Source organism: Chanodichthys erythropterus, chromosome 18, assembly GCF_024489055.1.
Source record: "Chanodichthys erythropterus isolate Z2021 chromosome 18, ASM2448905v1, whole genome shotgun sequence".
In the NCBI taxonomy this organism is placed as follows: Eukaryota; Metazoa; Chordata; class Actinopteri; order Cypriniformes; family Xenocyprididae; genus Chanodichthys; species Chanodichthys erythropterus.
Window position 1 is genome coordinate 7,065,582 of NC_090238.1, and position 243,793 is coordinate 7,309,374.

A 243,793-nucleotide genomic window follows, 5' to 3' on the forward strand; every position below is an offset into this window, starting at 1 on the left:
CGGAGGTTCTGGGTGATCTCCCGCAGGCGGTCGTAGACACCATCACTTCCGCTAGAGCTCCTTCACGAGGAGCCTCTATGCGTTGAAGTCGAACCTATTCGTTGAATGGTGCTCCTCTCGCAAGACGGTCAGATCTGTGCTTTCCTTCCTGCAAGAGGGCTTGGAGCGAAGGCTGTCTCCCTCCACCCTCAAGGTGTATGTTGCCGCTTCGCTGCACATCTCCATGCAGTTGATGGCAAGCCCTGGGGAAACACGGTCTGACCATCAGGTTCCTGAGGGGGGCGAGGGGACTGATTCCTCCTTGCCCACCCTCCTTACCCTCTAGGGATCTCACCTTAGTTCTTAGCTAACTTCGGCGTCATCCCTTGAGCCTTTGCAATTAATCGAGTTAAAAGTACTGTCTCTTAGACCGTCCTCCTGGTTGTATTGGCCTCATGTTAAGAGGGTAGGGGACCTGCACGCATTTTCGGTCGACGAATCGTGCCTGGAATTTGGGCCTGGGGATTCTCACGTCTTCCTGAGACCCCGGCCTGGATATGTGCCCAAGGTTCCTACCACTCCCTTCAGAGATCAGGTAGTGAACCTGCAAGCGCTGCCTTCGGAGGAGGCAGACCCAGCCCTAGCTTCGCTCTTTCCAGTTCACGCCCTGCGTGTTTACGTGGATAGAACTTGAAGCTTAGGACCTCAGATCAGCTCTTTGTCTGTTACGGAGACCAGCAGAAGGGAAAGGCTGTCTCCAAGCAGAGGATGGCCCACTGGTTAGTGGATGCCATCGCCCTGGCTTATGTTCCCAGGGCGTGCCTTGCCCGTTCGGGTTGAGAGCCCACTCCACCTGAGTGGCCTCTTCCTGGGCGCTGGCTCATGGCGCCTCGCTGACAGATTGTAGAGCTGTGGGCTGGGCGACACCCAACACGTTTGCTAGGGTTTTTAGCTTACGTGTAAGCTGGTTCTTCCCGTGTACTCGCTTCCACCAGCCGGTAGACGCGTTGAACCTGTGCTCGTGTCGGCTTGCAATGCCACTCCCGCCCCCTGGGCAGGATATGTGCATCTGTTGACTCCAGTCGTGTTCCCCGTTCGGTGAACCCTGTCGAGTTCCTCCACCTCCACCTTCGGCTCGGGCATTGCGGAGTGTCTGATGCCAGACCAACATCCATCTTCGATGTTGTCTGTTGGTTGGGTTCCATATGTTGCAATCCCTCTACGTGAGTGATTCCATATGTGTATTGTCCACGGTTACTCCCTACGGTGAGCCCGTGTCTTTCCCTTAGCAGAGCTTCTGCTTTCTCCTGTCAGATGAGTCTCCCCCTACTCAGGTGGAGCCATCCCAGGGACTCATATGCGTTCTGCCCTGCGGGCCAGTCCATATGTTTTCCATGTAAATTCCTTCCCCTCTGGGTAGGTAGTGGTTCCGCAGCGTTCCTTACGGGTTCGCTTCCCCAGTGTAGTCTAGTTTACTTAGTGGGTATATCGGAACAGCAGTAGACTTCCCGGCGTAAGCTCGCCCCTTCTCCGTCCCCTTGGTGCGACGGGCGGCTAGAGCCTGCGCTGGGCACTGGAAGGGGTTTCGTAACTGTGGCGTTTTAGTTGGGATCCCAATTCATCGGTCACTACTGACGTACGTCGAACGTGACCGACTGAAAGGGAACGTCTCGGTTACGCATGTAACCCTCGTTCCCTGAAGGAGGGAACGGAGACGTACGTCCCGTCGCCACAGTTTCTGTACCCTCGCTGCAGTGCGGACACCGGTTGTCTCCTCAGCGAAAAACAGAGTGCGATTGCATCTGCCCCCCTTTTTATATCCACCTGTTAGGGGAGGTGCGCATTATGCAAATATCGCACGCCAATTCCATTGGCTTGTTTTAGTTCTCTCGAAGCTGATAGGGGCTCTCTAGCGATATCCCAATTCGTCGGTCACTACTGACGTACGTCTCCGTTCCCTCCTTCAGGGAACGAGGGTTACATACGTAACCGAGACGTTTGGTTTCTCACACAAACCGATCGTTTCGTGTCTTAGGACATCAGTGTGTCGTCACGAGCCGCAAGGTTTAATTTGGATTTGTCTATGCCAGTTTTTTTGACTCTTATTGATAAAGTTCCCATTGACTCGCATTATTTCACTGACAGACGGCAACGGTTCCAGTTAAAAATCATCATTTGTGTTCTACTGAAGAAACAAAGTCACCTACATCTTGGATGCACTGGGGGTAAGCAGATAAACATCAGATTTTCACTTCTGGGTGCACTATCCCTTTAAATACATTTAATATCAAAAAATATTTTTTGTACTTCAGTACAAAAAAAATATCAAATACTTTAAAACTTTTACTCAAGTAACATTTTAAACAGTGACTTTAACTTCTACCAAAGTCATTTTCTGGTAAGATATTTATACTTTTACTCAAGTGTGGTTTTGAGTACTTCATACACCACTGCTCTCTGAGATATTTTAATACATATCCTGACGCATCCAAGCTTTATAACGGCAGTGAACGGGACCCATGAGTATGAGCTGCTGAAAGTGCCTCCATCCACATCCATCCATCCATCCATCATAAACGTACTCCACACGGCTCCGCGGGATTGATAAAGGCCTTCTGAAGTGAAGAGATGTGTTTGTGTAAAAAAAAAATCCATATTTAACAATTTATGAAGTAAAAATAAAATGTTAAAATTTTAATGTTTTGGTTCAACATACTTACCTCTTGATCAAAAATTACCTTAAACTTACACCAGAAAAGTTTTATTTAGTTTATGCTAGTGTCTTGCAAAGCTGGTCAAGTATTTCTAACTTTTTATCCCTAAGCAAAGAACGAAAAGGAACTTCACAGTGAGTATATCAGGCCTTTACTTAACCCGCTTAGTGAAGTGACTTTTAACTTAAAGTAACGTATGTGTAAAATGTAACGCATATGAAATGCGTTCTGTCTTGAATTTGATTTGAATGTAACACACAGAGACGTACATTTGAACAGAGCAGTGTGTGGAAGCCTGAGCTACCCATAATGCTCTGCTTATGGCCGTCTTTGGAATCGGAGAGCATCACATGCTGCATTCAGACACACGTGCCCACTGCTCCCATATCAGAAACTCCCTATCTGAGTTATTCAGGGCAGCTGTGCCAAGAATAGTCCTGCACTGTTTATGAACATCACAGCCCCTTTAACTCACTCGGCAGGGGGAAAATTCAGAGTTAGCAGCAGAATGTTCCTCATGTATGTGAAATTCCCTTTTCGCTCTGTTTTGCATATTTCATCATGGTTTCCACATGCAACTGTGTCTCTGTTTTCGCAGGTGTCCGGATGGTGTTTTCGCTGGTGTCTGGTCTGAGCGGGTAAAGCCTGCCGCTGGGAGGTAAAGTGGGAAGGACCTTTGGGGTTCCAGAGCCAATCTTCCATTACATGTAGTATGACAGAATGAGGGGGTCTGCGAGGGGATTTCGTCCTGCTTCCTATTTGTGCACTACATGTGATATAACACGATTAGAAGCAATGACGTTATTAGACTTACGGAAAAGTCATTCTGGTTTGTTACCAAATCATATAATGTTTCATAACGGGATGCATTATGCATTATTTTCAAATGAATAGTTCAGCTCTAAATGAAAAATAGTTTTTTAGTTACTAACTCTCAATATTTCTTTAATTTTTACATTTTGTTTTAAAAGTACAAAGCTGTTCTACAACTGAAATGAAACATAATTCAAATAATAATAATACAAAAATTCTAAAGTCAACACAAAATTAAAATGTGAATGTTCCTGTATGGTGCATGTTTTTAAAAAATGTTTCCTTTCAAAATCTTTTCACAGAATGCAATAACTTATCTGCATAAAAGTCAGTGTTTTGACCAAAGAAAAAAAGAAAATGAGTTTTATTTTTCTTAGCCCACTGGCAGATATTATTCAGTTAATATTTCATAAAATATGTAACTATCATATGTAATTTTGCTTCTCATGTAAATGTATCTTGATTTGAGAATGATATTTTCCTGAAAAACAAGACAAAAATACTTACTGATTGATACAAAAAAAAATACTATATGACAAGTACTGTATGACTGACAACACAAATCCCTCTTTTTAAACTAGTTCCTTCCAAACTTTTACATAAATATCCTATGCCTCACTCAGAAATATGCAGGTTACTAAATTGATATGGGTTGTGACTAGCTTTTTGTTGATTTCAGTTATAAGATGCACAGAAGCTGTGGCTCTGGATCTATAAGCTGTTGATTTAATGTCACGGCCGTTTGGACAAGTTGACCTTCTACAAATAACAGGATGGCAGACGATGCACTGAATTATGACCATTTCCATTAAACCAAGGCCGCTGCCGTCTGTGACCTGAATAAAGACGATCACTAAAATGCAGGAGCGCCTAAACACAAATGCATCTTTTTTTTTTTAAATTGCTTTGTTACAAGGCCAGCATCACTATTATACAACATGACTAAAGGTGCACTGGGGTAAAAGGCATGTTTGACTTTATTCTCTTTTAAACCACTAGATGACACAAAAATTCAGCACAGCACTTTTCTTAACAACCGTATTTGATGATGCACATGGAAATCTGGCTGATACTTGACGTGATCGTGGACAACAATGCAAAGTTGATTCTGCGTTAATTTGATCTATTTAAAATGGTCCTTGATTATTATTTCACTTTTTTAACTTTAGTTAGTGTGTAATGTTGCTGTTTCAGCGTAAACAACATCTGCAAATTTACGAGGCTCAAAGTTCAATGCAAAGGGAGATAGCTCCTTACAGAAATTGCTTTTTATAGACTACAACAAATGGCTGGTAGGGACTACAATGAGCTTCTTCCTTTATAAACCAAAAATAGTATAAACTTTGCTAAAGTGATTGTTTTAAACAAGTATTTATATCAATACTTTGTGTCTTTTAACTAAAGAACTTGACAACTAAAATATCTTAATTTGTGTTCCGAATATTAACGAAAGTCTTACGGGTGTGGAACGGTACGAGGGTAAGTAATAAATGACAGAATTTTCATTTTTAGGTGAACTAACCCTTTAACATATTTGATACATCAGGATTTTATGGCTCATATAGTATGATATTGAAAAATATAGACCTCATGCTTGAGGAGGAAAAGACACCTCAGATTTATTCAGGCGTGTCTCATATGCAATTTAATGCAGTTGCTAAAATTGATATGACCAAAAAGAAAAATGAAATTCTGATAGGCTGTAATGTAAATCAGTGAAATCTTTATAACAGCATAGCAGAGTACTTACATCAATGCATATAAATATCAGTTTTCATATATCTCCCAATAATATGTCTTATTTAGATGATATTTAAATGCTTAGTTTCATGATCAAAGCTTTATATGATGAACAAATAAACGTTCCTCAAAAGCCTGATAGAACATATTTGATACTTACATTTTGTGATTGGATAAATGTTTGGATAATCAAGTTGCTTCAGTCCAATAAGTGTTCATCTTATAAAAGTTAGTCTTACTTTATGAAAATCAGTACAGATTTCACAACAAAAAGACACATGTCTCATGACCTGAAGGTGGATGTCTTAACAATGATACTAAAACTTGCAACAAACACCATCTTCAGAAAATGTATAAATCTGGTTTAATATTCCTACTTTAAGTTGTGCAAATAAATCCACAATAATATTCACCAACATAGTACAGCCTTGTGCACACACTGAGTACTGAGCAGTATGGCGCGCTGCAGGTGTGATATTCTAAGCTAATGTCCTTGCTTTCTTATGTCTGCGTTCATCTTCCGTCTCAGATTCCCTCCGGCTTTCCCTCCCTTCCTCTGTGCTGGGATTGTGGTGCTCCGGAGTGAGCAGAAATCTATTTCTGTCCCTGTGTATATTCCTCTCCGGCTGCTGCCATTGCCAGCAGCGTGTTGTCACGGTAATGGACATCAGCCCTCAGCCAATCAACACACACGTGTTTATGCCAAGAAACATGATCATTTTCCAGTTACTTCCCACTGCTCTTGGGAGTAAGAGTATTGTAGCAGTGCCTAACAGAGAGAGGTCAGTGTAAAACAGAACTCTTGGCAGTCACACACTGAGGATGGGAACCTGACCTGGTGGAAATGAATGGGTTTGATTCATGAGAAGATCTGGCCAGGTGAGAGAGTTAGCATGGAAATTGAACTAAGATATGATCTGGACATGATAAGGTGAAGGTTTTTTATCCTGGCACATGTATTGGACTTTTGGTTGCTGTTGATGCTCTGGAGACCCAGATGTTGTGTTTATGTTTATTAATAGTTTTTTAGTAATTCATGTGTAAAACAACTGTGGCATAATATTGGTCATCCGAGATGGTATTGGTCAACAGAGCTTGCATGGGCATGTTTGGACATGCATTCATTCTATCTAGACATGTTATAATGGTTTTGATCATCATGATGTAGTCATATGTTTCTAGTCTTTCTTGCTCACTTGAATGGAAGCCTATTCATTGTTGGGTTTGACTGAGAAATAGCACTTAGCATGTGTTGCCATGGTGATTAGAGAACACTGTTCTTCAGAATAACATTGAGAATCTCAAGGCATTTATTTCAAATCTAAAGCTTGTGACCTTCTCTAGTCTAAGAAATACTGAGAAGTTGCACTGTGAGGACTCAAACCTCTAAAACGAACCAAAAAGCAAAAACAAAAACACCCTTACAAAATCATTACAATTGTGTATATGAGTTGTTAAACTTTAAGTTATTTTTAGTTTAGTCATTAATTTGATTTCTCCATTCTATACTGGTTTATTTTTTTTAGGAGATTTGAGAGCTTCAGTCTGTAACAAAGCTATTTGGTAACACTGGATTTCTTGGAGATTATATATATATATATATATATTAGCCTGAATTAACAAACTAATATCTTAGTTATTGTTCATTTAATCATTTATCATTTACAAAAATTTAAATCAAAAGCTCTACATGAACTAACAATGAACACTTGTATTTTGATTAACTGACACTAATAAAGATATAATAAATACTGAAACAAAATGCTCATTGTTTGCATTAAAGGATTAGTTGACCCAAATATTAATTAATTACTCACCCTCTTGTCATTACAAACCCGTTCATCTTCTGAACACAAATGAAGATCTTTTAAATTAAATCTGAGAGCTTTCTGTTCCTCCATTGACAGTCTACGCATCTACCAATTTCAAGCCCCAGAAAGCTAGCAAAGACATCGTTAAAATAATCCATGTGACTCCAGTGGTTTAGCCTCAGTTGAAGTGACATGAGTGCTTTGTTTGCACAAAAACATATTAATCTCCAATGCGTGTTCATGTAACAACGTCTGCTTTCACATCAATACAACATGCATCGTAGTTCTCTCTGGAATGCACGTTGGAGATTAATATTTTGTAAATAAAGTTGTAAATTATGTTTTTCGTTTGTTTTTTGCACAAAAGCATCACTTCATAAAATTGAGGTTAAACTACTGGAGTATGTGGATTATTAGGGCCTGAGAACCAATGGTGTGAGGAACCTATTAGAATTTTGAGGGCCTAAACATGCTCGAAAACTCATGAAACTTTGCACACCCGTCAGAATTGGTGAAAATTTACATCCGATATGGGTTTCTGAATTAGGTGTGGTAAAATGGCTCAATAGCGCCACCTACAAAATTTCAATCAAGCGCCCTTCGTGCTACGTTTCACGTACAGTTATGAAATTAAGTAGACACATGTAACAGCCCAATACCTACAAAAAAGCCTCTGGTGCAAAATCTGAAAACCCAATAGGAAGTGAGATATTTTGAATTTTCTTTGCAAAATTTTTTTGCCATTTCCAGACATTTTACTTTAACTAATTCCTCCTAGAGCTTTAATCAGATCAACATCATATTTGGTCAGTCTAATCTAAAGGCCTTTGTTACATTAAATTGCGAAGATCTAGAGTTTTCACTGAAGGGCGTGTCCGTGGCGGCCTGCCAAAGTTTGATGTTTCGCCATTAAACAGGAAGTTGTTGTAACTCGGGCATACAATGTCTGATCTGCCCCAAACTTCACGTGTTTTATTACAGTCCCGACCTAAAGAGATATCTACATGGCATAATTCAGTTAGTCATAGCGCCACCTGCTGGCAACAGGAAATGGCATGCTTTACACTGTAATTCACTCCCAGAAACACATTTCAATATGACACAAAGTGCCAAACATGCTAGAAACACATTAAATGAAAAAGAGCTGTGTGAATATTCTTCTAAATTTTGATAAACTGTTGTGTTCCATTGAAAATGTAACAGCGTACAGTTTTGGAACAAACTGGAAATGAATAAGGATAACATTTTCATACACTTCCTTTAAAGATCTATTTCTAGAGTACCGCAATGTACTGTTACTGGATTAAAGCCATTGAAAAATGTGCTTAATATCAAACCAAGATAATTTTTTAGGTTACCTGGTGAAAGATGTATGCAATTTTACAGATTCTCATCTGTGTGCTGTAAGGGGGTTTAGTGAGCATGTGATGTCACAGGTGCAGGAGGGTTACTTGAGGATGCCTGTTGGCCTATTGAATACCCACTTATGTGAGACAAAGAACGTGCAGCAGAAATAGTCGTTTAGTTGCCATGGGAACATTCCTCATTTCTGCACAACACATGCGTGGTGAGTGACATTTACAGTATAATTTCCAGATCAAGGCCATTTGCATATGGCACACTTTTAGTGCAATTATCAAACCTTTGTGAGGCTGATAGGAATCTGCACATGCTTGATGAAAATGATGATTAATCAGTTAACGACAGGGTATTAGGGGCCAGATTTACTAAACGGGGCAAATTAGCATGAGAGCGCAATCCCATAAAAGCTCCGATGGGAGTGGAAAATTCTCTGTATGATCTACTGATGACACGCAAATTAAAGAACACAGACGCAGCCAGATCATTTCCAGAATGACCAACGTAATCTACCAAGAGCATCGCAAATTAGCGTCTGGGTTAAGACATGCCTTTTTGGGGCATTAAATAATGGAAGAAATACCAAAGAATTGACTAGCGCAAACCTTAGTAAATCATCTTGTGTGATAAATTTTGCGTCTGAAAGGGAAACTCCTATGCATATGGAATAAGGTCAGCTGCAAAAATAACCGTGTCCACGCTTTTTCAGTGCTACTTTCCCTCTGTGTGTCTTTAGTAAATCCTGACAGTCGTTTTTTAATGGCAAAAGAGGGTTTGCGCTGGCGCAAGGTGTTAGTAAATCTGGCCCCAGATCTTTAAATATGTAAACATGGCATGCAGAACAAGAAATTTTAATAAATGCACATTTATGTTTCTGCCAGAAAGCATTGTAAAGCGCATGTTATTTATATATGTGTTTATGTACGCTACTGTTCAAAAGATTTTTTTTCTTTCAAGAAATAAAAACTTTACTTTCACTAATAAGTCTAGACTCATCATCCTGAAAAATTGCATCACAGTTTCCACAAAATATTGGTGTAGCACAACTGGTTTTAAGATTGATAATAATAAATGTTTCTTGAGCAGCGAATCAGCATTTTAGATTTTTGAAGGAATTTTTGAAGGAATTTTTTGAAGTAATGATGCTGAAAATTCAGTTTTGATCACAGGAATAAATGACATTTTAAAATATGTTGAAAAAAAACAGAAAAATGTAATAATATTATTTTACGAGAGAGAGAGAGAGAGAGAGAGAGAGAGAGAGAGAGAGGGAGGGGCACTGCAGCTTTCTGTACTCTACATTAAGTATACTGTGGAACGGCCCTGAAATGGCTGATCCTCCACAAGCATTGAAGGTCAAGTCTCTCGTCTCTCTATAAATATGATGGTCTGTCCCAGCGGGTCCTCCTGCTCGGCTTTTCCACTGTCTAAGGCACATGAGTCTGCTGACCAGCGGAAATCTGCACATTTGCGTGTGATTTGATAGTGTGCAAACGTTCCTCCTCCAATGGCTGGCCGTGTCACAGTGATGAATTACTGCATTCTGTGAAAATAAATAAACCGTTCTTCAGGACTGCTTCTGTACTAATCATGCTTCACACAAACTGGACGTACACACAGTTTCCTGACTCAGCAAAAAAAGCATTATTCAAGAATAGAATGGTAGTTGCCCATGCAAAACTTGTTGCACCATTGCTTGGGTGTTGCTATGCTGTTTCTAAAGTGCACTGAGTGAGTTTTTAGCATGCTGTTATGTTGTTGCCAAAGTATATTGTGGGTAGTTGCTTGCTTGCCCAAATCTGGTACTTTGGCTCGGTTCCCTTCTTCAATGCAAGTCTATGAGGTTTATTTGCCCTTTTTTGTTTTGTTTTTTGTCCACAGATGACAATACACTGCAAAATATTATTGTCTTTGTCAGTATTTTGCCTTGTTTTCCAGTAAAAATATATAAACATTAATCAAGATACTTAAGATGCAAAATGAATTGAGATATTAAGGTAACTATGTGATTATAAAGATAACACTTTACAATAGGGTCTCATTTGTTAACATTAGTTAATGTGTTATTAACTAACATTAACTAATATTAAACTAACATGAGCTAAAAATGTATTAGTAAATGTTGTAATTAATTTAACGATGTTATGGTTAGGACCTAAATGATGTAGATATATTGTTCATTGTTAGTTCATGTTAACTAATATAATATGAAACCTTAATGCAAAGTGTTACCGATATTAAGTTATGTTTTCTGAAACATATAAAATATAGTGAGTTTAAGTTTAAAACAAGAAAAAATATCTGCCAGTGCAGTCAAAAAAATCTTTAAAGACCTCCTTTGGTGAAAATCAAGCATTAAATGTTTATATGTCTATGAGGTGTTTTTAATATGCTTTAAGACAGACAGTGTGCAAATTCATATGTCACCATTGCTGAATATTTTCTTCTTAAAACTGCAGTGAACCAAATGCAGCCTCAAAAATGTGAAATCGCTGTTGTTTCTGACGTCACAAACTACCTTGTAACCAATTACGTCAACGTGTGATTGTCAATGAGTGGATCTCTGAACTGGTGTAAGCGAGTGGAGGCGGGGCTAATTTGCATATGCATAGAACCGTGTATACGAAATGAGGCAAGGGTTTAGAGTAACATCCAAGGTAGGCATGAAGAAATATTTTTTTCAAGGAAAAAGTGTTTAAATATGTCATTTTGGTGATCAAAGATGAGTTCTAAGGGATAAAATTATTGACTACAGGGGACTTTAAAAACTTAATTCAATGGGAAAAGAAGTTTATTTTTCTGATATTTTTTCTTGTTTTAAGCTTAATTTTGATACATTTTTACATATCTTGTCATTTTGCTTCATTTGACTCAAGAATGTTCAGATATTTTTCTGAAAACAAGAAAAATGGGGCCATCTACACGACTCCGTTTTAAATGAAAAAGTGCATTTTGGCTGTTCATTTACTCATCAACAGCGTTTTGGGGGCCTGAAAATGCAAACTTTTGAAAACGTTTTCAAACTGCAAGTTTTTTAAAATTATGCCGTTATCATCTCCATGTAAAATACAAAAAAAAAAAAAAAAATTATAAAAATGGTGATGTCATGCGTATACAAATTATGGGTTCAGTCTATAGGCACATAGTGTTTCTTTACAAAGTGACATCGCCAACTACTGGCCTGGCAGCAGAATACAATGCTTTTAGTCGTTTTCTCGGATCCGCGTGAGTGGGCATTGTTTGTTGTCTGTACACGAAAAACGTGAAGGAAAATCATTTCTGTTTTTAGTACATTGTTGTTGTTTAAACGTACCCTAAGTAACAAAATCATATTTTTCAGTATACGTCATTTATCAAGACTCAAGATTTGAGAAATCATTCATGTCCTGAAAACACGTAGTGAAAAAAAATTTGCAATACTTAGGGTTTGATCAAATCACTAGCTCTGAGTATAAGGAATAGTAATAGTGGCACTTGCTTTTGTAATACTGGAGAGCTATAATGTTACTTAATAGACTATGTATCAGTACTGTATCATGTTATCCTGACCCCCTCCTCTCTTCTAATGCAACACCCAGTTGTCTTCCCCCGCTGTAACTTAAGATGATGGTCAGGGCAGGTCAAGTATTTTTAGCTGTGTAAATTGTATTGTGTTAAAAGGTCAAGGTTACATGCCAATTGAGATGTAGTGAGGATTTACTACCCTGAACAAGGGCTTACTTTCAGTTTCTTGTTTACTTAAAATGTCATATAAAAACTATCCACGTTTGTTTCCATGACAATCTCTTTTGTAAGTCACTTTGGATAAAAGCATCTGCTAAATGCATGTAAATTATGTTCTCATTTGGATATGACTAGATCTTGAAAAGGGGCTTAAAAAGAAATTCATGATGTCATGATAACTGAGAGGAATTCATGATGTCAGCATAAAGGAATGTTTCAGAGCCGGAGCAAATTAGAGTGTAACAGTTGGGTTCCGAAAGTAAAATTCCTTTTCATTTTCTCCATAAGGGTATTCATTTTTAAAGTCCCCCTGTAGTCAATAATTTTATCCCTTAAAACTCATCTTTAATCACCAAAATTACATATTTAAATGTTTCTTTCTGGTGAAAAAAAATTGATTCATGCCTTAAAATAGCTTGAATTCACCCTTGCTTCATTTAGTATATGCGGATCTATGAATATGCTAATGAGCCCCGCCTCCACTCACTCATTTGCAAATTTGCAGGGGGACTTTAAAGACAGAACTGTTGATTGATGGTATATGCTTGTGTTGAAGCAATCAGTCCACATTATTTTATCTATTTTATTATTTTATCTCTATCTATCTATCTATCTATCTATCTATCTATCTATCTATCTATCTATCTATCTATCTATCTATCTATCTATCTATCTATCTATCTATCTATCTATCTATCTATCTATCTATCTATCTATCTATCTATCTATCTATCTATCAAGATATACATATATCAATAATAAACCTAAAATACACTGTTTAAATCAATCATTTTATATTTCTCCATCGTTTTCAAATCTTTAAATACTTTTTAACAATCCCTATAGGAAAAATTAATGGAAAATACTTCCAGAACCAAGGCCGCTGAAAATGTGGATGGCCACTCTATTACATTTTGATGAAAGATTATGAATGCAGATCATCAATAAATAATGTAAAGTAAAACCACAAGCATGTTTAATAAAACAGCAAATGCCAGTTATGATTTTGTTTTGACAGTGCTGCTGGTAATGTATCACACACATGGCTAATGATAATTGGCTTTGCAACTATCAGGACTTTCAGTTCCAGTTGTACATAGCCTAATGCTGTGTTGTATATTGTATTGTTGTATTAGCATACTATATGCTTAGAATAGTGTATTAGCATACTACTTTTGGCTATACTGTATTGCAGAAATAGAAAGAGTATGCAATTCTGTCCACAGCTTGAATCTATTATTTCAGTGCAGTTTAGGTTGTGTTTTATTCTATGCTAAACCTTTCTGCTTTCAGTCCCTTTTCACAAGCAGTAAGACAGCAGCATGGCCATTCACTTCTCCTTTGTGCTGATGCAAAAGTGGCCTCAAATGTGGGCCGTTGCATAACCCTTCACAGGGTCCCTTTTCTATTTTTGTTCCTGGATACGCGTCTCAGTGAGGTATTTTCTGTGGCGACTCGCTTACATCTGTAGGTCTTCTAATGTACTCTCATTGAGCAAGACATGGATGACTGTTAAGACTTAATCCTGGCACATTTGTCTTTTTTTAAGGTGATGTACAGCAATACGGGAAACAGGAATTATGAGAACATCTGCATTTGACTGGAGACATTGGACAAGGCTGAATTTGGACACCAGGTTTGTAGGTTGATGGCAATCAGTGTGTTGTACGTCTTACTGGGACTCAAAAGCAGGTGACTCGTCAAAGTCGGTCCTTGACTGCTCTGCTTTTTTGAGCTCTTCTATGTGCCTGCTATATTTTCAAGATGCAACACAGCTGTATTTCATGAGATGCCAGGCATTCCGGTAGGTAGTGATGCCATGGGGGGCAGATATGACGTAATGGCATTCTCTGGAGTCTGGTTATATTTTCCCGCCTCTGGCTTTGATATATGTTCTTCTGGTTGTTGTTGTAGTGTGGATGCATTAATGCAGATGCATGTGTGATCATCTAAAGGATGATCGAAGGTCAAACTTGGATACTTCTATAATGTTCACGATTACAGATGAGTTTCGATGTTGTTCTTAAATGATGAATTCACATCGTGTTACTTTGACAGATGTAATGTGATTATTGCCTCATGTCTGAATACTGAATTCTGTGGCACCACTGACACTTGTCAGCCCAGTTTTTAAAGGTGCATTTAGCCTCTGACAGGTTTATCCACCATACTCCTCCTTCAATGTGTTGAGGACAATGCAGGATTGAGATTGACCTTGAAAAAAGCACATTTGATTGCTGTTTTGTCATTCCTATATCAACTCTATTCTCCAGACAGACAGCCTGTTTAGATACTAACTTGACCCGTGGGAAACATTTGACTTCATTGTAGACCGTCAAGGTTCGGTTTTAGCTTTTATAGCCTGGCAGAGCTTGATATTTCTTCTCTGATGGCTTTAGAGTTTGAATGTCCTAATTAAGAGGTTTGAACCAGATAACCTTATGTAACCTCATTATACACACTCTGATGTATGCAGATAGTAGTTATGTTTGCATGTCTTCTCAAACTGTGTAGACAGAGAGGTGGTATAAGTGGCAATATTATTGTTTTATGTTCTGTTCATATTGTGGCACTAACTGTTGACTTATTTGAGCAGAAAAAATTTAACTTTAATGTAATGGAATTTGGTCAGGCATTTGTCTTGTGTTGCATAGCATATGTAGATACATACACTCTAAAAATGCTGGGTTAAAAACAACCCAAGTTGGGTTGAAAATGGACAAACCCAGCGATTGGGTTGTTTTAACCCAGCGGTTGAGTTAAATGTTTGCCCAACGTGCTGGGTAGTTTTATTTAACTCAACTGTTGTATAAAAATTACAGTATTACTTACTTAAAATGAACCCAAAATATGCTGGAAATTAACATTTATTAATATGTTTAATAAATGAGCATTTATTAATAAGATAATGAATAATAAACAATAAACATTTAATAATTGCTTATTAATAAATGTACACCTTTTGATTATTATTGTTGCCTCTAGTAATTATGTGTCTGATTTTTAATTTCTCACCTATTTTGGATTCATTTTAAGCCAGCCATATAGTCATTTTTAATCAGTAGTTGGGTTAAATAAAACTACCCAGCAGGTTGGGCAAACATTTAACCCAACCACTGGGTTAAAACAACCCATTTGTCCATTTTCAACCCAACTTGGGTTGTTTTTAACCAAACATTTTTTAGAGTGTAGTAGAGTTCATTCACTAGCCTTTACACTCTCTTTACATTCTACAGGCTAATTGACATGTTGTATATATGTTTGGTTGATGAGATACAGAGTCATTAAACCAGCCCGTAACCACTGTATACTGTAAATTGAGGTAGACACATTCTGCGTAACTTTCTTTTACATTTGTTCCCCTGAATCTTGAGTATTTTGATACATTTTTTTTTTCTGACCCAGTAGATTCAGGAGAACTTTGCATTGTTTTGGCCCCTGATGTTTTTTTGTTTCAGCATTTTGTAACAAAGTGTGAATGGTGCTTTATTGTACATCTTTCTTGGGGCCATTTTAATGTTTTTGAAAGAAGTCTCTCACCAAGGATGCCTTTATTTGATCAAAATACTGTAAAAACAAAATTATTGTTAAACAATTGAGTGTATATATATATATAATTCCTGTGATGGCAAAGCTGAAAATATATATATATATATATATATATATATATATATATATATATATATATATATATATATATATATATATATATATATATATATATTCCTGTGATGGCAAAGCTGAATTTTCAGCATCAATACTCCAGTCTTCAGTGTTACATGATCCTTCATAAATCAGTCTAATATGCTGATTTGCTGCTCAAGAAATATTTGTTATTATTATCTCCTTGATTTTGTTTTCAGGATTTTTAAATAGAAAGTTAAAAAACAGCATTTATTTGAAATAGAAAATAGAACTCTTTTGTAACATTGTAAATGTCTTTACTGTGAAGGGTCAATTTAATGAATTCTTGCTGAATAAAATTATTAATTTCTTTCAAAAACATTTAATGACATTTACTGAAACTTTTTAACGATAATATATATTATTCAGTTATTGAAATTCATTCATACTTCAGGATTAGCCTCTTGGTTGATTTTTTTTATTTTTCTCTGAGTAGCAACAACAACAACATTCCAAATAGAGATTACAGTGCAGAATGACTGATGGTGTTACACAGATTAATTGTATTGTCTTTCCTCCCTTATTATGCTTGCACAGCCATGTACTTGTTGTACTTGTAGTTTTGGTTAATTCTCTAATGGAGGAATTCCTGACCTTACAGTTTGAGACGACCTTCACATCAATCAGAAAGACAGAGATGGTGCTGGCACACTGCCTTCAGAAACACTCTACTCAGGGCATGGTAAGTTTATGGGCCATTTTAACTTGAAGATGGCTTTTGTACTTGTTTCATGAATAAGTGTTTTAACATTTCATTACACTCAAGTTATACTTCACTGTACACTAACTGAAACATTTTGAATTTGTTTGCTGAAAACATGTTTTTTCCTTTTTGCAGACAATTTGGATGTGGTGCCCAGGACTATATGTACATAGAGATGGAGACCATTTTTAAACAACTTGACTGAACCATACTCTTGAACATATGGAAAGGATTATTTCATCATTTTTGAAAATGATGCTGTTGGACTGACTGTTATACAATCATAGGGAACTGTTTAAAGCACGTGAAGGATTAAACTTCCAAGTTAAGAGAGAAACTTTAATCGAAACAAGACAATGATCGTTGTCACAAAACCAAGGGAAATGTAGCAACTGTAGTTAGCAAATCCTTATTATGGAGGCTGCTAAAACCTCAGGTGAAGCGGAATGTTCCGAACAGATTATCAGTTTCAAAGATGATGAAAAACACTTGCCATCTGAGATGACCCAAAGAGGCCAATCCTCTGGCTCAGAGGACAAAATAAGACTTGTGGAGCAACCCCAGACCCCAGCTGTAAGTCCATCTCCTAGTATGGAGTCACAGGTCCTTGCTTCAGGAAATATTCTTACCTCAAAATCTCGAGAACAGTGTCACATCCAGCTCAGGAGGAAGAACGTTCCTCTACCAAACAAACGATATCTTCAGTCGGAATATGAGCTGCTGTCAGAGGGCCTTCACAAAAAGGAGCAGAAGTCTATTAAGACTGGGAAGTATGTATGCCAGTATTGTGGGAGAGCTTGTGCCAAACCCAGCGTACTAAAGAAGCACATCCGTTCTCATACTGGCGAACGACCATATCCGTGTATTCCTTGCGGTTTCTCATTTAAAACTAAGAGCAACCTGTACAAACACAGAAAATCTCACACCCATGCAGTGAAAGCAGGATTGGTTTCATTTTCAGAACAAGACAGCAAGAATATGGATGAGGAGTTGACTGTGGCAGAGGGTGAGATGCGTTTTGATGCTGAGCAGAGCAGTGACACAGATGAAGAAGTTGTGGAGGACTTGTCCTTGGATACAACAAGCCATATCAAAGACACAGAGGGTTTCGTGCAAAAAAAAGGAGGGAAACTTGCAAAAAAGGAAGCAATGTGCTCTGCTCAGACTTTAGTCAAAAAGGAAACAGGATCATCAGGAAAAGTATCTTTATGGCAGTTCAGGGAAATGACGGCACCTGCGGCTATTGCTCAGGTGGAGCAAATGGTTGAATTCTCCTCCATCAAGCAAAGACTGGCACTTCGGCTTTCGGAGAAGAAAAGTCAAGACTCTGATCAGTCTCTTTCCCTGCCCAGTTCATACAGTAAAGGCAGCACTGATTCAGGATACTTCTCACGCTCTGAGAGTGCCGAGCAACAGTTCAGCCAGTCGAGTGCAAGTGCCAAATCGTATCAAGAAATTATGTTTGGGAAATGTTATAAACCAACGACCAGGCCAAAGCAATCAATCACTGTACAAACGTGCATGACAGACATAAATGAAGCCACATCTAGCTTCATGATTACATTGAACAAAGGCATGATGCCTGGTGACACAGCCTCCTCCATTCATAGAGGCAAAAAAGACCTAGTTCGATCAATAAAAATTGATTCAGAGTCCTTCCAAGAGGAAGATTACCAAGAATGTCAAAACCCTAGCTCTGACTTTCTGGAAACGGCATCAGAGAGTAGTATATTCTTGCGCAGTAATTCTCTTCCAACCTCAACCAATTCGAATCTAAATTCACCAGAAGGGCTAAGAAGCAGTAATTCATTTGATGAGAGAATGACAGGTGCTGATGTCACATACCGGGGTGCAATGGGTATGAGGAGACTCATGCGGCAAGCCGCGTTTGAGCACTCCGCTAACGAAGGACATGCAGAATCAGACTGCTATGCTCATCTGGCTTGTAGCTTAAAATCTGACCTGAAAATTCACAGCATAGATGATTCCAAAATGGGTGCAGAAAACTGTCAAGAAACTGATCTATGCTCCATTTCTCCAAGCTATTTATCTGAAAATTCTACAAGGAAACGAAGAAAAAACAAAAATTTCATGGAGGAAGAAGACTTTCATATCCAAGTCAAGCCTTCTGGACACTCAGAGGAACCTGAAATAAAGCAAACTACTTTAGACACTGCCTATTCTGAGACTGAGAGAAGGGCTGGCAGCAATGTTATCTCTGTCATTCAGCACACAAATTCATTAAACAGGCTAAACTCTTCAGAAAAGCAGAGTGATGTTAGATCATATCCCTTAGAAAAAACTTACAAATTCATGGAAAAGGAGCATAGCATGGAGGGACACAGGACAGAAGGAGTAGACTGGCAATGGGGAGTTGCCAGCAGTTTTCTGCACCAGAAACTTCATATGCCACCATCTCAGCCTAGTATCCAAGTTCCAGAGATAAGAGTAACTGTGGAGCCTGACAGACCGGAAAAGGTTCCGGATGTAGGGGTCAAGCAGAAGGAAAAACACACTGAAGAGTTCCAGTGGCCACAGAGGAGTGAAACTCTGTCACAGTTTCCAATGGAGAAACTACCACCCAAAAAGAAACGCTTGAGATTAGCAGAGATGGAATGTTCTTCTGGAGAATCTAGTTTTGAATCTGCTTGCACAAGTCTGTCCAGAAGCCCGAGTCAAGATAGCAATTTGTCTCACAGCTCAAGTTTTTCCCAGTCCCTCGACAGAGAGGAGACCCTTAACCTTGTGTCCCATTCCAACCTTGATGAGTTTAATAAGCCTTTGGAGTTCTTATCTGTGCCAGGAAGTTCACAGAGTCATCACAGAGAGATGAGACGTTCTGCTTCAGAGCAGGCACCCTATAAATTACCCTCGGAGGTTCCAGAATTTCGAAGCAAGTCTTTTGATTATGGCAGTCTTTCTCCTTCATTGACATCTAGGCAGGAGGAAGTTAAAGAGCGTAGAAGGGCCTTTTTGGTTAGGCAGGCATCATTAAGTGGTGAACCCGAGACTCAAGGTGGCACAGTGTCAGATGAAATGAGCAAGAGAACAAACTCACCAAGCAAATCATTTACACCTGAGGGATCTATTGAGAAAATGACATACTCTTTGATTTCTGGTAGTCCTTTTCCACAACACAAACAGTATAGCCCAGTGCAATCTCAATATGTTAAACCAAATGTTTGCAATGTTCATGACATGGATAGTGTAATGCTTCTAATTAAGAAAGAACCTGAAGAATCCAATGCATCTGAATCTTATATTAATTTAAGAAAACCCCAGGAAGATTGTTCCCAGAGTTTAGGCAATGTTTTGTCAACGATAGCAGTGCTTTCACAAGCTCAGCAAGCATTAGCCAGTCAAAGCACATCCAGCTTGTTAGTTCCTGTCAGAATTCAGATGCAAGTACCATCTTATGGAAACATAACGTACACTAGCATATCTCATATTCTAGATTCTCAAACAAACAATCCTATATCATGCATAGAACACAAAACATCCTCCTGTCAAAGTCTTGCCATTGTCATGACACAAAATAATGTAGGTTGTGAACTGTCTTCAGTATCAGGGCACCCTAGGCGACTACTGCGCAGCCCACAGGCATCACCAGCAAAGCTTAATACAGGCATACCTCTATCATTAACCTCCAAAACCATCTCAACTACAGAGGCCCCCAGTGGTGGAGCAAACAAGCGCATGCTCTCACCTGCAAGTAGCATCGAACTCTTCACTGAAGCAAAACAGCAAAAGCGAGTCAAAGATGAGAACATTTATGGCCAGATTGTTGAAGAGCTTAGTGCTGTTGAGTTAGGAAATCTTGAAGGTGAAAAAGAAAGTCACAAGAAAGGTTTCCAATCAGAAAGCACCCCAGAGCCATGTGAGCCCACGGAGGTGGTAGATATGGATGATGCCAGCCAAGACATTTACAGTAATCCAAAGTTACAGTCTTCTGCCAGAATTCCTCAAGATGCTGCTATGATGGAGTTTAAACCAACATCTGAACACATGGTAGCTAGTTATCGTTCTGGTTCTGGTATAGGTGCAATGCCCTCTGCAATCACTGGTGCTTTACTGTTCTCCAAGTTTCCAGGTCTTCACACTACTACATGTGTGAGCTGGTGCTATCTCAACTCCACTAAGCCAAATAGCACCCAAACAGTTGCTCATTTCTCGGAGTATGCTTCATGGTTTGTGAGATGCCATAACCCTAACCCACCCCACCTTAGCACTGGGATGGTTCTTGCTCTTCTCCGATCCAAACAGGGGAGGCAGAATGCTATTTATTCAATCGCTACCATGCATCAGCCTGGAGTACTTGTGACCTCCACCCCCTGGAGACCGAAGCAAGAACAAGTATGTTACCTGTTGTTGGTCTTATGATTTGCAATTTGCTGTTATGCTATATTTACCTTTATGATGATACCATAGTTATTTAGCCATCTGTTACAAAGAGTGTTGTGGTATTGCAGGTAACTCCAGACTACAGAGAGGAAGATACAAAACAGGAAGTGAGGATAAGAGACATAAGCCAGAGGTGCAAATCTTTACGAGAGGACGTTGCATCTACCATACGGCAAGCAGAACCAGTTCGTGTGAAGATTTTTGAAGGAGGGTATGGATATGTACTTTGATAATGCTAATGTTGATATGTGACTGTAGAAATGCCCCCTAATGAAAGTGTTCTTTTTTTTCTTTTTTTGTTGTTCATCAGGTACAAGTCTAATGAGGAATATGTGTATGTGAGGGGCCGTGGTCGGGGAAAGTATATATGTGAAGAGTGTGGCATTCGTTGTAAGAAGCCAAGCATGCTCAAGAAACACATACGAACGCACACGGATGTGCGACCCTACATGTGCAAGTGCTGCAACTTTGCTTTTAAAACTAAAGGTTGGTTTTACCATGATCACATTTAAGCATAACTGCAAAATGATATAGGGATAGAAAGTAACCCCTGTCTTTTTTTTAGGGAATCTCACCAAGCATATGAAGTCAAAAGCTCACATGAAAAAATGCCTTGAACTTGGAGTTTCACCCACAGCCATGGACAATACAGAGGATGCTGGTAGGAACTTTACATCTTCTGCAACGCTGGCAGTAGTATCGCTAAGTAGCAGAGCTTTTAGTTTAACTACATTTGTTAGAAGCAAAGTGTTAGCATTGCTATAAATGTGAAAAATCTTTGTAGGAAATCATTTTATTGATTAAGTAGTTGATTCTCTTTGACAATACTATAGCTTTACTGTAGAAAACTCCTTTTTTCATGCAGTTGTAAAAGATAGCTCTCAGTCTAGCTTAGTTAATTTTTCTGTAGAATAGTTGCTAGCCTACAGTAGCAAATCTTATAGCAAATAATTAATTCTAACATGACATCCAAACTAGTTATGAACACCCCTAAATATCAGAAAAATGTGCTAATTTCCATTTTCTGATCTTGCTGCTTGTGTAGATGACACCCAGAAGTCCTCTGGCATCATGCCATTGGAAACAACCATTAAACATCAGTTCTCAGATGTGGAAGACTCTGATGGGGTCGATGATGATGAACCAGACGATGATGAAGATGATGAATGTGATGGTGATTCTACACCAAAAACGCTGTCCAGAAGCACAAGTCCTCAGTCCTATGCAGTCAACAAACCATGTCTGTCTGCCTGTCTCCCTAAACACTTTTACCCAAACCGCAATCTACCGAAGGAACAGCTTGAAATTTCCTCTCAGAGTCTTGAGGATGACCTGACCTTTGAGCAGTCAAGCAGCTCCTTTGAGTCTTGTCCACCTCAGCTGCTGTCGCCTTGTTGGGATTCACCTCGCCAGCGGTACATATCCCCAAGAGGAAATCTCTCGCCACATCGTCACCCGTTGTCATGCCGTGAATTGTCTCCTTTAAGAGCCATTTCTCCAAGGAGAGATCTGAGCATAAGAGGGGATTTTTCACCCGTCCGGCAGCTGTCACCTGTAAGACCTACAGGTTCAGACCCATCGGGGCAGCGAGCACAGTCTCCGCTGGGTCGACAAAAAGGGGTGCTCAGGGCCGTGTCTCCACGGAGGGGGTCTTATCAGCACAGGACCCTCATGGATCTGGGAAGGAGTGTGAGATTTCAAGCTTCTCCCCTTAGACCAATCATCGGAGTTCACTCAGACACGGGAATGGTATGCTTTTACATTCACATTTATGCGTTTGGCAGAAAGTCACTTGCACTTGTGATCCAAAGTCACTTGCATTGCATTCAAAGTACAAATTTTTAACATTTATTGCTTTCCCTGGGTATTGAACTCATGATCTTGGCATTGCTAATGCCATGCTCTACTGATTGAATGATTGCATTTCATGCATTTTGGAGACAAATATATACCTCATAATTTGTAATCCTTTAACTGTTATGTAATTATATTTATTAGCTCGAAAGGGGAAATATTAATAATTAGTCATAACTCGTTATGATTAATTATAAATATTTGAAACAGTTAATCAAATGAACTTAAAGGGATAGTTCACCCAAAAATGAAAATTTGATGTTTATCTGCTTACCCCCAGTGCATCCAGGATGTAGGTGACATTTTTTCTTCAGTCGATCACAAATGATGATTTTTAACTGCAACCGCTGCCCTCTGTCATTCAAATAATTGCAGTAGATGCGAACTTCATCTATAAGAGTGAATAAACCTTGCTTAGACAAATCCAAATGAAACCCTGCGGCTCGTGACGACACATTAATGTCCTAAGACACGAAACGATCGGTTTGTTTGAGAAGCCGAATAGTATTTATATAATTTTTACCTCTAATACACCACTATGTCCAACTTCGTTCAGCTTCCGGTGAGTGAGGTCAGATCGTGCTCTGACAACGGAAGTGATGTCTCGCGCTCATTGAAGTATATGGGCGAGACATCACTTCCGTCATCACAACACGTTTTTTGACCTCACTAACAGGAAGCTGAACGAAGTTGGACATAGTGGTGTATTAGAGGTAAAAAATGATATAAATACTTTTCGGTTTCTCTCACAAACCGATCGTTTCGTGTCTTAGGACATTAATGTGTCGTCACGAGCCGCAGGGTTTCATTTGGATTTGTCTAAGCAAGGTTTATGCACTCTTATAGATGAAGTTCCCATCTACTGCAATTATTTGAATGACAGAGGGCAGCGGTTGCAGTTAAAAATCATCATTTGTGATCGACTGAAGAAAAAATGTCACCTACATCTTGGATGCACTGGGGGTAAGCAGATAAACATCAAATTTTCATTTTTGGGTGAACTATCCCTTTAACATAGCTGAATTAATATTACAATCAATTAATCTATTCGGCCAGCGAACACTCAGTATTGATCGTCTATCAACTCTTATAGAAAGGATATTTTCCATGGCCACAGAAAAACTTTCTTAGCATGTAGCTGTGATCGAATCGTTATCAGGAACATTGGTTTTATAAGCAAACTCGAAGAACTCGAAGAACTAACTAAGATCCGCTCAGAGCTATTTAACTTCTCCAGACAGTCGACACCTTCAAATCTTGGCTTGACCAATAAGAAAGGTGCAGTTCTCTGGCGGGGGATTTCCTTTGTTTGAAAGTGAATTAACTTGCATGGGGGAGATCACTTGAAAGTTTGTGTCCATTTATACTCTGATAAATATAACAAACATGCAATGCATTCTATGGTATGGTGATGTCCACCAAATTGAGAGTCATTAAACAAGGAGTAATTTGATATTAAACATCACCTAGCTAAAATACATTATCTCATAGTTCCAACTTTCAGGCATGCATAACACTATACAACATAAGAAATAACAATATACAAACAGCAATAATACACAAGATGTACTGGGCAAATGCATGTTCCTTCATTTAGACGAGGTTGGCAATGAATTAATGGCAAAGAATCCAGTTTTATAGACAATGTATGATTTTAGTGGCCTGTCTCCTAAGTGTCTTTGAAATGTGTGTAAAGAGCAAATGGTGCAGATGGGGTGATAGCGCTCAGTGGGGGAGCCAGACCTTACGGGGCCTGCATGGGTGATTGCCTTTTACAATTGTGTTTAATCGCTCCAGACGCTACAGTTATTCTACAGTTCCCTTTCGATACTTCACTCGTACTGCGTATGGGGAAAGGTCTCCCTTTTTCCCCGCTGCTGAAGCCTTTTTCAATAACGCAGTGTAACTGCACCGTCATTGGTTCACTCATAGACAAGTTGTTGAACCAATGGCGGCGCGGCATAGCTGCGCGGCCTATGGCGACAAAGCGCGCGAATATTCCCGCCGAAATGGGCGGGGTATAGGGCTATATAAGCAGGCGTTTCGCCATAGGATTTCAGTGTTTTCTCCTTCAGCGACGACATCTACTTCTCTTCGCTGATCTCCGCCTGAAGCCGAAGAAGCTCGCCGCCTTCTGCTCTCGCCGCCGTCTGAAGAGGCTCCCGCAGCGGACTCGCCTGGACTCGCCGGTGGAAGAAAGCGCCGGCGCCCTCGCGGACTGCAGCTTCTAGCGCCGTCGCCGAGCCGCCGCCTCCCGCTTCCCGCTTCCGGCCGCTTCCTGTGCGTCCCCTGCCGCCATCCGGCGCGCCGCCTGAGAGCTTCATCCGCGGCTTAAACGCCGCTCTAAAAGAGCGATTTCCAGCGGTTTTCACCGCTTTAAGAGCTTCCGCGGCCCTCGCCGCTCTAAAAGAGCCACCCAATTGCCGTTTTCACGGCAGCGGCGTCTCACGATGCCCCGCCACTCATGTGGTACTTGCAGGGCCCCCTGCACGACGACGATGGACACAGCGAGTGTGTCGCTTGCCTGGGCAAGCCCCACGCAGACGGCGCGCTCGCTGGAGACTCATGCCCGCACTGCGAGTGCATGAGTCTCGCTTCCCTGCGCTCGCGGGTCGCCTTCTTCACTGAGGGCGATCTCGCCGCTCGCGCCCTCCCGTCTCCTTCCTCCCGCGGTCCGGCGAGGAAAAGACAGCGGGGTAGAGCGACTCAGCGCCAGGAGTTGAGCGAGCTCACGCCGGCCCAGCCCCCGCGTGCCTCGCCTCTCCTCTCCTCCCAGGGAACTCTCTCCAGTTCTGTTCTCTCGCCCTGAGCAGCGTCCCTCCGCAGAAGCGAGTGACCTCGTCTCATTCGGGGGAACAGACGACGAACAAGACGACTCCATGTCTCTTGCGGCTTCCGAAGCGGAAGGATGGGCTGGCGAGCCGGAAGACCCCGCTCCACCGCCTCCCTTGGAACCCATCGAGCATGGCCAGGGCATGGATGCCGAGCTCTTCCGCATCCTGTCTAGAGCCGTTGAAGAGCTGGACCTCGAGTGGGCCCCTCCAGAGGAGCCGTCTCGCAGCCGCCTGGACGAATGGTTTCTGCCAGGCCGCCGCCAAGCACCTCGCCAGCGTTCAGCGCCCTTCTTTCCTGAGGTCCACGAAGAGCTGACGAAGTCGTGGCGCGCTCCTTACTCTGCTCCGCCTCCACACTACGCACCGCTCCGCCCTCACCGCCGTCGACGGCGCCGAGGAGAAGGGATACGAGCGCTTGCCACCCCTAGATGAAGCGGTGGCTGCTCACCTCTGTCCTCCCGCGGCTGTGGGTTGGAAGACGAAGAGGGCCCTTCCTTCCAAGCCCTGTCGGACCACCTCTACTCTGGCTGGACGGGCTTACACCTCGGCGGGCCAAGCTGCCTCTGCGCTCCACACCATGGCCATATTTCAAGCATTCCAGGCCAAACTCCTCCGCTCTCTGGATGAGTCTGGAATCGACGCGCCAGCCTTCAAAGATCTCCGCAGCGCCACGGATCTTGCCCTGCGAGCTACGAAGGCTACGGCCCAGGCCATCGGTCGTTCCATGGCCAGCCTGGTCGTGTTGGAGCGCCACCTGTGGCTCAACCTAACGGAGATCAAAGACCTAGACAAGACGGCCTTCTTAGACGCCCCGGTCTCGCCTTCTGGTCTCTTCGGGCCTGCAGTGGATGGCTTCACTGAGCGCTTTACTGCCGCGCAGAAATCGTCTCAGGCTATGAGGCATTTCTTGCCCTAAGCGCTCCAGCTCCGCTTCTGCGTCTAGCCGCCCCAGGACTGCGCCGGCTCAGCAGAACAAACCAGCCCCACCTGCAACACAGGCAGCGCCGCCCCAGGAGCATCGCCAGCGCTCGCGCCCTGCGAAGCGCCCTCCCTTCCCGAGGCGCCAGGGACCCCGGCCCAGGATTGTGCTGGACCCGGTGCCTCCGAAGTCGTCCTGATTCGTCGGACAGGAAGAGGATGGGGGACCGTCCCGTTACGACCGGACCACCCCAAAAGCTCCCACGGGTAATTTCCCCTCCGCCTCGTTTATTTCCGGGCGTGGGAAACATACTCCAAGTGACAGCTGGGCCCACACCTGTTGCGCCCACTCCAAACGCCGTTTTCACGGCGGACAAATTTTTACCTCATCACAAAAAGAGCAAATTTCCTCTTCCACCCCTCGCGGTGTACGACCCTCTCAACGGCGGTCTGTCACCCAACATTATTCAACCCCTAGCCACTCGGGCCGAGGCCGGGCAGGCCATCCCCGATGTGTCAGAATGGGTCATGGGGATCGTAAACCAGGGCTACTCGCTCCAGTTTGCACGACGGCCCCCCCGCTTCGCCGGGGTGCTTCAAACATCGGTCAATCCGGACGACGCTCATGTCCTCCGGGCCGAAGTCATGTCGTTGCTGGAAAAAGGAGCTGTGGAAATGGTTCCTCCGTCAGAGAGCGAGACAGGCTTTTACAGCCGCTACTTTCTGGTCCCCAAAAAGGATGGCGGTCTCAGACCCATCCTAGACCTCAGGCTTTTGAATCACTCCCTCATGAGACGGAAGTTCAAAATGCTGACGCTGAAGCAGATCCTCGCGCACATTTGCCCCGAGGACTGGTTCTGCTCGCTGGACCTGAAGGATGCGTATTTTCACATCCAGATAGCCCCCCGTCACAGACGATTCTTGAGATTCGCATACGAAGGGGTGGCATACCAATATACGGTCCTGCCCTTCGGGCTGTCTCTGGCTCCCCGCACTTTCACCAAGTGCATGGACGCGGCGCTTTCCCCTCTGAGACAGATGGGAATCCGGGTTCTGAATTACCTCGACGACTGGCTCATCTTAGCCCGTTCGCGGGAGACGAGCTGGAACGCCACAGATCCGTGCTCCTCAGCCATCTACAATGCCTGGGTCTCAGGGTCAACTTAGCCAAGAGCTCGCTATGCCCCACTCAACGAATTTCGTTTCTGGGAGCAGTTTTCGACTCGGTCCGTATGACGGCAGTAGTCTCGCCAGAGCGCGCCCTGGCAATTCAGCAGCTCACGGCATCTGTCACGAACAAAGCCTATCTCCCTCTGAAGTTTTTCCAGAGGCTGCTAGGGCTGATGGCTTCCGCCTCCCCGGTGCTGCAGCTAGGCCTTCTTCGGATGCGGCCTCTTCAGTACTGGTTGAAGTTCCGGGTTCCTCCAGCGCATGGCGGCACGGCCGCCTATGTCTCAAGGTCAATCGGGCCTGTCTTCTAGCCCTGAAACCTTGGATGGATCCAGTATGGTTCCAACGCGGAGTCCCCTTACAGGCGGTCTCACGGAGGACGGTGCTCTCAACAGACGCCTCCAACTTGGGCTGGGGCGCTGTGTGCGAGGGCAGACCGGCCTTCGGCTCGTGGAGCCACGAGGAAAGCCATCTACACATCAACTGTCTAGAGATGCTAGCAGTGATGAAAGCCCTTCAGTTCTTTCAGGCTTACTTGACGGGACGTCATGTTCTAGTTCGGTCAGACAGTATGACGGTGGTGTCATACCTGAACCACCAAGGCGGTCTTTCGTCCAGCCGCTTATGCGCTCTGGCGAAACGACTGCTGGAATGGGCTCTTCCGAGGCTTCAGTCGCTCAGAGCGACTCATGTTCCTGGCAGGAACAATCTGGGTGCGGACATGTTGTCACGGAGCAACATCCCCCTCCGACGAGTGGATGCTCCACCCCCAAGTGGTCCTCACGATCTGGGAGTTCTTCGGGAAGGCAGAGGTAGACCTCTTCGCCTCAGAAGACAACTCTCATTGCCCAACATTTTTCTCGAAGGAAGTAGATGCTCTGGCCCACACATGGCCCAGCACGCTCCTTTATGCTTTCCCTCCGATCGCACTGATCCCCCAGGTCATCAGGCGTATCAGAGAAGACCAGCACAGAGTCCTTCTGGTGGCCCCGCTCTGGAGGAACCAGGTTTGGTCCTCAGAGCTATTCAGGCTCTCTCTAAGAGCCCCGTGGCCGATTCCCCTGAGACGGGACCTCCTCTCTCAGGCAAACAGAACAATCTGGCACCCACAGCCGCAGCTCTGGGCTCTGCACCTCTGGTCCCTCGATGGGAGCCGACTAGCCTCCCCGAGGACGTCCTAAATACCATTTCTCAGGCTAGAGCCCCATCTACGAGGCGCCTCTACGACCAGAAGTGGTCAGTCTTTGTTGATTGGTGTTCAACACGCAACATAGACCCTGTGGAGAGTGACGTATCTTCCATACTGTCTTTCCTCCAAGAACGCTTGGAAATGGGGCGCTCCCCTTCCACGCTTAAGGTTTACGTAGCAGCCATTGCAGCGTTCCACGCTCCTATTGCTGGCCAATCGGTGGGACGAAACGGGCTGCGTGATCCGTTTTGAGAGGTGCTAGGCGTTTGAATCCTCCTCGCCCTCTCACTATTCCCTCCTGGGACCTCTCGTTGGTCCTCAGGGCCTTGAAAGGAGCCCCATTTGAACCAATGGGTTCAGCCGACCTCAGGCCCCTAACACTAAAAACCGCTCTGCTACTAGCACTAGCATCGGTAAAGCGTGTTGGCGATTTGCAGGCCCTCTCTGTGAACCCTGCATGCCTCGAATTCGGGCCTGGTGACTCTAAGGTCGTTCTGAAACCTAGGCATGGCTACGTCCCTAAAGTGCTCTCAACTCCGTTTAGAGCTCAGGTCATCTCGCTCTCTGCTCTTCCTCCCTCGGCGGACGAACCAGAGCTGCAGCTACTCTGCCCAGTCAGGGCATTGAGGACCTACATAGACCGATCACAGTCTTTCAGACTGTCGGATCAGCTCTTTGTTTGTTTTGGCGGCCGCACCAAAGGGTCTCCGGTCTCGAAACAACGCATTTCCCGTTGGATAGTGGATGCTATTAACCTGTGCTACTCCTCACTGGGCACTAATTGCCCCATAGGAGTCAGGGCCCACTCCACTAGAGGAATGGCTTCCTCGTGGGCTTGGTCCAACGGAGTTTCCATCCAAGACATCTGTGAGGCGGCCGGCTGGTCTTCGCCGTCCACCTTTGTCAGGTTCTATCACCTCGATGTCCCGACCTTACAAGCTCGGGTCCTGTCGGTGTGATTAGCGGCTTCCAACAGGTCCCGCTTCACGCCACCATAGGAAGTATCTTCCTTCAGTGTAACCATGGGTTCGGTTAGGCTTTGCCTCCGCTTGTCCTTTTTGCCCCCCTCTGGGTGGCCAAATGCAAGCTATATCGTTCCCAGCCGTGGCACGGCGTGGTTGAATTCGTTCCCCATACGCAGTACGAGTGAAGTATCGAAAGGGAACGTGCTCGGTTACTAACGTAACCTCGGTTCCCTGAGATACGGAACGAGTACTGCGTCACTTGCCGTGCCACGAGGCTGCGGCTCAGGGTCGTCGCTTCAGTCGATTGACACTGAAATCCTATGGCGAAACGCCTGCTTATATAGCCCTATACCCCGCCCATTTCGGCGGGAATATTCGCGCGCTTTGTCGCCATAGGCCGCGCAGCTATGCCGCGCCGCCATTGGTTCAACAACTTGTCTATGAGTGAACCAATGACGGTGCAGTTACACTGCGTTATTGAAAAAGGCTTCAGCAGCGGGGAAAAAGGGAGACCTTTCCCCATACGCAGTACTCGTTCCGTATCTCAGGGAACCGAGGTTACGTTAGTAACCGAGTACGATATTCTATCAGAAATATTAGTGAGGTCTAAAACCATAGAGTCTGTTTTTGTAAAAACAAAAGCATTTGTGCATATGTCTACAGTCACCTTTCACCTTAAATTCTGTCATTGTTTACTGACCCTCACGTACTTAGTAATTCTTATGCTGTTATGTTTTTCTCTGAAACATATATGGGAAACCAATAACTTTTTTAGTCCTTTTGACAGCCATTGTTACTATTAACTTTTTCAAAAATTAAAGCTTCACGAAGATTTTACAAAATAATGCTAGAATTTTTGGGTGCAAAAGTGCAGTGCAACTAAATGACATAACAGTATGAAATATTTTAAAACAAAAATTCACACCAAAACTACACAAAGTCTGATGCCTGTTTTTAGTTCTCTGAAAACAGCTTGCATACCTAAATGAACAATATTCTTTTTTTCCAGGATCAAGGGGATACTCCTCAGAATCTGTATGTTCCTGTTGGCCTATGCAGCAGTAAGAATCTGTCCACAAACCTGCAGCCAGACATATTCAGCCATTTGCCTTTGCACTCTCAAGGACAGGTGCCAACACCTGTTCCGATGATCCCTATTGGGGGGTTAAGAATGCCCTCCACGTCGATATCTGGTGCTGCTGGGGAGAGAAATTCACTCCCATCAATTCCACAGGGGAATATATTAGAAACGGCTAACTCTGGCCGGACCTCAGCCCCTGTCCTAGATCCTGGAGTAGCCTACAGTGGAGAAATAGCAACCACTTCCACTGGCCTTCAAAGCAAAGATGATAAAAAGGAGGAGAGCGTCTACATCTGTGCAAAAGCTATTGCGTCTCTCAGAATCACATCTGAAGATGCCGCCGATAAACCACCTAAAAGCTGACTTTGCAAGCATTGTATAATCGCATTCAAAAGTAAAACGAAATCCAAGCTCAGACCAGAAACATACTTTATGCAAGTATTCAGTGAATGGTTGTGTTGGACATACTTTATGTGCGTTCTTGTGTTGCACTGGCGGTAACAAACTTCTATACTCAAGAGGGCGATAGAGTTACCTTTAAGTGTCTGTGCCATTAAACTGGATGTGTTATTATTCAGGTAGCTGCTGTAAACAAGCCAAGTTTAACAAATTTTAACTAACTTGCTCAGTAAAATTCTCAGTAGTTGACCTGAAAGAGAACAATGACCCAGAGCACCCCCTTGCAGCATTATAAATTGTGACACATTTCGGAAGGTAAATATGCACAAAATCAAACTTGCTTAGAGTGTGTTTTTGGCCTTATGTCTGACCAAGATTCTTTGGAGTTTTGGTAACGTAGGCAGAAACAAATAATACGTAGAATATGCAGAACATGTCGCATTTTTTTGTTCATTTCAATGCACATGCCATATTCTCTATACCTGCCATACCACTTTTAACTATGTGTATAAGCTTCGTATTTACAACAATACGTGCAAAAATATTAGATCAATATTTAAATTGCAGATATGCGTTTCACAGGACAATTCGAACAATTCCTACAGGAAGTGCATCAAGTCCCAAGTATAATACAAAGCACTGATCGCAATTCTTACTGACATCATCTTCATTGACTTCTGCTTGTGCCTTTTAAGAAGATGTTTGCATATCCCTCAAAGAGAGAAAGTCATTCGATGTACCCTGTTTATGCACTTAACAATAGCGGTGGTCATTAAGGTTAACTAATATGAGGTATTGTGGTTGCTTTTTGAGATTGCACTTATTACGTACGTTAAAGTTTGCATATTGCATTAAGCTGTGCTATGACATTGCCTTGTATGCTGTTGTATATTTTTGCTGGCACCTTTATAACTTTACTGCATTATGTGTGTTCAACATTATGAACCTAAAAGTGTTGATTATAAATTCTTTAAACAGCCCTTTTGTTTAAACCTTCTCCACCGTATAGTATTTTTCTAAATGTATCATACCTCGTTTCCTTTTAACTTTAGATTTTTCTGCACTTAAGCAAAGAAATGTCATTACAAGGCATTTTTAATATAGACCTGCATATGACATCATATTATATAAAAAGTGGTAAGTATTGTGCATTAAGATGACTATTTGAAGCACTTTCTAGCGAGCTGATAGACTGAATGCCGTGTCACAATATTGGAGCTCTTTTGAATCATTTTAGATGATTTGTTTTTTCATTGAATTAATCATATGACACAACATTCCAGTCACTGTTAAGTCAATTATATGTTCACATCCATGCACACATACTTGCATGTTCATACACACACATACATATTTACACAAACACACACACACACACACACACACAGACATAATCACTATCATGTACTGTAATTACTTTTGAAGAGTGTCTTGTGTAGAAGTAAACAAAAATGAAATGGTATATTCGAAGGGATAGTTGCTTTTTCAGGGTTTTCTTGTCATCAGATAAAGGGGGTTTTGTCTGGTGAACTTGTCTGACTGTTTGAATGTATGAATTTTTAGCCTAAGTCATTTTAAATGTCTTTAAAGAAGTGCTATCTCATATTAAACATATTGCTATCATATGAAGTAGAAGTCAGTTTATGGTATTTATATTAATAGTTTGAGTATTTAAAAATGCTGAGATGGTAAAGTTAAACTGAGTTTATACTGAAGGAATTTTCATGTCATGTTTACAGTATTACATATTAAAGATTTTGAGGTATCTAGTTTGAATTTATGGCATTTTAGAAGTTACAACTGTTATTTATCTTACGGACTGGTACGTGGTCATCGTTTATAGAAGTTCATGAATATTTCTTTTGTTTTGCCCATAAAGGCAGCTGATTTCTTCTTATTTAATTGTTTGTTTTTGTTTTACTCTGATTACAAGATGTCCTTAAAAAAAAAAAAAAAAAAAAAAAAAAAAAAACCTGAAATTAAAGTTCTATCATAAAAACTTGTTGACAATGTTCTTACCTCAAAATGCAATATTCATATTAATTATAATAAACAAATCAGATGAATAAGGAAATGTAATTTCATTTAATTTTTTTAAAATTCAGTTTCAGATTAATTTTGTGCTTCTTTACCATATACAGTACTTTAGCACACCACCACATGCTTCTTTTTGCATTATTTTGTTTGGTAACACTTTAAAATAAGGTCTCATTTGTTAATGTATTCACTAACATGAACTAACAACGAGCAGTACATTTGATACAGTATTATACATCTTTGTGCTAAACTAATGTTAACAAATACAACTTTTGATTTGAATAATACAGTATATTAAATGTTGAAATTATAAATAACTAAGATTAATAAATGCTGTAAAAGTACTGTTAATTCTTAGCTTGTTAACTAATTAAACTTTATTGTAAAGCGTTACCATTTTTTTCATTACAAATTATATAATAATTTCAGTGAAAGTTTACTTTTATTTTCTAATGAATTTAAGACTCCATAATATGTGGTCATGAGAGGTTAATGAAATTTAATGTTTGCAATGAAACATACAGCTACAATAATACATAATACAATAAAGTTAAATGAAAAGAGCGTTAAAAAACAACAGTCAGCATAAGCACTGATTATGTTAGAAAATCATAAGAATAGTAAAATGAGTCGATTATTATAGTGCAAAATATTTACAAACACTTATTTCTGCATCTCACAGTGTTTTATTCACAGTGAGGTAGAGAATAATGTAAACACCTGGATGGATGCCATGCAATCATATTTGATTAAATGAAAATTATCTTTTACATTTGCATTCTTTTGTCTGTTATTCTCAAGTTTACGATTGTGATTGATTTGTTAAATAGCCCAGCCTTCTGCAGAGGATTTCAAAAATCTCAGCCATACACAGAATCAAGGTGATAATGGTGAAAATGTACATTGCGCTGAGGAAGATGGTCTTTTCAAAGTGCTCTGGTACCATACACTTGGTGAAGTTAAATGTCTTCTCCAGTGAACTGGCATCACAGAAGTACAGCGGATGAACCAGGAATCCAAAGAGGCGACTCTGGAGCCAGAATGCTGCCATCTCCAGGACAATTCGTAACAGTACAGAAATGATGTAGAACACTGTGTACGTTGGTTTTTCTAGAATATCCTCTTGATTTATGTTTTTATAGGCGGCATACAGATGAAATACAGCCCCTGGAACAAGAACCGTCACTAGCTGCAGGGCCCAAAACACCTGCAAAAAAAAAAGAAAAAAAAAGAAGCAAATCTTAACTGGTGATGCATAGATTGGGCTAGTTGTTACATTTTTTCCAAAAAAAAAAAAAAAATTCAGGGTTATTTTTGTAAGCTTAGTTTCTTGACTAAAAAGAATAAATAAATTTGCACTGACATATTGTATCTTAAAATATGTCAGTGCCATTGTTTTGTCTCAAGATGCACAACAGTAATGTTTTAATTATTATTTTTTTTTTTTTCTAAGGCACATTTATAAAAGCTACTTAAATGTCCTAATTGAACTAATCTGGACATATCAAACTGATCTTCTCCTCTTTTTAAAATAGCCAATAACGTTTTGTTTACAACCCAAATTCCAGAAATGTTGGGACATTTGTTAAAATTTGAATAAAATAAAAACTAAAAGACTTTTAAATCACACGAGCCAATATTTTATTCACAATAGAACATAGATAACATAACAAATGTTTAAACAGAGAGATTTTACACTTTTATCCACTAAATGAGCTCATTTCAAATTTGATGCCTGCTACAAGTCTCAAAAAAGTTGGCATCGGGCAACAAATAGCTGAAAAAGCAAGAAATTTTGAAAAGATTCAGCTGGAAGAACATCTAGCAACTAAGTTAATTGATATCAGGTCTATAACATGATTAGCTATAAAAGGAATGTCTTAGAGCGGCAGAGTCTCTCAGAAGTAAAGATGGGCAGAGCTGTGAAAGAGAGCGTAAAAAGATTGTGGAATACTTTAAAAACAATGTTCCTCAACATTAAATTGCAAAGGCTTTGCAAATCTACAGTGCATAACATCAAAAGATTCAGAGAAACTGAAGAAATCTCTGTGCGTAAGGAACAAAGCCAAATGGATGCCCGTGGTCTTCGGGCCCACAGATGACACTGTCACGGTGCTCTGAGACTTGAAAGTAAGATTCAATTGCAGCTTTTATTTAGGGATAACTAAAGTGAAGTGAAGTGACTTGTGGCCAAGTATGGTGACCCATACTCAGAATTTGTGCTCTGCATTTAACCCATCCAAGTGCACACACACACACCGTGAACACACCCGGAGCAGTGGGCAGCCATTGCTGCGGTGCCCGGGGAGCAGTTGGGGGTACGGTGCCTTGCTCAAGGGTCTCACCTCAGTCGTGGTATTGAGGGTGGAGAGAGCACTGGATATTCACTCCCCTCACCGACAATCCCTGCCGGACCTGAGACTTGAACCCATGACCTTTGGGTTACAAGCCCGACTTTCTATCCATTAGGCCACGACTGCCCAGACTTAAGAGTAGTACAATGCCAGGCAAAGGGTCAAAATCCATGAAAAACAGTCAACAAGAAACAAGAAAACAAACCAGAGAAAGTGCTCAGACGTGCAGGTAACATTCGAAGCTTCAAACGTCATCAATCACGTGGTATTGTCATTTCGATACAAGCATCGGTACAGTGTGTGATACAATAGTGCTTTGAAAACTGCGTTGGAGCATTGGAGCCCCGATATCAACCGTCCCATCACTATTTATACCCGCTTATAGTGATCTTCATCGAGGTCTTGTATTACATTATATTCTTGTATCGAAATGACAATACCACGTGATTGATGACGTGATTGATACGCAGTATCGGAAAATCGGGACAGGTGGTTTGAAAAAATTGCCGCTTCAGCTGATACATAAAAGGAAAATGCATTTAATCATGTTTTATTGCTGGGGTCTCAGAGACTCAGAACAGAATATTAGGGTTAAACATCTCATCCAAAATTATCAACTATGATCACATTGTATATTTTATATTATTGATCAATATGTGAATCCGTTGAATAGGCTACACAACTCCTGGTTGTGGTCTCATGGTCACAAATTAATTTACATGAGATTAGTTTAGATCAGATAGAACAATATTAATCCAAGACAAAAGGATTTTACGGATTACTGATTTCCAAAGCTTTGTCTGGTCACGTGTTTTTCAAACTGTAGATCTGCTCCCTGATTTGTTAGATATGGTGGAGAAAACAAGTCTGACTACCAGATGTCGCTAATGTGCACAGTGTTAAAAGCTTCGAGTAATGAACCTTTTTTCAATTTAATGCAAGCCGCAAACGCTTCAGAAAGTTTCAGTTTACCATCACTAGGTATAAATAGACAGACACTAATAACAAGAGAGATAACAGCTGTGTGCAGTGAACAATGATGACTGGAACAAAGGATTATGGGAAATGGAGTCCGTGATGTGAAACAATAGTCCGAGGTGGGGTGCCCTCTAGTGGCTAATCAGGGCACTCCAGCAGGTGATCATGACATTACCCCCCCTTTAAGGAGCAGATTCCAGATGCTCCACAAGGGCCAAAACAAAACAAAAAATTCAGGAGGGAAATGGAACAGAGGAGGATCGGGGGAGGGATGGTGGGCTAGGTCCGTGGAGGGGCAGGGGAACCAGGGACGAAGGCTTTACAGGTGGCCAGTGCGGGGCAGGCTGCCACCACAGCAGCGCAAACTGGCTTGAAGGGCCCCACGGCAAAACAGATGACCACCACAGCAGTGCAGACAGGCTTGAAGATCCCCATGGTGGAGCAGATGACTACCACAGCAGTGCAGACAGGCTTGAAGATCCCCATGGTGGAGCAGATGACTACCACAGCCATGCAGATGCGCTTGAAGATCCCCACGGTGGAGCAGATGACTGCCGCAGTCATGCAGATGGTCTTGTAGACCTCCACAGTGGAGCAGACGACCACCACTGCAGTGTAGACATGGTTGAAGACCCCCAAGGTGGAGCAGATGACAACCACAGTCGTGCAGATGGTCTTGTAGACCTCCACGGTGGAGCAGACGACCACCACTGCAGTGTAGACATGCTTGAAGACCCCCACGGCAGAGCAGATGACCACCACTGCCATGCAGACGGAACTGAAGACCCTCATGGTGAATCAGGTGGATCTAGAGGCCAACACAGCTGACTAGGCAAAACTGAAACATAAGGCACAGAGAAGTTAGGGGTGGCCACTAGGGCCATAACAGAACAGGCAGGAACGCCCTTCAAGGCATTGCCCAGTGTGACCTCCAGTGACATGGTCGAATTGAGGCAGGCAAACAGTTCAGGAACAACCTCTACGGTTGTGTCGAGGCAGACAGGAAACTCAGGGACCACCCTCATGGTCATATCAGGGCTGACCGGGGACTCGGGGACGACCTCTGTAGTTGTCTTAGGGCAGACAGAAAACTCAGGGTCGACCTCCTTGTTCGTAACAGGGCAGATAGGGAACTCAGGAACAATCTCTGTGGTCATATCAGGGCAGACAAGGAACTCAGGGATGATCTCCTTGGTCATATCAAGGCAGACAGGGAACTCAGGGATGATCTCCTTGGTCATATCAAGGCAGACAGGGAACTCAGGGCGACCTCCTTGGTCGTATCAAGACAAACAAGGAACTTGGGGACTAAAACAGGCTCTGAAACGGCCTCATGGGCTGAAGGCTCAGGCGTGGCAACCATCTTGGCTGAAGGCTCAGGCATGGCAGCCATCTCAACTGAGGGCTCAGGCCTGGCAACCATCTCACCTGAGGGCTCAGGCATGGCAGCCATCTTGGCTGAGGGCTCAGGCGTGGCAGGCATCTTGGCTGAGGGCTCTGGACAGACTCACTGACTGGAGAGGGCTCTGAAGCAGACTCACGGGTTGGAGCAGGCTCTGGAGCGGACTCACAGGCTGGAGCGGACTCATTGGTTAGAGTTGGACTGGTTTTTGTCACCGTGCTCTGAGACTTGAAAGTAAGATCCAATTCCAGCTTTTATTTAGGGATAACTAAAGAGTAGTACAATGCCAGGCAAAGGGTCAAACTCCATGAAAAACAGTCCACAAGAAATAAGAAAACAAACCAGAGAAATTGCTCAGACGTGTGCAATGAACAATGATGATTGGAACAAAGGATTATGGGAGACGGAGTCCAAAACGTGAAACAATAGTCTGAGGTGGGGTGCCCTTTAGTGACTAACTAATAGTCCAGCAGGTGATCATGACAGGCACTGCATCACTCATCGGCATGATTATGTCAGTGACATTACTAAATGGGTCCAGAAATACTTCCAAAAACCACTGTCGGTAAACACAATCCGCCATGCCATCTGCTGATGCCAACTAAAGCTCTATCATGCAAAAAGGAAGCCATATGTGAACATGGTCCAGAAGAGCCGTTGTGTCCTTTGGGCCAAGGCTCATTTAAAATTGACTTTTTTTTCAAAGTGGAAAAGTGTTCTATGGTCAGACGAGTCCAAATTTGACATTCTTATTGGAAATCATGGACGTCGAGTCCTCCGGACTAAAGAGGAGGGAGACCTTCCAGCGTGTTATCAGCGTTCAGTTCAAAAGCCAGCATCTCTGATGGTATGGGGGTGCATAAGTGCATACATGGGCAGCTTGCATGTTTTGGAAGGCACTATGAATGCTGAAAGGTGTATATAAAGGTTTTAGAGCAACATATGCTCCCCTCCAGATGATTTCTATTTCAGGGAAGGCCTTGTGTATTTCAGCAGGATAATGCAAAACCACATACTACAGCTATTACAACAGCATGGCTGCATCGTAGAAGAGTCCGGGTGCTGAACTGGCCTGCTTGCATTCCAGATCTTTCAACTATAGAGAACAATTCATCAAACATGACCACAAACTCTTCAGCAGCTGGAAACCTATATCAGGCAAGAATTGGACCAAATTCCAATACCCAAACTCCAGAAACTCATAACCTTGATGCCGAAACGTCTTCACACTGTTTTGAAAAGATGAGGAGGTGCTACACCATGGTAAACATGCCCCCGTCTCAACTATTTTGAGACCTGTATGAGGCATCAAATTTGAAATGAGCTCGTTTTGTGCATAACATTTCTCAGTTTAAACATTTGTTATGTTATATATGTTCTATTGTGAATAAAATATTGGCTCGTGTTTTGAAAGTCTTTTAGTTTTCATTTTATTAAAATTAAAAAAAAAAGTCTCAGCATTTCCGGAATTCCGGTTGTATATCACAGCTCAGCCAGAGCCGTTGTGCTTGGTAAAACCTCAGTTTCCTTCTAATCTCTAACTGTTTCTCCTCCTAATCTCCTCCATATCACTTTAAAATATAGCATTCTGTGCAGAATTCAAATGTGTGTGATACGTTTTGTGGTCTGCGGCGACTTGCAGATATGATCCGCTCTGTGCTATCGTGTCTCTGGACTGGGGCAGACTGTATGTGCACTGCGGTTTGTGTGACATTAATGTGAAAACAGACTTCATTCGCCTCAATGGAAAGCATATTTCCACTGTCTTAATCATTCCCTATCCCCTATATAGTGCACTATGTGCCATTCACCATGTAGAATATAGTAAATGTGCGAACAAGTGACCAATTTCAGCAGCAGCTTCAGCATCTATTTATAATGTTGGGGGCGGGATGCTTTAGATTCTAGAGAACATTGATTGGACAGAAGATCAGATAAGAAGCTGTCTGCGGTGATGTTATGAAAATCTGTGATCCATTTTTGTGGAGGTGAGAGACTGTAAGATTTGAATGCTTTTATCTCCTAAATGCGAATTTTGTCATTGTTTTGGAACACACCAGCTTATTCATAACTTTAAGGCTAACATATTCATATCCATATTCAAAAGCTAAAAAAAACTTTTTGATTTCATGGGTACTTAAAGCAGCACAACTGATTTCAACATGAATTCTGTTACAGGAAAGCTGAAATGAAGCCATGTGCAGTTTATTTAAATCCAAAAAAATATGAACAAATTAAGCATCAGCGTTAGTTCAGGCAGGCCTCGTTAGTCAAGCTCCGCTATCAGCTGATTCTCAAATTCCAGCCCCACCCATATCAGCTGATCCAATTTCTATGGACTCCATTGGCAACTCTAAAATAAGGCGCATTACTTAAACGCAGCTTCCGTCTCTCTGCCTGCTTGGCTGCTTCCACCGCACGCTGCTTGCAACCCACCTCCTCCCCAGCTCCTCCTTAAATTTGTGTATAACTTAATCAGTGTCATTCTGTTGTCACTGATGCATGCTCTATTCTCAATAGGGGGATTTTCTGCTGCTCTCCCAGTTAAAAAATGGGAGGTTGTCCCCAGAAGCTGCTGCTGTTCCCGATCTTGGCTTTCATGGAGGTCATGAAAGGACAGGGAATTAAGAACAGAGCCATACCGCCACATTGTAACTTTAGCAAATATGCCAATAAAAAATTGACTAAATTTTGTCTCTTGTAATTTTTTACTTAAGTGGTCCTGACTGAAATACAAGATAAACAGAGACTTGACTTGACCATGAAACAAACTGATTTAACAGCAATACACAATGGCTAATTACTAAACAAGGAACACATGTGAACAATCAAACAATGAGAAACAGGACACATGACCAGAAAAAACAATTAGAAGATGACACATAAACATGGGAAACACATGAGGGCAAGGGAAACAGGAGCCAAACTACAAAATAAAAGACATGAAACATGAACATTAAACATAAAACCCAAAACCAAATGTGACAAATTCTCCTTTGCCATCACAGAAACCATTAAAGGGTTAGTTCACCCGAAGAAATAAAATTCTGTCATTAATTGCTCACCCTCATGTCATTCCAAACCCGTAAGACTTTTGTTCATCTTCTGAACACAAATAAAGATCTTTTTAATGAAATCTGAGAGCTTTCTGTGCCTCCATCAATAGTCTACGCAACTACCACTTTCAAGCCCCAGAAAGGTAGTAAAGACATCATTTAGACTCTAGTGGTTTAACCTCAATTTTATGAAGCGACACAAGTGTTTTATGTGCACACAAACAATAAATTACCACTTTATTTAGAAATTATTAATCTCCAACATGTGTTCACGCAACAGCATCTGCTCTCGCATCAACATGCAACAAAGCACTCACGTTGCTTCATAAAATTGAGGTTAAACCACTGTAGTCACATGGATTACTTTTATGATGTATTTATGCCACAATCCCGTTTGTTTGGACTCTTTGTGTTTCTTCATCGGATATATTTGAAAACGTTTTCGTCTAAAAACGCTCCGCGTCCACACTATCATTTTCAAACGTTTTCCAAAAGTTGCTCATCCACACTGAAACGTATGAAAATGCTTACAGCCCCCTACTGCGCATGAGTAAAGCTTCGACCTGCGTCATTCCCGCTAGGCGTTTATTTACTTTCCGGCTCTTTAAAACTTTGAGGCAATGTCGAGGAAAGGCACTGAGTTTTTTTAATGGACCGACAGTGAGGTGGAGTTGTTGCTGCGAGTAACACAGGAGTATAAAGTGGCCAAAGCAAGCGAGAATAGACTGGGAGACGTGTCTTGGCTGAATTGGTCATATGACTGCATCACATGACTAAAAATGTGTCATCGTATTCAAAAGCCTCCGTTTTCACAGTCCACACTACGACGCGAAGACGGCATTTTCAAATGTATCCACTTTATTCAAATTTATTTTCAAATTTAAACAATTTGGAGAGCGTTTTCCAAAAGCTATGTTTTGGTTGACTTAAAACGCCGTCTCAGTGTGGACGGAAGGCCAAAACGGAGAGAAAAATATACGTTTTCAAAGGAAAACATGGACATGGCCTTAGTAATTTGTTGTCAATCGACACCAATTATGTTCAGCTGTGCATCATCAATATTATCACTTGTATATTCAGTTCTGTTTCAGTCTAGCTGTAGGTGTCATCAGTGTTATGTTGTGTTGCTTCGTTCTCTTGGATTTACCTGTGGATACTATTAAATACTATTTGAACCATTCATATTCATCTTCGTGCCTTCATATGCAGCTCACCTGTGATAATTTACCTTTCTGGGGGTTGAAAGTGGTAGTTGTGTAGGCTGTAAGTGGAGGGAAAGAAAGCCCTCAGATTTCATTAAAAAGTTCTTCATTTGTGTTCTGAAGATGAACTATTTGGGTGAACTAACCATTTAATTATTCCAGACTTTTGACTGGAAGTGTATAAAAATAAGTAAATAATATGCCCCAAATAGAACAAACATAATAAGAAATAAAAATGGATAAGGTAACATACGAATACTTTTGACTCAGAATTGTAGTTTTTGAGATACAGCTGGTGTAAATCTTACACTCCATTAAAACTTTCCATCTTCAGATTTTCATTTAGCAGATGCTTTTATACAAAAAAAAAAAAAAAAAAGCTGTTTGTCAAAGAGACAACAATATTCATAACATACAATGCCCGGTTTTATTAAGAAGCAAGCAAGAGGAGAAATGCAGTGTAAGTGCATTTACAAATACATTTATGCATTCAGCATGTGCTTTTATCCAAAGCAGATATTTTTTACCTGGGGTGTTACAGGTCTGAACTGATTGTAACAGAAGAGGTTGATCTCCCTTCTGTCGGGGTCACAGCTAAAGTGAAGGGCCTCATTCCCATAAACCGCAAATCCCAGAACACCCAGGAAGAACATGCGCACAGAGCCAAAAAACAGGGTGTGAAATTGGCCAATCACAGTTGGAGGCCGGAGCTATATATATATAAAAAAAAAAAAACAGTGTTGTGAATTACAAGACAAAGTAACTCTGAAAATAAAGATCTATGTACACCAAAATACGTACAATAATATAATTTAATGATGACAACTGAGACAAATAAACAGCTGAAATCAAATTTGTTCTCAAAATTATCACTAGTTTGAACTAGTTTAAAATATAATATAATCAATGCAGAGAACTGAACATGATTTCTTCATTTTGCAAAAAAATAATAAAACATCTGTCTTACTTACGCATCCCTCATAGAAGTTCTTGATGTAGTTTAAGGACATGATAATGTCTTTTTTCTTTAAGTTCAAATAGTCTGTAATGCTTTGCCCTCATTTCAGACCTGTTACCTTCTGCTGAGCTCCAGCTCAAACACTGCTGTTCCTGTTGACCTGTGCAGCTCCCATCAATGCATATTTCCCTTTCATCTGCTCTACCTTCATCGATTTACCCATGAGGTACAAAAAGACAACAAAAAGGCAAAAACAAAAGGACTGGACATGTGCTCCTCACATAATCCCCATTCAACTACGTCAGCAGAAAAAACAGGCCTTTTGAGGCATAATGGGGGAACAGCTGACAAAAACACAATGAGTGTAAGACATAAAGTAAATTAAAGAAATGACGACATGGCAATAAAACAAATGCAACAGCTGATGTTCTCAAAAATGTGTCACTTATGTCTTTTTGGAAGTTGCATGCAAATGCAGATCTATTTACAGTCATCTTTGCATTGGAATCACTGTCAACAAAATAAACAAACCAAAAAATAAACATAAATTGAATTTGATTATATTTTGTATAAGCTTACCAGCCCAAGTGGAGAGTTTGTCCTCCTCATTTAAACAGGCATAAAGCAAGACTCATGGGAAATAATTCTCTTGAGTGCCTATCCCAGCGCTGTCACAAATCAAAGTTCATCAAGTCACTAATAAAAAGAATGTCAAAACCAGCTGTCAACATTTACCCATGTGGCTTTCATGGGCGATCTGTGCAATCCCATCCCCAAAACATGGCGCTCTGAGAGCTGGGCTCTGCCTTTAGACCCTTTTCACACTGAGATGAATGGAGGCTTGGGCAGAATATCTGTGCTGCTCAGAGCATTGCTTTCTAGTGCTGCAGTAGTTTTTAAAGGTGGTTTTTGAGTTATATATGTTAACCATGCATGCACACTTTCCAAATAATTTTTGGAAAATGCATAACATACATTTTTTTCAACATTTAGATTTAGAAAACATTTTTAAACATTTTTTTTTACATTGTCACATTATTTTCTTCATAATTAAGCACATTACTAGCATTACAACTTTTTTTTTACATTTAAATGTAGGTGTACCACAAAAACAATCATGAAAGAAATAAAAATTGTTGTGTGTGTGTGTGCGTGCGTGACAAAAAAAAAAAAAAAAAAAAAAAATGGAGAGAAAATATGATTGTCATAAAACTAATATCACAATGAAAAACAAAACAAACAAACAAAAAAACTGCTTTTTTCAGTAGTGAAATATGACCTGGACATGTTTTTGATATTTCATGAGATCAACAATTTCATATGACTGAAGTTCCCCTATTAACCCATTTGTGCCCAAATTTTTCTGAATGGTTTCATGCATATAGTCCTGTTAATAGTGTCCTATGTGAACATGTTCTGCATTTATTTTTCCCAGGTTTTTGTTTTTTTTTTCTTAAAAAACGTGTTTGAATGTGCGGCAACTATAGTTGACGGTGGGCAAATATGTTGTATGCACCCCTCAATGTAAAATTTTAATAGGAGGATAACATTTATGCATCTAACTCAAAATAACTGCTTTCAACAGATCAACAGATCAATCAAAGTCGTTGAAACATTCAATGTGAACTCAAAAAAGCTATAATTTCTTGAATACGAAAACACATCAAACAACAAATCCATTAGTCTTAAAGTGGTGGAACATAGTGCCGAACAAAGTCCAGCCATTAAGTTGCTCTAACAGAGCATTGTGAATCAAAAAAGTTAAATTCAAATCATTAATTTGAAAAAAATACATCTATATGTGACCCTGGACCACAAAGCCAGTCAGAAGTCGCACAGGTATATTGGTAGCAATAGCCAACAATACATTGTATGGGTCAAAATTATTGTTTTTTTTTTTTTTCCTTTTATGGCAAAAATCATTAGGATATAAAGTAAAGATCATGTTCTGTGAAGATATTTTGTAAATTTTCTACTGTAAATATATAAAAAAATATTTTTGTGAATGGATATACATTGCTAAGGACGTCATTTGGACAACTTTAAGGCAATTATCTCAATATTTCAATTTTTTTGCACCTTCAGATTACAGATTTTCAAATAGTTGAGTCTCGGCCAAATGTCCTATCCTAACAAACCATACATCAATGGAAAGCTTATATATATTCACCTTTCAGATGATGTATAAATCTTGACAATCTTGAAAATTGACCCTTATGAATGGTTTTGTAGTCCAGGGTCACATATAACAAACAAACAAAAAATAAATTAATTAAAAAATTAATTAATTAACAAATAACAATATATAATATATAACAATATAAAATATTATGAAAGCAAAAAGCACTAAACAAGACCAATAACCTTGATTTATTAACCCATTAAACACAAGCTAAGCTTATTTGGTACCTTTCATTTACTGTGTAATATAGCTGTTTGTGAATGTAAAGTTTCAGAGATCAAAGTGCATGATAAATAAAGTTGTCTCTGAAAAGAAAGAATCAATTCTAAACTCCAATTCCAGTCTCACTTCCTGTTACAAACCTATGTAACAATATAACAAATTTGCATAGTGCCAGCCTATTGTCTTCAATGGCACTTACAAACAACGCCTTGACCCACCTTTTAACACTATAGTTGTAGCTGAGGCTGGAATAGTTTGGTTCATGTTGTCGACGTCACTTCGGATGACAGACGAATTGGGATCTTGCTAGAGAGGCCAATCTACTTCAAGTGTAACTAAAATGAGCCAGTGCATATTGGCATGCGATAATTGTATCAGCTGCGCCGTTCCGAAGCGCAGGTATTTAATGAGCAGCAGGTGCTTTGCATACTTCAGCTTTTCGCTTCGGACCTGAACGTTTGCTTCGTCCTGAATGCAGACTCTACAAGAGTGTTTCCTAATCAAACTGATTTTCAGAATCCTTTTTCATCTTTAGTGTTGGCGACATCGCACAGCAGCATGGTTGAGCCTCTCATCTTTTGTTGTTTGTTTTCTGCCTAGAGCAAGTACAACAGAAGCTGTTCTCACAGCTGGTGAACGATGCGCTGTATTAGAGCGCTAAAAAAGCTGTTCTCACAGCTGGTAAGAGAGGCACCTTCAAAGAGAGAGTGAGAGAACACTGCATGATTGCACTTTTTCACTGTCAGTGTTGCAGCGGCTGTCTCCCTGCGTGCTTCAGCACTAAGAAAGAGAGCAAGTTCTCTAAAAGTGCAACTTGATCCTTTTCTTTTTGTTTCCGCTGCTGGCCTCACAGCCGGTGGTACCTACATTGTCAAAAAAAAAGAGCAGTTTCCTTCCTCTCTGGGTCCCAAGAGGGCACAGAGAGCAGTGGATGGTGCAGAACCGGAAGGCAGGGTTTTGCAGCCCATACTTCATTGTACCCAAGGAAGGCGGTGGGTTACGACCAATCTTGGACCTGTGAGTTTTGAACCGAGCCTTACACATGCTAACATTCAAAATATTGATGCAGAAACACATTTTCGAATGCATCCGTCCCAGAGTTGGTTTGCAGCGATCTACCTGAAGGATGCGTACTTTCATGTCTCGATTCTCCCTTGAGACAGGCTGTTCCTGTGCTTTGCGTTCGAGGGTTGTGCATATCAGTACAAAGTCCCTGTGTCTTCAGAAAAAAGTCATAGAAGGCGGCCATTGTTCCCATGAGAGAATGTGGTGTTCGCATCCTCAACTATCTCTACAACTGGCTCATACTAGCACAGTCCTGAGATCAGTTATGCGAACACAGGGACCTGGTGTTCAGTCACCTCAGCCAGTTGGGTCTTCAGGTCAACTGGTAAAAGTGCAAACTCTTGCCAGAACAGAGGATCTCTTTTCTCGGTATGGAGATGGATTCAGTCGATTGGACAGCACACCTCACAGAGGAATGTGCCTGGTCAAGCTGAACTGCTTGAACATGTTCAAAGGCAGAACAGCGCTCCCACTGAAGTTATTTCAGAGGCTTCTGGGGCATATGGCAGCCGCAGTGGCAGTGACACTGCTCGGTTTGCTCCATATGAGAATGCTTCAGCAATGAATGGGCGTGGCAATGAGGCACTCACCAGGTGGAAATCACACCGGCCTGTCGCCAAACCTTCAGCCCGTGTTTGGACCCTTAATTTCTCCGGGCCGCAGTGCCCCTAGAACAAGTGTCTAGGCATGCTGTGGTATTCATGGATGCCTCTGCCACTGGCTGGGGTGCCATGTACAATGGGCAAGCAGCCTCAGGGGTTTGGACGGGACCCCATCTGCATTGGCACATCAATTGCCTTGAGTTGCTGGCAATACATATTGCACTGAGCAACCTAAAAAAACGCCTACATGGCAAAGACGTGCTGGTTAGAATAGACAACACTGCAGCTGTTGCGTACATCAACCATCAAAGTGGTCTATGTTCCCGTCGCCCGCCAACTAATCCTCTGGAGTCTGAGGCTGCTTCGAGCCATTCACATCCGTGGCTGACGAGCTATCAAGACCTGCACTCCTAGGAGAAAGGAGACTCCATCCCCAGGTGGTCCGGCTGGTTTGGAGTCGCTTCAGAGCTGCACAAGTAGACCCTGACTGGAGGGACACTCAGCATGGATGCACTGGCACACAGCTGTCCCCGGGGCCTACGCAAATATGCGTTTCCCCCAGTGAGCCTTCTTGCACAGACACTGTGCAAGGCCAGGGAGGACGAAGAGGAGGTCTTGCTAGTTGCGCCCTACTGGCCCAACTGCACCTGGTCCCCAGAACTTATGCTCCTCACGACAGCCCCTCCTTGGCCAATTCCTCTGAGAAAGGATCTACTTTCTCAGAGATCGAGTGGTGTTCTTCTTGCCAAAAAGACCCCCGAAAATGTTCGATCAGTGTTGTGCTTTCTTTTCCAGTGTTGTGTGAGTCCTCCAATCACCCCCGGAAGACAGACGTGGCAGATGGTCTGGTCCTGAGTGGATCCCATGTGTGTATTTTCCACGGTAAGCTCCTGAATGGAAGCTATATGTCTTTCCCTTGGTGGAGTCTGCTCTGCCATCTCTGCCATGTGTTGCCTCCTCCCAAACTAGGTGAGAAACACTCAGACACTTAGTCCATATGTGTATACTCCACCAGAACTCCTGTGGAGGATGTGGCTTCCTCAGCATTCCTTTTCCTATGGAAAGGGTTTGCTTTCCCAGTGTTATGCAAGTTCACTGAGTGGGCAGTGTTCATCTCTCTGTGTAAGCCCTGTCCCATCTTCGAGAGGGTTTAGCAGGCTTACGCAGGTCACTGAAAGGTGGCAGCACCTGTGGTGCTTTGGTAGGGATCCCAATTCGTCGGTCATCCGATGTGACATTGAGCGTGACTGGCTGAAAGGTAATGTCTCAGAAAGGTATGTAACCCTTGTTCCCTGAAGGAGGAAACGGAGACTTCACGTCCCGTCGCCACAGCTGGTGTACCACTTCGGTTCGGCTCCTCAGCGAAAACCTGAAGTATGCGATGCACCTTCTGCTCATTAAATACCCACGCTGCGGGACGGCACAGTTGATTCAATTATCACATGCCAATGTGCATTGCCTCATTTTAGTTACACTCAAAATAGATTGGCCTCTCTAGCGAGATCCCAATTCTTTGGTTATCCGACGTGATGCCATTCCCTCCTTCTGGTAACAAGGGTTACATATGTAACTGAGATGCATTCAGTGCTGAAAATCCACTTTGCATCCACTTAAAAAGGATGAGGACACATACTGGAATTGATACGGAAACAAACAATGCCATTGTTACTGTATCACTAAAGGCCTCGATAGTTCAAGCAAAATCGAAGAACGAACTGATGTGATGTAATTTTGAACAAAATCAGGCCAAAATGAACTTCGTTTGAAGTTTGTTTTGGGAGTTCGAAACAGCTTGCCAAACTAACTTTCTGGAAAAGTTTGCTTCGGCTGGCAAACACCTTTGTACGACCATTGGTCCATGCCGATTACGTAATAGGTAGGTGTGCACTGAGGCTCTGCCTTCTTTCACGTGGAAATCTTTTCCACTTCATTTCTCTTGTTCAGTCCGTGAAGGTCAGACGTCCACGAGTGAAAACATGAACATACTGGATAGCTGCTTTATAGTAGAAAATTAAGTTGTGATTCTGATGAAACAAGACACTGACACTGTTTTTCATGTTTAATACGGTAAAGCTGCTTGATTTTAAAGCAATATATTGTCTTGTTTTGTAAAGTTTTTGATCTTGGATGCATGTAAAATTATTTTAGAAGAAACAAAACAAAATTAGGAACCATTAAAATAGCATAACAGGGGCATGATATGGAAGCAATACCACAAATAAAACCATGCTGATTTTTTAAAAAATATTATTGTGTTTTTCCCCCAAATCTGAGTCGAGATTTTTCTTTGCATAACAATAATGAAAAATAGTGTGAAAATATGCTTAACTGTCATTAATTTCACAATAAAAAAAGAACAGAACAGTCAAAAAATAGGCTTCTTGGGGGGATTGAAATATCACCTGGACATGTTTTTGAGATTTCATGAGATTCACAGTTTTACATTATAATATCATTTTTAAATTTAAATCAGCATAAATCATATTTGCATAAAAGGCACTACCACAAATGAAAATATTATCATGTTTTTTTTTTCCCCACATCCAAGTCATTTTTTTTTTGCAGTACAATAATAAAAAATGGTAACCTCACAATGCAAAAAGCAATAACAAAAGCAGTCATATAGGCCTAAAATAGACCCGGACTTTTTGACATTTCCTGAGATTCACAGTTTCAAATGATAATATACTAAAATTGTAAAAAGCTATGATTGTTTTGAAACAAATCTGGCTTCGTCCTGCATGTTTACAGATTTCACAACAATCAAACAGTGTTAGACAAAAGTCACACAGATATTCTTTACCTATACTATAGATGAACGTGATATGAGTTTGACATACATTGTACAACATGATTTGAATCTCAGCATGGGCTTGCACAGAATTCAGCACAGCTCAATGTGTTGTGTGTTTGAGCACGATCCCTCCTGATTATTTTGAGGTCTGTCTGCCTCACGCAGCTGCTGCGTTCGTCCTGACAGCAACTCGGCTCAGCTCTGCTCCACTCACTCCCTCACTGCTCCTGCTGGTAAGTGTTTCCTCACGTCTCCTCCTGAACTTTACCTAATGTCTCATGCACTGTCACTGTCATAGTTTTTAATGTGAATTGGTTTGACTGGATGTTTGATTGCCATACTGTTAAAGAAAATATATTTCAACGTGTTCAGCATGAAAAGCATGTTTTAGTGTAACAGAACATGGTTTTAGGCTGAATTTCTGAGCTAAGGTCTTGTGTGTGTCGAATCTTTGAAAATATCAGTGCAAGAGGAATGGAAAATACATTGCAATGCATGAAGGTTCAGTGTAGGTCAACTGGGATGCAAAAAACAAAAACAAACAAACAAAAAAAACAGTGGAATATAAAATTGATTATTTTAAATATATGTTTTTTTTATTCAATGTGCAATGAAATTTTACAACATATAATTTGACAATTCATGAACATTGACATGCTGGAGAATAAGCAGACAAGTTGACCATATTAAGGGTCTCTTGAAATAGACTTCAGGCCATGAACAGGTGCCATGTGCTTGTGAAATCAGGGGGAGTTATCAGCCGGGACAGAGCGGCTAAATTTAACCAGATGAACAGGGGAAACAGACAGTCACTCTGTAGCTCAGGGGGTAAACAACTCCAAACAAATCTTTAGAATAAGTAAGAATTAAATCAATTCAAAGCAATTCCCCTCATGAGCTCTAATGTGTCCACTTTTATGTGATTCTTTAAGAATCACATAAAATTATATATATATATATATATATATATATATATATATATATATATATATATATATATATATATATATAAAATGATCTATCTCTCTCTATATATATATATATTTATTAAGGCTTTAGTTTTAAAGTTTAAAGTGTTTAGTTTTAAATAGTTTATGAATAGTGATACATTCAGGGAAATTCAACCTTAAAATTCAACCTAAAAACTACTCTAAGTACTATTTATTTTATGAATCAAAATAGACATTTTTACCCCAAAAAGTATTAAAAAGTTCAATTTCTATAATTAATTTAAAAATATATTTCTTTGTATTTATTAATCAAAGTAGACTAACTTATGTGTTTTTCTTCAAAAACGTAAAAATCTTTACCATCCCATTAAACAATATCAGTAACACTTTACAGTAAGGTATCATTTGTTAACATTAGTTAACTAACATGAACTAACAATGAGCAATATATTCTTTTTACAGCATTTATCCACCTTTGTTAATGTTAGTTCACAGTACATTAATTAACATATACAACTTAAAAATGTATTAGTAAATGAGATTAACATTAGATAAGTTGCTGTAATATATAATAATAACTCTAATCATAGTAATAAATGCTGTAGACGTGTTGGTCGTTGTAAGTTCATGTTAACATAATATCAAAACTTGTGATACAACATAAGATGAAACATAGTTTGAAGAACTTTCATTTTGCATTATTTAGTACTTGTTATACTGTTAATAACATTTGATCTGAAGCAAAACCTTGTAAAATGGCTCCACTGTTCAATCTAGAAGCGACAAATTCATCCCATCTTTCACTGACTCTGCCTATCTCAATAGCAGAATATAATCAGGATGGAGAGCTGTTCCCAACCTACAAATGAAGACACCAAGGCTGATGTGACCCATGACCTCACTGAGGATCTGGGTCAGCAGCTGGAGGACATTATCAACACCTACCAGGTGAACGAACAGCCAGGTGAGCCTGAGGATGTTGAGGAAGAAGCTGTTCCAGGCAAAGCTAAAGAGCATAAAATGGAGAAGAAGATGCTTAAAGGCCTTGGTGAGTCACATGCAAGATATTTAACACTATTTGAATCAATGGCAATGTGATTAGTGATAAATTGAAACAAGTATTTCCTCTTTTTGCTTATTTTTTCCCCACTTCGCTCAATCAAACTGTGTGAATTGTAAATTGTGTCAATAATCACAGGGAAGGAAGCCATGCTGCTCATGCAGAGCCTAAATAAACTGGGAACGCCTGAGCAGAAACTAGAAGCTCTCATCAAAAAACATGCAGAACTGGTGAGTACAATCATCAGCAATGTTCTGCATTTGAAACATAAAAACAAAACAAAACAAAACAAAAAAACAATCAAAACCCTGTACTCTCAATGTTGTATGCTGGAGTGCTGCTTAACTATAGGGTAGAGTAAAAATCCACATATGCATTTGGAAAAATCAGCCCCTCTTTTAGTTCATTTTTGTGCCTTTGTGAAACCATTTTGAGAATATTAAATGGTTAGTTCACCCAAAAATGAAAATTCTGTCATTAATTACTCACCCTCATGTTGTTCCACAGCCGTAAGACCTTTGTTCATCTTTGGAACACAAATTAAGATATTTTTCATAAAAACCCATTGCCAGCAAGACACTTTCAATGTCCAGAAAGCTACTAAAGACGTATTTAAAACAGTTGACTACAGTGGTTCAACCTTAATGTTATGAAGTGACGAGAATACTTTTTGTGCAAAAAAAAAAAAGAAGAAAAAAAAAAAGACTTTATTTAACAATATCTAATGGTGGGTGATTTCAAAATACTGCTTCATGAAGCTTCGAAGCTTATGAATCTTTTGTTTTGAATCAGTGGTTCGGAGCGCATATCAAACTGCCACTGTAGTCACATACACTGTTTTAAATATGTCTTTATAGCTTTCTGGGCATTGAAAGTGTTAATTGTCTTGCTGTCAATGCAGGCCTCACTGAGCCATTGGATTTTATGAAAAATATCTTAATTTGTGTTCAAAAAGGTCTTACAGCTGTGGAACAACATGAGGGTAAGTAATTAATGACAGAATTTTTGGGTGAACTATCCCTTTAAGAAACAAACAGAATTTACATCCTTGTATAAAATATCAATCGTTTATTTCAATAATATTATTTAGTTTTATTTAGGGTCTTTTATTGTACATTTCCAATATTTCATCTTGAATGAATGAATGAATGAATGAAAGAATTTTCTATTTTTTTCAGCTTGTTATATTTTTCTATATGCAGTTTTTATATTTCTGTAAACAAAAGAGATCATAACCTCATTATGTGTGCAAATACCCTGCAGCTGGAGGAGCATCGCTCGGACCAGAAACAGCTGAAGGTCCTGCAGAAGAAACTTCTTCAGGTCCTAAAGGAGAAAGATCAGCTTCAGAGTGAACACAGCCGAGCTGTTCTGGCCCGCAGTAAACTAGAAGGCCTGTGCAGGGAGCTGCAAAGACACAATAAGACGTTAAAGGTGCCAATATCATCTCAGCTCATGGATATGATTGTGTGAAAATGTCTTACTATAAACACCCATATCTACTAATGAGCACAAATCAAAACCTGCTCATCAATAATAAAAAGACAAAAGGTTTAACATCAAGAGCTATCAATGAAAATATAAGCATTTATAATATTGTCTGTTAATATTTGTTAATTTACCTGGGCTAACATGAACTAACAATGAACATTTCTATTAAATATCTAGTTCAGTCATGAAACTCTAGAGCAGTGTTTCCCAAACTTTTTTTCTGGGGACCCACATTTTAAATTCGATAAATTCTTGTGACCCAATAAACATTAGGCCCATATAGTTCATATATCACAAAGAGAATTTATGCATTAGCAAAATATGTATGACCATTTTTAAGGTCAGTTAAGCTTCCACTTAACTATTTAAAAGAGATACAGATATTTGACAAAGCACAATTATTTTTTATTTACCTGTTGTTGAAAAAAAGTAAAATGCAGAGGTGAAATGAGAAAGGAAGAGTTGATAGGGCATCTCATTGTTTTCATATTCTCATTATTACAGTGTCAAGCTGGCCTCCCTCTGGGACGGTATTTTGGCTGTTGGCAGTGTTAGCCTGGTCTTTAGCTGTTTTTTTCTTCTTAATTAGCTAAGCATCCATTTTTATGTCTGGTTGCCGAGTGCAGAGCGCAGCTAAAGAACAATAAATAAATAAATAAATAAATAAACGGAAGAAAACGATGATCTCCCTCGTGCGGTTAATTCTTGAACTACACATATAGCGGGCGAGAGCCGTGAGGGAACGGCGCGAGTGTTAATGAGCTTCACCTGGGAGGCGCACCGGCCTTGAGTCCCTCACGGAGGAGCTCCGGGAGCATAAAAGGAGGAGCGACTACAGTGAAGGATGAGAGAGGGCCAGGCCTGGACTTAACGTTATGTTTTATTATGTTTGTGTGGCCGGCAGACGTCCGCGAGGGTCTGCCGGCATTACTTTCGTTTTGTTCTTTGTTTATTTTGGTATTAAAGTTATGTTGAACGTTCGCCGGTTCCCGCCTCCTTCTTCCCGTATCTACGAACTGTGTTACAAGCACACTGAAAAATAGTGCTCGACTTGGCGACCCATACAAAATCTCCCGCGACCCACTTGTGGGTCGGGACCCCGCCTTTGGGAATGACTGCTCTAGAGGGTGCAGGCTGTGCAATCTGCAAGCAATCACCAGTGTTGGGGAAAGTTACTTTTAAAAGTAATGCATTACAGTATTACTCCATAAAAAACTAAACTAATGGTGTTACTTTTTATGGAAAGTAATATGTTAAATTACTTTTGCATTACTTTTTCTCATCTGGGCTAGGCTGTTTGTTTGTCTTTATGAAAAAAAGTTCTATTTTTGGTAAATGTTAAGGCCCTTTCAATCCAAAAGTGAAATGAATAAGCCTCAGGCTGAAGGAAATGCAAATTCATGCCTGTACAGTAGAGAGAGCAGTTCAAACAAGAATAGAATACCCATCATGTTTACACAGGACAGGAGAGGTGTCAGTCAATAAATGGGAAATGTCTTTGGCTGATCCTGCAGCCAATGAGATTGCTTGCTCAACATTTAAATAGTCTGGTTCATTGTTTGTTGTAAGCTATTGTTCTTCTGAAACCCTCTACCTTCCCCAGCTCCACCTGCCATGATCTGCTGCGGGATTTATGTATGTCTAATTATGCAGTAGCATATCTTACATAGAACGAGCAAGAGGGAGATTTGAAGAAAGACTGTAGAAAAAGAGATGTCTGAGAGACATTCCAAAAGAGAAAAGCTCATAAGAATATCACTGGAAAATGAAGGGTTATAATCAGGAAAGAGCTTTAGGACCCGCTTTAATATTAGAAAAGCTTTCCAGTGCTGGAGAGAGCTAAGCGGGAAGGCCTGAAAACAGAAGCAGAGGATGCTTTGTTTGCACTCCATACGTGAGTAACACTGAGTGTCGTTGAATGTCTGGAGCTGCTTTGCTATTGGTGACTAACAACAAACTCTTGTTTGGGCCAGAGCACCGATGGTGTGAGGACCCTATTGTAATTGCTCAGTCCATTCTTCTTCATCTCCGAAATGAATTGCATTTCTGAGGGCCTAAACATGTTCGAAAGCTCATTAAACTTTGCACACGCATCAGAAGTGGTGAAAATTTACACCTGATATGGGTTTCAGAATTAGGTGTGGCAAAATGGCTCGATAGCGCCACCTACAAAATTTCAATTAAGCTCCCTTCACGCTACGTTTCACATACAGGTATGAAATTCGGCAGACACATTTAACAGCCCAACAGTCCCTGGGTGCAAAATCTGAAAACCCAACAGGAAGTGAGATATTCTGAGTTGTCTCTGCAAAATTTTTGCAGTTTTTGCCATTTCCAGACGTTGTACTTTAACTAACTCCTCCTAGAGCTTTAATCAGATCAACATCATATTTGGTCAGTCTAATCTAAAGGCCTTTGTGACATTAAATTCCAAAGATCTTTACTTTTCACTTAAGGGCTTGTCTGTGACAAAGTTTGATGTTTCGCCATGAAACAGGAAGTTGTTGTAACTTTTGCATACAGTGTCTGAACTGCCCCAAACTTCACATGTGTGATAAGAGTCCTGACCTAAAGACATCTCTATGCCAATATTCAGTTAGTCATAGCGCCACCTGCTGACAACAGGAAATGGCATGGTTTACACAATAATTCACTCCCAGAAACACATTTAAATATGCCATGAAGTACCAGACATACTAGAAACATGTTAAATCATGCAACACTTGGCTAAGTGCTAATGTATGCGATTTACGCCGCGAAACAGGAAGTTGTTGTAACTCAGGCATACAATGTTCGATCTGCTCCACACTTCATGTTTGATAATAGTCCTGGCCTGAAGACATCTACTTGGCAATATTCAGTAATAGTCAAAGCACCACCTGCTGGCAGCAACTGTGGTGCATCAAAATGACTTTGCCATATTTCTCCTCTAGTTATCTGCTTAAATGAATATCGCCCACTGTTCAGTTTTCCTAAGGCCACCGGGTGGCAGTAAGCCCGGGTGCAAGGGCCCTTTCATCACTGCTTGCATTCATTTTGTTGTTCATTCATAATCTTCGCTTTATTTTTCGTGAAGCATTATTTTGTTGCACTTCTGTTAAGATAAATAGACATCCATACTAGCATTGCGTGTGTTATGGATACCAGCTAGTGAGAGTTGTGCAGGGTGATGCAGGAGAGCGGCTGATGGCTGCTAGAGAATGTGGTGTTGTTTATCGTTTAGCATCCTTGTTAGTTCACTTTCCTCACAATGCCAGCTATCGTGGTTCGAGACCGATTTGGAGCAGGGCGGTTAGGATTGGAGGGTCAATTTGGAGCTGGAGCAATGAAGAGAGGGGTGTGTTTGTTTTAGTTGATTTCAAATATCAACAATGTTCAGCAACTACTTTGAGAAATAACTTACTGCACCTTTAACATTGCCATATTCAATATGCTAAAACTATTCCAAGAGTTGTCATGATTGAACTAATGTTAACAAAGATTATTTGCTAATAGCAAATTTATTGCTGCTCATTGTTAATGTTAGTTAACTAACATTAAATAATGGGACCTAACTAATGGGGAAGTTATATTTAAAGTTATATTTCTTAGATTTTAAACATTCTTTACAATAAACAATGTTTTAGTGTTAATAAACACTGAAAAGGCAAACTATACAAAATCCCAGTAAAAGGGTTTATATTTCAAGATCGCCCCCTACTGACAGACATAACAAAACCTAAGATAACTAATGTCATTAGCGTATAACAGATTTTTTTACTAGAGCTATAAGTTGACACAACTCATATCTACTTCTGTCTTATGACGTATTTGGTGCAGGAAGAAACTCTACAGAGGTGTCGTGAAGATGATCTCAAGAGGAAGGAAATCACTACACATTTCCAGAGCACACTGACGGACATCCAGGCCCAGATCGAGGAACACAGCAGTCGCAACAACAAACTGTGCCAGGAGAACAGTGACCTGGCTGAGAAACTCAAGGACCTCATATCAAAATATGACCAGCGAGAGGCGGTATGGAAAAACATCACTTTGGTTTGAGCTGAGATCCTATCATTTCAATCAGTGTTATTTTGCTTTCATTGAGATACTGTTATAGTTATAATTAAGGATAATTGGGATAATTTTTCATTTTACTTTTGTTCTGTTTTTGTCATTTAAAAAAAATGGTTAAAAAGTTTTTAATTTATTTAAATTTTAGTTTTATTTATTTTTGTACATCAAGTTAAACAGCAGATTTTCATGACATCACTGCAGACTTCAGCTTCTCATCAAATCTTCTGTCCAATCAAATGCTCTCTAGAATCTGAAGTCCCGCCCCCTCATACACTATAAACAGATGCTGAAGCTGCAGCCGGTCATTTGGTCACACGTTTATTAGTTTCTATATGGTGAATGGCATATAGTGCACTATACAGAGGATAGGGAATGATTCAGACAGTCTAAATATGCTTTCCATTGATGCAAATGAAGTCCGTTTTTTGCGTTAGTGTCACGGGAACCACCGCAGCGTGAGCAACAATCTGCTCCGGTCCATAGACGATAGACATATCCCGCCCTGCCTACCTGTTTTGTTGGAAATTACGTCAACACAGTGAATAAAGCTGTGCGTTCCAAGGCACTTCAGTGGGCTTTTAAAATAAGTTTAATTAGATTTAATTTCAATTTATGTTTATTTTATTTCAAGTAATTGAAACTTGAATGAAATGAACAGGTTTTAGTTAACTATAATAACCCTGATTTGAATAAAGTGTTTCAAACCTAGTCCTTAAAGGGATAGTTCACCCAAAAATGAAAATTTGATGTTTATCTGCTTACCCCCAGTGCATCCAAGATGTAGGTGACTTTGTTTCTTCAGTCGAACGCAAATTATGATTTTTAACTGCAACCGCTGCCGTCTGTCATACAAATAATAGCAGTGATTGGGAACTTCAACTATAACAGTAAATAAAACTTGCTTAGACAAATCCAAATTAAACCCTGCGGCTCGTGACGACACATTAATGTCTTAAGACACAAAACGATCGGTTTGTGCAAGAAACCGAACATTATTTATATAATTTTTACCTCTAATACACCACTATGTCCAACTTCGTTCAGCTTCCTGTTAGTGAGGTCAAAAAATGCGTTGTGATGACGGAAGTGATGTCTCGCCCATATACTTTAATGTATTAGAGGTAAAAAAAATACTGTTCGGTTTCTCACACAAACCGATCGTTTCGTGTCTTAGGACATCAATGTGTCGTCACGAGCCGCAGGGTTTCATTTGGATTTGTCTATGGAAGTTTTTTCGACTCTTATTGTTCAAGTTCCCAATCACTGCTATTATTTGACTGACAGACGGCAGCGGTTGCAGTTAAAAATCATAATTTGCGTTCGACTGAAGAAAAAAAGTCCTCTACATCTTGGATGCCCTGGGGGTAAGCAGATAAACGTCAAATTTTCATTTTTGGGTGAACTATCCCTTTAAGTAGAATGTGCATAGAAGTATATAAGAATTGAAGAATAATTGAATAATCATGTTTTTGGCCTTAATGCAGAATCTTGAAAAAGTATTCAAGCACAGAGACCTGCAGCAGAAATTACTGGAGACAAAACTTAAACAGGCCAACATGATGCTCAAAGATGCTGAGGAGAAACACAAGCTGGAGAAGGAGCATGTGAGTAAAATATCTAAAGAAAAAATGCATTGCATAAATGATCTTGCATTTATTACTCTAATTTATCTTGCTAGCCCAGAGAAATATAAACCATGAGTTTTCACCATTGTGCTTTTAAGCAATGCACTTAACTCCTGAACTTTTTTTTTTCTTTTTTTCTGGGACTATTCAATTACTTCCGATCTATCTGTATTCTCCAGTTACTGAAGCAGGCTGCAGAGGCCAAAATACAGGTTAAACTTCTGAAAGGACAAGAGATTGACATGAAGGCCCAGGTAAATTTACATAAAATATTACACATCTTTAGTTTTTTTTTTTTTTTCTCTAATCATATTTGTTCACAAAATAACACTTTTTTTCTGTTAGCTTGCTGTATATTCTGAGAAGTTTGATGAATTCCAAGGAACAGTATCTAAGAGCAATGGTGTATATGCCAGCTTCAAACAGGACATGGATAAGGTGTGTATCGCTGACACATTTCTAGTCACTTTATAGTGGTTAAGTCATTGAGTAATGTACTGTACCACTGTGTTGGTATAAGAAGAACATTGTTTGACCCCATGTTCTGTATTTGTAAAAACAATAATATTGTAGAAATATCACAATTGACTGTTAATCAATAATCAAATGATGAATATATAATCAAAACCCAATATACAGATATTATTGAAGCTTGCACTTTTCAGAAATGTGGTTAAGTCCAAAATGGCTAACTTTTCAAATATGTTGTCTGGTAAAATACAGTCATTTCACATAAAATGCATCAATGTTAAATATGTTTTTGAGCTATTAAAAGGGGCTTGGGGTCTCTCAGTTTAAGCCAGGGTATTGTTAACTAAAACTATTAAAAACTTTTTTGTTAATTGAAATAAATCTAAAAAATTAAATGAAAAACTTATATTAGAAATGTTGCATTCGCACAGATACACATTTAAGTTGAAGCAATAAAATCTAAAATGGAACTAAAACTAGCACCTTAAATAAAAATAAACAGCAATATAGTAATAGTAAAGTAATATACAGTATATTAAATAGTAATAATTAAAAAACAATAAAATGACAAATGCACATAACAAAATTACTAAAAACTTAAAATAAATTTAAAATGAAAACTGAACATAAAAATCAGACAACCAATCAGATTTGAGGGAAAAGTATAACGTTTTTTGGTGCTTCTACATCAGTGTTATTCACCTATCATTTCCCTCTGATTTTAAAGCGGGGGGGGGGGTATCACATACAGTTTCCGCCAATCTCATGTTAATCTTGAATAAATATGCAGTACAAAGGGAACAAAAGCGTTCGTGTTGTTTACATTATATGCACTTACGCGCCGATTGCCAACAAAACATAGACATCTGATGCAGCTTTGCTCACCACCCGCGATCTGCAAATCGAACCGGGACTTGTTTACAAAGTATTCATCACAGAAATCCCGGGAACAAACAAACATACGTGCACTACTCCATTGCTGCCTCGGAAAAAAAACTTCATCCTCTGTTCCCTTAACGCTGGGTTCTTTGGGAAGCTGAAAAAGGTAATCTTTCCCTCACAACCAAAAACACACTCCTTCAGTTACAGGAGCTGCATCTCATTTCAGAGGCTGAATCCTCCGGAGGTCGCATTTGAAGGCTGTATACGTCTGCAAGGATGTCATATTTAAGAAGAGTAACCATAATAAAATTGACTGATATTCATTGTGGGGTGTAAAATACTGTAATTTCTTTCTTACATTGCAATGTAATGGTTATTTTTCTTAAATGATGATGTATGCAGCCTTCAAATGGTGCAGCCCCTGAATTGGGACACAGCCGTTGTTGGAAAATCTCTCAGCTTCCGTATCCCGAACGAAACGCGTTGATGGGCGTTCTCTTGCTCTGGGTGATATGTGTGCACGCTTAACAAGGAATTCCGCTCTCTTTTGACGTCATACAGGCCATACTTGAAAAATACTCTCAGAAACCTGTCCCGAAACGGGAAGTAGTCATTTGACACAGAAATACTCCATCATACGTCCAACACGTGTTTTGAAACTTTGTCCATGTTTAGCATGAGAATCCAACTCTTCAACAGTGTAAATAAGTCAGAATGCATGAAACAGCATTACACCCCCCTTTAAGGATAACTCATGGGTAGGGTTACTGTAGGTTTGTTGTTCCAGGATCAACAAAATATGTTGATATGGCAAAAGCAGCTTGCTGTCTGTCTTATGTAGGCCTACATGGTAAGATGTTGATTTATTTTACAGATGGCAAAGAAGATGAAAAAGTTGGAGAAGGAAGCAATGGGCTGGAAATCACGTTTTGATGGCTGCAATAAAGCTCTTCTTGATATGGTTGCAGATGTAAGTTACTCAGTTCATACAGAACAGCAACATTGTAGAATGCAGCAAACCATATCTGTACAGTTAATGTTTGCAACTAAACAAGTAGCTGTAATATGAGATTCAAGAGAATGAATCTCGACACAGTGTTTAAGTAATGCTGAACTTTATAGTAGATGTGGAGTAATATGATCAAGATTTTCTCATGCAGAAAGCACTGAAGGAGAAAGAGTTCGAACTCTTCACCTTGAAGACCAAGAAACTGGAGAATCTCTGTAGAGCGCTTCAAGACGAGAGGAAAACACTGTTTCAGAAGCTCCATGGGTCCCAACAGGCCGGAGCCGACGATGCAGCGGCTGCTGCGTCTGTCACTACCGAGAAAGATACAGAAGCAACAGAGGAAGTTGCAGTAACTAAAGAGGAAGTGGCAGTCTCAACAGAAGTGGTCAGCCAAGATCTAGACACTCCTATTGATCCAATCTGTGAGTCTCCCGCAGATGCGACACCGCTGACCAAAGAGCTTGTCAACCTGAAGGCTGAGAAAGCTCGGCTACAGGAGCTCGCGGCAGCGTTCACCATTTGCCGCCACATGTCGCCAGAGCCTTGTGAAGACTTGAATAGCTGTGCTGAGAGTGCAGACGCCACTCACTGTGAGGAACAGGTCGAGGAGGAGCTCAACTTCACAGAGGAGATGCAACCCCTCACAGACACACTGTCTGAAGAACATCAAGAGCTCAGAGACAAAGACATGCAGTCGGTTGATTAGACAGACTAATCTGAATGTCAATTTGCCACACATTTACAAATAAAGTTTATACTACATCTTAATGCATCATGCTTGTGAGTCAATGTTTGAACTATTACATCATACTTGCATGTAGTATTATGTATTTCAAGACATTATAAGAGACTTGATGTTAGACAAACAACCCAGAACTTGTGAAATGGTGATAAACAGTGCATACATTTGGAGAAACTGCTGCAACATTTTGGAGAGTACAGATACAGAGAGGATAATCACATTTTCCTATACTAAATCATTATTGGCTCTTTATTATCTCTCTCACTCTCGGCTTGTTCCCTTTTTTATCAGGTGTCACCACAGTTGAATAATCCACACAGCAGATTTGGCATGTTTTACGTTGACGTATGCCCTTCTTGCTGCAACCACTCACTTCAGACACTTTTGACATATATTTAATTATTGAAAATAAAACCTACTACCTTGTGCATTTCCATATAATTTTATTCATATTTTTTGTGAGACTGTCCTTCAAGTTTAAAATGTAGCAGATGAGAACCCTGCGGATAAACACTGGTGAGTAAAATTAGAAACGCATGTGAAATACAGATTATGTTACAAAGTTCAAAGTTCATATTTGGGCCAAAGTAAACTGACCTTATCAATAATATCAAAATAATTGATCATTGACAGGGATGTTTTGTTTTTTAATAAAAATCTGAAAAGTGCTATACTCAGCATGTTTTAGAGTGTGGATGACTTTTTAGAGTGTGGATGACTTACATTCAGAAAATACCTAAAATTGACAACAAAATGACAAACATTCTATAGATGAATTTATCTTTGTTCACTGTTTTCGTGTCTAAAGAAAGATGAACTTTGTGAGAATCATGTCAGGATTTGATTTTACAGCAGTTATGCAAAGAATTCAGGCTATTCAGTGTAATTATTGTGGGTGTTGTTCTTTATTGTGAAACTGCAAACAAGTACTTTGTTTAACTTGATTTACAAAATTCCTGAGTTGAGTCATTTGATGCCACGTGGCAGAGCATAAATTGTGTATGGATAAGCATATTGAACCATGTAAGATCTACCTTTTTGGGTATACGGTATATTGAATCGTTATAGCTTTAAATAGTGGACATGGTGTATAGGTTTCCTTAGATTAGATGCTGTTTGAATATTATAATAAACCAGAAAATAATTAACAGATCCAAGAAATACTTTATTCTAATGTTAGGCTACATGTGCACTTGTCACTTTATAATTTCACACTCAATGAGTTTTGTTAAAAAACCTAATAATTAACCAAAAAATAATATGCCTTTAATCAACCAAACAGTTTGTTTTTTCAAAGAAAGGAAACTTTTTTTATTGTTTAAAAGTGGTAAATTTGGTCTAAAAAGTGGTCACGGTATTACGAAGCCCCAAATGGGACATGGTGGTAAAATAAATATGAGTGAAAGAAAAATATATGAGCTGGAGGAAAAATTATTTGTCAGTGCTTTTGCGTACTCTTGCAAATATTTTGTGTTCCTGAGAAATTTTGCTTTCACTCGCAAAAACTTTTGCGTTCTGCCGAGAAACTGTGCGCTTGCAAAGAGCTCAAAAGGTTTCGCGAGTAAACGCAAAGTTTCTCAGGGGAAAGCAAAGATTTTGCGAGCGATCAAAAAGTTTCTTGGGGGAACGCAAAACACTTGAGAGTGAACGCAAAAGCATTGACAAATAATTTTTCCTGCCATCTCTTTTTTCACCACCATGTCTCTTTTTAGGGGGCTCCGCACTAATTCAAAATAGTCTTAATAGTTTATATGTGTAATTTTTTAGAGCGCAATCTTGGGACATGTGGTCTTCACCTCAACAGACGGTGGAATAGAATTGGGATAGAAATCATGTTCATAGATGTGATTATTAATGTTACTGTAGTATGAAGCAGAGCAGGGCCGAGTGTTGTGGGAGCTGAACGAGGCCGCTGGAGCAATTGCGCAACACACGCCTCACGAGCAGCAGAACTTTTATTCGGTTGTTAAGTCTGATGTCACGCGTCACTTCCAGGTCCAAACGCTCTATCTCATACCACAAGAAAAACAACAAACGGTGCTAATGTACACACACAGTGTGGTGTAATACTACAAAAACATTATAATTGTAACCTTTATCTCCATACCAAAATTCCAGATGGCCAGACAGTGATTCATCTTTTATAAATCGTTAAAATATTAATGTCTGTGACACTGTGAGCACAGACACTGTTGTGTAGACTGCAAGTATTTAAAATGTTTAACTTTTTAAAATGTTTGATGTTTAATATGAATAAATAGTGCTCATAAACGGCCGTCGATGGCATTTGCAAGTGAAACGAGTTGAAGCTTGGACCCAGAAACGGCGTCACAATTTAACAAGCGGATTATTATGACACAGCCGCCAGCGCCGCTTCCGCTTTTCCGGTCATGAGATAATATCAAGTGTGTTGAAAATGATGTTATAACGTTACTCTGTGCATTCGCTCGGCAGCTGCTGTGAGACACTTTTTGTTACACAGTGCAGTAAGATAGATCGATTTTAGAATATCATATTAAATATTGGATGTCTTGTGTTGATGAATGGCATGGAATTAATTTTAAAACGTATGGTATGATGGAGAAAATTATGTATTACTGTTACTAAAAACAAAGCTGCATCTGATTACGCTATATTAGCTATTTGACAAAATAGTGTTTTTCTCCGAGACATGGTGAAGCATGGTAAATCGAAAAAAAGACTAACTTGTTGAGCTATAACAATTCTTTTTCGGTCTATAAATATATCAAAACAGATGTTCCCTTGTATTAGCCTAACCCTTAAATGCATACATCGGGTCTTTAGTGACTCTGTACGTCATTCACTACCCTCTTCCTCGTTCATTTTTTAAAGTTAGACATCAACCTTCTTGGTAATCCTCAATAAATTCATTATAAAGAATAGCTACAAGAAAAAAATCATAAAATTATAAAAGAATGCCGATTTTTGTATTATTTTTTTGTAAAAATTGTCGCAAACGAGGTGTGTATGAATGTAACCTACGTATATTTTTTTTTCTGCACAATAATGGAATCTTAGATGACGGATTAAGTGCAATTCACCTTTATTCCACAAGGTGGCAATGTCTGATACACAATGCTGAAGTGACAACTCATTCAGACAAAAAACCGAAATAATATAATATATATATATATATATATATATATATATATATATATATATATATATATATATATATATATATAATAAGAAGAAGAAAAACATGAAATGGCTCAGCGATTTACTGCAGAGCAAGTAGCTATACACGCATCAAATATAACTGTAACTGTTACTGGATGGATCTGGTGAAGCTGTTAGCGATCGAAATATTGATTTTGAAGATTATATAGTTTTGAGAATACGTTCGCGAATGGGCTCATATTCGTGACTTCAAACATAAAACTATTATTTGCTGAATTTACTGGGAAATGAGCTCTGACGAGGACAGTGATGATGGCATAAAACATCTGCTCAAACAGAGCCCTTTCAAGCTCCAAAAGGTAACAAAATATGATTTATTTTATTCTTTTTTAATTGTTACTCTAATATCAGAGGAGTTTTACAATATCGCAACAGGTAGAGATCCTTCCGTGTTAGATATAGATCCGGGTCGATAAAGACCAGAATATGTAAGAATGATTGGCAAAACAGTCATGCATTTAAGGGTTAAAACGTGTAATATATTAAACCGTCTTTGGTGTTCCGTTTCTACAAAATAAAACCAGAAACCGAAGGTAACACGGGTATGATGCAATTGACAGGCGACTCCTCACACGTCCCGGAGCCTGGGTTAAAGCGGAACTCAGTAAGATTTGCGAAGCTCCCCCTACAGGTTCCTTCAGTGAATCACACTGTCGTAAATACTCCAAGCGCAGCTCTACAATGACTACAACGCTCACCAGCGCAGTAGTTTTATACAGTACAAGAAATCTCGATGGAGGTGGGTAATTTTCTAAATTGTGTTATATAGTCATAATATATAAATTGCTTTTGAATAACCGTAAAGCATTTTCTCACCTTCGCGTGAACGTGAACATGAGGCGAGATTGTTTCGGGTCGGCTCAGCTCAACTTGCAAGTGCTGTTTTTTGGCATAGACGTGCCAGAGGGGGTTAGTGCATGCCTCAAACACACCACAACAAGTCAATTAACCATCGTAAGGACTTAGAAAACTATTTATGAAGGTAAAAAAAGTTACTTAGTTCTGCTTTAAAATTGCAATTTTCTCACGATTTACAAATAGTTGGAAACATTTGGGATATTGTACTCAAGTGAACAAAATATATAACAATGGCCTAGTGGTTTTTGGATATTTTACTAAAAATAGTAGCTACATATTGCACCTTTAAGTCTTTTGCGATACAGAATTCATATGCGTCAAGGCAAGCTATGGTTGCAGACATGCCAGCCAATCCGATGATAGTAAACTCACACGCGCAAAGTGACTGACAGGCAGCGAGCGTTCTTCTGATTGGTTAAAAAAACGCGGGCCGCTGCTGTAACTTGTATGAGACAGCTGATTTCTCGTGACACGATATCTGTCATGAAAAGGCACATTTGATTCATAGCGTTAATTATATCGCTTATCGCTCATCTTTCTTTAACAGTTTCTGACTGTTTTTTTCCTCACATGACGTGAAGGTACTTTGATCAGGTTCTTTCATAACTCCACCTTCGCAGCACTAAAGCTCATGCGTGACTCACTCTGTAGTATCTGCGGTAAACCACACCAAACGTCCAAACTTTAAGTGTCAACAACAGCCTGCATGATAAAGTAAGGATTAGAAAGAGACCTTTTCCACCCTTGTAAACATGTCTAATTTTGATGAACTTCTGCAACATGCTGGTGATTTCGGGTTGTATCAGAAGAGAATCTCTCTTTTAGGTTCTTTGCCTATTTTGCCGCTCGCATTTGTGCTAATAGGAGTTGTATTCTTAGGATATACGCCAGATCACTGGTGTAAAAGTTCGGGTCTCCAGGATGAATGTGGTTTCTCTGAAGAGCAGGTGCGGGATCTAACAATTCCTCGCACTGGCCCACGCAGTGCCTTTAGTAAATGTGTAAAGTTTGACGCGCGTTGGAACGAGAGCGCGCTCACCTGTAATGTCTCCGTCGACCGGTTCATTTTTACCAACAGCACTAATCTTTCCTCCTGTAATGATGGTTGGACCTTTTATGAGAACCGGACCACCATTGTAACAGAGGTAAGAATAAATATTGTGCCGGCTCTGCTTCAGAATTGACTCAAAACTGAAGTGAAAATAACAAATCATTAACATGCATCTGCTTGCTTTGGATTTGCATGTTTTAAAATGTAACTGATCAATGTTTAAACTTGAACACAGCTCCTTAGTAACATTTCTAAATATAGATGGATGTCTTTAGATATGTGCAGTGGTGGCATGTATATACTTGCATGTGCGTTTACAATTGGTTTTGCAGAAAGAGCATTCTTTATGGTACATTTACCCTAATCTGAATGTTGTCCTCATGTATCCTAGTTTTCATTGGTTTGTGAAGATTCCTGGCTTGCAGATCTGAATCAGGCAACCTTAGCTGGAGGGTTCTTTATAGGTGCCCTCGTGACTGGATACCTAGCTGACAGGTTTGATCAAATGCTTGTTAAATATTTCAACAAGCCTCAAAAATTGCATTATCTTTAATGGCATCGATGCATGTCAGATTTGAGGTAAAGGTGTTTAAATATTTGTTTACAGGTTTGGAAGAAAATCATGTTTTATTGCATCTATATTTGGCCTTGGAGTCTCTGGAATATGTATTATTTTTTCACCTTATTACCCTCTGCTCCTCTTCTTCCGATTTTTGCAAGGTTTTTTCGCCAAAGGAGCATGGACTGCCACATATGTTTTAAGTGAGTACTTTTTATGTGCCTATTGAAAACATAAATTAACATCAGATGAGATCTCTAAACCAAGAGTTAAATAAAAACAATTTGGTCATTTAAAAAGATAGTTGAAGAGCAATCACTTTTCTTAAATGACATTGTACTTTGTGTGTAACTTCACTGATATGTTTATTAAAGGCAGTTTTGAAGTTTAGCAGACATCATGCACTCAAGCTTTAATACTGCAGACTTGTTATCTTGATATATTTTCCTTTTTGAAAACAGTTATCGAATTTTTTGGATCAAACAACAGGAAATTTGTCTCCGTTATGTCCCGTACTCTGTACTCATTGGGTTTGGTGCTTCTTCCTGCTCTTGCGTATTACATTCCTTCATGGAAAAACCTACAGCTGGCCATGACCCTACCAACATTCATCTTTCTGGTCTATCACTGGTATTTGCTTGCAATGGAATGATAACATATTTATGAATGATTCTTAATCACATTTGAAATGAGGGTTCTCTTTATTAATTCTACAAGTTATTGGTATTCCATCATATATCATTTACTGAATTTGGCAAACATTGATGTTGTCACAGGGTTATTCCAGAGTCTCCCAGATGGTTACTGTCACAAAGGAAGACAAAAGAAGCTGTAAATATTATTGAAAGCATTGCCAAGTGCAATAAAAGATCCCTTCCTGAAGACTTCCAAGAGGTAATTTGAAAGACTATTTATCACCCTCATAGTTCTAGTACAGTATATCCAAAGTTTATGCAAAAAATGTGCAATTGATGTTCAATTATGTATTTTATCCTTCTCACGCTGTCATAGGAAAATGCATGCAAAATGTAATTTTAAATTAGTTAAATTAGTAGTATTTGTTTTTTATCAAAATTCATCAACACCAAAATCTGATACTAAACAAACCTTAAAACCTAATTATGACACATGCAATCTGCTTTCACCATTTAATAGGAAATCATTCCAACATGACTCTAGAATTGAATATTGCATTATGTTCTGGTATAGAACAAGTCAGAGTCTCTATAGTCACCATCTTTATTACATTACCTAGAATTTCCCTTTTGCTTTTTGTTTGATTTCACATCAGAGATTAGTGCTCGTTGTGTCTGAGTAATATGTCTCAAATAAGTAATTCTACACCATGCTGCTATGTATTAAACAAGAACTATTTTGTATTCATTTGATTAGATGGATCTTCTGATAGAAAAACAAGAAGAAATCATGCACCCTTCATTTAAAGATTTATTTAAGACTCCTAAAATGAGGAAGCACACCCTCATCTTGATATACGCATGGTGAGCTGTGTCCTTGAATACACATTTTTATGCTATTGTTTAACAATGTCAAATTATTTAAACCAGCAAAACATTTCTGTATTAGAACAAGTGCACTATATACTGTAGTGTGATGTTTACAGATTTTGTTGCATCCTCTTCCTAAAGGTTTACTGGTGCAGTGGTGTTCCAGGGTTTAGTGTTACGTTTAGGAATCACAGGGGATAATGTTTTCCTGGATTTTCTCATCTCAGCTCTGGTGGAGCTTCCAACTGGAATTATATTTTATTTCTTAGTTGACCGAATTGGCAGACGTCCCCTCATGGCTACAGTCAATTTTATTGGAGGTGCTGCTTGTTTGGCTGTACCATTTATTTCACCAAGTAAGCTACACCACCAGAAACGCTTTGGCAGATTATTTTATTGTGTTATTTCAAAACATGACTCTTAAGTCTGGTGTTCACAGTGTACAATATTCTATTTTTCAAGATATTTCCTGGCTCAAAAGAACCATTGCAATTATAGGAAGACTGGCTGTTGCCATTGGGAATGAGACTGTGAATTTTGCCAACACAGAAATGTATCCAACACCGCTCAGGTTTGGATTATTTATCAGTCGTTATTAGTCAGTGAAAGCAGTAAGTGTTTTAATGCTGTTGTTAATGGTTAATTAAAGACAAATATTTGTGTTTTGGAATATTGTCTCATGACTATCATTGGTTGGCATACTGCTATTTTACAAATTTCTCAAAATCCTTTAACAGAGACCAAATTTTTAAACAACTTCCCCTAGTTGATCTTTCTAGCTGCATGCACTAAATTTTGCAGTGTCAATCAGTTGCTTTATCTTATATACTGTAAGTGACCACAGGTTTTTCAATTAAATATCCCCCAAAACCCATTGACCCTATCAATACCAGAGCAATCACTCAGAACAGCTATAGCAATAGCATACTGTAACGTGGTCAGTAGATACGGGAAGAAGGAGGTGGGAACCGGCGAACATTCAACAAAACTTTAATTCAAAATAAACAAAGAACAAAACGAAAGTAATGCCGGCAGACCCTCGCGGACGTCTGCCGGCCACACAAACATAATAAACCATAAAATAAAGTCCAGGCCTTTATTTTAAGAAAAAGAAAAAGAAAGAAAGAAAAAAAAAAATTCTTGGTCCGGTTCCCCGACACACTGCCGCTTGGTCCTCAGCCTGCCGAGAGGCTCTTCTTCGCGGTGCCATGCGGTGGCACTGGACGCTCGGTGGACGGCCCGATCCTCGACCGCCTCCTGGCGGCCGGCGATGTCTCCTCCGACTGAGGGCAGCCGGCAGCGAGTCCCCCGTTCCCTGCTCCTCCCCTTTATGGCGGACGGCAGCAGGCTCCGGCCCACGGCGAACGGCGGCGACTCCTCCGCTCCCTCTTGGACGGCATCCACCCCACCTCGTCCCAGGGGCACGGCCTCGAGCTCTCCGTCCCACCTTTCTCTAGGCTCCAGTACCACCGCTTCGGGCAGCCTCTCGCGGTCTTCACTTCCGCGCTGCCCGAACTCCGCAGCACCGCGATCCCCCTCAGCAGCGAGGGCTCTCCGACAGCATGTCCCTCCTTCCTCCCGGGTTTCGGCACCAATGTAACGTGGTCAGTAGATACGGGAAGAAGGAGGCGGGAACCAGCGAACATTCAACAAAACTTTAATTCAAAATAAACAAAGAACAAAACGAAAGTAATGCCGGCAGACCCTCGCGGACGTCTGCCGGCCACACAAACATAATAAACCATAAAATAAAGTCCAGGCCTGGTCCTCTCTCGTCCTCCACGGTAGTCGCTCCTCCTTTTATGCTCCCGGAGCTCCTCCGTGAGGGACTCAAGACCGGTGCGCCTCCCAGGTGAAGCTCATTAACACTCGCGCCACCGGCCTCGCGCCATTCCCTCACGGCTCTCGCCCGCCCTGGTCGCCACACATACCAATCACACACAGGACATTAGCAACCACATAGAAATTCATAAATGATATCAAATGTAATGCTTATATAACCTTCAAACTTTAAATCACTCTTCAAAATGCCGGAGTATGCAAACTACATGAGTATTATACACTATCAAATTGTCTGAAACTTTCAGTTGAAGCTTTAAAATCCAGAGTTTTTTGGGTTGAATTTTCCTTTTCTAGATTGAGTATTTGTTTAAATACACATTCAATATGTTCTCTGTTTTGTTAGTAATTTACATATTTTTGTTACCTATTTTACAGAAACTTGGGTGTATCTGTGTGCTCTTCAGCTAGTGACATTGGGGCAGTTGTTGCTCCATTTATTCTGTACAGATTAGCTAGTATTTGGCAAGAACTTCCCCTGTTTGTCTACGGTAAGAAGACTTTCAATTGCATAAATGAAAATGCAAGTAATTCCCTTGTTTATTATCAGCTATCACATTTTTCTCCATCACCACACAGGGGCCATGTCTGTTCTGTACAGTGGACTAGTGATGCTTTTACCAGAAATGAAAGGTGTAGATCTCCCAGAAACTGTGGATGATGTGGAAAATATGAGTAGGTAAGTCAAGTTTTCTGTTTTCAGTTCACTTATAATAGGCCAGTTATTAGTTTATCCTGTTAATAATGTCATATTTTCTTTATCAGGCGCAAACAAAAGGAAAAAGATGGTGGTCAGTTTCCTGAAATAAGCATTGTTCCGATGAAAGCTATTGAGAGAACACCCCAGAAGTGATTTCAATCACAAAAAGATCTGTGTGTAATAACATGTTTAACACTGTAATATTACCATAATGTTATATATGCAATATGCATACAAGAGAAATTCTGGGTCATATGAAGTCCCCCTGTAGTCAATAATTTTATCCCTTTATAATAATTTTATCCCACTTTAATCACCAAAATTACACATTTAAAAGTTTTTTTTTCCTGTAAAAAAAAGTCTTCATGCCTTAAAATAGCTTGAATGTAACTCTACGCCTTGTCTCATTTAGTATACATAGTTCAATGAATATGCAAATTAGATCCGTCTCCACTTGCTCAACGCAGCACAATGGCATCACTCTTTACAACATCAGACACATAACAGTAATTAATAGGATTAGCCTTTTGCTTGACTATGCTAAAAATGTGTTGTTAATGTTACCGCCATGTCAGTCAGACAGCTGCCTTCTTACAATCAGTATCCTCACAAACACTTTGAACAGTGGAGAAAGGCATATAGTTCATAATAACTAGCAACTAGTTTGCTGTTAATGATATGCTAAAACCTGCTGGCTCGTTGACGTGATTGGTTACAATGTAGATTGTGACGTCACAGACACCAGTGATTTCAAACCGCGTGATTCAAACTGTGTCTTTTTTTTCATTGCAGTTTTAAGGAGAAAATACTCAGCAATGGTATTGACATGGCTTGCCTTAAAGCTTATTAACACCACATAGACATATAAACAACATTAAAAACTTGATTTTCACAACAAAGGGTCTTTAAGCTGTTTTATATTCATGCTCAATTCACATCCAGTCATCCATGAAATTCGCTTTTAATGAAGAGATGCTTTCAGAGACTGTAAGTTTTAAGACAATAGTTTGTTAATTAACAAGAGATGGCAAATTCTCTTGCATCATGTTATACATTAGTCTGAACAAAATGTAAATACAATGCATTAATCTTTGGGGCATGTTCAGCAACACCCAATCTAGTCATTCTAGTTCTGCAGTGCTATACAGATTTTGTAATTAGTTTTTCAATGAATTTCAGTTTATTAAGTGTATTGGCCAAAAAAAAAAAAAAAAAGAGTTAGTTTTCAATCTATTAGGCACTAAAAATAGAGCAGTTTCTTCTCTAAATTAAGCTTGAATGGCCCTCTCTGTTTTGTACATCAGTGTTACTGTAGCTCTATACATTAGGGCATCATGGGAAATGGGGTTAGCCTTTCAACCACAGTGTGTTAATAGGACAAACAAACCTGAACAATCAACCATCAGTCTGAGTGTTAAACAAGTTGGGGAAAAAAATCAGTGCCAGGCATTTGACGTGAAAATAGTGCGAAGGTTAGTAAAAAAATATAAACTGTTAAAAAAATCATTACTTCACAACAATCTAAGCTTGTCAAGCTATGAAGCAAAAGCGAAGAAATGCTCTTGATTAAGGTCATGGCGCTAAGACTTCAGGAGAACATTCAACAGTGGAATTCAAAACGACTCAGCCTGTTTGAGATCACTGAACCTGATGAGGTGAACACTTTTTAAAGATTGCACTTCCTCAAATAAGTTTTGTATTGTTACAACTGCTATTATACTTTCAAACTGTTCTGAGTGGAAACATTGTACGAGCCCAGTTGAAATAATAAAGGATTTAGCTGCTGAACTGATGTTGTACTGTATTCCTTTCTTAATTTGTCCTTATTAACTTCATAACACCTTCACAACACCATAAGAGCTAGAACAGATTAATAAACAATATTGGAATTTTTAATTCACATTCATATAAATGAAAACAATTGACTATATAGCAACAAATTACAAAATTAATGCTAACGTTTATCATAACATAAAATTACTCATCAAGCAAATACATATCATAAAGACAACATGCGCTTTATATGTGTGTGTGTACAGGTGCTGTTGCCTGGAAAATCCAGCCTCACCGCTGTACCAGCGGATGAGTCTGGTCGCCATTGAATCAATTAAATTTTTAGGGTGGAGCAAATCCGAGCAAACAGGAATCGGAGTAAACCAATCAGAGAAGGGCGAATATGACGTTAGCAAAGCGACAAGAGAGTCAACAGCGAAAAGCAAATAATGTGTTTTTGGTCATTTAAAACTGAATTCACGGCTGAATAGAACAAACTCTCGGGTCTCACGTGCGTAATCTTTGGTGATATTGAAGGGACTTTCGCCGCACTAGAGTGACGCTGTTTGTGTCACTGAAATAAACAAATCTGATTACATGGTACGGTTTGGAGTTGACTCAAGGTGCGATGGAGGGCGGACTAACCAGACTGATATATCTTGTAGAAGATATATCAGCGCGGACCATTTCGGCGGGTGACATCGGAGTGCCGTAGGCCTAAGGGTGTGTTTGTAGAGCATACGACTCCTTGTGCTTTTGGATCGTTCTCGCGGAGCTTTGATGTCATGCGCCGATCACTCTGCGGGAAGCCGATGCATCTCGAACAAGCTTGGTGTGTTTGTGTTTGGTGCTGCAGCGCTAGCTTTGCTGTGAAATATGAGAAGTATACAGTGACGTATGACCTGGCTCTGTGCTGGCTCTCTAGCCTGTGGAAAGGCAAACCAGTTCATAGAAGGCTCATCAGTTGAACCAACTCAGAACTGGCACTAGCACTTTAATTTTGATGATTATAACTGACAACTAAGGAAATTCAGTATCTCAGAAATCTTGGCCAACTGAAAAGTATGAGCATGTACAGTACTCAATACTTAGTTGGGGTTCCTTTTGCCTGAATTACTGCAGCAATGCGACGTGGCATGGAGTCGATCAGTCTGTGGCACTGCTCAGGTGTTATGAGAGTGGCCTTCAGTTCTTCTGCATTGTTGGGTCTGGCATATTGTATCTTCCTCTTCACAATACCCCATAGATTTTCTATGGCATTAAGGTCAGGCGAGTTTGCTGGCCAAATAAGAACAGGGATACCATGGTCCTTAAACCAGGTACTGGTCGCTTTGGCACTGTGTGCAGGTGCCAAGTCCTGTTGGAAAATGAAATCTGCATCTCCATAAAGTTGGTCAGCAGCAGGAAGCTTGAAGTGCTCTAAAACTTCCTGATATACAGCTGCATTGACCTTGGACCTCAGAAAACACAGTGGACCAACACCAGCAGATGACATGGCACCCCAAACCATCACTGAATGTGGAAACATTACACTGGACCTCTTCCTCCAGAATCTGGGACCCTGAAATGCAAAGTTTTTATCAGAGAACATAACTTTGGACCACTTAGCAGCAGTCCAGTCCCTTCCCTTCGCCTCTCTATTAATGTGCTTGGGACTTAATTTTCCATAGGGACCCCAAGTGTCAGTATTTTGACATCACGTTGAAGTGACTGACAGATAGGGAACGTCTCAGTTAATATTGTAACCACCGTTCCCTGATGGAGGGAACCAGACATGGTTTCCCTCCTGCCACAATGTTGAACTGAAATGGCCAGGACATACTTGGCTCCTCAGCACAATCCTGAAGGAGTGGTTGGGTGCTCCCTTTTTATACCCATTTGTCCAGGGGAGTGGCACATGCAGATTCCAGTTCCAGATGCCAGTTCTCATTGGCCTTTTCTGAAGTGTTAGAGGTGTTTGGTGCTCCCAAGTGTGCCAATAGTGTTAGCATTTCAACACCATATCTCATTCCCTTCATCAGGGAATGGAGGTTATCAGTGTATTGATGTGCATGTAAACATGCTCATTGTCACATAACATCACATTTACCTCAGAGAAGCCATTCATTGTCCAAAAACGTGTTAGTAAGCTAGAAAAAAAAAAGTGCACTATTTTGCATATTCATTGTATTTTTACTTTAGCCTGTTCAATATTGTATGTTCGTGTAAATGTTTTTTTTTTTTTTTTTTTTTTTTTTTTTTAAAGCCACCATTTAAATGTTTATTGTAACACACTTCAGTTCGTAGTTGGGGAAGGAAGAGGACAGGGTCGGCGAACAACTGCTGACTTGAGACTTTATCAATTCTCAAAGGCTTCAACAGAAAGACTGTGCAGCGCACAACAACAAAAATAAACAATCCACAAAGGGATTCACTCCAGGTTCGGTATGCACCATCCACAAAGTCTTCTCTCCAAGTTTGGCATAAACAATCCGCAAGGGCTTCACTCCAGAACCTCGACACGACTCAGTCAGCAGTTCCCCTCTCTCTCACACACTCCTGCTTCTCACGGCGTTTTATCCTGTCTCCGCGCCAATCACTGGAATGAGAAACAGGTGTTAGTGATTTGTATTCAACCCACTCACTTACCAAGCGTCTCCCGCTATTCTCTCCGGTTGCAGACCTCGCTGAACCACGCCCCCCTCGCCACATACCCCCACCACCCGACTCAGGCCGGGGAGCCGACCGGCCTGCAGCCCCACCCATTTCTGGAGAGGAAATCAGCCACAGCCATCCGAACACCCGACTTGTGGACCACCTTGAACTTAAAAGGCTGTAAAGCCAGATACCAACGAGTGATCCGCGCGCTGGTATCCTTCATGCGGTGGAGCCACTGCAGGAATCAATGGCCCGCCACATAGAGCAGCCTTTACCTGGGTGAAGGCCTGCTGGCACGGCTCCGTCCACTGGACCGTATCTGGAGCATCCTTTTTAGTTAGATCAGTTAACGAGCTGGTGAGGGCCGAATAATTAGGTACAAACCTTCTATAATATCCCGCCAGCCCGAGGAACTGTCTAACCTCCTTTTTGGTCTTGGGCCGCGGACAGGTCGCACCTGCCCATGCCCCAAGTGGAAGCCCAGATACCTTACTTCCACGCGCCCAATTGCACACTTCTTCGGGTTGGCCGTGAGCCCAGCCCCTCTCAGCGATCTCAGGACGGCTCTCACATGCTGCATATGCCGCTGCCAATCATTACTATAGATAATAATATCATCCAGATATGCAGCCGCATATGCAGCATGGGGCCGGAGAATTTTATCTATGAGTCGCTGAAAGGTGGCCGGTGCCCCGAACGGAAGCGTAACAAATTGGTGTAATCCGAACGGCGTCGTGAAAGCTGTATTTTCTTTGGATAAAGGCGACAAGGGGATCTGCCAGTACCCTTTCGTTAAGTCCAGTGTCGAATAAAATCGAGCCGCACCTAGCTGGTCAAGCAATTCGTCCACCCGCGGCATTGGATACGCATTGAATTTTGACACTGCATTCACCCTGCGATAGTCCACGCAGAAACGAACCGAGCCGTCAGTCTTGGGAACCTAAACTTTCGGGCTCGCCCAGTTACTGCTGGACTCTTCTTTTACTCCCATTTTCAGCATTGTCTCTAATTTGTCCTGAACTACCTTTTTTTTGTGTTCAGGTAACCTATATGGCCGGCTGCGAATAACCACGCCTGGCTCCGTCTTGACATGGTGCTGAATGAGGTTGGTACGTCCCGGCAGGGGAGAGAACACGTCTGCAAATTCTGTTTGCAATTTGGATAAATCAGTGAGCTGGGAGGGCGAGAGGTGATCTCCCCCAGGGATCAGAGCGAGAGATTGAGTTTTTATATTCGCCTCTGGCCCCAGATCATCCTCCCCACTTATCACCGTCGCCAGCATCACTGATTCTGCCTCATTCCATTTTTTCAGGAGGTTGAGGTGATAGATTTGACGTGCCCCCCTCCTGTCGGACCGTACCACCTCATAATCGAGCTCGCCCACTTGCTGTGTGACCTCAAAGGGTCCTTGCCACTATGCAAGTAATTTCGAACTGGAAGTAGGGAGCAATACAAGCAGATTAGACCGTCTGTTATACAGCTGGCTCTGTCTGTGCTGGGCCTGTAACAAATTCTCCATTGATAGCCGCCCCAAAGTGTGGAGTTTTGATCTCAAGTCCAGCACATACTGAATTTCATTTTTGGCCTGAGATGGTCCGTCCTCCCAAGTTTCCCTGAGGACATCCAGCACCCCACGGGGCTGGCGCCCAAAGAGAAGCTCGAAGGGGGAAAACCCCGTGGAGGCTTGCGGGACCTCTCGCACTGCGAATAACAGAGGTTCTAACCACTTATCCCAATTTTTGGCATCCTCTTGAACGAACTTACGAATCATGGATTTAAGCGTGCGATTAAAACGTTTGACCAGCCCGTCCGTTTGTGGGTGAAAGACGCTGGTACGAACCGATTTAATGCCCAATAATTTGTACAGTTCGCGTAACGTGCGTGACATAAACAGCGTGCCTTTATCAGTGAGGATTTCCTTTGGAATCCCCACCCGGGAGATTAAGCGAAACAGTGCATCCGCAACACTCTTAGCAGAAATTTTGCGGAGAGCCACTGCTTCAGGATATCGCGTTGCGTAATCAACAATGACTAATGCAAAGCGATGTCCCCTTGCTGATCGTTCTAATGGCCCGATGAGGTCCATACCAATTCTCTCGAAGGGGACCTGCATTAATGGAAGCAGGCGCAATGGCGCTTTTGGGGTGGCCAGTGGGTTCACCAACTGGCATTCACGACAAGACGCGCACCACATGCGTACATTCTCGTGAATGCCCGGCCAGAAAAACCGGGTCATGAGATGATTTAGTGTCACTGCCTGTCCCAAATGCCCGCCATCGGATTAGAATGAGCCGCGTGGAAAAGCATTTCCCTGCGGCTCTTTGGCACTAACAACTGGGTTGTATCTTCTTTTGTCTGAGTGTCTTGGGTCACTCGATACAACCTATCTTTTATAATCGCAAAATATGGGTAAACAAGCGGACGTCCAGGCTGGAGAGGTTGACCATCAATTACACAGACCTTATCAAATGCATGTTTTAACGTCTCATCGCGAGACTGCTCCAGGGGAAAATCATCGCGTTCCGGAAGAATTAGTCTTCCGGCTTCACTCAGATCCCCTGCAGCAGAATTCTCCGGTCTCTGATCAGTCTCTCCCACCTGCACTCGCGCTTGCTTACCCCGCGTTCTTTTCCCCTAAGAGGCATCCGAGCATAAACATCCCAATAATTGCTTGAACGCAGGCCAATCCATTCCCAAAATTATCGGATGCCGGAGGTGCGGGTTAACTGCCACCTCAACACTATGCTTTTGTCCCCTAAATTTATTTATGACTGACATTATAGGATATCTCACCACATCCAATGCCCCAGATGAAATCAGGCTTTGATGGACAGAGGTTTGGTTGCAGCCCGAGTCCACCAAAGCCTGATAGGTACACCCCTTGATACTCACAGGTATTGGTACCCGCCAGCCTGACCAGAGGCGGCCTGTGGATCGTCGGGGACCCGGATCACTGTCCCGACCTCCATAACCGGACACTTATCCACAAAGTGATCCGGATCCCCGCACCGCCAACAGGCCGGCCCAGACCTGCCCGCCGCTCCAGTGGCAGAGAGTGGGTTGAATGGATGGCGCGGAGAAAGGGGAGAAGCAGGAGTGGGGTCCGTCCCGGAGTCCCGCCCCCCTGGGTCCATAGGAAGGTGCCTGTCCCGTTCCGCCCCGCCCTCGGTGGTGGCACTGGACCCACTCGGCAGTTTTCTTTGGGAGCCGAGTGATGAACTGCTCCAGCACCATGCGATCGATGACCAGGTCCACGTCGCTTCCCTCAGCCAGCAACCATTTGCGGCACGAGTCCCGGAGCTGCTGGGCCATCATGAAGGGCCGGCCGGACTCACCCAGGTCGAGGGAGCGGAAGCGCTGTCAATGCTGCTCTGGGGTCCGACCAACCCGCTGGACGATGGCCCGCCGTAGGTCATCATAGACCAGGAGGTTCTGGACTGGGAGCTGCTGTGCCGCCACCTGTGCTTCTCCTGAGAGGAGCGGGACCAGCCTCATAGACCACTGGTCCCGCGGCCATTTACACGCCTCAGCGGATCTCTCAAAGAGCTCGAGGAAAACTTCTGGATCGTCCAGTGGGCCCATCTTATTAAAGGGCAGGTGGACAGGCACAGCGGGCTGCTCGGTGGGCTCTCGGGGAACCTCCCGGTCAATCCAGCTCCGGAACGCTTCGCGGTCCTCCTGCTGGGTCTGAAGGATGGCTTGAAAGCACTGCTCCTGGTCACTTCGTAGCTCCAGCAGGGCCTGTTGTTGTTCGCGGTGCAGGACCACGAGGGACGCGATGATCTCCGCAAATGGGGTGGAGGACGATGTTTGCATGGCGACGTGCTCCCGTCTTCCTTCCCAGGTTTCGGCACCAGTGTAACACAGTTCAGTTCGTAGTTGGGGAAGGAAGAGGACAGGGTCGGCGAACAACTGCTGACTGAGACTTTATTAATTCTCAAAGGCTTCAACAGAAAGACAGTGCAGCGCACAACAACAAAAATAAACAATCCACAAAGGGCTTCACTCCAGGTTCGGTATGCACCATCCACAAGGGCTTCTCTCCAAGTTTGGCATAAACAATCCGCAAGTCAGCAGTTCCCCTCTCTCTCACACACTCCTGCTTCTCACGGCGTTTTATCCTGTCTCCGCGCCAATCACTGGAATGAGAAACAGGTGTTCGTGATTTGTATTCAACCCACTCACTTACCAAGCGTCTCCCACTATTCTCTCCGGTTGCAGACCTCGCTGAACCACGCCCCCCTCGCCACATTTATATTTAAAAAAAACGTTGGTGTAGTATTACAGGAGATTTCCCACATTTCCCTTTAACATTTTACACAGGTTTCCAATCTCTTCTGATTATGTTGTTTCCTCACATGACGTGGAGGACCTTTGATCAGATACTTAAGGTTTCATAACTCCACCCTGGCAGCCCTTTAAAAGCTCATGCATGACTTACTCTGAAGCATCTGCAGTAAACCACACCAAACATCCAAACTTAAGTGTCAGCAACAGCCTTCATATGATAAAATAAGGACTGAAAAGAAACTGCTTCCACCAACCCTTGTAAAGATGTCTAGTTTTGATGAACTTCTGCAACATGCTGGTGATTTTGGGTTGTATCAGAAGAGAATCTCTCTTTTAGGTTCTTTGCCTATTTTGCTGATCGCATTTGTGCTAATAGGAGTTGTATTCTTAGGATATACACCAGATCACTGGTGTAAATGTGCGGGTCTCCAGGAGAAATGTGGTTTCTCTGAAGAGCAGGTGCGGGATCTAATGGTTCCTCGCGCTGGACCATGCGATGCCTTTAGTAAATGTGTAAAGTTTGATGCGCTTTGGAATGGGAGCACACTCACCTGTAATGTCTCCACCGACCAGTCCATGTTTATTAACAGCACTCATCTATCCTCCTGTAATGAAGGATGGACCTTTAATGAGAACCGGTCTACCATTGTAACAGAGGTGAGAATAACTATTGTGCCAGCTCTGCTTCAGAATTGACTCAAAACAGAAGTGAAAATAACAAATCATTAACATGTATCTGCTTGCTTTGGGTTTGCATGCTTAAAATTGTAACTCATCATTGTTTAAATTTGAACACAGCTCCTTAGTAAAGTGTCTAATACATGTTCTTTAGATATGTGTAGATCTTGAAACACTTTTTTAGTTAGTTTTGCAATCAGATCATTGTTTATTTTACATTTACCTTAATCTGAATGTTGTCCTCATGTATCCTAGTTTTCATTGGTTTGTGAAGACTCCTGGCTTGCAGATCTGAATCAGGTATCCTTAGCTGGAGGGTTCTTTATAAGTGCCCTCGTGACTGGATACCTAGCTGACAGGTTTGATCAAACGCTTTAGGACCATCGTTCATGTATCAGCCTGTTTTATTGTGGTATATTCAGAGTGCCTCAAACAAATCAAATTGGGTTTACTATTATTTTTACAGGTTTGGTAGAAAATCATGCTTTATTGCATCTATATTTGGCCTTGCAGTCTCTGGAATATGTATTATTTTTTCTCCTTATTACCCCCTGCTCCTGTTCTTCCGATTTTTGCAAGGTTTTTTTGCTAAAGGAGTACGGATTGCCACATATGTGTTAAGTGAGTACATAAAATGCTTTTTTATGTGCCTGTGGACATCCTACAGTTACTGTAGCTGTTATTTGTTAAGTACATGAACTAAAATTAGATCAGAGCTCTAAATCAGTAGGTAAATTAAACAACTTGGTAATTTAAAAAATATATTTGAAAATGATCACTTGCATGTAACTTCACCGATATGTTTATTAAAGGCAGTTTTGAGATTCTAGTAGAAATCTTGCACTAGGAGCTTTAAGACTGCATACTTATTTTATTGATATATTTTCCTTTTTTAAAACAGTTATTGAATTCTTTGGATCAAACAACAGGAAATTTGTCTCTGTTATATCCCGTACTCTGTACTCGTTGGGTTTGGTGCTCCTTCCTGTTCTTGCGTATTACATTCCTTCATGGAAAAACCTACAGCTGGCCATGACTCTGCCAACATTAATCTTTCTGGTCTACCACTGGTAATTGCTTGCAATGGAATGATAACATATTTATGAATTATTCTTAATCACATTTGAAATGAGGGTCCTCTTTGGTCATTCTACATAAGTTATTGGTATCACTATTCAATCATGTATCATTTACTGGATATGGCAAACATTAATGTTGTCACAGGGTTATTCCAGAGTCTCCCAGATGGTTACTGTCACAAAGGAAGACAAAAGAAGCTATAAATATTGTTGAGAGCATTGCCAAATGCAATAAAAGATCCCTTCCCAAAGACTTTCAAGAGGTATTTTGACACTTACTATCACACTCATTGTCCTAGTACAGTATATCCAATGTTTTTGTTCTGCCTTTTATGATGACTGGGGGGGGGGGGGGGGGTTAAATCAAAATTTATAGAAAGGTAAAGGTTTTCTTCACCACAAGTACAACAAAATCTGTACAAACATGCACCCAAGAAAATCATTATCAGAGTCTCTTCAGTCATCATCTCTATTAGATGATGCTCTATTTGTTTTAGTTCACATCAGGGATCAGTGCTTGTTGTGCATAAGTACAGTGTGTCTCAAATAAGTAATCATCTACACCATGAGTCCCCAGTACTCTGGAAAATTCTGCTGTTATGTAATAAACAAGAACTATTTTGTATTAACTTTTTAGATGGATCTTCTGATAGAAAAACAAGAGGAAATTAAACACCATTCTTATAAAGATTTATTTAGGACTCCTAAAATGAGGAAGCACACCCTCATCTTGATATATGCATGGTGAGCTTTCTTTATGTGTCCAAAAACATTTTTATGCAGGTATTTATCAATAACAAAGTATTACAATCAGCAAACCATTCCTGTATTAGACCAAATGCACTATGTGACGTTTACATTTTTTGTTGCATCCTCTTTCTAAAGGTTTACTGGTGCAGTGGTGTTCCAGGGTTTGGTGTTACGTTTAGGAATCACAGGGGATAACATTTTCCTGGATTTTCTCATCTCAGCTCTGGTGGAGCTTCCAACTGGAATTATATTTTATTTCTTAGTTGACCGAATTGGCAGACGTCCCCTCATGGCTACAGTCAATTTTATTGGAGGTGCCGCTTGTTTGGCAGTACCATTTATTTCACCGAGTAAGCTACACCATCAGAAATGCTTTGGCAGGTTTTTTTTTTTTTCTCAAAAATGACACTTAATTCTGATAATCACAGTGTTCATCATTCTGTTTTTCAAGATATTTCCTGGCTGAAAAGAACCATTGCAATAGTAGGAAGACTGGCTATTGCCATTGGGAATGAGACTGTGAATTTTGCCAACACAGAAATGTATCCAACACCGCTCAGGTTTGGATTATTTTTCAGTCTTTATCAATCAAGGAATATAAAACAGAAAGTGTATTAATTCTATTGTTAATGGTTAAAGCCAATTATTTGTATTTTGAAATTTTGTCTCAAGATCATCATTGGTTGGCATGCTGCTATTTTACAAACTTGTTTTTTTTTTTTTTTTTTTTTAAAAATCCTTTTACAGAGACCAACTTTTCCTAGTTGATCTTGCTATCTGCATACACTTAATGTGGCAATGTCCATCTGTCAGGTCTGAATGACAGAGCGGACCCAAAAGTTGAATGAATAGTAATAGATTTTATTAACAGTACAGCAGACAGGACACAAGTAGGTAGCTGAGGCATAAAAACATTTCAAGAGCAGTGAAGGGCACAAGTGGCAGGCAAGCTGAGATGCCTGCTGGAACCAGCCCAGGGTGACAACAGACTGGAGAACAGGAGAAGCAGTGGCAGCACCAGGCAGAAGGTTATGGTGAAGATCAGACAAGGGCACGATGAATCAGAGATCTGGTGCTTTAAGCTCACAGGTGCTGAACTGGTCAGTTTGCCAGGCAAAGGGAACCAGTGGGCAGAGAAGTCTCAGGTAGCAGGGCAGGACAGAGCTCACAACACGACAGGACTGATCCAGAGGAGACTCAAACAAGATCACAGAAATGGGGAGAGAAATCATGAAAAAGAACAAAAGCAAAATATTGAAGAACCAATAAAAATCAATGACTAGAGTAACATAAAACAAAAGATAACAATAAAAAGATAAAAATAATTAACAAGGCTGCTAGAGAAGCAAATCTTTGATAATGATTCACTGGAAACTGTAGCAAAGGTCTAAAGGCTGGCCCGCAATAAAAGAGTGCGTTTACATCCACGTTCTTAAGCCGTTTATGCTTAAGCCGACAATGAACGTGGTAACCTGTTTTCTTTTATTGGAGTAAGTTCATAAACGACTTGAGCATAAACTGGTCAGAATAGGTAGTTTTTTGCCTCTTACTCTGATTTTGCGTGGCATGTAAACACATTAACCTGCTTTCCGTCAGCTTATTGAAGTGCGCATGTGTGATACGTGACAGACACGCATCCTTAGTGCAGATATAAACTCATCCAGACAGAGCGAGCATTTTGCAGGAAAGGAAGGAGGAAATATATCACAAACACAGACTCTTTCAAGGCCCAGAAAATTTTAAAAATGTGTTCTCATCTCTCGTACAGCAGAAGTAGAAGTGGTACAGTCAGCACACTGGCAAAACCTGATATTGCTGAGCAACATATTTGTTGATCCTGGAACAAGATTCAAATCAACCAATCAGATTTCAGGGACAAGTTTACAGATTATGTCAAGTTTAGGCTTAAAATCATGAACTGGTGCTTCTATATCAGTGTTATTCATCTATCATTTCCCTCTGATTTTCGGGATAACTTTTGGGTAGGGTTAGGTTTAGGGGTAGGAATAGGGTTAAGATCAAATTTTCAGACTAGAATGTTGTTCTGACAGGTTGCAAGCTTTATTTAACAATACAACTGACATATTTTTTGATGTCACTACAGGGAAATGACCTGATTTATTAATAAATTATGATTATATGATTTATTAATAAAGTCATGTAAGTCTGACAACGTGGTTTACTTGTTTTGTCAATTTACTGGTTTGGATGTAAACGGGAAAACAGGTTATTTCAATAAGCTGATATTTGTGAGTTATCAGCTTACTGGTGTGCATGCAAAGATGCTCTTATCAGATTTGCAAAATGAAAGAGACCACAAACATCATTGGCTATCATTTCATTCCACACGATAATCTACAGAGTTCCCGTGTTTGTCCTCGAGGTTCCCCCCACACAACAGGATTTCTGATCATAAATAATCAACATGTTGGATAAGTACAGTTTGAGATTGGTGCAGCCCCGACGTTCTTCCAAGCAGATTCAATCACTCTTAACGCACCTCACACCACAGGAAAATCTGATAGGATAATTTGTAGATCCATCAAGATAATCAGGACTTTACATAGGATTGTCGGAGGGGAAAATTGGGCCCAAAATTAGCCTTAATGTAGCAAAATAAAATAAACTTGATGTAGCAGATGGAATATTCAGTCAATTAACTCGTTCATCCAGCAAAATGTCAGTATTAATTGTCTATCAACTGTCAGAAAGGTTATTTTTGTGGCCACAGAAAAATAACTCTTCTTACTGGGTACACTACAGAGCTCTAGCTGTGATCACATCGTTAAAGAGACTGTTTTGCACGTAGTGACCACAGAATCAACACTCACGTGAATGTGCACAAAAGTTTTATTTACCTAAATCACGAACACATAACTAGTCTAAACAAATCCATACACGCAAATCACACGTACATGGAAAATGTAAAGTTTTTGAAGCTATGGAAGTGTAAGAGTCAGTTGACCATCTGAAACCATCGGCACCTTGGTAAAAAAGGGGTTATACAAGCTTTTACTAAACTTCTGTGTAGTTAGTTAAATGAATGATATACTTGCCGAAGTCATTGAATAAGCATCCAGATGCAGTCTCAGATGAAAGTCTTGATGGTTCAGTAGTTCGATGGTGGTGAATTTGCTAATGTCTGGGTTGAGTGAAGGATGATGAACTTCAGTGATGTTAGTCAGACATGGTTATGGTTGGGGAAGTTACAATAGGGTTAGTTGTGACTTTGAGGCACCGGGGCAGAGGTCCCGCGGTGTCGGACAGGATGTCTCTGGTCTTTTCCACATGAGCAGCAACCAGAAGAAGTAAGGAGAGGGATGGAGGTAGGGTCACTGAGATAGTGCCCTTTTAACTTCTGTGGAGTTCACACCTTTCGAGTTTGGCTGGACCAATGAAAAGGGTGTAACAACAATAACAATCGCAACATGGAGGGGTTTGCAATACAAATTTTGTCTTATTTACAACATGACAATGTGCAGCTGCTGCACTGGACAAGGCTATTGCGTCTTATGAGGCAGCAGCAGAAACATATGAGGCTGGTATGAGCAGCTTTATTCCGTGCCGTCGTCTCCGCCGGTTTCAAAAATTGTCTCCGTTATATTGTCATTTTCTGCCCATCTGGCACTTTGCAACAACACAACCTTGTTTCTGCAGCAACTTTCAGCATGTTTTCTATAGCAAAGTTTGACGTTTACATGTTATGTGGTGTGAGAAAGTCACATAAACCATGCGAAATCCAATTAGAGTGTTTAGACTGAAATGGATTTCAAACCACATATGAATGTAGCTTGAAACGGATTTGTAAAAAAAAAAAAAAAAAATGCTGTTCACACATGCTAAATCTGATTGGATTTCAATCGGATATGCACAAGAATCAGATTTGGACTGACAGTCTGAACGTAGCCTTTGTGGTTTGGTTTGGTACTGTTCTATTGCTGTTCCATATCATTGTATCTTGTTTGCTTGTATGTGCCAGTTAATCACTAGCTAAGTTCACCTGTTGTTCATTTAGTTCCCTCATTTACCTTGTATTTAAGTCCTCAGTTTCCTTTGTTCAGTGGTCCATTCTGCTTTGTGTGTGGTTGTTTTGTTTCATAGGTTTGACAACAACTAGAGCAGGTAGTTTGTCAAACTACATGTGGCAAAAAATGAACCGGAAAATGTTTTATTAACAAAATTTGGTAGGAGCAACATTCAAATAATCTGCCTAATCATCACGTCATTTCAGCCAGCTGTCAACAATAAGTAATAAACATATATACCCAATCAGCATGAGTGAAGGCATATATATAAACACAGTTGACTCACCCATATTCCTCGACAGTTTTTTCAGCATCCCTCCACCACCCCGTCACCACCTCCACTCACACTCGCCTTGTTACTTTCCTAACCAGAAATACGGGGGGAGTACTCTGGGTTCGGGCCAAATGCTGAGCTCGGAGCCCTCTCCTCGGACAGCACGCCAAATACGCATATTATTACGCATACTATTTACTATCTGATTATTTGTAATTGTGAACTTGTGAAAGGCAGGAGGGAAAAGAGAGATATAAAAAGAGAGGAAATAAAGCAACTCAAGAGTTTCAAGTTTTCCCTGGCGTCTGCGCGCACAATAAGTGGGCGGGCAATATGCTAATATTTCGTTTTGATGTCACAACAAAACGGCTTGGGATATGTTTACAAACAACTCGTTTAATTGACTCAGAGTCGACTCTTACATTTGATGGACAATAACTTTATATACGGTGCACTTTAAGATTTAAAAATTTGCAGGATGTTTTCATTCACTTAGAGCTATGTTACACACTACATGAAAGGTAATTTTCAAAAATCTATAATAGGGGGACTTTAAATACACATTCAATTCAATGTTCTCTGTTTTGTAAGTAATTTACATTTTTTTGTTGCCTATTTTACAGAAACTTGGGTCTGTCTGTGTGCTCTTCAGCCAGTGACATTGGGGCAGTTGTTGCTCCATTTATTCTGTACAGATTAGCTAGTATTTGGCCAGAACTTCCTATGTTTGTCTATGGTAAGGAAAGACAAATGCAAATACAAATAATTTCATTGTGTTTGGCATATTACATTTCTCTCTGTCACCATATACAGGGGCCATGTCTGTTCTGTATAGTGGACTAGTGATGCTTTTACCAGAAATGAAAGGTGTTGCTCTCCCAGAAACTGTGGATGATGTGGAAAATATGAGTAGGTAGGTTGCATTTTCTGTTTTCAATTCACTAATAATAGGCCAGTTATTAGTTTAACCTGTTAATAATATCATATGTTCTGTAGGCCAAACCCAAGGAAAAAGATGCTCCTCAGTTTCCTGAAATAAGTATTGTTCAGATGAAAGCTATTGAGAGAACATCCCAGAACTGATTTCAATCACAAACAATAAAAATATAATCAGAAGATCTATGGTTGATGAAAATCTGAAAGTGATGTTGCTTTCAGTATTGTTGCTTTCAGATGCTTTTAGAGGATAGAATGCTTTATTTGCTTATTTGTTGTTTATTAAAATTCATTAAATGTATATCCTCATTTTCTGGGTGATATAGTCATATGAAGTGTGTTAGTGTTTCTTTAAGCTGTTTTATATTCATGCTCATAATTCACATCCAGCCATCCATGAAACACACTTTTAATAAAGAGATGCTTTTGGAGACACAATACATTATGTTAATGAGCACATGGTGACCTATAAATTCTCTTTCATTATGTTATGTGTTAGTGTCTGAATCTGAACAAAAGGTAAATTCATTGCATTCATTTTTGGGGGCACGTCCAGCAACGCCCAATCTAGTCATTCTTGTTCAGCACACTGTAAAAAAAAATCCATTTAAAAAATGGATAATGTACTGGCAGAAAATTACCAGGACATTATCCAGTAATTTCACAGACATTTCCGTTAACCCTAAAACACAGCGAAATGAAGTTGAAAATTTAAAATACAGATAAAACACCTGTAAAAAAATTAAATACAGAAAATCCTGTCAATTTAATACAGTACATTCTGCCGTATTTTTACGGATCATTTTAAGAGTGCAGAGCTATACAGATTTTGTATTTTTTTTTCACTGAATTTCAGTTTATTAAATGTATAGAACAAAAAAAAAAAAAATCAGTTTTCAATCAAATGGGCATTAAAATAGAGTTTTTTTCTAAGTTGAGCTTGAATGGCCAAATTAGGACCCTCCCCTTTTCAATGGGACAAACAAACCTGAACAATTAACCATCAGTCTGAAAGTTAAACAGGCTGGAAAAAACTAGTGCCAGGCATTTGGCATGAGAATATCATGAAGGTTAGTGAGCCACAGCTTTGACTGCTAAAAATATAAACAATAAAAATATCTTTATGTGATAACAAACAAAACTTGTCAAGCTATGAAGCAAAAACAAAGAAATGCTCCTGATTCGGTTCATGGTGCTGAGATGGGTCCAGAGGAACACAGGAGACTTCAGGAGAACATCCAACAGTGGAATTCCAACCGACTCAGCCTGTTTGAGATCACTGAACCTGATGAGGTGAAACTTTTTAAAGACTGCACTTTCTCTGATGTTTTGTAATGTTAGAGCTACAATTTTACACTTTCAAACTGTTCCAAGTTGAAGTATTTATTGGGCTATTTAAGTCATATTATGTTTCCCCCTGAATTTCATTTGGGGGGGGGGGGGGTTGGGGGGGATTAACATGAATAACTTGGCCTTTTAAGAATTTGATGATTCATACTGTGATCTTTGACTTTTGATTGACTTGGCAAATCTGAGAACATTTTGAGAAATAATTATAATATCTCTAGTAGAGATGTGAGATTGCTGGGGACTTTTTCTTAGGAGAGAAATATGAGAAGTAGGAGAGTTAACAAAACCCTTTCCAATTAATTTCATTGCTGTCTAGGATTAAAAATTGATATTTTAAAGAAATTTATTTTTTTACATTTTATTTCATTTAGTTTGCTTACAGTATTTATATGTTCACAGTTTAATAGATCTGCATCTTTTTTATTCTTTAGGACTCTGTATTCCATGGAGTTGTTCGTTTCTACCTCCAAGACCATATTTCAGGAAACTGTGCCACCAAATGCATTTGTATCTCGAGCACTACTACCGCACAAGAGGTCATTGAAACCCTGCTGGAGAAGTTTCAGTGTGATGGGACCCTAAATCCTTTCCCATATTCATTATATGAGGTCTTTAAAAATCAAGGTGACAGCAGGACTGAATTTAACTCTTGTTTGGAGACATGTTCTGTCTTTGTTGCCAGTTACTTAATGTTCTGTGTTTTTGCCATTTAGATGAAAGACAACTGGACCTTTCAGAAAAGCCTTTGGTGGTTCAACTCAGCTGGAGTAAAGATAAAGATGGCCGATTTGTCTTGAGGAATGACACTTGTGTAACTTTACAGGTGTGTGATATCACTGTCATAATGTAATGTACCTGAGCTGACATTATTTAAATAATCTTAACCAAGATGAATAAATAACAAATGTAATTTCTCATTGTTAGTTAATTTTAGGTAATGCATTATCTAATGGGAGCTTATTGTAAAGTGTTAACTAAAAACAACTTTGTTTTTTTTAGAATGGCTGTCTGGAAAATAAGGAAAAGGTTGGAGTAATCAAGAATTTTAAAAGGACATTTTCAAGGAAAGAGAAGACTAAAACGAAAGAGACAAAAAAAGTTTCATGCAGTCACTCATTGGAGAATGATGTCTCTGAAAGTAAAACAAACAGGTATTAAATATTTTTTTGTTGTTGTTGACCATAGCATGACAATCTTAAGATTTTTGTCCCCAGAAGCATTTGTGGTACATTTTTCAATAGGTTTTTATACACTTTTTATGTTAAATTCACTTTATAAAAGATCCACATTTCTAACTTTCATTTATGGGGGTAACATGGATAATTTGACATGGTTTAGTGTAAGATTTTTGCCCATCTTTTGGAAAATGCAGTTTTAAAAGTAAAAACAAACTATCACTTTTACCAGTAGATGGCTGCAGAGCTCCACTATTTGCTATGTGCTATTTGACTAACTGAAAGACATCTTTTCACAAGTTTTTTTTTTTTTTTTTTTTTTTTCAGTTGGATTCATATCTAAATATTATGAAATCACAATTATAACAATAAAAATTACTTTGTCAAAGTTTAGTATTTTTTGTAAATGCTAAAAACTGCACAATTGTTGAGTAAAAACACTAATAAACAGAGTAAAATTACATTTGTTTTTAGAAAAAAATATTATAATGTTCCAAAATTACATTTTGTTGCCTGGGGTCTCTGGAGACCCCAAAGACCATGAGTGAAGCCCCCAAACGAAGAACACACAAGGGTTCAAATGTTTTACTTATCATATAAAACCTAATATGTTTATTGTGACTTGAACTGTTTAAACTATTAAAAAAATCAGGCATCATATTGAGTGCAAATAACCATGTTAAAACAAAAAGTTGTAGACACCAGTGAAAATGTCACAGCTTTTATTTTACTGTAATGTGATCAGTTGGTTGGGAACCCTTAAAAGCTGGTGAATTTAATGAAAGGTAAAAAATGTATATTAGAAAAATATACAAAACACTTTGTGAATGACAAGGAAAAAGATTAAAAACCTGTGTTTCATTTAAAAAGAAAAACCTATATTTAGGTGCCTCTGCCTGTAATACACTGTAAAAAATGACCGTGATTTTAACAGTAAACGACTGTAAAAATGCTGCGGTGAAAAACTGTCAGTTGGTTTACAGAAAGTTTCCGTACTATATACGGTGAATAACTGTAATAGATCTAACGGTACATTTAATGTCATTTTACGGTAAAATACTAAATAAATAGTTTTTGTAAGTGAAAAATAACAATTCATTGTAAAGTGAAAAAGTGAAAAACCATAAATTGCCATTCCCACAATTCCCTGCGTGACACTTCACATTTGATATATTTTCATTGAAATAACTCTGTTTCTTCTTAGTTTTTCTCATTTTTTTTCTAATCAGTTATGTACATTAGGGTTTTATGTTACATCTAATGTTGTTAAATTAATGTTTATTGCATTTTTAAAATTTCATGCGTGTTACCATGATGGTGTTTAGTGTGTGTGTGAACGACACTGTGTGAACCTTCTATATGTTAGTGTTGTCCTCCTCAGCTTGTGGAAAATCTGCTTGTGATGAACTTTGATTCATTATGTGACTCTTATCACCACTGTGTTTGGTGACTGTCAGTGTATTATAAAGGTACAAAACAGATATTAGTACTTCATTAGGTTGGTAAATTAACATTATATCAGTTAATGAAATACGTTATTTTACCGTAAATTTAACAGATTTTTTTTTACGTTGCTACTGTATTTTTTACGGTAAAGTTCTGGCAACCACAGCTGCTGTTTTTTTACCGTAAATTTTACTGGGATTTTTTTTTACAGTGTAAAACATAATTTAATACATTTACAATGTCACCGCAAAATGCTTACGTAATAGATCAAGGTGATATAAAATCAACCGCTATTTTGTGTTTTTTGAAAGTTTGTCATTTGCTGAAATCAGTAAATCCTTCCAAACTCTGTTATGCTAAGCATATGCCTATTAAAGCAACATTCATTATTATCCCAAAAAAAATGTTGCATATTTTTCTCTTTATTACAGCGTGACACAAGACTACTTGGAAGTGAAATGGAATCTTCCACTCAGCATTTCTTTAAAGGAAAAAGGTATATTCGTTTATCATGGCACAATAAAATCACACAAATACACAATTCTCTGTACTGCTCAATTTACGTTTTACGTCATTAATTTCTGTTTCAGATGAGGATTCTTTCTTGCTTGCTGTGATAAATGACATCAACAGCTCCACAATTCACTTTAAGCTCTCGCCTGCATATGTGTTTTATCTGGTTGGACGATTTTTAACCAGTCAACCCGGGCAGAGGAATAAACCTCAGCAACTGACTGAACAGAGGCTTTGCAGTATATTTGACAAGATTGTAAACTTGATTCAAGACGTCATTGAGGTAGATTAAAATCTATTATTAAAAATGTAGGATGTACACCATGACTTCAAGATTTTATAAACTCCTAGAAATCATAATCACCATGATTGTTTCCCATTTAGAAAAAGAGGAACATTGCAGGGGCTCTTGCCTTCTGGATGGCCAACACATCCGAGCTCCTGAACTTTGTCAGACGAGACAGAGATCTGTGTCCAATCACACTCCAGGCTCAAAACAGTCTTGCTCAACTTGAGCATCAGGCTTTCAGGTATGATAAAACCGTGATTACATTGTGATGTTTGCAGTGAGGGCAATGGATTTTGAACGTTTAATTAAGCATGAATGTTTTCTCAGGTACCTGTCACATCGGCTTCAGGTTGATCTTGAAAACCACTTGCCTGCATTCTTTGCTGATGTAAAAAAGGAAACAGCTCAGACAAAAGAAATAGGTACATCTTTTTCTTAAATCTCCTTTTCAGTGCAGTTTCATTCAAGTTTATTTGTATAGCGCTTTTCACAATACATATTGTTTCAAAAATGCATGTCTGTCAGATGGATCAGATGTTGCAAGCTTGGATTTTCCCAGCTAACAAAAATATGTTCTATGAATGTTTTGCTAATGTTCCCATTAAGTTTTTGCATGTTCTCTGAACCATCAAAAAAAAAAAAAGCAAGTAGCGTAACATTTAAAAAACTTTAACTAAAATGATTCCATAAATGATGTATAAAAAATATTTTTGTGTTAATGTTTTGAATAGCTTACTAAAGACCATATATCACTGAATGAACATTCTATTAACTTTACTGGAAGAACATTTGTTCATAACTTTGAGAGAACCTTGCAAGAATGTTCTGCCAAAGTTCAGAGAATGTTACCTATTAGCTGGGTACAGGTTTAAACCCCACAAATGACGCTCAGTGAACTTTTAGCATTGCGCAGCTGAGCAAAAAAACTCAACCTTAAGTTGCTTCAGATGATAAAACATCTGGATTAAAGATGGTGACACTTTGTGTACTGTATCAAATTCAGACTTTGTTCTGTTCTGAATTTATTTCTTAGAAGGCATCTTGAACACTCTCATAAAGACCATGAGTTTGCTCCGAAGATGTCGGGTCAACCCTGCTCTGAGCATCCAGCTCTTTTCTCAACTCTTTCACTTCATGGGGGCCTGGATCTTGAACCAGTTCACTGCACCGGGATCAAAGCTGTGCTCAAACTACTGGGGCAAAATTCTACGGCAGCGTCTGAGACACGTAGAGGCCTGGGCAGAAAGACAAGGGCTGGAGCTGGCTGTTGACTGCCATCTTAGTCGTATAATCCAGGTAGTGTATCTGAAAAGAAGATGATGAGAAATGCAATCTGCAAAATGAAGTACACTCTTGAAAATAAAAATTATTTATTGGCATCTATGGTTGTGTGAAGAACGTTTAACATCCATGGAACCTTTCCAGTTTCTTTATACACTCTTATGTCCTGCTTACACCTGGTATTATGATGCATTTTGGTTGAACGGATCACAAGTAGACAAAGCAGACACATACCCATATCTTGTTTCCACTTTCAACCATTTCTATCCTGATTTCTTTGAGGGGAAGGTCTATGGGCGGGTAAATATTTGTCTTGTTTTTTCAGATCAAATGGACAAAATAAGCTCACGCAATTTACATATGAACATGCACAAAGATGATCAAAAAACACAGAGCCACAAGACGTGTTAGAAAACAGGAATGATGAGAGAACATTGCTTGGTACGTTTTTCATCTTCAAAGCAAACTTGGGTCTTCAGCCAACAAAGTTTAAACCTCATCTGGCTAGCACGAGTAAAGAGTAGGCGGTCTTTTGTGGCTGGTCGAACACATTCAACAACATTATCGTCTACACTATGAAAACATCCAGTTGAATGTGTTTTCATCTTCCTCTGGAAGTGGTCGAAAGTGAACAAGCTCGAAACCAATTTACAGTGTTATCCATTTGTGATCCGATCGACCAAAATGCATCTTAAAGGGATAGTTTACCCAAAAGTGAAAATTTGATGTTTATCTGCTTACCCCCAGGGCATCCAAGATGTAGGTGACTTTGTTTCTTCAGTAGAACACAAATGATGATTTTTAACTCCAACCGTTGCCATCTGTCAGCCGTATAATGCGTGTCAATGGCAACACCATCTATAAGAGTCAAAAAACACGCAGAGACAAATCCAAATTAAACCCTGCGGCTCGTGACAACACATTGATTTCCTAAGACATGAAACGATTGGTTTGTGTGAGAAAATGAACAATATTTATATAATTTTTTTACCGCTAAAACACCACTATGTCCAACTGCGTTCAGCATCTGGTTAGTGAGGTCAGAAAACATGTTCTGATGACGGAAGTGATGTCTCGCGCTTATACCTCAATAAGTGCGAGAGATCACTTCCGTTGTCAGAGTGCGTTCAGACCTCACTAGCCGGATGTGCAGGGCAGTTGGACATAGTGGTGTATTAGAGGTAAGAAATGATATAAATACTGTTCGGTTTCTTTCACAAACCGATTGTTTCGTGTCTCAGGACATCAGTGTGTCGTCACAAGCCACAGGGTTTAATTTGGATTTGTCTGTGCATGTTTTTTTGACTCTTATAGATGGTGTTGCCATTGCCATGCATTATACGGCTGACGGACAGCAACGGTTGGAGTTAAAAATCATCATTTGTGTTCTACTGAAGAAACAAAGTCACCTACATCTTGGATGTAGGAAAACATCAAATTTTCACTTTTGGTTGAACTATCCCTTTAATACCAGGTGTAAACACGGGTTTAGATATAAAGTTGTTGTTTTTTTTTGTTTTTGCTGTGATGCCATCAAAGAACCATTTTTGGTTCCCCAAAGAACTTTTCATTACCTGGTATTATTGGCAGACACTATACATGTGAGCAGCATGCGTGTGATGCTGACGCAGGAGCCGGCCAATAACGCGTTCACTTCGTCAACTGCGTATGACAACAGTTCAAGTTGTTGAATAAAGTCATTATTTTGTTTTGTTTTTGCGCACAAAATGTATTCTCGTCACTTCATAACATTAAGGTTGAACCACTGTAGTCACGTTGACTATTTTAAAGGTGCCATCGAATATGCCTCGGCATAGTTGAATAATTAGAGTTCTGTACATGGAAATGACATACAGTGAGTCTCAAACTCCATTGTTTCCTCATTCTTATGTAAATCTCATTTGTTTAAAAGACCTCCGAAGAACAGGCGAATCTCAACATAACACCGACTGTTACGTAACAGTCGGGATCATTAATATGTATGCCCCCAATATTTGTATATGCCAGCCCATGATCGAGGCATTACACAAGGGCAGCCAGTATTAACGTCTGGATCTGCACAGCTGAATCATCAGACTAGGTAAGCAAGCAAGGACAACAGCGAAAAATGACAGATGGAGCAATAATAACTGACATGATCCATGATATCATGATATTTTTAGTGATATTTGTAAATTGTCTTTCTAAATGTTTTGTTACCATGTTACTAATGTACTGTTAAATGTGGTTAAAGTTACCATCGTTTCCTACTGTATTCACGGAGACAAGAGCCGTCGCTATTTTAATTTTTAAACACTTGCAGTCTGTATAATGCATAAACACAACTTCATTCTTTATAAATCTCTCCAACAGTGTGTAATGTTAGCTTTAGCCACGGAGCACTATCAAACTCATTCAGAATCAAATGTAAACATCCAAATAAATACCATACTTATGCGATTAGACATGCTGCATGACGAGCACTTTGTAAAGATCCATTTTGAGGGTTATATTAGTTGTGTGAACTTTGTTTATGCTGTTTAAGACAAGCGCGAGCTCCGTGGGCGGGGAGCGTGAGCATTTAAAGGGGCCGCAGCCTAAATTGGCTCATATTTAATGATGCCACAAATTAGGCAGTTAAAAAAATTTATTAAAAAGAACCTATGGGGTATTTTGAGCTGAAACTTCACAGACACATTTAGGGGACACCTTAGACTTATATTACATCTTTTATAAAGACGTTCTACGGCACCTTTAATGATGTCTTTACTACCTTTTTGGACCTCAAAAGGTGCAATGACTTTGCTGCCTATGTGTGGTTCAGATACCCTCGGATTTCATTAAAAATATCTTAATTTGTGTGTACTTAATGACAGAAATGTAATTTTTGTGTGAACCATTTAAAAACGGTTCACTGAAAGGTTCTTTGGGAACCAAAAATGTTTCTACTATGGCATGGCTGCGAAACCCTCCTTTTGGAACCTTTATTTATAACAGTTGTTTTGAACAATATTATTTAGATCTTTATCAGCATCAAAAGATCTGACCCATCCATGATATGATTGGTCAGTTATTTCCTTAAAAATGTTGCTTCTCCTCAGGCGACAATTCTCTTGACCATGACTTCTTCCTCTACACGAGATGCCTTGATGATTCAGTCCACATGTTACAAGCTGAACTCCCTACAGCTAAGAGCACTGATGAGCAAATATCATTATGCCCCAAATCAACCCCACTTTCCAGACGTAAGTGAAGGAAAATGATAACTGGCATAAAAATCAAAACGGCTATGCGTAATTGTCTACATAGTGTTTGTCATTCATAGGCACTGATAGAGCGCGTAGCCGGCTTGGCAGAGACATCAACAGACATTCTGAGAGGAGAGGGAGGAGAAATCCGACTGGAAGAGGAATTAGAGCTTCACCTGCCTTTCCTGCTGCCTGAGGATGGTTATTCGTGTGATTCCATCCGTGGCATTCCGAAGGGATTTGAGGAGTTTTTAGAGCCCATCTGTCGCAAAGGTACTTTTCAAGCCAAGTACCTTTATTTATATAGCGCTTTATCCGATACAGATTGTTTCAAAGCTGCTTTACAGTGATAAACAGAAAAATAAAGATTAATGATGCAAAGAGAGTTCAATTCTGCTATAAAGCAGCTCTAAAAAGACAATAGTGCCATTCAGCTGAGGTCAGTTCAGTGTTGATTCAGTTCAGTTCAATAACTTTGTAAAGTTCATCAGTTGAAATGATAAAATAGTGATGTCATCATCCAGCTCAATTCAGTTAAAGTTTACTTCTCATCCAATAGTGACGGTGCAGTCAAATCAATAATATTACTAAAGCATTAACTAACAATTTTTTTAAATGCAAAATTTGTGTATGTCAATATTGGTAATAATGGACAGTCAACTAACAAACAAACAAACAATGAACATTTGCATTTTTAACTAATGTGAACAAAGATTAATAAACACTACAAGAAATGTATCACTCATTGTTACTTTATGTTAGGTATTGCATTAACAAATAAGACCTTATTGTTAAGAGTACCATAATTTTATAGCAATATAATATCAGAACTTATTTTACAACAATTTGTTTACAATAATAAGACAATGTGAGATATGTCCACACTGATATTTGCAGGATAACATATAATAATGACATTGAAAAGGTTTCATTTCATCTTTAAGATAAACATTGATATTTACTCACCCTCATGTCACTCCAAACCCATAAGACTTAAGTTAATATTCAAAACACAAATTCAATTTTTAACAAAACCTGGGAGATTTCTGTCCAGGTAACCAAATCTTAGAAGATCTCAGGTCATAAAGTTATCGTAAAATGAATCTATATGAATCGAGTTGTTTAATCCAAGTCTTAAGAAGAGCCACAATCACTTTATATGATGAACAGACTTAATTTAAGTTTTTTTTTTTTCATATATAAACAGACACATAGAGTGTATCGCATATGATAAATAAGGTAAATACTCGTGCATGCTAGAACAAACGTCACTAGTGCATGCAGTGCTTCCCACAGGTTTGAAATATACTTGCACTGGTAGCCAGGTGAAAATTTACCCACGACACAAAAAATGGTCAACTACATGTGACAAACAAAAAATAATGTGTGATTTTTATTGAAATTAATTTTAATTACAAAGGCTACTAGTACATTTAATTACATACTAATATTATGCATTATTATGCATTGTAAATTATGCAAAATTACAGCATTTAAATGGTAGAGTTCTCCTTGCTTTGTCATATATTGTCTCTCTCAGTGAATGGGACACTGATTTTACTGATACTAGTTAAATATATATATTGAATAATATGTGTCAAATAATGTTAGTCTTTTCTTCCTGTGGGGGAGCATCCCAGCCAGAGACTACAACATAGTTTATTACGAATTAAATGGAATTAAATGGACGCAGCGTATGTGTGGAAAGCAGTTGAGCTTATGTATGTGATCACTAATGTGTACATGTCAATCAATTACCTGAACTTTCAATAGACAAATCTTTCTGGTTTCATTCAAAATATTTTAATTTGAGTTTAGAAGATTACAGGTTTGGAAGGACATGTGGGTGAGTATGATGACAGAATTTTCATTTTTGGGTGAGCTCTCCCTTTAAATGTTCCTTTTGTGAGAGTGTAGAGTCATTGCATAGACAGAAAACTGACAAACTTGCACCTTTTCTAGGTCTCTGCAAATTAATTCCTCATTCCAACTGTGTTGGGACTTGGACCATTTTCTTTGACCAGTCAGATTGTTCCACAGAGAGTTCAACTTGGGTATGTTGCTTATTTACAGATAAAACATAAATTAAAGTTATCAATTCCTAACAATTGCAAAAAATTGTTGAAATAGCAATGAACCTCATCCTTATCCATCAAGCACATCTTGACTATGGAGGAGCTGTTGATGCGTTTAACTGTTAATCAATTCAAGGCAAGCTTACCTAAAGCTTTTCTGCAGTAATTCTGAAACACTCTTTATACATGTTATTTTATCAATATTAGAAACCTGATCCAGTGAAAATAACTCTAAAGAAACCTTTGCATGGTGGAATGGGAGTGAGCATTGTAGCAGCCAAGGTACGTCATTTTGTAGCTATTTACAATCAGGTTTCATTTGCTAACTTTAGTTATCTACATTAGTCAAAAGTTGTGTCTGTTAACATTGGTTAATGCATTGTCAACTAACAAACAAACAATGAACACTTGTATTTTTAACTAACTTTAAAAAAGATGAATAAATACTACAAGAAATATATCAATCATTGTTAGTTTGTTAGCTAATGCTTGAACAAATTAAATCTTGCCATAATTTTATAGTAATACAATATCAGAGATTATTTTACAATAATCTATATCTATAATCTACAATAGGCTACAGTAATATTATACAAAAAACATTTTGTATGTACTTCCACTGGAAATATTTGATTGATTTACATAAATTCTTCATATATATCTTACAGGGGCCTGGACAGGAGAAGCTTGGCATTTTTATCAAATCTGTCGTCCAGGGAGGAGCAGCAAATTTGGTTGGTATCATTGTGCAAAAAACAAAAACATGAGCCATAAATGTCCCTATTTGCATCATATTATTTACTATTGAGTTTTGATGAAGGATGGCAGACTGAATCCAGGCGATCAGTTACTGAGTGTGGATGGCAAAAGTCTTGTGGGAGTGTCACAGGAAAGGTGAAATAATCAGAATATTACTTAATTATTTAGTGTTATTTAAGCCTCTTATGTACAGTATCTCACAGAAGTGAATACACCCCTCACATGTTTGTAAATATTTTATTATATCTTTTCATGTGACAACACTGAAGAAATGACACTTTGCTACAATGCAAAGTAGTGAGTGTACAGCTTGTATAACAGTGTAAATTTGCTTTCCCCTCAAAATAACTCAACACACAGCCATTAATGTCTAAACCGGGGGCCACAAAAGTGAGTACACTCCTAAGTGAAAATGTCCAAATTGGGCCCAATTAGCAATTATCTCTCCCAGGAGTCATGTGACTTGTTAGTGTTACAAGGTCTCAGGTGTGAATGGGCAGCAGGTGTGTTAAATTTGGTGTTATCGCTCTAACTCTCTCATACTGGTCACTGGAAGTTCAACATGGCACCTCATGGCAAAAACCTCACTGAGGATCTGAAAAAAAGAATTGTTGCTCTACATAAAGATGGCATAGGCTATAAGAAGATTGCCAAGACCCTGAAACTGAGCTGCAGCACGGTGGCCAAGACTGTGGTTTAACAGGACAGGTTCCACTCAGAACAGGCCTCGCCATGGTCGACCAAAGAAGTTGAGTGCACATGCTCAGCGTCATATCCAGAGGTTGTATTTGAGAAATAGATGTATGAGTGCTGCCAGCATTGCAGCAGAGGTTGAAGGTGGGGGGGGTCAGCCTGTCAGTGCTCAAACCATACGCCGCACACTGCATCAAATTGGTCTGCATGGCTGTCGTCCCAGAAGGAAGCCTCTTCTAAAGATTGTGCACAAGAAAGCCCCCAAACAGTTTGCTGAAGACAAGCAAACTAAGGACATGGATTACTGGAACCATGTCCTGTGGTCTGATGAGACCAAGATAAACTTATTTGGTTCAGATGGTGTCCAACGTGTGTGGCGGCAACCAGGTGAGGAGTACAAAGACAAGTGTGTCTTGTCTACAGAGAAGCATGGTGGTGGGAGTGTCTGGTGGTATGGGGCTGTATGAGTGCTGCCAGCACTGGGGAACTACAGTTCATTGAGGGAACCATGAATGCCAACATGTACTGTGACATACTGAAGCAGAGCATGATCCCCTCCCTTCGGAGACAGGGCCGCAGGGCAGTATTCCATAATGATAACGACCCCAAACACACCTCCAAGATGAACACTGGACTGCCCAAGCATGTCTCCAGACCTAAAACCTATTGAGTATCTATGGGGCATCCTCAAACGGAAGGTGGAGGAGAGCAAGGTCTCTAACATCCACCAGCTCCGTGATGTCGTCATGGAGGAGTGGAAGAGGACTACAGTGGCAACCTGTGAAGCTCTGGTGAACTCTGTGCCCAAGAGGGTTAAGGCAGTGCTGGAAAATTATGGTGGCCACACAAAATATTGACACATTTTCACTTAGGGGTGTACTCACTTTTGTGGCCAGCGGTTTAGACAGCAAATTTACACTGTTATACTATACAAGCTGTACACGCACTACTTTACATTTTAGCAAAGTGTCATTTCTTCAGTGTTGTCACATGAAAAGATATAATAAAATATTTACAAAAATGTGAGGGGTGTACTCACTTCTGTGAGATACTGTATGTGTTAGGCATGACAAGAACTGATGCACATTTGGTAGTGAAAAATGATTTAATAAAGATCCATTTCAGGGCTGCAGAGATAATGATGCACACTGGAACAGTTGTAACACTGGAAACTCTGAAGTCAGCCGCTGTACATTATGGTTTTGCAGGGGTATTTACCCAGGCACCACAAACAACATCTAAAGGTAGTAATATTAAGCACATTTAATTATTATAATTATACATGAACCATTTTAAAAACACTTAAATTAAAAATCAGTCATGTGAGAGCAATGTTTGTATCGCCAATATATAATCTATGGCTTTGAACATATGTATACTTGTTTCATATTTGTTAGATCACGATAATGGTGGACAGTCAAAGCAGAAGTCAAGTGTCTCTGATCTCTGTGACAGCACTGAACCAACAGAGTCTGCTCCATTAAAACCACCAGAAACCTTTAGAAATCAGCACACAATCAGCAGACCAAACACAAAACAAAACCAGAAATTACTCAAGAAGAAACTGGAGTATCGTTCAAATCCCAACCTGACATGTGAGTGTTTATACTTGCACATCATTTTATGTTTGTTTATTTGTTGGTTTTTGGGTTGTTAACCTCTATTTTCTATTTCCATCAGATATGCCTGTTGATTCAGTATCCCATGAAAATATAATGTTATCTTTCTCTTCTGACAATTTAATGGATTCTGTGAGTATCATTGATATACTATTTAATATACTGTTATAGTTTTTGTTAATATTTTGAAATAATTTATTTGTATATATTTTTATATATTTATGAGTTTTTAAATGTCTGTATGGTCTTTATTAAGGTCCCCCTGCAGCTTTATCTTTAATAATCAAAATGACATATTTAAATGTTTTTTCATGTGAAAATAATTTCATTATGCCTTAAAATAGTTTGAATCTGACTTTACACCCTTGCTTCAGTATATTCGAAACCATTAATATGCAAATTAGTCCCCGCCTCCACCCAATCACACAAGTTCGGACTACCTGATCCACTCAGTCAGCTGCAGTAAACGATTCACAATGGCAAGTGAAAACGTCGTCTGCATCTGATGTGGATGTGCCAAAGTCCCTTTAAGACGAGTCATTTCACTCGGTGGCCATCTTTGAAACGCCTCTAGGGCATTCAAGTGCAGCTCCTATCTCTTTGAATGGGGAAACATCAAATATTCCAAAACTGTCTGCCAAGCTTTCAAATAAATTTCATATTTGAAATCACCAATGAAATCTGACAACAACTGTCTCTTAAATTTAGTTTCTAAATGCACAAATCATGGCTAAAAACTGTATTCTTCAGGCTGGATCAAGCTAATGCGCATGCGCAGTCCTAAATGCGCATAATGTCTCTTGTGCCTCATTTCGGAGGCACTCGTCTGAATGTTTCTATAGGAACCGGAGCTTCTAACGGCCCTGTAGTGACGCGATGACTTTACCAATCGCGATTGGCTATTATTTAAGAGGCGGGACTTATTCCGCCATATTGAGCGTTGCACTTTCTCCCATTCAAAACAATACGATATACGCATCTTGTGTTATTCTATAGTCTTTGGATTTGCTCAGCATCGACGCGGGGGAAAGGAAGGATTCACTACTTAATCCCCCCACTTATGAGGAGCTTGTGGTGGTTGTGACTCAGGCTGTGGAAAAATTAAATATCAAGTGGCCCCGTGAAAAAGAAAAATAAGCTGAATGAGCATTTCCTGCAATCTAGAACACAGCCACCATTCTTTGCCGATCTGCATAACGGGTTATGTAGATCATGGAAAAAAAGGTTCTCCTCTAGAATATCTAGCTCTATTGTACATAATTACAGCAGCATACAGGAGAACGGTTATGGGACGATGCAGTGGGATGAAGAGGCTTTGGCCAGCTACCTCTCACCCGATGCTTCCCACCAAACCTTGCCACACTACATCTGCTTTGGCGGTGGGTCAGGCTGGTGCGTGCCTGCACACTACGGCCATTAGGGCTGGACAATTTATTGCACAATACGAAAAATAACACTGAAATCATGCTTAAATGCGATTCTTAGTGCGATTATGAAATCGCAAAGGCGATTATTATTATTATTTTTTAATGCGCAGCTTGTCAATGAAGTATGGCTCCTACTGCTAATCCATCTAAAAGCACTGTGAGTTTGAGTCGCAACACGTGTCAAGCATCTTTCCAGACATGAGAAGTATTTGTTAACATCTTGTCCAACAAAAGACAACATTTAATAATTTAAAATGTTTTACTCCAAACTCATACGACAGTTGAGCATCCTTCTGTGGCTTCTTACACAGAATAAGGCAGTGATGTATTTATGAGTCATGTTTAATCAATCAAAGCGTTTCAATCTTCTGTTTATTCAGCTACAGTGATATGACACGTTATCTTCTTCTGCAGCAGGGCATATTTGGAGTTTCTGTGCAAGAGCGCCCTCTGGCTTTAAGATGGAGAAGCATTTACTACTGATCACAGAGCCGTACAGCTCTGACAAGCTACGCATAAAATAATCGCAGCCTTTGCCAAATTGCGTGCAGTTTAATCGTGGTAAATCGTACCCTAATGGCCATCATGCAGGTGTACCAGGCTGACCCTTTGAGGCTGAGAGGGTCATGCCTGGTGACATTAAAGTGTTAGTTCACCCAAAAATGAAATTTCTGTCATTAATTACTCACCCTCATGTCGTTCCAAACCCGTAAGAACTTTGTTCGACTTCGGAACACAAATTAAGATATTTTTGATGAAATCAAAGAGGTTTTTTAAATCCCCTATAGAAAGCAACGCAAGTACCACATTCAAGGTCCAGAAAAGTAGTAAAGACAAAGTTAAAACAGTCAACATGACTACAGTGGTTCAACTTTAATGTTATGAAGCTATGAGAATACTTTTTGTCTGCAAAAACAAAACAAAAATAATGATTTTATTCAACAATTTCTTCTCTACCCTGTCATTATCTTATGCTATTTAAACTGTATAGACAGTGCAGGCTTCCAGGTTCTACATCAGATGCTTTGTCTGACTCTGAGATGGTGAATAGGAACACGGTTTGTGTAACATTAGCATCACATTATTAGCTGTTTGATAATGTAGTCAAGCCACAGGCTAATCGTATTAATTACCGTTATGTATCCGATGTTGTAGAGAGCAAAACATAAAACATCTCGGGTTACAACTCTAACCCTTGTTCAGCTGTCTGAACAAGGGTTGCACGTGTGAAACCAGTCCAATCTTGATTGGTGATGCATCATGACGTAACCAGTGACATGGCATTTGACGGCGTACACAGAAGCTACAAAGGGACGCCGTACAATAGTGTCAGCTTCTGATAGGTCGAAACAAGTCGCTCTCAGGCATACGAAGGTGTGGCAAAGGGACATAGCATCTCGTTCCCTTCTTGGGGAGCAAGGGTTACAGTCATAACCCAAGGCGTTCCCTTTCGAGGGGGCTCAAAGTCAGGTTGGTTGTCTTCAAAAACAGCATCTTTAGAAACGCTTTGAATATCATAGAAAGTCAGTGGAGAAAGACATTTCATTATAACATCGAAATATACATGACACATATTTCACCAGCTACAGTATATTGCTATATGTACCCAATTTTTCCTGTCCCTTAAGGTACTTTTGTGCTCACTGTTAAAGGTGGGGTAAGTAGTTTTTCAAAAAACGCTGTTGGACACCAACCCAAACAAACCCACCCCTCTCTTCATTGCTCAACCTCCAAAGCTCACACTCTAATCCTAACCAACCTGCTGAGTCAGTCTCGAATCCCGGCCCGACCGCCGCTGGCAGGTGAGGCGAGTGCACTAATAATGACACTAAACACCTCATTCTCTAGCGGTCGTCAGTGTGCAGTGGTTTACCTGCACAACTCTCATTATCTGGCCACTGTTACAGGCGCAATGCGAGAGTGGATGTCTGTTTATCACAGTTGGCGTGCAACAAAATGCTTCATGAAAAATAAAGCGCAGTTGATGAACGAACAACAAGGAAGCACAAAAAAAATGTACGTACAGTACACAAGAGTAAATACAAACAAGTGTTCGTTGTTAGACGCCAACAGCACAGCAGCTCCAGAAAATCAATGACACTGTTACTCACGTGTGAAGCGGAATCAAAGCAGCCTCTGTTTTCAGGTCTTCTCCCTCCAGCGCTGGAAAGCTTTTCTAATATTAACGCGGGTCCTAAAGCGTTTGCCCAGTCATAAACCTTCATTCCACTGATATTCTTTTGAGCTCTTTTTTGTTGTCTCATCTCTCTTTTTGCAGTTTTTTTTTTTATCAAATCTCTCTCTTGCTCATTCTATCTTCTCATACATATATACATAATACATAATCCACCAGCTATATTGCTATATGTACCTGATTTTTCTTGTCCCTTAAGGTACTTTTGTGCTCACTGTTAAGGGTGGGGTAAGTAGTTTTTCAAAAATGCTGTTGGACATATTGATATTTGAAATCAACCCAAACGAACCCAGTCATATTATTTTGTGCTCTTTTGTATTGTCTCATCTCTCTTTTTGCAGTTTTTTTAATCAAATCTCTCTCTTGCTCATTCTGTCTCCTCAACCGGTTACACATTTATTGTTGGTGTCGGCCGACTAACTTCCATACAGTGTTTTTGAAAAACTATTTACCCCACCTTTAAAATGCTTACAGAGCATAATACAAATGACCCCACATGTTTGTGACTTTTTGTGAATTTTTGAGAATGTCTTTTGTGCACTGGATTTTTAGGGAGAAAATACTCAGCAATACTGTTGACTGATTAATTTGCACATAGTTCGTCTTAAAGTATATTGAAAACACCACATAGACATATAAACAACATTAAAATATTGATTTTAACCACAGGGTGAAATCTTTTAATAAAAGAAAATAAAACTTTAAGTTTTATTTTATTTTTTTAAAGATTTTTATATTTTATTTTAATTAATGTTTATTTAATTTCCAATAATATTTTTTTATGGTTTTGGTGCCAGATTGGTTTTTGTTAATGATGATAACCATGGTACAGATACTGTACATGTTGACCTTGCTATCTTATCTCATATATTTCTATATCTCTCCCAGGTGAATCCTAAAAACACTCTTTTAAGCACAGAAACTCATCACAGAGAATATCTGACCCTGCCAGCATCCAAACTGCACAGCAATAAGGTATCCAGAATCACAGAAAAACCTCAGCGTATTCCTGCACTTCCCAGGGATCTGCAAAACATCAACATTATGGTATTTTTGTGTTGTACTTTTATTGCCATGTTAGATATTTGTGCTTCCATAATCTTTGCATTAGAAGCAAAAAAACAGTTTGCAGATAGGGGAGAGCAGGGCTAGTTCTCTCTTTCTCTCTTTTTCTAACTCTCTCTATCTCTCTCTCTCTCACACACACACACACACACACACACACACACACACACACACACACACACACACACACACACACACACACACACACACACACACACACACACACACACACACACACACACACACACTCACACTCTCTCCATACATGTGCAAAACACCAGAGTGTAAGAACCAGGAATTTTTTTTACTAGTTGATTGTAATAATATTTGACTACTGCAAATGAGGACGTTTGACCATTACAAGTATAAGTGTATAACTTTGTAGTATAATTGACTTTCAACACAAAATGTTTTACCAACTAAGAAGAAGAGCATTTTTAGAGTTTCATCCCTCTGCCTAATGTAAGCTTAAGTATTGGGACGGTTTAACTTAAAGCAAATGTAAAAGTGCAAAAGCTAATATTTAGTTGTAAATCCCTTGCATGCAATCACAGTCTGTGACCTATAGACATCACCAGACTCTTGGTTTTATCTGAAAAAGATAGTGACATCTATCTTTTTCAGGACATTCCAAACTGGACATTCCAAGTCAATTTCCAGATATAAATCCTACTGAACAAGCATTTCATCACCTGAAGAGACTAAAGGCAGAAACTTCCCAAAACAAGCAACCGTTGAAAATGGCTGCATTAAAGGCCTGGAAAAGCATTTCAAAGTGTGAAACCAAGAGTCTGGTGATGTCTATGGGTCACAGACTCACTCCTGTGATTGCATGCAAGGGATTTACAATTAAATATTAGCTTTTACACTTTCACATTTACTTTAAGTTAAACTGTCCCAATACTTATGCTCACAGCATAAGGGGGGGTGGAAACTCTACAAGTGCTGTTCTTCTTAGTTGGTAAAACATTTTGTGTTGAAACAGCCAATAATAAAATGTGACATTCTGTACTTCTGCCTCATATTAATCTTTTAGATGTCTTGGCACCACAGCTAACAGAGCAATTTTGTCTTTATTGTTCCAATACTTATGGAGGACACTGTGTGTATATATGTGTGTGTGATTAAACAAATTCAAATTTTATTGCACCTACCCACATTCACAAAGAATAACTTGCATCTCAGAAACAGGCACATTCTCAAGACAATCTTTGGAGTGTAGAAAAAGGATGCCCTCTTGTGGACAGATCAAGGTACTTGAAGAAAGAGCAACAACTGAGCAAATGGAATAGCCTTTCAACTATAAGCCCAATGAATTCCAGCTTGTCCAGCATGGGACACAAAAATGGACTCTGGAAGGTCCCGACAACTACCCAGCCCATGCCGCTATCACAGCCGAAACGAATGGACGTCCCCTACTCGCCACAAGCCAACAGTCTTTCATTTAGTACATTCCGCCAGCCTGCAGAGACTCAAATTATGTCTCAAGCACACCATCGGTATCAACATCAGAGCAATGTGTCACCATCTCAAAGACCACAGCAGGTACTCAAGAAAAAAACAGTCGTCTTCCACTCATCTGTGAAGACATCCCAGAATAACACACCCTCACTACGCTTAAGTGCTAATCTTGAGCAGAAAGTGGTCGACAAGACTAGTAAACTCCCTACTACAGACCTGCTGGAACAGGAAGTGCAGCAGCTGCAGGCCAAAGTGCAGCGCACCCTACAAGAGAGTGAACGTCTACGCAGACTCGCTCTAGAGCTGCAATTCCAGAAGAGACTAGAGGAGTACCAGCAGAATGGTGATGAAGATGAGGATGAGGATGATGAGAGCCATTCGGGGGCAGAACGGAAGTGGTTTCAGACAGGAAGTGATGTAGTGGTGAGTTTCTTATTTGTACACTGACTGAAACATCACAATAACAAAACAACTTAATTGTCAACCAAGGTTAAAATTTCTCTTTGACCAAACCAGCAATATATAACACATATCATGAATCAGAGGTATTAAGAACAACATAGAAAGACTCTTAAACACTAAAATACATTTTATTAATGTCATTGTAGAGTAACTGTGAGAAGAACGGTGAGAAGAATGCAGCTGATCGGCAAAAGGAAGGCCACTTGTCTCAAGAGGACAGTTTGAAAGATACTTGACTGTATTTTAGAATCAATCACTGATTACCATTGGTTTAGACTTGATAAATTTGTCTAACATTGATTTATGTAATTGCAGATAGAATCAAACATGAATATATGGGATACGACAAGAAGTTCTCTTCTGGGTTAGTCTCAACTCCAAACTCATAATTCTTCACAGCAGTTCTGCTTTTTTAACTTTCAAAAATAGGGGAGAGTATCATTTTCATTGTTAACTTTAGTGAGTGTTTCTCAGACTAGGATTGTTTTAATGGTAATTGAATGTCTTTTCAGTTCAATTTAACTCCGTAAAGCCTGACATATTAAGTAATAGTCAGAAAAATCTAAGTTTGAAGTGGAACAGTTTATTGGACCTTTTTTCAAGCAATTCATGTTGTCACGGTTATACGGTAGGTGGCGCTATTACGCATCTTCTAAAAGAGTATTGAATCTCCGGATAAAAACAGGCGAAGAAGAAGCAGAAAACAATGCTCATGCACGTTGTTATCTTTGAAAAAAAAAAACCGCAATTTTCTCAGCTTTTTGTTCAGGTTTTTTATTTTTTATTTTATTTTTTTATTAAACTTACCCACATTCAGTTGTGAATGAATGGATAAAATGTTTTTTTTGTTGTTGTTGTTGTTGTTAGTTTAAAAGCATAGGCTCTGTTCTTTCTTTTGACATTTTGCATGTTCAGATATTCATAAAATAATCTGGGGGCCATGAAAGTTTTGTGAAAATAATTAAAAATGTTGTTGGTGAAAAAAAAAACAATGCAATACATGGATGATTGAGAGACGAACAAATAAACATTCCTCAAAAGCTTGTTGGATCATACTTGACAATCACATTTTTAACATGATTTTTATTAAAACTGGTGTATAATCAATAATTTTATATATTTTTTTGTTTTAATCTGACATTTATGAAAATTGTTCTGAGATCACAGTTCAATTATATCATCTTTATTATTTATTGTTTAATATCTTTATTATTCTTTATTGTATGTCCATGTTTTATTGTATTGTTACCCAGAAGTAATATTTCAATGTAATCAGGTGTTTCTTTCATACTCTTACAGTGACGTCAAAAGCTTCAAAACACAGCGAGCCCCAGAGAATCTGACCTTTAAGGAGCGTCAGCGGCTGTTTTCTTTGCCAATGGTCACTACAAGTAAAGTCAAAGTGTCCTGATAAAAAGGCAACCCACCAAGATATTTTTTTTCTGAAGGCTTCTTGTCTATCATTCAGACAATGTGGTGTATTAAAACAATAGACAGGTGGCATAGTTGATCTGAATTCACCACTGCATTTCAAATAGTGCACTGTGTAATAGATATATCCTGTAGGAATATATTAATAATAGTGGAAATAGAATAGTCATCATAGTGACTTTAATGACATTTGCACTGCTTTTTCCAATGTATTAAGTTGATAGCAACCTGTACAGCCTGCCAAGATCTTCAAAAATAAGTACACTGGAAATAAATAATTCTTTATTGCTTTAAATAACATTATGCACAACCATCTGCATCAAAAAATAAACCGTTTTCTTATTTTACACCTTATTTTGTTGATAAAACTGCACCACAATTTGTTCCTGTTCTCTGGTTTCAATAGACCCTCGGCGTATGGTTCTTATCTCATTAATGGCATCGATTCCACTGATTTTTCTGCTCTTCACCAGGTAGCAGGCGAGCATCGTCCCCGTACGGCCAAAACCATGTAAACAGTGCACCGCAACAGCCTGCCAAACAGAGATGCTTAATAAATATTTGCAAAATACAGATGTGCATAAAGAATTGGCCTGATTTACCTGTCCTCTCGCATTGGCCTCCTCCACTATCGACAAGAATCTCTTGATCTGATCAAATGTTGGGGCGCAGAAGTCGTGAATCCTGATATGATGAAGGGTGAGGTCTGGACAGGTGTCGTGGTAAGGAGGTTTGCGCTCACTCAGGGTCACCAGATGCTTGACGCCGTTGTTCAGCAGGAACTGATAGTGAGCCGTCATTCGTGGCATTGCCAGTCCTGCCACCTTACCAGGATCCACCCAGGAGAAGTTTGGAGGTTGTGCCGAAGCCATGTTTTTTTTTTCTTTCTGTTGTGTGAGAAACACTAAAACTTTGGTTACCACTAGGTTAACAAGGCCCACGGTTGCATATCTGCAAGATTAAGAAAAAAACATCTCATATTTACATATCTTTCTGCTAAAGTACTGTTTGAGTTATTATTAACTAAATAAATAAACTAATCAAACAAAAAAATAAATAAAATATGAAGCTGCTTGTCAAGGCAAGATTTTGGATTTTTGTGTAGTTTAACTTGAAGTACTAATTAAATAAAACTATAGAAAAAACTAATAAAATGACAAATACAATAAAATTACTCAAAATAAAAACAGAAAATATAAAATTAAAACCTAAATTTAAAAATATTCATTAAAACTATAAAGCCCAAAGTTCTTCACTTTTTATGCATATGCGAGGAGTACGCATGACAAAAATTTAGTCATCCGAAGAGTACTGTACGCGCATCTCTGGATTTAACCCTATGCGTAAGCACACAGTCAAACACGCAGCCTTGCAAAGTATACTTCATTTGAATCATAAGCATACACAGGCTTCGACGCATTGCGCAGTTTTGAGCAATCTCTCGCCACGAGTTACAACCCATGTAAATATCTGTATTCTTTCATTCTAGAGTTGCACAAATGAGGGTACTTTCTAACCTCTTCAAACAATGGGCCCTATAATAAACCCGGCGCAATGCGACGCAAGGCGCAGCGCAAGTGTGTTTGCTAGTTAGCGTCCGGCGCCATTCATGTGTTCAGGCACATTGCCGGCGCATTGCTTTTTTAAGGAGCTGAAAATAGACTGCACCATAGACCAACTCAAACCGGGTCTAAAGTCTAAAGTCAATAGCGCAATATTTTTTTGTTAGAGCGCGTTGGTAGAAACTGTGCCATAGTGTGCGTTGACTTTGCTTATTACACACAGGGATGCGCATCACACAAACATGCCAAATATTAAAAACAAAAGGATTACAGTGTAAAAGAATATTATTGTGTAGGCTACGTAAATATAAAAATGTAATGATGAATAGTCATTGCGTGTATTAGAATTAGGCTACCTATTTTCAATTCAGCCTATTAATACTTATAATGATGAAAGAAATTGGCTAATTAATTGAACAATCGTGCCAGTACACACACACATATGGGTCATTCTACAGAAACGTCCACTTTTGATATGACAAAATGTCTTAAAATGTATTTCTTTTTTTAACATTTAAACTTAGACTTTATTAATACACATAAATGACAGCTTAACGATTTTTTATTTTTTTTGTACATTTATTTAAAGACTGCATGTCCCCTTTTTTTGTCACTGGTGTTACCTTACTTCTCTGGCATTTTCAGATGTTTTTATGAAATATTATTTTTCCATTTTTTCAGCACATGCAGTCAGAGTTACAGAATAATAATGATAATGCAAAAAATAAGGAGATTATGTGTTATTTATTTTAATCAGGTTAGTTAAAAGTGTGATTGAATGATGATAATTCAATTGCGCAACCATTTGTTTGCTATAACAATGAAAATATTTGAAAAACAGTTATAAAAAAGTAATGATGCAATCCTTTAAATCTTAATTCTTGAGTGTAGCAGAATTCATTGGATGTAAAATTATTATGTAACATATGACACATTTTATTTAATGTGACAGACAAAAAACAGTAACACCAGTGACACAATTAATCACCAGTGACGTATACATAGGACCAAAGATCCTTAATTTTTCAACTATAATTAAGTAGACTGGACTAAATTTTTACATTTGGTATACAATAAAAGACTATCATTGACACTCAGTGAAAGCAGTCAGTAAAAGATCATAAAAAAAAAACATTTTAAAACTGTCTTTAAAATATGCTGTCCGTAAAGGCGCTGCATATAAATTTAGCCATATATCCTTAATTTAGCCATTTCTAACCAAAGGAGGATTAACAATGAGAAAGAAAAGTTATAATCATGTAATCTTAGTGCTATTTTATGCAAAAGAACTAAATGAATAGCTTTAAATAAAGTTTATCTATAAATGGGTAACATCAGTGACGGTAACACCAGTGACATTTTCATAAAAAGATAACACCAGTGACAGTAACACCAGTGACATTTTTAATGAAAAATTTATTTTACAAAATGGCTGCTGCAAGGTATCAATCCACATGTTGTCAATAATGGTATATTCACTAAATCAAGTAGTTTAATCCATTTGTATTCTAGTTTTTTTTTTTTTTAATTACCTAGCAATAAAGTAGGTCACACCAGTGACTTCAACTAAAAGCTTCATATGAAATTATGATTTTCTAATTAAAATTTCTGATAACTGAAAAGAGATAGTGGGCTTTCTTCATTGATCTTCAGGAAATAGGAAGAAGGAAGTCAAGTGATGTCATCAGTGTGATTATTTATTTCAAAATAAGAGATTTTTGTTAAAGGTAACACCAGGGGACCACTACATTCATTATATATTTTATAATATTTATTTGGCATTTGTTTTTTTTTTTATGTCATTTACATGATATATTGATAGTTATGTATACATTATTGTATTTGAAATGGTAGAAAAACCTGTTTCTGACCTCAAAATAAAGCACTTTCCCTCTTGGAATTTTTATAATTAATTAAAAAACAAATATTGCAACATTGAAGGCTCAAGAAGGTTTAATTGTTCAAATATCATATTGTTTCATATTAAAATATAAAAAAATTGTAATCCTAAAGTGTTTTTCAAGTGTAATATTTCTGTAAAGTCTAGGGACAGAAAAGTGGACGTTTCTGAAAGCCTGCATTTGCAAGCCCGCTTTAACTTCGCGCACGAGCAGATCAGTTTCTTCGCTTGAAAAGCGTTTAGCTTTTCCGCCATGGCGCGAGCACATCTCGCTCTTAAAGTAGGGATGTGCACAAATAGTAGAATATTCGAATTCGTTCTGTAATTAATATTCGAAAAATAAAAATACTATTCAAATTTTACTATGTTGCTTTGCTGGCCGTAAATGCAGTGAAGTATGATAAATCCTATAAGCACTAAAACTCGCAGTTATAACTAAATGCACCGGGTAGCGCTGTGGAGCGTGTTTAACAAGTTTATTTTATTTGATCGTCACATATGTTGTCGTCTGCCTCGCAAAGTTTGGAATTATACTTAGATTAAAATTATTTTACAAAATGGAATTACTTTTGATCAAATTTATATGAAACCGAGTTATCATAATATCAACACCATAATGAGAAAGCACATGAAATCTAAATACCCATCGAGTGAGGAAAGACAGCCGTCCATCACTGCATTCACGACGGGTAAGCGCAGCTGTAAGTTATCCCCGAGTTAGCCAAGATGATAACTGATAGCAAAACGATTTTGAGACGTATGCTTCTTTAAGTTTCGTCGAGGGAGATATATTTACGAACCGAAAACAAAGTGCTACTGTTAGAAACTTAGCTTAGCACACAGTTGTGTAGGCTATTATTATCTTTGTGTCTCTGCAACGTCTGTCAGCACGGCTCGTTTTCTCACCGAGCATGTGGATATTATTGTCTTTCTCAACATGAACACGTGAAACAATATAAACACGATAACCATATTCTGACTCGAGTGTATTATGTACGTTTTGTACAATAACTGGCGCTGTCTGCTTTATTAGTATTTTTCCCTTTCTTGCTGCTTGAGATTAAATGCTTTTGTTCTTAATATTTTCAGTTTACACCTATTGTTTAATGCTTTGAACTAAAAGAAAACCTTAAGATATAATAAGCTTGTTGTATATTGCCTAATCGTAAGCTTGTTCAGAAATGGTTACAAAATATAAAACAAGAACGTCCTCGTTTAGCCTCATTTAAATAAACGAATATTCGAATATTCGTTTTTTACGAGCCCAAATATTCGAATACAATATTTTGGAAAAATGCCCATCCCTATCTTAAAGGGAATGGGAGATGACACTCTGATTGGTTTATTGATCGTTACGGCCATTACTCATTAAGAGAATAGGGACAACCCATTTCAAAAATGCTCCCCGGCGCACGGACCGTTAGCCTGGGTGCCAGCCCGAACCCCGCCCACAACATTTTTTTGGACGGGAAGTTCGGTCTGGACTCGATCCATTGTGGAGTAATTATGCTCGGCTCCCAGAAGGCCGAGCCAATCAAATTGCCAGGGCGGGCTTTAATCGATGATGGACAGGCTATCTGCGGTTACGTAACCACCCACGTCATCAAAGAGCGCTTGGGGAGTTTGATTGACAAGCGATCTAACCAATCAGAACGCCGCATCCGCCATTTTGTCCAACAAAGCAGTCAGGAGTTAGAAGATTAACATCGGTGGAGTTAAACTTGAAAAATTGTGCATATTGACGTCTTTCCTCGTTTGAAACAACATTCATTCTCATGTTCATTCATGTTTATTTGATGCTATAAATGGACTAGTAGGAAGAGATGATCGGTTCACGAGCCTCTTGAGCTGAGGCGCTACAGCAATCTGTCACGATCATGGTCACAACACATTAAAGAGCCACAAAACGGTTTTTATTGTTTGAATTTTTTTAATAACTACACAGTTTGAAAGCTTGGACTTTGTTTAATATCATAAGTAACCTGCTCGGTCTCGTCTGTCGATGTGTTGTCAGTTTCTTCTTTGCTCCGCGATGTATTTTCCACTCTGTGTGGCGTGACAGCGCCACGGCTTGTCGGACAAAGCAACAGTAACGAAGGGGGGCGAGTCTTTGCAAAAGGTCAATTAGTTTACAACAATGATGGCTGTTGAAGAACTGAGATGTGTAGATTCCGCCATCACGTCCGTTATAGAAGATATCGACAGCACATTAATTTTAAAAGAGGAACAGAGGACCGCGATCAAGGCATTTGTCGATGGGAAAGATGTCTTTGCCGTCCTTCCTACGGGATTCGGCAAAAGTTTGATTTATCAGCTGGCCCCGATGGTCGCTAAGAAGAGTTCTGTTGACAACTATGCGTCGCTCAACATACGTCACTTACTCTGTAGCTCTGATTGGTTGTAGGTCTATCCAATTGAGGTCTTTCCTGGATCGGTTGAAATACGCCCCCATAATCAAAGCCCAATGGAGCAGTATCAGACTCATATTCTGACTAGAATTGAGTATGACCACGTCAGGCTAATGGACCGTTTTTCCGTCGTTAAAATAGCAAAAGTGGATTTGGACATGTCCTGAGTGCACCTGCGCCATGCGCTTTACACTTTGCGTTTAGATTGTTAAAATAGGGCCCCATGTCTTGTCTATGTAGGCCTGCATTGTCGCTGTAGCTTGCGCAAAGAGGTTGCAGGCTTGCCTTCCAGTTTTTTGGCTTTCCGGTCTGTTCTGTAAATGCAGTTTTTCCAAAGTAACTGGAAGGCAAGCCTGCAACCTTTAGCCAAAAAAGCACTAATGCTAAGGCTCCGGCTCTGGCGGTACACAAGGAAGGAGTTTTGTCACTGCCATTACACAATAGACCCCTTAAAAGTTTGTAAACATTGCAATGTTTCCTGGTGGGCAGGGCTTAGCTGGAGGCAAAAAGAGACGCTGGACTCAATGTTGACAAGCGTAAGCTAGCATGTTTTAGGAGGGATTTATTAAACTTGGATGCAGAAGAAGGTTCAGAACTGTCCGAATATGTACAGTCACTGACTCTGCGGGACCGTGACAGCTATTTTTGTAAATTAACTTAAGTTTTGGATATTTCCTAGAGAACATATGAATTACTTTCGGGTGGTTCGGGGAATTTTGTCAAGGCTTACTGTCTAATGCAGTGGTTCTCAACTCCAGTCCTCGGGACCCACTGCTCTGCACATTTTGTATGTTTCTCTTATCTGACACACTCAGTTCCGTTCATGCAGTCTCTCCTAACGAGCTGATGATCTAAATCAGGTGTGTTAAATAAGGGATACATACAAAATGTACAGAGCAGTGGGTCCCGAGGACTGGAGTTGAGAAACACTGGTCTAATGTAACCTAACGCTGGGCTAACTATGATTATGGCTAGCAATGTGGATTATTTTAAGAGACCATTCAAAGGATGGCACACACATTTATCGCTGTATGTTTGTTTAACATTTAAGCTAGCTAGTGCGGTGAAAGTTGGCGACTTTTCACCTATAAAACAGAAACTTGCTGATTTGTACTAGATAAAACCAACACACCATTACATATGCATCGATTATTTTACCTGTTATGAAGTGTGCACTGTATTATTTATGATCGTCTCTGTCCAGTCTGTACGCCGTATTGCATTCAACCACAGTTATCTTTTTGATTTCTGTGAAGGAATGTCTGACGGAATCTGGTAAAAATTTAGTTTTGAACCAAAAGTCCTGTTCCTTCTATTCTGGCAGCCAAAAACACAACAAGACGACATTTTAAAGTCAAAACCTCAAACTTTTAGCGCGCCCGCTATTAGTTCTTATTTATGTTTTGCCTCCAGCTAGAGCGGTGACGTCACAGTGACGTAGGCGATTAAGGCTGAGAGGTGCCGCACGTGATTAAGTTAGCCATTACGCATTCTCCAATAGTGAGAGATACAGACCCTCTTATCTCCCTATAATCAAAGCCACTGGAAGGCAAGCCTGCAACCTTTAGCCAAAAAAGCACTAATGCTAAGGCTCCGGCAGTACGGCTCTGGTGGTACGCAGGGAATGAGACCAGAGGCCGTTTTTTGAATGGATGTCAATGGATGAGAGGCTTCACTATTCTGATTAAACAGCTTTTGTGGGGAAATAGCTAATCATTTAATTAATCCACAGCCTGTTAGCTAATCTTCAGCATGTTTTACACTAAACAATACTTTTGTTGGGAACTATATGTAGATTTTAGCTTGGTAAAAATGTATTTTTTTAAGATAAGGCAGACTAGAAAATGTTGTGACAGGTAGGACTCATTTACGGCATTACCAACAGCAAATGTGCTGCATTACTGTTTAACAGATAGAACATGTTGTGTAAAAGCCACTGGCCTGCAACCTTTAGCCAAAAAAGCGCTAATGCTAAGGCTCTGGCAGTGGCGGCACGCAGGGAAGAAGTTTTGAATGGCAGGCACTGATGTCACTCTTCGACTACCGGTGAATCGAGGGCACAGTTGCCTCCTTGTGGATAAACTAATTACTGCAAAAATATTAAATGCGCATGTGCGACCTGCGTGTAAAAATAACTGGAAGTGAATGACACATTAAAATTACAAATGATGCACCTGCTCATGCCTGAAAAATAAGATGGATACTGGATAGATTAGTTGTCACAAGTTTGAAATGGAGCAGCGAAATCTTCGGGAAATAACCCGTTTTTAAAAAAATGCCGAACAGAGGAGGGACTGCTAGCTAAAAGAGAACACGACAGAGCTCGTAATAAAACGAGAATCAACAGTGTGTTTTCGAAGATGACCGGAACTGAGGGATTTGAAATGTTGTAAAAGCGACGCAGAAACTGTGTTTATTACTCAGCAGGAGGGTAATGTATTTTATTGAACAAAAAATGGCCATAATATGTAGGCTAGCTCATGATATAACAACCAAAACATGTTTTTCTGCAAAATGCATGCAGTTTTGTTTTTTTAACAGCAAGATAGTGTACCTTTACATATAGTGCAATTTATAATAGAACCTTAAACTTAATAAATATTATTGTAATTTATAACGCAATATTACAGCCAAACCTTACACTCAAATAATATTGTACCACAAAAAATATTGCATTACACATTGTATTGTATTTTACATCATAAGGTAAGTTAATCAAGTACTTTTGATTGCAAACAGAGGTCATTTTACCTTGTTTAGTTCAGTGTTGACTCGTGGTCCATGTCAGCAATAAACTGTTCCCTTCTGGACACCCTGATAATTACACACTTCTCCTTTTCTCTAAATACACATGCATTGATCTATATATTATTTTAGCAAATAAAATCTCGGATCTTTAGAACTGAACACGGCAGTTTGGTACATGCTGTACAATCGGACTGTAACAACTGTCGAGTTCGACCATTGGGTGGCACACGTTACTAACTTATCACTATAGAGGGTATGCATCGACGTCACTTTCCCGCCGGAACACGCTCCCTCAGCTGGACTGAGTGGCAAAAAAAAACTTCTGCGTGACTGGATTTAATAGGGGAAACTGCGAAAACACGAGTAAAACAAACGATTACTCTAAACCTTGGGCTCGAAAGTGTTCCTTATAATATGTCAAAGAAAACTAATCCATGGATATTGACATGCAGCCAGGAGTCGTGTTTACAGACATTTATATGTGCCTGATTTCAACGCCGGGGAAATACATAAATCAAATCTGCCAATGAAAACCTTATGTAACTACAATATAGGTAGGTCTAAATCGGAGTGATCACTTATATCAATGTTATATATATCGTCATAACGTCCAGCCCTAAAACTTGTAAAGTTTTTGTCAGTTTTTATTTAAAAACACCCAATTATGCAGAATATAAGATGGTAAATATTTAATTGATGAGTTGTCAACACAATATATAACAATACAATATATAGGGTATGAGTTTACTACAAAATCCAACATTTTGACACAAAATGATAACTCAAATCCATGTTTCTCTGCCTGGAGTCCAGCTGTTTCTGTGAATTGCACTGATCCATTTGCTTCTTTTTTTTCTGTAGCTTTCAGCAGTCTGTAAAAATATACCTCAGATTTTGTGTCAAATCTATTTGTACAGTCAATCGCAAAGCTCTTTCCCGTTTTGGATGTGTTTTGTGTGTTTTTCGCGACATTCACGCTGAAAACCAATGCTGCCGCTCAGTCTTTCTGCCACTCAGTGGGCGTAACCGCAGCCATAACTGCCGTTAGTGGCGTCACGTGTATACCCGCTATAGTCTGTGCTACATGCAGGGCATTTCCTCCAGATGGCGCTCAAATGCCAAAAAGCCGTATCCTCCATTGAACTACATTGAGTTCGGAGTAAGTCTTTGGTCTTACTGGAAACATTTATTTTTATTAAAAATTAAACATTTTAAGCATAAGAACTGCAACTTTTTGTTGTTGATAAACAAACAAAAATTCGACATAGCAATCTCTGTAAAATTATTAAATTACGTACATTCTTACTATAATCGTAAACGACTGTGATTGGCCCATTTCGACCAGCGCTGAGAGAAGTAACAGTTACCACGTAAAGACTAACGTTACATGCATACCATTTCCATTGATTGACCTGCACAAAAACAGTTTTTGTCAGAAGTGGGATTCTAACCCCCAGTTTCCCACCGTCATTTTTTCAGTCGTAAATTATTTTCCACACCACGTATCAAAGATTTCTATGGCAACTTAAGAAGCTGTTTGGAAAAGTATTTATGCCTAAAAAACGACGATGGGAAACTTTAATAGTCATTGAATTAGAAGTAAACATCGACGGCAGTTAAAATAGTAACGTTACAATATTTATTTAGACTACACGTAGATTGCAACATCTTCATGTTGAACGTAACGTTTTGTGCCTTTTTTTTTTTAAACTACGCTAAACTAGCTTATAGCATGTCAGGATGGCCGAGCGGTCTAAGGCGCTGCGTTCAGGTCGCAGTCTCCCCTGGAGGCGTGGGTTCGAATCCCACTTCTGACAAACATTGTTTTTTGGCAGGTAAATCAAAGGTAATTGTATGCATGCAAATGGTAATCAAGGTAAATAAGTGGTGAAGGTAAGACAATGTTTTTGTGCAGGGTATCAATCTTTTAGATGCCACACACACCCAAAATATCATCTTTGTGCAAGAGACCCCCATCCTAAACCCCTCCAAAACTTTTAGTTGCTTCTGTAAAGGCCCAATTTATTATATGAAAAAATAATATTATAAATATTATTTAGAAAATATTTTTTCTATTACATTTTATCCAATTTATTGTAGCATTGTACTGTTAGATTCATTATTTATTTATTTATCTATTTATTAATTTATTTACTTATTTTCTTATATCAATATATATTCGGTTGTTAAGTCTGAAGTCACGCTGCAGCGCTTCCGGGTCCAAACGCTCTATCTCATATCACAAGAAAACAACAAATGGTGCTAATATACACACACGATGTGGTGTAATACTTCCAAAAAATTATAATCATAACCTTTATCTCCATACCAAAATCCCAGATGGCCAGACAGTGATTCATCTTTTATAAATCGTTAAAATATTGTCTGTGACGCTGTGAGACTCTTGTGTAGACTGTAAGTATTTTAAATGTTTAATATGAATAAATGGCGCTCATAAACGGCTGTGATGCCATTCTAACGTTTATACGTCTCAAGTAAAACGAGTCGAGGCTTGGACCCAGAAATGGCGTTCCTTACATCACGACTTAACAAGCAGATATATTTTCTATGTAATTTTAATTTATTTTTTAAATAAAATATTTTTTCTTTTTTACATTTTTGTTTTTTCTCTAGTCATTTCCACAGACCCTCTAGCACTTTTCTTTCAGCCCCCTACTCAACTAGAGTAATTTGTTATATACCTTTAAGATGCCTCTTTTGGTGTCATACATTTTCTAGGAGGGTGTGTCTGTGTAGCATTTGCGCAGGTGAAATAGAGAACTGCTCTACTCTGATAAGAAAGCATTCTCATCATTTTGTAGTTCTGCCAGAGTGTTTATGTTGTATTTTTCTCCCCACTCTCTTCCATGTATGTGGACAGTGTGAGGTTCCTCTGAAGCAGTGTATGAAGTCGTATGGGATTACTAACTCTGTCGCCTTTAAAGAGATAGTTCACCCAAAAATGAAAATTTGATGTTTATCTGCTTACCCCCAGCGCATCCAAGATGTAGGTGACTTTGTTTCTTCAGTAGAACACAAATGATGATTTTTAACTCCAACCGTTGTGGTCTGTCAGCCGTATAATGTGGGTCAATGGGAACTTTTTTTATAAGAGTAAATAAAACATGCACAGACAAATCCAAATTAAACCCAGACAAATCCAAATTAATTTGGATTTGTCTAAGCAAGTTTTATTTAATCTTTATTTAACCATATTATATGGTTGACAGACGGCAACGGTTGGAGTTAAAAATCATCATTTGTGTTCTACTGAAGAAACAAAGTCACCTTCATCTTGGATGCCCTGGGGGTAAGCAGATAAACATCAAATTTTAATTTTTGGGTGAACTATCCCTTTAAGCATTCTTTTTACTTTTCTTTTTGTCATCTGGGCACTCCTAAAACACTCAATGTTACAATGTGTTGCTGTATCAAAAGGCCATATTTTCAGTCTGCAGTCACAGGTATATGCTGTACATACAGTTAGACCATATAGCATATTTTATAGGCTGCAAATCTGTTTAATTTCTGACCTTTTTGCATGTTATAGGTTGAAAACTTTCTGAAACTTTTTGAAAGTCTGTGTTCAGAATAGCATAGACCCTACGACTGCAACATGCAGCATGTGTATTGTGCATATTAAACAGGTAAAATGAAGTCATATGACTGTGACCTTGTTGAATATTTTTGCTTGAAAAATAGAAGATATTGTTGCATATGGTTTCACTAATTTCACTATTTAAAAAATATATATATATTGCTGTGAGAAGTTAGATAAAATCACCCATTGATCACCAAGCCAAACACTGGAGAAATATTCAAATGTGCTTGTGAAAAAATGTGCTGAAAGTGGTTAAATGTCAAAGTTCTCTCCTTGATGATGGGCTGTGGCTTTTTGGAATCTGCTCATAGTTTTGAATGTTTTTGACAGACTATTTAGATGCTGCAGTGGTTTGAATCTGCTGATGAACAGCGTTTTTGTAAAGTCAAATACATTGCGTGCTGCATCCATGTGTTGTGAATGTGAGTGTTTAATAATCACCTGGTGGTTAATTACAAATGAAAAGTGATACAAAATCAGATGCTGATAAACAAGCAAATAAAACATAGCACACTACATCATTTTTACACCAAAATTAAAGCAAAGATATGCCATAGCCTTATTAGTTAATATATATAGTTTTACCCTTTACATAAAATAGTCTGTTTTATAGTCTACAAAGAATGTCCTTATTCAATGAGCTGAACTTAAGTTACTAACTTGGAATATAGTCCAGTGGACTCTGTAGGACAGGAAGTGTCTTCAGAGGGTGATCTATTTCCTGAACTGACTCACTGCACATGTCATTTAAGGATGTTTTCACCTCTGTGGTTCTGTCATATGGTAAAGATTGAAGGCTTATGGCTTGTTTTAGTGGTGTAACAGAGCAACCACGTGTCACAATCACATGATCTGGCTCAGGAACCCTGGGAAACTGCCACAACTGTGTGTCCTCCTGCTGCCGGTGTGTCTTCATGTGGGCATTTCGACTTTTCACCTTCAAAAACACCCTATGAAAAGAGATATATCGTGAATCAGACCGCAACCACTGTGATTCATAACTGTATGAAGATGTTTCTGTTTTTGACTCAGAACGCAGCTTACTTTCCACACTCAGTGCAGGGAAAGACAATGGCTGAATCAGTATCTCCGCTGGTGGTGCTGTTGGAGGGAGAACTTCTCACAGAAGCCGAACCCAAAGGCTGGGTCAATGTGGTCATTCTGTGTTCGTTTGGAGAGCTACAGAGCAGCCGGAGATTGTTCTGGTTCCATGTTTCTCCGTTCGTCTCCTTGGAGAAAAACGGTAATAGTTTGCCCAGAAACAAATGTTTACTTGTTCCAACCCCATTTTTCCTTAGAGCAACAGTATATGTTTCCTTACATCAACTTTAATAAGTTGCAAAATAGGGAAAAAAGCATGCTACTCATGCACCATATTCTAAGTCTTCTGAAGTTACATAATAGCTTTGTCTGAGTAACACACTTAATTTTATTCTGTTTTAACTGTCAGTAAACTATTCTGGAATAAGATTCTTCAGAATGAAAGATTATCTGTTATATGGAGTACCTATATATTTGACAGAAGTTATATGGAAAAGACCCATTGTGAAAAAGTGCACTTTAGCATACTTTTAAAAAGTCTACTTACTACAGACAATGTACTTTAAAAGAATATGCCTCATTGTAAAATGCATGTAAAGTTTTTAGACACATAGTTGCATATAATTTTCATTTTGTGCCACAGAATGGGTTTGGAACTACATAAAGGTGAGTAAATTATCAGCATGTAATTTCAGATTAAATAATAATCAAATCTTCTTATGAACTGAGATTTGCTTTTTAGGTTATGCGATATATAAAATGCGAAATTACATTTTAAATGATGCAACAGAGACCGAACATTATCAACATATTCTGCCAACACAACTAAATATAAACATAGAATTTATACTAATCTCATAATGACAACAAGGGATTTATATATCATTAAAATATGTGGGGGTAAATTCAGGTTGATTGAGATACTTTGCTATTAAAATGACTAAATGATTAAAAGGTGTCCCAGAACCTGAATTCACTCTTAAGTGTTTTCCAGGGTTGCTGCCAAAGTGTTCTGAGTGTTTTGTACATGTTTCTCTTTGGTTGCTAAGGTATTCTGACTAGTTGCTAGTAGGTATGCTAATGATAATAATTGAATCAATAAAACTTATCGATGGTCAATTAAGCAAGGTCATCATTAGAGTGAGTAGCTCCCTTTCGATTCGTATCCCACTCCTTCCTCGAATACTGAAGAAGCCTGATTGCATCATACCAGTAAAAAATTACTGCCCAATGGCGACTGGGTGCGTGAGATATGAGTGGTTCTCAGTGCCATTGCCTCAGAATCTTTCATATTCACGAAGCAAGCAACAAATTCTTCTTGCCGTTGATCTTATCTATAAGAGGACGATGCTTTTCTCTTGCCACTCCCCTTCTGTGTTCTGGCAAGAAGAAGTTGTCTATCAAGGAATGTCATGCGTAGTGGACCCATCAAGCTCCCCGACACGCATGATGCATTGCGTCTGCACTGGATAGGCCTGATTTTTCTTTCTGCGAGGAAATGACTGTCAGGACCCTCCTTGCCTGGGTTTCCAAAGTCCTGAACTGTGCACCTGCTGCCTTCCCGCCTCCACCTCCCATCGCCCCAAAGCTGCAGAAGGAGATGCCAAGGCAGCCTTGTGCAATAAGACCATCTGATGTTCGCACATTGATGCAGCTTCAGCGTGCTCATTGATCAGGATCTCCCATGTCCTATTCTGAGACCAGCTTTTGCCCCTCTGATGAAGCCTGCAATCTGATCTCTTGGCACTGCAGGCAAGGACGAAGACGATGATGTCATGTCCACTGCAGCCTCTGACTCAGGTGATTGGTCCTGTCAGGTGTCTGAGGGTCCCCACATTGAGGTTACTGAGCCTTCAGCTGCAGTGGATGAGTAGCAGTTGAAGATCCTTTCAGAGGCTGTTAAGGACCTGGCCCTTGACTGGTCACCACCAGAGCAGCCAGCAAAGAACAGAATGGACGTGATTTCTGCAACAGGGCCGCCAAACTGGCACCTCAGAGACCTGCTTAATTTTTCCCCAACGTCCATGGGAAAAACTGGCCAGGGGAACTCATCTCTCTTCTGTCAAAGGAGCCAACCGATTGGAATATACCAAACTGCCACCGAGCATGAATTCCATGTTAGTGGAAGTCCACGCCACGCCGCTTCCCTTGAAGCCATGCTGTGCTATCGTCTACATTGCCAAAAAGGCATACATGGCAACTGGACAGGCAGCATTTTGCCATTCATACTATGACGGTGCTGCAAGTCTTCAAGGTGAAGAGGCTGCAAGCCCTTAAGGCCCAGGTATACGTAATTTTCCGTGTTCCACTCCATATTGCGCACACTTGAGTGCTTGAGGATTTCAAAGTATACTCCTTTGGCCGTGAGTGCGGAAAGATGCGTGGATCTAGTGGATTTTAAGTGCTCAAGCTACTTGCACATTCGCTGTTGTACGTGGGCCACCTGTGCAATCTCAAAAATTGTGCTGCACGTGGACAGGGTGTGCGGACGTCCATGGACCCTCCTGATAACAAAAATTACGACATGCGGACGGTGCACGGATATGAACAGCCGAAGTATAATTTGGCTTTTAGGGGTCCGAAGGCTTTCAGGAAGCTGCGATCGGCCATAGACCTGGCTCTCAGGGCAGCCCCTTCAAAGTGCCCTAGATCTTCTTCCGCTCTGCGTCCATTTCGGTGTCAGGACAGATCGTCCGCTGCATCTTCCTCAGGCTCGAGGAAAGACCCGGAACCGGCTGTGAGGCCCAAATTAAGGCACTTCAAGTAGCCCAAGAACCAGGGTCCCTGTCCCGGTAAGCCTGTGCCTGAACCCAGCCTCTTTCCTGATTGGAGTGGTATGAGGAGGCAACCAACGTTCAACACCGACGACAAGCCACTGAGCAAGAAGGTTCATCTTGCTGTGTTGCACCCATCTTTTCCCTTGCAGAGCAGATATTCCTTCTAATCTGGCAAAAGGCAATAGAGGTAGTGCAACCAGAGCACAGGGAAAAAGTGGTCTGTTCTGCCACTATGTTCTAGTTCCCAAACAGGATGGTGGTCTCCACCCATTTTGAATCTGAGAACGCTGAATCACGCTAGCAAAGTGTTCATTCAAAATTATCACTGTGAAGCAGATCCTTGTGCATATCCATCCCGGGGACTGGTTCGTGTCTGTGGATTTAAAAGACCCTCATTTCAATATTCAGCAAGCCCCTCATCACTGGCACTTTCTGAGATTTGTGTTCAAGGACACTGCATAGCAGTTCAAAGTCCTCCCCTTTGGGCTGGCTTTGGCTTTGAGGGCATTTACAAAGTGTGTGAATGCAGCTATTTCTCCTCTCAAGTAGAGTGGATTGTGCATACACAAATATTTTGGATGATAGGCTTATCATTGCTTAATTTTAAGATGTGCTAGAAAGCCATAAACATCAGCTTCTAGATTACTTGCAGTGCCTAGGACAGAACCTAAATTTGTGTTTGATGCGAGCACACCTGTCTTAAGAGCGCATACCTTATTTGCTCAGTGCTCTTGCAGCATTCAGACCAGGAAAATCGTTTTCTCTGAAGTGCTTTCAGTGGTTGCTGGGACCGATGGCGGCAGCAGCAGTTGTGTGCCAACTTGTACTCCTGTATGTGAGACCGCTTCAGCTCTGGTTGAAAGTCTGTGTGCCACGCACTGCCTGGCGAAAGCAGACAAATGCGTGTCTTGGTGACTCACGGCTGTATGAGCAGACTAACCCCTTTGTTCAACAGGACCATGTACAAGCAATGGGTTTCAATGGGCAGAGTGGTCAGGAGGGTAGTTGTGACAACGGACGCTTCATTGGTGGACTGAGGAGCCTTCTGTGAAGTAAGCCAACTTACTGTAGTTGGAGGAGTGTGCAGTCACAGTGGCACATAAAGTGCTTAGAGCTGAAGGCAGTATCTTTAGCTTTGCAGCATCTTCTTTTTCGTGAGGGACTGCCATGTTCTTATTCAATCGGTCAACATGACTGTGGTGTCTTACATCAATCACCAAGGCAGTATTGTGAAACCTGCAAGTCTGACAGGTCAGCATGAGGGGCAGATGTTGAATGTGCTGCAAGGCGTACTAGATACTAACACAGAAGTGAGAGACCCTTCGACCGTCAACAACGACCCTTCAACATTTGTCTCAATAGAAGCAATAGCATTGGTGTATGCTTCTAAGAATTATATCCGTCCTTTTGGAGTTTGGACTCATTCTACTGGGAGTGTGGCTTCTTCATGGGTTTGGGCTAAAGGAATGTCGATTCAGGACATTTGTCTGGTGGCAAGTTGGTCTTCTCAGAACATTTTTGCTAGATTTTTACAATCTCAAGATTCCCTCTTTTGCACAGCATGTTTTGTCTTTGCAGTGAGGTGGCATCTGATTTGCTATTGGTTTTCTGTGATGAACCTGGCCATGCCCCTTGAGAGCGTGGTGGGTTTGACTAGGTCCGGTGCTCAGCTATGTTCTGTGTTGGAGCTTTTACTCTTTTATTAGTGGAAATGCTCAAAATTATTCTCAATCATGGTACATTGGCTGTTCCTTTTGTCAATATTTATAGCGACGGTTCCCTTCACTTATCCTCTATTAACTTAAACAAATATTCTTGTTGTATTCTGCTAGTTGAGATATTTTCAATGATATGTGACATAAGTCTGTTATGTAGACTACTATGGCTTTACAGATCACATTTTCTTGTGAAGCTGTTTTTTCACTCTTTGAAAATGGAGCACTTCTAATATATCAGCAAATTAAAAGCAATTGTGAAGTGATGGTCATATTCCCTATATTCACTGTAAAGACAAGCTTCTAAGCTTTAAAATGACACCTATTTGGTGGTGGTTAAGCAAATGGTTAAGTAACATGATAACTTAGTGCCCTGCTTTGGATTTGAGATATTAAGGTTAACAATTAATCGATTACTTGTTCGTTAATTTAAACAAAATTAAATTATAGGAATTTATGTAAATTGACATCCCTAGTTGCTAGGTGATTGCTACAAAAACACAACTTAGATTAATGCACAGGACATATGGATGAGTGAGTACATGAGATGTGACAGAATGCAGAGGCAGAATACAGCATGTTTTAGAGAAAGGTGTGAGCGTACTAGTAAATGACAGGAAGTGGAGAAAGCAGCAGGTTTCAGTATGTACACAGATACTCACAGAGTTTGACACTTCACAGACAAACACTGCACTGGAGTTTTCTGATATTTTAGAGTCCCTAGTTTTGCTGTTGGATTCTTTGTTCGGTTCTGCAATGTTGTTTATTGCCCAGTCTCCCTATTGAAACATATAGGCTATGCATTAAAAATACTTATTACTATAGATAATTTCCTTACATAAATCAACAGTCAGTTTGATGTAAACAAATGCTTGTAGTAGCATTTCACATTTAAGTCTTTTAACACTGTATGGATGTAATAATTGTGACTACAGAAAGAATGTGCACACTTAAATCACTCCTAAAAATGTCTGAATGTCTTTGAATTAGATAACATTATATCAAAGTGAATGACACTTGCTTTAATGCTTTAATAATATTTTGTATTCTTATGCAATGCAATAAGCAGTGACATGAGATTCAGAGGAGTATTACTTGTAAACCGTGTTGTAACTCACCCGTTGGTCTTGAACAGGAGTAGCCAGAGCAGTATTGATTCTTGTACCCAGACGCAAACGTTTTTTCCATGTGTAATAGTACTCGACACACTGAGACACTGACTTTGTCTTGACCTAAATAAATAAAAAAGCATTCTCACAGTCACCAAACCAAATTAATGCTAATGTATTTATTGCTAATGTAATGTATTTGTTAGTAAACAAAAGATTAATATTTATTTGCATGACTGCAACTACCATTTTCTGGACAAGGTAGAAGTCTTTGTGATGAATTAAAAGTGCTTTGTTCAGCTGCCGTTTCTCCTGAAGTGTCCACCTGTCTGATCCTAGTCAATAATAAGAGAAGAAATACTGTATTGTGGTGCATTTTGTATTTTCAGTCCCTTTACTGAAATTTATAATATTATTATACTTCCTAAGGAAGGAATTCTGATAGCACAGTACAAAGACAAAATTAAAGTCTCTTTTTTTATTTTTGGCTACAAAATCTTTTGAACAGTTACACACCTGCATAATGGTAGTCTGTTTTTTGGGGGCTGGATGTATTTAGCGTTGACAGGAGAAGCTTTTCAAGGGTATTCTGGAACATAATAGTTATTTTAAGGCTTTTTAGACAACAATATTTAATGCCAGTAATAAGAAAAATACTAACCATGATATCTCCTCTGCACTCAAAAAGACAGTGAAGAACATATTCTGTGTTTGCTCCACCGCCTGGTAGTACACTAGAGCAAGCCATTTTCAGAAGATTGTCCACTAAAAAGGGTGGGGTGGGGTGGTGGGGGGAAATCAATGGTCAGATTTTTAGTTTCTTACTGTGGAAAAAAATAAACCTTTTAAAATGGATATTTCAAACCCTAAAAATTGTGTGCACATCGTATTAATCTATTAGTTTCTATTCTGTAGCTTTTTTTAGCCTAGTTAACTTTTACTTGGTGGTAGTTGATTTTATGTTTTGCTTTCCATTGTTCATAAGAATACCCACTCTGCATTGTAAAATCACGGTAGTTGCTGCACTTAATTGCTTAAGCACAAAAGTGAAATAAATGTGTGTTTTCAGTTACCTTTTTGCTGGTTATCAGGGGTATCCAGGTCTTTGGTGGGTGACCACAGAAGAACAGCATTATGGGTATCTTCTTCTGTGAGTGGTTTACTCTTAATGTCTGGGATCTTTGCTTGAAATTCCTTACCAACATTAATGTGACTATAGAAAACATGTAAGAACTGACTGAGTTATTTTAAACTGACATTTAAATGTAACAAATCAAGCAGTTGACAGTAAAATTATTTGCAGTAACACATTGGTGCAGCTTAAAGGTGAAGTATCTAATGATTAAACCACTTTAATGATTATGATACTTGAAATCAAGCAACTTGTTGAGAAGGAGTGATTTTACTTTTCTAAGTTTTCAGACATGGTGGAAAAAAAATATGATTCGGGAGGGAAAATCTATTTCAGTGCTTTTGCATTTGCGTGAATTTGTGAGCAAAGTTTCTTAGGAGAACACAAGTTTTGGGAGTGAACACAAAAGCGTTGAAATAGTTTTTCCTTTTGTTTCATACTTTTCCATCACCATGTGCCCATCATATCTTGAAGAACGGAATACCACTGAGACTTGAGGATGAACTAGGTAGTAAACAACTATCTAGCAAAACCATAGCAATCTTATAGCAACACCCTGGGAATCACCCACAACAACAAACATCATGGCAGCCGCTTTTCACAGGTAACACTCGCATTTTCTTCAGAAAATGTAAAACATTCCATTTGTTGCCACTAGTAGCATTGAATTTACACCTATATCTTTTCATAAAAACAGATCAAATACTTACGGAGTTACATTAATCATTTTTTCCCATGAAGTCTCACCACAGTCACCTGTTAGTTATAGATAAAGATGGATAATGCATATCATAATGAGGAAAATACAGCTTCTGTGACTAGCATTCACCATGCATCTAAAATAAAGGCCCGTTCACACCAAGGATGATAACTATACCGAAAGCAGGATATATTCTAATATTTTGACTGTCAATGTTTTTATCATTCATCAGCTGGAAATAATCGTTCCTCTGTGCCATTTTTGTTAGCTGAGGTGAGGACTCCATTATTCTTTTACATTTTATAATGATTTTTAGAACTATATATGTTATAGTTATCACCCTTGGTGTGAACAGGCCTGAATTCACTAAAGATAACTTTAATTTTATTGTCATAAAATCTAGAGATATATTAATCTTGATTTAATTTCAGTCACACTAACCAGCCCCGTCTGTGGCAGACCCAACCCCACTGCTCTTGCCTCTTCCATTGACAGCACTGAAGAGGCCCGAGCCTGGGCGTACAGGGCTAAGCATGGGTGGAGGGGTGTACGGCACGTTGTCCCCCATGCTGCTCGGTGTCCTCAGCTGACTGCGGAAGAGTACAGCTCCTCTGGACTCCTGACCGGCACTGGGTGGAGGAATCATCAATGGGACCAGACAGTGGCGGTATCTCTTTTTTACCTGCTTAGGTGCACATTCTTCATCTGAGACGGATGTCTTTATCTAGAAGGTGCAATGTGGAGTGTGAGGTTAAAATCCGATCAGAGATCACATTACTCAATTAAGTAACACAAACATAATGTTTTTCATAATTTCAGCATTATCAAATTAAGTTATCTTAAAGAGACCAAATTAAGTAATTTCAAAGTGATTTTGCATGGTTCCATGACAGGATTTAATTTATTCAATTATATATATATATTTGTCATATCACTGAATTGTAAGATAGTACTCTATAGCTAGTGAACTGTTAGCAAACAATAGCACATATTAGCATGTTAAATGTTAAGTCTTCTCTTTAATTGAAGCAGTAAAAATATTCTTTATGTACTTGTCTCCAGGTAATGTGTAATGATTCTAACTGCAAACATAATTGTTCCATGGAAAGCATACTGGGAACTACACTTTCAGTTTTGTCAACATCGAAAATGATTTTCAGGTACTTGATTGGTTCACATTCATCCAGCACAATTTATTCTAGTAGATTATGACTATGCACATTTTAGCATTAACTGAAAGTAAAGTAGTCAAGTGTAGAAAGAAACAGAATTTTGTGTAGATCACAAATAATATGATTGCGTAAACTGGACAAGCTGTGTTTTTACATTTTTTTCAGTGTTAAATTGAATATAGGGGCAGTTTACTTTTTTTATTCACAGTTTTTATTTTTTATGCAGTATTTATTAATAAATGATTAATAGTTGGTATTTTAAAATTCATGTGCCATTGTTATCTTTAATCAAAAAGCAACCTGTCACTCACTTGAGATCACAGCAAACAATGAGTCAAACATCCAATCAACTACTGGCTGACAAAATTAAGTCCCACCTTTTTTTTTTTTTAAGCCGTTTCACTCAAATATACAGTATGTCACAACAGAGAAGAAAAGAGACTCAGTGTCATGCTGACTTTAAATAGTCAACCTGATCTTACATGAGAACAACTATTTTATTAGCTGGTGATTTTGGATGAATTTGTATTTTTTTTTTATTTATTTTTTTTTTTTAAGAGTAAGAATAAAGGTCCAGCACTAAACATAAGTCAATGGGGTAGAAGCCGCTTGTTCAAAAATGAACAAATAAGATTGCAAATTCATACAGTTTAGCCTGCAAATTATAAATGCGTATATTGTTAAAAGTAAATTGTCAACTATGTCAACTTCAATATAGATAGACTCGAAGCTACTGTAACAGATTAGCAGCCACAAAACTCATGTGGTTTTTGAGGATTTGTGAGAACAACTAAATATCTGAAGTATAAATCAAGTTTTTTTCATATGTTTTACATTTAGAAACCAATTTTGAGCATCGTCAGTCTAAAGTGATGTTCAAGATCTCACTGTTAAAGTGTTTAATTTTCTTTACAGTGACTAAAAATAACTGTATTAATGGCAGAAACTCACACAGGAAGGGTGGTTTCGTACAGACGGGAGGGGTGACTGTGCACCAGGCTTAATTAAACCACTTTGTTCATCATTTTTCTGGTGGCACAGAAGGTTGAGCATAAGTTTTGTTGGGGTCTGGTAATCCTTGACAGGTACTGACACAGGTAAGATGATGGGGTTGCTTTGAGCAACCTCAGTAGACAGATGAATGTGCCCGTCTCTCTGTTAAAAGAAAGAATGGGGCAAATCAGCATGCTGTGTTTCCTGCAAAACTCAAGTCTTTTACACAAACAAGCCCACTGATGATCAAAATGAGTATAGTTCGTACCATTTTGAGAGATGTGGGGTGTGTCCGCAGTCCTCCATGTGAGCGCATGTGGCCATTCAATGCCGGAAGACTTTTGAACTCCCTCTGACAGACGGTGCATCTCATCTTTGCATGAGATCCGTCCTCTCTCGACAACCCTGGTTCTGCTCTACAGAAATTCAAATCCACATACTGTATTATATTAGTTTCGTTCCTTGCCACAGTTGCTTCTGGATTGCATACTTGGGGCTAAAGATATTATGTACTATGTACAATATGTTGTAAGTATTATGCCATGACTACTTTCAATTAACTCTTCAGCTAAACTGCTCTGGGGAAGGCGATATGATAAACTTTTAATCTTGTCAGTTATATGCATCACTTAACCATGTCAGTGATACACATCACCAAATAACAATTAGGCTTGTCACTACACCAAATAACGTGATACACTCACGTTATGCAGTATATACTATAGCAAATCTTCACTGCACTGCAATATTGTTTGTAATATTACAAAAGGTAAACTATATTATCATCCAGCTCTAATTTGCTAAATGCAAATATAAGTCATGAAGATATTAAGACATGATAAGAATTAACATCATAATTTTCTCTAAAGCTTCAAAACAATGTGTATTGTGAAAAGCACTACACAAATAAATTTGTCTTGACTAAATAGATAAGTAGGGTTAAGGTTAGAGTTAAAGTCAAACCTGAAATGAGGTGAAACAGCTTCATCTTGAATATCTGGTGAAGATGCCTGCAAGACATTTTTGAGAAACTTAACTTAAATAATGAGTTGCTAATGAGGTAATAATAAAAAAAATGCAGTACCTGTGACCACTGAGGTGCATGTGCGGTGAGATGATGAAAAATATCTCCCCTCGTAGTCGTCTGTTGAAAAGATTTACAGACTCCTGAACTTTTGCTCTGATAAAGAGGACTGCAAAGATCTTCACTTCTATGAGGGAAGTTGAAACCAGATTGATCGTCTTTGGGACTTGAAAACACTGGTGTGTTGGGTGCAGAGTGATCACTAAACATGTTGTTTTGCTTTGCAGGGATTGATTGATCTTGGGACTGAAGGGAGAGGTAAGGATTGCCAGGTTGGGAAAGTGAACGAAGATGCTGTTGGTCCTGGTAATGGAAGATCTGCTGCTCTGGGACTTTAAAGTCTTGATGATGGTCGTAGTTTGGTGATTGGGCAGGTTCATGGCTCTCTAGAGAGTCATTATGAGTTTTATGTGCAAATATCCCTCTTTGTTGTTGATTCAAGGCCATTGGATATGGCACTTGGTGGCTTTGATAACCATGCTGATGATGCCAAGGGCTCTGTGGCTTATGGAGACTCCTGTTTACCTGCTCCATGTTGTTCATTTTCTGTTTGTGTGGCTGGTATCCATAGTGAAACTGCTGGTGGTTTTGGTAAAGGCCATGCAGTGAATGTTGGCTCTCTGACAGATGGAAGCCAGACTGTTCACATATCGCTTGCGTTTGGCCTTGAATGACCATTGGGTTAAAAACTGGAGACTCCAAGGATTGCCTGTCCGATCCTTCTGGGAGACTTTGAGGTAAGTGCAAACCCCCTGAAATGTGGTTTTCTGAGTGCTTATCATCTGTTCTGTTGCTATCACCGAAGAGATGGTGAATATTTTTTGTAGGGAAGGCTTGCGAGAACGAGTCCAACCTTTGAGGATGAGAAGCACTCCCATTGTCTTTGCAGATCAGTGATGAGTTGTTCTGAGATGTGATGTTAAACGGGTAGATTCGATTAGTCTCAGAAAGTTCTTCATGAGAAGAAGATCCCCATGATGACCTTCCGAACTGATTATATTCCCAGTTCCCGGCACTGTTTGGCATGTCAAGCATTGGAGAAAGTTCATGTCCTGGAGTGCCAGGAGATGTTAGTTGCTCGTTGTTGAGTCGCGGAGACATTTGAGATGATTGGATCAAGCTTACATTAGGTACACCATAGTGAGTTACACCCAATGTACTTGGGCTATGCTGGTACAAATAGGTCCCGTTGTTGTGGTTGGTGAACTGATTCGTCTCGTACAGGTTTTCTGTCATCTTTAGAAAGAGTCAAAGTGTCACTTCTGTACTGTTAAACTAATGGTTTGAGGGGTTGTGATTACATGTTGGTTTGAATGTCACCATGAAACTTTTCCATCATTGGTTAATCTGTCAGCTGATCTTGAAAATAGGTTTTTCCTGTAAAACAAGACATAGGAAGTTTTTTGATAAATCATGTCGCAATGAGCAGATTATCAAAAATGAATTATTGTTATTTTCACATTCTCTATTTAAAAAAACCTTCAAAATTATGTATGATTTGTTGGAATCCGACAAAAAACTGAGCTACTGACTGAGCTACACCTGTTTGAAGTCGATAGTCAGCAAAGTCAATTTTGAGAAAAATCGAGTTAAAGTTTTCTGAAGCTTCCAAAACAAAATCATCAAGCAACCAAACCTTAAAATCCCTGGTAATACCACCAAATATGGCACAAACCAAGTCAAAACCCATCTAATCTACTGTAGGAAGAAATATATATTTAACTTTTTTTCCCCCATAATTCCACAATTGTTTGATTAACATTAATGAAACAGACAGCCTATTTATTAAGACCTACTGTATCACACAGAGCTAATTTAATGTTACACATTAGATGTTTTTCCACATTAACAGTTAACCAAATGTTCATTTAAGACATAACAGATAATGTGTGCGTGAATACTCGCCAAGACAGATTTTTTTCATTCTTTGTATATGTTTATATCGGGATTGCGGCGTCTTTGTGCATGTGCTTCAGATCTGTCAGTCAGCATGATCATTTTGTTTACATCAGTATAAGTTTGAAAATCACTTTTCATTGGTTCAGACTCTTGCCATCGAGAATTCGCTATGAATATTCACAAAGTTGGAATGCTGCGTTCTACAACAATACCAAACTTTTGCTAAGAAGAACGAGTGGTGAAGCGAGCAGAGAAAAATGGCATTTTTCATGGACATGTACTCCTCTCAGAAAACTTAGAAATAAAGATACTTTGATTTTTAATTGCTATTTGGAGTATTGGTTTCGCTAGACGAGGGCTTAATGAACTATTTTTTCTTAAAACCTTAAATTCGACCAAAATTGACATTCATTTGTTTTTCATGTGGTTCGAAATTAACCCTTACGCATTCCTACTTATTTTGACAGCACAGGTCACATTTTTGTCTTGTAGAAGACCTGCACCGGTTAATTGTGCAAAAAGACCAGAAACCTGTTTTAAGATGTACACTACCATTTAAAAGTTTGGGTTAGTACTATTTGTTTTTTAATTTTATATTTCTATTCTGCAAGGAAGCTTTAAATTAATCAAAAGTGACAAATACATTTATAATGTTTCTAGATTTCTATTTCAAATAAATCCTGTTCCAAGAATCTTGGGGGAAAAAAAGATTTCCATGGTTTCCACTACAATTTCATCATTGATAATAATAATCAGAAATGTTTCTTGAGCATCATATCAGCATATTACAATGATTTCTGAAGAATCATGTGACAATGAAGACTAGAGTAATGATGCTAAAAATGCAGCTTTGCATCACAGGAATAAATACATTTTACAATATATTTAAATAGAAAACCGTTATTTTAAATTGTATTTTTTTTTCTTCGTAGTTTTGTTCAAATAAATGCAGCCTCTGCGAGCATAAGAGACTTCTTTCAGAAACATTTAAATAAATTTACTAACCCCAAACTTTACGTTAGTACATATTTTGATGTCATGTTGACTTTAATATAAATCGTTCACAGTTTATTTCCATTTTATTTTTTCAAACACGTGTCAAAGGCCAGATCGTGTCTGCGATTAATTTGTTCATTTTTCATAAAGACGGGAATCTTTCTTTAGCAAACTAATAATATCTTATTTTTCCGCCCACAGCAGATACAGTAAATTCACACCATGACTCAGTCTGAGGCTTCCTCTCGCATCTAGAATATGAAGTATAGACACCATCTTATCACTTCCTGTCACATGGTCTTTTTAGAACATAGGACGACAGTTTGATCTCTATCTAAGAGCTCTTTGAAAGATGCTGCTGTCCTAAAAATATTATTTTTGGTATACGAACATTTTCACATAAAGGCAATGAATTTAATATCTCTCAAAGCAAAACTTTTTCTAAAGCTACCCCTAAAGTATAACCAATCTGAGCTTTGTCTTACAAAACAATGTGTGCAAATGTACAGAACAACAAATGCATACTTTAAACTCCTGTGGTTTGAGAAAGACCAAGTGTTGATTGTGTTGTTTGAAGAAAGTGTGCAAACAGATCATTCGTTCATCTCTCTGAATCAGATTAACACAGCATCTGAGTGTCAAAGGCTCAAGTGAGCACTGTGGTTTCGAAAGTTTCCATCTTCACTTTAGTCTGAGTGCGTGAAGCCGTCAGACTCTGACCAGTCAGTGGAACAAGGCGACTGTTAGACCTTTTGAAATAGATAAAAGCAACAGTGTGCTGTGCGTAAAGACAGACACCATTGATCTGTACTGTCTCGAAAAAGACAACACTGAAGCACAACATCAACTCAACCCATCTATTTTTTAAAAATGAGAGACCTAAAAACTAAACAGCCTTTTTATCGATGGCTCATTTTTTTTGTCTGCCCCCTTTTTACATGGTGTAACATATTCAGGTTCATTGCATGACAGTGTTCATTATTAACAGTTTTTGGAATTCAGTAGTTGTGCATCACACATTTACTGAGGTATAGTAGTAATGTCAACAATAAAATTAGACTTTACTTTTAATGGACTTTTTTTCTCCATCAAATTGTTTGGGTGGAATACTGGAATTTATATTTATCTATTATTTATTTTTTAAGTATTAAATTATTATCGTTGTTGAAAATTGTTATAGGTTTCCAAGCATGAAATGATTTTTCAAGCATGAAATCACTTTTCAGTTTTATCCTGACATCATGCATTATTATTTATAGAATCAAATACTTTGAATTGAACACCATCATATTTAAACACTTTGTGTGCGTTTGCATAAAATTAAAACCGCATCAACTCTTGTGCGCCCCAAGCGTAAATGAGATGACAAAATAATATCTATTTTTGACTGTTATTTGTTCATCTCAACATTAGTTGAGTAACTTTTTGAGTTGTGTCTCAACCATCATATCTCAAGTTTCATTTACGAGCTCAACTTGATCTATTCTTGAGGTAAACCCAGCTCACCTAGTGCTCTCAAAAGTATAGCCGACTATTAAAACCCTCTATGCGTGATGTGTTTTTTTAATTATAACCATTTTTAGAAGCTGCAATTGACATATTTGACTCAACATATGTTAGAGTGTGCAATCGTTGAGCTCTTTTAACCATATCTGTGCATATAACGCAATCAAAGTTTGCAACACCGATCCGCAACCCCACTGAGGTCAACGTAGGCAAGTATTACTAAGACATTATGCATTGACTGTATTACTGATCTGTTCATTGACTGTAAACAGAATGTCACAATTAAAGTCAAACACTTTTTTATTCAGTTTGTATTTAAAATTGTCATGGGCAGTTTAGCATCTTTAGAAGTGATTAAAAAATGATAATGCTTACCTTTCTTTATGTCCGTAATGCACTTTGTTAGTGCATCAAAATGACCCATCAAGATGTACTGAATACCATAAGATGCACAACCATATCATAACAAACATAGACAAAGTCGGCACAGCGCTTAAAAAAAAAATATATCTCAAAAGCACTTCTAAAAAAAGGGGAAGTAAGTTCAGTTCATACTGCTGACTAAGGAATTGTGCTTGTGTCCTCTTATAGCTACAGCAAATGTCTAAAGGCCTGAGAGAGGGTTCAAGGAAGTTCAGGAAATGTCATCTTTCTCTTTAAGCTGAGAGACTTCCGGGGTATAACCACAAGCTATTTTCTCAACCTGCTATTATTTGTCTCATTGCTTCATCTGTAAAATGGAGGAGGATAAAAAGTTGTCTTTCCAATGGTAAATGGTGCATATAAAGCCACATTAGAATTGGTACTGTCAGAATCAGAATCAAAGTCCGTAATGGCAGTGTTATTATATATGGTGTCCTGCAATGTGCATCTTTCGATTTAATCAAATGTAAATGTTGGCAATGTAAATTATGTTTGCATTATTCTTGTTTTAGTGCGTATTGTCAGCTTAGCCGCAATTCTTCGTTCACACATTGAGAAAGGTCAGCGTTTCTGTGAATGTGCTCTGTGGTGAATGCATACTGGCAGAGATTTGCTGCCATCAACGCTTTCACAGTGAGTAACGGTAATGAACTGATAGTCCCCTTTAATTAAGAATTATGTGTGCTTTCAATATGAATAAATCATGCATGTATAACTCAATATGAATTTTACTTTTCTCTTTTCTTATGTTGATGCTTGCTTGTAGGCCTGTTGAAGTCCAGTGAATAGAAGACTTGTGGCACGACCTTATCTTCATATCAAATCAGTAAGAATATGCAATGCATATGATTATAAAATCAGTACATAAATACCCACCTCATTGCAAAAGTGAGATTAATGATATGTTATAGGAATCTCTTATTTACATAGGGATGAGAGCCTTTTGTGTTTTCACTGTAAATTAAACAAACACTGACTGCATTTGCATGTATGTGAATATTCCAATATTAATGAGAATTAGGTCACATTATGCTTATGTAACTGTCATGTAAATGCATATACCTGATTAATATAATGGGCAAATGGTGTGCATGCAAACATGGTCACTGATCAGATCACAGTTAGCTATAAGTGTAATTAGTTGAAGGCTGTTTTCTGTCTTGTCATGTCCTCCAATGTTTTTCATTATATTTTCATTTCAATCAACATTTTTCCTAAGATTTCACAACTTAGGCCTCATTAAAACTGACTTCAGCTTTAAGAAATGAAACATTTGTACTTAGTTCTGCAAAGGGGTTTTCATCATCATTTTATCTGATCATAATGTTGCACCTGTTAACTGAAACCTTCTGTTTCCATCTGCAGTTAAATAGTTATACAAACTGAGGCAGTTTAGTGCAAATTAGAAGTTTAAATGTAGGAAATAAACTATTAATAGTAAACTAATGGAAGCAATAGATTATTTTTAGAATTGCACTTTAAACAGCATATTCTGAGCCAAAAGGAGATTTATATCAACATATTTTCACTCAGTGTATATTGTCATAATCTGCTTCCATTTTTGAGCATCATTAAATCTAATGTTTAAGGTTTACAAAAACTGCTGTAAAAAAAACAGTACTTACCTTTTTAGAAAGTGGAAGGAAGCATTATGAAGCTCTGAATAGTGTTCATTTGTCATCTTTCAGCCGAAGGATCCAGTGATCACATGACACACTTAGACACACAGTGCCATGAGCTCCAAGAACTTTTTTTGTTTTTAAATAGCAGTTCAGTATTCAAGATCTAAAACCCATCATATGTAAAGCTGTAATTCGGTGAACAGATCTGCAGTGAACATCAGTAGTGCCCTCTGCTGTAAAACACACTTCCGCTTCAACATCCTCTAAACACACTTTCACTATGACACAATATGACACACACACCAAACTTTAACATAAAAGTTTTTACATTTATGCTTGTATGTATTTATTATTTGTTTGTTTGTTTGTTTGTTTGTTCATTTTATTTCCCATTCTCAGCTAAATTATAATAATAATAATTTATCCCACATTATTATTATTATTATTATTATTATTATTAATAATATTAATTAATTAATTTGATTTCCCTTTTTCAGCAAAATAATAATATTATTAATTAATTAATTTTATTTGCAAAAGCAAAATAATAATAATAATAATTATTAATTATTATAGTTCAAAGTAATGTATTATTATTATTTCATGTGAGAATGCATGAAATTTGTAAATTGAGGAAACCAATATAAATAACGTGTGTTTATTACAGTTTTTCTCAGTCGCTTTGGTACATTTCTCGAGTCAAACTCACAATTTGCAAAACAGTAAGTGCATTTCTCAAAACAATTTTTACAAATAGGAAAACACCATGGATAACCTGCAAAAGCCACTCTCTTACTCAAAATCCTTAGTTCATCTCTCAAAAGTAAATATCTGTGTCAATGAACATGTCAGTGCCATCAGAATGACAAGTCCTTGTGTCATTGTGTACGGATAAGACAGTCAAATTGTTTAGTCATGTTCTCAATATAACCGTTTACTCTGGAGGGACGTTCTGATGGAAACTATGGCTAAAGTTTTGATGACAATTATTGTCAATTATAAGTTACATCTTAGTGTATGTGTGAGTGTAATTGCAAGAGAATGGAAAAGATTAAAATTTACTCTCTTACTGTTTGTACTGTATTTTATTGACAGAACGTCATTGAGTCATTGAGTCATGTCGTTATTGAGTCATGTCATGTCGTCAAGATTCACCTGGGAGCAATTTACCAATTCAGGACAGATTTAGAAAAAAGTCTAATGGAAATATAGAAAGTATAGAAATATGCTTGACATATTATGATAACTTGTTCAACCATTTTGCATGTAAAGACTTATGCTATGAGCTTGTGCCTAAATGTTGTGGGGGGTGAGACTATTCAACAGAGACCCAATATAATAAATTTTGATCAACATGACATAAGCAACTGATAATGTAGGAAACAACAGAGAATTGTACATAATCATTTGCATGGATGTACTAAAGCATTTGCAACTTGTTCAAAGAAATGAGAAACTGCTTTTTTGATGTGCACAAGTGACACGATGATGTGAGAATTGAACAGGTAGTTTTGAGAATTTCAATTCTGATCTGAGAAATGTACCAAAGCGACTGAGAAAAACTGTATATTGTTTTCCTCTTCACATAATACTCAATTAAATTCATACCAAGAAGTATCATGATTTTAGTTAAAGAAACATCTCGGTTATGTATATAACCTTAGTTCCCTGAATAGGGAACGAGATGCTGCGTAGTCGCTATGGGAATGCCTCTGTGTGATGTCGTCGTGAAGCACGTATGAAATCTGTCCAATCGGGAGACGGTACATCATAGGCGGGTGACGTCACTGACCAGGAACTATAAAGCCGGCCACAAAACACTCACATTCAGCTTCTGAAAAACTGAAGCAAGTCGCTTACGGGCATGCCGTGAGTATGGCAGGGTGACGCAGTGTCTCGTTCCCTATTTAGTGGAGCCGAGGTCTAATTCATAGAACCTCACGAATGTATGTGGTGAGGACCAGCCTGCCGCATCACAAACATCATTTAGGGAAACCCCTGAAATTAAAGCCTTAGAAGCAGCCATACTCCTAGTCAGTGTTGGGTATAGTTACTTTGGAAGTAGTTAGTTAGGTTACAACGTTACCATCAATTAAAAGTAATCAGTTATGATACAGCGTTACCTATTCATAAAAGTAACGCGTTAGAGTACTCATGCGTTACCAAAAATTAAAAGACGTTTGCAGCGGCTCACACATGACAGACACAGCCCCCGGCCCCTTTAAATGCACCTAGAAGTCGTGACTCCCGACAAAGAATAACGTCAGTCGTCCGACTAAATTAACACTGCAGGATAACAATAACAGGAAAGACAGTCAGCAATAGGCTATTCCACATGGCGTTTTATTTATTTATTATCACAGAACATATTATTAATCAAAATTCGCACCTACCCAGCCCGGGTAGCCTAGGCTACTGCATATTATGAGCACCACAAGATAACTCATGATTTTTCTTTAACTTTAAATAATGCAGTTATCAAAGTACAAGTATGCTTACTTGTAAACACAACCTTAAACAGGCTTGCAGATTTAAATCCATTTAGAAATGATGAACAACCAGCCAGCAACGATCTAACAGAAATTAACAGCTGCCTGTCAAACAAAAATGATAACAAACCGAATTAAATCCTTCACTGCCACACAGGCAAATGACAAATCGCTTAATAGCCGAACTAATTATTATTGGTGTTTGAATGCGAGATGTTTTTTTAAATTTGAGGTAGAATTTTTGGCGGTCGACAGAAGCTTTTCACCAATGCAGAGTGTGCATTTTACCGTTATGTTCTTTTCTTTTTCGTTGACAAATTGAAAATAATGTGCGTACTTCCATAAACCAAACGCTGTCCTCTCTGCCATCTTGCCGGGATTTCGAAAAAAAAAAAAAAACCCACACACACAGGGTTAGGCGCAGGGCACAGACAGACGTATCACAGCCATTGACTTTACGATCACAGAGCTTCGGCTCCGCTGATACATCTGCGGGTGGCACAGTAGACCTAGGCCTACTGTCTGACAAAAAACAGGCTGCAGTCGGGATTTTCCTTTCCTTAAAATAACGGATTACTTTTTTAAAAAAATAACGAAGTTACTGATTACTTACGCACGAAACTAACGCGTTAAGTTACACATTTCAGGAAAAAAGTAATTAGAGTACTCTAACGCGTTACTTTGTAACGCGTTACCCACAACACTGCTCCTAGTTGAATGAGCCCTGACAGCCAATGATGAAGGCTGTCCAATTGACTCATAAGCAAGTGAGATGGCCTCAACCACCCACTTGCTCATTCTCTGCTTGGATGCAGGGAGACCCTTCCTAGGTGCTCCAAAACATACAAATAGCTGATCAGCTTTTCTCCACATGGCAGCTCTGTGGACATAAGCATCCAGTGCCCTGACCAGGCACAGCATATTTAGCTTTTCCTGGTCAGAGGACGTAAATGGAGGAGGACAGAAGGCCTGCAGCACAATAGGTCTCACAGGATTAGTGAGGACCTTAGATATATATCCCGGTCTGGGATGAAGGAAAGCCTTGACATTACCAGGTGCAAATTTGAGGCATGATGGAGATACCAACAGGGCCTGAATGTCTACAATTCTCTTGAGAGATGTAATAGTGAGCAGAAACACTGTCTTTAGTTTTAGGAATTTTTCTGGCACCTCTTTGTGGGCTCGAAGGGGGCCATAGAAAGGCCTTGCAACACAATGGCCAAATCCCAAGCCGGTACTCTCGTGCGAACTGCAGTTCTCATCCTCAAAGTGCCACGGAGGAAACGAGTGATAAGTGGGTGTCTCCCCAAAGATACCCCACTCAAAGGAGCGTGGTAAGCAGCTAAGGCCGCCTCGTACACCTTTAGTGTGGAGGGGGATAACCCTGTAGAAAATCTTTCCTGCAGGAACTCCAGCACTGTGCTGACAGGGCAGTTAACTGGATCCCACTGGTGATTTTCTCACCATGAAGTGAATAATCTCCACTTCAAGGAGTAAAGTTTCCTCGTGGAGGGAGCTCTGGATTGGAGAATGGTCTCAACAACATCGGTTTTGGGCGGGGGTGAAGGATCGACCCGCTCGCCTGAGACCACCTCGGGGTGAAGTCTCCATTCCCCGGGCCTCGGCCCCTGCCTTGACAGGATGTCTGCTCCCACATTGAGGTACCCAGGGATGTACACTGCTCTGAGGGAGAGCAGTTTGTCCTGGGACCACAGGAGGATCTGATTCGCCAGCTTGTATAACGGCCGTGATCTCAGACCCCCCTGGTGATTTATATATGAGACCACTGATGTGTTGTCTGATCGAACTAGCACATGATGGTCCCTGAGGTCTGGGAGGAAGCGTTTTAATTCTAGAAACACCACCAGCATCTCCAGGCAATTTATGTGCCAGGAAAGATGATTGTCCTGCCACAGACCCTGTGTTCAGCGACCACTCATGATTGCCCACCAGCCCGTGAGGGATGCATCTGTCGTTAGCGTGACGCGAAGACTGAGAGCTCCCAACACAGGTCCCTGGGACAGAAACCATGGTTGCTTCCGTATAACTAGAGCACGTAAGCATTGCTGCGTGACTCTGATTATACGAAAAAGATTCCCCCTCAGTGAGAAACCCTTGGTTTTGAGCCACCACTGCAGTGGTCTCATGTTCACCAGGCCAAAAGGTATCATGTTGGATGCTGCTGCCATAAGCCCTAACAGTCTCTGGAAATGTGTGACAGTGAGTGGCTGGCCTAGCTTTATGTCTGAGACGGTCGAGAGAATTGATGTTATGCGAGATAGACGGGCACGCATAATCACCAAATCCCACACCACGCCTAGATAAGTGGTCCTCTGAGCTGGAGAAAGCACACTTTTCTTTGCGTTTAGTCTCAACCCCAACCTTTTCATGTGAGCGAGATCAACATCTCGATGTTGAACCGCCATCTGCTCTGATTGAGCCAGAATCAACCAATCGTCTATGTAGTTCAATATGCGGATGCCCTGCATATGCAATGGCGTTAGAGCCGCGTCTACACACTTGGTGAAGGTGCGGGGTAACAATGCTAGCCGAAGGGAAGAACCTGATATTGGAATGCTTCGCCCTCGAAAGCAAACCTTATGAACTTCCTATGTTGCGGGAGGATTGATACATGGAAGTATGCGTCTTTTAGATCTATCGTCATAAACTAGTCCTCGGACCTGATTTGTGACACGATATGTTTGATTGTCAGCATTTTGAACTTGAGCCTCGCTACTGTTCAATTCAACTTATGAAGATCTAAGATCGGATGCAATCCACCCATTGAGATACTTCTGACAGATTTTTCCACTCTGACAAAAAAATCTACTAAGGGAACCAGCCTCTCGAGGCTGGCCTCTGGTGGAATATGGGCAGCCAGCACAGTGCCCTGAAGCGGAGCCCCGGCAGGGAACGACTGGCTTGGCAGCAGAGAGAGCGCGCCACCATCGGGTGACACGCGGGGAACTACTGCGCCCCGGCGTTGCGGCGGGGTTGGCAGAGCGCCCCCCTGAGGGCACCAAAGACAAGCGGGCACCGTAGAGCGAAGTGAATGCCGCTTAACTCCGGAGGGGACCACCCTCAGGATCCTGACTGTTCTGGCATCAGGATTTTTTAGACGAAGCCCTCTTGGCGGCAATGACGATCCGTCTTGCTCTTCGAAGGCTTTGTCTGAGAGCATTGCCACGCATTCCAGCTCCTCGGAGGGGGAGTACGGGTAGCAACGCTCTGCTTCTGATGCTGTCTGTGTGTGTGCGAAGAGCTCGTACTCGGCTTGGGCTGCTCCCGCCCAGCAGCCGAAGGGACTTGGGTGCAGAGGGGAAGAAACTGCTTCAGTGCTGCAATCTGTTTCTTAGCTTCTTGAAACCTCTCGGTGACGGTGGTAATAGCGTCACTGAAGAGGCCAGCAGGATTTAGTGGGGCGTCCAAAAGAAACGTCTTGTCCTTATCTTTGATATCGGTCAGATTCAACCAAAGATGCCGCTCCATGGCCACCAGGGCTGCCATAGAGTGGCCAATGGATTTGGCTGTCTCCTTGGTGGCATTGAGGGCTAAGTCAGCTGACTGACGCAACTCATGGATCATGTCCGCACCCACTTCATCGCTTTCACCCAACTCCTTTAGCAGATCAGCCTGGTATGCTGATAAAAAAGCTCATAGTATGCAAAAAAGCCTGAGTACGCTTTGCCCACTAGCACTGATGTAGTTTTCAGGGGCTTAGTGGGCTACGTCAGGGTTTTGAGGGATGATGCCACCGAGATGGAGAGATGGCTTAGAAGCGTCTCTTCCGCTTTTGGCAACGCCCCATACCTGTGTCTTCTCAGACCAACCACGTTTCTGTATGTGGAGGTCTGAGGTGAATAAACATGGGATGACACCGGTCTCTTCCATGACCTTGACTCCTCTGTGTGGAGGTCGGGAAAAATCGGTAGTGCTCGACGTGGAGGTAGAGCAGACCTGGATGGCAGAAAGCATTCATTCAACTTGGTTTTGGCCTGTTGCTCTTGCTTCTCAGCTGGCCAATTGATGTTCAACTTGGCAACAGTGCGATTAAGCACCTCCATGAGCTCTTCGCTCATGGGAGAGTGAAGTGGCAAGTCTTCCGTCTCTCCCGTTGTCACACTAACAGCATCCAGCCCCTCAGAACTGGACGGCATCAGCGTGACCGTGTCAACCAGAGCGGAAGAAACCGCAATGCGCGCTTCCTGCCTCCGGATAGACACACTGGATGTAGCAGGTGAGGGCAGAGATAAGGCTGGGCCCATCTCTAACCCCACTGCTACATCCATTTGCGAACCCCAGGACATGAGGCGCCACCCTGCCTCAGCAGAAGCTCGACCCGAGCCCTGGGGAACGTGAACCGAGCCGCTCTACTCGAAGAGGGCCCGGCGGGAGCGCAGCGTTCTAAGTGGAAACAGCTCGCAATGCACACAGGCAGCCCCCTCGAGAGCTGCCTGGGCATGCTGCACTCCCAAACAAGCAACACACATTTCATGTGTATCCCCATCTGTAATGAAACGAGGACAGGGATGAACACACTTCCTGAACTGCTACTCGCTCGCCATAATACCAATAATATAATGATGGTAGACAGACAACAATAAATAAGCCAGTCAAGATCACACGTAGCGCTTGCTGAAGACAAAGAAGCTGAATGTGAGTGTTTTCGGGCTGGCTATATAGTTCCTGGTCAGTGACGTCACCCGCCTATGACGTACCATCTCCCGATTGGAAAGATTTCATACGTGCTTCATGACGACATAACGCAGAGGCGTTCCCATAGCGACTACGCAGTGTGAGTTCCCTTGAAAGGGAACTAGTTTTTCTGAAGAGGTGTTTTACCAGGAAGAGTTGTTTTTGATATGTGTTTTGCTTCATATCTAATAATGTCAGCATGTTTCTGTGGATTTTATAGTATAAGCCTATATCTATGAGAAGTCCTCACAAAAAGAACTTTTAATGCAGTTTATATGATGCTCTGTGTGTGTGTGTGTGTGTGTGTGTACTTGTTTTTGTGAAATATCAGGACACAAATGTGTATAATGACATGAGTATGACATAGGTATTACAAAAAGAGGTGAAATATGAGGACATTCAGCATGTCCCCACTTTTCAAAAGGCTTATAAATCATACAGAATGAGTTTTTGTGACAAAGTAAAAGTGTGCACAGTTTCCTGTGAGGGTTAGGTTTAGGGATAGGGGTAGTGTAGGGGGATAGAAAATACGGTTTGTACAGTATAAAAACCATTACGCCTATGGAATGTCCCCATATTTCACAAAAACAAGTATGTGTGTGTGTGTGTGTGTGTGTGTGTGGTTCAGGTAAAGCCTATGTTATGCCCTTAAAATGTCCCTGCAAAGATGGCAATATCCGGATCCTTCTGGGGACATTTTTTGGTCCCCATGAAGAAAACGGCTTATAAATCATAATAAATGGTGTTTTTGTTTGAAAATGTAAAAATGCAGAAAGTTTTCTGTGATGGATAGTTTCAGGGTTATGAGACAGAATATACAGTTTGTACTGTATAAAAATCATTATGTCTATGGAAATTCCCCATAAAACATGAAAACCCAATGTGTGCGCGCGTATGTGTGTGTGTGTGTGTGTGTGTGTGTAAGATGAAGTGGTGTGTACTTTGAGGAAGTCAGTGGCACGCGTGGGGTGTGTCCAAAACACTCACGTCAGGGGTTCAGCTCACTCTCTCTTAGTTTGAATTCATATGAATTAGAGAAACACTGGACGAGAGAGTGAGAGAAAGCTGGACTGAACATCAGCTCATTCTCAGGTCTGTAACGCATTTTCAGTTTCATATTTGAATTAGAGATTATGACAGTTTCAAACCTTGAAGTCACAGTGAACATTAAGAAGGAAGTTGCATAGGTGCTGATGTGTTCATTAGATGTTTCCTTCTGCAGAATGAGATTCTATTTTAATGTTGGTGTGGGACAAAAAGTATTCGTCAGAAATATGACACTTCATCTGAGCAGTTGAAGTGCGTGTATATGGATGTTGTGGGTTTGTTGTCATTATGTTTTATGAATATTCAGCTGATGTTTTAAAAAACAGTCACAGTATTTTGCCATTTGATCAAACTAAATGTTTTGGTAGTTTGATAGAAAAGCAATGCTCAGGGACAGTTACTTAGAACTTCCCTTGTACCCCTGTTTCATGTGAAGCACTTATTTCCTTTACAAACTTGTGAATGTTTAACACCTTCACAATTTCCAGTTGATAGTGTAACATCTCTCAATACCACATGACAGGAAACCAGAATTGTGGTAGATTATTTTGATGAGTTTAAGAGAAAAATGGTAGAGTTAGTGTTTAAAAATCAGAGTTTTTCAGGATTTTTCTAGTAGAAGACTCTTAGCAAAGCTTTACCATGCTACATTTCACTTCCTATTTTCTTTCTGTGATACTCTGAAAGAGGCCGTTGCTGCTGCTTGACATTTTGTCATTATTTTAACTTGTCATGTTGTCTGTCCCGTGACTCAGACATCATATGGTAACACAGGAGTAAACCCGTTCACACATCAGAGACATGGAGCGCGTCCAGGTAGGAAATGTTGCATTGGTCTCTCATGTACTGGCATGTTGATATATAGTGTGTTTAGTCAAGAACGTCAAGTCCTTTTACTAATGCGGTCTGTAATAAGAGATTAATGAATGAAATGTTATAGAATATTAGAATAGATAAAATGCATTATGAAAAGCTTAACATTTTGAATAAAATTACATTTAAGCTTTTTTTAAGACTTACTGACAGATAATTCTAAGATTTATATAATTATAATAATTCTAATTTTTAATGCTCAGCAGACTCTAATAACAATGACGGTAATAATAATGATTCTTCCCACATTATTCTTATTACTTATATATAATTATAATAATTGTTATTATTATTATCATTATTATTATTTTCATCCATTTTCCAAACAGCTTGACCTAAGGTTAATGTTGAAGTATTTTTATTGTTGTTGTTGTTAATTTTATGTCATAAATTTTATTTGTTAATGTTCTACGTTAAATAAATTTAAGCTGTTTCTAAGAAAGCTGAGCCTACCATCAAATTTTTTTTTTTTAATTTGATTGATAATTATAATCATTGATTTGATTTAGTAACTTTTATTTGTTTTCAAATTCCCTTTTTTTAATATTTTAGAATAAACTGGTATCTGACTATGATTAACAAAGCAACCTACAACTAAACCTCAAATAACTGGCAAATATCAGGACATAAAGTTAAAAATACAAGGATTCATCTCTAGAATTCCCATGTTCTCATATTTTATTATTGAGTCACTCATTGATTTCCTTCGGCTGCGTCATATTCATGCCTGAACTTGAACATATTATTTCTCTCCACAGAGCTGATAATCATTTGAGCCTATGTAGAGATGTCGGGTGACACCAGTACGTTGTCATGGAAACCACCTCCTCCCAGTCCACCACAGGCATCCGGCAGTGCCGTCGAGACGGGGAATAAATGCAGGGGGGTGGTGAAAATACTCAAAGTGTGCTTCATAAGCAACAGTGCCAACCTGGGCAAGAACTTCAAACTGGTCAAATGTGAAAGTTCCTGGAATATCAGGGTGAGAAGATGAACGTGCATTTTGACACATTAATGATGAATGCAGTATGAATCAAAACGTTCCATTGTCATAATGAGGAATGACACTGAGTAATAAGATTTATTTAATTATTATGACATTCTTTTGACATGACAATGATAATGCATAGGCCCAGATTTACTAAAAATGGCAAATTAGCATGATTCCAAATTAGCGCAATTCCAAAAAAAAACGTAGATGGGAGTGGAAAGTTCTGCACGTGATCTACAAGACGCAACAAATGTCCTGACATTTCATCCTACCCATCAGATTGCCCTACCAGTGTTTACTGCGCATGTGCACATCAATATTGTCTTTTTCTCTTTTTTTTTTTTTTTACTTTAAAAATATTTGCATTGTTTAAGGTTTGGTTTACGGTAGTAGGTATGGATGTTAGTTTAGGTTCACCCAAAAATGAAATTTCTGTCATTAATTACTCACCTTCATTTCTTTACAAACCCATAAGACCTTCGTTCATCTTCGGAACACAAATTAAGATATTTTTGATGAAGCCTGAGAGCTTTCTGACCCCTTCATAGACCACAATTTAATTACCACTTTCAAGGCCCAGAAAGGTAATAAAGACATCATTAAAATAAGTCCATTTGACTACAGTGGTTCAACCTTAATTTTATGAAGCAACAAAAAAACAAACAAAAAAAACAACTTTATTCAACAATTTCTTCTCTTCCCTGTCAGTTTCCTATGCTGTTGATGCAATGCAAGCTTCTGTGTACTATGTTCGAACGCTCAGTATTGGCCAATTCTGCGTTCTGATGTAGAACCTGGAAGTGCTACACTGTGTTTACTACATCAACAGTGTAGGAGAATGACAGGGAAGAAAAGTTTTGTTTTTGCGCACAAAAAGTATTCTCGTCACTTCATAACATTAAGGTTGCACCACTTTAGTCACGTGGACTATTATAACAGTGTCTTTACTACCTTTCTGGGCCTCGAAAGTGGTAATTAAATTGCTGTCTATGGAGGAGTCAGAGAGCTCTCAGATTTCATCAAAAATATCTTAATTTGTGTTGAAGATGATCGAAGTTCTTACGGGTGTGGAACGAAAGGGAAACTCCTGCAAATGCACATGCAATAAGGTCAGCCACAAAATTAACTGTCCACGGCTTCTCGGTGCCAATTTTTCACTGTGTGTCTTTAGTAAATCCTGACAGTAGTTTTTAAAGCCAAAAAATGGTTTGTGCTGTTGCAAACTTTTAGTAAATATTCTTTCTTCTTTCTTTTTTTAGTGTAAATAAATCCACAAATATTTATTTTATTAATGATGAATCTTTTATTTAAATTAGATCTGATGTATAATTTCATTCTGCAGAGAATCATTAAGTCGATCCTGGACAGCGGACGACTTGGTCCCAACATCATGTTCTCAGAATGCTACGGTCTGCTGCTCAAACACCTCAAATCAGACGAGGTTCACTGGCTGCACCCGAACCTCACCGTTGCAGAAGTGGAGCAGAAATATGAACAGCAGCACGTTGAGGCGGAGTGGAGGTGTGTGTGTGTGTGTGTGTCCCATAAGGCAAAAAAAGATTTAAGTTTTTATATTTAAAAAAAAAAAAATGGCCAAAAAATATTTTAAAATAGTTTTAAAATAAATATAGACAAATATATTTTCATTAAATTTTGGGGCTGCATTTATTTGATCAAAAATACAGTAGAAACATTAGTATTATGAAATATTATTAAAATTTAATATAACTTTTATATTTAAATATATTTAAGATGTTAAGAAGCTGAATTTTCAGCATAATTTTGTATTTACCCAAAATTTATTCTAAGATTGGAAATGTATTTTCTTGCCACTTCAAGTACATTTTGTAATATATTTTGGCCTTTGAAGGTTTAAACGTAATATATTTTCAACATAAAAATGATATTTGCCTAAGTTGCCTGTTTACAACATATATTTAGCATATATTTTAAATGTTTTGATCAGAGGAAATATAAATGTTTTCCATAATGTGGGTGTTTACATGTTTTTGTAACAACTGTGAGGACAAGATATCTCTAATTAAAATATAATAAATAGTAAAATATTAATATAGTAAAATATTCCCAAATATTCCCTTAAAGGTGCCCTGGAATCAAAAATTGAATTTTCCTTGGCATAGTTGAACAAGAGTTCAGTACATGGAAAAGACATACATTGAGTTTCAAACTCCATTGTTTCCTCCTTCTTATATAAATCTCATTTGTTTAAAAGACCTCCAGAAAATGGGCGAATCTCAACATAACACCGACTGTTACGTAACAGTCAGGATCAAATAATATGTACGCCCCCAATATTTGCATTTGCCAGCTCATGTTCAAGGCATTAGACAAGGGCAGGACGTCTGGATCTCTGCACAGCAGAATCATCAGACTAGATAAGCAAGCAAGAACAATAGCGAAAAATGGCAGAAGGAGCAATAATAACTGACATGATCCATGATAACATGATCTTTTTAGTGATATTTGTAAATTGTCTTTCTAAATGTTCCGTTAGCATGTTGCTAATGTACTGTTAAATGTGGTTAAAGTTACCACCGTTTATCACTCTATTCACGGAGACAAGAGAGCCATCGCTATTTTCATTTTTAAACACTTGCAGTCTGTATAATTCATAAACACAACTTCATTCTTTATAAATCTCTCCAACAGTGTAGCATTAGCCCGGTTAGCCACGAAGCATACTATCAAACTCATTCAGAATCAAATGTAAACATCCAAATAAATACTATACTCACATGATCCGATCCATGCATGCAGCATGCATGACGAACATATTGTAAAGATCCATTCGAGGGTTATATTAGCTGTGTGAACTTTGTTTATGCACTGTATAACTGCACTTATAGTCGAGAGCTCGGGGGGGCAGGGAGCGAGAGATTTAAAGGGGCCGCGCAGCCTGAATCGGTGCATATTTAATCATGCCCCGAAATAGGCAGTTAAAAACATTAATTGGGGTACTTTGAGCTGAAACTTCACAGACACATTCAGGGGACACCTTAGACTTATATTACATCTTTTGAAAAGACGTTCTACGGCACCTTTAATAAATCAGTTCTGTATGTTAGTACTAACCCTGTTTTTGTTCATCTATCATGATCAGATATGATTTGAGGATCCGTTACATTCCTCCTGATTTCCTACAGAAGTTAAAAGAAGACAAAACTACAATGCTTTACTTCTACCAGCAGGTTGGTACCTGTCACATGGGGAGTGTTTCTTCAGAATTACCACCCTATATCCTGAAATAGCACTCTGAATAGGGAAGGAAACATTAAGGATGTCTGATGTAGTGCTGAAGTGCTGCCAGTTTGTGTGATGGTGGTTTGCACATCTACAAAGGTGAATGAAGGTGTGTGTGTGTTTGATGTCGTTCCCCAGGTTCGCAGTGACTACATGCAGCACAGCGCTAGGAAAGTTAGTGATGGGATGGCGCTGCAGTTGGGCTGTCTGGAAATCAGGTAGGTTGAATGTGTTAAAGAGGATCTATCATGCTTTTTTAGATTTTCAACTTTCTCCAAAGCAAAGTATTATTTTTTTATTAGTAAGTACTGTTTCTGAACTCACTGAAAAGCCTTGATTGTAGTCTTAATAATTCCTTAGGCATACACAAAATAAAAGGGGAAGACCTGGTTGAGTTAGTTAGTAGTGTGTGAAACTCGCAGTTATGGTAAGAGGTGTGAAATTTCCCAAACACGCTCAGTGCGGTTGACCAATCATGATACACTAGTCCATCTGACCAATCAGAGCTCATTGTGCTTTTCAGAAGGAGGGGCTTCATAGAGAACGGAACTAAACAGACCGTTTCTGACAGACTGGGAAGAGAGGTGCTGCAACAATATAAAATGTGTGAAAATGAATGTGTGTTTTTAACATTCAAGCATGAAAACCTATTCTAGTAGACCCCAAAAACAGAATTAAGACTGTTAAAAGGGCCATATTATGCCCTTTTATATAATCTCGGTAGGAATCAACTGAAAAAAAAAAAAAAATCTGGAATAATTATAAACTTTATTTGTATAGCACCTTTCATACAAGAAATGCAGCTTAAAGTGCTTTTCACTTTTTCTTGTGAAGTACTTACTGTAAAGATTTTTTAGTGTAAAGTTTTTTCTTTGTACAGATGACAACATTAATCTCGTTCACACGGATCTGCGAAAATGACTAAAAATGCTGTTCTGCGCATGCCAGAAAAGTAGTTGGCTGTCACTTTGTAAAGAAAGACTACACGCCTGCACATACGCATTTTTTTACAGAGCACTCGCACCAAACATGCATACCTTAGTTTTACAGTTTACTGTGCTTTGATATTCTTCTCATTATTTCCATATAGTGGCAAATAAATCGGAAGTCTTACAAATTCACAGAAAACACCTTACCTTCGAGTTGACAAATAAGGTGGATACACTAAACACGTAATAAGCATGCGTGTGACGTCACCGTTTTCACAGATTTTCTTTTTTGTAGTTTACACAGAGATGACAACAGGTTATTTTAAAAACTTGCACTTTGAAACCTGTTTTCAAAAGTTGGTGTTTCAAGCCACCAAAATGTCCTTGTTATGTAAATGAACGGCCAAAACGCATATAGTTTTAGTTGAAAACGGTGTTGTGTAAACAAGTTATTAAGCATTCCTGTAGCTCAAGCAGTTCCCAGGGAATGCAAGAACTGATAGAAATGTATATACCTTTGGATAAAAGTGTCTGCCAAATGCATAAATGTAATAATAAATAGACAACATAATTAGAATGATTCAGAAAAGTCATTACTTCCATTTTTCTTATTTTAACAGGAGGTTTTATAAAGACATGAATGCTAGTGGCCTGGAGAAAAAATCAAACTTGGATCTGCTGGAGTAAGTAGTTTGTCTTGTGCTGTATGATAGTTTTACACAAGTATATGCATTGATGGCATTTCTGCTCCTGTCAGGAAAGATGTCGGTCTGCAATTGTTCTTTCCTCAAGAATTAATCAGCAGTATGAAGGTAAAAACATTTTCGTGACTTCTTTGAGAATAAGGCAGCAAAGCGATCCAATACACACTAACAGCGCTTGTGATTTTTGATAACGTTCATATGTCTGTTGGGAAACAGTCGAAGCACCTGAGAAAACTGATCCAGCAGACGTTCCAGCAGTTTGCGTTGCTGAAGGAGGAGCAGTGCATCATGAAGTTCTTTGAGACATTATCTGTCTTTTCCAATTTTGATGAAGAGGTTTTTCCTTGTGAGCTGGTGGTAAGTTGTTGTTGTTGTTGTTTTAATTACAGACATGTTAATAATGGTTGATGTGTGTTATTTACTCTCTGAAATGACATGAGAACTAGTGAATGTCATTGCATTAGATAACAATCTCGAAGCAAATGTTATTTGCCATTAAATGCTGCAAAAATGTCACTTTTGCAGTGGCTATGAAATCCGATCCATACTTTTTGACTTTATTTTCAGCAACATATATTTTTATAATTTGCAACTTTATAATCATCTTTTGCCAAATGTTTTACTTGAAAAATGTGCTTGTGTTATCTTTCTGTAGCATAGATAACATGTTGTTTTGACATTTTGTTATCTAATGCATGCATGACATAGATTTGAGTATGGTTTTATGTGACCACTGTAGATCAAGGAGTAATTGTGATGCTGTAAATGCTGCAAATGTCTGATTATTCTCTAGCAAGGATGGAGCATCTCTGTGGATCTGGTCATCGGCCCCAAAGGTATTCGGCAACGCACAGACAAAAGCTCTGTGGTAAGAACAACACGTCAATCCCACCACTCAGCTTTTACTCTGAAACGCAGCACTCACTCACAAAAGCAATAATAACCACTTCTATTTGTCAACTGACCACAATGTAAAAAAAAATTTAGCCCTTGTCCTGCACACACAATCATTGAATTAGAGTGCTCCAAACACATTGTAGGATGTTTAAATATTATTATCTGTTTTATTAATATTTTGAATTAGTTTTTATTTTAAAATTTTCAGTTTTTATTGTAATTTTAGTCAAATTCACTTTTTATGTGTGTCTATATCATATGTTTCCTTAGCTGAAGTTTTAGATGAAATTAAATAAGTTGAAGTTTTTTTTTTTCCAAGTAATGGAAATGTATATTAATGGTTTTAATGTATATTAACATGGCTTTCTTTGATGTGTCCTCATTAGCCGGTCTGTCTAGCCACATTTGCGCAGATTCAAAGTATTAAATACACCCTTCAGAATGACGGAAAGACACTGCTACATATATGTATAGAAGGAGCTAAACAGGTAAATGCATCTACATGTGCATGAATGTTTTTGCTGAAATGAATGCTTGATTTCTGAATCAGTTTACCTTCCTTGATTTTCTTATGAATATTTAAATAATGTATATTAAAAGATTTGGCCTTTCTGTTTTGTCTTTTTCAGCCTTTGTCCATCAGCACAGCCTCTCTGGCCATCGCAGAGAACATGGCAGATTTAATCGATGGCTACTGTCGTTTGGAGCACGGAAATGAGACGAGTTTAATAGTGCGGCCGAATAAAGGTACATAGGTTTAATTCTTTCATGTTACCAGGTCATGAAACCAACATCATCATCTATCTTAAATAAGTATCCACTAATGAAACCAATTTCAATAGTTCCTCTGCTTAAACAGTTTCTGACTCACTAGGATAGCATGCGTTTCCCACAGTGTGTTATATGAATAACAAATTACCATTTGTGTTTACCAGACAGAGATGCTAGAATCTCTCTACCTCCTTTACCCTGCAGGTAAGCAGTGATGTCTTATATATATTATTCCTTTGATATATTATTTTTTGATTAACTTGATTAACGTTTGTGTGTGTGTGTGTGTGTGTGTGTGTGTGTGTGTGTGTGTGTGTGTATGTATGTATGTGTATATATATATATATATATATATATATAGGCTGTGCCAATGCTAATTTTATGAATTAAAGATCAATAGGATAAACAATGCAGATTTATTTTCAGTCATGATCATGTTTACCAAAGGTGCCAATAATTCATCTGTACATCTTAATTTTATTTATTAATATTAGATTTATATTTGTTATTTAAATCATTAATTCTGTCTAATTTTTTGATTGCAAAAGCAGTGAGGAAAACACCAGATCTGACATGCAAAGTAGAAGTATGTAAAGCAAAATATATATACTGCCTATATATACAAATTTTATAAAAGACTGTTAGATACATATTGTTTTTTGTTTAATTAAATGTCCCCCCCCTCCCCTCTCCACAGGCTCAGATATTTATTCAGAGATACCAGAAAATAAACCAGTTGCACGTAAGAACCACAACATATTTTAAGGGACTGATTGTTTATTATTATTTATTTATTTGCCATCTTTAACTCAATCCCCTTATAATCCAGCATGTAAATTCAGCCTCTCACGGAACGACGTTGTGCTCGGCCGGATTCTAGGTGAAGGTTTCTTTGGTGAGGTTCATGATGGGATCTATAAAAGCAAGGTTAGTGCCTCAGTCTCACACCTACAGGCCAAAATATAGTCTCTAACGGATCACGTGGATTTAGTAGAAACCGCTAGAAACCTATTCAAGTTCAGCTTTCTGGAGAGCAACCTCATGAATCTTGTGTCTTTATCTAGACAGGGGAGCGAGTGAATGTTGCTGTAAAGACATGCAAGGACTGCACCGCTGATGTGAAGGAGAAGTTCATGAGCGAAGCTTGTAAGTTGTCATAAAACGATAATTCTGGTTCTTGATTATGATTGGTTGAGCCGCGTTTAAAGCTGTTGTAAACATGATCGCATTACATCAGTATTACTGCGCCACTGCGTTTGTGTGTTGCTTGGTAGCCATTCCGCTTCTGAAGAACTACATTGCTTGGTGGAAGAATAATATTTTGTTATCAGTAACATCACTTTTCTGTGTGTTTATTTTATGAAACCTTGCCAGGTATGTGGAATAACTGTTATAAGCCCTGAGAAGCCGTGATTTATGCTGAATTTTGCTTTTTTTTATCTTCCACCTGTAGAATTAAATAAATGCCTAAATAGAACAATAAAACCCTTAAATCATTGTTTTCATGCAGTGATCATGAAGAAACTGGACCATCCACACATTGTGAGACTCATAGGAATTATCGAAGAGGATCCCGTCTGGATTGTCATGGAGCTTTACCAGCATGGAGAGGTGAAATTCATTCATTTCAAGCTTGACAGTGGCTTGCTTATATACAGGAAAATCTGTAGCAAGGAAAATCGTCAAGTCATCTTTATTCAGTTTCACAGCAATAAACAGGAAAATAACAGAATTAAAATAATGCAAACTTATTCAAATATGAGAAAAATTCTAATTCAGCACTCTTAGAAGAACAAGGTTCTATATGTGAGAGATAATGTTAATCCAGCCGGTTGTTATCTCAGAATAAACCCAGACAGGGTGATCAGGCTGAAGTTTATTCTGAGATAACAACCGGCTGGATGTACATTATCCCGCTTATTACACAGCTACTTGCCACATAAGTAAATAATTAGACACAAAATATTGATAGAATATTTTATTAGCTCTTTAAACGCAAAGCTTGCGCGGCAAGTTCAAACTAGACAAACATTTAAGAGATACGGTACAGTCCACACCACTTATTAAACGGCATTTCACCACATAAATAATTATGAGGATAAGAGATAATGATCTGAGATTAAACGGTTTTAAAATCGTATCTTTATCTTATTACCCAACAGTGTACAAAACAATAGTCGCTGCGTTTGTATGAAATGAGAGAGTGAGTCCACGATACTGGATGTCATAACGCAACGCAAAAATTAGACGAAGAAAAAATAGCATATAGCGCTGTTGACTTCAGTAACCCGGATGAGCCTGTGTTATCCTGTTTTCATCGGTTGTTATTGGGAAATAACATATCGCTGGATGGTGCATTGACCAATCAGAATCAAGTATTCCACAGAGCCGTGTGAACAAAAGACCTTGAAGTGTTCTGTCAGGCGCTTCATGGGATCATTTTATGGATTTAGTTTAAATTTATTATTAAATTTAATTAAATTTTTTATATTAAGCAGCTCGTAAACATACTTTATCACTAAATAACCCATTAAACGTAAGTATTATGCAATCATTTAAGACTTAAGCCCCATGACACTTTACAGCTTAACAGAAATTACACCCGTAATTTGCGCAAACAATCAGTGAAAGGCTCACTCTATGAATTAATAAATGCTGTATAAGTGCAGTTATTTATTAGTTCATGTTAACTAATGTAGTTAACTAATGTTAACCAATGAACCTTATTATAAAGTGTTACCGCTTTATTTGTAGGGTAACCTTATGATTTGAAATTATTTGTTTCAGTCTTTTTGAATGGAAGTTGCCCAAACTAGAAGTGCCACCCATAATTCAAAACACAGTAGGCTTCTCAGGAATAAGGTGGATGTAAAACCTTACATAGAACCTTTTAGGTTTATTTAGGGTTTCTTTAAAATGAAGTTAAGATCTCAACATTTCACACAGACAAAAGAGCGTACGGCCCGAACGAACTTAAGCCGCGCGCTCACAAGATGACAAAATGATAGGAGTGTTGCCAAACCAAGAATAAACCAGACTGAAGTGACAAAACCCTGACAGCAATATTGTATTAAATCAAACAAAATTACTCATTAAGGGTAATATTTGTTTACAGTCACTCTTGCCACTGTCACAATAAGGGGTAAATCTGGCCCAGCTCATATCGGTACATTATGCAATATTGTTGCACTCATCCTGATTTTCTGTGTTTACTTCAGCTTGGAAATTACCTGACAGAGAACCAGCAGAAACTAACCACTGCCACCCTGATCCTGTACAGCCTGCAGATCAGTAAAGCCCTGGCTTACTTAGAGGGTGTTAACATGGTACACAGGTACGCTGGTACACCTTCTGACCCATGTGTCCTAAATTAAATGTCTCTTTGCTTAAATACATTATGCTATTATTGTGAATAATTATTACCTAATTTGTTTGAAATTTTGGGCATTTGCTCTTGGTTGGTTATCATTTTAAAAACAAGTTTATGAAGAACAGAAACGCTTTTCTAAGTTAAAGGGTTGGTTCAACCAAAAAATTTAAATTCTGTCATTAAGTAATCACCCTCATGTTGTTCCAAACCCATAAGACCTTCACGGATAACATGAGGGTGAGTACTTAATGACAAAATTTCTTTTTTTTTTATTGGGTGAACTAACCCTTTAAGCTTTCACTGTATCTCTTTATGTACAATCAGGTTTGTTTGACATGCTACAAACATCTGTTGCTCTTGACCTTTCACTTTAATAACATGTAGAAGAGTGTCAGAGTGTTAGTTTAAGTCAGTTTCAGTGGCAAAAACATCAAGGCTGTAGGTTGAAGGCCTTCTGTTAACTACAGTGAACTTTATATAGACACCCACACGACTACTCTACTACTCATCTACCTAGGTGTTTTTTCAACTATGAGTAGTTTTGTTCCAGTGGAGAAATTCTATTCTAAATTATACACCTTTTCATAACTCTTACACGTTTAATTTGTTCACTGACAAAAATTCTTGACAGTTTCGTGACTCATGAACATTTCCAGCACATCTCAAATTATATGATGTTTAATAGAATTTAAAATATTTTTGGAATAATATTTTTCAGTTGACATCTTTCTCTTGCCAGTTTTGTAGCTAAAATTTTAGGTGTACTTAATACACATAAATAACATTTTTACACATTGTAAATGACACGAAATAAATAGTATTGTTCATGTGTAATATTTAATTTTTGAAAGAAGTCTCTTATGCTTACCAAGGCTGCATTTATTTGATCAAAAATCCAGTAAAAACCGTAATAATAATATACAATTTTAAAAATATTACAATTTAAAATAACTGTTTTCTATTGTAATATATTTTAAAATGTAATTTACTCCTGTGATCAAAGTTGAATTTTTTAGCATCATTACTCCAGTGTTCAGTGTCACATGATCCTTCAGAAATCATTCTAATGTGCTGATTTGCTGCTCAAGAAACATTTCTTATTGTTATATTATCAATGTACTATTTAATATTTTTGTGGAAACTAAATTCTTTAATATATATATATATATATATATATATATATATATATATATATATATATATATATATATATATATATATATATATATATATATATATATATATATATATATATATATATATATATATATATATATATATATATATTAGGACACACAAAGTGTTTGGCTGTAGGTGTTTTCACATCTCCTTTTGATAATCATCTATATCTCATACATGTGGCCTATTTTAGTGGTGCATACTGCATAGATAATCAGGTTACACACTATTTTCCCATCAGAGACATTGCTGTGAGAAACGTGCTGGTGGCCAAACCAGACTGTGTGAAGCTGGGAGACTTCGGCTTGTCCAGATATATAGAAGATGAAGAGTACTACAAAGGCAAGTTCTGACTAGATGTCAAAGATCTGTCTATTTTAATCTGACTCCCATAAATATAAGCAGTTTAATTTCACTGCCGAATGCTTTCAAATGACACTTTGTTCTCTCTCCAAAGCCTCCGTGACTCGATTGCCTATCAAATGGATGGCGCCAGAGTCAATCAACTTCAGACGGTTTACCTCGGCCAGTGATGTCTGGATGTTTGGTTAGTGACTTTGAAGCGTGACGTAGCCTTAGTGAGATGAATGCATTTAAAGATGCAGGACGTGTTGTGTCATGTTTGCAAAGTGCAATGCAGACTTTTCAAAGCTGAATCACTTGTTCATATTAGGCAATAAATCAATGTTGTAATCAGGATTTTTCAAGCCATCATCATGGTGTAAATTCCTATTTCCTGTTCTCATTCTTGTTGATTTAATGCCTCAAAGTTTAGAAATGAACATCTAAAGCAGTTCATTTGTAGTTCCTGATTCTTAGTGGCTCCTGTGCCTCTCCTTTCAGCTGTGTGCATGTGGGAGATCATGAGTGGAGGTCAGCAGCCATTCTTCTGGCTGGAGAACAAGGATGTGATAAACCAGCTGGAGCAGGGTGTTCGTCTACCCAAACCCGAGCGGTGCCCGCCAACCCTCTACTCCCTCATGACCCGCTGCTGGGCCTACATCCCCAACGAGAGACCCAGCTTCGCCAAGCTAGTGTGCCAGCTGAGGTACGCCACTGCTAGTCGTCAACCGCCAGATAAAAATAATACAAACTACAAACCAACACTTAAGTGGACATTGAGGGAAAAAAAATATTTTATAAAATTAATATTAAAATTATTATAAATAAATATTAAAAATGTAAACAATACTAATTCAAAACAATTACATAAAAAAGTAATGAAAATTCTATACAAATAATGAAAATAAAAAAATAATGAAAATAAAAATGCAAATAAGAGACCTTGTGTGCAAGCTGAGGTACATCACCACTGGCCGCCCTGCCCTAGTCGTCCATGACCTATAGGGTTGTCAGTTTTAATATAATATATTTAATTTAAAATATTTTTAATATATTACTTTTAATATATATTAAAAGTAATAAAATTAAAATACAAGTAACAATAAAAAGTATTAAACAAATTATAAAAGTCAAACATTGTTTTACAAAATAAAATAAATGTGAAACATATATATATATATATATATATATATATATATATATATATATATATACATACAAACCCGATTCCAAAAAAGTTGGGACTTCAGAATACAACATAGATGACATTTCAAATGTTTAAACTGAGAAAATATATAATTTTAAGGGAAAAATAAGTTTCATGGCATCAACATCTCAAAAAAGTTGGGACAAGGCCATGTTTACCACTGTGTGGCATCCCCTCTTCTTTTTATAACCGTCTGCAAACGTCTGGGGACTGAGGAGATAAGTTGCTCAAGTTTAGGAATAGGAAGGTTGTCCCATTCTTGTCTAATACAGGCTCAACCGTCTTAGGTTTTCTTTGTTGCATCTTCCTCTTTATGATGTGCCAAATGTTTTCTATGGGTGAAAGATCTGGACTGCAGGCTGGCCATTTCAGTACCCGGATCCTTCTTCTACGCAGCCATGATGTAGTAATTGATGCAGTATGTGGTCTGGCATTGTCATGTTGGAAAATGCAAGGTCTTCCCTGAAAGAGACGATGTCTGGATGGGAGCATATGTTGTTCTAGAACTTGGATATATCTTTCAGCATTGATGGTGCCTTTCCAGATGTGTAAGCTGCCCATGCCCATGATTTGTCTGACCACAGAACAGTTTTCCACTTTGCCACAGTCCATTTTAAATGAGCCTTGGCCCAGAGAAAACGCCTGCACTTCTGGATCAAGTTTAGATATGGCTTCTTTTTTGACCTATAGAGTTTTATCCGGCAACGGCGAATGGCACGGTGGATTGTGTTCACCGACAATGTTTTCTGGAAGTATTCCTGAGCCCATGTTGTGATTTCCATTACAGTAGCATTCCTGTATGTGATGCAGTGCCGTCTAAGGGCCCGAAGATCACGTCCTAGGCCTAGACCTAGACCCTTACACACAGAGATTGTTCCAGATTCTCTGGATCTTTAGATGATATTATGCACTGTAGATGATGATAACTTCAAACTCTGCAATTTTTCTCTGAGAAACTCTTTTTGATATTGCTCCACTATTTTTCGCTGCAGCATTGGGGGAATTGGTGATTCTCTGCCCATCTTGACTTCTGAGAGACACTGCCACTCTGAGAGGCTCTTTTTATACTCAATCATGTTGCCAATTGACCTAATAAGTTGCAAATTGGTCCTCCAGCTGTTCCATATATGTACATTTAACTTTTCCGGCCTCTTATTGCTACCTGTCCCAACTTTTTTGGAATGTGTAGCTCTCATGAAACCCAAAATGAGACAATATTTGGCATGACATTTCAAAATGTCTCACTTTCAACTTTTGATATGTTATCTATATTCTATTGTGAATAAAATATAAGTTTATGATATTTGTAAATTATTGCATTCCTTTTTTCACAATATATATATATATAAATAATAATATTAAAATGTATGTAGTAATACCAATATTATTAATAATAATAATAATAATAAAAAATAAAAACATTAAAAATAAAAATGTAAAAAGTATATAAATATGTAAAGTATATCAAATAAAAATTTAAATAATCATAATAGATTATAAGAGTAAAAATGATACAAACTGTAACCTCAACTGTTTTCTGTTTGCTTCCCTCAGTGATGTTCATAAAATGGAGAAGGAAATGGAGGTGAATGAGATTAGAGCCAGAACCCGCTCCATAAGCGTAAAAACATTTACTGATGCTCCACCGAAGGTGTCTGTCTTCTCACTTTCTATTTCTCTCATACTGTTATTCTCATACTGTTTATCATAATCAGTCTTTTTCTGTTCATCTCCATTCTTGTTTTATGAAAAGCCATCAAGAATGAAACCATCAGGTTTCAACACTCTCAATCCACGTCTACATCTGCAGGTGATTTTTTTTTTCCCTCCTAGAATGTCTGTAGTTGCTTTAAGTGCACAAAATGCAGTCCCTTTGTAGTTAAAAGTAGATTTGCATTTTAATGTTTGAATTGCAAGTCCATAGGAAAAATATCTCTTTAATAACTAATTTCTTTCTCATAAACAGAAATAAATGAAATGGAAAGACTTTTGCTCCTCACACATTTCTCCTGAGGAAAGGCTCCTCTAAAGTTTCAGAAGAGATCTCCTCTGTGTCTCATATTTGATTAGATCTCAATATGAACTTAAATTTTTCTCATCAAATTATTAAATAATCTGAGCTGCTCTTCATGTTCATTTTATAGCCTTAGTTGTATATAATTTTAAAGAAATTTTAAGAGAAACATCTGAGACAATGTTGATACTGAAATGAAACATAACTTTGAGAGTGATTACATTTCCTGAGCAGTATATCTGTATTTTATTCTGTGGATGATGCGTTTAAAATTGGTAGACCATATAACTATAAACTATAAACAGCTTTATGTTGGTCATGTCTATCTAGGTCAAGTCACACCATTTCCAGTACATATGGTTTTGGTCTGCTTTTCTGTGCTCTAAACCGCCATGTTATGCATGTCATTGTGTGAATATGTTTTAGCTTGTGGTTTAGTTTTGCTTGTCTGTGTGTTGTTGCTCACGCGGCCCACTTTCCAGCTGCCCGAGTCTCTGCGCATTAGCTCGCCTGTCCTCGCCAGCCCGCCAGACTGGCGTTTCATGCTCACGTCCAGCTGCACGCTGACCCTGCCACTGTCCCCTCGCCGTGGCAGTATGGGGGTAAGAGCGCCACCTGCCTTCAGTAGTGCAAACATACTGCTCTTGTGTGTTTCTAGATCTTTTCACTGCAAAAAATGATTTTGTTACTCCGTATTTTTGTGTTGTTTTCCAGTATAAATATCCTAACATTCTTAAATCAAGATACATTTGTTTTCTGTTAGCTTAATGGGGTCAGAAAAATTAATTTGGTTTCCTTTTGAAAAACAAGGCTTAAAAATGTAAATCATATGTCATTTTGCTTACTAGTAAATGTTTAGGTGTTTGTACTGGAAAACAAGACAAAAAGACTAAGTAAGAAAATCATATTTTGCAGTACAGCTAGAAGACTTTAAAAAAGGCCAATGAACATGCTTTGCACACACTGTTCAAAAAGACCCCATTAGTTTGCTTGATAGACACAGTTTTTTCCTGTGCTAATGTATTTCCTATTAAAACAGGAAATTCAGGTGGGTACAAATCATCCTATTTTTAATGTAGAAAACAGTTTAGTTTATGTCACAGCCTGATAAAACCACCCTTGACAGCTTGTGCCATAGACTAAAAAAAAGACTTTCGCAATGAATCAATTTCAGCCACTTCCTTTGCAACCTATTCATGGTCGAGAAAGGAAATAAAGTATGAATGTTACCACAACAGAAGACAGATGAACTATGATTTGCTTTGTGCTAATGCTAGTCGAAAGCAGGTGATATTTATAACTCAGAGGGAGGGACCTTCTTATTCAGCATTTGATTGGACTACATTTGCATTTATATTTAAGCATTTGGCACATATTACATTGCATTCAAAGTATATACATTTATATTAGTCATTCCATAACTTTGGCGTTGCTAGCGCCATGAACTGTTTGAGCTACAGGAAAGCTTGTTGACAAAAATTGGCATAGCTCTTTTAGAATTGTTTATACACTATTATAGTGTTTAATTAATATTTTGAATTATCTTTTAGTTTTTGTTTTAATTTTAGTTTGTTTTATTAATTTTGTTATGTGCTTTTGTCATTTTTACTAGTTTTGTTTTACATTTTTCACTATTCAGCTTTAATTTATCGATTTACTAAATTGTGTGCACGATTTATTAAGTTGTTCCCTCAATTTATAAATCGTGTGCACAATTTACTTATTCGTTCCCTCGATTTGCTAAATCATGCACACGCTTTACTTATTCATTCCCTCGATTTACTAAATCGTGTGCACGCTTTACTAAGTCGTTCAATTTATAAATCGTGTGCACAATTTACTAATTTGATCCCTCAACTAGCTAAATATTGCGCACGCTTTACTAAGTTGTTCCCACAATTATATATTGTGTAAACGATTTACTAATTTGTTCCCTTGATTTACTAAATCGTGCGCACGATTTACTTATTCGTTCCCTCATTTTGCTAAATTGTGTGCACGCTTTACTAAGTCATTCAATTTATAAATTGTGTGCACAATTTACTAATTTGATCCCTCAATTTGCCAAATCATGCGCACGCTTTACTAAGTCGTTCGTTTGATTTGCTAAATTGTGCGCACAATTTACTTATTCGTTCCCTCGATTCGCAAATTCGTGCGCACGCTTTTCCTAAGTCGTTTCCTCAATTTATAAATTGTGCGCACAATTTATTTATTTGTTGCCTTGATTAATAAATCATGCGCACACTTTAATAAGTCGTTCCCTCAATTTATAAATCATGCACACGATTTAATTATTTGTTCCCTTAATTGGTTATTATTTGGTTCCCTCGAATTTGTTCCATCAATTTCGCTTTACTAAGTCATTCCCTCGATTCATAAATCAAGCGCACAATTTACTTATTTGCTCCCTCGATTTACTTAATCATGCACGCACTTTACTAAGTCGTTCCCTCAATTATATATCGTGTAAACGATTTACTAATTTGTTCCCTTGATTTACTAAATCGTGCGCACGATTTACTTATTCGTTCCCTGAATTTGCTAAATTGTGCACACGCTTTACTAAGTCGTTCCAGCAATTTATAAATCATGCGCACAATTTAATCATTCGTTCCCTTAATTGGTTATTGATTGGTTCCCTCGATTTCCCTTTACTAAGTCGTTCCCTCAGTTCATAAATCATGCCCACAATTTACTTATTTGTTCCCTCGATATACTAAATTGTGCACATGCTTTACTAAGTCCTTCTCTCAATTTATAAATTGTGTACACTATTTACTTATTCGTTCCCTCAATTTACTTAATCGTGTGCACGGTCATTCCCTCAATTTTTTTTTTTCCGATTTACTTTTCTTTCCTGCATGTCACGGGCAGGGCTCCTTGTATTTCATTTAGTTGCTGAGGGTTTTTTTTTTTTTGTCTCATATTTATATAATTTTATTTCAGCTGTATTTATTATTATCAAATAATTATTTTAATAATATTTTTAGTATTTTAATTTTAGTTTTTGTTTTAATTAGTAACACTGGTGCAAGAAGCAATTTTTGGCTCATTTTCCTTTTTAAATGCATAATTTTAACATTTGGAGTACTATTAGCATATTAATGGACTTAGTGATAACAGACATGGGGGGGGAGCTGCAAAACTCCTCATCCGCAGCTCATGAGAGTGAGAGTTTATGTGTGTTTGTGAAGGACCGTGGTTTTTTGGAGCCCAGCAGTAAGGAAGACGCCCAGCGGCTGTGGGAACTGGAAAGGCAACGTGTGCAGGAAACATTAAGGAGGCAGAAACAGGAAATGCTGGAGGACAACAAGTGGCTGGAGAAAGAAGAGAAGCTTCTGGTTAGTCATCAATAGTGTCTCTCATCACAGTCATCCCAGCTAACAGGGAATCTTCCCTGATCTTTGGATAATTTTCTGGCAAGGTTCTCTCAAAGTTATGAGCAAACTTTGTTCCAGTAACATTAATAGAAAGTTATCTTATTCTTTAATATTTTTCTCAAAACGATAGCACAAAAACATAATTTATGGAATGTTTTTTTCTGTAACATTTTAGTTGGATGTTTGTCTAACATTTTTTAAATGTCAACTTGTTTTAGAAAATTCATAGAACATTCAAAAGTAACATTGCTCTGCCACTGAAACGACTTTCCTTTTTGGCTGACGTTTCCTTTCTGCATGGATTTCTGTGCTATATTTTGTCTTGTTTCTCTTGAAATATGTACATTATGAAAGTTAATTAGGTTAAACAATATTTCATGACTTTGGGGTCATATTCATGTTTGTCCGTTTCTCTTTCAGGATCCATTTGCCAATGATGACACAAAGGCTAAAGCGGTAATATACTAAATTTTTTAAGTCTCCGTCCCATCTTGACTGTTGTCTTCCACTGTTATACACTGTTAATATATTCTTCTCTATTTTAGATGTCAGAAAACGAGACAAGCCAAGGTCAGTTCATTTTAACACACACAGACTGTAGCTTTAAGCAGAGATAAAAGGAATATTTCACCCAAAATTCAGTCGTCATTAAAACGTGTGCTATTCTGAAGCCTTGAGTGATGAACAGCAAATTTAAGTTGTTTATATTAATAATCTTCCCCTCTGTTCAGGTTAAAAAAAATAGTATACAGATAACTTTTTTAGTATTTTAGTAATGTTTACATATTATTACAGCTTTTATTTTTATATTTTCATTTAAATATTGTGATTTTGGTTTTAGCATTTTTTATATTTCTATTTAGCTTTAATTTATTTTTCAGTTTTAGTAATTTTTTTACTTCAAATTAAACTTTAGGCAACAAAATCTTCTCACAGTCTTCTTGATGTTCTTCAAAATTTTCTCACAGTTTTAGAGTAAAACATGTTTTAAAAAACAACAAAAATGAGTACACCCTCAGTGAACATGTCAAAACTGTGTCCAAAGTGTCAATATTTTGTGTGAGCACCATTGTTATCTAGCACTGCCTTAATCCTCCTGGGAATGCAATTCACTAGAGTTGCACAGGTTGTTACTGGGATCCTCTTCCACTCCTCCATAATGACATCACGGAGCTGCTGGATGATAGACACATGGCGCTTCTCCACCTTCTGCTTGAGGATGCCCCACAGGTGCTCAATAGGGTTCAGGTTTGGAGACATACTTGGCCACTCCATCACCTTCAGCTTCCTCAGCAAGGCATTTGTCATCTTGGCGTTGTGTTAGGAGTCGTTCTCATTTTGGAAATGCCGTTCATGTTCTGCTTCAGAATGTCACAGCACATGCTGGTATCCATGTTTCCCTCAATGAAGCAGAGCTCCCCAGTACCAGCAGCACTCATGCAGCCCCAGACTATGATGCTACCACCACTATGCTTGACTGTAGGCAAGACACAATTTTCTTGGTTCTCCTCACCAGGGTGTCGCCACACATACTGGACACCATCTGAGCCAAACAAGTTTATCTTAGTCTCATCAAACCACAGGACATGATTCCAGTAATTCATGCTCTTGGACAGGTTGTCTTCAGCAAATTGTTTGTGGGCTTTCTTGTGAGCCAGCTTCAGAAGAGGCTTCTTTCTGGGACGACAGCAATGCAAACCAACTTGTTGCAGTGTGCGGCGTATGGTCTGAGCACTGACAAGCTGATCTTCCGCTTCTGCAACCTCTAAAGCAATGCTGGCAGCACTCATGCATCTGTTTTTTGAAGCCAGCTTCTGCACCTGTTGCACAGCACGAGGACTCAACTTCTTTGATTCAACTTCTTTGGCCTGTTCTGAGTGGAACCCATCTTGGAAAACCTCTGTATGACCCTAGCCACTGTACTGTAACTCATGGTGTTACAGATCTTCTTATAGCCTAGGCCATCTTTGTGGAGAGAAACAATTCTAATTCTCAAATCCTCAGAGAGTTCTTTGTCATGAGGTGCCATGTTGAACATCCAGTGATCAGTGTGAGAGAATTGTACTCAAAGCACCAAATTTTTACTGCTCTAATACAAGATGCACAAATTTGTATGGTCTTGTCAAACAGACAAAAACATGAACATGATGAATATGACATGAGGCTTTGCATGGTTAAATGACGTACAACTGTTATCACTTAGGGTGTACTCACTTTTGTTGCCAGCTATTTGGCAATAATGTCTGTATAATAAGTTATTTTCAGAGGACAGTAAATCTACACTGCTATACAAGCAGCACATTGACTACTCTAAAATATATACAAGTTTCATTTCTATTGTATTGTCCCTTGAGAAGATATACTAAAATGCTGAAATGTGAGGGGTGTACTCACTTTTGTGAGATACTGTGTGTGTGTGTGTGTGTGTGTATATATATATATATATATATATATATATATATATATATATATATATACATATATATATATACATATATACATATATACATATATATATATATATATATATATAAAATCTCATATGCCATTTCATATTTTAGTGCATTTTACAAAATACTATAGTTAAACCTTATTTTCACTTTTTTCTGCTTCAGAAATAATCTGTTTTCTTAAAAAGAGACCAAACTTAAGTCTGTTCTCCAAAGCATTCAAGATTTACAACAGTTTCCCCCAGTTTCATAGACATGGCTTAAAGGGTAGTTCACCCAAAAATGAAAATTATCCCATGATTTACTCACCCTCAAGCCATCCTAGTGTATATGACTATCTTCTTTTAGATGAACACAGTCAGAAATATATTTAAAAATATCCTTAGTCCTCCAAGGTTTATAATGGTTGTGAATGGGGGGCTGTGTTTTGAAGCCAAAAAGAATGCATCCATCCATAAAAAGTGTAATCCATATGGCTCCAGTGGGTTAATAAAGGCTTTCTGAAGCAAAGCAATTCATTTTTGTAAGAAAAATATCCATATTTAACACATTATAAATTCTAATACCTAGCTTCTGGCAGACAACCATACATAGAATGCGCAAGTCGATTTGCGGCGGAAGAGTATCCTCTGACCTGACATACAACGTAATGACGAACACGGAGGTGTAGAGGATAGAGCAAAACAAATTACCGGTCACAGATAATTTCTAAAGAGAAATGTCAGAGGATTTCGATATAAGAAAAGAGGAGCTTAAATTTGTTGCACAGCCCTGTTTTTTTTAACCACGAGAGGCGTCTAAGCTTACAATACTCCTACATCCTGCGACATACATCGTGTCAGAGGATTACTCATTTTACGCAAGACGACTTGTGCATTCTGCATATGGTCCTCCACCAGAAGTTAGTTATTTGAATTGAATTATGAAGTTTTAAATATGGATATTTTTCTTACAAAAATGCATCGCCTCGCTTCAGAATACTTTTATTAACCCACTGGAGTCGTATGAATTGATTTTTTTTTATGGATGGATGCATTATATTTGGCTTCAAAACACAGCCCCCCATTCACAAACATTATAAACCCTGGAGGACTAAAGATCTTTTTAAATATATCTCCGATTGTGTTCGTCTAAAAGAAGATATACACCTAGGATGGCATGAAGGTGAGTAAATCATTCATTTCATTTCTTGGTGAACTATCCCTTTAAGCTAGTCCTAGACTAAAATGCATGTTTGAGATGTTTTAACTGAAAGCAACTTGTACTGTCATATCTTAAATATGTCAGTGCCATTGTTTTGTCTCAAGATGCACACCAGTAATGTTTTTTCTAGTATACATTTATAAAAGCTACTTGAATATCCTAATTGAACTAGGGCCTAATCCTGACTAGGGCTAAGCCCTCTCTGTGAAACCGGGCCGTTAAGTTGGAAATTTCATTTTCAGGTCTGTGCTCAAAACGTGGTTAACAGGTCATAAATGGATCATACCTATTCCATAAACATAACTTAGTTCCATAAAATCCCCCAAAAATACAAAACATTAAATAAAAAACATGAAACCAGCACCAGAGGGTTAAAGGTATAGTAAACGATTTCTGAGAAACACTGTTGATATTTGAAATCAACCCAAACAAACAAACCCCTCCCTTCATTGCTCCACCTCCAAAAAGCATGATCAGGCAATGCAAGAGTGGATGATCTCTCTTTATCATAGCTGAAGTGAAGCAAAATTAAGCTTCACGAAAAATAATGCGAAGAGGCGAACGAATGAGAAGCAAAAACAAAAAGATGAACATACAGTCCACAAGATTATATAACAAGCAAGAGTTTGTTGTTAGTCAGCTCCAGACAAACAATGACACGCAAAACTGTCCTGTTGCTATAGCCAACATTACAACAGTATATCTCGGTTCTGTCAAACATAGCAAAACTAATGTTACTTCCATACGGAATAGAAACAACGCAACCTCTGCATCTGTTTTCAGGCCTTCCTGCTTGGGTCTCACCAGTGCTGGAAAGCTTTTCTAATGTTATTCCGGATCCTAACGCTCTTGCCAGATCATAACTCTCTTCTTTTTTCCAGTGATATTCCTCTGAGGTTTTCTCTTTTGTAAAGCCTCTCAGCCATCTCTCTTTTTACAGTCTTTCTTCAAATTTTTCTCTTGCTCACTCTCTCTCCTCCACGCCATTAGTGGACACGCCCCCTACTGCTGATTGGCTACACGTGTGTTGTGCTGCTTGGTTTGATTCACTTTCAACAACATTTTTTATAGAAATCAGTTACTGCACCTTTTAAACAACAGCAGTGTTTATATCTAGGTGGAGAATGGAGCATTTGTGTCATGTTTAAGCATAGGTGGATCTGGTGACTGGATCTAAAACTCTTGTATCTCCGGCGCTGTAAGTTACCGAAACCACATATGAAAACCCACAACACACGGTAGACATGCATTTGTGCAGTGCAGAGTGGCTCTCTCGCAGACCTGTAAATTTACGGGTGTGAATTCTCGTGCTCCACGCCCCAAGAGCTCGCGCTTGCCTTAAACAACATAAAAAAAGTTCACACTGCTAATATAACCCTCAAAATGGATCTTTACAAAGTGTTCGTCATGCAGCATGTCTAATCGCACAAGTACAGTGTTTATTTTGATGTTTACATTTGATTCTGAATGAGTTTGAGGCTATGCTCCGTGGCTAACGGATAATGCTACACTGTTGGAGAGATTTATAAAGAATGAAGTTGTGTTTATGAATTATACAGACTGCGAGTGTTTAATAATGAAAATAACGACGGCTCTTGTCTCCGTGAATACAGTAAGAAACGATGGTAACTTTAACCACATTTAACAGTACATTAGCAACATGGTAACGAAACATTTAGAAAGACAATTTACAAATATCACTAAAAATATCATGTTATCATAAATCATGTCAGTTATTATTGCTCCATCTGCCATTTTTTGCTATTGTCCTTGCTTGCTTACCTTCTGATGATTCAGCTGTGCACATCCAGACATTAATACTGGCTGCCCTTGTGTAATGCCTCGATCATGGGCTGGCATATGCAAATACTGGGGACGTACATATTAATGATCCTGACTGTTTCGTAACAGTCAGTGTTATGTTGAGATTCGCCTGTTCTTCGAAGGTCTTTTAAACAAATGAGATTTATATAAGGAGGAGGAAACAATGGAGTTTGAGACTCATTGTATGTCATTTCCATGTACTGAACACTTGTTATTTTACTATGCCGAGGTAAATTCAATTTTTGAATCTAGGGCACCTTTAAGGACTCAAATACAGGACTGACAAACATATTCTGCTGCAGTGTGAATGTGGTCTCTTTCAGTTAGTTGCCAAGGCAATATTTGTAATTTGTGTTTTTCATGTAATATTGATATTTCATATCAATTTGATATTTCAGCTTTATTACAAAATTATACACAAATCATTTTGAATAGTTTTAGCTTCGGTTTTAGGTTCCAATGACAACACTGTTGTTGATGCACCACTGGTTTGACATGATTAAATATTCCTGATCCATTTCTTTTAATAACTATTATTTCAGTAGTTAATACTTATATTGTCACAATTTTAATGATTTTTTATAGGATCCATAGTAAAGCTTCTTCTATGTTGTCACACTCTTTTTGTCTGTGTTTTGCTCTCAGCTCAATCCCAGGGTCCCCCAGAGAAGCCCCCACGGGTGTCCGCTCAGGTAATTGCTGTCTTAATGCAGTTAGGGACAGAGTGAAGGGCAGCAGAGACTTCTGATCTCTTTTTGAAGCTGCTGAATAAAGGTGTCAGCCGTTCTTTGGAAGTTTCTAGACGGGCAGATGGCAGCAATCAAAGCGGCGGGTTTTACTGGGTGCTCTGTGACTAAAACCTGATGAGCTTTGGGCCTTTTGAGCTCACCTTGATAATGGGTCAGTAGATAGAGGATGAAGGACAATTCCCTCCCCACATATCTGTAAACTTCAGCTTTGGTGAAGTTGAAATGAAACCACCTGTCTTTGAGCTATGCAGTAGCTTTGGTCAGCACCACCAAACGAGTAAAGTAATAAATAAAATAGAAAGACTGATAACTTTTTTAAGAAGTGAAACGTACATGTTTCTGGTTTATTATAGGAACTAAAACCATAAAAAAAAGCATTTTTGTTTCTTTAAGTAAACATTAATTTAAATAAAATATATAATATATTGTTTTAAAAAACAAACATTTTATTTCACCTAGTTGCTAACATTTTTCATTTTTAATTGTTTAAATGTAAAAAAAAAATAAAATAAATAAAACTGAAAAAATAAATAATTAATAATTAAAAATTACTCAAATTAAAGCCCTTTTTAGATTGGACAGATTTCTAGCTTTCCCTTCTGAATCTGCCAAGTCTGTGTTTTTCATGGTTTAAATCACAATGCAATAATTTTATCTGATAAAATCCATGCATTAACATTATTTGCAATGATTTGATGCTTGTATTAACACTGATTGATTTTGACTGTCATAGCCGGCGCCCACAGCAGAACTGGATCGCACAGATGACATGGTCTACCATAATGTCATGGAGATGGTGAAGGTTGTAGTACAGCTGAAGAACGATGTCAACACGTTACCAGCCTCAGAGTACGTCAATGTGGTGAAGGTAAGTCAACTTTGAACATTTAATTTCTGGTCATTTATGCTTGATGCTTAATGTTTGGAGTCGTGTTTCTGTGTTTGATGAGGTCATTATTGTCTTATTTGGCAGTCGGTAGGAATGACGTTGCGCAGTCTGATCCGCAGTGTGGATGACATCCTCCCGTCTTTACATGAATCCATCAGAACGGAGGTAAAAGATTTAAAAAATCTTTAGAGTGTCTATTTACACTAAGTGCAAATGGCTGCCCTTATTGGCAAATGCTATTTACACTAGCTCTACCCACCAATGTCTGGTTCGGACACTCAAGTTTTAAAAAAGACGCATGGAATTCAATATCTTCAGTGGCACAGCAGTAGCAAATAAGGCTTGCAGACTTGGCTTTTAACGCGATCGACAATGGTTCGAATCCGCCTTTTGCCAAGCTTACATTTGTTTTCGATGAAAATGAAAATAATGTTCTAAAAGTGGAAATAAACTGCGAGCGAGTGTTTAATAATATTAAGTGTTTACTGGGTAGGGTTAGGGGAAGGTGTAGGGACGGTTTTTATTCTCCCAGTAAGGCAGCATCCATTTAATAATTTAAATAAAAATAATCATTTACACACTATGATATTATTGCATCCTGTTAATGTACAAAAATAATGAGGTATCTGCCAATATAAAGTATAGATAGCATCTAATTACTATTTACTCTTATTGCAAAGAGCTGATACTTTTACATGGTGTAAATAGAATCACTATGTTCATCTAGTGTAAATAGCATATCACTGAGAAAATGCTGCTATTGTCACTTAGTGTGAATGGAATATATTGATATTTTTACTTAGTGTAAATAGCATCTACAGCTATTTTTACTTAGTGTAAGTAGCATATATCGCTAAGAAAATATGCTATTTTCACTTAGTGTAAATAGCATCTATCACTATTTGCACTTAGTGCAAATAGCTTCTGCCTTAAAAAAATATATCCATAGTGATATCCCAGCTAATAGAAAACATTCTCAGAACGTTCTGGATAGATAGGTTCTCTCAAAGATATGAACAAACATTTTTCCAGAGCCATTAATAGAACGCTTAGCTAGAGTTATCTGGTCCTTGATATTGTTCTAAAAATGCTAGCACAAAAATATTAATATACTTTGTTCATGGAATGTTTTTTTTTCTGAAACCTTTTAGTTTTGGAACATTCACAAGTAACGTTATTATAATTTTTTATAAAATGATAAAATGGAATGTTTCCTTAAAGGGGCTTTATGTAAGAATTTTCATATATTAATTGCTTTTTTTATTGCCCATGTGTGAACAGCTTGAAACGAAACTTAAAAAACGAGACCTTCCCGACTTAGATTGTCTATGAAAGCCTATAGACTGTATTTTGTGTAAAGGATTTGGGCCGGTTTCACCAGGAAAATCAAAACGATGTGTCATTTATAAATGCTCCGGGAACTTCTCTTCTCTTTTTCGTTCAATGACACATGAAATGAATGCTTATACAATGTTCAGGATAATACCAGAATAGCCATTATGTATTGTAATGTCAATGTGTCATGCAAAGAAAAGCGATTAATTCAACCTACAGTCTCACATAGCCAGATCTTTAGTCTCAAATATACTTTATAATCAAACTATCATAACAGTCATAGGCATAATTTGCGGGTGGGACGGGTGGGACATGTCCCCAACACTTTTTGAAACATCTTGTGGTACGGATGTATCTAATACGAAAGAAACATCTCTAGTTGATTAGCCGTTAGATGTGTTGTTTTTGAAACCATGTTGAGCACTCATTGCCACTGTTATCAGTGGCACAACAGTGTTCTCTTGGCGCTCATGCACACTGCGCAATCTTCACATGGACAAGTGTGAAATTACAAAACAAAATGCACATAAACGTGTACCTGCTCTTGATATACAGTCACTGATGAACATCTTTGTTTTTAATGACAAAAAAATAAAAATAAATACACAAGGGTGGATTAGAACCCCCGAACCTCTACATTCCGATTGGTTGCCGCTGAACCGTGTCATAGCTCATTACCATAAAGTCGACCTGACTTCAACTCTCCTTGACGCTTTCATCATCCAAGACGCGCAGCGCCGCGCCGCTCTATGCTAATTTCAACAAACAGACTTTATTCAATTATCTGGACTACGAAATTTTGGGAGATTATTTTTTAAAGGTATTTAAATGGCTATTAAATTTGACATGGTTTTACTAAATTAGCTGGAAATGAACTTCTCAACTCTCGTCACTTATGAGCATTTCCTGGTATCCCCTGAAACACCACTATCTCTGCTCTCCAAATATGGTGTATAGAACCAATCAAAACACACTGACATAAACGCAGATTTTTATCAATGGGAAGCCCCGTTTCGACTGACAGGCACGTGATTGGTCCAGCCATCCTTCTGTCAGACTATCACGCGCTGGTATCTCCGTTATGAATAGAGTACCCAAGGGATGACATGTTTTTGTTGGCCAACCCGGAAGTTAGCGGCACACGGGTTCCCTCGATCGAAAGCCTTTGCATTTTTCCCATAGACTTTTGGAAAATCGCAGAAAATAAGCTCTGTGTTTAACAAAGGGTTATGACACTTACACGTTTTGTCTGTCAACAAAATCTTTACAAGTTAACACAACATTTATAGATTTTGAAGCCTAAATAAAGTCGTCAGATATAAAAGGCTACCAGTAGGCTATAAACGGACTACAGCACACCATGGTCGCGGATCAACGTCACCACCACCAAGCTTCCTCAAACTTTATTTAGAAAACAACTTTATTTAAAAACATGCTCGCTGATTATGATCTGCGCTGTTATTAATACTTATCCACTTTTTCATGAGAAATGCTGTCCAAATGTCCTGTTTGTCATGATGACGTCTAAAGTCCCCGCCAAAGGAAGTAGTTCCTTTTAACAATTTGTTAGCAACCACCGATTTTAAGACACAGTAAAAGTTTAAAAATTCACAAGTGGGTTATAACTGGTGTGTTTTATGTCATAGATCAAAACGTGAAAGTATTTAGAGGCTTTGTTAACCACAGACCTTATTTCAGGCGATTTAGCAAAAACCCATTAAAAAAACCCATAGACTTTACGGCGTTGGAACCGGAAGTCCTAAAATGCTATCTCGCTTCCGGGTTTTGCCTACAAAAATGCGTCATCCCTGAGGCACTCTATTTGTTAAAGGTGCCCTCAAATGAAAAATTGAATTTATTTTGGCATAGTCAAATAACAAGAGTTCAGTACATGGAAATGACATAAAGTGAATCTCAGACTCCATTGTTTCCTCCTTCTTATATAATTCTCATTTGTTTAAAAGACCTCCGAAGAACAGGTGAATCTCAACATTGTTACGTAACAGTCGGGGTGTACGCTCCCAATATTTGCATATGCCAGCCCTTGATCCCAACATTATGAAAGGCATTAGACAAGGGCAGCCAGTAACGTCTGGATCTGCACAGCTGAATCATCAGACTAGGTAAGCAAGCAAGAACAATAGCGAAAAATGGCAGATGGAGCAATAATAACTGACATGATCCATGATATCATGATATTTTTAGTGATATTTGTAAATTATTTTTCTAAATGTTTCGTTAGCATGTTGCTAATGTACTGTTAAATGTGGTTAAAGTTACCATTGTTTCATACTGTATTCACGGAGACAAGACTGTCGCTATTTTCATTATTAAACACTCGCAGTCTATATAATTCATAAACAACTTCATTCTTTATAAATCTCTCCAACAGTGTAGCATTAGCCATTAGCCATTAGCCATGGAGCACAGCCAAACTCATTCAGAATCAAATGTAAACAATATAACAGTATACAAATTCAAATTCAAAATTGCCTTATTGGCATGACTGTAAATCATACAATATTGCCAAAGCATACATAAAACAATAATAAAAACATCTGTATAATAGAAGAAAATAATATCAAATATTATAATGCTATCAAATATTACAGCATAACTTAAACTTAAATTAACAGTGTAACACAATAGAACATGTCTGAACATTTGGTACCACAGTGGTTAAACAATTATATACACACACATGTACGGAGGGTCACTGTGGTGGACGGTAGGGAAACACTCTGAGGTCAGACACACACATTACACACATTCACCTGCTGTCTCTCAGGCTGTGGCACATCCACACGTATCTCGCAGCCAGTGCTGCTGTCGGTCCCTCTCCTAATATTAACTTTATTTGCTCTACTTCACTCATGGTTGTAAAGTTCTTCATTACGTTACTAAATTTGATGAAGTAGAGATCTCTAATTGATATGTATTTTTAACAGTGAAGGAGGAAGTCTCTCCTGTCCTGCAGTGAACACACACCCTTTGCTCTCTGGGTAGCCAGCTCTTTCTGTGTCTGCCGGTCTCGATGGCTAGACTGTGCTCACTGAGCCTGTACTTGGTCAGGATTCGTCTCTGCTTTGTGTCTTTGACACTTCGGAGATATTCTTCTAATTCATAATTTGATTTTAGAGTTCGATAGAATTGTAATTTACTTTGTGTTTTAGTTTCCTCATCCCAATGTTCCAGATATGTGTTTTTAGATTGTTTGAAAATTTGGTTTATTTTGATGTTTGGAGAAGCAGTGCTGGTCTGAGACTGGTTAGTGTTAGTAGAGTTAGTCAGGTTAGTAAGTCTCAGGACCAGCTGACTGAGGGAGCTCTCTTCGGGGTTCAGTTCTTGGGTTTGTAATGCTTTAAAATGTAGCGATTCTGTGGGACTTGATTTTAGATGTATCCAGAATTTGAGGGATCTTTTTTGCATATTAATAATCACATATCACATATTAATAATTGGACTCAGGCTACAGCCCTGCCGCACTCCTGTCTTCTGGGTGAAGAATTCTGTATGTTTGTTGCCAATTCGTGTTGCACATTTGTTGTTCGAATACATTGATTTAATAATGTTGTAAGCTTTACCCCCTGCACCGCTTATACAATACTCACATAATCCGACGCATACATGACGAACACTTTGTAAAGATCCAAGCGCGAGCTCCGTGGCTGTGGAGCACGAGAATTAAAGGGCCAGTAGCCCTGAACGGCTCACTTATAATGCCCCAAAATAGGCAGTTAAAAAAATGAATAAAAAAAATCTATGGGGTATTTTGAGCTGAAACTTCACAGACACATTCAGGGGACACCTTAGACTTATATTACATCTTTTTAAAAAAAAATTGTGTATTTATTGTCTTGAAAAGTGTTTATTTGGATGTTAAAGCCATGGTTAGTGATCTCTAGAAGACATGCCGTTAGTTCCTAGTTCCTTTTCTTCTTTATATGAATTTGTGGCCTAAAGGTGCACAGAGCGCCCTCCGGCTGCAAGTATGAATTAAAAACACAGTATCTAGCACTCATAGTGATGACAATAAATATTACTTCTTAGTATAGAAAATTGACATAAATATATAAAAATCCATCAATATTTCTCCAAATGTGCATTCTTTTAAGCTAAAAGCCTATATGAAATGCCATAGAGGTAACATAATTGTTCAGACACTTTGCATCACAGAAATACAATATATTTTAAAGAATATAATAGAATACCATTATTTTAAATTGTAATAATATTTCACAGTATTGCTGTTTATGATGAGCTGAGACATTATTACAGGTTTTTTTTTTCACAGCCTACCTGACTGAAAGGCCTCATTAATATGCAAGTCATTTCAGGTCATTATTATGTGATTCTTTTGTATTCTCAGGTGTAAATGGCCCATTATTCATGATCATTCACGCCTCCACGCATACTGTGTTTCTTGACAAAAAGTGTGTTACAAAAACTAAATCAATATATTGTTTTATATGGAGTGTCACAGACACGCCAGGCTCCACCTCACCACAGTACCCACGCACTCAATCTCCAGCTTATTAATCACCGCCACCTGCACCTCATTCACTCTGCAATCACCAGCACTACAAAGCCACCACTCTCACACACACTCACTGTCCGGTCTCGTTTGCACTACTCCATGTATATGCTTACCTTAAGGACTCCCCATCGACATACTTACCTGCTCCAGCGATCTCCTTCATCTCCTTCATCTCCTGGTCCCTTCGTGTGCTTACCCTTCTGTGTGTGTGAGTGTCTCCAACGTCTCCCTCCATCTCAGCTCAACTCCTGGATCCCCAAACCACACAAGGACAGTATTACTTTATATTCATCTCTCAAGAACCTGATAACAGCCATTATCACTCTGTGTTCCACATATTGTTCAATAAAGCTCACCTGGATTGCTTTTATCTCTGCCTCCGTGTCTATATCATATCAGAAGACCGGACCATAACAACTTAACGGCATGAGTACCGACGATCCATTCCAGGAACTCGTGGACGTGCTGCATCGAGCACTCACACCACAGCCCTCAACATCGTCATCCCTCAACACGGCTGTCTCCGCACCCACCAGCACCGCTCCTTCACCTGCATTCACCGCCAGTCCCATGGCCAAACCGGCGCCCTACTCTGGATCGGCGGAGGAATGCAGCGGATTCCTTCTCCAATGCGAACTGGTCCTGGAGATGCAGCCGCACCTCTACACCACAGACACGGCTAAAATAGCGTTCATTATTTCACAACTGCAAGGGAAGGCTCTGCAATGGGCAGATTCGCTATGGACCCAGAAAGGCCCAGTCGTCCAGTCCTATTCGGCGTTCGTCTCCCACTTCCGGGAAGTATTTGGGAAGCCTTTGACTGATTCCACGACTGGTGAGAAACTTTACAATCTAAAGCAAAGAAACCTCTCTGTTAACGAATATGCCTTGCAGTTTCGAACGCTAGCCGCCACCAGCGGATGGAACGAGCAAGCCCTCATCACCACGTTCCGTCAGGGGCTGGAACCCTCCGTGCGGCTGCATCTCGCTGCATACGAGGACTCCATGGGATTAGAACGCTTCATCCAACTCGCCATCCGCGTGGGGTCCCGTATGCAGTCGTGTATTCAAGAACACCAGGGCCAGTCATCCATCACCAACCTCCTCCGTCGATCTGAACCCGTCAGCTCCCCAGAACCAGCCACAGAACCCATGCAAATCGATCATTCTCGTCTCACTCCTAATGAAAGACAAAGAAGGCTGGCCCTGAATCTCTGTCTCTATTGCGGGACTATGGGGCACAATCTCTCCACATGCCCAATACGTCCTCCTCGACCCGTGGTGAGTGCAATATTTCCCTCCATTCAGAAAATGAAACCACTCACTACAACTGTAACCCTTACTGCTGCTAACATCTCTGTTCCAGTGGTGGCGCTCCTTGATTCAGGGTCAGCCGGAAACTTCATCTCAGGCACCCTCTGTAGACAACTCAACCTCAAGATCTCTCCTTCACCGACGAGCTATCAAATCCACTCCATCACGGGCAAACCCCTAAGCCGCAGACACATCCGTCACTGCGTGGGTCCACTTCAACTCAGCATCGGAATCTTGCACACTGAACACATCCATTTGCTGGTTCTGGAGGAATCCACCGCTGACGTGGTTCTAGGGCGCCCATGGCTGGAACAACACAACCCCAACATCTCCTGGCGCACGGGCGAAGTCCTGAAGTGGGGCGATCACTGCTTCCCAGACTGCTTCCCAGCGCTTCCTGTTCCGAAATCTCCACTCTCCAAGCCTCTTCTCGTGAACGCCACGTCCATCGAGAGTCCTGTTGAGAAGCGCTCCGTGGATGTCCCCCCGGACTACGCCCCCTTCAGTGACGTTTTCTGCCCGCAACGCGCCTCCAAGCTTCCTCCACACCGGCCATGGGACTGCGCCATCGATCTGCTGCCGGGTGAACCAGTGCCCAGGGGACGCATATACCCCCTGTCCATACCGGAGGAGAAGGCCATGGAGGAATACATCAAGGAGGCACTCGAACAAGGTTACATCCGCCCGTCTACTTCCCCTGCTGCTTCAAGCTTCTTCTTCGTGGCAAAGAAGGACGGAGGCTTGAGGCCCTGCATCGATTACCGTGCCCTCAACAAGATCACCATAAAGTTCCGCTATCCACTTCCCCTCGTCCCAGCGGCCCTGGAACATCTCCGCGGTGCCACTGTGTTCACCAAGTTGGACCTCCGCAGCGCGTACAACCTCATCCGGATACGTGAGGGGGACGAGTGGAAGACCGCCTTTGTCACGCCCACAGGACACTACGAATACCTCGTGATGCCGTATGGCCTGGTCAACGCCCCCTCCGTATTCCAGGATTTCATCCACGAGGTGCTCCGGGAGTTTCTCCATAAGTCCGTTCTGGTTTATATAGATGACATCCTCATCTACTCCCGGAGCTTGGCCGAACATCGCCACCACGTTGCGGAGGTCCTCCAGCGCTTACGGCAGTTTCATCTCTTCCTCAAGGCGGAAAAATGCTCATTTCATCAACCCTCTGTCCAGTTCCTGGGGTACGTGATTGATCACAGTGGCATCCGGATGGACGAGGGGAAGGTCTCCGCTATACAGTCCTGGCCCACTCCTACTACTATCAAAGAGCTCCAAAGATTCCTAGGTTTCTCCAATTTCTATCGCCGGTTTATCAAGAATTACAGCACTATCGTCAGTCCACTCACCAACCTACTCCGTCACCAGCCCAAGTCTCTGTCCTGGTCTCCTCAAGCCACCAATGCCTTTGAGACCCTGAAGAAAGCATTCACCACCGCTCCCCTCCTCGTCCACCCTAACCCGGACCTCCCGTTCATCGTTGAGGTGGACGCATCTACCACCGGAGTGGGAGCGGTCCTTTCACAGCAGCAGGGGACACCAAGTAGACTCCATCCATGTGCCTTCTTCTCCCGCAAGCTCAACCCGGCGGAGGTCAACTACGACATCGGTGACCGCGAACTCTTGGCCGTCAAGCTTGCCCTTGAGGAGTGGAGGCATTGGTTGGAGGGAGCTACTCACCCGTTTCAAGTTCTCACTGATCACAAAAACCTCGAATATCTGAAGGCCGCTAAGAGACTCAACCCTCGCCAAGCTCGCTGGGCGATGTTCTTCTCTAGATTCAACTTCTCCATCTCCTACCGTCCTGGTTCTAAGAATACGAAAGCTGACGCCCTATCTCGCCTCTATGCTCCTGAGGAAAAGCCCGAAAAGCCTGATACCATTCTGCCGGAGTCCATCTTCGTGAACCCCATCCAGTGGTCCGAAGAAACTATTCCCTCCACCAATGCCTCCACACGCACTCCGCCGGGTTGCCCACAAGGCTTGCAATACATCACACGGGCACGTCGCACTCCACTCCTGCACAGCATCCACTCTTCACTTGGCACTGGTCATCCGGGGGTCAAGGAGACCCTCTCGTTGCTCAAACAACGCTTCTGGTGGCCCAACATGGCCAACGACGTCAGGAGGTACGTGCAGGGCTGCAGGGAGTGCGCCATCTCCAAGAGCCCACGCCATCTTCCCACCGGCAAGCTCTTTCCTCTGCCCGTTCCTGAGAGACCCTGGTCACACCTGGGAGTGGACTTCGTCACCGATCTCCCCGAGTCTGACGGTCACACATGCATCCTGGTGGTGGTGGACCGCTTCTCAAAGTCCTGCCGTCTGATACCCCTGGAGGGTCTACCTACCGCCATGGCCACCGCAGAACTAATGTTTAATCATGTTTTTCGCTATTATGGATTACCTGAAGACATCGTCTCCGACAGAGGACCCCAGTTTGTCTCACACGTCTGGAAAGCCTTCTTCTCCCTCCTGGGTGTGACCGTCAGCCTATCGTCTGGATACCATCCTCAGTCGAACGGGCAGACGGAACGGAAGATCCAGGAGATCGGCCGCTTCCTGCGTACCTTCTGTCACGGCCACCAGAACTCCTGGAACCAGTACCTGGGTTGGGCCGAGTACGCACAGAACTCTCTCCGCCAGGCATCAACGGGACTAACACCCTTCCAGTGCGTACTCGGCTACCAACCCCCGATGTTCCCCTGGGACGGGGAACCCTCCAACGTTGCGGCAGTCGACTACTGGTTCCGGGAGAGCGAGAGGGTGTGGGACTCAGCTCACCACCAGCTGCAGAGGGCCCTGCGCAGACGCAAGATGGCAGCCGACCTTCGACGCTCCGAGGCTCCTGTCTACCAGCCGGGGCAGAAGGTCTGGCTGTCCACCCGGGACATCAGGATGCGTCTGCCCTGCAAAAAGCTGAGTCCCCGCTTCATTGGCCCGTTCACCATCCTTCGGCAGATCAACCCCGTCACCTATCGTCTCCAACTCCCGGCACAGTATAGTAGAATCCATCCTACATTTCACGTATCTCTACTCAAACCTCACCACCCTTCTGTTGTTCCCTCCACAGAGCCTGACGTGGCAGCCGCCGAGCCCCCCCTTCCACTTCTCCTAGAGGACGGCACAGCCTACGTGGTCCACGAGATCTTGGATTCCCGGCGCCGTGGTGGTAAACTCGAGTACCTCGTGGACTGGGAGGACTATGGTCCCGAAGAACGCTCATGGGTTCCCAGGAATGATATCCTTGATCCTCTTCTGTTACAGAACTTCCATACCAACCATCCAGACAGACCTGCCCCGCGACCCAGGGGAAGACCACCACGACGTCGGGGTCCGCGGCCCTCAGGAGCGGGCCGTGGGAGGGGGGGTACTGTCACAGACACGCCAGGCTCCACCTCACCACAGTACCCACGCACTCAATCTCCAGCTTATTAATCACCGCCACCTGCACCTCATTCACTCTGCAATCACCAGCACTACAAAGCCACCACTCTCACACACACTCACTGTCCGGTCTCGTTTGCACTACTCCATGTATATGCTTACCTTAAGGACTCCCCATCGACATACTTACCTGCTCCAGCGATCTCCTTCATCTCCTTCATCTCCTGGTCCCTTCGTGTGCTTACCCTTCTGTGTGTGTGAGTGTCTCCAACGTCTCCCTCCATCTCAGCTCAACTCCTGGATCCCCAAACCACACAAGGACAGTATTACTTTATATTCATCTCTCAAGAACCTGATAACAGCCATTATCACTCTGTGTTCCACATATTGTTCAATAAAGCTCACCTGGATTGCTTTTATCTCTGCCTCCGTGTCTATATCATAACATGGAGTAGGCAGCATAATTGTTTACATAATTCTGAAGCAAAAACTCTAGTCTACAACCTCTAATACCCAGAAGTCTTGTGAACACAGATTTAATATACTTTTTTTTGGCCTTATTTCAGTGACTTAAGTTTTTTGTTTTTTCAATAACCACGTATAAACATTATTCCTTCAAAAATACAAACATGTACATACATGTTCCTCATATATTATGGTAGCCTAGTTTGTGCTGAATACAGTGTAATGACACTTTTGTCATTTATATGTTTATGAACAACTGAAAAAAGCACAAATGTCAGGGCATGTCAAAACTTCTCCAAGCCCCAAATCAGCCTCAGACTCCAGAGGGTTAAAATTCAAACTCATTGTTTTCTATGAGTGTACGCACAACAGCGGCAACATTCGGCACCTGTCCGCAGCGCCCAGAAAACAATAGAAAATAATGCTTTCGAATTTTAAGACATGTCGCGGCGTTGAACTTCGCGTCCGGTTTGCAAGCCCCTTTACACTGTTATTGTCAACTAGCCTACACAAAGATATGATTTCATAGGCTAGCATTATTTTTTCTCTTTTTGTTTATCTCTCTGTCTCTCTCACTTTCTCTCTCTCTCTCTTTCTCACTCTCACACACACATGCACACACACACCCTCTCTCTCAAGCAAAAATGTAGCACCTCTGTTCAATCTTTCTGTTTTTAGTAAATCTTTGTAAAAGTGCGTTATAAAATATTAATTCAAATAAATACTTTAAAATAATTTGAGCTTCAGCCTGGTATAATAGCATTTATATATAAAAATGTCTTTGGTCAAATTAAGCTGTAAAATAAATAGTTTATCCCTTTAAATGCAATGGATTTTGAAAGATATCAACAAAAAAAAAACGGGCAAAAAACTTTAAAAGCGATTTTCTCAGGTTTTCAATTGGAAAAAGAGAGCAGACGACCATAATTCAAATGGGTATATCTTTAAAACAGTTCAAGGTATGACTTTGACTAGGATATCATTTTAAAGCTTATTGTCTCATCTTTCCATTGATACCAAAATCTCAATTTTGAAATTTGGGTCACTGTGACTCATTTTGCTGGATCAGGTCACATATTTACATATCCATAAAAATGTCACTTTCAGCTGTGTGGATGGTGTTTGGATGTTCTTTAACTGTATATCACTGCAAAGGTATTTCCAACTTCTTCTAAGCAAAGAAAGAAAATGAACTTCGCCGTGAGTATGTTGGGGCTTTGAATCACGCTCAGTCTCTTGTATGTTATAAGCAATAAGCACAAGCAATAAGTTGTTGGCTGCAGTTCACTCAATGGCCACCGGTGTTGCTAATAACAAGGGTTTCTGAATTCTACATATAGCCCCTTCAACTTAAAAAAAATTCAGAGAACATCCATAAAAATTACGTTTTCATAACTTAATGGGAACATTATCAAAACATTTATAAAACATATTTTTGTTAGCTGGGTTAGTGAGCTATGTTGAATGAAACCTCATAAATTTCTCCAATAATGCATATAAATGCAGTATAAAATGTTGTTCTGGCTCCTCTGTTCCTCAGATTGAAGGAACCCAGAAGTTGCTGAATAAAGATCTGGCTGAACTGATCAGTAAGATGCGTCTGGCTCAGCAGAACGCCGTCACGTCTCTGAAGGACGAGTGTAAGAAGCAGATGCTGACGGCCGCTCACACGCTGGCCATGGACTCTAAGAATCTTCTGGATGCTGTGGACCAGGCCAGAGTACGAGCGAATATAGCCAAACCCACCAGTCCCTAGATCTGATCCCTGATTGGATGTCAAACGGGTGGTTTTATCCAATGAGAAAGCTAGAGGATGAATTTAATTGTAAATGACCTGGCACAACTTGCTTTATTTATGCTTCCGAAAAGTAATGAAAGCAGTGCTTTCAATGTTGAATGTTTTTAAATATATTTTTCACAAATGTCTGCTTGTAATCATTTTTAAAGTGTCAAAGATGTTTAATTTTCTAATTAAGTGTAGGAAGGAAAATAAAGGAAGGAAATAAATACAGACATCTGCAGTTTTGTCATTTCAAGCATTAACTTATTTAATTCTCTAAACTTCACACATATGCTTTTATAGAAAATAAATGGAACATCAATATAATTAGTATTTCTATACAGTCCAACTGATTTAGAATCACAAAAATACTTTTAATTGTTCTGAGTTTTCAGTGCCTCCATAAATTGACTTCAATCAAAAATCCAAATATTTAATATATTTCCAAAATTCATTGAGAGTTCTCTTTTAAACAATATATAATTGAAAAATATCATTTGGATTATTAGAAAAAAAAAAATGTAAAGTTAGATTCCTGTAGATTGCCTCACAAAGATCAATTAAATATTTTTATGTATTTTAACCTTATATTTTTATTAAATAATTCAATTTTTCAATCAAATAACTCTCTTTTTTAATTTTTATTTTTAATTTAATTGTTTATTTCACGACAGTGGGAATCCTGGGTTTAAATCAGTAGTTTTACACAAACATCAGTAGAGGGCGACAACGCTCAATATCGTCTCATTTATCAGTAGTCTGTTAGGGTGTTTTTACACAGCTGTAATATTAAAGGGATGGTTCACCCAAAAATGAAAATTATGTCACCCTTAAGTTGTTCCAAACCTGTATAAATCTCTTTGTTCTGTTGAACACAAAGGAATATATTTTGAAGAATGTGGCCAATTCTGGGGCACCATTGACTTCCATAGTATTCCATAGCAGCCTGGTTACAAACTTCCTTCAAAATATCTTTCTTTATGTACAGCAGAGCAAAGAAATGTGTACAGGTTTGGAACAACTTGAGGGCGAGTTAATGATAACACAATTTTCATTTTTGGATGAACTATCCCTTTAAGGGATATGACTGGCAGATAGTCTCACTTACTGTACATTAATTGTGAATTCAACTGAAAGAGACATTTTCATGTCACAATTAATTCTTGATTCCAGCAGATAAAGGCAGATCCTAGTTGTTAGTTGTTAGCATTAATTGCTCTTCATGTTTTGCAAAATAGTGTTTTAGTTCAGTGGACAAGCAGATTTTCAAGTAATAAATGTAATTTTTCTCCCAGATCCCGTTTAAAAATCAATGACCCACATGGTTCACAGACCCGTCTTTCATAATTGCATGGCCTTTGCAATATCAAAAGCATTCTGTTTTCAAAGACTTGAGAAAGTTATAAATAAATAGTTGCTTTCTGACCTTGGAGATAATTGCTGTTGAAAGCGGCACGGAATGTAATCTACGATTCATTGAACAGTTGGATAAAGGGTAAAGAGTGAACTGCCACCCATCAGGGTCACATAAGCGTTTGCCTCTTTCCCAAAGGTTAATTTTGCATATTGCGGTGGTGACGGCCCCGCTCTTTATGTATGGAAACGACAGGACTCTGTGCGGTTTGATAGTGGTAAATGTCAGGGCATTCAGCCAGGGCTGAGCTGTGTTTCCTGTGTTGTAACAAAGAATTGTGTCCTCAGATAATCCCTGAATGAGTGGATATCTATAATCAAAGGAAGAGACAATAAAAGACCTTTTTATTTTACAAATGTTTTTTAATTTTTTTAATGGATTCCTGAAAAGGTCTTGGCTTCAAGTCTTTATCAGAGCTCTTGATGTTGGTCTGCATCACGGCTCTTAACCAAGTGCTTAGATCATTCCTGATATCCAGGGAGGTAAGAAGAGGCCGACCGTTCCCAGCAGGCAGACGATGATGAACATCCACAGAAAGATACGGTCAATGACCATTGCCACGTATTTCCAGTCCTCCTTGACCTGTCAAAAAGCAAACACAGTGTGGTTCAAAAGTGCTCAGAGCAGAAAACCTGTGAACAATGTAATGAGGTCAGTGGCCATGAAGCAGAGTTTAGCTGGGGGAGAAACACGATGCAATATTCACACGAAAGGGTTTAGCACTTTATCATTCACTTTAGTTTCCACTTTAGGGTTTTTTTAAAAAGGTAATTGTCAACATTTTTGTTGTAACTGCAATTTTATTTCTATTAACTGCAATATGCTTTTTATAAATCAAGACTTTATATTTCACAGTTACAACTTTATTTTGTTACTTTATATAAGTGCAACTTTATATCTATATATATAATTAAAATTTAGGATGCCATAATTTTGACTTTTTATCTCATAATTGACTTAGTATGTCATAATATTGACTTTGTCATCATTTCATGTTTTTATTTCATAAAATAACTTAGGAAGTCAATTTTGACGTTTTATCATAATTATATTTAGGATTTCATTATTTTAATTATGACTTAGTATCTCATCATTTGAACGTTTTATGTCAATTTCATAATTTTTTATCTCATAATATGACAATGTCATAATTTTGACATTTTATCATAATTATGACATTTAATCTTATATTTATGACTTGGTACATCATAATTTTCAATTTTATCTCATTTTATGACTTTTTATATTTTAATTATGACTTAGTATGACGCAATTTTAACTTTTTATCATAATTATGACATTTAATCTTATAATTTTGACTTCTAAGTATATCATCAGTTGGACTATCTCATAATTTTGACGTGTCAGTTTTCAATTTTATCTAATTTCATGACTTTATATTATAATTATGACTTAGTATAACAATTTAGAATTTTTATCATAATTATGACATTTATCATAATTTGGACTATCTCATAATTTGGACTATCTCATAATTTTGACGTCAATGTCCAATTTTATCTCGTGTTATGAGAATTAATTTGGACTATCTCAATAATTTTGACATCAATTTCCAATATTATCTCATTTTATGACTTTTTTATCTCATAATTATGACTTATTGTCATAATTTCAAATTTTAATCTCAATTACAACTTTTTTCTCATGTTTTGGGATGTCATAACTTTGACATTTTATCTAATTTCATGACTATCATAATTCTGACTTTTAATTATAATTTTAACTAATCTCAATTACAACTTTTTATCTCATAATATAACTTAGGACATCATAATTTTGACATTTTATCTCATAATTATGACTTAGTATTTCATTATTTTAACTTTTTATGTCAATTTAAACTGTCAATTTCATAATTTTTATCTCATAATATAACCTGGGATGTCATTATTATGACATTTAATCTTATAATTAGGATTTAGTATATCATCATTTCAACTATTTACAATTACAACTTTTTATCTCAATGTGTCTTGGGATGTCATAACTGACATTTTATCACATTTTATGACTTATCATAATTATGACTTATTATCATAATTTCAACTCTTAATTACAACTTTTTATATAATAATTATGACTTATGTCATAATTTTGACTTTTTAATCTCATAATTATGATTCACCAACGCATGATTTTCTTTTCATATGTGGCAGAAAGGGGCTTCCATAATCACTCAAGTCTGCATGATTGGATCACTCACTGAAAAGTCTTCATTCTCAGCATGCAGGTGATCAGCGATGTAGCGCACCCCATCCAGGGCTTGCAGGACACGTGGTGAGAAGCTGAGACTGGGGTCTGACACGAGGTTTGTAAGCTTTGCTGGACGCTGACACAGGTTCACCACGTGCCCTAACTGCTGGAGCTCGTACTTCTGGAGTAAAGGCTCCGAGTCGGACAGGTGCAGAGACGTGGCAGATGGGGATGAGATGGACGTCGATATTCTCATCCCTACCTCGAACTCCACATCCTGACAGTTCTGCCCATCCACGCTGGTCTCCTGCTGAAGCCAGCTTTTGGATGTGCTGAGCTTGGCCGTGTTGCGGCGCTTCGGCTCGGGTTCTGGGCGTCTCATGAAGAGCCAGCGGGGAATGAGGTCCAGGAACACCGAATGGACCCAACAGGGCATTTTATGGGTGCTGGGTGATCGATGGTGCACATTAAGCACAAAAACAGTAATGACTATGGAGAGGGTGACAAATATCATAGTGAAGAGCAGGTACTCTCCAATGAGTGGAATGACCAGAGATGTCGAGGGAATGATTTCAGTGATGAGCAATAGGAAAACGGTGAGGGAGAGAAGGACGGAAATACACAACGTAATCTTTTCTCCACAGTCCGATGGCAGGTAAAACACCAGCACGGTCAAACAAGAAATAAGCAAGCAGGGAATGATGAGGTTGATGGTGTAGAACAGAGGCAGACGGCGGATGATGAAGAAGTAGGTGATGTCCGGGTAGATCTCATGACAACAGTCGTATTTCTTCGTGTTGTAGGTTCCAACGGCATTGACGATCGCCCATTCACCGCTCTCCCAGTAGTCCTTCAAGTCCACTGTGTTTTCGATTTGCTCCAGATCAATCTTGGCCTTGTCGTAGGTCCAGGAGCCGAACTTCATCTTGCAGTTTTGTTGGTCAAACGGGAAGAAGGTGACGTCAATGCTGCAGGAGCTCTTGTAGATGGCTGGAGGAACCCAACTCACCCTTCCCGTGTAGAACAGGTGGGCTTTGGTCATGTGGGTCACTGCGAACTCGCCATCTGCACTGTAGACAAAACCTCATGAGTTTACACTACTGTTCAAAAGTTTGGGGTCAGTAAGATTTTTTTATGTTTTTTTATTTGTTTTATGAAGAAGTCATGTGTGCTCACTAAGGCTGCATTTATTTGATCAAAAATTCAGTAAATCCGGTAATATTGTGAAAAAATGTTTCCGATTACAATAACTGTTTTTTATTTTTGAATACATTTTAAAATGTAATCTACTGTACAGTGGGTACGGAAACTATTCAGAAGCCACTCCTTCGTTATTTTAGCTATGCTTAGGGTCATTGTCTTGTTGGAAGGTAAACCCTCGGCCCAGTCTGAGGTCCTGAGCACTCCAGGATATCCTTGTACTTGGCAGCATTCATCTTTCCCTCGATTACAACCAGTCGTCCTGTCCCTGCAGCTGAAAAACACCCCCACAGCATGATGCTGCTGCCATCATGCTTCACTGTTGGGACTGTATTGGACAGGTGATGAGCAGTGCCTGGTTTTCTCCACACATACCGCATAGAATCAAGGCCAAAAAGTTCTATCTTGGTCTCATCAGACCAAAGAATCTTATTTCTCACCATCTTGGCAAACTCCATGCGGGCTTTCATGTGTCTTGCACTGAGGAGAGGCTTCCGTCGGGCCACTCTGCCATAAAGCCCCGACTGGTGGAGGGCTGCAGTGATGGTTGATTTTCTACAACTTTCTCCCATCTCCAGACTCCAGCCACAGTGATCTTTGGGTTCTTCTTTACCTCTCTCACCAAGGCTTTTCTCCCCCGATAGCTCAGTTTGGCCGGACAGCCAGCTCTAGAAAGGGTTCTGGTCATTCCAAACATCTTCCATTTAAGGATTATGGAGGCCGCTGTGCTCTTAGGAACCTTAAGTGCAGCAGAAATTGTTTTGTAACCTTGGCCAGATCTGTGCCTTGCCACAACTCTGTCTCTGAGCTCTTCAGGCAGTTCCTTTGACCTCATGATTCTCATTTGCTCTGACATGCACTGTGAGCTGTAAGGTCTTATATAGACAGGTGTGTGGCTTTCCTAATCAAGTCCAGTTTAATCAAACACAGCTGGACTCAAATGAAGGTGTAGAACCATCTCAAGGATGATCAGAAGAAATGGACAGCACCTGAGTTAAATATATGAGTGTCACAGCAAAGGGTCTGAATACTTAGGACCATGCGATATTTCAGTTTTTCTTTTTTAATAAATGTCAACAATTCTGTGTTTTTCTGTCAATATGGGGTGCTGTGTGTGCATTAATGAGGAAAAAAAATAACTTAAATGATTTTAGCAAATGGCTGCAATATAACAAAGAGAGAAACATTTAAGGGGGTCTGAATACTTTCCGTACCCACTGTATTACTGTGATGCAAAGCTGAATTTTCAGTGTCACACGATCCTTCAGAAATCATTCTAAAATGCATTATTTGCTGCTCAAGAAACAGTTTTGCAGCTTCATCATTTTAAAAAAAATCATGATACATCTTTTTCAGGACTCCTTGATGAATAAAAAGTACAACAGCATTTATTTTAAAAAGAGTGTATTGACTCACTTTTGACCAATTTAATGCGTCCTTGCTGAATAAAGAAATTAATAAAAGCAATTATCTAAGCCTTAAAAGCACAGCAAAAAAGAAAAGAGAAGAAAACAATGAATGCTGCATTCAAAGGGCTAAAAAAAACTTAATTATTTCCAGTTTGTAGCACAAAAGATTATTAACATTATAACCGAATCACAGAAAGTATGCGCTGAGCCTTTTAAAAGAGCTTTCTTTAAAATATGGATGAATTAGAGGAAGTGTCTTTGATGTATCTGGGGTACAAACTTTCTGTATGCCTTTAGGAAGACGTTCCATGACAATTGCAATAATTACTTCAAGTATCTACATCACTTTTTTAGTTTTTGCTTCAGGTCTGATGATGCAAGAGGACCTCAATTTCTCTTTTGTCGAGATCAAATTTGCCTCATAGATAAAGACAGACCTGGTGTTTCTGAAAATAGACGAGTCATTTGACATTTTATTAGGAGATTAAAACATGCACCTTTTTTAAATCAACTACAGCAGTGCTTAACATCTTATTTCACGCCATGTCTGTTTGATTTCACATATTAATGTTACAGAAAACACCAGAGCGCTGGATCTAGGGGCTGCAGATATTAATAGAGCCATTAAGACTTGGACTGTCCTCTTTCTTCTAGAATTTGAACAGGACACCGTGTTAGTTTAACCATAACCTTTAATGTCCAAATACACAGGACCACCTTGACAAAATATTCATCAATACTTACTTATTGTATAAGACAATGTCAGGCACCCAAATCATCTCTGACGGGACTCTAATTGACGTCACATTTTCAAACTCAGAGGGGTTCCAGCGCAGCTTATAATCGTTCCATTCCTGCAGAGGTCAAAGTCATTTGTAATATTTTCTCATATGGATAATTATGGTAACAATTTACAGTATTTGTTAACATTAGTTAATGTATTAACTAACATGAACTAACAAAGAGCAATACATTTAAAGGAATAGTTAAAATGAAAAATACCCCAAATTTTACCGCCCCTCAAGCCATCCTAGGTGAATATTCTGATGAACACAATCAGAGATATATTAATAAATATCCTGACGCATCTGAGCTTTATAATGGCAGTGAGTGGGATCAACGAGTATGATCTGAAGAAAGTGTTTTCATCCACATCCATCCATCCTAAACGTACTCCACATGGCTCCAGGCCTTCTGAAGCAAATTAATACATCCATATTTAAAAAGTTATGAAGTAAAATATCTAGTTTCTGCCAGACCACCTTCCCTATACAACTTACGAAAAAACGGAACTGGCATCGCGTCAGTTAAGCTTTTTCCGTAAGTTAAATAGGGAAGGCGTAGGACGTAGGCAGCGTAAGCTTTTTGAACTGCGAGAGTTTTACACTTTCTTCGTAAGTAGAATACGGAAGGCGGTCATTGATCCCATTCCCTACCATTATAAAGCTTGGATGCGGCAGGATATTTATTAATATATCTCTGATTGTGTTCATCAGAAAGAAGAAAATCATATACGATGGCTTGAGGTTGAGTAAAGCTTGGGGTGATTTTCATTTGAAAGTTAACTAATAAATAAACTTTTTAGTTAATAAGAAGATCATGTTAGTACACAATACATTAACTAATGTTAACAGATGCAACTTTGATCTTAAAGTATTAGTAAATGTTGAAATTACCTAAATTTATAAATGCTACAGAAGTATTTTTCATTGTTAGCTCATGTTAACTAATGTAGTTTACATTTAGGCATTTGGCAGGCACTTTTATCCAAAGCATTGCATTTAAGATAAACATTTTATCAGTTTTTGCTTTCCCTGGGAATCAAACTGAAGATCTTTGCGTTGCTGTGCTTTACTGTTTGAGCTACATGAAGGCTAATTTGAACTAACAAACGAAAACTTATTGTAAAGTTTTACCATAATTTCTATACACCGATGAGCCGAAACATTATGACCACCTGCCTAATATGCTGCTGGTTGTCCACGTGCTGCCAAAACAGCTTTGACCTGCCTGTGGCATGGACTCTACAAGACCTCTGAAGATGTCTTGTGGTTTCTGGCACCAAGACATTATCAGCAGATCCTTCAAGTCCTGTAGGTTGTAAGGTGGAGCTGTCGTGGATTGAACTTGTTGGTCCAGCACATCCCACAGATGCTCAATTGAATTGAGATCTAGGAACTTGGAGGCCAGAGCAACACCTTGAACTCTTCATCTTGTTCCTCAACCCATTCCTGAACAATGTGTGCAGTGTGGCAGGGGCATTATCCTGCTGAAAGGGACCACTTCTACCAGGGAACACTGACTCTGAAATAACGTTTAGGTAGTTAGCGCGTGTCAAATTTACGTCGATATGAATGGCCAGACGCAGGGTTTCTTAGCAGAACATTACCCACAGTGATCCTGGTGCCATCACTTCTCCAAATGCCACACACATACATGATATAAAAGAAAACGGGACTCGTTGGAATAAGCAACCTTCTTCCACTGATCCAAGGTCCGGTTCTGATGCTAGCATGCCCATTGTCATCACTTTCTGTCGGCTCAGACCAGACGTGATAACCTTCAGCGCCCTTGTGCATCGATATGTCTTGGGTGCTAAACGTCCTGAAGTCTTGGGTGCTAAAGTTTGTGGTTTGTCCCTCCTCGGACTACTGTTGATTCTGTGAATTCTCACCACTGCTGACCGAAAGCAACACTCTAGCCTTGCCGTTTCAGAGATACTCTGACCCAGTCAACTTTCCATAACAGTTTGGTTCTTGTCAAAGATTAGGAGAACTGATTATTTGCTTACCATCTAATCTACCCAAACCATTTGGCCTTGTTAGGAGATGATCGATGACATTTGCTTCACCTGCGACTGGTCATAATGCTGTGGCTCATCAGTGTATAGGTCCAAATAATATATTTAATTTATTTTAAAGAAAGTGCATTTATTTATGTACATTTTGCAAAATGAGGTCAAGTCATGCCTTCTTATTAGCATGTGACTCTTCAAAATTCAAGTGTTTGATCACCATTAGGCAAAAATGGCTACTTAACATAACCTCCTCTTCATCAGTTGCTTGACTGATATTGATCTAAACTGACTGAGTGTGACTGTATTTACAGTATGTGAGAAATATGCTTTTGATTTTATCTTTGAGGTTTAGAGAATGTAATTATAGTATTTGGTTTCACAATGAAGGTTATTTGAAGGGTTCATGAATTATATTAGCTGTTGGTTTGAGCTTTGACCACAATATGATTTATTGATCACTTCAATTAAATATAAAGATCGTCACCTGTTTCAGCCAAACGTTTGTTGTCATCATTTGATTCTTCTCATCCTGTAGAATATCAGAGGATGAAGTTAGCATCAAACATTTGGTCTGGTAGATGAATAAAACCCACAGACTTGGAGGGATTCAAAAAGCATTAAATTATTTCAATTGCATAGGACATTGAGCTCTCAGATTTCATCAAAAATATCTTCATTTGCATTCCAAAGATGAACAAAAGTATTAAGGATTTGGAACGACAGGTCGAGTAATTAATAACACAATTTTCGAGCCATTTCTGGAGACCAGAATATTACAGAGACCCAAGCAGCCATACATTTCCATCAGAAAATGTACAGCTCTCATTATCATTTACAAACTCTTCAATTCTTAGATTTTTGAGGCCAAAAAAACTGTAAATTAAAAAAAATGTTGGTTTAACTTAAAAAGTAAGTTACCTGGTTGCCTTAAAATTTTGAGTTCATTGAAATTAAAAATTTGAGTTAATTTTGTTCACCCAAAAATGAAAATTCTGTCATTTATTACTCACCCTCATGTTGCTCCACACCCGTAAGACCTTCATTCATCTTCGGAACACAAATTAAGATATTTTTGATGAAATCCGATGGCTCAGTGAGGCCTCCGTTGCCAGCAATGTCACTGAACCTCTCAAGATCCAGAAAGGTATTAAAGACATATTTAAATCAGTTCATGTACAGTGTACAGAGTACAGTGGTTCAATCTTAATGTTATAAAGCAACAAGAATACTTTTTGTGCGCCAAAAATCCCCCCAAAATAACGTATTCTGGTCGCTTCATAATATTACAGTTGAACCACTGTACTGTTTTAAATATGAAGAGTTTGGTTCCAAATTTGGTTCCAAATATGGTAGTTTTTTTTTTTTTTTTTTAAACGTAGTTCTTGCCAAAATCAGTATTGAATCTGGTCGGTATTGAAAAATCCATTTTTAATTGTACTCAAAATGCGAAATCCACCATGTTATTCTGTCATGTTTTCTCCCTTTCTTTCCAAACAGTGACAATCGCCAGTCTCCTTTCTCTGCAGAATACGGGAATACACCCGCTCAACCAATCACGCTCTCAATACACCTGGCATTCTAGGGCCCAGTTTCACAGACAGGACTTAGACTAAGACAGGATTAGGCCTTGGTTCAATTAGATTATTTAAGTAGTTACAGCAGCTCAAACATGCATTTTAGTCTAGGACTAGCTTAAAGGAACACTCCACTTTTTTTGAAAATAGGCACATTTTCCAACTCCCCTAAAGTTAAACATTTGAGTTTTACTGTTTTCGAATCCATTCAGCCAATCTCATGGTACGGCAGCAAAGTTCCTTGATTATTACGCTGGAATGAGAGTATAGTTCCTAGACATATCGGTCTAGAAAATCGCAACTTTTCATTTTCCGTCGGTCTTAGTACACGATGTAACTACAGAAGAGTCAAGTTTTAAATAAAAAAAATATCTAAACTCTTTGGTCATTTTTGAGCGAGATGCTAACGGTCTAATCAGATTCAATGAACTATGCTAAGCTATGCTAAAAGTGGTACCGCCAGACCCGGAGATCAGCTGAATGGATTCAAAAACGGTAAAACTCAACTGTTTAACTCGAGGGGAGTTGGAAAATGAGCCTATTTTCAAAAAGCCTTTTCTGTAAAACCGGGGGTAATTTTCCTTATCTACTTTGTACTTTGTGATCAACAAAAACAAAAAATGAAATAATTTCGACGGCATTAATGAACCTGTGGTAGTTTCTGTGGTGGGTAAGAAACGTAAGCCATCAAAATCTAATCATTTACACGAGGAGATTAAGAAGATGAGGCACTCGGGAGGAGGAAAAATGCCGGTGGCTGTTGCTTGTTCATGACAGCATCAAACTTCTGGACCGTTCCCCGAAACTAAATCATTAACAGCTTTTAAAAGCCGTTTGACCAAGAATGATTAATTCTTAAATCTGGCATTGCTAGTTTTGATTCTAAACATCTAAATAGAAAAAAAAACTTAACATGATTGCTATTTGAATGTTTGCACTATAGCGACACCCCTGGGTAGTTACAGTCAATTCCAATGTACTCGGCAAATGTGTTGTTTTTATTTTAACCGTGCGGTGGTGCCAGATACTCTTTGTTATGACAAACGGAGACATAATTAATTTATAGCATTAACAAGATGACCCGTTGAATGCATTTTGGGAGCGATGACTGAAGATTAGTATTGACCAAGTTCAGAAGCTGTCATATATGTGGATCAACTTACCTTGTTGTGTATTTGCAACAGTTTCAATAACTTTTATATTGATTCAATGGATTAATTGTATTTTCAGAAAGAAAAAAAGTGTCATGGATTTAGTCAATTTTGGGGGAAAAAAAAATAATCAGTTTTTTTTAATAAATCTTTGAAAATCTAAATCTGGATTTGAATTTTTTTATGTTATTATAACCCAAAGATTCTATATATGAAAGTTTGAAAGAGAAAATAGTGGTTTTCATCTTGCCACTTTCTTGGTAAAGAAAACACATTTTTACTCAAATGAATCCAAATGCATTTATAGCGTTTTGGAACCAAACTCTTCATATGTTTTTTGTACCTTTCTGGGTCTTAAGAGCCATTGGATTTCATCAAAAATATCTTAATTTGTATTCAGAAGATGAACAAAAGTCTTACGGGCATAGAACGATATGAGGGTGGGTGATTAATGACAGAAATTTTCATTTTTGGGTGAACTAACCCTTTAATACAATGAAGGCGATTGGTTTAATCAACAGAAACTCAAATTATGTTATCTGAACCACATTAAATATCTAAGTTGATTTGATGAAAGATGTGATGTGTGTTGTGATAAATCATATTATAATAATATATTTTTTTTTTTATAGTGTATGCATTTATGATGATTTTAGTGCATTGATGCTTTAAATTTGCCACTCAGTTATGACCAAGACAAGCATCAAGCATCAAAAACATGCAAAATATCAACTTACCACATCAATAAGCTGGGCAATCGAGAGGCCAAACTTGACGATAACAACATCGCTGATGTTGCGCACAGGTCTGGACCACTTATTGTAACCGACGAAGAGTTTTTTAAAGAGTTTGTCTTCTGCATGCGCATGGATCCAACCATCTGATGGTGCTGCAAGAGACATACATATGATGTTATATTCATAGACAAAGAGAGAGTTTCTGACAGATCTTGATCATGCACTTTATTTTATTCGTGACAACTGATTAATTCAGCACTGTAATTGATTACAAAGTGTCTGATAAATGTTTTGGAAAGGTACTGTGGAGGATGCACAACACTGAATAGGTCGCACTTGAGGTCACGTCACACTAACTGAGTTATTGCTGGGTAAAATAAAAGGCTGGCCGAGCAGAGCCGCCTCCTCACTGTAATTACTATTTGTTCCTTAATCACTGCAGTCAGCTCTAATTAATCCATCCGTCCAGTGATTTGATGTTTTTTTTTTCTTAGTACAGAGGGTGGAAACTTCATATTAGAATCTAAATAGGAAGCAAAGTGGAGTCAGACAGGGACAGGAACCAATGCAAACATACAGTAAGGTCGAAAAAAATCTGAAAACACTTTGTTGTGTTCATTTCAGTTGAATTGAAAATGTAATATTAATTTCAGAATGTCCTTTTGATTCCCACTCTATGCATACTGAATTTTTAGCTCGTTTAAAATATTGCCAATGGATTCCATATAGAATTAAAATATGCTATATGTAGACTGTTGTGAAAAAAAGTTATTAATATGCATCTCAAGGCCCTCATCCACATATGAAGAGAGTAAAAAGAATAACTTTCTGATACTTTACATTACATTATTCATACACAAATGCAACTGATTTTAAATACATGATCTAATTAATTCGATTTGCATATTTTTTTTTATAACATTAAGGCTTAATATATAATTATAAAATATAATTTCGCTGATAAAAACCAACTGCACTTACCAGCTTGATCGTGTTCCACAATAAGAAAAAACAGCCACAGACTCTTCAGGAATAATTTTAAATGATTTTGCCCCATATTCATACGCAGAAGTCCGCTAGAAATGTGTGAAATGACTTGTCATGACTGCTGAATGTGATGCTCGTGCAGTGGCTGCTCTGGCATCAGACTCGCGCTGACGGACTGCAAGCCAATGATGCTGCTGTGCGTCTCCACAGAGGACCAGTGGGAGGGGTGAACATGTGAATAACGCTGCAAAGTCTTCAAAAATTAAACTATGAAATAAAGCAATAATTAAATATTTACATGACACAATTTGTTTTAGGATTAGACAGTCCGCGTAGAATACCGCCTTCTTTGTGTTGACTGGCATTTCATAAAAAATATCATTCAAATCGTTACAAAAAATTAATAATAAAATAAAAAGCTTTTCTTGGAATATTCACCTTATTCTTAACGTAAGAGCGGACGAGACCGATGTAACGTGAGGCATTCGGTTTCATCCGCTTCCATTTATTTAAGTTGCACAAAACCTTTTTGCTTCTTGATATTGCAAACTGTTACTTGTTATCATATTATTTTAATTTACTATATTAAACCATATAAACGGTAATTATAAACGTTTGCGATTAATACAACTTTGTTTTGGCATTCGATCCCTTTCAACTACTATAGTGAAGGCCTATCTTATGTATATTAAATAGATTCTGTTGACGTTGCTTGGTAACTTTCACGAAATGTCCAGGACCTACTCTAGTTTCAGCCAATCAGGTACGTGTATTTGGGGAACGTCACGTTACGTGATTAATATTCAATTAGTTGAGCCCCTGCCATAGTATGACTAAAATATTCTTAAGTATTTATGCCCAGAGCCCGGACTGTGTTCAAGAAGTGCGGCATTGTGAGTCCTCACGGCAGTAGTTTTAGAATTTGTACTGAGGTTAAGGGTTCGCGATCTCTTTCAGACTCTGCAGTGTATCAGGTAACGTTAAATGTAGTACTTTATGAATTGAGCTTTACTTTTTGTCAGCATTGCGCAATGAACTTTGTCCTGCGAACTTTTGTGTGTGTGTGTGTGTGTGTGTGTGTGTGTGTGTGTGTTTATCCAGGCAGAAGCAAGTAAAAAAATATGTATAATGTTTTATCCTTTGTGTTTCTTTTCTGCACAGAGGCTTGTGAGTTTTGAATAAAAGAAAACAAAACTAGTTTCCCATGAAGAAGGCAGTGTTGTTTAGTTTGTGGGGTGGTGTTGTTACCCCTCATCTTTCCCAAACTTTTCAGAAGTTTGAGGAAACCACTGGTATTTCAAGGTATGTGACTATTATTTGTTTATTTAAATTATATAAATAAAATACTTTTTTTCATATATATATGTATATATATATATATATATATATATATATATATATATATATATATATATGTTTGGAAACATTACTTTTTTTAAATGTTTTTGAATGAAGTCTCTTGTGCTCATTAAGGCTGCATTTATTTCATAATAAATACAGAAAAAAAACAATAATATTGTGAAATATTATTACAATTTAAAATTATGGTTTTCTATTTTAATATACTTTAAAATATAATTTATTTCTGTGATCAAAGCTGAATTTTCAGCATCATTACTCCAGTCTTCAGTGTCACATGATCCTTCAGAAATCATTCTAATATGCTGATTTGATAGGCTACTCAGTTAATATCAACGTTGAAAAGAGTTGTGTTGCTTAATAATTTTTTTAGGAACTTGTGATACTTTTTTCAGGATTCATTGATGAATAAAAGGTTAAAAAGAACAGCTTTTATTTAAAATATAAATCTTTTCTAACAATATAAATCTTTACTATCACTTTTTATAAATTTTACACATCTTTGCTGAATAAAAGTAATAATTTAAAAAAAAAAATTAAAAAAAAAAAAATTACTGACCCCAAACTTTGGAACGGTAGTGTATATTGTTACAAAAGATTTCTATTTTAAATAAATGCTGAAAATTTTTATCTTTTTATTCATCAGAGAATCCTGAAAAGTATCACAGGTTATAAAATAATAATAAGCAGCACAACTGTTTCCAACTTTGATAATAAATCAGCATATTAGAATGATTTCTGAAGGATCCTGTGACACTGAAGACTGGAGTAATGATGCTGAAAATTCAGCTTTGATCACAGAAATAAATTATATTTTAAAGTATATTAAAATAGAAAACCATAATTTTAAATTGTAATAATATTTCACAATATTATAGTTTTTTCTGTATTTATTATGAAATAAATAAGAGACTTAGATCAAAAAACATTAAAAATAGTAATGTGTCCAAACTTTTGACTGGTAGTGTGTGTATATATATATATATATAATCTATTACAAGAAATTTAAAGTATGTGTTTGTCTCTCTAGGGGTTTCATAAAGAATGTGATTGCAAATCTTGGCAGTGAGAATGCTTTATATCGCTCAGAGAAAGGGAAAATCACCCTAACTCAGGTAATTTTTATTCATTCATTCCTGCTGAGTATGATTAATCATTTTAGTCAGTTTTACTGCAGCAGAAAATGTATTCACACATCTGCCATGATATGCATCCAGTCTGCTTTAGTGCAATAAAAATATTTACTCGTGTGCCATTGGTTTGTGTTTACCTGCAGATGATTTCTGAGTTTGAAGCCGAGTGTCAGAAAGTAGCGGCCGATCAGGGTCTGTCTTTACCTGCCCTATTCTCCGCTCAGAAGCTTTTCAATGATTTTGGTCAGATAGAATTCAACAAACCAGTTCTTGATGCTGCTGCCATCCTTCGGCGTCACGGTATGTTGCTTTTGTGTTGCGAGATTAGATTAGAAATTCTAATGAAATGCCTTTTGTCTTATTGTCAGAGGGTTCGTTGATTTATCTCTTAAGGCATTGCTACTGGCGTCCTGGCCAATGTCTGGGTGGATGACACCCCTCAGAGAGATGGCATCGCTCGGATTCTCTCTGTTTTGGAAAGCCGCTTTGACCTGGTTTTGCGATCCTGCCATGCTGGTGTCAGAATCCCCGAGCCAGACATCTTCAAAAATGCCCTTGAGAAACTTGCTGTTAAACCTCAAGAAGTAGGTGCAGTAAATTATTTCAGAAGGTCTGCAGTTGAAAACTGGCAGCAGATTCAAAGATGGCTAGTTAAGGATGTAATCAGATGTTCTTTTAATTTACTTGTTTAAGGCAGTCTGGCTGGATGTGGATGAAGAAAGTGTCAAGGCAGCTGAAGTTTTGGGAATAAATGCTCTTCAAGTCAAGGACATCACTGAGGCTCTTAAGGAAATCCAGAAGCTTACAGGAATAGAGGTGGGAATTCTGATCCTAAACCATGTAATTCCCATTAAGACCATGTTGTTTTAAAGCAACCTGCTGTGTGGAGGCATTTGGGCCTCCAAAAAGATGCTATCGATTACCTCATTATCTATATTTACTTCACATGCCAGATGTTCTGCTTAACAGGTCACCAGTGACCTCCAGCCACCCTTTTGTGATCCTGAAAATGTCTCTCATGGATATGTGAATATTAAGGTAAATCATAATGACGATAAGGTAAGTCATAATTCTGCCAAAGTTGAAAAGGCCATAAAAAAGGGTGTTCGTTTGTTTTTTCAGCCTGGTGTGAAGATCCACTATGTGGACATGGGAGATGGACCACCTGTTCTCATGTGCCATGGTTTCCCTGAGAGTTGGTTTTCCTGGAGGTATCAGGTGAGGAACATCAACATTTCCAACTGATGCAACTGAAATACAAACCTTTGAAGATGATCATGAAATCATGAAATCATGAAATCGGCTTATAGGTGCCAGTCTGGCATAGCTTAATGGTTAAAGATCAGAGCTGGTGACCCACACCAAATTCGACTTTAAAGCCACTCTAAAAAGACAGTACTGTCATTATTCAGCTCAAGACTCAGTTAAGTTATTAACTGAGTTAAACCAGTTAAACCTCAGGTGCTCTTCGTGTGTTGGTCAAAAATGACAGATTTTTATTTTTTATTTTAATTTCAATGAAATTAATGTACTATATTTTAATGTTTTTGTATTTTATATTTTGTATTTTAAGGGGATTTTATGGTGCTAAATTATTTTTATGCCGTAGTTATAATTCACTTTTTCAGCATAGATCTGAAAATTAAATTTCCAACTTAAACTGTCAAACATTTTGAATGCTTTAGAGCACAGACTCAATTCTGAGCTCTTTTCAAAGACGACACTTTGCAAATTATTGCTGAAGTGGAAAAGGTTTAAAAAAGTTACAGAATTTTACGTTTGTTGTAAGGAAAATGCACAAAAATATTATTTTCAATTTTTATATGAAATATACATTTGACTCATAAATCCATAAATCTAAACAAGTTCCAAATGTTCCAAATTTGTGCTTGATATCTCAAAAAATGAGCTTTCAGTAAGATTTTGTTTGGCTGCAGTACCAGATGTTTTCACTACATTCACTAATTCGTCTCCCATTCATTTCCATTGCAGTCATTTTTGAACATGAGGAGAACAAGTGTGACTGTTTTTTCAGGACCATTTAACCTTTTCGAATCATGATTTTTTTGTGTGTGTTCATATTGCACATATAGTGCAAAAACCGTTACCAAGTTTTGTACCATTCCGATGAAGTAAAACACTCATACAATTGTTTTGCTAAAAAAAATGAACGAAGAGCAGCAGAGGGTTAACTTAAGTTCAATGACTGTTAAGTTTATCAGTTATGAAACCATTTTAAACCAATATAAATCACTTGCTTAGACACGTTAGTGCTCTTTATTTCTATTTGACTTTAACTAATGTAATGTTATTGTAAAGTGTTACCATTATTTTTCTTTATTGTTTCTCATCAGATTCCGGCTTTGGCCGATGCTGGTTTCAGGGTTCTGGCTCTGGATATGAAGGGTTACGGTGACTCCACTGCACCACCAGGTCAGTTATAATTATGATACAGTGTGTCTCATGCTTTGTTTTTTCTACTGATTTTTCTTTGCTGTGTTCATTTAAAAAAAATATTTTGACCTTTTTATAACTGGACAGGACCCGTGCCAGGACACACAAATTGGGGGCCCATTTATTTTTGTCCGTGGGATCAGCAAATAAAATGAAATTGCTCACTGGCTTTGGGGAGTTTCCCACTCAGCTGAAATTGTGTTCTCAGTTGATATTGCGGTCTGCTCTGGAGGGGGAGGGGGGGTGGCAAGGGGGGGCACAGGGATGCCCCCCTCCCCATGATTTATAGGACATCTCCAATCTGCTTCAAATGTGCCCCTGCAAGCTCACACTCTTCTGTTACAGAATAAAAGATCTGTCGCTACTTCCATTTCCTCACAACTTTAAAGTAAGACACTGCACTTCTTAGAAGCAGTATCCCCTTTTAAAACTAAAAAGAAAGTATGACACATTGCTAAACACAGGGTTAAAAATAGCCTTAACATGTGCTTAAAAACCCCAATGCAAAGTATGAAAAGCCCTTAGTTGTGTCCTAACCTTTGACATCTACTAATTGCAATAACACAGAATCAGTACACAAACTTTGTGTACATAAACTTAGCTGGATATTTGATCATTGTACATTAAAAATGCACTTTCCAAGAAAGTTGTCAGGGTAAAGGGTTAAATGTTTTTTTAAATTGCATGTGGTCAAAGATGCTCAAGATATGGTAAATAAGCAATTCAAAGCATTTATGATAGGTTATGTTTTTTGATCTCTGAACATTTTTACTCTTTGAGAACTGCTTACTTTTTCTTTTTTCTTTTTTTTTTTTTGACATCAGGTATATTTTTATGTTTTGTTTGTTTATGTTTTTACCAACAGTAGCTTTCATCAATGTTGGAAGTGTGCAGGACAGGTTTGAGTTTTTTGTTTGAAATTGCATTAAACCCTAAAAAGTTTAATGTATCTGTACAGTATGCTACTCAAGTCAATGCATGAGTAAGAGATCCTAAGAACTGCTGCTGAGGGTTTATATCAATATGTGCGTGCCGTGAGATACTTCCTTAAATGTCATCATGCTTTCGCTTTAAAAGAAGCATGAATTTCCAGTTAACTGAAATAAATGCCCTGAGGGATTGTTGCACTGCTGAGATTCTATGCTGCTGAGAATGAAAACAAGCAGCGTTGCTCTTTCCTATGTACGTCGGGTCACTTCTATGATAGGATTTGACGTTTACTCAAGGAACTGTGTGTGGAATGACTTGTGAGAGGCTGTGCTGTATTTTGAATATATGCTTAATGTAGAATGATCTCAAGGCCTTATTGCTTTTATAAAATGATTACAATGCAATCAAAATATTAAGGCTATTTTTCATTAAAACTTATTAATTGTCATCCTTCTGATAGAGTATATTAACATGTTAACTAACGTTTATTATTACAGAACATAAATAAGCTCTATTTTATTCCTATCTCTGTCTGTGCAGACATTGAGGAGTACTCTCAGGAACAGATCATGCTGGTAAGCAAACATTTTCCTTTAAAAATAAGACATTGATCTGTTATGTTGCACAAAATGTATCTTTTTTTTTTTTTTCTCTCCCTCATGGCCTTTTAGGATTTGGTGACATTTTTGGATAAGATGGTATGTACTGTTTTTGCTTTCACGCATACATATCATCAGGATTATTGATGAAGGCTAAGTATTACATTTCAGAATAGTGAAAAACCTTTAATGCAGGGCTTTGTCATGACATGTACTTAAAGGTTGGGACTTGAGAACCGGTTCTTAAAAGTGGTTTACAGTACATTAAAATACATTAGCAATTCCTGAATTTATGCATTCCTTTACATAGCAGACAGAATTACTAAAATATACTGTTTTCTGTGTCTCTACTGAATCTACTGCACCACGGCAAAAGAAACTATGTTTTACCTGAGTTGTGAGTTTGCAGTCTGAATTGAGAAAGAATTCAAAGAGTATAAATTGACAGCACATAATTGGGTTGTACATGCTGGTTGCACATATCTATGATTCGTAAATAGATTAATCTTACTTTTTAAGGCATGCGAATGACTCACTCACTGCAAGTCATTTATTTATATCAGGATCTCTACTTTCAGCATGCAAATAATTCTCAAATGGAAACATGTACTGTCAAATGCAATTCCATTTGACTGCCAAAACTGCTTTTTTTAGCACACATCATGTTATAAAACTGCTTCTGCTCCGATAACACTGACAGGTTTTTAGGGAACATTTGCAAGACACCATTTTCAGCTAAAAATGGAAGTATGGAAGTGGGGGCCTGAAAATGCAAATAGTTCTTAAAGGGTTAGTTCACCAAAAAATTACATTCCGTTATTAATTACTCACCCTCATGTTGTTCCAGACATGTAAGACATGTAATTTGTTCCGAAAACAAATTAGAATATTTCTGGTGCCGACTCCTGCATTGGCATCACATGCATGTGTCGTGCTGCTCATGTGAACAGCGTCGGCCAATTTTGAGTTCTGACACAGAACATGGAAGTACTAAACTGCGTTCACTATGTCAACTGTGTATGAGACTGATAGGGTAGAGAAGAAATTGTTGGATAAAATCGTTATTTTTGTTTTGTTTTTGCAGACAAAAGTATTCTTGATGCTTCATAACATTAAGATTAAAACACTGTAGTCACATTGACTATTTTAACAATGTCTTTACTACTACCTTTTGGACCTTGAATGATGGAAATTACGTTGCTTTCAATGGGGGATAAAAAAAACCTTGGATTTCATCAAAAATATCTTAATTTGTGTTCTGAAGATGAAAGGTCTTATGGGTTTGGAACGACACCAGGGTGAGTAATTAAAAGGGTTGGTTCACCCAAAATTGAGAATTCTGTCATTAATTACTCACCATCATGTCGTTCCACACCCATAAGACCTTCGTTCATCTTCGCAACACAAATTAAGATATTTTTCATAAAATCCAATGGCTCAGTGAGGCCTGCATTGCCAGCAAGACAATTAACACTTTCAATGCCCAGAAAGGTACTAAAACAAATTTAAAACAGTTCATATGACTACAGTGGTTCACCTTAATGTTATGAAGCATCAACAATAGGGCTGGGCAATAAAACGATAACGATATGTATGTATCGCGATAGACACGTGATTGATATCAATAAAAAATGTGTTCGATAAAACGTTCGATATTTTTTATTCTTCGTCGGAAGAAAACAGATTGCGAGGCAAGTTTGGTTGTATTGACAAAGGCACTCGCTCTCTGGTAACCTAGCAATGTAGGGAGTGACACGCTAACAGCCAATCATGTAACAGTATCAATTCTAGATTCACGGCTGAACATGCAGGAGGACAAAAGTTTGAGAAAACTGGAAAATGCTGACTTCTGAGGACACATTTCAAGGTAGGAAGGCATCAAGGCACGTCCGAATCCAGTGTTAGCTTCACTTCCTGTCTCATGAGATACCTTCCTCAGATCGATTTTTGAAGGAAGCATATGTATTTGTCTTTGATATCCAAGCGGCAACCTCCCCGTTTCTCGTGAAGCCAATACGGAAGTGAATTAAACTGCAATTCATCGACTGGCCGCTAGGGACAGGCTGCAGAAGTGAGCAGAATCTCATTGACCATCATGTTAACTTAGCCAAGTTTACAGCAGAAAAAAACATGTTTACAGTCTGGTTCATATTGTGGTTTTGGTCTATACTGCGAATTTTGCCCTTCATGACAACTCTGAGGGGGTGATTTTTTTATAGCTCATCTGTTTAAATTATATTAAGCCTTAAAGTTCTACATAATTAAGGGCGTGGTCACTTGAGTGACAGGTATGCCGCTGCTGTCTGTGAGCCGTCATGTTACCTCAACATCTCATTTCAGCCGCTGAATTTGGCATCTCAGTCGTATTTGTGCTTTTTTCTGGATTATTTTATACAATATATGGCTTGCTGCATACTTGAGACAGATGTCAGTCTGTGTACATGTGCTCGCATGCGGAACACACGTTGTTGGATCGTCATGGCATTGGCTAAAAGTTTTGTTCCTGAGATTTACTACAATGACAATAGAGTGCCCCAGGGATGACGCGTTTTTGTAGGCAAAACCCGGAAGCGAGATAGCATTTTAGGACTTCCGGTTCCAACGCCGTAAAGTCTATGGGTTTTTTGAATGGGTTTTTGCTAAATCGCCTGAAATACGGTCTGTGGTTAACAAAGCCTCTAAATACTTTCACGTTTTGATCTATGACATAAAACACAGCAGTTATAACCCACTTGTGATTTTTTTAAACTTTTACTGTGTCTTAAAATCGGTGGTTGCTATCAAATTGCTAAAAGGGACTACTTCCTTTGGCGGGGACTTTAGACGTCATCATGACAAACAGGACATTTGGACAGCATTTCTCATGAAAAAGTGGATAAGTATTCATAACAGCGCAGATCATAATCAGTGAGCATGTTTTTAAATAGAGTTGTTTTTTAAATAAAGTTTGAGGAAGCTTGGTGGTGATGACGTTGATCCGCGACCATGGTGTGCTGTAGTCCGTTTATAGCCTACTGGTAGCCTTTTATATCTGACGACTTTATTTAGGCTTCAAAATCTATAAATGTTGTGTTAACTTGTAAAGATTATCTTGATAGACAAAATGTGTAAGTGTCATAACCCTTTGTTAAACACAGAGCTTATTTTCTGTGTTTTTCCAAAAGTCTATGGGAAAAATGAATAGGCTTTCAGTCGAGGGAACCCGTGCGCCGCTAACTTCCGGGTTGGCCTACAAAAACGCGTCATCCCTGAGGCACTCTATACCAGGAGGATATACAACTCCGACAGCATTGCTTGGATATAACTAAAACTGCTGCCCTATTTTGAAAAATTATACTTTGGGCACGTGCTCATTAGTTTGAGAGAACATTTGAGAGATATACATACATATACATATGTTATTTGCACACCCCACACAAATTAATTAACCTACTGGTGTTGGAGCATCTATAACGTTATCGTAAAAAAGGCACCGTAGATTGACAGTAATCCTTTAGTACTTTCTAATGATATTGTTATCTTTATTAATATTTTAGATAGTATCTAAGATAGATAGCTAGGGCGGGCGTGGTTTCAGCAACAAGTCGCGGGTTCCAACTTCGTCCCGGCTCTTTGCCCATTTTCAGTTATCTGGGAGTGACGTGCGGTGACGCGCAGCTAAGATGGACGCGGCCTCATTTACACATTTTACGAGTCAAAACTGCTGTTCAGAAATCTATGGGTGACGTCACGGACACTACGTCCATATTTTTTTTACAGTCTATGTTGATATCCCACAATCCTGTGAGGTTCCATCTGTGACAGTTGAGCTATAAAAATAAAGATGGCGTCCGAAAGTTGCGTTTGCTGCTCAGTTTGTGTATAAATATACGATTTTGGCCATATTTCAATTTTGATATCATTTCTATCAAGAAATTACTACTGTAATAATTAAATATTTGTTTAGCTCGCGCTATTTTGCTGTAGGTCATTAAACTGTTACGCTGCCTCAGAAGTCTGTCCGAAATCATGAGGTGCCTTCATGCGCAAACGCCGCCGTACAAGACAGCGAGGCAGCAAGACAGCTACCTAAGTTTTCGGACGCAGCCGTGATATCCGATGGTGATATCTGAGCGAGAGCGCGCGCGCGTCCAGTTTTGTGCAAGGGAATCCGCCTGTGAGTGGAGAGATTACTCGCGCATTTGATGCGCTCGACATTTTCTCAATATAATAACACCATAGAACCCGCATTAAATTAAATATTAACGTGAGAGAAAGTCGTGTCTGAATTTCGCAATTTTGTATTGGTTAAAACAAATGTAGAATATCTCGTTTTTCTGTTGGTGCTCGACCGTTTCCGTGTGTGGCGCTTGATCGCCGCCGTTCGTTGGAACCCAGGTAGCCAAAAAGATGTGGGCCAATAATGGCCCAGAACCGGCAAGCCAGAAGAAATAACTCAGCCCAGATGCGGTTGCTGGACTCTTGTGAAACACGGGAATGAATGACGCGCCAGAATCGGCCCGAGTACACTGGCCCGAGTCCGGGTGCCGAAACTGAGCCGACACTGCTGGCATAGGGCCACAATCACGCCAGCATAAATTGTACAATTAGCCGGTCCTGGCGCAGGTCTTGGTTCCAAAAGGGAAATGTATATGAAATACATAACTACATCTATTTGATTAATAAGAACTACAAAAAAAAACAGTTTACCAAAGGAATATTAGCTTGTTTGTTAAATTAAGTAGACCTATTTGTACGTATGAGTATTAAGACAAGTAGTTCATGTAATTAACTGGTTATCAAAAACTACTCAAATATATTTTTAAAGACTCAAAGAAGAAGAAGAAGAAAAAAAAAAATATATATATATATATATAAACTTACTATGCAAATATTTTTCATTTCAAGAAGTTGAACTGCAGAATGGAGGCTTTAATTGTCACACTTTTGTACTGTAGGTGTAGTGCTTTACAGTGATTGGCTCTAAACTATTTGTGACAGTCACAAATCCTCTTTGCAGGTGCTTCAACTCATATTTTAGATGAGCTCAGACAAACCTGTATGTTACACCCCATGTACACCTGTAACTTCATGTGAAACCCATGTAAAATCATTGAGCAATAAACCACAGAAAACAGTACCATGTTCTTCTGTAAGGCTTATAGCCATGTTTCTCAAAATGAAAACAATTAACTAATTCAAATTGAGCTTTTATTTCATTTCAAAATATGCATTGAAAATTGAGTGTTTAAAACATACAAAAGCAAATATTAAAATTACACATGAAGAAAAAAAACACCTCAGATGTATAGGGTGTGTATTTGTGTTCAAGTGCATGTGTTGTCTCAGTCCTCTGTCTTCTTCAGCAGGCTTCCTGCTTTGGAAAAACAAAATCAAAGATTAGGGCAGTACAAACACAAGTCTATTCTTTTTATTTATATTCTTTCTGGATTTTAGGATTGGATGTGTTATTTTCACATGATGACTGGTCTATGTATATTGGCAGTACTCAAAAATATAAACAAGCAGATACTGTGCAGAGCCGCAGCATGCCGAAACTAAGTTCTAAGGATTACACAATCATTGGTATCTTTGTTGGTCAGTTGAGGTTTTAATGGTATGCCCGCCAAGGTTCCTTGGCATGTAACAACGTAAAAACTTATACAAGGACTTTAAAGTTCACTCTGGATAAAAACTTTAAAATTGATTTAGTGTCATCAGTATCTTAGCATTACAGCTATACTGATGCATATAAACAAATAATCACATTAGATTAAATTTGGTAGAGTTACTGTGGACTACTTATAAGCACACAAGGCAACTTACACTCATTGGTGGGCACATACTGCAGGCTGTTGTCGACAGATGTAGGCACTGACAAATGCTCAGGGGCTCCAGTGCATCATCAAGCCCCCTGTTTTAGCTCTGCCCAAAAAATCCTGAAAAAAAATATAATATGCTCTAACTTCAGAATTCAGTACTACATAGTTCACAATCTTTGTAATATGTTTCAGCAATACATTTGTAACATTTATAATGTGTTTGGAAACAATTCTCAGACTTGACTTTACAGGGACTTTTTAAGACCTGAATTTTAAAATTGTAATTTTACAATATTATTTTTTACTGTATTTCAATTTAAATAAATGCAGCAGTGGTGGGCATAAAAGCTTTCTTTCAAATACATTACAAATCTGACCCTAAACTTTTGAATGGTAGTGTATGTTTGAGATATCACTTACAGGTCACATGGTTCACAATGTCTAAAGATGTCCAACTGCACTGCCATCAGCATGCAAAATCTGGGAACATAAACAATTTGTCACAGAGCCAACAATATTTAGTAAACAATGGCATGCTCATTTATAAATAAACTATAGCAGAGGTGAAATGCAGAAAAGAAAAAGAATAATATACAGAATATACACACAAAAAAATCTTAAGATAACAGAATTTACATTTTTAGGTTGAATATTACTTATTCAGTAATGCTCATACTGTCACTTATGTTTGGACGTAAAAGCTATTTTACCATGAAAGATCAAACAAGTTTGAGATAGTTTAGTGTTTGGAAATGTTTACCATGAAATATCAAAACGTGTTTGAGTAGTTTCAGCCCATTTACACTCTCCATGTATGTGACGTCACCGATTAATGGTACAGTGCATACTAAATTAATTAAATTAATTAGCTTACCAGCAAAACCTTTACAAATCTATCAAAATCTCTCATATACATATAAGATATATGATTAAAAGCCCAAACTTACATAAACGAGTTCATGTCTATAGTTAGTCTATAGTTAACCTCCTATAGTTAACGTTAGCCTAACGGCTGTGATGCTAACGGACTTTTTCCGAAGACACTAAACCATTTCTATAAAGTAAATATTCAACGAAAGCCAGTCATTTACATTAAAGAAAGAGTCAGGAATATTTGTATGTACTATTTGTGTAATTTTAGGGACTAAACTTACCTGAAAGTAGTGAAAACAACAGTGAGAGATGGTGTTCGCTGCTTGTCAGTTGAGAGGTGCCGCGCCGTTTCCATGGTAACTTTCTTTGCTCCAGTTCAAATGCGACTCGAATGATCACACGCACGCATTAAAACACGTAAAAGTCACGCAGCATTTACATTGTAGATTTGAAGCATTATATTACATACTGATTATGGAGTGAATTAATTGATCATTTTGGGTGCCGTTAGCAAAAGTTGTTAGCTGGGACAGTCACTGATTGTATGATTTTATGAATAAAATAATTACCAAATTCAGTTAATTTTAATAGATTAAACAAAAAAGAGAATGTGGTAAAACGTTATACAGCTTTAAAAACTATATATTGACTTTGGTGATTTCTTCATTCTTTTTTGTTTGTATATTTTGATTGTTTTATCCATTAAAATTCATTTTAATCCATTACGGAATTTGGTAATTATTTAATTATATAAAAATAAAATACTAATACAATAAAATAACAAACATTAACAGGGAGAGGCCATATATTTTTAAAAAACAATAAATAAGTTTTGTTTAATCCATTAAAATTTACTGAATTTGGTAATTATTTAATTCTATAAAATTAAAATACTAATGGAATAAAATAACAAACATTAACAGGGAGAGGCCAGAGCATAATATATATTTTTTAAAACAATAAATAAGTTGTAATTATGTATTATGTTATATTAAAATATATTGCATTTAAGTAATTTCATGACAAATGACAAAAGATGACCCACTTTGAAAAGGTCCTAGACTCCATGTCCCAGGCCCTGATCTATCCACTCTGCATACACAACCTAACCATATCCAGGTCTGTAATGGCAATATCGTATGCAAAATGAGGCCAGCACTTATGGCCCATAGTGGGGCGAATGTGGGCTAGATCCACGGGCTAGATCGGGCTAGATCCACACAACCAAAGCCTGGCCAAATCTGGCAACCATTACTGGGCCAGAGCTGGCTCACTTCTGGCATGCCGGTGCCAGTACACAGCCGAGTGAGCCGACACTCAGCCGCAATTGGCCCGATTCCGCTGGCTACCTGGGAAATATTTAACATCAGGATGGATGATTACATGCTTTAAATCATCGATTTGGGCAGCTTTGAGCAGCTCTTGAGGTTCTTATCCAGTATGGAAGATGAAATCCTTTGTGTTAACCGACTTTGTTGAGGCCTGCGCTGTCCATTCATTTGTCATCAGAGGGATGATGATTGCGCTGGTTGGTAATTTTCACAGCTAGAATATAACGGCTGCACAAATAAATTTTTAAATGCTCAGTTTTTATTATATTTCTTACTGTGGTATTGTAATTTCAGGGATGAAAAAAAGTTACAGACATAAATTAAATGCGGGACACTACTTAAGTCTTGCGGGACAAAGCTCCTAATTTCGGCACTGGTCACCCTACTTTAGACTTATGTTTACATTTTAATTATTTGAGTTTTCTATGGTTGTTGACATTTCTGTCTTAATAACTGAGGGGATTATGATCAGAGGAGTTTAAAATAGAAATGTTTAAATGTAATATATTTTTCTCCTGGTCCTTATTTTAAATGGGTCATAAAAAATATCAATAATTATCGATATCGACCGATATGAGACACTGATATCGTGATACAGTTTTCAGCCATATCGCCCAGCCCTAGTCAAGAATACTATCTGTGCGCCAAAATAACGACTTTATGACAATATAGTGATGAATATTTCACTTTATGAATCTTTTGTTTCGAATCAGTGGTTTGGAGCGCGTATTAAACTGCCAAAGTCACGCCCCCCAGTGGTGAACCATTGAAGTTTTGAAACAGTAGCCTTGTTTACTGAAATCATGTGAATTTGGCGCTCTGAACCACTGATTGAAACAAAAGATTTGTAAAGCCTCGAAGCTTCATGAAGCAGTGTTTTGAAATCACCCATCACTAGATATTGTCATAAAGTCGTTATTTTTTTTTTTTTTGGCGCACAAAAAGTATTCTCGTTGCTTCATAATATAAAGGTTGAACCACTGTAGTCACATGAACTGCTTTAAATACGTCTTTAGTAGCTTTCTGGGCATTGAAAGTGTTAATTGTCTTGCTGGCAATGGAAACTTCACTGAGCCATCAGATTTTATCAAAAAATTCTTAATTTATGTTCCAAAGATGAACAAAGGTCTTATGGGTGTGGAACGACATGAGGGTGAGTAATAAATGACAGAATTTTAATTTTTGGGTGAACTAACTATTTAAATGATACTGTTGTCATATTTGTGTAAACTACACATAACATGAATGTGAAAACTGTGACATTGTGTGTATATGTATTATGTGTTCAGTCTATAGACGCAAGTGTTTCTTTACAAAGTGACATCGGCAAATACTGGCCTGGCTGCAAAATACAGCGTTTTTAGTCATTTAGTCATCATGTGGCTCCGTGTTTGTTTCAACAACATTGTCGTCTGTACGACAGCATTGTTTCGACAACATTGTCGTCTAAATGTGCCCTTAGTTTTGTCTGAATGTAGAGATATTCTTTAGACATTTTCAGTGTTGCTCATTATCAGAGCATTGAGCTCTCACCTCTTAAAATAGAACCATGGGTTAAACGGACATACATATCTAAACTGAGGCTAAGTAACACAGCGAGAAAAGATGAAAAAAAAAAAAAAAAACCCAGAGAGCAGTTCCCCTTTTTCAAGCCATTTCATTTGAGTACAGTGTTTTTTTTGTTTTGTTTTTTAGATCAGTGTCATGCATGTGTTCACTGCTGTCAGGACATAATGCCAAATGCCTGTATGATAATGTTATCTGTCATTATACATTGGTACTTCTGCTTGAGTGAATGTGTGAACACTTGTTGGTGTTGGTGTTGCACATTATTCCAGAACTGAGAGAGACAGATCTCAAACAAACAAGACACTTTTTTTTTTTTTTCAAAATTTGTCAGTTGGTTCACAATCTTTGCTGAACAGACCAGTGGAGTCCCACACTCTAGTGCAGATAGCACCTCATTTTCATTTGGTTATAAAACAAAAGTGTTTGTCCCTAACCGAATGCAAAGTGGTGCAACCGTTCAGTGAATTTGTCATGAAATGCATGCATTAGTTTTGCAGGTCTTTTCTGATTTTACTATTGATTATTTGAAGGAATATCAAATATCACAGCAGTTTGAATATTTCCTTTGAATGTGTTTTTCACTTGACCAGACTATATCAATATGTGTTAGATATGACGATGTGTGACTCTTTCAGCATGTTCTTTGTCAGTGACATGCAGTGAGACATCGTCCTGTAGGCCATATGAAGTACATTGATCACAGTGTCTTTGGTCCCATTTGTCTTGAGGTGGCGGCCAAGGACTTTCAAAATATGATGGTTTATCACCTCTTAACAGGAAATATGAACAGTTGTGCTACGTGCTAGATCACTTATTATTATTGCAGTATTTTTGTCTAGACAGTTGCCCTATTCAGCTTTTGCAGAGTCGCTGACATTGCAGACATTACAAGTATGTTTGGAAAAACAAGAAATTGTTTGCTGCCCACACTGCTTGGCCAATGTCTTGTGGTTCTGTTGTTATGGTACACCATACAGCTTTTTGAAGAGTATTTTGAAACTTTGTTATGATTCAGAAAGCGCACACACTTAACGATTGTAAGGCCGATTATGAATGTAAATTGATACTCAAACGCGTCCAGTCAGAGCCAGTTGCGTTCAGTCTGCGATTACAGTCGGTGTTCAAATTCCATGTGAAAGTATATAAATCTGCTTCAGTCGCAGGAAACAATCGCTGTATGTTGAGCACAGTCTTAGAATGTTTTAGCTAGTCGTTAAATGTGTCCCTGTCTTAAGTTCTAACTACAATGAAAAATGCAGACATGAGAAATGTGAATCATTGTGCTACAGGAATTGACCTGTGTTTTTGACTCTATATTGGAATGAGACTGTGAGAGTAGCCTAAAAAAACAACTGGGCTAGTACTGCATCTTCAAGACTGTTTTGATTTCTTGACATGGTTTTAGAATTAGAATGATGAATATACAAAATTGCATATATACATATATATATATATATATTATATAATTCCATGTCAAATCAACCAAATTTCAGAAACATCCCCAGCTCAAATTTTTCATCTTGTTAATAATTTGTATATTTACTGAGTAATCCACTATTTTGTAGAGGGGGGTCAAAATGAACATTTTCAAAATGAACATTTTTAGCAGTCTTTGTTGCATTATATGCCAACAGTGACAGTTCAAAAATGGCAAAAACCACTTCTTGTGTTTTTTGCCTCAAGTTTGCATGTGTGTAACTTTAAGAAGTATTAAAGATATCTTAAAATCCTTTTAGATTCTGGTTCACAACCAACTGTCCTTTTGGTATCTTCATTTGAAAGGCCCTCGATGGTTCGTTGTCAGAGATATGGAGATCTTAATGCGGCTCCATGAGTAAATTGTTCAGTTGTACACATTCAGTGGTCAAAAAGCAAATGTGGGTCACTTTGCACACAGCTGATACTATTGCATTCACAGAGGAATATCTGAAGAACAAATAATGTTGAAACTAGAAATGTATCTTGTGTTTTTCTATTAACTCAATTACATATAAAATATCTGTCCGAGTGCCATAATTATTCCTTTTCCAACGTTTACATGCCTGTAACTCTAAAATTATTCAAGATATCCTAATATCCATCTTTGTTCTCATTCTTAATAAACTTTCCTTTTGAAATGTTGATTTTCAAGGCCCTATATAGTTCAGTCCTATAGATATGGGGATCTCAAAGCAGCTCCATGTTCAAATTGTTGAATTTTACCCATTTTCAGTGATCGAAAAACAAATGTGGTTCAATTTGCTCACAGCTGATACTTATTGCATTAAGATATCTTTAATACATCTTGAGTTACAGGCATGCAAACTTGAGGCAAAAAAAAACAAGAAGTGCTTTTTTTTTTTTGAACTGTCACCGTTGGCATATAATAAAGCAAAGATTGCTAAAGTTAACAGATTTTACTAATAGACCTACCAATCTATGAGTAAAAATAGAATAATGATGCTGCCATCTTTCTAAAGTCATTTTTACACCCCTGTAAATTGGCTTCAAATCTCAGGTGAAAACTGTCATTTTGACCCCCCGCTGCAAAATAGTGGATTACTCAGTAAATATATTGTATTGTTCCGAATATAAGACGGACAATATAGTAATTGAAAATAAGAGCTTTATTGAAAATAATAATGAAAGTACATGCACATTACAATGTAAAATGTCCAAATAGTCCTAAAAATAGCTGTAACAAAAGTTTGTGTTTGGGGAAGGAGGCGGGAACCGGCAAACGTTCAATGTAACTTTAATCACCAAATAACAACGGGAACCGGTCAATGTTTGTTCAACATAAACTTTAATCCAAAAATAAACAAACAACAAAATGAAACACGAACAACTGCCACAAACAACTGCCACATATAATCATAAAAAAAGTCCAGGCCTGGTCCTTGTTATGAATGGGAGGCTCAGGCTGGAGATCCAAGTGCAGCGTTTATTAAAGTAGAGTGGTCGTACAGGCAGGGTCAAAACAGGAACAAACAGGAACAGTGAGGAACAGGCAGAATCGTAGTCAAGGGACAGGCAAAGATCAGGACAGGCAGCAATGGGTCAAAAAACAGGAAACAGGCAGTAACGGCAACAAGGAACAGGCAGACAGGGAATACAGGAAAACGCTCGGAATTGCAACAACAGTTAAACAATACTTCGCGGTGAGGTGGTGTGTTTGGAAGTCCTTTATAGTCCTGTTAATGAGCTGCAGCTGGGTGTGGTAATCAGTGTGGTGTGCTAGGGTGGATGTGGCAACAGGTGATAGGTGTGAAGTGAACATGTGACTGACAGGGAGAATTGTGGGAAGTGTAGTCCGGGGAGTGACAGGAACAGACGGTGATCGTTACATAACGCCCCCCTCCCGGAAGGCGCGTCCTCGCGACGTAAATGGAACAGCTAGGGAGGGGGGGTGGGTGCATTGGGGACTGGTATGCGGACATGAACAGGGTCCCCAATGCAGGTTCCAGGAACTCGACCACCCTGGCGGGTCAGGTGCTTCAGGCGGCCACGGCAGGTCAGGTGGCTCAGGCGGCCACGGCAGGTCAGGTGGCAAGGGCGGCCACAGCAGGTCAGGTGGCAAGGGCGGCCACGGCAGTTCAGGGACCGCTGATGACCGCGGCCGTGCAGGGTTCCCACCCACAAACTCCCCACCCCTAGGTATACTGCCCCCCCCCAAAAGGTTCTTGGGGATTTCAGCGGGGCCCGTCGCAGGTTCGTGGGCAAGGGGTTCGGGTGGCGGCGGCAGGGCCAGGCGTGTGGGTGAAGCCGTCAGGGCAAGACTCCTGAGTGGCGCCGGCAGGGCTGGAAGCGTGGATGGCGCCGGCAGGGCTGGAAGCGTGGATGGCGCCGGCAGGGCTGGAAGCGTGGATGGCGCCGGCAGGGCTGGAAGCGTGGATGGCGCCGGCAGGGCTAGAAGCGTGGATGGCGCCGGCAGGGCTAGAAGCGTGGATGGCGCCGGCAGGGCTAGAAGCGTGGATGGCGCCGGCAGGGCTAGAAGCGTGGATGGCGCCGGCAGGGCTAGAAGCGTGGATGGCGCCGGCAGGGCTAGAAGCGTGGATGGCGCCGGCAGGGCTAGAAGCGTGGATGGCGCCGGCAGGGCAAGAAGCACGGATGGCGCCGGCAGGGCAAGAAGCACAGGTGGCGCCGGCAGGGCAAGAAGCACAGGTGGCGCCGGCAGGGCAAGAAGCACAGGTGGCGCCGGCAGGGCAAGAAGCACAGGTGGCGCCGGCAGGGCAAGAAGCACAGGTGGCGCCGGCAGGGCAAGAAGCACAGGTGGCGCCGGCAGGGCAAGAAGCACAGGTGGCGCCGGCAGGGCAAGAAGCACAGGTGGCGCCGGCAGGGCAAGAAGCACAGGTGGCGCCGGCAGGGCAAGAAGCACAGGTGGCGCCGGCAGGGCAAGGAGCACAGGTGGCGCCGGCAGAGCGAGGAGCACAGGTGGCGCCGGCAGAGCGAGGAGCACAGGTGGCGCCGGCAGGACAAGACGCTTGGACGTAAGAGGGGGAAGAACAGAAGGAGCCTTCTTCCTCCTCCTCCTCCTCTTCCGAGGATGAGGCGATGGTTCACCGACTGGAGCGGTTTCTGGAGCAGACTCACTGGCTGAAGCGGGTTCTGGGGTGGACTCCATGGCTGGAACGCCCCCTACCTCCGTGAGCACCGAAGGGGCGGCCATCTTGCCCGTAGGCACTGGCAAAGCAGCCATCTTGTCCATCGCGTCCAGGGCGCTTGAGTCCATGGCAACCGGTGAGCTTGAGTGCGTTGCAACCGGCGAACTTGAGAGCGTTGCAACCGGCGAACTTGAGAGCGTTGCAACCGGCGAACTTGAGAGCGTTGCAACCGGCGAACTTGAGAGCGTTGCAACCGGCGAACTTGAGAGCGTTGCAACCGGCGAACTTGAGAGCGTTGCAACCGGCGAACTTGAGAGCGTTGCAATAGGCGAACTTGAGAGCGTTGCAATAGGCGAACTTGAGAGCGTTGCAATAGGCGAACTTGAGAGCGTTGCAACCGGCGAACTTGAGAGCGTTGCAATAGGCGAACTTGAGAGCGTTGCAATAGGCGAACTTGAGAGCGTTGCAATAGGCGAACTTGAGAGCGTTGCAATAGGCGAACTTGAGAGCGTTGCAATAGGCGAACTTGAGAGCGTTGCAATAGGCGAACTTGAGAGCGTTGCAATAGGCGAACTTGAGAGCGTTGCAATAGACGAACTTGAGAGCGTAGCAATAGACGAACTTGAGAGCGTAGCAATAGACGAACTTGAGAGCGTAGCAATAGATGAACTTGAGAGCGAAGCGGCCACCGGGCTTGAGAGCGAAGCGGCCGGCTGGCTGGGGTGCGAAGCGTCCGGCTGGCTTGGGTGCGAAGCGTCCGGCAGAGGCTTGAGAATGCCAGCCGCTCGTGCTGAGGTCAGTGGAGGATCAGCCACACTGGAACGTAATCCTCTCCGCTTTCTGACTGATTTAGAGACGTGACGTGGCTCTGGGCGATCAGCGGCGACGTAACATTGCTCTGGGCGATCAACGAAGGCGTAACGTTGCTCTGGGCGATCAGCGGCGCCGTGACGGTGCTCTGGGCGATCAGCGAAGGCGTGACGTTGCTCTGGGCGATCAGCGAAGGCGTGACGTTGCTCTGGGCGATCAGCGAAGGCGTGACGTTGCTCTGGGAGATCAGCGAAGGCGTGACGTTGCTCTGGGCGATCAGCGAAGGCGTGACGTTGCTCTGGGCGATCAGCGAAGGCGTGACGTTGCTCTGGGCGATCAGCGAAGGCGTGACGTTGCTCTGGGCGATCAGCGAAGGCGTGACGTTGCTCTGGGCGATCAGCGAAGGCGTGACGTTGCTCTGGGCGATCAGCGAAGGCGTGACGTTGCTCTGGGCGATCAGCGAAGGCGTGACGTTGCTCTGGGCGATCAGCGAAGGCGTGACGTTGCTCTGGGCGATCAGCGAAGGCGTGACGTTGCTCTGGGCGATCAGCGAAGGCGTGACGTTGCTCTGGGCGATCAGCGAAGGCGTGACGTTGCTCTGGGCGATCAGCGAAGGCGTGACGTTGCTCTGGGCGATCAGCGAAGGCGTGACGTTGCTCTGGGCGATCAGCGAAGGCGTGACGTTGCTCTGGGCGATCAGCGAAGGCGTGACGTTGCTCTGGGCGATCAGCGAAGGCGTGACGTTTCTCATGGAGATCAGCTGGGACATAGACTGGTGTTGTTGTGATGATAGCCGCCATTTTGTGAGTGTCCATTGGCGCGGCGGCCATTACGTGATTCAGTGAAGTCTCGCATTTCTCCGCGACACCCACAGTAAACGGAGAGCCAACAGTCAATAACGCATAATCCAGAAAGCAGGTAAGTGATGAACGCGGTCCCTCTTGTCTAAGTTTATTCTGAAGGGGTTGATTAATGCCATCACAAAAGAAGTCAATAAGAGCACAGTCAGGCCAGTCTGCATAATGGGCAATATCCAGAAACTTCTGAATGTGGTTCTCCAGGGTACTATTACCTTGACGAAGGTGGATGAGACATATAGCTGGGTCCATGCTGATGCTGAATGTGACGGAAACACTCACGGTAGCTGCTGGATCTTGGTGTGGCGAAGTATTCTGTTATGAATGGGAGGCTCAGGCTGGAGATCCAAGTGCAGCGTTTATTAAAGTAGAGTGGTCGTACAGGCAGGGTCAAAACAGGAACAAACAGGAACAGTGAGGAACAGGCAGAATCGTAGTCAAGGGACAGGCAAAGATCAGGACAGGCAGCAATGGGTCAAAAAACAGGAAACAGGCAGTAACGGCAACAAGGAACAGGCAGACAGGGAATACAGGAAAACGCTCGGAATTGCAACAACAGTTAAACAATACTTCGCGGTGAGGTGGTGTGTTTGGAAGTCCTTTATAGTCCTGTTAATGAGCTGCAGCTGGGTGTGGTAATCAGTGTGGTGTGCTAGGGTGGATGTGGCAACAGGTGATAGGTGTGAAGTGAACATGTGACTGACAGGGAGAATTGTGGGAAGTGTAGTCCGGGGAGTGACAGGAACAGACGGTGATCGTTACAGTCCTCTCTTGTCCTTCACTGTCATCACTCCTCCTTTTATCATTCTGGAGCTCCTCCGTGGGACTCAAGACTGGTGATGTTCATTATTGTGGCCCTGCTTGCCACAATAGCATATATTATTTCATAGTTTTATTTTGATTTTGAACTGGAATATGATTTCTCATGTCTTGAAATTCACCCAGTTTGATCATTATTACATAGATGAGTTTCTGCTTCTCAGGGCATCCCTCAGGTCACTCTGGTGGGCCACGACTGGGGCGGTTCTCTGGTGTGGAACATGGCTCAGTATCATCCCGAGAGAGTGAGGTATTACATTTCAGGGAGAGAATCATTAACAAAACAGTTAAAGAATATATGAACAAACAATCACACTTTTGTTTCCCATGCTAATCACTTTCTTTTGACATGCAGAGCTGTGGCGTCTCTCAACACACCCCTTTTTCCTGTGGATCCAAAAACAAATCCAATGGAGAAACTCAAGGCAGTGCCGATCTTTGATTACCAGATATATTTTCAGAAGCCTGTGAGTAATATCACCATTTATTTATGTGATGTTCATGATGCTAAGTAATAGGTTGTTTGTAATCACGTGGTTCTGGTGACGCGCAAAGTTCGGGTGGAGGGCAAGAAGTGAAAATTAGAATGGAAGAGATGGGGAAAAGTCCATACTGTGCTGGTTTAGAAAAGTATAAACAGAAAATCACAACATATGTTGGACGTGATCCTTATGTTATGAAGAGGAGTGATTTTTCTACTGAATTGAAAGACTTTCCTGCCATCAAGACAGACCTGTAGATATAGAGAATGTGAAGCTGCGGTCACACCGTGTTCACTTGTTTGTTTTATATCGCTCTGCCTTTCTGCTAGTGATGTTAATGGCAGTATTTTGATTTTCTGTCGTGATTGTGAAAAATGTAGCCATTGTAGGTCATTTATGCTGAATCGAGAATTGCAATAAGGAACGCACATCATCGTTCAGGGAAAAAAATGTATACAAATAGTCTTTTCTACGATTAAAAACACTAAGGGAAGCGGGTTGACGGGAAGACGCCGTATAGCAAATCTAATAATGTCACTGATTAAACCCACTCAATAGAGTATTTTTGAAAGTTTTGTATTTTGTATTGGTTTAATAAGTAACATTACATTTGCGAGTATGACTCTCACTTGGCTGAATGAGTACAACTTTCAGCCACTTCAGACCTGTTCACAAGCTTCTATGGGTTTGATTTTGGTTGTCATTTGTTGAAATAAATACAAAAATACAGTGTGTGGGTGTCTGTCCGCTGAATGTGACCCTCCGATTCTCCTCCGTGGTCATATAGGAAAGTGAATATTTACAAAGACAACATTGAAACTACAGTTACATTTACACCCTTCCAACAAAGAAATGGATGGAAATGGAATGGAAATGGAAACAACTTATGTCAACTTATGTCACATATTTTTTTATTTGGACATTTTCTACCATATGATGGCTGAAGCAGCAGCGCATGAAACTGTTTTCACGGTAACCAGATCAACATTGTGAATGTAATTCTACAAAACTTTAGTGAAAACACCAAATGATAATGCAATAGGATCAAATATCTTCTCTTCCCTGCAAACAATACCACGAAGAATGTGAATATTTAACCAAGTCAAACAAAAAGGTAAGCAGGTATCCATATTCATTTCAGTATCAGCAGACGCAAAATGCCATAAAAGATGACAATTTTTTTAAGTTAAAAGTAAAAAAAAAAAAAGATTAAAAAATACGTAAACGATAAAAGCTCTTTGTGGTTTCTTGGTTTGATCAATTTAAGCAACCATAAACGACACAAAACATAGGAATTTTAAGTTTGTGATAGCGATTCCTATATAGAAAAATTCGCCTCCTGCCGTCCAGCTGCATTTCGCGCCACAGCAATGGCGTCATGTGCAAACAACCTAATATACACTGATCAGGCATAACATTATGACCATTGACAGGTGAAGTAACACTGATTATCTCTTCATCACAGCACCTGTTAGTAATGGGATATATTAGGCAGCAAGTGAACATTTTGTCCTCAAATTTGATGTGTTAGAAACAGGCAAAATAGGCAAGCATATGTATTTGAGCGAATTTGACAAGGGCCAAATTGTGATGGCTAGATGACTTGGTCAGAGCATCTCCAAAACTGCAGCTCTTATGGGGTGATCCCGGTCTGCAGTGGTCAGTATCTATCAAAAGTGGTCGAAAGGGGGAACAGTGGTGAACCTGCGACAGGGTCATGGGGGGCCAAGGATCATTGATGCACATGGGGAACACATGGCACCAGGATGCACTATGGGAAGCCAATGGAGGCAGTGTGATGCTTTGGGCAATGTTCTGCTGGGAAACCTTGGGTTCTGCCATCCAAGTGGATGTTACTTAGGAAGGTGGTCATAATGTTATGCCTGATCGCTGTAAATATAAAGTGGGTACGGAAAGTATTCAGACCCCCTTAAATTTTTCACTCTTTGTTATATTGCAGCCATTTGCTAAAATAATTTAAGTTCATTTTTTTTCCTCATTAATGCACACACAGCACCCCATATTGACAGAAAAACACAGAATTGTTGACATTTTTGCAGATTTAGTAAAAAGGAAAAACTGAAATATCACATGGTCCTAAGTATTCAGACCCTTTGCTCAGTATTTAGTAGAAGCACCCTTTTGATCTAATACAGCCATGAGTCTTTTTGGGAAAGATGCAACAAGTTTTTCACACCTGGATTTGGGGATCCTCAGCCATTCCTCCTTGCAGATCCTCTCCAGTTCTGTCAGGTTGGATGGTAAACATTGGTGGACAGCCATTTTTAGGTCTCTCCAGAGATGCTCAATTGGGTTTAAGTCAGGGCTCTGGCTGGGCCATTCAAGAACAGTCACAGAGTTGTTGTGAAGCCACTCCTTTATTATTTTAGCTGTGTGCTTAGGGTCATTGTCTTGTTGGAAGGTAAACCTTCGGCCCAGTCTGAGGTCCTGAGCACTCTGGAGAAGGTTTTCATCCAGGATATCCCTGTACTTGGCCGCATTCATCTTTCCCTCAATTGCAACCAGTTGTCCTGTCCCTGCAGCTGAAAAACACCCCCACAGCATGATGCTGCCACCACCATGCTTTACTGTTGGGACTGTATTGGACAGGTGATGAGCAGTGCCTGGTTTTCTCCACACATACAGCTTAGAATTAAGGCCAAAAATGTCTATCTTGGTCTCATCAGACCAGAGAATCTTATTCCTCACCATCTTGGAGTCCTTTAGGTATTTTTTTAGCAAACTACAATTTTCTCCCATCTCCCGACTGCATCTCTGGCGCTCAGCCACAGTGATCTTTGGGTTCTTCTTGACCTCTCTCACCAAGGCTCTTCTCCCCCGATAGCTCAGTTTGGCCGGACGGCCAGCTCTAGGAAGGGTTCTGGACGTCCCAAACGTCTTCCATTTAAGGATTATGGAGGCCACTGTGCTCTTAGGAACCTTAAGTGCAGGAGACATTTTTTGTAACCTTGGCCAGATCTGTGCCTTGCCACAATTCTGTCTCTGAGCTCTTCAGGCAGTTCATTTGACCACATGATTCTCATTTGCTCTGACATGCACTGTGAGCTGTAAGGTCTTATATAGACAGGTGTGTGGCTTTCCTAATCAAGTCCAATCAGTATAATCAAACACAGCTGGACTCAAATGAAGGTGTAGAACCATCTCAAGGATGATCAGAAGAAATGGACAGCACCTGAATTAAATAAATGAGTGTCAGAGCAAAGGGTCTGAATACTTAGGACCATGTGATATTTCAGTTTTTCTTTTTTAATAAATGTCAACAATTCTGTGTTTTTCTGTCAATATGGGGTGCTGTGTGTACATTAATAAGGGAAAAAATGAACTTAAATGATTTAAGCAAATGGTTGCAATATAACAAAGAGTGAAAAATTTAAGGGGGTCTGAATACTTTCCGTACCCACTGTATAACATTAAGCTGTAACAAATGTATTGCTCATTGTTAGTTAATGCATTAACTACTGTTAACTATAGGGACCTTCCTGAAAAATTATACCATTTACATTTATTTGTACATATAAATATTATTTTCTTTTGTATTAGGGTGTTGCAGAGGCTGAAATGGAGAAAAACCTTGAGCGAACCTTCAAACTGATGTTCTATGCAAGTACTGAGATAGTAAGTTTCAGAGTTTAATTTAACATTAATTCAGTTTGTTTCTTGAGAGTTTGATACAAAGCAGACAGTTCATAGTGATCATGTCTGTTAAGCTCTGATCAGAAAAAACACCATAAAAGTGATTTGGTACATGCACTATATTCCTGTAAGCCTTATGATAGTTTTGTCTGAGTATTTCTTTTCTGTGTGCGTGTTTGTGAAATTATCCTTTTATCAGGGGTTCTTGGCTCAAATAATGTTCTAGACATCTGTGTGTATTTATGAAGATAAGACCCAGATTTCTCTATAATCATAATCTTGCCAGTATCTTAATAAGTGGTTCAAAAGAGCCATTATAGTTCATGATGCACTAGTAAACAGGAATGTTGTGCATGAGAAAAATTCTTCCTTCATCTGTATCGACACGGTTATCCGTTTACATTTACATTGCTTATCACCGGCATCAAAAAGCCGGCGCTGATGGAGATCAAAGAGCCAAGTCTTGCGGTTGGTGCTGAATGACCCAGCATCATAATGAGGGCCACTTAAAGGGCTCCCATCCGGGACTCTGATCCTGGACTAATGAATCACAAACGGCATGCCGGCCATCACTCAGGCGCAGGTAGCCACACGCCGCATCTTAATGACTGCGTGGGCCGCAGTGTCGGGGCAGACGGGGATCTCTAGACACAATCCCCTTCTGCTGCACGTCCCGACCATAAAATAAGGAAATCACCATGGAGGAGGAGACACAAAGTGACTAAATGCATTCACATATCAATGATCAATGCCTTTTATCCAACAAGGAGACACTTTTTTATACTAAACATAAATTGTGAATGCCTTTTTATTTTTTATTTTCATTGGCAACATAAAGTATTACTATTTTTTGGTTGCTAAGTCTTTGTGAAATTTGCAATATGCAAGTTTTCTTTTTGCCCATTTTATGGTCCACCATGTGACAATTGAAAGTCTGATCACTTAGAAAAGTAATAGCACAGGTTTCCTCAACCAGCTGCACATTTTAAGGTATCATTCATGTCCTTGTATGTATTGTGCATGTAGCATTTAAAAAAGAAAAGTCTCTTAGTCTCTTAATGCAAAAAATGCGAAAAAATCCAATACACTTCCAGTGAAGGAGGGACCCGAGTCATATTTAAAAACTGGAATATCATAGAGACTTTGGCAAATACACTAGAAACCATATAGTAATGTGCTAAAAAACACCCAGAATCAGTGGTGTTATTGTAATATAATACTATTAAAAATATAGTTAATTAAAATAAAGCTGCAATATTGAATTCATAGTATTAATAAATACTATGATAGTATACAAATAATACTAAAATAACAATAGCAACCAGTGTTGGACAGGATTTTTATTGTATTATTGTAGTATTCTTATTAAACTTAACAAATCACACTGAAAGATTCATTCGTGAATTGAATCGATTGCATCTGTTCTTGAGTTAATAACTCAGTGATTCAAATGATCTGGTCAGAGCAGCCTTCATAAACTGAATTCACAAGATTGAAGCCCTTGGTATACTTAATTTTTTTATGCGTGCGCTAGTGTCGAACGCACAGCCTTGGAAATTATACTTCATTTGACTCGTACGCATACACTGGCATTCAGCGCATGCGCAGTTTTGAGCAATCTTTCGTCATGAGTTACAACTTATGTAAACATCTTTATAATCTTTGTTTATAATCTTGAGTTGTACAAATGAGGGTACTTTTTTACCTCTTCTCTGGTCTATACAGGCCTCCATTGTCGCTGTAGCTTGCATGCGTTCCGATCTGTTCTGTTTATACAGTATTCTTTGACTACCTTGTAAATTGACGCCCCCAGGGCATGGTTGTCACCTTGTAGATGGACCAATTTCTGCACAAAAAAAAAAAAATTAAATGCGCATGTGCGACCTGTACACGTACTTAGAAAAATCAGGCGGTGCACATACAGTTCGTGCATACTCTTTGGCATCATGTGCACTGTATGATGACCCTCACGTACGCGTAAAAAGTGAACTATACTTTGGGCTTCACTCAAAATGAGCCAAGAACGGGAGGTCCTCAGAGCTTGAGTGTGTGTGACTGATGTGAAAAGTAAGAAATAAGTTAAAGGGATAGTTCACCCAAAAATGAAAATTTGATGTTTATCTGCTTACCCCCAGTGCATCCAAGATGTAGGTGACTTTTTTTCTTCAGTCGAACGCAAATTATGATTTTTAACTGCAACCGCTGCCGTCTGTCAGTCAAATAATAGCAGTAGATGGGAACTTCAACTATAACAGTAAATAAAACTTGCTTAGACAAATCAAAATTAAAACCTGCGGCTCGTGACGACACATTAATTTCCTAAGACACGAAACGATCGGTTTGTGCGAGAAACCGAACATTATTTATATCAGTGGTTCCCAACCACATTCCTGGAGTACCCCCAACACTGCACATTTTGCATGTCTCCTTGATCAAGCACACCTGAATCAAGTCATCAATTCATTAGCAGAGACTCCAAGACCAGAAATGGGTGTGTCAGACAAAGGAGACATGGAAAATGTGCAGTGTCGGGGGTACTCCAGGAATGTGGTTGGGAACCACTGATTTATATCATTTTTACCTCTAATACACCACTATGTCCAACTTCGTTCAGCTTCCTGTTAGTGAGGTCAAATAACGCGTTCTGAAGACGGAAGTAATGTCTCGCCCATATACTTCAATGAGAGCGAGACATCACTTCCGTTGTCAGAGCGCGATCTGACCTCACTAGCCGGAAGCTGAACGGAGTTGGACATAGTAGCGTATTAGAGGTAAAAAATGATATAAATACTGTTCGGTTTCTCGCACAAACCGATCATTTGGTGTCTTAGGACATTAATGTGCCGTCACGAGCCGCAGGGTTTCATTTGGATTTGTATATGGAAGTTTTTTCGACTCTTATTGTTCAAGTTCCCAATCACTGCTATTATTTGACTGACAGACGGCAGCGGTTGCAGTTAAAAATCATAATTTGCGTTTGACTGAAGAAAAAAAGTCATCTACATCTTGGATGCCCTAGGGGTAAGCAGATAAACATCAAATTTTCATTTTTGGGTGAACTATCCCTTTAAGGGCGAGCTGTTTAGGCCTGTTGCCTGGAATGCTTGAATTTGCACATGTCCAAATTTGTGTATTACCATCTGAACGGGGTAAATTTTAGATAAAAAACTAAAAATAACGTTAAAGGTAGGGTAAGCAATGTTTTTCATAAACACTTTTTGTTATACTGTTTGAAAGGCATCCACCTGCAATATCTTCTCTTTAAATTCTGTAGGATGCATTTCCTAAGTTAAACACTGCTGGAGTCTGCCAGAGAGGTAAGAAAGTACATCAAATTGTGACTAACATATGGAATTTGTATTAGTTGATGAACAATGGAGAGTGATTGGCAGCATCATTAGCTTCAGCAATTAAAATGACTTCTGTTATTCAGTCAGCTTCTGATTTGGTTTAATGTTTTTGTATTGAGAAATGAATACAAGTTTGATTCGTGGTGCACTCGAGAAGAACTGTGCACCGAACCTCACAAGCCTGCATGAATGCACTGACCTTATCGTTGTGTTTTCCTTGTCTGCTCCTTTGTTTATTAGGTGGATTGTTTGTGGGGTCGCCCGATGATCCGCCCCGCAGTGCTATTCTGAGCGAGTCTGCTCTCCAGTACTACGTTCAGCAGTACACCAAGAGCGGCTTCAGGTACACTGAGAAAATAGGCTCCGAAATGGGTATTTTTGTGTGTGTGTTCTTTTGCCAACATGATTTACTAAAAGAACTGGGTAGATTACTTATGAATTGTAATCAGTTACTGATTACAAATTACATGACAAAATTTGTAATCAGTAATATAATCTCTTAGATTACACATTTTTGGTAATGTAATCTGACTACATTTGGATTACATTTAGATTACTTTTGTGCTAACCCTTATTTGATGTCACATATATTAGATAATCTTGTACTATTTTGACAGATAAATATATTCCAAAAAAATATATTCTATTCACCAACAAGAACCTCAACAGATACTGTACTTTTTAAAGTGCAATGTATGGATATTTAATCTAAAAACACTAGAAGTGCATATGACAGTATCAATGAAAAACGTCCAATGTCATGGACAGCAAATTAATCCTAAAACAGTGACGTTTTTCCCATGTCTTTCTTTAAAAATGAAATGATGTCTGTACATCCAGTGGTTAAAGGCTGTGTTCGCCTCCATTTTCCATCATTTCTTGTTGTTGCTGATATCCAAGTACAGGTCTCTGCAGGACAGTAATAGGAGTTACCAAAATCAGTGGGCGAAGCCATAAACAGAAGGGCATTTTTGAGAGCATGGGGTTGGGTGAAGGGGATCATTTTCATTGCATGATTTATAAACACCCACCAATTTGAAAATGCCCACAAATTCAGAAACGCCCACTTTTGTTCCACAGAGAACTCATTCTCCTGATTTCTGTGCACTATTCCACCCCCTCCCCCTCATCGCAGGGAAAACTCGAAGAATCACGACCGCATATAAGCAGCAGGTTTATTATGAAAAAATAGAAACGTTAAAAAAATGAAAAATTAGGAGAATCAATGAACTGTGTGAACAACTTACTGCCATTGTGTAAATAATATGTAATCATGTAATCCATATAAAAGAAATTGTAGTCTGATTACGAGTATTTTAAAAAGTAGTTTACTCTAATTACAAGTACTTGATTTTTGGAATCTGAGTACGTAATCCAGATTACATGAAATCCGTTACTACCCAGCTCTGTTAACTAAAGTAGGACATGTTGGTCCTGGAACAACCCTTACCAAACTATCATTTCCATCTGATTTTTAGTGGCAGTTATTGTTGAGGGCTGTGGTTATGATTGATATCAGTGGTACAATAAAGGATATTGCTCAAGGCAGTTGGATATTTCTATTTGTGAATGAGCTGATTCTCTTCAGTTTACTAGTAAAATCTGGGGTTATGACCCTATAAGTTCAATTAAACCATCAAAATATGAGGACTTTTTTTTTTTTTTTTTTTTTATGTTTTAAATATGAAGAAAAAACAAAACACTAAAACTTGGTTAAGGTATTTATCAGACAAAATTATTTGGCAAAAACTACAAACTACAGCTACGGGTTTTATTATACTATGCAAAAAATGCATAGAAAAACAAAAAGCTCAATGGAAAAAGCATACATTGACTACAGCAAAATCAGTTTTTTTTTTTTTCATGTGTTCATAAATTCCTTGTATGACAGCCTACGCAATGTTTACAAAATCTTTGACAAGTCTTTAAAACATATTTTATCTATCTATCTATCTATCTATCTATCTATCTATCTATCTATCTATCTATCTATCTATGTGAAGTTTTTTTTTGTATTTCTGAATGTGTTACAGCAAGTTTAAATATGTGCAGATGAGATTTCAGATGTTGAATTTCAGCTTTTTCCACAAAAGAGGTTAATTTATTTATATTTTTAGTACTAAGAAGAAGAAAGGAAATCATATAGGTTTGAAAAGACAGAATTTTTATTTCTATCTGTGAACTAAACCTTTAAATTTCAGGCACTGATAATATATGCATGCTCATGCACATGGTGGATGACATGTTGTCACTGAGGTTCTTGTTTTGTCCCAGGGGTCCTCTGAACTGGTACCGTAATGGGGAGAAGAACTGGCATTGGATGATTTCCAGGCCAAGGGGCAAGGCAAGTGTCCTCATCGTGCTCCAGCTCTCTGCCAGCAAACCAGATCTCTGACACCATCACTGTCAGAAACACCTCAGTGCCCCTTATTCCAGCAAATCCACGGCACATCTACTGCAGTCATGTGGCCTGAGTGCAGCAGATGGTGTCTGTTCCCTTTGCCCCAACATCTGCTCTTCTGTGACTTGAGCTCAAATGTTTTAACACTGGCTGCATCACTCATAAATGTGTCTTTATTAGGGAGGGAAATCAACAACTGGTTCTTTCTCATTTTTTTTCTTTTTCATTTTTTAAAAACACCAATACAAATTGATTGATGCTGTTAAATGTTGTTTCATTCAGTGAAACTTGATATATCTTAAGAAATTCTTATGAAGTTGTGATATTACTTAAGCATATATATATATATATATAATGTATTTATTTGTGAAATTGGTGCATTGTTTTTCATTCAGTTTCTTAAGACTCTCATATCTGATTTGGTTAGTAGAAGGTACATCATTTAAAATGCTTTTGCCATCACAGATCATGATGCCAGCTTTAATGGTGACTGCAGGAAAGGACCCTGTTCTTCTGCCAGTCTTTGCCACAGGGATGGAGAAGCTGGTGAGACGGCTTTTGTTATTCTTTCATTATGTTAATTCTGCGTTCACATCATGTAGAAATTACCATAATCACAGCTTGGAGATTTTTACTCTGAGGTGTTGATGTCTGCAGACTCACAAATTACTAGCATCTAAGGCAAGTGTAGAATTACTAGACAATGACATGAATTGTGGTAATTCAGACATTTTGCATAAATGCAGTATGAGATTGCATGTGTGATGTCATTCATGTGTGATGTCATTCAGCTAATCTGATGTCTTGTATGTTTTCTGTCTGAAGGTCCCCAACCTCGCCAGAGGCCACATTGAGGAGTGTGGACACTGGACTCAGATGGAGAGGTAAGGGTCACTGTAAACCTTAAAAAATGTTTGTGCCTCTGTTCTCCCACAAAAAAAAAGTAACTTACTGGAGGAAGTCATTCCTGTCATTGAAGAACTGTCTTTTATTAGTTAAAGAGATTTTACAAAAGACTAACAGGATGGAAAGTGATATTGAGAACTCCATTGATTGCCGGTTAAAACAACATTCCCAAGAATATGTTTTCTTTTATTTGATTAAAGAAAAAAAACAAAAAAACATTTGGAATATCTTAGTAAAATGAGGGTTTTTAGAAGTTTATTTTAAAAGTAGCACCGCTTAAACCAAAGTAGTGCAATGATTAAATATTCACTCTTATGATTACTTAACTGTGATTTGCATCTTTTTAAATTGACTATGGTTTTATCCACCATACGAAGGGATTAAATATGATGGAGACATGAAAATGTAGTGCATAACAAAAATGACTTATTAGAGATGTATTGATATTACATAATCAAACAGTCATATAGCCACAAGCTACATGCATGGACGGCTCTAAAATTACATGCTGCTTAAATGTCAGCAAGGGATCAGAAATACTTGGTTTCCAGTAAATTGGAGATAGAGAAATAAAATTGACTGTCTGACCTTTAGTACTCACTTGTGTAATGATTGATAGAATATAATAGGTTAATACAATGTCAGATCGATATTAGAGTAACAAATTCATAAAAGCTGGATGACTTGTGCTGATTATGCTATGTTAGCCACCGGACACAACAGCACTGTCTCTGAGGTAGTGTTTCCATGGTTTCTACGGAGATCGAGGGTAATGCGGATATGACATAACTGATAGGCGATGCAACCGTTGCACTGGTTAAAATAGCTGATTTCTCTGGATTTAAACATTGTTAAAAACATTTGGGATAATGTAAGTACATAAGTCAACAAAATATATAACATTGTTCTAGTGGCTTTTGGATATTTCAATCCAAAAATCTTACATATTGTGCCTTTAAGCAGTATCACACCAGCAATGAGTGCAATATCACACGAGTGCTGTTTTATTTTTTCCAATTAGCACAAGTGGAAATGCAGTTCAATAATAAGTTAATATTGTGTTATGTTTTAGACACAATATTGTCTGTTTTTGTTAATAGGAAGGTTGTGTCTCTGAGCAACAGCATTTTTTTTTTGTTGTTGTTGTTTTTTTATTCTAGTTTTGAACAAATCGGGTGAACCAATGATTCAGTGGCCTATTCATAAAGCATTCAGCCGTTTAAATGAATCAAATTAATGAATGACTAAATGACTTTTTTTTATTCAGAGCATTATTTCATTTAAAAAAAAAAAAAAAAAAAAAAAAAATGTTTTATATTTAATATAAATAAAAACCCCAATAAAGGTGTAGTTCACCCAAAAATGAAAATTCTGTCATTTACTCACCCTCCACGGCAAATGTTATGTGTAAAAAAATCTATGCTGAATCAAATATAATATTTCTTTCTAAAGCTACTTTTTGTAATGTTATCTTTTGGGGGTAATTTCTCAGCCAGATTTGATGTGTGATTCATTTGCAATTTAATAACATTAATTAATCATCACATTGTATAATTAATTGGTAACACTTTATTTTACAGTGTCCTTGTTACATATGTTACATGTACTTACCCTATGGTAAGTACATGTAACATATCTAACAAGGACACTGTAAAATTAATGATGCATAATTACAAGCAAATAACCCTCAACCAAACCCTAATCCTACCCTAAACCTATAGTAAGTACAAGTTGTTAATTAATATTACTCAGTACTTAAATATATAATTTCACTGTAACAATGACACCTTAAAATAAAGTGTAACCAATTAATTTTTATATATTACATTTTTAATATATTAATATTTTAATATATAATATATTAAAACAAAATATATTTAAAAAAATAATATATATATATATATATATATATATATAATATATATATATATATATATATATATATATGTGTGTGTGTGTGTGTGTGTGTGTGTGTGTGTGTGTGTGTTTTTGTCATGTTAAAATCCTGGAAATGTACATCAGCAACATGTTCAGGATGCTTGTGTCAAAAGACTATTATTTTCTGGCAGACTATTATTCATTGTCATTTTTAAGCCTTTTAGAGCTTCTTTTGTGGCGTTACACTAGTCCTGAGCATGTTAGACTACTAAAATGAAAGGAGTCAATCACCGGGTAGCACACTTTACACTTTACCATTCAGTGTTTCTTACAGAGGAGAGCGTTTACCATCAGGACTGGTGTAGACATTTGGTTTTAAATGAAGGATTGATCGAATACAGGGTTTCCATTATTGAAAAGGGTCAGGCCAGGTTTAGATTGTACAATACCATCACCTCGGTCAACCAACCAATCACGTAAAGCACAGTAACGTGACACTGATGGACACATCCAGCTCACTCCAAGGTTGAACGACCACATTGAGAAAAACGTTCATCATTAAAGGTACAAACCCAAAACCACTAGAACTCCCATCTAATAATGTAGGATGAATCTCACATAATCTGTCACAAACCCATCCAGGTCTCATTTCACACCATAATCAAAAGAAAGAAATTGTTGCATATTATAGGCTTTTATAGTAAGGGGCGTCAGTGGAGGAATTTTTTAAATAGCTGACCTGTTTCCAGTGCTTTTCCATTAACTCGTTTATTGTGAAACTGCTTTTCTAAAAATGAGCCATGGTGATGGTCGAAGTGTGAAATGTAACTTGCATGCCTTTTAAAGTGTGAAAAATGGCTGGCACTGTTGGACGTTGTTGTCAGATATATATGTCAAAAATGGAAACCAAACCCAACTGATGCGTATCTAACACCACCAATGCTCTTTCCATTCAGGTCATGGTGTGTGTAAAAGCTTTATTCAGTTAAAACAGGCTGTTTCAGATAGATCTATCAGATTTTGTTGGTTTGTATATGCGTGTCTTCTGTTTTTCACAATAAAAATTTTAGTCACATATACTTGACTGTGGAAAAGCTTGCCACCACAATCCTAGAGTGTCATTGCATTGCAAAAACGATACAAAAAAAGTATTTTTGTTGTTTCCCTTTCAAATATCTAAACATTATTAAATCAAGATAAAATAGAAGTAAAATCACATACGATATGAAGTCTTGTTTTCTAAAAAAAAGTTTATGCTTAAAACAAGAAGAAAAATTCTTAGAAAAATTAATTTAAAAGGTTTATTTTTCTTACGTTTCTTACAGATTTTGTTCTTGTTTTAAGCTCACTTAATTTTGATACATTTTTGTAGTTGTTGATTTAAGAATGTTTAGATATTTGTACTGGAAATTAAGCTCCCCCATAACAAATCCCAATATAAACCCTGGTTATAACCCAGTTGTTTTAAGTGCTATAACACGTACATTTAGTATGTACATGCGGAACAGGACTGTAAAACAAAGTGCTACCAAATTATTTTTGCTGTGTGAATCTGTCTTCTCAAACATAATAGTAATGTTGTGGTTGGTAATGTGCATCTAATTACCCTTCCTACTATCAGAGCAGAGCGTGATTTAACCTTCCTCTCCACACTGACCCAAGGGCTCCATAAGTCGACCCCTACAGCCGTAAATTATTTTAACATCTCTTGACCCATCCACCTCCATCAACCTCTCCACCCTCCACTGAACTTCAGCAATCAATTGATGAACACTGACGTTCTGAAGCTGTAAGAAAACGCCTTGCTTCATTTTCAAAACAGGACATGTGATTTGACCCTGTGACCCTATAAGACAATGACACCCGTATTAAGTGAAGAAGATTTTTATGTGTCTCTGAACTTACACACCGGGTCAGAGTGGGGGTTTTCTCTTGTGGAGCTGGTGTGTGGTTACTATCTTTTACTATAAGATCCAGAAATGTGCTCACTGAGGTTTCATAAATTTGTTGAGATTTAAATAAAAGTGTTAGCTTTTTAAAAAACACTAACAGTAAATATTAATGTTCAGTGTGTGCTAACCCGGTAAAGCCTGACATATGAAAAGATAGTCGAAAAAAAATAAATAAATAAATAAAAAAAATTTAATTGAAAAGTTAATTGAACCTTTAGACAAAAAACTTTGCATATATGTTTTTCGTTGATACATCAGGCTTTAATTACCCATATAATATGATATAAAAGAATATGGAGCTCATAGTTGTGTAAAAAACGTTTTATTTTCAGAGGCACAAACTGAGCAAAAATATGCAATTTAGTGCAGATGCTGATATTTATATGGCCAAAAAATAAAATGAACTATGTAAATCATGTAAATGTATATCAATGAGGTCTTTATAACAGTATAACAGACTACGTATACATGCATATAAATATCATCTGTCATATACTGTACACTGCCCTCCAAAAGTTTGGAAACGCCCTAGAAAAGTGGGGTTTTGGAAAATGTTTGGCATGAATCCTTTTTAATTTGTGCTAATTTTGCACTGATAAGGGAGAACACAAAATACGAAAACATATTTTATTACATAAACTGTTTATACATAGAAAAAACTTACATTTTCGATTCATCAAAATATCCACCATTAGCAGCTATCTGACCTAAACTGGGTTCTAATTGGTTCATTGTATTCTAAACTTAATTGGCAAACAATTGTTGAAGCTTTTAAGGTGTGCTGACCCAAAAATCTTTTACAAACCTGGACCAAGTTTAAACCAGTAACCAGGCATCACAGCTGGCAAAGGGGCATGTGTGACTTTGACATGTATATATTGCCATTACTATGTAATCAAAATGAAAATTATTATTGCTGGTCTTCAATGATAATGTCAAGTAACTTTAATGTATTTGCACCAAAAAATGATAAGGATTTATGCTGAAACCACACTTTGCCAGGGGTGTTTCCAAACTTTTGGAGGGCAGTGTATCTCCTTATAATGTCAGAGTAAGATTATATTTAAATGCGTAGTTTTATGATCAATGCTCTAGTTTTAAAACATATAATGCAATACAATATAATGATGATTGAGAGATGAACAAATAAACCTTCCTCAAAAGCCTGATATATTTGATACATTTTAACATGATTTTTCTGAATAATGATTTGATAATCAAGTAAATGTAAGTTGCTTTAGTCCAGTAATCGTTTGCCTTGAAATATTACTAACAATACAAAAGAGTTCTTCTGTTTACTTAATAAAAAATTGTAAAATTTCACAGCAAAAAACAAAAACAAAAAACATGTGAACCATGAGCTAAAGGTCGACGTTTTTACACTTTATACCAAAAGGCCTTTTACTTGCTTAAAAAGTATAAACTATCAATCAGACAACATAATATAAAGTCTATGTAGTAGACTGAGTATGCATATTTCACCTTTTCTACAAACATCATACATTTTGTGTGAGCAACATCTGTCACTATGGCATTGGTTCCCTTTCAGTCGGTCACTACTGACGTACATCTTCATTCCCTCCTTCAGGGAACGAGGGTTACATACGTAACCGAGACGTTTTTCATCAAAGTTTGGATTATGTTGATCATTCAAAAGCCTTAGATATTTATGTAACAAATATAACACAATAGGCTTTCTAGGGTTAATGATTTAAGCTTTAGCATGAGCCATAGTAATAGAAAGATCACTAATTATTTTAATGCCATAGTCATTTCTGGTTCTATCACATGATCAGATTAGTCAAATCTCTTCACTTTTCTCTCTTCAGGCCTGCAGAGCTCAATAAAATCCTCATCCCCTGGCTGAAGGAAACACACCAGAAAGCCTCAATCCCTGTTCATCCCAAGTTATGAGACGACGGTCTTGATTTAACTATGCGCGGGTGAATGAACCGGCTCATCTGAAGTGGCGCAAATGTCCAGGCTTGCTGATTGCATAATAATTGCCCATTGTCATTTCAGTGAATTTCAGTAGTCCTTTGCTTTACATATGAAGTCTTTTGTAATACGCTACACTAATGAAAAATCAAGGCTGTTTATTTATACTGTGCAAATGTTTTCACTTGCGCACATTTGGTGCTTCGTACAAATATCACACTTTAGTATGAACAGCATCTGTTGCTAAGATGCTATTTATATTTGGTGCAAACAGTATCTGCCACCTTTTTTTTGTTTTTTTTGCACTTAGTATAAATAACCTCTGCCTTTTTTAAATGTAATTTTGATGAAAATCACATTTTATTATGAATTGTTTTTATTTACAGCTTTGCAAAAGAAAACCAATAAATAATCCTTTGCTTTGCAAGAAGAAGCAGAAAAAAAAAAAAAAAAAGAATCAATAATGCTTTCTACAAACATCATCAATAGTATTAGGTTTGCTACAAACATATTGATATTGGTGACTGATATCGACCAGGCCAATTACTGTAATTGGCCATTTTTTGAATAGCAACATCAGCTATATAATTTAATAATTGAATCGAACAGAACTGTGCTGGTTGGCTGTTTAACAGAAGTGGTCATTTCTGCGTAGTTTCAGTTCTAGAAACCAAAAACACTTTTTTTTTTTTTTTTTGAATGTGTGTGTACGTTGCTTGAAATAGTGGCCGCAGGTATGACGTCAGAACCCAGAAGATTAATTCGCCACTGGTTCTATGGGGTTTTACAATGAGCTTTTTCAATTTATGAGTAAAATAAAGCCTGTGGTAAACATAACTTGACTATACTTTAATGTTTTGTTCTACAACGTAAATTGCAATGTGAATTTTGAAGCAGTTATGTTTTTAATAAGTAACTAGATAGGACCGCTTGTGGTGTGAGTGTGTGCAGTGTACACTGTAGAACAAGCAGACTAAAACTCTTAGTCAATAATAGTCTGATTTCCACCTTTCAGTTATGAATAAACCTGAACTCTTAAAGCGTCATTTCCTGAG

General features: G+C 38.9%; 11 protein-coding genes and 1 non-coding gene across 35 annotated transcripts; 8 read left to right on the top strand and 4 right to left on the bottom strand.

Moving 5' to 3' along the window:
• The first annotated feature begins 4,642 nt into the window (after positions 1-4,642).
• hivep2b (HIVEP zinc finger 2b) lies at positions 4,643-33,247 on the top strand. Of its 4 annotated transcripts, XM_067367882.1 has the most exons (10): positions 4,643-4,798; positions 4,960-4,985; positions 13,689-13,775; positions 16,425-16,505; positions 16,662-20,879; positions 20,996-21,138; positions 21,238-21,413; positions 21,493-21,588; positions 21,973-22,676; positions 30,867-33,247. In XM_067367882.1, the coding sequence occupies exons 5-10, from the start codon at positions 16,941-16,943 to the stop codon at positions 31,299-31,301; spliced, it is 5,493 nt and encodes a 1,830-aa protein (XP_067223983.1). In that variant the 5' UTR covers positions 4,643-4,798; positions 4,960-4,985; positions 13,689-13,775; positions 16,425-16,505; positions 16,662-16,940; the 3' UTR covers positions 31,302-33,247. The 4 variants fall into 4 exon arrangements, with proteins under 4 accessions (XP_067223983.1, XP_067223986.1, XP_067223984.1 ...); XM_067367883.1 differs by lacking the exons at positions 4,643-4,798; positions 4,960-4,985 and adding an exon at positions 5,947-6,125; XM_067367884.1 differs by lacking the exons at positions 4,643-4,798; positions 4,960-4,985 and adding an exon at positions 13,467-13,577.
• Positions 33,248-34,176: 929 nt separating this feature from the next.
• Positions 34,177-43,376, bottom strand: LOC137007086 (gap junction epsilon-1 protein). The gene is made up of 3 exons (XM_067368385.1): positions 43,338-43,376; positions 42,894-43,076; positions 34,177-34,581 (listed from the first exon to the last, which is right to left on the bottom strand). Exons 1-3 carry the CDS (start codon positions 43,374-43,376, stop codon positions 34,177-34,179), a joined length of 627 nt encoding a protein of 208 aa, XP_067224486.1.
• Positions 43,377-50,319: 6,943 nt separating this feature from the next.
• txlnbb (taxilin beta b) lies at positions 50,320-62,495 on the top strand. Of its 3 annotated transcripts, none has more exons than XM_067367549.1 (10): positions 50,320-50,422; positions 51,965-52,187; positions 52,338-52,429; positions 53,463-53,633; positions 57,510-57,704; positions 59,231-59,350; positions 59,551-59,625; positions 59,717-59,809; positions 61,599-61,694; positions 61,885-62,495. In XM_067367549.1, the coding sequence occupies exons 2-10, from the start codon at positions 51,980-51,982 to the stop codon at positions 62,437-62,439; spliced, it is 1,605 nt and encodes a 534-aa protein (XP_067223650.1). In that variant the 5' UTR covers positions 50,320-50,422; positions 51,965-51,979; the 3' UTR covers positions 62,440-62,495. The 3 variants fall into 3 exon arrangements, with proteins under 3 accessions (XP_067223650.1, XP_067223651.1, XP_067223652.1); XM_067367550.1 differs by having other exon boundaries at positions 50,325-50,422; positions 51,968-52,187; XM_067367551.1 differs by lacking the exon at positions 50,320-50,422 and adding an exon at positions 51,028-51,048 and having other exon boundaries at positions 51,968-52,187.
• A 4,471-nt stretch (positions 62,496-66,966) lies between these two features.
• On the top strand, positions 66,967-73,966 carry LOC137006224 (solute carrier family 22 member 3-like). 2 transcript variants are annotated; one of them, XM_067366836.1, is made up of 11 exons: positions 66,967-67,679; positions 67,977-68,080; positions 68,193-68,347; positions 68,606-68,774; positions 68,921-69,038; positions 69,537-69,643; positions 69,791-70,005; positions 70,112-70,220; positions 71,867-71,979; positions 72,068-72,167; positions 72,254-73,966. In XM_067366836.1, the coding sequence occupies exons 1-11, from the start codon at positions 67,287-67,289 to the stop codon at positions 72,339-72,341; spliced, it is 1,671 nt and encodes a 556-aa protein (XP_067222937.1). In that variant the 5' UTR covers positions 66,967-67,286; the 3' UTR covers positions 72,342-73,966. The 2 variants fall into 2 exon arrangements, with proteins under 2 accessions (XP_067222937.1, XP_067222938.1); XM_067366837.1 differs by having other exon boundaries at positions 72,068-72,163.
• A 7,186-nt stretch (positions 73,967-81,152) lies between these two features.
• Positions 81,153-88,611, top strand: LOC137006867 (solute carrier family 22 member 3-like). The gene is made up of 10 exons (XM_067367994.1): positions 81,153-81,545; positions 81,822-81,925; positions 82,033-82,187; positions 82,468-82,636; positions 82,791-82,908; positions 83,283-83,389; positions 83,531-83,745; positions 83,847-83,955; positions 88,318-88,430; positions 88,508-88,611. Exons 1-10 carry the CDS (start codon positions 81,153-81,155, stop codon positions 88,609-88,611), a joined length of 1,587 nt encoding a protein of 528 aa, XP_067224095.1.
• Positions 88,612-89,782: 1,171 nt separating this feature from the next.
• On the top strand, positions 89,783-111,077 carry LOC137007150 (afadin). Its single transcript, XM_067368468.1, has 26 exons — positions 89,783-89,923; positions 90,412-90,604; positions 90,694-90,803; positions 90,980-91,131; positions 93,033-93,097; positions 93,192-93,397; positions 93,499-93,644; positions 93,731-93,825; positions 94,437-94,699; positions 97,765-97,908; positions 97,989-98,184; positions 99,874-99,965; positions 100,194-100,268; positions 100,655-100,720; positions 100,807-100,880; positions 102,564-102,682; positions 102,836-103,033; positions 103,119-103,135; positions 104,054-104,177; positions 104,324-104,449; positions 106,113-106,286; positions 106,878-106,906; positions 107,567-107,725; positions 108,929-109,627; positions 109,813-109,898; positions 110,966-111,077. Exons 1-26 carry the CDS (start codon positions 89,783-89,785, stop codon positions 111,075-111,077), a joined length of 3,861 nt encoding a protein of 1,286 aa, XP_067224569.1.
• Positions 111,078-111,441: 364 nt separating this feature from the next.
• dusp23b (dual specificity phosphatase 23b) lies at positions 111,442-119,940 on the bottom strand. Of its 3 annotated transcripts, none has more exons than XM_067367637.1 (3): positions 119,719-119,940; positions 111,700-111,984; positions 111,442-111,630 (listed from the first exon to the last, which is right to left on the bottom strand). In XM_067367637.1, exons 2-3 carry the CDS (start codon positions 111,967-111,969, stop codon positions 111,442-111,444), a joined length of 459 nt encoding a protein of 152 aa, XP_067223738.1. In that variant the 5' UTR covers positions 111,970-111,984; positions 119,719-119,940. The 3 variants fall into 3 exon arrangements, with proteins under 3 accessions (XP_067223738.1, XP_067223737.1, XP_067223736.1); XM_067367636.1 differs by having other exon boundaries at positions 111,700-112,048; XM_067367635.1 differs by lacking the exon at positions 119,719-119,940 and adding an exon at positions 115,203-115,255 and having other exon boundaries at positions 111,700-112,048.
• A 1,509-nt stretch (positions 119,941-121,449) lies between these two features.
• Positions 121,450-121,532, top strand: trnal-cag (transfer RNA leucine (anticodon CAG)). The gene has a single exon. It is a non-coding gene; the product is annotated as a tRNA-Leu (tRNA).
• Positions 121,533-123,098: 1,566 nt separating this feature from the next.
• Positions 123,099-141,895, bottom strand: LOC137006697 (transcriptional-regulating factor 1). 4 transcript variants are annotated; one of them, XM_067367665.1, is made up of 15 exons: positions 141,489-141,895; positions 135,040-136,416; positions 134,919-134,965; positions 134,224-134,371; positions 133,914-134,117; positions 132,232-132,514; positions 131,801-131,846; positions 131,032-131,171; positions 130,620-130,723; positions 130,475-130,547; positions 130,205-130,293; positions 129,968-130,081; positions 129,512-129,628; positions 124,361-124,545; positions 123,102-124,266 (listed from the first exon to the last, which is right to left on the bottom strand). In XM_067367665.1, exons 2-15 carry the CDS (start codon positions 136,273-136,275, stop codon positions 123,972-123,974), a joined length of 3,081 nt encoding a protein of 1,026 aa, XP_067223766.1. In that variant the 5' UTR covers positions 136,276-136,416; positions 141,489-141,895; the 3' UTR covers positions 123,102-123,971. The 4 variants fall into 4 exon arrangements, with proteins under 4 accessions (XP_067223768.1, XP_067223766.1, XP_067223764.1 ...); XM_067367663.1 differs by lacking the exon at positions 141,489-141,895 and adding an exon at positions 139,816-140,042; XM_067367666.1 differs by lacking the exon at positions 141,489-141,895 and adding an exon at positions 138,460-139,292.
• ptk2ba (protein tyrosine kinase 2 beta, a) lies at positions 139,506-189,802 on the top strand. 12 transcript variants are annotated; one of them, XM_067367670.1, is made up of 36 exons: positions 139,550-139,649; positions 140,032-140,117; positions 140,376-140,496; positions 140,630-140,689; positions 150,472-150,532; positions 151,348-151,571; positions 152,923-153,101; positions 154,702-154,789; positions 154,980-155,059; positions 155,365-155,445; positions 156,391-156,453; positions 156,528-156,582; positions 156,691-156,831; positions 157,268-157,342; positions 157,758-157,859; positions 158,001-158,118; positions 158,307-158,346; positions 158,691-158,728; positions 158,840-158,884; positions 158,972-159,069; positions 159,207-159,288; positions 159,653-159,753; positions 161,361-161,476; positions 162,933-163,033; positions 163,149-163,238; positions 163,535-163,739; positions 165,795-165,891; positions 165,994-166,050; positions 166,737-166,856; positions 169,452-169,598; positions 170,058-170,093; positions 170,183-170,207; positions 175,760-175,806; positions 176,597-176,731; positions 176,837-176,917; positions 189,337-189,802. In XM_067367670.1, the coding sequence occupies exons 6-36, from the start codon at positions 151,377-151,379 to the stop codon at positions 189,550-189,552; spliced, it is 3,054 nt and encodes a 1,017-aa protein (XP_067223771.1). In that variant the 5' UTR covers positions 139,550-139,649; positions 140,032-140,117; positions 140,376-140,496; positions 140,630-140,689; positions 150,472-150,532; positions 151,348-151,376; the 3' UTR covers positions 189,553-189,802. The 12 variants fall into 12 exon arrangements, with proteins under 12 accessions (XP_067223773.1, XP_067223772.1, XP_067223771.1 ...); XM_067367672.1 differs by lacking the exon at positions 140,032-140,117 and having other exon boundaries at positions 139,506-139,649; positions 140,376-140,506; XM_067367671.1 differs by lacking the exon at positions 140,032-140,117 and having other exon boundaries at positions 139,506-139,649.
• Positions 189,803-189,997: 195 nt separating this feature from the next.
• chrna2a (cholinergic receptor, nicotinic, alpha 2a (neuronal)) lies at positions 189,998-203,808 on the bottom strand. Of its 2 annotated transcripts, XM_067367682.1 has the most exons (6): positions 203,054-203,808; positions 202,073-202,224; positions 199,095-199,139; positions 196,558-196,667; positions 193,215-194,274; positions 189,998-191,572 (listed from the first exon to the last, which is right to left on the bottom strand). In XM_067367682.1, the coding sequence occupies exons 1-6, from the start codon at positions 203,133-203,135 to the stop codon at positions 191,447-191,449; spliced, it is 1,575 nt and encodes a 524-aa protein (XP_067223783.1). In that variant the 5' UTR covers positions 203,136-203,808; the 3' UTR covers positions 189,998-191,446. The 2 variants fall into 2 exon arrangements, with proteins under 2 accessions (XP_067223783.1, XP_067223784.1); XM_067367683.1 differs by lacking the exons at positions 202,073-202,224; positions 203,054-203,808 and adding an exon at positions 199,621-199,750.
• Positions 203,809-203,880: 72 nt separating this feature from the next.
• ephx2 (epoxide hydrolase 2, cytoplasmic) lies at positions 203,881-243,195 on the top strand. The gene is made up of 20 exons (XM_067367681.1): positions 203,881-204,033; positions 204,221-204,361; positions 205,449-205,533; positions 205,695-205,851; positions 205,945-206,135; positions 206,245-206,367; positions 206,521-206,589; positions 206,674-206,769; positions 207,906-207,984; positions 209,476-209,510; positions 209,607-209,633; positions 226,342-226,427; positions 226,533-226,644; positions 230,221-230,295; positions 233,588-233,630; positions 233,904-234,006; positions 235,938-236,007; positions 236,530-236,610; positions 236,890-236,948; positions 242,630-243,195. Exons 2-20 carry the CDS (start codon positions 204,264-204,266, stop codon positions 242,712-242,714), a joined length of 1,674 nt encoding a protein of 557 aa, XP_067223782.1. The 5' UTR covers positions 203,881-204,033; positions 204,221-204,263; the 3' UTR covers positions 242,715-243,195.
• Positions 243,196-243,793: the final 598 nt, after the last annotated feature.

Coding starts and splice junctions, on each gene's coding strand:
- hivep2b (XM_067367882.1), top strand. CDS start 16,941: ATGGAGGCTGCTAAAACCTCAGGTGAAGCGGAATGTTCCGAACAGATT. Junction 20,880..20,995: donor GGAGACCGAAGCAAGAACAA/GTATGTTACCTG, acceptor GTGGTATTGCAG/GTAACTCCAGACTACAGAGA. Junction 21,589..21,972: donor GGACAATACAGAGGATGCTG/GTAGGAACTTTA, acceptor CTGCTTGTGTAG/ATGACACCCAGAAGTCCTCT.
- LOC137007086 (XM_067368385.1), bottom strand. CDS start 43,376: ATGTCCTTAAACTACATCAAGAACTTCTATGAGGGATGC. Junction 43,077..43,337: donor AGAACTTCTATGAGGGATGC/GTAAGTAAGACA, acceptor ATATATATATAG/CTCCGGCCTCCAACTGTGAT. Junction 34,582..42,893: donor TCAGACCTGTAACACCCCAG/GTAAAAAATATC, acceptor TTTTTTTTGCAG/GTGTTTTGGGCCCTGCAGCT.
- txlnbb (XM_067367549.1), top strand. CDS start 51,980: ATGGAGAGCTGTTCCCAACCTACAAATGAAGACACCAAGGCTGATGTG. Junction 52,430..53,462: donor TCAAAAAACATGCAGAACTG/GTGAGTACAATC, acceptor AATACCCTGCAG/CTGGAGGAGCATCGCTCGGA. Junction 57,705..59,230: donor AATATGACCAGCGAGAGGCG/GTATGGAAAAAC, acceptor GCCTTAATGCAG/AATCTTGAAAAAGTATTCAA.
- LOC137006224 (XM_067366836.1), top strand. CDS start 67,287: ATGTCTAATTTTGATGAACTTCTGCAACATGCTGGTGATTTCGGGTTG. Junction 68,775..68,920: donor ATCTTTCTGGTCTATCACTG/GTATTTGCTTGC, acceptor ATGTTGTCACAG/GGTTATTCCAGAGTCTCCCA. Junction 72,168..72,253: donor GATGTGGAAAATATGAGTAG/GTAAGTCAAGTT, acceptor TTTCTTTATCAG/GCGCAAACAAAAGGAAAAAG.
- LOC137006867 (XM_067367994.1), top strand. CDS start 81,153: ATGTCTAGTTTTGATGAACTTCTGCAACATGCTGGTGATTTTGGGTTG. Junction 81,926..82,032: donor ACTGGATACCTAGCTGACAG/GTTTGATCAAAC, acceptor TTATTTTTACAG/GTTTGGTAGAAAATCATGCT. Junction 83,956..88,317: donor ATGTATCCAACACCGCTCAG/GTTTGGATTATT, acceptor CCTATTTTACAG/AAACTTGGGTCTGTCTGTGT.
- LOC137007150 (XM_067368468.1), top strand. CDS start 89,783: ATGAAGCAAAAACAAAGAAATGCTCCTGATTCGGTTCATGGTGCTGAG. Junction 97,909..97,988: donor ATCAACCCCACTTTCCAGAC/GTAAGTGAAGGA, acceptor TGTCATTCATAG/GCACTGATAGAGCGCGTAGC. Junction 98,185..99,873: donor AGAGCCCATCTGTCGCAAAG/GTACTTTTCAAG, acceptor CACCTTTTCTAG/GTCTCTGCAAATTAATTCCT.
- dusp23b (XM_067367635.1), bottom strand. CDS start 115,231: ATGGACGGCTGTCTTTCCTCACTCGATGG. Junction 112,049..115,202: donor TGTCTTTCCTCACTCGATGG/GTATTTAGATTT, acceptor TTAATCTTGCAG/ATATGCAACCGTGGGCCTTG. Junction 111,631..111,699: donor AGGCCAATGCGAGAGGACAG/GTAAATCAGGCC, acceptor TCTGTTTGGCAG/GCTGTTGCGGTGCACTGTTT.
- LOC137006697 (XM_067367665.1), bottom strand. CDS start 136,275: ATGACAGAAAACCTGTACGAGACGAATCAGTTCACCAACCACAACAAC. Junction 124,546..129,511: donor TCTGTGAAGTGTCAAACTCT/GTGAGTATCTGT, acceptor TTTTTCTCCAAG/GAGACGAACGGAGAAACATG. Junction 124,267..124,360: donor CCCTGCACTGAGTGTGGAAA/GTAAGCTGCGTT, acceptor CTCTTTTCATAG/GGTGTTTTTGAAGGTGAAAA.
- ptk2ba (XM_067367672.1), top strand. CDS start 151,377: ATGTCGGGTGACACCAGTACGTTGTCATGGAAACCACCTCCTCCCAGT. Junction 158,885..158,971: donor AGAAAATAAACCAGTTGCAC/GTAAGAACCACA, acceptor CTTATAATCCAG/CATGTAAATTCAGCCTCTCA. Junction 170,208..175,759: donor AGAAAACGAGACAAGCCAAG/GTCAGTTCATTT, acceptor TTTTGCTCTCAG/CTCAATCCCAGGGTCCCCCA.
- chrna2a (XM_067367682.1), bottom strand. CDS start 203,135: ATGAATATGGGGCAAAATCATTTAAAATTATTCCTGAAGAGTCTGTGG. Junction 199,140..202,072: donor TTGCCCAGCTTATTGATGTG/GTAAGTTGATAT, acceptor GATATTCTACAG/GATGAGAAGAATCAAATGAT. Junction 194,275..196,557: donor GACATTGTCTTATACAATAA/GTAAGTATTGAT, acceptor TTTTGTCTACAG/TGCAGATGGCGAGTTCGCAG.
- ephx2 (XM_067367681.1), top strand. CDS start 204,264: ATGAAGAAGGCAGTGTTGTTTAGTTTGTGGGGTGGTGTTGTTACCCCT. Junction 209,511..209,606: donor CTCAGGAACAGATCATGCTG/GTAAGCAAACAT, acceptor ATGGCCTTTTAG/GATTTGGTGACATTTTTGGA. Junction 226,428..226,532: donor TATCATCCCGAGAGAGTGAG/GTATTACATTTC, acceptor TTTGACATGCAG/AGCTGTGGCGTCTCTCAACA.